We start from the raw sequence: 274923 nt of genomic DNA, 5'->3' as shown, positions 1-274923 counted from the left end.
GAACGTGGCCCGGAAACAAAGCCAACGCGACCGCAGATACAGATGCAACTGCAGCACAAATGGCATCCCCGCAGCAGCAACTGCAGCAGCAGCACCAACAGCTGCTGTTCGACTTGTAAGTGACACGGTCCGGGTTCAACTCCGGCCATAAATCAGTGGACAACTGCATAGTTTTTTTTTTTCCAATCCGCGAAAACACAAACAAACGGCACACGATCGATTTTATCGCCTTTGCTGCGTGTAAATGCAGAATAATTCCTTGATTTATTTCAGCAATCAGGTGGGAAAACAATTTGATGGTCGCCTTAGTTAAATGTAAAATCCTCAATGAAACTCAAAAGCTCATGTTACAAACGAAAAAGTTAAAAACTATATAAGTATTGCCAGAAAGAGATTTTATAAAGTAATTAAGCAACTAGCAAACTTTCCATTTGGTCACATTTAGTCACAATGTTTACAACAATCACATCACTGCATTTCCGGTGTTAACACTTTATGATAGAGCTGAATGCCATTCGAGGTGACCATTACTGTGTGGTCAAAATTGGTGCATATTAAGGTAGCATCTGTGGCTTTTGTAGCCTTACAATTAGTCAAGATAATTAGGTGGCAAACGGCATTCAAGGACGATCCTTTTTTTTTATTTTGTAAATGCAAAATAATTACATTTCCGTATGCATTCGTATCTCTGCCCCTTTTTCAGCTTCGCAGTTTTCCCTATCTCTCGGCGGTTTTTTATTCTCCCATTTATTTCGCAGTTGCCTCGGTTGCCGTGTGTCTGCGGCGAAAAGTTTCAGGCATGTTAATAACACTCATAATTAAAAATTAAATGTTATAATTTCGTGTGTGCTGCCGTGCGGCTTTTTCCGTTTGGCTGCAAATTATTTCCCAGCTATGTGGCAACAGACAATTATTCACGCGGCTCTTACCGCCTCTGATTTTTACCCCATTTTCCAGACCCCCTGTTCTCTTATACATGCATGTATGCATTCGCCTAGATGTTGCTCGTAAACTTTGCAATTATGCAAAGCAAAGGCCATGTTTGCCGAGACTTGCAACAAGCCATGTATTTTTGATGGTCATAAAAAAGTATGCAAAATGATCACTCAATGCCCCTCGCCACCAAAGGACGATGATGTCGACAAGCACTGGCCAGGCAATCAAAGTTGGCAACTACTTTGCAAGTTTTGGTCAATGTTTTTCGGAAGGGCGAAGGTTATGCCAGCCAGATACTTAAACACACAAATATTCCAACTCCTTCAAAAAATTTTCTCCTAGAAGTCAAGGCAGTGAAAAACATTTGAAATGGTCTTTCGATGTAACTCTGTATCTCAAACAAAGCGAAATATTTCAGGGCCACAATGCAATTACCTTTTTAAGCCTGCGAAAAAGTTTCTTTGTTTAATTTGCTCTGATATTGATATTGGCACTTTTTAATACGATTTCTGAGTTAAAACTGCGAGAAATTTGATCGATTTAAAAGTACTATTATTTTAACTGCACCACTTACCTTATGGCATATCAAATAGGTCCGATTTCTCCTTAATCTAATATCTTTTTTTACCAGTTAAAAAACTATTATTATTTATATTAAATTTGTACAATTCTTTTCAGTGCACGCGGTGACAAATTTAAGTGAAATAATCAATCGGACCAGGACCTTAAACTGTGTTGCAAGGCTCTCCCAGCAGGATCCGCGTGCGATGCCACTTTGAATAATTATTGGCGCAGAGACAGAAAGTCAATCAGTGGGAATGCAGCGGGCAATTTAATACAATTGCGGGCCAAGGCGCTTATTCAATTAATTACTTGAAACAGTGCGTCAAAAAGCGGGCAAGTAATGCAGAAAAAGCCGAGTAATTATTTTACACTTTGCTACCGCTGCCGTTCGACGATTTTCCACCATTTTCCACTTGCCCGCGACGCAGATTCAGCATTTTGATGAAGTTTTTCCCCGACACAGCCAGTTGTACGCGCAGTCGGTCATTCCATCTGTCGCCTGTGCATAATAAAGTTTACTTTAAGTTTGTTAAATCCGTGCCCACCAGTAATGTGACCCAGTTTTCGGGTTGGCACGTGTAATTATCGACATCTGATTAAATGAAATCAAAGACAGGCGCAGCCAAAGGCAATATAAATTCGCATAAATTCGCCACGGCGCTTTAAATGTCAAGTGGGGCTCGTCCATCGATTTTTCTGCCTCGCTGGCTGCTGGGGTCATTTATCAATATGTAGATTTTCCTCGGAAAGTTCAATGGGTCCGCAGGACACACATACGCACTATACACCGCACGGACCCCCGTATAAATTGCGTAATTTTTTTTACACGCACACACAATTGGAGATAAATTGACTGATATGCATGTTGTGGGCCACCGTCGTCTGTCTGTCTGGCAGTTTGATGGATGCGTCTGCCTGGAAAACTGTCCTCCTACACGCCCACTTTCACTTTTCTGCTCTTTGATTTTTTCTTTAAATATATCGACGCCCCAAGCCACTTCGACTTCCGGTGACTGCACTTAAATGCCAGACGAAAGCGTAATGACATCAATTTCCTGCAGGCCAAAATTTAAATGTGTCTTCTAAAATCTATTATCAGCCAAGATACATATCAGTTTCATGTTCCGCAGGAATATACTGTCTGAAATATTACATAATTTCAATTAAACCATAATTCAAATACATTTTTAAAAAGAGAAAACTATTTAATCACATCTTTAATGCTTTTCACTTCAATTAGTAGCAGTTAGTTTATTGTTTATATTTATTGTTATTACTTTATGTTGAGTTCTTTGCGTTGCTTTTACATTTCTTGTATAAATACCAGCAAAGATGAAGTTGGACCTCACCATGAACGACCGTTTCAATCAGCGGTTTCAGTCGGTTTATGGCGGACTGGTTCCCCAGATCGCTCGACTGGTGCCCTTCAACGACTCTGAGGTGACCTGCATCCTGCTGATCTACTACAAGTATAGTCTCCAGAATGGGCCCTCTGCTCGCCGAATAACATCCAGCCAGTTTGTGAACATCGTGATCGGGTTCCAGCAGCTATACGACATGGACGTGGTGGATCGCATCGTAACCCTAATCGCAGGTGGCAGGAAACACGTGACGCCCATGGAATTCGTCAACTACATGACCATCCTAATGTCCCGCGACATGGAACGCAAAATGGAGTTTGCATATATGGTAATGGAAATGTACACGATACAGTTTTTTTAATTTTTCAATTAGGTTTACGACAAAAATGGCATGGGCATTAATAGAGAGATCATTTCATCTTCGGTCGAGAGGTTTTTCGCCGGGGACGACGACGAGATACTCGAGATGCGACTGGTGAGCTGGAATTAACCGACTTCAAGCCCTCATTCAATCTGTTGCCCATCTAGGACATGGTCGATTTTCTACTCCTCAAATTTGATGAAGACCAAGACGGCTACATCTCATTTGAGGAGTATAGATCGATCGTGTTGCAGCAGCCGCGTCTGCTGGAGTTTCTGGGTCCCATCTTTCCCTCGGACGAGACGCGTCTGGTGGTGGCGTACTGCACTGCCATATACTCTCACATACCCGAAATGGGCACGTTGTAGGTATGGATGCAGCAGGGTATGTGGCAGTTTGCCAGAACTCCGCCAGTCACATAAATCTTTCAGGCACAAATAAATCGAAAGCAATGCAAATCAGTGCGCCCCGCCACCGCGTTTTTCTCTGTTCAGCCATTGTAGCCACTCGAAAATGTCAATGACAATGATGATGAACTGCAGAATAGAGCGCTGACAGCTGCAACGAGACGCTGGATAGATGGATGGAGCATATATGGGGGACACCAGCTGTCTCTCGACCACACGGGGGGAAAATATCAATAAAATATAGTAACAATACTTTTAATTCACAACTTACAATTTATTTTTGTATATTGTTGTTTAAATCCTAAATTTATTATTTTATTTATTTATTTTATGCCTAAACATTAAATAATTTATAATTTCCATACAAAAGATAATGGTATAAACATAAATTTCTTATATATTTTAAATTACGATGTATACAGATTTGAAGTAATATGAACAGTATATGAACATTAAATATAACAAGAACTAAAAAATAAATAAAATGTTATACTTCTGAGTTATTTTTTTGAATTTATTCATAGTGTAGCCCGCTTTAGTGACATAATTTTAAATACGGAGCGCAGCTCCAGAAATACTTTGCTCTGGTTGAATGCTCCACTGGCTCGACGACTGCCTTTTGCCACTGCCTCATGACAGCTTGATTTGTTGGCAGTTGGCATACAATTGACATTTGATGGATAGTGTTCTACATTGTCGGGACATTCTCCAATCCAGGCTTCCAACTGCAGCCACTGCAGGCCCTTGAAGTTTTCCCCTTGGCCGGTTGCTCTAATTATGGCCATTGGAAATTGGGAGCACTATTAAAACTAAAATTTAGAGTACCATAAATCAACAGCCGTCGTGATTGAGGGTCTGAAATCGACTGCTCTCTTTATTATTTAGTATAACCAAAAGTATAAACTTATATATTCGCACTAACCAAAAGTATTTGGAAATACTAAACAGAACACCGCTGATAGTTATTCACCAGAAATCTCCCGAAACTACTGATCTATATAAAGGTTCATATAATATTGTAAGCTATATATTTTCATAATCACAATTTGTCTTCTTTCTAATTTAAATTTTTTATGTTAATGTACCATAAGATTCAATTCTTGCTCGCTTTATTCCATCGCTGTACCACTCACTAAAAAATGCGTACGAAGATTTTGGGAACGGCAATATATTCGACATTTGAGCGCTTACGTGGGAAAAAGGGACTTTTTCCACAATTATGTCGTGCTAAAAAAAATTAATTAAAGCAGATAAAAATTCTCGATGAATACTTACGTCATAGGGACACGAATGATTTATGTTGGAATAGGGAGCAAAAAGGTTAAAAATGTATGTGGCCACTGGATATCCTTTCATATTTGAAAGGTATTTGCATCCATCGAAAGTAACATTGTAAAGAAATGGCTTGTATCCGTTTAACCGTTGATATAGTGCGAAATTAATCTGCAATTTTGATTGTTAGTAAGTTGAACCAGGCGATCAGTAAAATTCACCCCATACTTTAACTTTTTTAATTGGCACCTTATGTAATTTTACTTTTATAGACACGTATTTATATGTTCGATTAATAGCCTTCAGAAAACAGTATTCGAATGAGCAAAATGATTCGTTATAGGAAATACATTTAAGATTCGTGAACTCAAAACCTGAGTAAGCCTTAAGAAAAAAAATAATTAGGACAGAGAGCATTAAAATAATCACTACTAACAATACCTACATTATGGATAATTAAAAAGAGCAGAAAAGACGAAAAGAGCTCAATTGCTGCCCGACACATTGCAACTGCAAATGAATACCATTTTGGTATCAAACTATTCACTCACCCACTCTATAAACATATTAAATATATAATTGGGTTTAGAGTGGGATACAATGATAGTTTTTGAGTTTAATTTAGCAAGACAAAATTTGATAAAGTAGATTATTTCAGTGCTATTATTTTAACTAGACCCATTTTCATGACTTAATTGAACGAATGTAAACATTTAAAGGTTGCTACAAAAATTACAATTACATTTACTCTCGAAAAAATTGAAATTTGCCTTTTCGTTTGTTCACTACATATAAAAATTTTTATTGTTCTGTGTGTCATTAGCGCATTTTAAACACCACTGGAAAAATTGCTTATTACCGAGTCTTTATAACATTATACATTAAACGATTTGTATTTGTTGGACTTTTATAATAAAAAAATTTATATTTTGGAAAAACCAGCGACAACCAAAAAACATTTATTTTTGATTAATTAAAAATTCTGCAAAAAATATGAAGTGTTTGTCATCCCTGAATATCGTTTGAATCCTTCAGAAAGCCATCCTAATGGCTTGAAAAGTGGGCAAATTTGCATAACAGACGGAAAGAAATTTAAAACAAGTAACAAGCCAGTGAAACATGAAACGGAAAAGTAAACAAACGAGAGCCTAATAACTCGACGTAGACTGATGAAATACTCTTGATAAAAGTCTCATTTAGGTATAAATTAAAATTATCTCTAATGGCCTTATTGAAAAAAATACATTTAATGGAATTGTATATTTAAAAAAAACCTTTTGGTTTTCGATTTATACGCTGATATGGGCAACAAACATTTTTTTTCAAAATCTCCATTGTTAAACTCTGTTAAGGCTGGGCAATATTCTTTAAGAATGATCTCTCTTCTTGGAAATGGAATAATTTGTCTTTGCTTTCAAACCCTTTGTGATCACATTCATCTAAGCCTCTTGGATTTGTAATTATTTATGCAAAAATTCTTACCAAACAAACTTAATTTAGTTAAATATTTGACTTCAGGCTGGCGCATGTTGATTAACAGACTGAAACGGGTACCAAATGCCCTGCCACGCCCCCGGGTATGCAAATAACAATGTGGGGCGGGGCCACCTTCCTTCATCCTTGCAATTCATTTACTTTGTTGTTGTTAACCCTGGGTGTTTGAGTTTGCCACTCGAACTTGCGTGTAAACATGCATGATTAAGCTGGCAGCGAGAAACGGAGTAAAGTCCCAAATTAGCATAAGACAGCACAAAGGCCAGGAAATGTGAATTAGTAGCGTCCGTTGAAGGTAATAGGCCTGCCGATATTGCTCTTCAAGAAAAACATTAACTCTTATTTACCTATACATGTCTAAAAGAAGACAGCGCGCTATAGTCGATTTCCTCGACAATCGGATACCCATCTATTGGGAGGACGAGTAAAAATTTAAAAAAAATGAGTTTGGTATACGGACAGAAATAAGCAAGACAAGAAAATGAAAAAAAAAAACAATAAAATCATCTTTTTCTTAGTGCTGTGTCTGTAGATCACAGCGTTAATACAGACATGCAGATGGACGGACAGATGGACATGGACTAGTTGACTCGGCTATATATGTACTTTATAGGACGAGAAAAGGTACATTTTATCTATACTTTATATTTTAAATTTAATTTAAAATTAATGTGTTCGTTGTTTAGACCTGACTGATTAAATGCATTTACTAGAGAAAAGGTACATTTTATCTATACTTTATATTTTAAATTTAATTTAAAATTAATGTGTTCGTTGTTTAGACCTGACTGATTTAATGCATTTACTAGAAAGATAGCAAAATTTCATTTTTATAGCCCATCATAAGTTTCTTATTTAATTACGTCAAAGTTTTATAAATTCTAAGACGTTTAAACAAATTTAAACAAGCGTTCGCGACACTCAGGTGTATGGATATATCGATCAAAGGAAAAAAATATCCGGGGAATGCAGTCCTGATGGAGGAGATGATGCCAAAAAGCATCTCAGACTGCGACGAAGCAGGGGAATTTAAGGGAACGAGACAGCGAGAAGCTTGCACTCAGCGCATTGCATTGCAAAGTGAACTCCACTTACACGGAGTAAATAAATAAAAAGGATGCCCAAACAGAGCTCACAATTTATGGATGCACTTGCCAGGAAAGGACAATGGCAGAAGAATGGGAAAAATCCAAATATAAAAAAAGGCACCAGAGAATAAGGAAAGCCAAACGAAGACAAATGTAAAATAATACGTGACAATAATGCTGCCAATGGCTGTGTTGATTAGGCTGCTTTATTTATGGACCGCTTTCCGCCGCGACAGCTGATCCAGGTCCACATCTTTTTTGGACTCCAAGCTCAGAGTTGCCCAAATTCGTCTCAATTTTTTTTTTGTGGGATCCAATGTCCAATCGTTGGTAAATTCATTGAGCTGCCGCAATCCGGACTTGATCTGCAGGTTTTGTGGCCCAACTTGCTCTTTGGGCCTAATGAACCGAGCAGCCCTCTGAGCGTATGTGTGTTTGTGTGTGTTGGCCAAGTAAATATTATTTGATGCTGTGTCGAAAGCCATTTCCAGGTGGTATGTGTTTATGCATAAAATATTTACAAAGTTTCGTGTCTCCGTGTGGCTTTCGCCGAGTCCAATTTGCCCAAATGCAGAAGTAACATTTGAGGCGAGCTTGTGTGGCAATTCGTTTCCTTCTCCCCTCTTTTTTTTTGGCTCTTATTATTCCAAGTTTATTTAGGAGCTGGAATCTGGGGAGGAATGATGCCATGAAGGCGGCGGAGGCATGGAACACCACATCAAAGCATAGCACGTGGCACGCATGAGTGGCAATGGCAAAAAGTACAGCGGCAGGAGCAGCTGGAGGAGCTTCAGAAGCAACTGAAGCCCGGCAGCCCCAATTGCATTGCCATTGCCCCGAGTTGACCACAAAACATGCGCCCGGCTACGAAAACCCAGCCAAACCGAGCCAACACAAGTCAGGCCAAAAAGAAAACACGGCAGAGGAAACATGGATAAAGGAAAGCTACACCGTAATGTAAGCGAGTTCTACAGCAAATTAAATAGGCAAAAGGTTGTATTAATGATCTTAGCATTTTAATCTTTATAAAAACTTGTAATATTTTAAATTAAGGAATTTTTCTTCATATAAAAATTTTATTCTCGTATTCGTATTATTCGTATTCAAATTTTTTTTTCAATTCTGTTCTTAAATTTGCTTTACGTTTTGATATTGTTTTCCTAACTTTCTATCTTTCGTATTAAAGCCTATTTAATTTGGTCCAATTTCGCTCAGTGTAGAGCAACAACAGTAACAGAGCGGTAAATCAACTGCTGACCAGTGTACGGCTGCAGTTACGTATGTGAATTTGTAATCTAAACTTTTATACTCGTTGACTCGTTGCCTCGTTTTTCCATCAGCGGCGAACAGGAAACGGAAATTGCTGCTGTTGGCCCGTTGACAAAAACACGACACTTGCACCTCAAGTTGCCAGGAACTTTCAACTTGATTTTCCGAGCCAACTACAACAGCAAAAGCTGCAACAACAACAGCAGCAGCATTGATGTCCAGGACATTATGCGACTGGCAATTGCTTACGGTTTTGTTGTCCTGTTGTCGAGCAACTGAATGTGTCCATGATTGCGATTGCAGGTAGTAGGCGATCGTGTTGTTCCTGTTTTTGTGGACCCATCTGACCATTGGGCCATTGATTAAGCGTGGCCAGCTGGTTGGGATTTTCCGCCCGCTCTTTTGGCCACGTTCACTCAATCAAAGCCAAACTAAAAGTTTGTGCTACGGTTTTAACCTCAGTTTGCATTCTTTATGAGTGTTTCTGCCTCCTTTTTGTTGCACGCTCTGCATTTTTTCGCTCTTGCCTTTGAATGTTTAATGCAAATTGATTTACCCAGACCTGTTTGTCTTTTTTTTTTTCATTGTTTCAGCAATGCCAACTTTTGCTCAAGCGAATTTTCCAAACGGCTTTAAGTTACAATTAAGCCCGCTGGGAGAGAAAAGCGCGCAAGTTGTTAACTGATTTTACAGCCCACCTTTGGTGCCTCCAGTTACCAGTTGCCAGTTGGCTGCACATTAGCGACGGCACACGAAAATTTTTAACTTAAATTACTTTTCGTAATAACTTTATTTTGTAATTTACGTAAGTAGAAGTAACATTTATGCAGCTGCATAAACCGCCAACGAAAGTAGCTGACAAACTATGACGGCGCACGTAAAAAACTTTGGCCAGAAGCCTTTGCGAATTTGCGGAAAAATTTGCGGGTGGGGCACAAAACTGGCTGGGAGAATGGAGTGAAATCGGGATGGGAAACCCACGAGCGTTTGCCTTCCATTCGGCCTTGGTCCGCAAAAACTTGATGCCACTCAGCTAGATAATTTGCATACGGAAATGGGTGCGCTCTTTGATGGTTTTTCACGATCTTTGGGAATCTATAGGCGACGCCACCTGTCCGAAAATGGGTGGTAATCCCACCTAGTGCCCCATGCCACCCAAAACTCCAGTGGCATCTTACATTTTTAATACGCCACTTGTCCGAAGGGAAACTGAGAGCGTCATGGGCACGTTGTTTTTCTTTCGCCTGCGTAATGAGGAAAAGTTTCGCTACATGCAATTTGCTCGTGTTCTCTGTTCTAAGCGCTCCCTTCTCAGTTCCCAGATGATTCTAGTTCTTTTTTTTTTGGTTTGCTGGTCTACTTGTCCTTGCAAAAAACCATTTGCATTTGCCAAAAGCACAGCCATAACGGCGAGAAGAAAGCAACAACACACTCACCTCAATAGTCAAACAAAACAAAGCAAAAGTGCGGCATACTTTGTGGCGCTTGGCATGCCAAACATGTGCCCCCCATTTCGGTCCTCCTTCTCCGGCTGACATACAAATCATTTTGCCGAGTACCGAATGTCGAGTGGGGAGCCATAATGCAACTGGAATGAAAGCCACCGGGAGCACTGTAAAAAAGGTCATTTCAAACTCGAGTTTTTCCTCCTCGAAATCATAAACAATACCTTTCAAAAGCCAGCCAACTGTTAAAGTACTGGGGTCAAAAGGTCTCGGTTTTAGGTTCCACAAAAACTTCCCAAAAAGGCACTTTAGATATAAATTACAAAAAACAGTTTCCTAATTATTAATATATTTTATAGTTTTTCCTCTTTGGGGGTAAATACAATTTCGATAATGCTCAAGTGATTTCAAGCGGTACGTTTTTAACAAAACTGCTATGAGTTTCCAGTGGTACACATAATTCTTATATGTTCCAAGGAAATGCAAAAAGATGTTTGTCGCATTTACATTTTAATTACTTGGAGCGTCCGCCATGGTTTTTATTGCCTGGCAATCGCTTTGACATCTAATCAATAAATCACATGCACTTGGCCGGGTCTTATCAATCAAAATCTTACTAGGATAAGGGAATCCCAGGCTCCCAAGTGAGGGCAACAATTATGCGGAGCGGCACAGAGCGGCTCAAGAGGCACTCAGCCCGGCTGAAGAATTCCAAAGGAGCTGCAGCTTCAGCTGGCAAAATCAAACAAAGGGCTGCACCGAATGCAAAGGGAATCATCAGCAGCAAAAGAGTAACCAGAGTGAAAAGTGTAAAATGCAAAATCTCATTGATGATTGAATGCAGGAACGATGGGGGGCAGGAGCAGGATCCTCGCCACTTTTTTTTCGACGCTTTGTCTCAGTCTCAATAACGAAATGCAAATACGGCAAAAAGCGAAAGCAAACACACAAATACGCATGAGGAGAACCGACTAGAAGAGCCAGAGAGTGGAAAAGTGGCAGAACGGCAGGACCAAAGCAAATCGAATGGCACAGAGGCGAACGGAAGGCTGCCAAGTGCCCGGCAAGGAAATCTGCAGTAAAAAATTCAGGATACAAATCGTGATGATAACTACGAATATACAGATGCTCTAACCTGAAGGATATTTATAAGAAGCCAGAAGATTAGGGCTTAAAACTAACAAAATTACTTTGAAATCGAACAACTGCACCCAGCACTTAAGAACATGTTGTGGGTTTTCTTTGCATAAATATTAGGTCGTGTAAGGTAACTATTTATTATTAAACCAAAATAAACGAAACACTTGTGTTCGAATATGAATGCAACAGGATGCTAATCAGATTAAAATACAAATTTCCTCTTACTTTAGTGGCTTCAAAACGCAACCAAACTAATATTGATTAAATAAACAGTATACGAAATTTATATTTACCTCCTATTCTTCGCCATTGCTTTTTAGTCAGCTGAACTAAGCTGCTTTGTGTGGCGTTAGCTATCAAATACTGTGGCAGGAGGGCATAACTTTCTGCCGACCAAGTTCATAACCATGTCAGGCGACTCTCCTCCCCAGGGTAAATAAAATAAAAACACTAAAAGAAGAGCGAGTGAGTGAGTGCGAGTGTGTGTGAGTGAGATGGCAAGCGTGATGGGGCTTCCCGCACGGCAAAGAAAATGGCGTTAGCTGCAGCGCATAGAATTGCAAATTCAATTTCAATTCAATTGAGCATGTGTTTGCAACGGCACATCCATATGCTCCTAAGTTTCCATCTGTAACTGTATGGGTGTGGGTGTGAGCTAGCGTGGATGTGTCGTCTGAGCGATGGCACGGGTGCGTATGCGTGATATATTGTGTGCATGCTGGGCATTGTTGCGCTCTTGCTGCTCCGCTTGTTGCATTGTCACTTATGGGCTGAAAGCGATACGAGATCTACAACGGCTTTGTCAATAATCGAACTCGATTTAAATCGAGCAGCTCGCATTGCCAGACGAGGCGTGTCCAGAGATATTCCATCGGCCCGATGTGATTCTGAATGATTCCGATGGTTTTTATTAAATTACACGCAGTGTAAATAATTCGCGTCCGTCTGTCATTAGGCCGTCGACAATTAATGCCAATCCCAGCTCATTAAAATTCAAATCATCCACCCGGCGTTGTCCGTCCGCTGCCATTATAAACATTTTTGCGCCAAATGTTAATTAGATTTGAATTTGGAATATTTTCCCAGGACCAAAGCAAATAAAATGCGAAAACAATGGGCGTGTGCGACGACAGTGCGCTTGCATAAAATGCAAACACAAATCGACAAATATTATTTTTATGTGCTTCCAATGATAATGATTTTGCCAAGCCATCAAAACTGACAGCCCCTGAATTTCGAAATGGCTGGTGGTAATGGAAATGGAAATGGCAACGGGCTTAGGTGGCGAATGCGTAATATGCTATAATCAAATTAAAATTAACAAAAACTCTCATGATTGCAAATTAGTTGCCGAGAATGGGCGTCAAATTGAAATTGCTATCGATTCATTGCTGATTTTAGGTCGTCGGCATACATATAGATTTGGGGGCTCCAAAAATTATTAGTTGTTGAACGAAAAATTGGAAAAGAGCTGCGCCGAGTTTCCTCCTCCACTGATTGCCGGCTCTTGCCAAAAACGGATCAAAAGTTAAATTCCTGTTTGACTTTTCATTCGAAAAATTGGATTTTGCATTTAGCCAGGGATGCCGAGGAAAAAGTTTCCGCCCATCAGCAGACTGGGGATAAGCCGCTCACAGAAATGCAAGCCAATGCAATGCTCAACGAAAATAGGGAAAACTTTTTTAGTTCCACAACTAATTTATCAAATCTCAGAGATTCGCTCGTGCTCTCTGTTTGAGTTGGCCCACTCTCTTTCGACTTGGCTTACAGATTACAGAGCCCGAAACAATGGTCATAATAATTTCAATTATTTAAGTGACAACAGCAGCAGCGGCAGCGGCAGAACTAAGCCTGCTAAATGCATAAACAAATCCGGTTGTCAATTTGCTAATTGCTGTGGTCTTGCCTTTTAATTGCCACCGCAATTCGGCGTTCCGCAAAAATAAAAATACCCCCGAACGGAAATTCCAATAAAAATCCAAAGCCGGCTAACAAAAAAGTGGTGAAGTTGTGGATGCGGATTGTGGGTCCTTCTGCCCCCTGGCCTTGCTGGCACAATTGAAGCGTGTTATTAGCTCTAATTGTTATAAAGCCCTTTTAATTGGGTGTCTGATAAAGTTGGCCCAAAAAGAAAGCCCAAGTGTTTGCCTCACCAGATCCTAGCTGGCATTCACCTTAATGAAAAAAGGGCTTTTGTGAACCCATTAAAGTAATGGCAAGGGCGCGGTAGAGACACGGCCGGCTTAGCCATTTCTTTTTCTTCGGTCTGGTAAAACTTTCTCGCAAAGTATTTTTCACACGCGCCACGTTGCGTATGCGTAATCTTAGGTAACCGCAAAACGGGGCAAAAAAAAAAAAAGAAAAGCGCCAATGTGGGCGTAGCTTGGCATTTGTTTTTCCAAGAAGTACATTTTGTTTTAAGCGTCTTGTTAACATGGTTTCATCGTGTGGCTTAATTAATTTTCAATGTATTTGCGAGTGGGATTAGCCCCTCGACCCGCAAAAAAGGCAACAAAACACTGAACCAGCAAAACAGTCTGCCGAGCAGGGAAACGCAACGTGCCCGAGCATAAAACGCCGCTAATCCACTTTCAATTAAGTGCAGAGGCAACACTCACACAAATAAGAGGATTCGGCCAAGTGAATACATTTGAATTTAAAACTACCACTGCGGGTGTGCATTTGTTGGTCTTAGAATTTAATCACATGTGCCAGGGTTAGTCAGGATATTTTCGCTAGATAACAAGAATAAATATCGATATTTATATATTTTAAAAATGTACTTAATCTAGCCAACTGATACAATTAATTGAAACTACCTACACCCACAATGCAAACCCCTTGTAGGAAACAGCATTTTATTTTTTGTAAACCGCATTTCAAAACCTTAAACTAGAAAACTCTATTTAACTCTTAGAATTTAAGGCAGTTCCGAAGTTTCGTTTGAGCTACCCATTTCGAGGGGATTCAAGGAGGCAACCAGATGCTGCGGTCAGACGTCTTCCACGCCGCGGATTGAGCTGAAGACAAATGATGATGCATAAATAACGCGCCGATAATCCCGGTTAAAAGCTCTAACATTTGTTTGGATTTGCCTGTCGCTTTCCAATATTTGCTTAATACACATAATTTTTAGCTATTATTTTGGGCACCGCCACTCGACTGGCGGTTAATGTCGCCCGATTTCGCTGCCAAGATGAATGGCCCTCGATTTATTATCGATGTCTGGCGGAGCGGTTTATTAATATGCCCAGACCACAAGGTGAAGGGATTTCGATGGCCTAGATGGGCCAAAAGCGATCGAAAACGAAGTGTTGCCCACATTTCAAACCCGAATCGGTGATTGGAAAAGGTGCTCCATAATCGTTTGCGGACGTGTAGTTGTCATCAATGCAAATACCACGCAGCGCACTTGTCAGCACCATCCTCATTCACATCCACATCCTTAACCGCATCCTCCGCAAAATCCGCATCCTCGTCCTCTAGGATAGCAACATCGATGGCGTCGCATGATTGATCAAGTGAGTGCGTGCCAGGGACAGTGTCAAGCTGGCTACAACACTGAGCGAAAAATTACTATTTAACAGCAAAGGTTATTTCGAAGAATCATTTGATATGAAATTAGAAACTAAAACGCATGAATTAAAATCCACCATTAATCATTACTTTTCTTTATATATACAAATGTCCATAGAATAGTTAAAGTAAATTATTTTATCTTTTGAAAATCTAGCTGATTTTCTTTCAGTGTAAGAATGCAGCGGGATGTTCCAAGGCGGAACTCGTTGCCGAACCATTTTTCTGACATTTAGTTGACAGGGCAAATTTTTGTTTGGCCGTAATGTGCCCTAGCGTCGCTCCGGACATCTGGTTCCCCATGTTCGTATGGATGTATCTACGTACTTACGTATTTCCCAGATCCATTCACAACGCCCGTGAGTGCGACGGCAGCCATGTGAGTGCTTAAAAAGCATTTGAGGATGAGTTTGTGGATAAAGTTGAGGACTAGGACGAGAATGAGGCCAGGACCCTCGGCAGAGCTGATTTGACATTTATCACTGCACTGGCGACTTTCGATTTTCCGCTGGCCGCCAGGAGCGGGATTTGTCATTGATGAAGTAGTTTCGAGCATGCCAAACGCACTTTGGAGGCCGTGCGAAATTTTTAAATGAAAACTGTCAGCAATAGCGCCACAGTTGGTATGTGATTGTGTGTGTGGAAATCCCCCAGAATGAAATCGGATGCAATTGGAGACCATCGCAGACCCCCGGCCAGTGTGATAATCCAATTGGCAGGCACTGTGGCAATGGCCCTGCGATTGCGGGTGTGTGCCGCTGTGGCAAAGCCCGGCCTTGTCTAATGTAATTCGTGATTCAGCATAAACTGCCGGGCGGCACGCCCACTACGCCCCCAAAGGATTTATTGGCAAGCCCAAAAAGTAGCGCATGCACTGTGAAAAATATATAGCAAGTCTTATTTCTTATTCTTCAACATAATAAACAATTAAGAATTTACGAAACTATTAAATTGAAACAATCGATTTATGATATTTACCATGAACAAATAAAATAAATGCATTTTTACATCTATTTATGTACAAGACAATATCTAACTTAGTTTTTCACAGTGTACGCAACACCATTTAAAAAATAACTGAATAAGTTTACATAATCCTGAAAGCTTAAAAATATTTTTAATCATATTTCCCAACATAAGTGCTAAAACGCCAACCATCGTAATCGGGCTCCCTAGTTTACCTAACTTTTTATAGGTGTGATTGAAACTAGGACTAGGACAGGGATTTCGAAAGAGTCGGGGGCTCAGCCCGGGCACGATGCTGGGACACTATCAAACGGTCGGATAGGCCAATTGCCAATTGTCAGATACAATTTATTCCCGCTCCCCTAGATGCTGCCACGGGTGCACTAAATGCGAATTGAAAATAAAATATTACACAGAGATTGCTGCAGCAGCGGTGGCATCGCAAAGGAGGGTGGTGTGAGGTCAAAGGATAGTTGAGGTGCCAGTGGGTGGTAGTGGGTGGAGTGAGAGTGGGAATGCCAGGACGAACAGGGAAAGCAGCGAAGACAAACAAACATCGAATGCAGTAAACAGTAACACGATTATGCCCATGGCCATGAGCGGAGACAGGGACGACGATCATCAGACGCAAAAGGAATCGTAAAACAAAAGAGCCAGATAGTTTGCAGCTCCGAATGCCTCACTGCTATATAGCTTCTGATTCTGGTTCTGATTCCGATTCCGATTTTGCGTCTGCACCAGCCATTGCTATTGCTTTTGCTTTTGGTTTTGCTTCTGCCGCTGTCGGTGATTGTGGGCGCCATTGGAGGCAGCGCCAATCGATTGTGTGCATTTTTTCGGTGGCGTTAAGTGTTGGCTCTCGGGAAAATCGAGGGGAGAGCGTGGAAAATGCAGGGGAAAATTCTGCTGCTGATGCTGCTGCTGCTTCTGTCGTTGTCCTGATAGCGGGCACAGACAGACTGCACCAGCAATTTCAGAGAGCCGCGGGGAACAGGACGAAACGCAGTAACGTCATCGATGGCTGTCCTCTTTGTTGGCGAAAGCACATTAGAGTGGGCCTAATCTTTATATAGATTCTATTTATACAAAATTAAGTCTATTAAGTCTGGCAAAAAGTAATTGCTTAAAAATATAAAAATAAAATAAAATAAATATATTTTGAAATATTTATTTATAGAATTCTTTCTTCAGCCAGTTGAGATATAGTTATACAAATGCTTTCCGCTCATCATATCAGTTTAGGAACATACATTTTAAATGTTTTGAACTTTGTTATATATTTTTAATATTTATTGTCCTTGAATCAGTAAATGCATAAATCATTTAATACTAAGATATAGCAACTGATGAATTGTTAGCCACCCTAGAGCCCATCATCCCAGTTTGGGACAGGGACAGATGGAGATACGAGTGGAGCACAGTGCAGTGACACCTTGAGGCGCTGTTGGCAAACTATAGAAATCACATAAACGCCACACCCCCGACTCCCCCCAAACCCTGCTTCCATTTGCGAAAGTCCAGGTCCTAGCCCGCATTTCCAGAGTCGAAAAAAAACATAAGTGTGGAAAAAGGGGGCACCAAGGAGATCAGAGACAGCCCACATGCAATGGCCGTGGAAAAGAAAATGCAACGTAAAAATGCATAAATCCGTGGGATTTAAAGATTTCGCTGGAATTTGTGATTTCTCGCATTCGTTTTTTATTTTTGCACATTTCGCTTGCGGCTGCCGCATTTCTTTTTGTTTTTAGTTCCGCCCACTTTTTTTTGGTGTGTGGTTGGGCTGCGAGATGGGGTGCGTGTGTGTGTGTGTGTTTGGGGCGTGACTGGATTTACGCGCTGCTCGTCGTGCAGAGAAAAAAGTCGGTTTTCGGTGGATGCCACATCCATTTCCAATTCCCCGCTTTGACTGTTTAACACGCGCAATCAGCAACGCTACAAATTTCATATGACATTTTAAGTTGTTTTGCATTGTCACGCCCACCATGCCCCATCCCCCATGCCCCACGCCACCCGGAAAACGCCAGGCGATTTCAGCGATTTGCTTTCAGCGGCACAAAATCCTCGACAGCGCTTTGTGCATCGCATTTCAGTGACTTTGGGGCATAATATTTCCGCGCGCGATTCGCATTTCCACTTGCCATAGTTGCCATTTTGCAGTTTGAACTTTATTATTATTTTTCCCCCCATTTTTTCCGTTTAGCCCAGCTCAAATGCAGATTGAGGGTCCTTTCCCTAAAACTCTGTTGCAGATTTTAGGTTGCACGTTTTATATGGCTGCCGTTTTCTGTGCCCAGGAGCCAACCACATAAGTGAATCTAATTAATTGGCGAATATTTCAATAACACAAAAACTGCAACTCTAATTGCGAAATCGTGTATTGAGGCTTAATTGATTCCAAAACATATTTTATTCTAATGAACTTGGACGTCTCGAGGGCACAACAAATCGGTTCGGAGATTTCAGCGTCCATAACACTATATTAAATAAATAGCTTACAATTATTTCCACTCAATTAGCATGCAGAAATAAACATTGAGATTTATTCTGAATTTGAGTGCAACCAATTCGGCAAACTTTCACTTATATCAAAAAGTGTTCATTTTTCATGGGAACGAACTTCTAATTGATATTGTTATATTTGTTTTTTTTATATCTGCGCGGTAAACAAATTTAATTAGTTTTGGTTTAATCAATAGTGTCGATTAAAGTAATTCTTAAGTTAAAAGGTAAGTACTTTATTTATAGTTAAATCTCAACCATTAGAGGATTGATTTTTCTGGTGTTCATGGTCATGTCCGGCTGTCTTTCCTTATAAGCTACGTGATTTAATGAACTGTTGATTCGGCAAATGCACGATCCAGGATGACAGCGTACATATTGACAAGCTTCCCCTCTCTTTCACCCATCTGTCTGCCGTCCCGCTCATATTTGACTTTTGTGCTATGCGTTTCAAACAGTTTTTCAATGTGACAGGATGGCAAAGTGCGTGCACGTAGAAAAAGAAAAATATCATTTACTGGGAATTTTGAAATAGGTATTTCAAGAAAAATAAGCAGAATTAAGTCGGGCATACTTTTTCGTTTATAATATGTACATACGTTTAATGTTCTCTGAATGGATTTCAGATAATAACAAGATCTTGCATACTGATCTTGCATTTTTTATTACATATATATTTGGCAGAGAGGGTGAGGAATATTAAAAGAAATATTTGACAGAAACTAAAAAGTATTTCGAAATTCATAAAAATGATTGAAAAGGTTTTTTTCAGTATTTCGAAAGTGGGCGTGTGGAGGGTAGAGCAGCACGAAATTATTTAACATGTAAATCAAGGCAGAGGCAGAAGCGAAAAATCTAACAGAGCTCAGTGCGAAACTTTTTTAATTTCAAAGCAAATAGCGGAGGGGATTTTTTGAGCAGGGGAAACTCCGAGATGGGCGGGAGTTTTGGGTCAGCTGCATGGGTGGGCGTGGCGCTTGTGCGGATTATGAAGCGGTGGCAATGGCCAAATCGCGATGATTATAGTCACGTACTTGTCACCCCGCCCACAGCCCACCGCCGAGTTGTAATTACACATGTGTGCATGTGTTGGTAGAGTATCTGTGTACGTATAACGAATGGGAGTGCGAGAGTGTGTAGGTTGGCAAATATTGACGCTCAACTTTTATTTACGCACACAAATGTTCAAGTTTCCAACAAAAGATAAATATGAAGTATTCTAAATCGTTGCCATGCCGAGCTCGTAGTCCCCCCCCTAAAAATCCCCAACATCATATTCCCCACTCGGCACTCAGTGCCATTTACTCATTTAACTGACAGTTAAAATTACAAACGCTTATCATGTACCAGAATCATATCATACGGAATAATTTATTATGCCCAACGCTTAATGTAATTCCCGAGCAGCGAAATTTTCGCTTCACATGGCGAACGAAATGGGGGCGGTGGGGGCTATACGGAGATATAGATATATGTAAGGATATAGACTGGGGTGTCTGGGTGCGCTGGTTAACTGACTGGTTTTGTCTTTGGGATAGATGGAATAAAGTGCGCAACATACAAAATGAATATGTGCGCACACACAACCGTAGTTTTATTTGCTCAGCTTGGCTCCTTTCATTCGAGACCCGAGACTCGGGTAATAGACATCATCGCACATATATATACATATCTGTATGTGCCATATATGTATATACTATGTTCATATATATGTGTATGTACATTTGCGGGATGGGAGTGCGCTGGTTTATGCTCTGCACCCTGAGGTTAATTAAGATTTTGCCATGCATTTGTTTGAACAAATGGTGTTTGTGCTCCAATCCAGCCGAGTCAGCGAAATGAAAAAGTTTTATTAGTTGTAATCCCTAATTAAATTAAAACTGTTCCCTTTAATTAAATGCGGGCTGAATGCGTGATATATGATAAATGTTGAATTAGATTATTAGCGGGATTTCATCCTTGGCGTGGCTCATCCATTAATCATTTGGGAAATATTCGGAAAGTTTTGCGGAAGGTTTAACTTTTGGTTCCGCGATTTGCCAACAAGAGATAGAGTTGCCAATGCAGTTTAAACATGTAATTTATATAAACACGGTTTGGAAAATAAACTGTTTCGAAGTCTGCTGCTAATTGATAGCAGAAATAATCAGGAAAAGCATTCGAGCGATAATACAATTATATATTCATTCGAAAAAAAAATATATTTGATTAACCCCAATTCGAGTGATTTAGTCGTTCAATAGCTCTTCGCATATGTGCAAATGGTATTGCATGGGTGAGGCATTTCACTTAATTCATTCATTATATGCAAGCTTTATTCATTAATATGCTGATATATTCTCGCTCGGCACTAAGGCATAAATAATTTCAGATTAATTCAATTCTGCGCACAGTTAACCATTATCCAATGGAAATAAAATCTACTGAATAAGCAACTGGGCTTGTCAATAATTAACCTTGTTTTACATGTACAATATTGGATAATAATATAATATATATATCTTACAATCAAATATGTCCTAGCTTAGGTTGCCTTATATGTATAGGAGTTATACATATATATAGAGTTATATCTCTTTCATGAGAGATACGCATCTTCGCAACGCAAAGGTTAAATTTATTAATGATTTTAAGTAACATGAAACGTGTATAATTATATCTACAAGGTAACATCCTTACGTGTGTACACGCCCACAACAAAGGCGTAACCGGCCTTAAAGGGCTCCAATAGAACCATTTCTTTTGGTTCCAGCTGCTTCTCCTTTAAGAGTCTCCTCTCGGCGGCAAAGGAATCCTTATTAAAAACCACACCTTGACTATTAGGCGAATGTAAATAGGACACAAAGTGACCACCGGGGTTCAGAAAGTGTCTAGCGTTTAGCATCAGAGCTCGAATGAGAATCGAAGGCGGAAGATCAGCGAAGATAATGTCAATGCAGGCGGGAACCTCATAACGGTATTTATATGGCATGGTAGCGTCCTCGACTATGGGTACGATATTTGAACGACGATTGGCCAGTGCGGTCAGCTGTCTACCAGCCCAAGGAATCTGCTCCACAGCATAAACCATTCCGGATTCACCCACTATATCCGAGATGTGGGACACCGATCGACCAAATCCAGCTCCCAAGTATAGGACCTTTGAGCCAATTTGCAGATGCAAATCACTGACACCACCCATTATTCCAGCTGCCAGTTTGGATTGGAAGGGAGACCAGACTCGGAATTCACAGCGCATTTCCCGGTATTCCGAAATGACCCTCTGCTCGCCGTAGTCATCCGCACTGGAGCTCGTATTCCTGGTGAGCAATTGGATGGCGTCGAAGCGGTTGCGTAACAAATAGACGCCGTAATGTCGGTGCGGTTCAATGCGTTCTGAGGTTCCAGTAAATATGCTAGTCTCCAACATGACCTCTTGCTCCTGACCTTGACCTTCAACGTTACCTACACTTTGACAATGACTTTGCATTGAATCCCCTCCTGCGGATTCAATGTCCCATATGGAGGCAATAGCGCTCTTGGATTCTGGCTTCATCGATGGTTCTTCGGAGTTCTTGATGGGGCTCTTGATGGAAGTTTTTTTTGTGGGATTTGCGAAGTGATTAGCTGTAATTTTCGAGTCCTCAGGGTGGGTGGACTTTCCAGGAACTTCTCCTTCATGAGTACTGATTGTAAGGGATCGCCGCTTGGACTTGGATTCCATCGCATCAATTTTATTCAATTTTATTCGAAACCGATTTATACCCACATCGGTTGTATGCTCCAAATTTGAAGTTTATTCCAATGGATGGGGTTCGGATTTAAATTGTAGCAAAGGCTACTACATTTAAAATATTAAAATTTATTTCTAACTAAATAGAATTTGTCTTTACGCAAATCGAAATTATCTGATCTTAAGCTTATTTAATTTGATATAAGAATAAAAGCTATTACATTTTTAAAATATTTTAGTAAGTAATCGCTTTTTTAAGTAATTCCCATTACTGAATATTCATAAATGGTAATCACTATAAATTATATTCATAAGTCATCCTTGAGGCTGAGTTTTTTGTACGAATAATAATTAATTTTATTCTCCGCCCGCGGAATCTTCAGTAAAATGCTCCACGAAAAAGGGGAATGGTTGGGGGTTTTGAGTTGGGTTGGTTGGCGATCGAAGGTCAGTCGCCGGGTCTAAGAAGTGCGCCCACAAATGCTGCACATAATTTAACAAAGTGAACTGCACCGCAGTAGTTGCAACAGCATCAGGAACAACAACGACATCATGGGCATTAATAATGGCCCAAAACAAGGCAACAACAAGAACAACAGGCGAAACAACAGCAGGCAGCAACATTTCGACTTCATTTTGTTGTGGTTTTCTTTTGGCGCTCGCTGGTTCTCTCTATCCCTCTTTTTCTGGCAATGTACATAAAACTTTTCGGGCCACTACAATTTTTAATGCACTCTCTGACATTGTGAGGGGGGAGGCGGGGGCAGCAAGGCAAAGGACGAACAGGGGGTGGTAGTGGTGAACGGAGGCCATTCTGGAGAACAAGCAAATGAAACTCAAGTGCATGTAGCGCTAGCCGGGCCAAGTGGTGCAATAAAAAAAAAAGAAAATACATTCGACTGTTAAAATACCCTTTTAATCAACTGGTATAGAAGAAGTATAATGAAAATGCCAATTAAAAAAAAATGTACTTGAAAATTACTTTGAGATAACTAAACTTAGGTGAATTTTCAGGAATCCTAAAAAGCAAAAAATTGCAAGCCTATATTGCTTGATATAATGAAAAAAATGGGTTAATTAACGTATTACTATACCATAATTGGGCTGCAGAAATAAATTTAATTATTTAATAAATTCTTAGAAAAATAGACTGCCCAACGGCAGGGTATAAAAACAAACCAACGTCGAAAAACATCAAAAAGCAAAAAAAAACAGCATGAATGAAATAAAACAGGCGCAAGAAAGGCCAAAAAGGAAAACAATAATAATACACCAGGGGCCGTGGGTGAAAGGCGGGGAAAACTCAGATTTTTAATAAACTTGCCGCGGCTCCTTTTTCGTTTTTCGCATTTCGCTGCATACTTTTGGGCGCAGCAGCGACAATAGTCGCATTATTGTTGCCACAGCGGCTGCTTATTTACGAGTATTTGCCTAGGAATGTGGCGAGCATCTTGCCAAGTGGCCAAAAACCCATGCCCAACCTCCCTCTCATCTGTATAATGAGCCGCCAAGAGGGCCAGACGAAGACGGCCACGGCAGTTCATGAAAAATCAAGAGCCAAGAACTTTTTAGCCACCAAACTTTGACTCAATGTAAATTTCGCCCGATCATGTTTGAAGTTTATCACGCCGTCGGAAGGGGCAGTTCTTGGCCATGTTGGGACCACCCACACGACACGTCTGCTGCAACTCCATTAATCCCCGAGGAACCAAGATGACACGACATATTCACGTATGGTTGATCCTTAGCGAAACCCTTGTGCCTCAATGACACGATTCGAAAATGGAAAAGCATATAAAAAGAGGAAAAGGCTTCAACTTAAAAAAAAATGTCCAAAACTATTTTTACAGTACAGTATACAGTAAAAGTTCTTTAATTTTCCACATTCCTTTTTCTTTGTTAGTTTTTGCGAATGCTATGTCAGTTTAAATTTAAACACACCATTATATCATTATTTACATATATTCTTATGTAAGTTCTTTGTACTGATAATGCCTAATTAGATCCCTGTTCTTTAAATAACATTTTTCATAATGTTTAGTGCATCCTTTTTGTTCAGTATCATATGAGCATGAGCTTAGCTCCTAACCCGGCTTCCTTAACTTGGCCAAAACGTGATGGGTGGAATGGGATGGAGTCGAATGTGTCCTGTTCAGGATTCTGTGAGGTGGGGGAATGCATTTTTAAAATACTCGCGCGCATTTTCGCAAATGGCAACAAACGGCGCCAAGTTTAGCAGCTGCGCTGCCTTCGGGTGCTGTAAAATGCAAAATCCAAATGCCCTGCTCCCTTTAGCCATCGTGCCATCGCCTGCATGGCTTTTGGCATAACATTTTTAGCATATTTGTTGTAGTCTAAACACGTGACAAGTGTGCGAGTGTGTGAGAGTGCCATTAGTCCCTTGGTCATGCGCCGGGTACGGGAAACTCACGTGCCATCTACGGATATGCAGCTATTGCCCGGAAAAAAGGCCAAAATAAAAACTTTACCGCAAGAACTTTACCGGCGACAACAACGGCAAAATACGAGAATGGCCTTTGACCGGGGGGAAATCGCTGTGGTCATATATTTACCATTGCATCGGCATACTTTCTGGCCCACGTTTTAATCAATTTTTCAAGCATTTAAGTGCACTTTAGGGTTACCGCAGCAAAAAATTGTCACGGTCACACATATTGGTTGAATCATAGTTAAAGCACACTCTAAAATATCTGAAAATTACATTCAAAAACGTACTAAATTTCTGCATGCAGCAACTATAAAATCATACTAAATTAAAATCAAACAATCCTGAAAAGTTTGTTGCCAATATTCAGCTTGTTTAATGGTCCTAACATTTTTAAAAACAAGTTGATTCAATTAAAAAAGATCGCCGCGAAAATTGGATACCTGCAATGGACTAAGTAATCGGATTGTGCCAAATTCCACATAGTTTACGAGCTCGCCTCGTGACCTAGCCCAAATCCCTGGAGAGGACAGGCGACAATAATGCCTGAAATTAAATAAATATGCTCGATTATTTTCAGTTTATGGCGATGTAAGTTGGTGGCAAAATGTGTGAAATATATTCAATAAATACTTGAATATTAAATCAGCTTAATGCGAACGAACGTCGAGGGCGTGCCACATCACCTAGCGAGCTCATTAAGCCCATAAGCTTTATTGATTTTTAACAAGCTACCAGTGGCTGTGACGAAAATGTACAAAAATTAATTATTGCCGGTAGAGCTGAGTGGAAAATTCATTTGAATTGATTTGAGTTGATTTTATTTTTAACACAATTTAATTTAACCATCAACTTGCAGCCCATTAAAGGTAAACTCATTTGCATTATAGGGGTGATATTTTATTTGACAGCTTAATGAATGAAAGAAAATAATTATCTTAAAAGTTTTGGCTGTCGTTATTGAATTAAAAGTTGTACACGACAACTATTGGACAAATTGATTGGAAGCACGAAGTTACTTATTTATTCACGGTTGATCCCATTTTTATTTTATTATTCTCTGATTGTAATACATTTTAGTGGTATTTTTCACTGCACGCACACCTTTTGTAAGTAAAATTAATTATATATAAGAATTAATATTCTGCTTGCCATTTTTTTCAGTGTCTGCAACAATGGCAGTGTGTTTCATCGGAATGACAGGAGTTGAACAAACCACAGCACAACATTAACATCAGCCTGGCTGACAGCTGCAGAGACTTCAGCTGCAGGATCGGGAACAAAATGAGATAACCCCGGTTTGGCCTTGCCAAGAGCAGCAGCTGCAACTCTGTGAGTGACTGATAACTGCAGCCATTTGCTATTTGTTTCGCCGAATACCCTGCCACGCCCCTTGCATTTCCGCCCCATAGCCGGCAGCCCTTTTCAAGCAAAACAAATGAAATCGATAAGAAACTAAGCGGCTTGCCGTCGAAATTCCATTTCTTTTCGAGCCAAGCTGATACTGCAGCTGCGGCTTAAGCTGCAGGATGCATTCCGCCGTGTCTGCCGGCCAAAATGCGGCCAACAGCGACAAGGAGTGGCATGTGGCTAATAGGATTTGGCCGCCACATCGCCACGAGTGGGTTGACATTGGGTAGAGAATGTTGTTTTCAATTGTCTACTTCGGTGCACAAGGCCGTCGCGGGTTAATTCTCCTGCTAAGCAACTTTGTATTGGATTTTATCTGAGGGATTTACTCAGTTTTTTTTTTTTTTTAGCAAAAGGAAGTAGTTTATTTTGTTATGTTCTAGCCCTAGCGCATACTTTAATGACTTATTTATTGTTAATATATTATAGTATAGTACATATTACATATATGTAGTTAGTATAAGCTGTAGGGGGAATTTCAGTAAAATTTGGTTCACTCCATTAAACTCATATTAGAAAAATATAATATTATTTTATTTTAGTTGTAGCCAAAGCATTCCTTATAATTATAGCTTTTATGCAGTAATATAGTTTAAAGTTCACAAAACAAAAATCAAATTCTGTTACTCTTTTTTACATACTCTGTTAAGATCAACCATAATGTTAGCACTAACATTAAAGTCCCGGCCTAACATCTGTTGATTTAAAAGTCTCCACTCTGTTAGCCTTACATGACAGAGCCCTAACAGACGCTACAAAGCCACAAGCTAACAGAAGCATCATCCCAACTGTTTTTAACACCATTAAGACCAGAGAAAATCCAAGAGCCATACCGCGCCCAAAGACACGGCCTTTGGCCTTCTCTTTCAATACCATTCTCCAAATGAGAGAAATCTCTGTGAAATTCCCGACTCAAAACGAAGCTGTGTCGGCGGAGGTCCTGCGAAAGTGTAACCGCGCCATCAAAGAGTTCCCCAGAATCCGTGCCGGAATCCCGAATCCGGAGTCCGCTGGCCGTAGTCAGTTTTACGGCAACTTTGGTGCGGAGCGGTACGAAGGGAAAGCGCTGCCGAGCGATACGGTACGGTTCATCTGTTGTTTTTAAATCGACGTCAACAGACAAAAGAAGAACACACAGGGCATTGACGTCCAAATTTTAAAATTTAAATTCAAGTTGAAAATCTAATATATCAAAATTATCGCACACGTGCTGTGAAATTATGGATTTATGCAAATATTGTAATAGAACGCAAAATGGCAGTGCAGCAGCATTGGCAGACTGAAAGTGCATAAATATTTCAAAAGTCATGTGTAGATTTTAGACATCCGGAGAGAAAGAGAGGGGTACGTATGCGGGAAAGAGAGGACTGCAGACGTGTGTGTTGGTGTGCATGTGTGTCATTTAAGCCAGTCAATGAAATGTTTGTTAATTATGTATGTGTATACATTACATTGCCATTAAGTAATTAACTCAGCTTCAAGCAGAGCTGTTTAAGTCACTATCGTTTTCCCACTCTCTCTCTCGCGCTGGGTGTGCATGTGTGCGTGAGTTACATTTAGGGTCATGCGGATATGATTGTATGTGTGAGTGCTTGACATTGTCTACTTCGATGGGAAACATGTTGCGTATACGCCATGTTAATGCAAAACAAATTGAGAGCAAATTGATATGCCAAACAACTGCAACTACCACTTGAAATCGAAATGGAAATGGAATCGTCAAGTGCGACCTGATATTGCCATTAATTTGATATTTATATTATAATTGGAAGACAGACGATTTTCGAGATTTTGAGCGCCTTGGGGAAAAGTCCTGGTGATTCATCAGCAAGTCAGTCTCACAAAGCATTTGTCTAATTGCATAAGCGTAGTCTGCTTTTGCAACAATCAATTCGAACCATTTCGATTGTTGTCTGCTCTCTAGTATTTTTGTGCATTTGCCTAGTCCTCGATTTGATTTCGTTATCTGTCATGTGCATGCTTGAGTGGCATTCTTGGCTTGGGGAATTGCAAATCATATTTTTGTCAAAATATTTTTATTGTCTGGCATATACTGCTCGTCCAATCTTGTCAATCAGCAATATAAATTGCATAGAAATAATTCAATTAACAAGTGTTCAAACTCGTCTTAGCAGAAGAACAATGCCATTTCGATTTGACAATGATATGGGTTGCTTACTCATCTAAAATGATAGATAACAATTTACAGCTTTAATGAAACAAACATAAAGCTTTGTACAACATTTATGAATTTATAACATAAAAATGGTATTGTTTTTCTTGCAAGACTCAAAAATGTATGCAATGAATATAAAATATTAGTCAATTATTGTACTTTGTAATATATATTTTCTTTAATTTGCATCTCTGTATCACTTACGTGTGTATTGATTTAAATATGGCTAAAATAATCAAATATTTACTGGTACATTTTGCAGTTAGTCCTTCTTTTCCCGACCTGTTTCTGTCTGGACCAATAATAATTGTAATTTGTTTATTTAGATTACTTGACCACCTGTGTATTAAGCGAAAAATTTTAGTTGCCAACGGCCATCTCATCTTTCAGGGGCTCTCCGTCTGTTTTTGAAAAATAAAGTGCCGTTCCGCAGCAAAAACTTTGCCACGGTAATTTTAATAAACGCGTCAATGAAACCAAAACAATGAGGACAGCATCAGCAACAATAACAACAGTTTTAGCGAGGGGAAGCCCACAAAAAAGAAGCCACAATTTGATTAGAGCATTAAAGGACTTTGTGCCACAAAGCCTGAAGCGTCCTGCCGAGGTCAGGATGTCTGTTCCCCAGACTTTGAGATTTTGCCTGGACCTCGGCCAGCTATGGGAATTTTTGGCTTCCGAAGCAGACAAAGTTGTCTGCTATATTTTGAATTTTTTTGTTTTGTTTTGCCTATGCTGCTGCTAGAGCTCGGTGTATTTTTGAAACTGTCAACGTTTAAATAACGCTGACAATGACAATAAACAAATGCAGTGGCCAAACAGAATGAAAGCGAAAAAAATAGCCGAGAAAAGTTTAATAAAAAATGGAGCCCAGCCGAAACTTTAAAAAAGTCAGACATGTGCGGGTGAGGGAGTGGTCTATAGATGCACAGAGAAAAATGGTCATATTAGATCATTTAGGTTATAACATGTATTTGTTATAGTTTAGAATCAATGCTTTGTCATTACAATGTTATAAATGGATTTTATATTACATTTTAACTCGTATTTCAGTACGGCTTCTGACCCACTTTTCTTTCTGTGTACAGTTATTAGACAATGAATGTATTTTGCGCTTTGACACCAAAAAAGTTTTAAAATTGAATAACCTTAAAACAAAAAGGCAAAGTGAAAGATTTTTTTTAGCTAACAAGGACTCTTCACTTATTTTTCTAGCTCATTGGCCTGCTGACCTGTCAATGGCATTTATCGATATCGAAACTATATCCATGTAGATAGAGGACGTTGTAATCATGAGAGGCGGCGCGTAGAGCAGAAAAAGTTTTGCCCCCGAAAGTTTGGACTAATAGAAAATATGGCCGGCCATTGAGTTTGGCCAAAAAGGAGCAAAGTTTCCCGCCTTCCCATCGACATCGTCCCGCCTCGATATTGTTCCATGTGGCCAGAGAGGAGGATCGAAATCAGCTGGGGACTTTAAAGGCGGCTGCCCACAATGGACCTGGGCCGATGGTTGCTGCAGCTGGGCGTGCACATGCTGCTGGGTAAGTTAACGTTAAAGTCCTGGCCACAGGATATCTCCTATGGAGAGCCCGGTCCTGGGCCGTAATAATGAAAATATTTGAAACTTTTCATTTTATTGCCTTTTGCTTTTAATCCTTTGGCAAGCCGCCGCAAACCTTTTTTACGACAAAGTCCACGATGTCGGCAACTTTGTGGCTCCCGCTTACATATACAGACACACACACACACTTACACTATGACTATAGTCATTTAGGCATTTCCGTTTCCGCTCGGAGCTTTTGTGCATTTGGCTTCTGTGTGACCCGAACACGAAATTAGCATAGCAATAAATGTGTTTGTTTGGGTGTCGCCGCCTCTTGACCCGGTCGCTGCCGATTTTCTCTGCTGACCCGACCTCGACCGCATCAATTTATGTTAATTTTATGCCGCCGAAATTGTTTTTTAAATACACTTTTAATTATGGCCCAATGAAAGACAAAATGAACCGAAACGTACAGAACTTGGAATGCAAATAAAAATAATAATTTCAATTAGCTTTAATGTGTCTGCCACAGATAAGCTTTATTTTTCCACTTTTGTTGCTCTGGCAACACGGCGGATGAGCAATATTCTACGAAGGAAATACAAAAAACAAGTCAAAGCTGGTAGCAAGAAAAAAGGACCTGCTAAAAATAGAACATTTTATTTATAAACATTTATTACGGAATATTTTCAGAGTTTTAAATGTAAGAGCAAATATTTGATACTCATAATTTTACCACATTACAGTTCTGGAATATCTAAAGTTGGCATTTTTGTGCAAAGCAAAAAGTCATAAACGTACAGTTAATAATGAGAAAATATTAAAAAAGTTTCAGAAATCTCCCCGTGAAGCATTTAACACGATTAAACGTTTCTAACAGAATTTAAACGAAAATATATTGACTGCCAAATCATTTTGGCGAAGTTTATTTTCAGCGCTTTTGTTTCGTCCCCGTTCAAATTAAATTTCAATTGACCCCTTTTACTATTCTGTCAATTTATTGAACAATATTTGGTTATTCAAATTTGCAATATGCAAAACGTATTTATTACCAAAAAAAAGAGTGTCAAACAAAATGTCAAATGATCTGCACAGTTGGTTGGGTTTCCCCTTTAACGAGCTCATGCATTGTTTGAGGAACCTCAAATGGCAAGGACAAGGACGTAGACGCAGACATTGACAAATGCCAGGACACTCGGCTGCGATGGCAGAACATTTGCATAAACCAAACATAAATGCGACAATTTCAACCCGGAATACGCCTTAAAGGATTTACCCCACTGTGTAAAAATCGCCTCTCTGCCGGTCGCTATATTTTATTTGCACTTTTCTAAAATTTATAGACGCTCTTAAAATTCACTGCAAACAGTGGCTGCCTGCTACGAAAATAAATATTTGGCTACAACAACGAGGAGTCGTTGCCGGCCCCAAGTGCCATAAAGTTTATTTAAACAAATTGCCGATTTTATAAGTGTCTTCAATTTTAGTAAGTGTGCGTTTCCCCATTCTCCCCGAAGGCAGTGTAAACGCTGCGATGTCTGTGCCATGTTTGCACACAAAAATTACACATTTCCGCCCTCGAAAATTGGGTGTAGCATCTACATGTCATTCGGGCACAAGTCTGACAAAGCCGCTTGCCAATTCTGAAGTTGCAGTTGAAGCAAAACTGACGGCTGGGGTCTCTATTCTCAAGTTTAAACTTTCACGCGTTTCCAGCTGCATACCAAATGGGATTTGGTGCAAAAACACTGGGAAAATGGAAGCTAAAAACAACACAGCCACGCATCAGCTGAGAAATCTCGACCATGCTTTTTGGCCAAGCTTTTTCTAGCTAACTTGGCCTGCTCGTGTTGCTCGTTTAACTGCTCGATTTTCCTTTAGTTTTTTTTTTGATTTTTTGTTTTGTTTTTTTCTGAAGCCACTGCGCTTTGCTGAGATTAGCATCTTTATTTGTGTTTGTTTGCCGCAGCACAGCCCAGAGCCAAACTAAAACAAACTCCCACCTCGATCCAAACTGGCGCCCGGAATCCAATGTCCCACTTGTCGTTCTTGGCCCCGCATTTGTATGCAAATTATAGACGCTTGGCCCCTCGATTTTCCCGCTTTTCCGGCTCCTTAGGCTGCTTACTTTTCCCTTGGTTTACTGCAGATTTGTCTGTTCGAGCGTTTATCGTTCGTTCGTCGTGGCAAATGCTTAAAGCGGATTTGATCTCAGTCGGAAGGTATAGGCGAAATACATTTCGTCCTTTACCAACTATTCGGATCCTGAAGTCCCCATTAAAGAGGTCTCAAATCCTTCGAAGTAGAAGAGCTTATTGAACTGCTTTTGGCCCTTGACTTTCATTAGAACTGGCTGAGATGTCTTCTTTCTTTTCCGAGTCCAAGAGCGAACCGCCAGACAAACGGAATGGGAAATCATCACTAAGGAAAATTATAAATAAAATAGCAGATAGCCAGAGTTCAAGAATTTTTCACTCGAAAACACTTAATATATAAAGAGCACATTCAAACTGTATCAAAACACGAAACGAATTTGGTCAAAAAGACCAATAAAATTCAATTTATTTAGGAATATATTAAAAGATAATAAAAGTGTCAAATCATTAGCTAAAATTAAAAGAAGATATAGGAAGATATTATAAAGTTTTGTAGATGCGCTTAGTATTGCAGCGTTTTTTCTAGTGCACAGGAGCATCAAGAAATTGACTTGCCATCTTGTCATGGTCCTGGTTTTTCCTCCGACTCGGATTCATCCTCAGTCTGAGCCGCTGGTTTTGCTCCTGGCCTTCGTTGTTAGGCAGCAAAGTTCACTCAAGTGCGTTGATTGCCGTGCAAAAAAGTTTCGTTTGTCTGTATTTGATGTACTTATTTTTATTATTTACATACACAAGCAGTCGGCATCGGTACGCACACACACAAACACTCGTACAACCGCAAACAACAGTTGTGTCCTGTCTTTTTAGTCGCGCAGGTGAAGTTTTCCATTTACTTTTCCTCTACGGCTGTCATTAAGCTGCGGTTGCCGCTGCCATTTGCAAATGTGTTTGCCATTGTCGTCCTTGTTGGTGCTGCTGCTCCTATTCTTGTTGTTCGTCGGCTGCTTTGACATGCTTCAAAGGACTCATGTCAGGGATTGAAAACCGAATCAGAATTGGAATCAGAATCACAGCCAGGCAGGCACTTTTGTCTGTTTGTCTATTGAAAGTTTAAACAAGTTTGTCTCGCCCGTTTTCCCATTTTCCAGATGTTGCACCAACTCAAAGAGTTTTTCCTCGAAGGACGAACTCGAGCAAGCCGAAAAATAAATACTCTGCTCGTGGTGCCTTCGGCAATCGCAACTTTTGACATCCTTGCAAGTTATTTCAACTGTAAACTGCGACAAATTAAATTCACGAGTGTTGCAGTTGCAACTGTTGCTGCAGGTGCTGTTGTTGTTGCCACCGCTGCTGCTGCTGTTGGTGTTGCTGCTGCTGTTACCTAATGCGATTTGCGAAAATTATGCACAAGTTGTTGGCTTCCACTTGGCGACGTCTCGCGGATTTCTTGCTTATCATGCGGCAGTGTGCTCCAGTTGCAATTGCAACTTCAACTGCAGCAACTGACAGGGCCAGGATTATGGAAATTCCGTACTGGCAGCAAGTTCGGCATTTAGCGTAATATAAGGAGATGGAAAAACACCGCGGCAACAGCAACAAAAACCCATTGCAGCTAATGATATTAACCATTTTTTCCGGCATTTTCCCCCTTTTTTTTGCACCCGTTTCTCTCTGGCTCTGTCTGTTTGCACTTAAAAGCGCTCTGCAAATTGTAAAAACCAGCACGCGGTTAGTTGCTGTTGTTGCTATTGTTGTTGGTGGCAGCGTTTAGTGCGTTTTTGTTGTTGGAAAACTCTGAGCTTTAGTGCTCGGCATTTCTACAAGTTCATTCAATTAGGAGTTGTGCGTCGGTTGCACTTGTTCTCATTTCTCCCTCTGCAATGCTTTAATTCGTGCCATTTCCATTTTCCTTTTGATAAGCTTAAAATACAGAGAAGCGATTAGGAGTGTTTCTCAATTTGAAACAATAAGACTAAGCCGGGAAACGGGGCCAAATATTTGTGGCAGCCATTGTAACCAAAATGTACTGTAATAAGACAACGAAGATATTAAATATTTTACATATTTTATAGGGAACCATCATAATTTAAATATACCCAAAAATATGTTTGCATAAATATTTTGTTTCACAATTTAAATTTTGAGCAACAAAATGTATGCAAAAAAAAATGACACAAAGTAATAATTTTTATTTTACTCATTCGAATGACAAAATCGATGAACCCAAAAAGAATTTTTCTTTATTTTGCACTCATTTGTCTATTAGGGAATACGTTTCTTTCCCTTGCCATTCGAAAAAGAACCAAATGATAATTTTTTATTACCACACAATCTCTGACAGGGATTCGAGATTCTGTGGGACTGGTTTAATGCCTCAATTTAAAGCAGACGAATGCAAAACATTTCCATTTCGTTTTCAGTTTTTCGTATTTATTCTTTTTATATTCACCATTTTTATGGCATTTCTCATCATTTTATCTGACGTTTTTCATCTCGCTGCATGGGACTAACATTCTCCCCTCTGTTTTGCTCTTCTCTCCCCGGGAAAATCCCAACATTTCCACCCTGCCAGTTGTGCGGCGCATTCAGTGTCTACGTGTGACTGACATCAATGTGCCACAAATTGTTGATTTTCGTGATAACGTGACATTATCCTGCAGCTATGACATAAGTGGTCACACGTTAAATTCGGTTAAGTGGTACAAAAACGGAAAGGAGTTTTTTAGGTAAGTACAGAAATGGCACTATATATGCATTTTTGTAGGTTTTCCACACTGTGTGATATACATACAATATGTACAGTGCGTCACATAATTATTAAAGTTATTTATACCAGGCAGGCTAATAATCAATTTGATTGATTAATGCCACATAAAATTCAACTAAAAATATTTAATAATCGATTATAATTTATGCAACTGCACCAATATCATAAAATATTTATTTAGATACTAGAACATTTTTATTGAGTGAATTACACAATAGTTATAACTAATTTGCAGGACCTGATAGTTTTGCGGCCGACTATTTCCAGCTATAATTTATGATATTTATTCCAACACGCAGCTGTCAGATGCACGGGAATCTGGGCCATGGTTCCCGTGACCTCTGACCCCCGAGTGGTTTGCTGTGCAAGCACAATACACGCACCCGCAAATATGTTCATTGTCGACCGACTTTCTTGCTCAATTAATTATTAAATAAATTAATTTGTGTTGGCAAATTAATTTAAATGTTTGGCCAAACAGAGAGCTTCGAGCCCTACATCGTTCTCTCACACAAGTTGGCCGTTAAGCGGCATTTATTATTTATGCACACATCGTTTGCAGCGGCCCAAAAAGCAAACAACAAATTAATTGCCCAAAAGAGCACATATTTCGACTGCTGGCCAGCCAAAATGTGATGATTAAAAGGCCATTTGACCCCCAAAGTTAGCCGCAGTAAGTGCCATGATAACACTTCATCATTGTCGGCTCTATCTAGTGCGATGTGAAAATTAAAAATCTTCGGTGTCTGTCTAGCATTTTGCTTAATTAAAAATGAGTAGAGCAGAGTACATAGCATACATGAACTCCCGCACACAGAAAATCTGCGAGAAATGCTGGCAAAAATGAAGAAAAAATAAAAGGGAACGAGACAGTTAGTGAGTCCCATGGGGCGAGCGAAAGTTTTAATTAGACAGCAGCACGTAAAAGTCAACTGGAGGCAAATTGCAATTCCACTTGCACTTGCCAGCCGAATGCAAATTAAGGCAAACACTAGTGCAACAAAAAAAGAGCGCCAGAAGTTCACAAATAACTTGCAACATTTTTCTCTTCTTTGAGTTTTTAGGCAACTAATTGCCAATGGCTCACAGATTTCTGTTGAAGGTTTCAAATTATTATTTAAGTAAAACTTTCATACAAAATAGTTTTATATCACAAAACCCATAGGATCAACTCTACCATCACACATCACAGAATACTTTAAAAATGGCTGTACTTGGTCCTGGATTTCTTTGAAGTAAAATGTCAAATGACGAATTCAAAAGGTTCATATCAAACCAGCCGGATAGTTTACCATTTATTGTATCCTTCTGGATCACAGCACAATGGTATTCTTCCTTTTTTTAGTGAAATTAATTTAACGTGTACTTTAGCTTGTCTTTTTTTCTGTGTGTGGACCGTAAGAGAGAAACTCGAGCATTATTCAGCCTCTGTCCCATACAAATCCCCTTGTAACGAGCATCGGTCGGCGGCGGTTGCCGTTTATATTGCTTATCAAATTTGTTGATTTGCTGCCGCAGTTACCGCCTAAGCCGCAAATAATGCGAAATCGGGCCCAGGGTCCCCATCCGCCTTTTCTACCATGGCTATTAACAAGTGGCGCTCGAAGGGACTTATCAACACTACAGCAGCGCACAAAAGTAGGCAACGATTTTTTTGCCTCCGCCAGGATTTTATTTATGTGGTTTTTGTAGCAGGGGAAAAGCCACTTGGCATCTGTTTGCGTGTGTGCGTGTCTGTGTTTGTGTGCGCTGGACAAGTTTTCCACTTGAACACTTTTTGTTGTGGATTCCGCTTTTTACATGTTTTGAGGCATTTGTGGGATTAATGAGCATCAATCCACAATACAAAACAAATTAAAGGGCTGCCCTCGACTCACAGCCGTGCCCCTTTTTCCATCGATTCGACCACTCGTCCCGGTTTTCCACACGTCGAACCCACATTGGCAATCAGTTAAGGTTGAGTGCATGTAAGCCACTTGTCTGCTAGTGGCGAAAAAGAGAAACGATTCCTCCATTTCCTGGCCGGTTTGCGTTGATGGCTTTGAAAGCTTTTAACCCAAGCCTACGACACACATCTGCAGATTATCAGTTGGCTTTCGCAGGGATAAGGGAGGAGGACCTTTGCAATTTGCGGCCACTTTGCCAGCTCATCTCCACACCCACTCTATAGTGCTGTCAGCTTGGCTATTTTTTAGTAGAGCACTGGTAATTTTAAAAGGAAACCCAATAAAAGCGTAGATGGGCTATCGGTCTCCTATGTATCTGTCAGTCTAAAAAGGTGAAAAACATGGGATAGTTTAACCCAATTTTCAGTAAATATCCCTATGTTTTCCTTTTTTCACTGGATCTCATGAATAAATTGTCTTAAATATACGTTGTAGTAATTAACATAATTTGCTTTTTATTATACTTGTATATTATCCTTTAAGGCTGTCGCTTTGTAACTGACTTAGCAACTAGTTTTAACAGCACTAGAGCTATGTACTAAAGTATTTCAATTAATCACCCAATCTTCGCAGATACTCGCCCCTCACCCCGCCCACCTACATTCCGTTCGCCGTGGAGGGCGTGCAGCTGATCGATGACGGCAACGAGTGCAACGAATCCTCCTGTCGCGTGGAGCTCAATTTATTGGGCGTCAAGTCGTCGGGCGTCTACAGGTGCGAAGTGTCCGGCGATGCACCCCACTTCCAGCTAACTGCACGCGATGCCAACATGACCGTCGAAGGTGAGTCCAACAATCCAGATGATGCAGCCGTTGCAGGTGGAACAGGTCGGGCAAGTGAGCAGCGACGGGGTGCCTGAGTAATGAAATGCAATTCCAATTGTTAGTCTTAAATTAACGAGAGTGGGCCAGTGGGTAAGCCAAGCTCCACGCCTCCACCGCCAACAGGCACGTGCTCAAAAACTATCTTTGTGGGCGTGATGCAAATGCAGAACAACATCGGGTTCACTGAGATAAAAACTGCTAAGAAACGAAGCACATTATATGCAATTTATATTTATTTCCCTATTGTATTTGCCAGTTAAAAGGAACTCGAGTACTTGTTTTTTTTTAAATCAAAAATTTCATAACTCACTTGAAATCTCCAGGGCAACCATAGTTGTAGTCTAATAATTTTTTTTCAGTGCGTAGGTGCATTTCTCGTTGGCGTATTCCCGTCGTGCTTCCTTTTGCTGCTGCACAGCATAAACAGAGTAAAATGTGTAATTTCCGTGATATTTTAATAGTAAACAACGGTGGAAGAAAACTGCAAGAAACATGCAGGGCCGTTTGCATATATGAAGAGCTGGCAAAGTGGCTGCCAGTGCAGTGGGCCAGTGGGTGGATTGGTTGGCTTGGCTGCTGCTGCCGTGCAGTGGGTGGCTGGGTGGTGTTGCACACGCACAGGATAAGCTGTGAGGAAGGCGAGTGCGAGGCAGCCAGCCATTCAGGATGTGCTCGCGAGAGGAACAGCGCGCGTTCATAAAATGTAACCAAGAGATGCATGTGATTCGCATCCGTACACACACAAGCACACAGGGGGCACCCTTCCTGCTCCTGCCATAGTTCTCTGCTTTGTGTGTGTGTGTGTTTTTGTGTATGTGTGCGGCTCTGTGATTTACGGCAGCACTTTATGCTTAAAAAGGATATCGCTAAAATGAAAAGCTCCAGCACTGCCAGTGCCTCCTTGCTTCTCTTTCCTCCTTTTTTTCCCTCGCAGCGTGTGCGTTTTTCCTTCCTTATTTCGCTTTTACTTTTGCCCCACAGGATGTTTCTCTGCATGTGTTTTATGATCATCTATTTTTCCGCTGATATAAAATAAATATCTTGTAGATGCGGGGCAGTCATGCCTCGGGCTCTGCTACTTTTCCCCGGCGCTGCTGTTGCTAAAATATTTTTAAAAATTTATCAAAAGCAAATAGAGAAGTTGGGGAAAACAAACAGAAGCGTAGCAGAACAGCAGCAGCAAAATAAAGAGCCATAGCAAAAAAGGTGCGCCATTTGCATGTGTAATGCGCGTTTAAAATTAGCTAAGGACGTAACTGAGAACTGAGATGCACTCAGCCGGGGAAAAAGTCATCTGTCTCACACTCGCGCATAAGTGAGTGGGGTCCTTTCACAGCAAGGATACTGCAGGTGCTTTCCCTCTTAGCTCAACTCAGCATTGCTTCGGTTAGTTAGACATGTCTGTTTTTAATAGCTGTACATATGAAACCACTAAGCAGTGCGATAACATACAAAACTTAATTCCATATGTTTTCTCGATATAACGTTTACAAGTTCTAAAATATTTCATTAATTATTTCAGCACTTCCCCAGAACAATCCACTCATCAGCAGCTTTCACTCAACGTATCGCTTTAATGACTTCGTAGAGGTCAACTGTAGTACAGATTTTTCCAGCCTTTTCACACGGATTACCTGGTACGTCAATGGGATAAAGGTATGCGTAGCCCATCCAAATCTACCACCAAGTTCTTAGCATTCGTTTTATTCTTGCAGGTTTCTCTGGTGGATTTACTTCCCTCTTTTGAGACCACCATAGTAGCCCATGGATACAGCATGCGACGCATTGTTTCCCAGCTGAATTTCTACGCCAATGAGCCACGTTTCCATCAGTTGCAATTGCAAAAACTGATCCAGCAAAAGCGGACAATCTCACCAGCAAGGCTTGGGCTCGAGCTGCGTTGTGTTGCGGAGATCGATCGGTTTCCCCATCTGCAAAGAGAAGGTACCATGTTCGCCCAGCTCTTCAGGGACGAGATCGATCAGAAAAATCAGAAGCTGATCAACTCGAGATCAAGTAAGTCAACATAGATACTCCATTGATAAACCTATCTTTAAAAATCGTTAAAAGGTATTAGTTATGTCGGTCACCCACTAAAAGTAGCTCAAATTTCGAATATTTGAATATTTGCAAATACCAATTTCGAACTTACCGGAAAGTATAGCTATACGTATGAAATTGTTTGTTAAAAAGTACTATTAATTAACGGTGTTCAACAATGCGTGCTCTTAAAACTTTAATATATATTTTTAAATGTTTATTTTTTAATTACGAAATAAAATTTGATGGCTCAAAATTGTGGAGTGTACATTTGGTGCTTAAAGTCTCGTTTCGCGGCATTGCTTTTAATGCACTTGACCGCAATGTCAGCGGTCGCTAATTAAAAATAAATACGTTTCCACACGGACTGACAGTCCGGTCGCGGTCTCGCTATTTGGACAAATTTTAACGCAAATTAATAAAAGTCTGATCTCTGACCGGTTGACCCCACTGACCCCGCCGACCCCACTGGCCATTACCACTCCCTCGCACTCACATTCTATTGCCCTATCTCTGCCTCTTCCTGTTGCAGGTGCCACTCCAAATTCACAAGTGCAGCATCTGCTGCTGGTGGCAATTTCGATGACGACGACCGCAGTGAGACTCTTCACACCGCTGACATTTCAATATGGCGCACGGAAGTCGGCGCGCTATAAAATGGCGGCGACGCTATGTAGTTTTCCTCGTTTCCGGTTTTGATTGCGCTCTTTTTTGTTCTGTTCGAATTTGTTTAACATTTTTGTAGCTCTAAGCAACTGAAATGCACGTGAGAATTTACAAACAAAATCAATGTAATATTAATGTATAATTGTAATAATAGTCTCGCAGAATTTCGTGGGCGGAAATGAACTTAAGCATAGGCAAGCGAATCCTGTAAATAGCCTTTAAGTGTGCAATCGAATTATAAGAACAATGAAATCATCGTCAATAAATAAGCAAGCAAACAAATGACTTATTTTACCCTTTTCATTTTTGGTTCATTTTCAGGCACGCCCCCGACTCTTTGCCGCCCACAGATAACCGCAAAAGTGCCGTTAAATATGTTGTTGGGAGCCCTTTTTCTGGTTCACATTGCGCTTTATTGTTTTACTTATTTTTTGTACTTATTGTTGCCTTTTGAGGCACATGCCTCGCATGCCTTTGGGCATATCAGCTATGTGCGCCACGCCCACAGAGGCATTCGACGCCCCCGCCCCTCCATTGAGTCGTCAGTCTCGTTTTCATTTCGCTTTTAAATCGAATTCAATGAATTCGATTGCAATCCCCCTTTGCATACGCAAGTTTGTGGCATTGGAGGCTGGTCCTCCACACAACATTACATCAGCACCATGCTCCTCAAATGGCCGACACTGCACAACAAAGTTAAGCCTGTGGCGGTTTTTAGAGGAGTGCCTGCTTTTAAATCCCATGCAATGAGAAGATATCACTGAATTTGAAATATTACCCTTGTTTTTTCTATATTTAAATGATTACAAATTTATAAAATATTTTTCGGCTGCTGTAAGCATTTGAAAGGTAAAAATCAGAGCATTATTTAACTTTTTTGGCAGTCAAATTAATTGCAAACACAGACAGCAAACCCGCTTTCCATATCAAATGTTAAGTGTGCTGCAATTCGTCATTATTTTATTTTTCATTTAAAATCAATTTTTAAAGCGTTTACCCATTTGAAAGCTGCTGGGGTCCCCTTTCTCAGGATGAAATTTCACCAAAATGACCAGAATCAGCATGCAGATTACACTGAGATGAAATATCCATTGTCAAAGCCCTGTCAGAAGCATGTGTTAAAAAAATAGATCCAGTTTGGTTTTGATCATATTCAAATGAAAACTACTACCAGTTAAATAAGTTAGGAAAATAAAACTAAAGACTGGGCAATAAAATCAAGGTGTATTTCCATATTGAATCATCCCTGTAGACAGGACTACCACTAATGTAAAATGGGGGATCAAAGTTGCCGGCCAGGAATGGCAGAAGCAACGAGGAGCGTAAAAAGACTATTAAGCGATAATTTATTTGTAATCTGCGACGTGGACAGACAGGCTCCTTCAGCGTTCTGCATCCGAGTACTGAAACCCGGCAACTGCACTCGTACACCGAAAACAATCTATGTACATAAATCAATTTAAGTATTTAATATTCTGATTTTACTTTCCTTTGAAAGCGTTCTTTATTGGATACTTCTGGACTTAATTTAATTTGTAGTTCTCTTTTATTAGAAACTGATCAAATATATTTTTCCGTGTATGAAAGCAGAAGTAAGAGGAAGGAATCTGGTTCCTCTGAGGGGGCAATAAAGCGCCAGTAGAAGCAGCAGGAGCATGGTCCTGGCAGTGGCCCAGGCAAATATTTAAAGGCGCTAAGACGGGCAGTCGGCAGTGGCAATTGGGATCGGGAAAGGGGAAAGAAAATCCGGGGAATTGCTATAGGTTTCAGGGATCTGTGCGAAGGGAGGCGCAGAATCCTGGCTGCAGTTGAAACCCTCAGCCAACGTGGACAGTCGGTCTTTAAAGGGGAGCAGATAAATGATTTTGCCAGCTTGCTTAAATAACAACAAATGCCAATTACAATTGCTTTAATGGGCAAATGAAAAGGGCCGTAAGGCAGGGGCATGGACAGGATTGAGGGAAATGGTCACAGAATGCACTTGCTGCTCCAGAAAACCGCAAGGATTAAGTAATTTCTGCCAGACATGCAGCAGCCACAATCGCCAAATGAACACAAAAACTTTGGCCCAACGAAAGAGACGGACAGACGGTGAGCGAGAGTGAGGGAGCGATAGGGAGAGCGAGGGAATGGCAAGGACTCTGCCACTCTAATGCACTCGTGTGTGCAATAAATTGGCATATCCTTGCCAATCCACATATACAAACACACACACACACCCAGAGAGAGATCCAGGAAGATACACTCACAGACACAATGAGTTTTGCGTGTGCAGATGCTGCTGTATTATGCACAGGATGCGCATAAGAATGAAAATCCTTTTGCACTTAATGGCAACACGGAAAAAGGCAGCCAAAGGAGCTGCATTTTCTCCTCTCTTATTTTTTTTTTTTTTGGGTAATATTATTTTGTGCAAAAATTCTTATTTCACCGTTGAAACTCATAAAATTTGCCGGCGCTCCTTTGTGGACTCGATGAGCTGGTGGCCAACAAACGGCCAGCGTCCAGCCAACTGAATCTCCTGCTGCTTAACCACTTTGAAGGCCATTAATTTGCAATGACCGTGACGGTGGAAGGTGGAGCGAGGGGGCTGACGACTGGAGACTGGAAAACCACCGGCCCCGGAGGCGGGTAAATGGAAAAGGGGTAACCAGCGAAGCATACTGGCGCATCCTGCCTTCTTGCCTAGCGTGCACCACTTTACGAGCGCCTCAGCGCCGCTCCACTTTGCGCATTTATTGTTTTTAATGCATTTATGCTAACTGGGCGAGCAGAGGGGTAAATAGAAACCGGGGATGGCCCGCAGAACATGCCCCAGCCAAAATGAAAATTAAGCGCCCTTAAAGAAAACGAGAAAATAACATCCATCGAGAGTCGATCTGCCCTGCATCAAAGTGCAATATATACGACCATTATTTATTTAAGCCTCCCTCACACACACACACACACACTCACGCAGCAACTTCCTGCGGGGAAAAAGAGAGAAATTGGGCCCTGCAGGATGAGATGCTGAGATGCTGATATACTGAGATGCTGAGATTGCATGCAATCTGCCCTGCCAGCAAATTTCCTCAGCGAGTGCAGCTAATGAAACCGTGTGTGTCCTTGCGGCAGGATGTGCCAAATCCATCCAAATATTCCCGCTTCCCAAGACAACCAGGGTGATTAAATGCAGCAGCCAGCATTCCACCAAGGATTCTTTAAAGGAAAAATGTAAAAAGGGCTGCAAAGATATTGGGTATTGTAATTACGTGTAAAATGGGATAAACTTCACTGGAAAAAGGCATTCATGAGTTTAATATAAGTATTTTAAAGTATTTCATTTGCAATACGTAAGATCTAATAATAATAACTCTGCAGAAATTATATATACCCATTATTAATTATTAATTAATATAGATAGAAAATATCTGCCTGCTATTTAGTTTTTTACAGTGGCAAAGCAGAGCGAAGTGAAGTGAAACCATAGTGGTGGAGCATTTACTTGAATTGACTTTATCCGCTTTGCTTTTAGCTGTTGTCCTACCAGATCCTGGCCATTCCTGGCAATCAGGCGCAACGACTTCCGTCGCCGCCTGGCAACCGCAATTGAAATGTTTTCATGGTGGCAACTAAAAATTGTCATCGGGATTTCCATTACCTGCGGCCAAGTTGGCTTCTCGGCCACGTTTTATTAAAGATGCTGGGCCAGGGCCACACACCATTGAGTATCCTCCGCAATCCCCGCCCGTAGGCAGTTGGCAATGGGGCTTAATTAAGTTTGTGCCACACCCCCGCGAAATCAGTTGCAGGCGCCAAGGAGAACCAAATCCCTTTATCAACAGAAAATGGCGTGAAAAAAAATGCAATTAGTGTTGCACTCGCGCTACCCACGACTTTCGTTTAATTGCGAACTGCGGTGAATTAAATCATTTTCAGGGCGTCATCTTAAAGCCTTCGAGGAAAAGCTGGCTGAATGGAAAAGATGGCGGCCAAAAGGTTCTCCGCCTAACAACGAAAACAACAAACCGCAGTGGGGCCAAAAGGAAAATGCATAAGAAAGTAAGCAGCGAATGGAAAACGGAAAATGGGAAATGGAAGACGGTGAAAGTGGTGAGAGATTTGTTGACTGCATTTTTAATTACTCTAAAAGCAACTGAGCAGCAGCCGTGTAAATGACTGCTCCTTTGGTTTTTCCCCCTTTTCAGATAATTTCAAAGCTCTCCTGATCATTACAAAGAGGTTTCCACCTGATGCCCATGTTGGTATGTTCATATATGTAAAGTTGTAGTCCATAAAATAGTAATAAATGTTGAAAATAAAATAATAATAATACAAATGTTTCTATGTTCTATTACGCCGTAGTATAGATAATTTTAATAAAGATTAATTATTTATAATTTATAATTCAAAGAAGGTAATCAACTTATGCCATTGTGTTTTAAAGGTTTTGAGAATGCTTCTAGACTTTCCTGAACCTCACAATTAGTATCTTGACCGCATCTGTGCGCATGTTTGTTGGACATGGAGATTAGCATAAAGATGCGGCCAAAGAACAACTGGCAAATAGAAAGTTGTAAAAGCAAACACCATTAAGCACATCAACTGGAAAATGCCGAGAAACTCATTTCATCTATGACAGAACACAACACGAACTATAAGGGAGCAACCACACAACAACACCAAAACTAAAACCAAATAAAAATCAAATTGGACACAGGGCAACAAAAAACAGGAATGTCCAGCATTTCGGGTGACCAGAACTTGTAATATAAGACAAACAAGGGGACGACAATAACAAAATGTTGTTCTTTAAATGGCACAAAATGTTTTCAAAGCTTATTTTTCATTTGCTCGTTGCGCCGCACAACAAAAAGGATATCGAAGGATATGGCCAGGACAACGCAAGACAGCATAATGTGCAGGCGAAAAAAGGAGGGCAAATAAAAAATTTACAAAATATAAGAAAAATAGCTGGAGAGATAGTGAAACACCAGCAGCGGCAACAGCAGCTGGAAAATGGGCGTGGAAAATCGGGGGAAAATCGGGGGGAAAACAACCATCGACCAACGACAACGAGCGGCAAATAAAAATAAACAAACATGGCAAATAAAATGAAAACAAAACTCCATAAAAATGTTTTTTCTGCCCGACGAAAAAGTTAAGCATATAACAAGCGAATGTTTATGCACATGCGAAGAGTGGACTTTCCCGGCACCCGGCACCTATTCCTATTTCTATTCCAATCTAGCTCGTTTTTATTCTGCGTGTAGTTGTGTGCTTTTTTTAGCCATTTTCCAACCCATATGCCACCCCATTTGGTCATACCATTTTCCATTGCCTTCGCTGACATTCCGTTCTATTGCTTGATGTTTTTTGCAGTTTACTGCAGTTTTTACAACACAAATCGAAATTGTCATCCATTCGCTCAATTTGTCGTCTTGGGCGCGACCTCGTCAACACACCACCCACAATGCAAAATTACCCAACCCCCCGTGCCACGCCCACTGGCTCCTACGAGTATATGCATGTGTGCCGCCCACTTGCTTGTGCTTTTGTTTGCGAGCATCTTTATGCTTGGTTACACAAATGCCGTAGAAACCATTTCGCTCATTTCTTTTCCCCTACTTACTTGTTTTTTGCTGCCTTTTTTTCCTATTTGCAGCCAACCCGCAATCTTCTATTTTTTTTTTTTTTTTTTTTTTTTTTTGCTAGTTTGCCAATCTAATGGCAAGAAACAAAATCCCAGAAAGAAAAGCATCCCAAACTTTGCTCCGATCCCTACAAGTACATACATACATCCGCATACTCACACTAAACTTGTTTGCGAACGTAATGAAGCGGAAATTCGCTGAATGGCATATGCTGGGGAAAAGAAATTAAATCTGAACTCTGACCCTCCAGGTGATTGTGACCCAAGTGACATCGGAACTTGCAACTCAAATCGTGCATCTCAATTTATACGAAGAACATTACGTTACTTTACACTACAATATGTAAATATTAAATAAAATATTCGATATGCATAACGCCAATAAATCTTGTTATTATTTGCTCTTAGTTTTATGAAGCCAATTATTCAAGTAAATAATTTAAAGCAATCTTGCACTTAAGCTTGATTATTTTCTTATCGTCTTTAGCAATAATAATCGAATGCAACATGTGCTTAACATAAACACAAAAAGATAATATACATAGACTGCATAGCCCATCGAAGCAGCTTAATTAGTCAATTACAAGTTGTAATTAAGCAAAACACGAACTTGAAATTGAAATTGCACAAATCCATGTATGCCAAAAACAATAACTGGCTCTTTGCAATTATTGGATTATCGAACAGACCAACCAAAACAGTCGATTGTCCCTGCCTAAAGAGACAATATGCGAAATTAACAAGTTTTCAGTGGATAATTGTGCATTAAGCCATCGAAGTCCCAAAGGGCAAAGTCGTACGGAACCATCACGTATCGATGTCCGGGAAAGTAAGTCGATCCCATTGCCCCGCACTCCATTCGCCCAGTGGGAATACATAAAATTACGGCGGAAATAAAAGGATTTTCCTTGGGTAAATGCTCGCTCTCTGTGCCATGTCAGCGATGATAATATAAAGTTTGCACAATTGCCGCCAAGACACTCAACGACGTCATTAACAGGCTGGCGCCATGAGGGAAAATTTGTGGAGGAGAATGAGGATGGGGAAAACTGGGCCACAATTGCCGTATTGTTTAATGGCCAGCAGGCGCGACAGGCGCATGGAAATTATGGAAGACTTTTGCACAACTCAATTAATGAAAAGTAAACATCCTGGGCACAAAGGATTCGCAATCCGAAGGCATCATCCAAAATCGAAAGGATGGGCGGGGGGGTCAATGGTAATGGCTGCATAAGGGTCAGGACACAATGCAAAATTAATTAGCTTACTTCACTTAAGCGCTGGCAATTTGAGTGCATCCTATTTCGGCCAGAAATCTCCATTCACATACCCGTCGCCATCGTCATAATCATCATAGTCATCATGATGATGCCAGTTGTCCTTGGAATCCTTCGCCCCGAATATCCTTCTCTAACTGGCATGCCGTAAAGTAATTTGCATTTCAGGCTAATGCCATTTGCATGCGCATATTCCGATTACAATTTAGTTAAATTTGCCGCCACCCCCGCTGACGATGTCCTTGCCTTTTCTAGTCCTGAAATTTTCAACGAGCAAACTATTGACAATGAACTAATTGCTATTGTTGCCGTCTGGGGACATATTTCGACTGCAAATAAACTCGTTCCTAAAGCGAAAGTCACTGCCAGCGACGGACGGAGACAATGCCAGAGAGGAATGGATGGAGATGGTAACAGGGAGATATAGATACATATATACTGGCAATGGAGAGCCCAAGGCAGCTTTAACTGCAGCTCGTTTGCTGTCATCGTTATGCCCCGATTCCAGCTACATCCCCAGCTCCACTGGCCCATTTGGCCACTCAAATGTCTCAAGAGCCTCGCCGCCGTGACTGCCTGACTGCATCCCAATCCCCCACTAAGACACACACACACAGCACACTGCACCACACTCTCCAAATCGCAAACAATTACTTTTTGAAGTAGTGCGAATGCCCCACCCACCGTCTCCATACTTCGCCAATACTGCGCCAAAGACCCACTGCATCACCTGCGCCACTCACCTGGGCCACATTGATCTAGCCCCATGCCAAATGCCAGATAACGAACCATCGACGGAATGCCTGCAGCTCGAGCTTCTGACAGGACACATGGAGGCATGGACACAGTGTGTGTAACGTGATTACAAGTGGGTAGGGAAGTCACTAGTGACGAAGACGAGGACACGGACTGGGACTGGGACACAGGATGCGTTTCAGATCCTGGATAGCGACTTACAGAGGGGTCCTTCAAGGGAGAGACGCCTAAGCAGCATCTCTAATCCACTTGTTGGAATTTCAGATAGACCTTTTATAAAAGTTTTATATATTTTAAGAAACTAAATATTCCATTTATATGTTAATCAAGATTTTACAATATATGCCAAATTGGGTTTTGCATAAATGGTTTCAATGTTGTTACATTATATAACCTAATTCTCTAGTTTAACAAGTTACTTTAATATCATAAAATTAAGTGTGGAACTCAGCTTGATATTACCAATTATAAATATTTGAATACATTATATAATATATTTTGAATATATTATTTTATTTTTGATTTGCTACCACTATATCCAGTGTCCACTGTACCTTCCGCCACCGCCTTTGATAGCACACATCCAACACATCAGCACGGTCTAGCGTTGCCGACCTGAGAACTTTTGCCAGCAATATTTTATAATTAAAATTTCAAATGCCAGATGGAGGGAAGGAGTGAAAGAGAGGGGTGAACCGGGCCCGAAAGAGACGGCACTAAGCGGCGAGTGAGCAACAAAGCGAATTGAGTCCCGGGTTCCGGAGATCTCATTGATATTGGCGAACAGTGGATTGGTTTTCCCCCGACTTCCTTCGCGCTTTTCAATTGCAATTGCTGTGCTTCTGACTGCCATTGGGGGAAAAATCGTTCAATGGGTTGGGGTGGTTGAGTTTAAATTGTTCTCCGGATGCCAGGCAATATATAACTAAGTATTCAATATGCTCGATTCAATTTTATGGCCAAGGCACTTACCAAATAGTTGCCAGCTATTAAAACAGGTAGTTAGTTGGCCATAAAAGGGAACTGCGCAATTGCACGATTGCCTTGAAAATTCCGGGGCTCACTCAGCCCGCCAATCAAGTGATAATGAACTGCAGTTCCACCTGTTCTCACCTGTGAACATGAATCAAGTACAATACCAATTACGAGGATGCGAAATCAGTTCGCAGCAGCGCTTATCCTTTGGCTCTCTGGCCTTGGGCCGGGCAAACCCAGCCAAGTTTCTCAAGTATTTATGAACTTTGTTAACAGGCCAAGAATTACAAACTTGTGAGCGAGCGAAACTTCTGAACTGAATGAGAAATTGTGTGCAAAAGCGACAGTGTTCGCTGCTTCCTACTTATAATGCTACTGAAAATGAATTAAATGCCACGCCCACACACATATAACCACACACACTAGCAACGAGGGAGACTATTTTTTTATCAAGGTAAGCAAAAATATACATATTTGAGATGGATAAGCGGGAACTCTTGACAAATTTTGCTTACTATTTCCCTTTAATATTTAAAGGTGAACTATCTCAATAATTTTGAAATAACATTGTATATTTCTTTGATAAACCGATAATAAATATCTTGAAAATAGTTAAATAAATATTTGAATATTTGCTTTCCCATCACTGGCCCACTGTCCCATAAAAGATGCACTAATTGCCACCGAGTCGCCGGGACAAGTTTACGGCCAAGGTAAATGTAAGGCCAAAGTTCAACGTGGCTGAAGTTTTTCGACCGTGTCACGCCTACTTTTTCTAGCTGGTGTGCGTGAAGGGATGCATGTGTGTGCGAGAGTTCTCCAGGATTTCACCTGGCGCAACTTTTCCTTTTAGCTGTGCTCCCTTTTTCCGCTTTGAACTCGGGCATTGTACGGCATTTCCTTTACGTCGCCGCAGTGACGTCGCTTAAGGTCGCCTTAGTCTGCATTAAAATTGGCTCCTTTATTCCTGGTTTACTGCTGGATATTTCACACTTTTGCGCGATAATCATTAAAATCTTATTAAAGTCGCATAAACCACGTCAGCCTAATTAAAAAGTTTAAAGTCATTTTGTGTTTAACAGGCGGGCGAAACAAATATTACATTTTTCCCATTCCAAATGGTTTTGTATTATTAAAGAAGTTTTAATAACTATAAATGTGTAGCAAATGAATTTAAGAACTTCTTTATTTAAATAAACTTTTTAGAATCTGTTGTTTTCCAGTAAATATCGCAAGTCTTGTCGGTATGTACAGTGGTTGCAGTTTTTGAGTAATCAATCTCAGAGAGGATTAAAAATTAAGTGAAAGAAATTCGCAGGCGGCAACGTTGCGTGGCCGTTATGTAATTTAATTGAAAATCACGCATACGCCCTGTTTCGCTGGCCCAAAGTGCTGGCAGAGAACAGAAGAGGACTAGCACGACGGGCGGACTGCAGGAGAGGCGAGGAAGGAAACGCACTTGAGTGCAGCTTATTTTCCTAGGCTTGCATAATTTACGAGCATTTTCATTGATGATGGCAAGCTGAACGGAAAAGGCAGGCGAGCAGCTTAACCCGGGACACTTAGGACCAGGTAAAAGTCGGAGCGACTCCTTCGAAAGCCCTGGAGTCCTGGAGCACGGCGGCGAGAGCGAGCGAAGGACACGCACTCTGCACACACAGACACCAACACACACACACACACCTAGTACACTCACAGGCGGATAGATACAGATTCAGTCACTTAAATTAGCCTTAAGTTGGCTGCAACGAGTGTTTTGCTTAGCTGCTTTGTGCACTCGGATAAGTGCAAGGAGCAGCCGCCTGCCAGCTCCTTTTCCAAATACTTTTCCATCTCGTCCTGCAACAAACTATCAACTGCACAACTCCATGCAAAACTCATGAGCTATGCTGTGCATAAGCTGCTGCTCATGCATATCCTAGTGGCATATTTCCCCTTTTTATTTTATTTTTACCCCTTTTTTTTGCTATTGCTGTTGTTGTTGTTGTTGTTGTTGTTGCCTGACATGTCCAAGTTTGTGAGTTGACTGAAGCTAAAAGTTTTGTGCCAACCCGCCTCCACCGGCGTCCCACTTGATTACAAGCTTTTTATTAGCTGCCCGAAAGCAATTTGAATATGCTCATGCTGTTGTCAATTCTGTTGCAGGTCCTGTTTTTTTTTTTCTACGCCTTAAAGCGATTCATCCCCTCCTCAAGTGATCGCAAAAAGTATATACGTATGGGAAAAAAGACCATTAAGCAGCATAAGTGCATGATATTATCTGTACTTGAACAGACAAAGGCGGAACATTGTCAACAGAATTAGTTTATTACGATCCTTATTACTGTGCACTGTCGATGTATCCTTAATGAAGGTGAGTCCTTTGGGCCTGTGCTTACTTCCTCAGCTGCTGCAGCAATTGCACTCTTGCCTTTTTCAATTTTGTTGAAACGAGCACACGCACACAGGTTCTAAACTAGTAAAGGGTATGTGTTAAATTGAAGTAGCTATTTAATGAGCAGCCTTTAAAGTTAATACATATTTTAATAATTTATTAGACCTGAAACTGTGTGTAAAATTCGTAGAAACATGCGGGTATTCGTATATTTTCCTTTTTCTTTTTTAGCACGAAATCAAGCTGAGCTCACACACACTTTGACTGGCACCCATACAGATACATGCAGCGGCAGCAGGACCAACGGAAAAAGGCTCGATTATGCTCCCAGCGGGCTGTGCTCCCTGCCAGCGGCCAAGTTTTATTATCAGCCTCGCCAGGAGACAAGGAAAAGCGGCGGCAACAATAAAACTCATAAAATATGTTTGCCATCAGACACATTCAACAAAACACAGTGGTGGCAAAAATATTGAAAACAAGATCTAAAATATGATTCTATTTAAGAAATGATTATAAATAAATCGTAATAAAGTAGAGAAAAACATTAATTTTCAATTTAAGAATTTTCATATAAATAAAATAAAAAAAGTCATACTTATTAAAGGTTTGATCTTTTAAAATCGTGTTTATAATCTTTATTTAAGTGGCTGAAGTTTGTACTTTCTTGAATGAACCGATTAGCATGGATGTTATATTCCTTAGAAAGACAGTAGAGACTATTGTCCTTGCAAGACTGTATTTAAGTGGGCTGCCAGGCACACTTCGAATTTGTGTTCGCTGCTTTATTCTTCATTTAACAGCGTGCCCCACGGGATGTGGGTGACTATGTGGCGCCCACCCAGCGCGACCTTTTGTTTCGCGACCCTCTCGCTGCTGGCCCCTTTATTATGCGCTTCTTTAGGGCTTATTATATTCGGCTGCCTTTACACTCATTTAAACCATTTTACAGTAATTTTGCTTATGGCTAATTTTAAGCTATTGCCCCATGGCCGCCGGAGCAAAATCACCACCACCTGCTGCTGCGGTTTTCCTTCCATCTTTTTATATGCCAGCTATTGCTCCGCGGAGAATCATTCGTACATTTTTCTTCACTTCAATTCGCTTTGTTTTTCGAGTTTGGCCCCAAAAGTATTCGGTTAATTCATTATTTATTAAACTTGTGGCACGGCATTAGTCGGCCGAAAAACTTTCACTTTATAAATTGACAATTTGTTATGAGTCTCTTATCGTTTTCTATTATTTATCTGTTACTTTTGCCCTCCCACGCTTAAATTATTATCTATTCTTCATACAGAGCCGTGGGAATTGGCCAAATCTCGGTGGCTCTCTGGCGCCTTGCATAATTCAGGAGCTGGCATAAAAATTAAACATTAAGACGACCACGGCAACGGCAGTCTAAGCCGAGATCTCTGTCACTTTAGGTGCGGAAAAGAATTATGGATCTGGGCGGGATTTGTTTCGAAACTTGTGCAGCTTAAACGCTGTGCTGGGGTTAAGCTGTCGTGCTGTCGTCCAGGACACAAGGCACAAGGAGCAACAAGGATGCTGTGGGAAAAACAATGAGAAGTGCCACAAAAGCCGCACGGCCCGGCAACAAATTCTAATATTGCTTTTGTTCCTTCTGCCGGCCGTGATCCTTGTGGCACTCCTTGTGCTCCTCTTGCTTACCCGGGCACGCACTTCGCCCAGTTGGCTTCAAATTGAGTTGTAAGCATAAAAAAAAACCCAACCGAATGCTCTGGGGGGCAAGCGCCAATGCGGCAAAAGTCAACTGCTGCTGCAGAGGCATCCTGCGAAGGACACTGGACAATGAACGATGTTGCACTGTCGAAAAACCATCAAGCTAGATAAAAGTTATACACTTTCCATTTTTTTAAGGAACGTTTTAAACACAAATATGCAAATGGTATTTAATAATACCTTTAATTTAAAATCGTAATATAAAAAAGGTTAATACCAACATTCTTCTAGATACTATTTGTTTTAAGTGCCCTTAACAGTCTGTTGTCCAAGTGGCAGTGTGAAGATATTTATGGCCGATGTCCAGGGAGCGTAGATGGTGTCTGCTGCGTCGTCCATCGACCACTTGCCTTGAGTCCCGCTGGTAAGCCGTTTAGGGTTCAATCTCAACGGGGTCGAGGTCGATCGTTTGCCGCCAACGCGTCGTATGAGTGATGTGTATGCAGTCAACAATCCAATTTCATGGCATTTTGCAATACACTTGCATATGAGACAGCAGCTATGCGGTGGTTATGTTTTCCAATTAATTTAGGCCATGCAAAATAGGTTTCAAACTATTTTATCCAGCTAAATACGTCGAAATGTGTGCGCATACTGTGAGAGAATTTTGCAATTAACCATTGCTACTAATTATTTAAAAATTCATAAGTTCGCACCAACAAAATGCGAACTCTGCCGAAGAGCATTTAATAAAAAGCTGTTATAATTTGGCTTAGCCTAAAGCTCAAAATAATACCACCTGCTAAGCTGGCAACAGTTTATGTTTAGTAATTGAATTATGCTAACCATTTAATGACTACAAAATATTTGTGGCCTATTTCGGGTCCATAATGTAACTAGTCCTTATTGTTCTGAGCAACACAATAGAACGAACCTGTTCAAATATGAAATACTTTCTATAAACTACTTTCTTTGTTCGCTATTATTGCAAACCAATTAGAACGACTGTAAGCCATTGGGTGGCTTATCTTAACGCGACATCACCGCTTAAAACACAATTGAATGCTCTCGATATTGTTACCTTGCTGAAGGAGAACTTCACCCGATCCGCCAAGAGGATAAAAACCGAACTACGCCGTGAAAAACGGGGTAAATACACTTGAAATCCACTACGGAATGTTAACTGCACTTGGAGCATTCAATTGCTGGAGCAATTGCTGCTGCTGGCTTAAGCGAAATGGAGGAAGAATGATACTCAAGGGGCGCTAGGTGCAGAATTACTAGGGTTTAACAAATCACCTGAAACATACATATATATATCTCCCTATATATAGCCTCACCTGACGCGTTGTTTACAGCACTTACGAATGAAAATAAACGCATTTCAAGCTAATTAAACAATAAAAGCGCTAAGGGGCGCCATCGCCCCCCCAAAAAGCAAATGGAATAACAAAGCAAATAAAAATGGAGGCGGGCGGCAGGATGTTCGGGTAATTCAGCAAATAAAAGTGCACGGCATTGGCATTAGTCGGTGGGCGTTGCCTGAGGGGAGGGCGTGGCATTTCGCCCCACCACCCACTAGTCACCACCCACCTGCCGCCTCTCTGACAGCTGACAAACTCGCGAGCGTGAAACGCCGGAGCGCACAAAAGTAGGCAACAAAGACGGCAGCGATGCGATGTGATGCGATTGCAACGATGGTGACGACGTGGCACAATGATGTTGCAATTTAATTTGTATTGTCGGCGGGAATGGAATGGTATGGTATGGTATGGTGATAGTGATGGGAATGGAAACGCGAATAGGAATGGAATGGTTGCCACCGACACAATTGCACTGACGGCAAAGAAAATGCCAGCTCTGGTGATGATCACGCTGACGATGATGAGAATGGCAATGGCCATGCCGCGTCTGATGAATCCACTTAGATGTCGGGCGCTTGGCAACGACAGCAGTAGCAGCAGCAGTAGCAGCAGCAGCAACACCAACTTGCAACACCCGAGCAGCAGCCAGAGTGTCGCTTAATTGAACAGACAAAGGACAAAGTGACAGGCAAAGAAAAAGCTGGCACAAACTACACGTGGACACGGAACTGTGTTCTTTAGCATGTTAACTACACAAACTGCAAATTAAATTGGCTTAAAAAACACCACCAATTTAGGATGGATTTGATTAAACATGGAAATTATTTAACTTATTTAAAAAGCTAATAAAGGTAAAGTCAGATTACAGGCACCAGATTCCAAAAGCACAGTCATTTAAATTTCATACTTCGTGTATTTCTAAAATAATATTGATTTTTTAATGCCTGTCGGCTACACAAATTGACTTTTGATGCCGGATCCCAATTGGGCAAAGAAAATGATGGAAATGCATGTTAATCCAGTCAGGCACGTGGCACAGGAAAAGGCAGGCTGAGTTAATCGCGGCAACAGCGCTTCAAGGGCGGCTCCTCGTCGGTGGGGGCGATGGATTGGAGCAGCTTGGAGTCGGTGTGCCCTCCAAAGAGGGTCAACAACAGGGCGACTCCGTACCCAGTGGCTCGCTCCCCCTGAAACAGAACAGAAATCATATTAAATACGCAGGCAAATAATTATAAATCGGATATGGCAGTCGGATCGGATCACTTACACAATGGACGGGAGTGGCCATATCGACGTGGATCCAGGTGCCGGGATAGTCGAAGCCCAGATGGGCAGCAATAAACAATCCGGCGCATGAGGACTGGGCGTTCTGACGATCCTGCAAAGGCGGAAGGAAATTTCTCAGTTAGACATGGTGACATATACGCTCGGATGTACATGTGTGTGTGTGTGTATATTCCTTTATGGAGTGCATTTTGTTGGTGTGCTGCATGCAACAAGCAAAACTTGGCGTCGCTTTATTAAAAAAGCGTCCTGTGGCGCAGCGCAACAAGAAAATATATTTATAGAGATAGATGAACAAACGAGGGTGGCTTGAAAACAAAGCTGTGTTGTTTAATATTTGTACCTATGAAAAAGCCATCATTATACACACCTCTTCCTCGATATTTCGAACAGATAAGTATATTAAATAGAAACTCATATAATTTAATATGCTACATGTTGTAACTCTGCATTACCTTTGAAACGCCCTTCGCTAGCTGCAAGCCTGGGTGTGCTAATGCCTAAATTATATGCCATGCACTGGCAGCTGCGTAGCGGAAGCAGTCGCTCTACTAACTTGAGCGGAAATTGCAGCGCTTAAATGCCAAACATAAAGTACACTTTGAACATGCACACACACACAGACAGTTGGGACCGGCCAAATAAAGGACGAAAGGACGAACCATCGCACACATGCGAACACTCTGCTGACAGTTGGCCAAAAAAAGGAGTTAACTGGCAGACTTCAGCAGCAGGAGCCACGGAATTGAGCGGACAGCAGGACGACAGGACGAGCGGACAACTCGGGGATGCAGTGCTGCGAAAATTACATGACAACGCGTTCAGTTCCTCCTCAAGATGAAAATCACACACACACACACACATACACATTCGCAGGGGACGTGCAAACATCGTACGTCGAAAAGCGGAAGTCAAAAGTCCATTGAAGCAACAGAGCCATGAACAAAGTGCCCAAAAACCCAGACCCAGACTTGAAGAATGAAGTCTGAATTTGAAGACTGCCTCTCACACATAAAAAATATTTTCATAAATGAAAACTGAAACTTTGAAACCATAAAATCTCAATTTAAAAAGATAATTTAAGCTAGGTATTAGAGAATCTTATCTAAAATCAACAAATTTGCATCTACATTCTGGACAGAAATATCCACCTTGAATTTCTCTCAGTGCAGCAATTGTTCCAGTTTCTGTTGTTCCTGCCGCTGCTGACGAAACTGCATTTCATCTCCTAACAGTGGCGGTACTGCTTTTGGCGGTTTTGCAGCTAATAACCAGCTTTTGTTATGAAACTTGCGGCTGAAGCTGCTCTGGCCGATGGTGCACATAGCCGGCATGTCTTGGCCGCTTCAGTTCGGTTTGATTTGCCTGGGGTGTGTGTGCTGGCAAAACTTTTCAAACGCAATGCTTCCCAATGAACCAATTTAGTGAATGGCAAACGGAAGTGGTAAGCCACAGAGTTGCTGTTGCAGTTTAAAGCCAAGCATGAGATTCTAATTGTTTCGAAGTCGAAAACTTTCTAGCACATTAAATGATCAGATTTAATCAATCTGCTTATTAATCTGATGCTTATTTAAAAGCATTTTAAGTATCTTAAGCACCCCTAGCGACATGTTCCTATAACTTTTGGCCAAATCAAGATGGGATTACGCTCAAATAGGAAAGGTCAACAAGGTCGCGATGTTACTGCGGCGCTAATTAAATGTTTAACCTTTGCCGAGCCTGATCAGAGCACTCACGCACATGGCATGGCATTCAGTCCGAATCGAATCCAGTCGAATCGAGTTGGCCTTTCATCAATAATGGCAAACATTTGTCAACATAATGTCATTAACATTGATTGCATTAGACCCGTCCTGATTGTCTGTATGTGCGTGTGTGCGTGTGTGAGCCCGATGATGTGAGTTTGTATCTGACTAGGCCTTTTGTAAATAACGAAGCAACATCCCCCAACCACCCACGCACCCGACCCAAATCTCCACCAGAGTTTGACAATGGGTCGCCGACTAATTGCGGTTTAGAACGTGACCATTCGAGGACCGCCCTGTGGCATTTACCCCGCCGGAATATACGACAGTCCAGGCCAACACCATACGTACTATACACGCACACTCGCATCCTAAACATCCGCATTTGCGATTAACTTGAATTGAAATTAGCCAGCCGGCGACATTGTCTCACACTCGAAGCAGTGCTTAGTGATATTCGATCTGTGATAACTGTCAATATGTATGAATGCCGGGGTTATTGCGAGATTACATCGGTGACCGATTCACGACCCGCGGCATCAAGCAGTTGGGAGTATCAATTACGCATTCATTCAATAATCGGGCGCTGAAAAGGATTTGGCTTCGATGCCATCGACTGGTTTCGTTGACGGCGGCTACAGTTTTTATTCAATTTGCACGATGTCGCAGCTAGCGCTTTAAAAAACTTTCCCGCCGCAGGAAGGAGCGCACAAAAAATGTATATTTATATATATACTTTTATGGCAAAAGAGAATTTTATAGGGGAAAAGGAAAATATTAGAAAACTCTGGTGATGCTCCTTTGATTTTGAACAGCTATAGACAAATTTGTAAAATACGTAATCGTAGAATGTTTGAACTCAAAACGAATGGTACACCAATATTTTTAAAAGCCGCCTACTTTTTTGGATAAATAACGATTTTTAAGTTAGCTTTTGGCATCTCTGGCGTCGGAGAAAGTTAAGTTGAAACCGACGAATAACAAGCGGAAAGATTTGTGTTAACAAAGTCGCCGCCCCTTCGAGTAGGCAACGGAAATGGGGATCATTTCGCAAATTACGTGACTTGCCCCCACCCCGCTCTTTTTTTTCAAGAGCAGGCGAAAAATCTCCATGGCAAACTCCGCATTTGGACCACTGAGCTTGGGCTTTATTTATAAACTGGTGCGGCTGGCTTTAATCAAAAAACTTAACCCCGGCTAAGCATAACCGCAACAACGATGAAATACTCGGCGCCTGGAGGTCGTGCCGTAAAAAACTTTTGCCGCATAAAAAGTTCAATTTAATTCATTAAACCACGTAAAAAGTCGCCGTACAATTGAATTTAAAATGTCGACGCCCAATAAAAATAAACTGAAAGGGGGAGGAAGGAGGGAGGGTCGAAAAACAAAAACAAATAACGCATACGCCGCGTGTGCGGCCAAGAGACTGCAACACGTTGCTGCCACGGAATGGGTTTATCTAAAATTCATGCCCCTCCGCGGCAAGGAAGACGGGAAGCAGCTTTTTACGATTTAACATAAAAATCAATTACCAACAATGGGAAAATTTCACAGTCATAAAACGTCGAGTAACTTTCGACTTAGATTCCTGTGTGCGACGACGTCGGGAAATTGAGAAACAATTGGAAATATTTAAGCAAATTTTATTGTCCCGTCGCCGTGTTGCTTATGTTTTACTTATGACACCGCACCGTGGAGTCCCCTTCCACCACGAATATCCTGCCAGCTAAGAAAGCCGCAGACAACAGAAGCCTGCGAGTCTGATTTACTCGAAGGAAGCCAGTTGAATGGATGAATAGATGGATGGATGGATGGCTGGTTTCTAGGTCGGACCGTCGTGTCTCAGGGTCATAAAGTTGTCGAAATTTGGGATAATATTATTTTTATTTCTCTCACTTTCTGTTTGCTTCTGCTCAGTGGAGTGGAAGAGGGAATTTGGTTTTAAAAAGCAAACGGCCTAAAGCTTAAAGGCAACTGAAAAGTTATTTGCTGACTATTGAAATTTAATGAGCAGTTGTCGATACTGCGCACATAAAAAATTCATTTATTTCTTACGTTACATATAATTCCGTTTAAAATAAATTCCAATTTAATAGTCTAAATTGCGTATAGAATACTTATAAACTCAAATACTTTATACTATCTATTTGCAGTTATTCCATAAAAATACGATTATGTTTATTGCCATAATTAAAACGCTGAAGCTGGCAGCACATTGACAGAGCCAAACCACAGACAGACTATTGGGAAAATGGCAATTTAAAAGTGGTCGCCGAACAGACCGACCATCCACCGCCATCGATTCCTGCAGTTTGACCCCAAAAAGCGAGAACCTCCTAATTACCAGCTTAAATGGTTTCGCTTAATTCGCGAATACGCTGCATGTTTTAAACGAGCACACAGATCCCTCCTGACAGCCAATAGCCGCAGATATCACCATGCACCATGGGGATCACACAACTCGAATAGGGCGTAAAACAAATGGGAATCCTTTATTTAAGGACGGCGGCGAACAAAGGGATGGGATGTGGGATCATCACCTGCGCAGATGACCATCTGACCACCAGATGCTAGTGCTCGTGCCCGTGCTGGTGTGCTTGCCAAAATGAGCTGAATAGAGCCGCAGACTGAAAACCAAAGCCAGCGGCCAACAAAGCGCCCTGGCGACCGCTAACAACACTCATAATCCCCCCATTTAGTGGCAAACTAGGGGAAAAGACACCCGAAAGACCAGAGAAAAAAATACGGCTGGCATAGGTGGGTGTGGAACGCAAAAAGCTAGCTCATGTAATTTAAACGCTGCGCGTGGGAATTTGCCTCAAAAGCCAGAAAAAATTCGACGACGCTGATGGGTGGTAATGGTAGTGATGGCTCGGCTGGGCTGGCATTTCACCCTTTTCGCATTTAACGTTGAATGCATTTGGAATTTAAAACACTTTATCACAGACACCATTGACAAAGTGCGCGGCGCTGTCACATCAACTGCAGCACGGGGGGCATCAAAGGGTTAAGGGTGTGTGTATGGCATGGCCATCCTGCAATGGTGTGATATTTTGACTTGATTCCCATTTTTTTCAAACTGCGAGATAGAGCAGCCTGACGAAAAATCAAACAGCCAACTTGCAAAAACGACACAGAGGAAAAAATCTTTGCAAACTAAACAATTATTGGGCGAAAATTGAGGAAATTAACGTGAAACTAATACAATAACGAATTAAAACAAGGTTGCAAGCCTTTAAATTAAACTTCAGCTGCTAATTAGATTTAATACAAATAATATAAAATAAACTTCATTAAATGTTTGCTTTACTTTTCTCACAGTGTACTTATCGAAAGGTGGCAGCGTGGGCGATTGGCAGGTAGCCAAAATTGCCACGCCACTTGACCTGCTCCGCATCTACGCACCAACCTGGCAACCAACCAACCAGACAGACAGACAGCCAGCCAGTCAGCCAGCCAGTCAGTCCCTGTCCGCTCCTGGCACCACACCACGACAATCCCAAACTCCAAGCCGCCCTCCTTCTATCCACCCAGAACCCCCAATTCATCCACCGCCCAATCCGCCCACGGCGTGACAATGATGAATGACCATTGATCCGAGGCGCTTGCGACGTACAATAAGGTAACTCGATTTGGTTGGTTGTTGTGGCAGGAACTGGAACCGAACCAAACTGAACCAAACCGAGTGGAGCAGGAGAGTCCCGGGGCTACGACGCACCTCGCTCCGGTGGCCAGTGCCCAGAGATGGGCCAGAGATGGGTTTATGGCTCACCTAGTGCCATCGCAGTCCACCCTCGCCACTCCGCAGCATTCCTGTCCAGGATTCCCTGGCTCTGGCTCTGGCTCTGACTGGCCTTTCTAATGGCTGCGAAAGTGGCTGGTGGCGTAGATTGAACGCCAAAGTTTTTGATACATGCGAATGTCGGAGGGTGCGGTGTGTGCCTGGGTGTGTGTGTGCGGCATAAATCAGAGTAATACTAATCAATCTTTAAACCAAACATGACGTTCATCATTTTTGCAGAACGGTGCGGTCGAGTGTAAGACAAAAGAACAACATTGAGTGCAAGCGATAAAGTTAATTAAAAATGTGTGTAAAATATCTCCGGAGAGAGCAAAAGGCAGTGGATTTCGATGTGTGCCTGTGGATGTGGGAAAACGCAAAATGAAAATGAATTGAAAACAAATGAATAAAGTTACACCGAAACTTGATTAAAACTTTCTCAAAGTCACTCGCTTTCTATCGAATAATGCGGGTGGCCGAAAAAGTTCACAGCACGGTTGTCTTCGATAATGCATAAATTAAGTTACTTTTGGGCATTGATTTCGCTGTAGACCGCTGTTAATCTAAGAATCTATCTGCCACAAAAGAAGGCAGCAAGGTGTGGCTGGAGATTCCACAATGAAATGGCAAACGCAGATAGTTCAGATAGAATAAGCAGCTTAAAGATATAAATTTTTTCTTGGAAAACTAGTTTTTAAATGGTGCAAGAAAAGTACTTACCGCCACCGAGTTTTTCATATCGGCAATGGCCGAAGCGAATTCCGAGAAATGCAATTCGGGGCAATAAATTATTGATGCCAATAAATCGCCGGATTTGCGTCCAGCCTGCAACGACTTTGCCTCCCATGTCTCCGAGTTTGTCAATACGGCACCATGATATTTGCCTGTTGCAACGCCCTGGAACGAGAATAAGTTGGCAGATGTGGTATATATATGCATGGTAAAAATCGTCAAGGACCTGCTGTTCGGGCGTTATATGCTTAAGAATGGGTTTCGCACCCACCGGGGAACGTTTGATAGAAAACAAGCAACAATCAACAAAATGCCAGCAATAAAACTGTACACCAACTAACAATGTTAGGGCAAAGACAAACGGGGTAGGGGGATAAGGGGCAAGGGCTGCCGAGCAGAGGGTGCACGAAAATTGCGAGCTTCCGACGCGACTGGCAATAAAAAGGTGCAAGGTTATTTAGCACGAGCAACACCCAAACAAGAGGCAAGTACTCCGTGGCGCGTGTTGCACGGCTGCTGGACAAATGAAGGCAGCGCCAGGAGCGGCAACAAAGCACTGCCAGGAGCAACAGCAGCAGCAATACACTGCGAAAAGAGTACAGGTTTAAAGTATTTAAAGTATTTAAAGATAGCTCTCTGTCATATATCAAAACTGCAGTTTATATATCTAACATTACTTTCCACTTATATGAAAGCCTAAGAGTTTCTCCCAGTGCATCCAGTAGCCGTCACAGAGCAGAAAACAACTGCAAAAGGTGTAACAAGGCAGCAGGAACATAAAATGTAAAAGCGAAAAAGTGTTGCCTGCCTGCTTTTTGTTCTTGCAACAACAGCGGCAGTGGCAGTGGCAGTTGCCCCAATGCTGGCAATTAATATTATTGCATCCCGTCTAGGTGTGTGTCTGGGTGTAATGAAATTAAGCACAACAAGCGAACCAAAAACGAACCAAATTCCGAACAAAAATGGCAAAACGTGGCAATGTTTAGAGACGAGCGGCGGCGATGTGGCACAATGGTTTGTGCCACTTTTAGGCTGGGTAACCAAAGGCATTTCGCTGCGAACAATGCAGCTTTTGGGACGGGCGGGCTGGTTGAATGAAAATAATAATAAAAAAAGAGCCCAGATGCCACGCCCCCCTCTGACCAGTTTCGATTTATTTCCCATCGAACCACAAATAACGTAAATTGGCATCATATTTTAAGCAAATTGCAGTCAAGATTTATGGTAATTGTGCGCCATCGCAGCAGCTACTCACTTGCTTCCCCCCTTTCCGCTGCAATGGTGAGCGAAACCCCAGCCCACCGCCCACCGCCCACTGCCACGCCCCACACCACCACATCGATGCAACCCGAAAGCGACCACAAACGGCGAATCCTTCGCTGTTGTTGGTCTGCCAATGCTGGCGCTGCTATTCCTCCAAGTTTGCCAGCGAAAACCAAATTTGCAATTTATTTTTCCAATTAACCTCGTGACTTTTATAAAGCGTGGCATAAATTCTCGCATAGCAAGGCAGCGCAGCCAGTACATCCAAGGCCAAAACCCAGCCATTTTCCTAGTTACCTGCCGCAAAGATCGCTCGAAACCGAAATTACCTTGGACACCGGCAACATCATTTGCTGCCTGCATTAGTGGCAGAAATGTGAATTCAATCCCGGTGAATTGTTGCCTTTAATGCGATTAAAAGTGGCAGAAAGGTAGTTGGCAACTAATTGTAGCCTCGTGGAATAAAATCAGTCAGTCCTGAAGCTGATAGTTTCACAAAATATTACTCTCTAAATTATTCAATGAAATCTATTCGCATTAATCTTTGTTTACATTGTGCTAATTCTATCGATGAATAGAAAATCGAAATCTAATTCAAACCAAATTCTATATATGCTAGTCCTAAATTCTAAGTACGATCTAATTCCCACGCTAGAATAAATTTAACTGATTAAACTGGACATTAGTATAATAAACAATAATCACGTGCTAGACACATTCTTATCAAAACAGTGCGCTTTGCAAACTTTATAGAATGCCTCACCTGAGCTCCAGTCAATGTAGCCATGTCGAGAATAATGTTGGCCTTCAGATCCTTGTTGGCGTAGCAAACGCCATCGGCGAGCACCAAGCGACCCTCAGCATCCGTGTTGTTGATCTCCACTGTGCGGCCCGAGTAAAGGGTGTGTATGTCATCGGGGCTGCAAAGTAAACGCATTAGTATTTAACTGATCCACTGAAGGCAAAACTAAGGTGAAAACCCACCGAGTAGCATTTGGACCCACGGAGTTCTCCGCCAGGCAGAAGACGGCATGCAAGTTATCCCTGAATCCGCACTGGACAGCCGCGTAGAAGGCTCCGAGAATCGCCGCCGCTCCGCCGCAATCGCGCTTCATGCCGGGCATGCCGGTCTTGGCCTTGATGCTGAGGCCACCGGTGTCGTAGACGATGCCCTTGCCGACCAGAGCGATGGTCTCCTGGGCGCCCTTTGGCTCATGGGAGAGCACAACGAGGGCAGGCGGCACAGCCGCAGCTTTGCCCACGCCGTAAATGCCGCCAAATCCTTGCTCCAGCAGCTTCTCGCCACGGATTACTTTTGGCGTAATGCACAGCTCCCTGCCCACATCCTCGACTTCCTGGATGAAGTGGTCGACGTTCATCTCGTTGCAGGGCATGTCTACAAGGCGAGCAGTCATTCGAATTGCCCGTGTGGTCTCATTCAGGCAATTTAGCTCGTCGTCTGTTAAAGGCTCGTTCTCAATGCAGCCATCCTTGTTGATTAGCACAAACTCAACATTGACTACGTTGCGTCCTGAATTTGCGTTTCCATCGCCGCATCCAAGATTTTTGGACTGACTTGAGGCCAGCAGATTGCCCGTTTTGCGGGAATAGAGTGGAAAAGCGCGAACCACCGCACAGGCGCTGGCGAATAGATTCTCCCGCTCGCAGACCAGCACCACGCTCTCCTCGGAAACGTTCAGCACATGGTTCTTCACCAGACGAGTGATGGCATGAGCCCGGGATGCCGTATTGTGCCGGGATGACTTCAACGGCAGGGCAGCCACGGTGGCCACATCGAGGTAGAGGGATACCTTATCGGTGGGCGCGGGATGCAGACAAGCGACGGCATTCAGGAATGTCTCCTCGTTGACGCGCGGACTGAGTTTGCTCTCAAGATGACTGAACTTCAGCAGATTCAGATGGCGCAGCTGGCCGATGATCAGGACCGGATGTGTCTGCGGATCAGTGCAGCCCAGCGACTCGTTAAACTTCACGTCCGTGGCCATCTGTAAGAGAATATGTGTGCGAATGAGTAAAGATTCGAGTTTCGAGACGCGGGATGGCTAGCCAAATCCCAGTGATAAGCCGCCGGTATTATCTTATCGGTGCTAATCTGGCATTTAGCGCTCCAAGTGCCCCACTTGCTTATCAGTCGACGACTTTGCACCACAGGGGCGGTCAATGGATGCAGCCATCCATAAATCACGAGAGCCAAAACCGGCGAGATAAGCAGTGGCATTCGGGTTATGGGTAGGGCCATCTGGACAAACAGGGGCGTTACTCATCGGTTGCAAGCGGATGCAATGCAGTAGGGGAATTTTAAGACTAGATATATATGGTATGGGTACCTACAATGGATTTAAAGAGCTCCAAATTTTTAGAAATTACTACAGTAGTTATAAAATTCTAATAATAAAACACAATCACTGATTATGTTTACAACTAAAAAGCATTGGGTTCATAAAATGAAGCTTCAAAATAAAAAAAAAAAATTTGTATAATGTCTTTACCTATAATAATCACACTAATATCAATAAATATTAGTGCATTTATAATGATTAAATTAAGATAAATTTGCATAGCAATATGAATTCAAATTATTTACATCACATTTTCAGAGTTTTACCGAATACAAAAAAATATCTTATGAAATCAAAGAAATTTTTTTTTTTACAAATTATTTATTTTGATATATTTTGGTACATTAACTTTACTTAATATTTTTTATTTGCCACTTAAAGCCACCAATTTTTTAGTTTTACAGTCGCAAGGCAATAAAAACATAAACTACCGAAAAGATATCGTTCACCACATATCTTTACGACGCTCCATAAACTCGAATGGGTTTTTATAAGCACGATATCATTGTGCATAAAGCGATTTAAGTTTTTAAAATCGCAAATGCCACATGACCTTGAATTCGGTGCAACAAGAACAACAAGTGGGTCGTTGACCGATTCGCGGCATTTGAAACCGAAAAGTGGGCAAACATATAATTTACCCATTTTCAATTGGATTTGACTGGACACTCGATATATACAAATATTATGCAAATTCTATATTCTCTATTTTTAGACTCTTTGTTCGCAATTTTTTCGTTTGCAAAACGTTTTTGCACATTTGCTGCCTTTTTGTTCGCTCACCTTTTTGAAGCGGGCGCTGCTGTAGGTGCGAGCGAGATGGTTGCGTATTGCCTGGACGCCGAGCAGCAAACGCATGAAGTGCTTGCCTCAGAAATTGCACAAAAGTTTGCAAAAAGTGCCGACGTTTTATATTTAGTTATTTTGCTGCCAATTTGACTTGCAATTTTTTGCTTGCCGGCTCTTAGAGATGCGACTTGCACGACGATAAGTCGATGTCAACTATCGATAAGTGCAGAACTAAATTTTTCATTCAGCCTGGCCACCCTGCTAGTGTCGTGGAAGTGTCGTCTCTAACGGAAAGTACCACCTCTAATTGGAAATCAAAACAAGCGTCTGGAAGGAAAATCGGCGCTTAATTTTTGAAGATTTTAATTTATTTCACTAAACTGAGTATTAAAATGGCAATTATTATGGCCGAATCGAGTTACGAAAGGCGTGTTAAGGCTTTGTACGAGAAACAAATTCGCATGGAAGCCCTCGAGGCGAAATTCATCAAAAAGGTCTATAAATTCAACAGCAATTTGTGTGAGTTGTTGGCATTTATCTACCTTTATGCACTCTAATTGATATATTTTACTAAATATTTTAGTGGATGTCAAGGAAGCAGCTTGTCGCCATCAGCGGAAAGTGGGAAAGTTGCAAAAAGTGCTCATGGAACGGCGGGAGGAGTTGGACAAGCGAGTTTCCTTCATAGAGGAACTTGATCGAGAACTGGAGGCCACCAAACTCCGCGATTTGGCCATGAAAGATCGGATTAAACAGCAGAAAATGCTGGCCAGACAGCGCAAAAACGAAATCATGGAAAGGTCAGCATTCAAAGATAATATTCAAATTTTCTTAGTACGAATGGCTAGCTAACATTTTCCGGACTCCAGAAAATGCAGGAGGATAGGATACTTAACTTCCATATTATACATAAAAATGACTTCTCAGATTAATTTTTAGTCCATCAAAATATATATATAAATATATATAATATATTTGCTCAGCCTCACATGCGCACTTATTTTCCAATCAAATTGTAACGCGGTCAGTTTTAAACTAATAATGAGAGCAATGTGTGCTTATTTGTTTTTATTTATAGCATTCACACGCTGTCGAAGACAACAGAAACCTACATAAATCAAGATGCGCTGCCGGCACGTGTGAAGGGTGTCACTGTACTCCGTGGCGATAAACGCAACCAGTTGATACCCTTTGATCTGAAGTCGACCGATGTGGAAGGACTGGACTCACTGTGCCAGCATCTCGAGAGTCTAAATGTCGACATTGCGCAGTGGCAACAACTCATCTCGCTGGCCATGGACGTGGCTATGGAGTCACGTGCTCCCACTACTCCGCCCAAGGAAGCGGCCAATTGCAACTCCATAATTGAGATTGATCTCACATCGCCGACGTGCCACATCTGACTACCGATTAACTGATTTACTTGGACTAGAGGGAAGCTCCTTTCCAATGGAGCATTTTAGTTTGGCATAATAAATAGCTCAATTGGAAATTCATCTTAACGAATTAAGCGGCTTAAGTACAGCTTGTAAATTATACATATATCTACTATTTACGATAAGTGTATCTCCCAAAATATATTTTTTCTTTTTTCTGATATATCATCTTCACCAGAGGCTTAAATAATTTTAGAGATATCGCCAAAGAAGAGATGTCGCGAAAGACTCCAGTGTCAGTAGGCTCAATTCAAACTTATTCAAATTCAAAACCAGTTTTTGAAGGCTACCATTTCAAATCAAAAGTCTTGTTATCATATTTAACAAAATTTACAACTAACTGATTGATTGGTTTTTAATATGCTCAAATGAAATAATATTTATTTGGCTTAATGAGTTCTCTATTACTAAAAATACTAAATAAAACCTTATTTTATATATATTCAAAATACGTTTGGATAATTTTCCAATACATTATTTACACTTATTTTATCATGCACCTTTGCAGAGATCTAACTTGCATGGTTATCTCAGACCTTTTGACTTGGCGGCCGGTGTTAATCGAGAAATCTCGAAAGTCACAAGCGACTCGGAGTGCCACCGCCTAACCGATCTATGAATAAACAGCGATCCATATAGATTGGCGCTGCTCAATTGCTATTGTCCGGCGAAAGTTAGAGCGACTTATCGTGGCTACAAAAACGCAGCCGCACCGCAGCCACGGACTCAGTTGCTGTCCGGAATCCACGATGATCACGGAAACTCTCCTGGCGATCTGCACGGCGGTGTTCCTCTGCCTTTCGTATCGATATGCAGTGGGTCGACCCGCCGGCTTTCCACCCGGTTCGTTTTGGATGGCTCTTTGGTTGGACTGAGGCTAATCGGATTATTCACAGGTCCTCCAAGGATTCCGCTGTTCGGCAGCTACCTCTTCATGCTGATCATCAACTATAAGTATCTGCACAAGGCGGCTCTGACCCTCAGTCGGTGGTACAAGTCGGATATCATTGGACTGCATGTGGGTCCATTTCCGGTGGCCGTTGTCCACAGTGCGGATGGAGTGCGCGAGATCCTCAACAATCAGGTGTTCGATGGACGGCCGCAGCTGTTCGTGGCCGCCATGCGTGATCCCGGCCAAGATGTGCGAGGTGAGTCCGTATCGTATCGTATCGGCCAATGATTGTGCACACTTGTAATGGCGTTGTTGAAATAATAATGGGGTCAATCGTGAATTAATTGTCGCGGCTGGCGAACAAAACACGCTTATCGCTCGCAAACGATTGACACTTGGCGCACTTCGCAGCCAAAGAAAGTGAAATCTTGTTTGTTTTGTGATATTTTATGGATCTTTTTTCAGTTTAGAACAATCAGTTCACACTTATTTGGTTTATTACTTATATTATATTTATATATAAGTGGTTTGGCCTGCCACCTTGACTGATAAGACCAATGATTGATTGCTTTTTCATATTACTATTTAATTTTTGCTGCTCTTCGCAGGCATCTTTTTCCAGGATGGCCCCCTGTGGAAGGAGCAGCGTCGCTTCATCCTGCGCTACTTGAGGGACTTTGGCTTCGGACGACGATTCGACCAACTGGAGCTGGTCATCCAGGAGCAGTTGAACGACATGCTGGAGCTGATCCGCAACGGTCCAAAGTATCCGCATGAGCACGAGATGGTGAAACCCGGAGGATATCGCGTGCTCCTGCCGCTGCTCTTCAATCCGTTCTCGGCCAACGCCCACTTTCACATTGTGTACAATGAGTGCCTGAGTCGCGAGGAAATGGGCAGATTGGTGAAGCTCTGCCAGATGGGCATACAGTTCCAGCGAAATGCGGACGACTACGGCAGAATGTTGAGCATAATGCCCTGGATCCGGCACATTTGGCCCGAATGGAGTGGCTACAACAAGCTGAACGAGTCCAACCTATTCGTGCGCCAGTTCTTTGCCGACTTCGTGGATAAGTATATGGACAGCTACGAAGAGGGTGTGGAGCGCAACTTCATGGATGTCTATATAGCTGAGATGCGCCGAGGTCCGGGATATGGTTTCAATCGGGATCAATTGATCATGGGCCTGGTGGACTTCTCATTTCCGGCCTTCACTGCCGTCGGAGTGCAGCTATCGCTACTTGTCCAGTATCTCATGCTGTATCCGGCAGTTCTGCGGCGGATTCAGAACGAGATCGACGAGGTGGTGGGATGCGGTCGACTGCCCAACCTAGAGGATCGCAAGAACCTGCCCTACACGGAGGCCACCATTCGCGAGGGTCTGCGCATCGAGACGCTGGTTCCCTCGGATGTGCCGCACAAGGCACTGGAGGACACCGAATTGCTGGGCTACCGGATACCCAAGGTTAGAAACGTTTCCAATCTATTTAATTTTAAAACCCGGGCTATTTTCCATTATATACCCCTACAGGACACCATTGTCGTGCCCAGCCTGTATGCCTTCCACTCGGACGCCCGTACTTGGTCGGATCCAGAGCAGTTCCGGCCGGAGAGGTTCCTGGACTCGGAGGGCAAGCTCTGCCTGAAGCTGGATGTCTCGCTGCCCTTTGGAGCGGGAAAACGGCTCTGTGCCGGCGAGACATTTGCGCGCAACATGCTCTTCCTGGTGACGGCGACCATGTGCCAGCACTTTGACTTCGTCCTGGGCCCCAATGATCGGCTGCCCGATCTCTCCCAGAACCTTAACGGACTGATTATTTCGCCACCAGATTTCTGGCTGCAACTACAGGATCGGCATTGAATGTAGCCAAGATATTAGAGCTATCTAATTTTAAGACAAAATAATTTTACTAATTACGTAATTTCGATGTTTTTTAAGGATTTTATTCCGTCACATTTCGAAAATATTCTAGAATTGCCCAAATACTATTATGGGATGCACAACAACGAACTATTTATTTTAACATTTTCGTTTGTGGTATTAAAGTTCGCGATCGTAATCGGAAATGTTTTTGCGGCGGAACTTGTGGAGAGGATGCGATTAGAATTAGATGGGTTTCTTAGAAATCCTCATTTTCGCTGTATATGCAATCGGAATCTGAGTTATCATTTAGAGTTAGAACATTCAGCTCCATGGAGCTGGTGGATGAAATATTCAATGAGACCAGCGAGGCCAACGAAGAATGTACTGAGGGATTGGGAGACTGGACGGCATTGTACTCGGATTCTGAATCCGGATCGTATTCATCCTCATCGTACATTTCCTCTTGCGGGTTCACGGATAAGTTGTCCGAAGGCTCCAACTCGTCGGCGGTTTCCATCGTTGCACCCTGAGCCTCGTTGCGCAATTCGATCACTTCTTGGCGAATCTGGAGCTGCTCCTCCGCGATGGTGGCCACCAGATGCTCGAGACTGCTGATCTTGGCCTCGTACTCGGTCAGTTTCTGCTTCAGCTGACAGTTTTCGGCCCGACAGTTGGCCAATTCCAAACAGGCGCACATGGCGATCTTGGCGTCGTCCGAGGTTGCGGACCTGGTACTGTGTGCAAACCACATTGTTACCACAAGGAACACATACGCCGGATATCGGTAGCGATCTCTTGGCCAAAACTTACATGTTTAAGCCACTAGAGTCCTTATTATGAACCGGGCAATTGAGGGACATTTTGAGACTTGAAATTTATAGGCAGTTCAGTTCAGCAATTGTCTCACGACAAAATCAACTTTGACCTATTCGTACTCGGAAATTTCACCCAGAAATATTTGACACTGTTTTACTGTTCCCTTCGATTCGAATGCAAATGAGCTTCTATAAAACAGAAAGCCTACAATTGACAGATATTTCAAGGAACCTAGATTTCAATGTCCATTTTGAATGGGTCGCAAATCGAATATAAATCATATGATCTGCTCAAATTACTGCAGATTGTTTGTTTTATTAGCCGAGCTGATAACAAAAACAAAAAAAGAAAGAAAAGTTGATGGCCAGGTGATAATTGTTTGCTTAGGAAAACGACAACTTGTTCGCTATGAACCCAGTGTTTTAAATTCACTATCAAAACAAGTGAATGAGTGATAAGATAGCAAGTGTGTTACTCCACACCGAAGTTTAAATACACTTTAAATTATATGTTCTTAAAAGTAACTTTTATGTAAATAAGTGCATTTTATGCTTAAGGCATAATAGTATTAAAATAAATGTAAATAATATTTAAAAAACTGGCACTTACGCTTTCTGGTGACTTCTTCAGCATGCATTTACGCCTCGAGCGGATGGTGCTGCATTTCTGGGTACACCTACTGATGCTCCTTGGCCTGCAGGCCGGAGTCCTGGGCTTCCGGGAACACTTGGGCACTGTATTCTTGCGGCAGCATCCCATTTGTTTGAGTTTCACCGATTGACGCCGATGACGCGAAGTGGAGCTGTTGCTGACATATCGTTTCTGGTACTGCAGGGAATTCAGGGAAGGGCACCAGTTGAAGTTCGCCGGTCAGGGGGAAAGTGTATAATCCCTAAGAACTTACTTTCGTTCGGTACCGGTTCTTTTCTCGCGAACTCATTGCGTTCCAGCAGCCCGCTCCCTGACGCAGTGCCTCCTCCATTTGGTGTTGCGGGGATTTAAGATGTACAGCCACTGTGTAACTTAAAAAGCCGTTTGGATACGGTTCCATCTCAACTTAGAATTTTCAGCTATCGTACCGAAATTTGGGATGCTAAACTAAGAATAACGTACAAAACATTTGAGGTTGAGAAAGTGAAGTGTACAACTTTCCTGACAGAATTAAATCTCAAAGCTACTTGTTTAATAAAAATTGCCAGTTTCTGGATTTGATACACAACTCTTCGTTGGCCTTAGTTTATTATGATGTATATATTACAATTTGGTTAAAAACTGTTCGCTTAGCCTAGCAACAAGCGGTTCAACTTCAAACTTACAGATAATTTGTCATTACACTTAGCCGTATTAGATAAGCGAGAGTCGTTCCGTTCCGAGGACCCTTTTTCCAAATATATATTGCTTCGACTCCTAAATATCAGCTTACGGACTAATTGATTTATATTCACGTTGCGCATGGACCTGCATCCATGCCAGTAACTTGGCTAATACTGGCCACTCCCGCCGATCCCCAAAACTCCCCCCATTCCCTCCAAGGTCCTTGGTCAATCCATCCCTCTATTATCCTCGCCATTCCCCAGCACGCAGGTGAAAGGATCAAGTTTTTGGTTTGGTTCTAGTAGTAGGCCTGCTTGATGGCCGCACTGGTGATCAGGAAAGCGGAGCCAATCAGCATGAAGGTGATGATTTTGAGAGCACTGGGTCTACCGGAAGAATCTGCGAAAAGCGTGACACTCATAGATCATCCCAATTCAATTGGTTTTGCAAGGACACTTACTTTTCTTATTGGGCATCACGCGAATGCATTGATTCTGATTGGCGTTCGCCGAGTATCCAACTTTGCACTGGCACACGGAGTTGCGGCACTCGACATTCTCGGGATCCTTTTCCACATAGCACTCGGTGGCCTTGGTGCACAACTCTCCCAGCTCTGCAGGATTGCAACATATTATAATTATTACAACTAATTAAAGAAAGCAAAGCGACTCCATTACCTCGCTTCGTCTCACAGACTCCATTCTTAGCGTGCTGCTCATCGTTGCATCCACACTTGCCCTCCGAATTGCAGCTCGCCAGGAGCGGCTTGCACTGCTCATCCTCGACGCACTCGTCTTCCAGCTCCTCGGCTACAATGAAATGTAATTTCATAAAAATGCTGCTTTTGCATTTTAACCTCTGAGTACTAACCCTCTTTTAGGCACTGATCCTTGAAGTGCACGTATCCCTTTCGGCACTGGCAGGTGCGCGACTGATCCTCCTCGTCCTTCTCCTGGCATTCGGTGTTCTCAGCTATGCAGTCATCCTCCACCGAGCAGTCGGCACCGATGCCACGCATGCACTGATCGTCCTTCTCGAAATAGTTGTCAGCACAAACGCACACGCGATTGGAGCAGACGGAGTGATCCACGGGACAGCCATCGTTGGACTCACACTCGGCGCCCAGGCCACGTTTGTACTCGCAGAGCTGCTTGATGGCATCGTAGAGGGCGTACTCCTCGCAGGTGCACCTCCTCGGGATCTCTGGGTGGCAATAGGAGGCGCCGAATGGACTGCATTGGCTGTTCGAAGTGCAGGATAAGTGGTATTGAATGGCTGTTTCGATGGAAAAGGTTATATTTTAAGGGCGATTCAGAAGCTAGCGTTGGAACCACCTACGTTTTCTGCAGTTGCGCAGATCCCGCTCGTAGAAATAATTCTTTTGGCAATTGCAAGTTTTGGTCAACTGATCGAACTCGTACTCGCACTCATCCGTGCTCTCCGCAATTTCACCCAGTTCTAAAGAATTTTCATTTCATTTAATTAATGCAGGAATTAAGTAGGGGAAAGCCCAGTTTACTCACCGGCAAAACATTTTCCATTGCGGGCATAGTAACCCTGGCGACATAGGCAAATATTCTTGGAACAAATCGAGTGCGGCAGACCCGAGCATGTCTTTCCATTATCCGTGCAGCTGCTGCCATCTAAATGGGAAATAAATAGTTGAAATATATTTAGGATTATCAAAGCATTAGGAGACTCCTTTTCAAGCACTCTGAAACTTAGAGACAGCGTTGGATACTCACACTTCTTCTCATCGGCATCGTCGTCATCGCGGCTGGAACCCAGCGTGGAGTAGGTCTTGATATCCTCGTCATCGAAGCGGAAGAGGGCGGGCAAGCGGCGCCTTTGGCCGTGGGCGTGTCTCTTGTTGCGGCTGGAGTTGCGCCTGCTACTGGTGCTCGTGGAGGCGGTGGCTGTCGTTGTGGTGGTGGCGGTGGCCGCATTGCGCACACTGCGTCCCAACTCCCTCAGCTCGTACTTCTCGATGCTCGTCTGGACGGCAATCTCGTGGGATCGGGGCGAGATGAGCGGCTCGGTGTCGCCATTGGTGAGCTGGGCGAAGGACACCTGGGCGGCGGCATCGCTGTGAGTGGGCGGGGGGGCGTGTACAAAGGCCTTGGTTAGCTGCCTTCGGCTACTGAAAGCGGTCTCCTGTTCCGGCTCGGCAGTCTCGGTGATCGCCTCGGCTGTGGTTGAATCATCATCCTCTGGCGAGCCCGGATTGGTGGTCTCCGTTTCCTCGGTCTCGCCACCCGGAGTCGTTGTGATCTCGTCCACATAGGTGCATACTAGGCCAACGCACTCAACACCGGCGCCCAGTTCATCACAGTCCGCGTTAACGACGCAGGCATCGTTTTCTTCTGAAAATCATTCATATATAGAGCCATATAGATAATAAGTTCTCAACTAACACATACCCATTGATTTGCGACGACAGATGTTTCCATATCTGTTATAATAGCCATTTGCACAGCCGCACACGTTTTGCTGACAACTCACAGACGCACGATCGTAGCCAAAATAGCAGTCCAAGTCCTGTTTAAAATCGAGAAATCATGCGAAATTATAAAGGATATGGATACGGTTGGTTGGGCCGTGGTCTCACCGTTTCGCAGGACTCGCCGAGTCCGTTCAGTGGGCGACACTTGCCACGCAGATAGTTCTGGCCATCGGCGCAATCGCAGACCCCGGCTTTACAACTGGCCCCCGTTGGCATAAGATTGCACTGGACGCTGTCGTCGCACTTTTCACCAATGAGGGACGTGGCCAGGCATTGGGTGAAGTTCTCCGCGAGCACCGTATCGAATATGGAGCACTCGCACTGGCCGCTGGCCAAATCGCAGCTAGTACCGTCAGCTGTGCAGTCCGCCGCGCTTTCACATGGCCAAAATACGGCCAACACGCCGCCGTCGCCTGCAATTGGTTAAGAAATGGGTTAGGACAGCAGCCTGTTTGGTTGGTTAAAAATTAACGTATCCACGGTGCCTGTGACCACACATTCGGATGTGTCGGGGCGACCCACATTCGGCTGCCTCTCAATTATTCAAAACGGGCTCCAGTTCACACACTTGATTAAGCAGATTTTCATTAACTTTCGATGGGTTGGGCAAATTGGAAAATCACCCATGTACCAGAATGTGTGCTCATAGGACCCAATCATTAGAATCCTTAAAATGTTATAGAGACTAGTTCAAAGAACATATTTTCTGCCTCAGCTCCATTAAATGATTATCATCCTAACTTGAAAATCGCCCCACAAATCCTCTTCCTCGATCCGATAAATTTGTAATTGGCTGAACATCCTGTTCAATCTAGGCAGTGCCACGCCCACTTATCTACCTGTCCAGCTGATTATTACCCTTACAAAAGGCAACTATAAGCAAAAATTCCTAGCGTCGCGACGTGCAAAGCTTCTTTTGGCACGCAACGTGTCGGGGCCGCAATTTATTACGTATACGCCAACGACTTCCGGATGAGGTTGCGGCATCGAAAAAATTTCCATATAAAACAGTATCAACGCGGCAACAAACAATGCGAACGCGAAAAATGGTATTAACAATAACAATAACAATGGCACCGAAAAACAGTAAGCTGAACTTCGCCGGACGCTTTGCCACTTTAATTTCCATTTTCCGTGGCCGGCAAAACAATTTCTCAAACCGCAAAGGACCTTGGGACCTGGACATTCGTGAGAGTCCTTTCCACGGGGGGTGGCGATGGCGTTGCTGGGTGAGTGGTGGGGTCAATGGGGCAAAGTACTTGACCTTGATTGCGTTTGCATTAATTACTTGTGGTTCTTTAATGTTATGACTGTCGTACGCCCACATTTATTTGTCCACCAATTTGGCCAGCTGCCCTTTCGATGGCCTCACACCCGATTAAACGTGGCTTTAATTCAATTACCGGAAATCGCTCGCCACATTGGGCCACATGATTTCCCTCGACTTTTGTTTTCATTTCGCTCTCGCTATTTATTATTATTTTTTTTTGTTCCTTTTCTGTTACCTTGAGGACTGAGAACCGCACAACAAAGGACGCCGAGCGTTAGAAACCATTGGAAGTTTGACATTTTCCCGAGCTGAGAGCTACTTCCCCGAACTGCTGGCTAATATGGCCGAAAGGCAACTGACCATTTCGAGTGAGGATTGGGCTATATCGAGTGCTCGATTCCGGTTAATCTTATCTCTGTGTCGGCCATAAAAAAAAAACAACACTTATACATCGATGATTAACCGGTGGCAATCGGCGGTTTTCCCTGATAATCCTAATTTGAATTATCGCAATCTGCAGTTTCGCTTGGCACAAATGTCACCGGAATTGGTTGCCAGGGCTGCAGCCACAGTGATTAGCCACTTAGTTGGTTCTCCGGCCATTTAGAGTGGTATCGGTGGTATCAAGAGCGCTTATCAGCGTCCAACACTTGCTTTGGACACCTGTTCTTCGGTCTAATGGTTGTAGTAAAATGTTAACCCCATCTGGTCTTTTGCCAAGAGTTGAGCTGATAACGCTGAGACTGCAGTTTCGTATCGATGGATGGCCACTTTGTTACGGCCTACTACTAAATAAAATAGTTAATCAATGAATCACTTATTCAGATAGCTCATTATGTTTACTTCTTGTCGAATTTAATTGGCAATCAAGGCTGTTATTGTAATTCTTTGTTAAATTTGCAAGTATTACTTTCTTTCGAAAGTTAAGTTTTTCATACACTTCTATTTAACTAAGTATCTAGTATACATCACTTTTACATAGATACAGTTTTCTCAGCATAAAGTCTGACTATTTTCTGAAATTCTTAAATAGCTTCGACTATTTCATACCCATCTACCAAGTTTAGTTCTTGAAGGGCAACTACACGTGTGCCCAAATTTGGTTACTATATTCAGAGCGTGCGCCTCGGAATTTTCGGATTTCCCCCGGATGACGGCTATGTAAATGACTAATTGTAGTGTATTTATAATTCAATATGAATTATGTTTTAAAAATAGCAGAACGCCGTCGGCGACGAGTGTCGCAAGAGGCGACCTTGAAAGTGTCCACAAATGAAATGGAAAGCAATCGATGTGAAAGGGGGTAATTTCGAGGCTAAATTAATGCGGCCTGTCGGTTAATTAGCTTTATCAATCAGTGCAAACTGCAATGTATTAGCTTTGAATCATTGGAATTGGTAACTCCTTCAGATTTTCAACGTAATGAATGGCCCTTTAAGGGCTGTGATGGTGCGTAAGTCTCTATTTGTTTGTTGCTTTCTCCTGACCGCGTTTCACTTTTCCCGCTGGCTGGCATTGTTATTGTTTGTCGCTTTTCCCTTCTGCCTGTGTGTGTGTTTTTTTTCTGTTTTTGAGAGACATAACGTAAAAGGACATTTTGTGGCTATAAAAATGCTTTGCCACGCACGCGATGAAGTGAAAAGAGCAGCGACAGGTGCAAGAGAAATTATATCCCTTCCACCCCAAACTACACACACCATATATACAGTTTTTTTTTTTATATATATATACACTTCGGATATGGATTTGTATATGTATATGGCCCAAAGTTATTCGGTACAAGTGCAAGGACGCACTTTGGAATTATCGACTTTGTAGTGCCCCATTTAAGTTCTGACTGGGATTTACCGCTACTCACATTTGGCTTAAAGGGTCGCTCCTTTCGCTGTTGATGGCTTAATCCTTGTCGCCTGGTTTCTATATGGCGCACACACACAGACACAATGCACTCTCCTTTTTGTTTTCGCTTATCACTGTTAAGTGGTGTTTTTTTAGGCCATCAAAGGATCACTGAATAATTGGAAAGTATCATTGATTAGAAATGCTGCCAGCTTTGGGCCAACATCATCTCGAGTCCATCTTTAATCAACTAATGCAGGCGGCGGCGGCGGAGTCAACAAATATACTAATACTAATAATAAACTAAATTAGTGGATTTCAAGAACACATGCCGCGGCGGGGCTCGTTAGTTAGCTGGGAATGGATATGGGGATGGTTATGGTTATGGGAGTCGAATTGGGAATGAGTTCCACATTCGATATGTAATAAATGACGCCCTATTAATGGCTATGTATTGGTTAGCTGGTCAGTGTGTTGGTGACTTCGGTGTGGTTATGCATATAATGGATTGAAATACGTTAAGCGTTGGCGCGCCGAATGTGATGACCTCCATGACCCGTCCACGGAAATAATGAGTTTTCATCATCTCGCAACCGGAATCGATACTCATTAAAATGTTTAAAATTAATTAAGCCACAATGTGCACAATTATGTAATGCAGGATGTTTAATTAGTTGTATGCAGGACACACTCTAAGCATCTGCATTACTTTGTATTTGAATTTACTTGCTGATTTCATTTACTTGCTTAACAAAATGTTTTATTCTTTCGAATTAGACACTCGATTAAATATCACTGCATTCCGTTACGCGCACTCCGCTCTCTTCGCGACTTAAAAACCGACGAACGCAACTCGATCCTTTCGTAGCGAGCTTCAAGCCGCTACTAATGGCTTTTCCTCTGGCTTCGTATGTTTACGACTCTCGCAAAGTCCAGCGAATGGAGAGCGGAGTGCGAAAGCGAGAGTGAGAGCAGAAGAGAAAGTGAGAACGTAAAAGCAGGACGAAGGCGGCGAGTACACTCGGAGAAATGTCGCAAAACTGGACTTTTGACTGTTAAATTAAAAATATTTCCTCTATTAAACAATAATGTAAGTAAATTTAGAACTATATTGTTTTATATTATAATTCATGTAATTCTTACTCTGGTTTACTGGTTTATTATTACTTGACTTATATTACATACATACTTAGGTAGACACCATTTTTTTTGAGTGCATTAGAGCGCGAGAGATACTTCAAACGCGACTCGTGGCTCAGTCACGTCTTCGGGCCGCAATTGTAAAGGTAAGGCCAACTGGTAAACTGGTATCTGTGTTTCGACCCGCTGGCAGAGCAACAATTTTCCGCCCTTCAACTGTCGCGGTCGCGTCATGAAAACTATGCACTATTGGAGAAGGGCTCTTAGAGTTCTCGCAGCGGAAAACCCACTCACTACTTGCGAAAATAAATTATAGAAAATTAGTCTCAAGCACTTAGCCAAGTTTTTACTACAAAATGATTTCCTCCCAGGAAAGCGGGCCACAGAATTTTACATAAGCCGCAATAAATCCCTGCCAGAAAGTGAGGAGGCATCCAATTTGGGTCAAGTGGCCGCATTGGAATTGAGCCCTCTACGAAATTCGGACAACACTTGTTTGCTCTCCATCTCTCTCGGTTTTCCTTTTGGCCAGGACAGGTGGGAATACAAAGGACTCGTCGGACAAGCTCAACCACAAAATAAAAACACTAACTAAATACTATAAAGAGAAAAAGGAGCGCGGACGTATACAAAATATGGGGCTGGTGGTAACCCCCTCGACCCACTAGTAGCCAATCCTTTCGACAGGATAATGCTGCTGGTCAGGAAAAGTCGAGTGGGTGTATGAGTGTGACTTCCTGCCGGATATATAGCACAATATTAAGCGATTATTTGAGATTTGCAATGCTCTTGTCACGCTCTTGTTAATTTAAGCTATCATATTGCAGTTAAAAATAGGGTTGGGAGATATGCATTAAAACAAAGTTGTATTCATGTAAAATTAAGATTAAAATAACATGGGTGGTTAAATCTAAATAGTTATAAATAAAAATGAAGTTAAACTTTGTTCCCAAAATAGCAATTAGACGGAATTCTTATGTCATTTTATGGCCATTATGGCACCCACTTAACATCTGCCTTACTTAGTTATCATAAATATATTTAAATGTAAGCATATGATTTTAAGTACTGGAACTACTATATATAAATTATATTTGTTTTAATGTTTTATTTATAAATAATATAATAACAATTCTAAATGGAGTAATTTTTTTTTAGTAAAATATCAAAATTGGTCTAAATATTTAAATAAATATCTTATCCCAGATTATCCTATAGACGATATTTTTTTCTGCGGTTAATATTATATTCTCAACTGCTAAATTTTGTCATTTTCAGTTGTAGGAAAAGCGTGCAAGTCCTCCAGCGTACACAACATTTGTTTTTACGACCAGAATGGAATGTGGGCGAGTGTGGAAATTGGTTGGATTTTCCCGCTCGCAGTTCGCGGCTCGGCAAAAACTGGACTCCCTGGCGGCCAAAAGGACTATTTTTAGAGCGAAAGCAAGGTGCTTTGCCTGGCCAGGACACGCGACCAGGACAAGGTAATGCCAAATTCGAGTATGGTAACATGTTGGCTATGCAAATGCAAACAATGCATTGCCCTCGAGATTCGATGGCGACATATGCGCTCCCAGCAAACTACTACTAATACTGAATAAGGAATCCCAGGGAGCGGAGAATGGGCACCGTTAGCCACTCGAATGGGGCGACATATGCGGCGTATAAATAAAAAATCAATCAAAAAGTCTGTAAATATGTAAAATGTCCCAGTGCCCATTGCCCCGTCCACACCCCCCACTCCCCCGAATTTCCCATATGCATGCCAAATGAGCTAACAGCGGAACATCACAGAAACAAAAACGGATACGGATACGGGCATGGAAACAGAAGTGGGAGCAGGAGCAGGAGCAGGAACAGGAACAGGACTACAACACGACTACGACAACCAACATGTGCGGCTCATAAAAAATTCAAAATTTTAATCGAAACATAGTGTAGGCGAGGCGAAAAATAGAACGCGGCGCATTGAAGGCAAGCGATGCGTTCGAAAAGATAAGCAAAGTGCATGCGAATGCATTTGTGGGGGCTCACAGACAGTAGTAACTAATAATGCCGAACATTAATAAATTAATCAATGAATTTGTGCTGACGAAATGGCGATTACCGAAGAATATATTCATAGAAACTATAGGCAAAAAAATCTTGTACAAAATGTTATCTAGATTAGTTAGTTTATACCATCATTAAGAGATTCGTATAAATAGTTCTTACATTTGGTTGTATGTAAAAAGGAACCAATATATTTACCAGATACTTTTACTTACAGATATATTAAAGTATCTAAAAAATACGTTTTTCATCGCATTAGCACCATTTTTACATAATCAATTTATTAATTTTTTTAAATAACATATCGATTTAGAAGCTCAGCTTAGTACAGTAGTTATTTATTGCCCCACTGATTCCAGAACTTCCTCTCCCCCGTTTTCTTCAGTGTATCTATTTGTGTGCCCCACGTGTGCCGCGAGTTCTAGTCTGCGGGGGGAGGGCGGTAGGAAGGACGTGGCTGACACAGGCCATTCGGAAGCCAATTGGCTGTCAGTGGAGGACTGGTCACAGCGTGCACTTTGACCCCTTCGCCCCGGCAAAGTGCAGTTCCGCTGATTGCACAAATCGGAACGTGAAAAGCGTTTTGCGACGTGCCGCACACAATACAATTACACTTTATTTACAATTTCCTTCTCGGATTACTTTCTCTCTGTTTTTTTGTCCGCGTGGCCCGATTTTCCTGCTAGCATTGTCTTGGCCAAGTTAAGCAATTTGCTGGCGGCCTCCTTGGACGAACTAAAATTAAACGGGACACAAATAGATCACATTAGTAGATGTCAACTGTTGGGTGCCTTATAAGCTCGACTTTAATTAATAATGTATTCATTGTTACAGTATGATCGTTAAGCACTTTATTTGTGTCTAATCACTAAAATTTATATATGTTTAGTAATAAAAAAAACATTATTAAACCTATATATGTCAGCATTCATTTAAATGACTGTTTTTCACTTGGTAACGAAACACGCCACCCCTAAGCTCACTTAAGTAAACTTTCAATATAATTCACTGTTTTCCACTTGGTGACAAATTATTTATAAACATATTTTAATCATTCCTTAAACTTAGAAATATTCCAGTTTATTTTCAAAATATTGGAAGATCTTCGAATTTATTGTGGCTTTTAAGCTCCTGAAATTTGGCATAGGAAAGGTACAAAAAATGCGAGCTTTCTGAGCTTGGATTTGCTGGCGAATTCTTATCGGCACTGCCCAGTTGGCTTTACATATGTGGACTGACCGTTTACAGTTGCCAGATAATTTCTCCATATTTCGGTTTCGGTGAGAGGGCGACGATAAGCTAGTCGGCAAATCGTGACAAATGGCAAATAATTTGGCGATGTAAGATCTCTTACCGATCGCCAGGCGTTTGCAGTTGCATTGCCGCCGGAATGCCAATCAGTCGCTCCATAGCCGAGGTTACGCTTGGTTTGCGCCACATTCCCCATTAGTGTAGTGTTTCGTGTATATGTGCTGGAGGCTGTGCCTCCTCCACCGCTCCGCCATGAGCAGCATGTCATGGACCCTGCCACGCCTCTCACAGTCCAGCGCCTCCACCGCCCACGAACTCGTGGGTTCCGTCCGCTTGACCTACGCCTTATGTGCCTTCCTAGCCACTTGCCTACACGCCGCCATGAGGAACATGCTCGGCATGATCATTCTTAAGATGGTCATGCCCCGGCCGGAGGATGCACTGGTCGTTCCAGCGGAGTTGGGACGCCTAACGGAGGACAATGTCACCTCCACGGGGCGATGTGGATCTCCTCGGGTCGTTTTTAACCCACAGTTCCAGGAAACTCAGGCAAGTAGAAATCTCACTGAAAGGGTAAGCCAAAATACACAAAAATAAAAACTATTTAATTTTTTTAGCATTTCTAAGTATTAGTTAAACAAACAGTAAGACACTAATCTGTGAATTTAAGATAAACAATAATGATATATTAATAATAATGAAAGTGAATAATTGCTACGGATATTAGTACATTAGTTAATATATTTAGCTTAAGAAACATAAATTAAACCTTTTTTAGCTATTACAATATGGAGTTGATAATCTGGAGTTTATAATTATTAAACTTAATTTAGTCACTACAAGTTCTGAACCTATTAAATTCCCCCTTTAATATTTCAGTTTAATTTCATTCTTGCAGTCGGGCGACTTACCATGGACTCGAAACCAGGAGTTGACCTTCCCAGGTGTCTACTACTATGGCTACGTGGTTTCCATCTCGCTATCCGGCTACCTGGCAGATCGGTGCAGCAGCAAGCGACTGTTCATCGTGTCCCTGATCTTTGAGGCGGCGGCCTACATCCTTCTGCCAGCGATGGCGCACTTTAGTTTCGAGGCCGGAGTGGTTGATCTGGTCATTTGTGGCTTACTGGCGGTAAGGATTAGCATATTTCAGATACTAATAGATATATATATATATCCTGCTCCTTGACAGGGCTGTGGAAATCCGGCCATGTACAAGCTGTTCGTGACCTGGGCTCATCCCACAGAGAGAACGGCGCTTCTGTCCTTCGCCTACAGCGGCCTTCTGATGGGCTCCATGTTGGTTTACCCGGTGGCCAGTTACCTGAGCAACTTCGGCTGGGAGCTGTCCTTCTATGTAGTCGGTGGAGTTGGCCTCTTATTCGGCATTGCCTGCTGTTTTCTCGTTTACGACACCGTAGAGCAGCATCCAAGGATATCGGATGAGGAGGTGGATTACCTGATGCAGGGCAAGAGTCAATTGGGACTAAAGCAGCAGCCTGTGAGTAGTTATTGGTGCTTTTAACTTTAAAATTATAAATTAAATACCTTCTTTTTAGGTGGTAACCATTCCCTGGAAGAGCCTGCTCGCCGCGCCGCCCGTCTACGCCTTCATCCTGACCCACATGTTCCACACCTACACCTTCCTGGTGATTGTCCAACTGATGCCGCGATTTATGCGCGAGGCCATGGAGTTCGATCTGCGCGAGGTGGGCTTTCTCTCGGCGGCGCCGTATCTGGGTGGGATCTGCTCGAAGGTCATGTGCATCCTGGGTGGCAGCTACGTGGAACGACGCGTGGGTCCTGACCAGAACTGTGTGCGGAGAATGCTGTACGGGATCTGTAAGGCTTACCGATAGTCGGAGTGACACAGACATCTATAAAGAACACCTTCCTTTAGTGGATTCCTATATAGATTTCCGTAGCATCTCCAGAAACATCACCAATCTCTCTTTTATATCCCATTTTATAATACCAGGCAGCATCCTGACCACTTCTTTGATTGGGGTCATCATCCTGGTTGATTGTGATGACAAAATACTAGTACTTGTGATGTTTGCCTTCATGATGGCCACTACGGATATGGGTTTCAGTGGCTACTGGCCCACGCTGCTCTACTTTGCGCCCTCCTTCGCGGGATTGCTTTCGGGATTGGCCAATGGACTGGCCCATCTCTCCGGATTCCTAGCTCCCCATCTTGTCGCCGCTCTGGTGCACACTGTATGTTCAAATACAAGTAGTTTATGATTAAACTGATTTATTTAACTTGCAGGGCAGCAAGGATGAGTGGAATGTGGTGTTGATGACGCTGATTGCCTTTAATACGATGGCCATGTTGGTATTTGCCTTTTGCAGCAGTACGAACCTACAACCTTGGGATCCTCGTAGCAGAAAGGAGAAAACTGGATCACCAAGTGCTCAGGAATCGAATAGTTAGCCCTTATTTGTTTAAATGTTTTAACGTTTTTGTACTTTCGAAGCATTTTATTTGTTTACTAGAAATGTAGAGTTAATTGTGTTAAAATAAAAATAAAGTAGATGTTAATACAATATACTTATCAATTTAATTTTAAATGACAATTAAACTTTCTTCAACCCAATCTTCAAATAAAATATAAAAAAAACCGCGTAAAACACATCGTATCTTTCAATCTTATCGATAGTTTTACCGTTGTATAAAGCAAGCTGACAAATGTTTCAGAACGAACAGTTTTCTACAAATCAAGTAACAAAATTACACAAATATTCAATATTTCAAAAATATGTGTTAAAGCAAACATCTATTGGCAGTCAATGTACTAAATACTCATATTCTTTACACGGCAATCGATAGCTGTTTGATTTGACGCATATATTTGGTTTGAGTCCCGGCTGAATACTGTAAGATGAAGAAACAGCTCATTTATCTACCTTAATGGTGCGAAATCGCATATATCCCAATACTTCAGGGAAAATATTAATATTTCTAGAAAGCGTATGCTATAACTCGTTGTGCTGCACATCTATGTGGGAAAACATCGATAGTCGCAGCGGTGTATCGATGCATCGATAGTGCCATCGATGTTTCTCCACCTTGCTTTATTAATCATTTCAATTTTTTCAATTCGTTTGCTTGACGTTCACTGACGTGATTCCGCACACAGCACATAGTCGAATACGTTTCGCAATAGAAATATCAAAATTCTCCGTGTGGACTCAATCTGGATTGGATGAAACACTAAATTGCCAGTGTATTCCCCTCGATTTTCTAGCGACGCAAAATTCTCAGTGCAACCCAAAAAAAAAAAGCATAGTCTTCAACAACAAAATCAACCAACCGACCATCATCGATAAAAACAACAACAAGTCTCCCGGAGGAAGTGGCTCCAAAATATCCAGTGCAACAGCAGACGAACTTCTCGGCAGGATTGAGAGTGAGTAGTAGATCGAATTAAACAAATTAAATAATCCCAAACATTGTACATATGTACATACATTTATTTGTGCGCGGGGAAAGGCGGAAGTCAGAGAACTTGGCTTCCTGGTTTTTCATTTACCTTTTGGCGCTTCCGCCAAAACACTTAAACGCTCACTTAAAACCGCTTCTGGACAAATCAATAAAGGCCAAGTATCGGATCGGACATTATCTTGGTGTTCCCTATTTACACTTGAAAAAAATTGCGTGCAATATAATAATAAAATAAATCAAGGGTATTTATTGCACATCAAAGTCAGAAGGAAGGCAAGAAAGTTGATAACTTTATCAGTTAATTAATTTCGAAATTTCGAATATTTAAAATTATACCATACAAGTCTACTTGCTACTAGTAGAAATTCGAATTTATAATTGCCAAGCAGTAAAGTGATTTATTGCCTTCAGTGTACTTCAAATTAAAACATTTAATGCTAGAAGACTACTTGGTTTCTTCCTGTGTACGTGTGCGTGGGCCATGCTAGACTCCAAGTACACGAACCCCAAGAATATTAATGTTTAAACTTTAAACACTTGTTACCTTGAATGAAACAGTGCGCTGTATGTATTATCATTGCCGCTGCTGTGTTTGTTGTTGCTCTTTTTTTTGGGTTGAGGGAGGTTCATTCAATCGGGCACACCAACACCACTGCACTTGAGAGCCCATTTGTGTGTGTGTGTTTGTTGTTGCCTCCTTTGTGTTTTCTGCATATTCACTTTACATACTAAATGTATGCACGAATTTCGTCAAGTCTGCCGTGCAAATACATTTTAATTTTCGCAATTTCATTTAAAATATGGACGTTTAACTTAACTTCTACTTGCGATTCGATGTGCTTCACTCGTGTCCGTGTGTGTGTGGCGGCACGTACACCAGTAAAGGGACAGAGTTGCCATCCTACTTATGTTTTTCCAAGCGCCTTGTTTTGCTGATAAAAGCAGCTGATTTCTATAAATAATTAGGTAAACAAGTTGGAAGACGCAGAAAAAATTCCATTTATTGATAGTGTGATTAGAGCTGCCAATGGCAATAAAAAGCTAGAATGGAGGGCAATCAAATCTTGTGTGAAATAAACATTCACGCCAAACTTACATATGTATGGAGAACTGTAAACAAATGTTCGCACAGTTGCGGGTAACCAACTAGTGCCTCAATAATAATAAATAACTAAAAATATTCATTTTCCATACAAATAATTCATAATAATTCAATTATTAGAGCGCAAATATGGTAAGTAGAATAAACAAAAAGGAAATTACGTGATTAAAATAACATTATCCTAAAACTGTATTATGAAAATATGTACACAATGTAACGATACAGGCACGTTCAACATGATAGCTACGCCCACAAACTCCTCGTTTTCACCGATGACAATCATCGCCTTTGGCTTATTGCGTTTTGCATAAATCCCGCTCTTGACTTTCGTGTTATTTCACACGTTTGCTTGTTTGTTTTTAGCTGATAGTGGCATTTTTATACGCCATAAAATGTTTAACGGGACTAAAAGTGATACGAGTAGTAAACCTATACACTTCTAATCGGATGTAGTACTAAATTATAGACTATATTATATGTACATATATAGCATACAAGTACGTCCACTTATTTGGGGCTCTTTTCGCTCTTGCACCAAAAGCTGAGTCACTTTGTTTTCAAATTTTTGTATGCCGCGGCCACAACGCAAAAAATAGACACCACTAAACAAAAAAACGTTGCGCAAAAAGAAAAGAGAAAATGTTCGCTTATTTATATAAACAAATAGGTATTAGTGTTAGCCACTACACCTGTATAGGTGCGATTTTGGTTTTGTTTATCTCGTGGTAATGACGGAAAACCGGTTTCGTAGAACGAAAACACAACTGCTCCGGCTTCTTGCCGGTTAAATACGATTTGTTTAAATACAGATGAGCCTGCCTAAGTCAAACAAAGCTAGAAAATTCATTTGAACTTATTAGCACAGAAAAAGAAATTGTATTCTTGTTATTCAGTTGAGTAGTCTACGAGAAATATGTTTGTTTGAGAACCTCAGAAGTCGGAAACTCCTGAGATAAAGTTGTAATTAAGCAATTAAAAATATTTATAAATCAATCGAATCCCTTATATGTAAACATATTTCCGTGGCACCTCAGATTCATATATATATTTCTTATATTTCTTATATTTCTTATAATTCGAGTTTATTCGTTTAAGTATTATTGAGAAATATAAGACCAACTGTTGATAAGTTCGCTTTTAGTAATCTGAATCCTATCCCCTTGCAGCCAATATGTTGTTAAAAGTGCCATCTGTGGACTGGACGGATCAAATAATTTACGTAGTGGACGACGACGAGTCGCTGTCAGACATCGACGATGAGCCAGATTTTTCCGAATACATGTGGATGGAGAACGAGGAGGAGTTCGACAAGAACGTAAGATTAAATTCACTATATATGATAAACTTATAAACTAAAACATTTGCTATCGGATGATAGGAACTGCAACGGCTGGAGGAGGAAGAGATTATGCAGGAGTGTTTTGAAGCCATGATAGAAGACGAGCTGGAGGAGCAGATCAACGAATGGGAGAAGGCCAAGTGAGTAGTGGCTGTCTGGTTACCATTGCTGAACCGAAGCTAATTTGCAATCGCTTATTTCAGGACGGACGAGCAGAACACGGCACTTTCCGCACTTCCTAAGAGCCAGTGTGATGTTGAAAAGTCTGTTCTAAATCCAATGGCTGATGAGTTTGTTCCGCGTTGTCATGTTATAGATTTCCCAGCCTCATAAAGCCAGCCCATATCTCCTGCCCGCCACAAAATCACAAACCACCCCGAACCCGTACCACGTGGACCTCATACGCGAAAAACCTTAGATAAACTGAAGATCCTTTGCTAAGACTCGACTAACAGATTCCGCTAATGAGATTGAGATTGATATTCTGACCAAGTTGAGCCTGATGGAGCATTCGGAGCAGTGGCTCAGGAATATCTTATTTCAAGATACCAAAATGCTGGAAAAAAATCTGAAGATACCAACAAACTCCAATTGCAGGCGAACGAAATGCAAACGAATCATATTTAAAAAAAAAAAAACGTTATAAAAAAACAAATGAACCACTGCAAAAATACAAAAAATATGTTTAAAAGAAAAACCAACAAAGAAACAAAAACACAACTAATACTAAGAACAGACAAATAACAAATTAACAACTATGCCACGTACATTAGAGTACATTGAAATTAGAGTTAAAACCGAATTGTTTGCCGTCAAATTCGGAGCCCCAGAAATTCCGAACCCAAAATGTTATCGAGAAACGCAGACGCAGGCGCTTGCTGAAGCTAGTGAAAACTTTGGTATTAACGTACAAAACGAAAACAAATGACTTTTTACAAGCAACTAAATCTAAACTACAACTAAACTATGCCAATTTCCAGCTAAAGCAACTGTAAGCAACAAACAAGACTCGATTGTGTTAGAAACAAACAAAGAAACGAACAGAATTTGTAGCCGTCATGTCGTTAAATTGAAATTCTATTCAAAGACTTTAATCGTAGTTTAAATTGTAATTAATTTAACGTCCCGCCCACTGTCTACACTCGTTTTAAGTTGATCATCTTGTGAAATATACGTGTTTACTATTTTTTTTTAAATAATCTTTCACCATTGTTAACTCGTTGTACGTTCTTACGCCCAAGTAACAAGAAGCGCTTGTTAACCTTCCCTTCTGACTCTCGCAATATTTGTAATTTACCTACCAATGTAATCTAGTGAACTAAACGAATTGAGATACTAATGTTTAACGCCTCTTTATACAAACATCATGCATAAATATGTATATCTAGTGTTAATGGAGGAGACTACAGACAACAACAACTCTGCAATAACAAGTAGTTTTGTAATCTTAAGTATAAAATTTGTTTGATGCAAATGCACAAAGCCCTCATCGATTTGTTAATATCGTTAAAATTCGTTTCGGCATGTAGACAAAGATGAATTTCTATTTTTTCAATCAGCTTAGATTTAGTGACTTAAGACAGCATTAAAAGATCTACTACATTACTTACGTTACGTGTGATATAAAGATACAAAAAACCAAGCAAAAAAATATCAAAAATGATTTTAAAAATCTCAATAAAAAGAAGTATTATTATGGCATAAAAACTTGCGAGTTTTCTTTTTTTAATATTTTCTTTTTTCCATAGGTACTATGGAAAGTGAATCCATCTAAGTGATCTTAATTTCAGCCTTTTATTTATGAGTAGTATTTATTAGCATTTTAATTATTATATGAGAGGTAAGAGAGTTTCTCGACCATCAGATACCTGTTACTCAGACAAAATTTCATTGCACGCCTTATCTTAACTTTTTACATACTTTTCATCCGAATCTATTGCATTTATATAAGGTGTTGCGGAATGGTTATTGTAATTAAGCAGTATAAAAGAAAAACATCCTAAAAGCGGATAAATAATTAACATTGATTTGTAGTAATTGAAATTTTATAAAGTTTTTATTGCTAATAAAATGTTTTAAATTGCATGAATACCGCTAATGCAGTGCACTTTCGATAAGTTTTTTGTGGAACAATACCGATACCCATATCCAAATACCGATACCAAAAATGGCGTCGTGATTTCCCAGTTGATTTTCCCAGAAAATGCAGCATATTTCGTGGCCCAATAACGCAGCGAGTGAAATGTGGGCTTAATTAGCGGAGAGCAACGAGCCCAAGGCATGCAAAAGAAGCCCATCCCAGGCAGGAATCCACACCGTAGTTTTGGGAAGCGGCCATGGCAGCGGCGGCGACGGCAGCACCTGCGACATCCAGCGGGAATGCCAGTGCACCTGCTCCACTGCCCGCGACTGCCCCGGGCGGAGGAGGAGGAGTACCAGGTGCTGGTGGGGCTGGAGCAGGTGCCCAATTCCGGGAAATTCACAAGAACACATGGCTCAAACGGCTGACAGCGGATGGGAAACGACTGACCGTCGGGCCCAAGGTGGGTGGCACCAAAAGACTCCGCCTAGTGTCTGGTTACTACATCACATGTCTTTCAGAAATCCGAGTGCTCCTGGGTGGTGTTTTGCGTTCACGATGATACGGAAGCTCTGCTGGAGGGATATGCGGAACCTCGTCAGGCAGCTGGTCATCTGCCGGAGTGGGCCGTTTCCTTGCGGGAAACCTTGCACATATCCCATGCCCTCATACCCAATTCGCATGAGTTCGAGTTTGTGGTCACGCTGAGCCACGAGGTGTTGCGCTTTCACGCCGTCTCTTGGTAAAACTAAAAGCTCCCCGCACGCAACTCCAATTAAGATTGCACCACTTACAGCGCACTTTCGCTTTTTTATTCGCAGGGAGATTATGCAAGAGTGGGTGGAAACGTTGCGCTCCAAGCTGCGCGAAATGAAGATTCTGTCGCCGCGCGAAAACCTCTACACGAAGCTACCTGAAGTGCGCGCACCGTTGCTGCCCACGCGGGATCCCACATCGCCACTGCCACCACCTCCTCCAGTTCCGGCGGCTCTGGTACCGGGCGTCGAGCGTGTGGTGGCACCCAGCCATCAGGCTCCGCCAGCGCCACCTCCTGAGCAACCATCAAGTCCAGTGCCCACCACACCTGCACCACCAGCCCCTGCTCCCGCTGCCATGTCGAACACATTGACGCAGCACCTCCTCAACATGCTCTCCGATCCCATAAGCACCTACAGCGAGCAGATTAGTGAGTCGGTAGAGTCAGCCTCTGGTCAGGAAGATGTCGCTGTAGCTGAAGGAGCCCCAGCGGAGCAACCGTCCACTAGTGATGCCGACTTGAATCTCTCGGATGACGAATACCTGTCGCCCCTGCTGCGCAAGGCATGTGTGCTTGCCGAGAATGGAGCTCGCGTTGACGTCGTGGTGGTCACTGGACAGCGCGCTTCTGCCGGTATGAATATTCTTTATTTAACTAAAATATATTTAATTTGTACAAAATATAACTTTAAAATTGTAGATCAAGTCCTGAATTTGGAGCACATTCTGCAATGCGAACGGCTGATTCCCAGGTGAGTGAATCCATCCTACAACATCTCGCTCATAAGCTCGTAGTTGTGCTGCAGGAACTTGAGTGCAGCCTTCTTGGTGCTAGCTTTGCCCTCAAAGGTGGCATAGAACAGTTTCCGCAGGACGGTCAGGTATCTCATGGCACTGAGGGTGAGCTCGTGGCTTTCGGCATCCAATTTCATGCCCAACACATTTTTGTATCTCTTGCTCACCTTGGCCTTCAGATTGTCGAAACTTTGGCTTGCCTCCTCCATCAGAGGAGCACGCTGCTGCCGCCGGTAGTGATCCATGTGGGCATGCAGCAAAATTTTGAAGAGTTCGTTAAAGTGCTGAACCTGCTGATGGTCGGATACGTCTTCGCAGAGAACCCTGAACATGGTGTCGAAAAACATCCCCGGATCCTGTCCATTGCATAGCTTTTTTAGGGCTGTGATTGAGGAGCAGGCGAAAATTCGCTTCATATATCGGTTCTCCTTGTCCAGCATGTAAATCTCATCATTTATCCTTTTAATGGCATGTTTGTCCGCCGCTTGTTTCACCTGCAACTTATCGATCAGACATTGAAGCTCCTTCGACTCCTTGGACAGTGCAGTGTTTTCTTTGACCAACCTACGATTGGCCTCCACTATATTCTCGCATGAACTAAAAGAAGACAGTTCCTCCTCATTCAAACTTTCATCACATTTGCAGTCTACAACATCTTTTCCGTTTGCGGGATTCGGTTTTAGGCTCATTTGGTGAAGAGTGCGCAAATCCATCTGGAAACTGCCCGGCCACGTAAATGGATAGCCCAAAGATTTGTGATCATTGAGTTGTTTATGAAGGAGCAGTAGCATATAGTTTCTGGAAAAGCGTTCCTTCGGCGTCGACTGCTGGAAGATGTTGAGCCATCGGGTGCATGTGGGCACAATGTTATCTTTATCGGGCAACATGTCCACCAGTTTAACCACACTGACAACCTCCTGCACAAATAGGTCATCTAGCTTCTCCTCGGTCAAAGAAAACGGTTTGGCCATGTCTCCAAGATTTGTTTATATCAAACTGGCTTGTGATTTAGAAATCAGCCTACTAAGACGTCAGCATTATTTATTAAATATCTAAATGTATTCCTGTTTTCTTTTAGACCGCAAACATCACGATCCATGTCAGCTGGAGCGGCAGACAAATCAAAGCGACCGCAACGCAAGCCCCTCCAATCTCAATCTTCGAGCGTCGCTCCTACGAACAGTGCGGACTCTCAGGACAACATCACAATTATCCAAGTGTCGAATACCGCCAACAGTGGCCAGGAACAGCCACCCGAACTGCCGCCCAAGAACACCACCACCGCTGAGGTGTTTCGATTCCCTGAGGTTAAGAGCAAGCCCCAGACTAATGCCAAGCAGCAGCCAACCCAGACCCATCACGAGTATAAAAGCAACGTACAAATCATTCCGTCCAACGCCAGTAGCAGTACCAGTACCATTCAAGTCCTGGGCAAACAGTCCAGTAGCAGTAATCCCTATACAACGCCCGTCAAGCAAAATTCGTCCAATGGCTCCAGTTCACAGGTGTCGGGCACCACGAAAGTAAAGGTGCTGGGTGATGGAGAGGCCACCACTACGGTGGCTGTCTACGGCACCTGCTATCCAGCGGCCGGAGGGTGTGCACCCAGTTCTTCCGCAGCCTCTTCTTCTGTTAATCCTGCCAAGCCGCAGACGCCCAGATTAAGTAAAAAGATAATACTCAGTGCCAACACCTCGGGCATCACGAATATAAGCGTAAATACAGAACAGGGCAGTGACTCCATAATCAGTGGAAATGTCCACTACGAGAAGGTCTTCCTTTCCTCCAGCATTCCCATCACCAGCAGAAGCAGTCCCACTAGAGTGGCAAGCACGAATACCACACAGCCAGTGACTAATGGCAGTCCAGCTTTGCCACGTCGACGTTTGGCTTCGCCGGCAACAGCGCAACCAGTGACCCCCAGTGCAGCCGGCAGGGCGATGCCGCAGTTGACCCGAGGACTAACCGAACTGGTGATTAGTTCGCGGCCAAGTAGAAGGGATTTCCACTACCTAAAGCTGTTGAACACGCCACTGAAAACGAAGGCATCGCAAAAGTCAACCAGCGCCGCGAATAACAACATCGAACAATCCACGCCTTCCAGCTCCAATAGTACCCAAGTTACGCCAGCGCAAAGGAGTAACACCTCGATTGTAACCGGTGACAGCCAGGAGCAGCGGCGACGCAGTTCGTCCACATCCGATGCCCAGGCGCCTCTTCAGCGGGTTCCTCAGCCTGCAACGCAGCGTAACGCTAACAATAACGAGTTTACGCCACCCCGAAACGGAGCCTTTCGGATGCAGCCACCGCCACAAGGAACACCTCCGTCTAGCACCAATCCCACGCAGCAGTCGCCCAACAAGCGATTGACGCTGCGGGAGCAGCAAGTGATGCAGCTTCGTCGCGAGATTATGCATCCTGGTGGAGTGCGACTGAATCTTAGGCGCAAGGATTGTGTAGGTTCTATCGCTTGGGTAGAAGCCTTCGGTGGCGTTTGGTAAGTTAGGGAGAACTTCGTATCATCTCCACGGTGATTGTATGTAGCCGAATTATATTTGGAAATTGTATACACAATTGGTATGATTTACTAACTCGTTGGGTTTACAGGATTGCCGGCTGGAAGCAAAAGGAACACCCCGTGCTTTACAATGCCCTACACATCGGTGATCAGCTATTGTCCATAGCAGGCGTGAGCATCAGCAGTGCAGCGGAGGCCAACAAGATAATAAGGAACACCAATACGTTGTTCGTAAGTTGATTAAGATCCATAGTTGTCCAATTTTATACTATCCCTGGTTCTCTTTTCACACAGGTGGAGGTCTTGCTGCGACGAATCCCATTCGGCCGCGCCTATGCCATCCGACGTGACCGCGAGGGTCAGTGCCTGGGTCTGATTCGGGATGGAAACACTTCGACAATCGTGGATGTTGTGCCAAACAGTTTGGCCGCACGTCACGGTCTTCCGCCCAAGGTACGTGACCTGGTGACCTTATAAATAAACCCTAACAAATGAATTCATTCCAGACGCAATCGTGCGACGGCAATTCACTTACCTTTTGGATGCTCACCGAGATCAATGGTCGTTCGCTGAATTTGTTCTTCAAGGATTTCGAGATACGCGACCGCCTGAACTCCGTGGGACGCGATATATCCATTTTGGTGCAACCGTCGGATTTGATAACCAAGCTGAAAAAGCAGCTAAAGTCGCTGCGCGGCTACAAGGATTACTTAGTGCAGTAGTCACTAGCTATAACGAACGATTCCATATAACCACAAATAACTCTCAACTGTAATAAGCTGCTATACGCGAATCAATTTCGAATAGCGCCGGGCCCGGGCCAGTAATCATTCCATTTTCGCGAAAAGGTCAATGAACGCAGCCACTATATAGTCAACTAGAACTGGTAGAATCATTTCGCTATATAACGTACTACACACTACATATATTAACTATGATCGAAACTACTTAAAGGACTTAGGTGTAGCGTTGAGGAACATATACAAAAGCAACCTATATATTTTTTGCAAAACTTTATATAAACTCGTACATATATATACAAATTGAATAGATATATATATATATAGATCTATATACACCATATGTATAGCTGACACTTTGAAGGGCTACCAAATTTACACCTCGAATTTGTTTAGATGCGGAAAAGTTATGAGAAATTTACAACGTGAAATTCAAGTATTTTAGGTTATAACATATACACGCGTATCACACACACACACACACACAACTGTGCAACTTAGTATCCTTATGCAATATTGGAGTGCCTCTGATTTTGTTCATTGATGTTGTTTTCTTTCATGTTTTCATTTGTTTCGTGCGAAAAGACATACGCATCTGTCGTAACATATAAGATGTGATAAAAATGAGTACTCAAATTTAGGCAATTTTAAACGGTACATATGTATATGCTTTTTGATTTATTTTATTAATAAGTTTCCGTGTGTTATTTCGATAAACATATTACTTATGCGAAACATTCATTAAAGCAATTCCACGCAAATCACTCACAAACTGTTCCCCTCTTGGCCAGCAATGTCGACTGCCTCCAGATTCGGAAATTGTACTTCTCCACATCCAGTTGGGAGTACACAAAGATGGGCATGGAGTTGGACATCACCCAAATGTATCCCTCCTCGTCGATCTAAATTAAAAACGAAGCTAATCTTCCTTTCCAGGTTACAAATAGAAATGGATGAGCTTACTGTCAAGTCGCTGGGATAAATCATCTCCGATGAATTGGAATAAACGGAGCCATGGTTTTCGGTTGAGAACGGCTTGCTGGTTTTCCAGCAGCCCACTCCACTTTTCTGGACCTCGGCAAAGAAAATCACACCGGTCCGCGGATCGTATTTGTGCATCGTGGACTGGGTGGACGGACCACGAGTTCCCAGTCGCCGGAAGTCATCTCCATGATCAGAGCGTGCTGCATTAAACTCCTGCTGCAAGACGGTATTGGACACCACAAACTCATTCGTGCTGGCCATGGGATGGAAGTAGACATCCCTGCTACCATCTGGGTTGTATGCTCCCAAGGTGGCCGAGAAAATTCCGTCGTCCCAGCGGAAGGTCTGCCCACCAATGTTTAGATCATCAGAAAGGGGATCGAAGTTAAAGAAGCTGTGCTCAAAGGACCAAATTCGATCGCTTCGCAGGTGATAGACGTGCAGTCTGCGATTGACCAAATCCGGAATGTAGGCATAGGCATCGTCGCACCTCCGAGTGGTCACATCGACTGTGATGCTGGCTAGTCCACGTCCGATCTCCACTATTCTCAGCGGAATCTCAAATCGTTTCAGCAAGCGATCGTTTGCCAAATCGATCACCCAAATGCTTGGTCGTCGAATCTGCTGGCGATTATCTGATATATATGGTATAATTTTGACCTGGATCACCTTACATATAAAGTAAATACTCACTGGGAAACTCCAGCATTCCGGTGTCGACGAACCAGAGACGCCCACAGACATCCACGGAGGTTCTATAGACGGAAACTAGGTTCTGCTCACTCGCATTATACTGATTCACCGCCAAGTTGGGATAGGCCCGTAGGTGGGGACTCTGACTCCACCCATCCTTGGCCAGATCGATGTAGTTCAGGGTGGACGGAATGCCCGGCTGCCGCCGTGGCACGGTGACAAAGAGGCGTCCTCGGAAGTGGGTCACTCCCTGGGGCACGTTGTTGTATCGGATGAAGGAGCTCGCTCCGGAATTGGAGGAGACCAAGCACTTGCGGTAGTTGTAGACATCTTGGTAAATAGGACAAACAATTGTGATATATTTCATACATTGTTTTTATTCATACAAATTATGATAAAATGGTGATTAAAAATATATATTCATATTAGAACCATTTTTTAATGTTATGTGAAAAAACCCTAGTGATTCACCGACATTTGCTGATTTTCGAAAATGAAAGTATTTCAATTGGTTCTTTTTGGAGTTACCTGGAATGCAGATCCTGCTCCACAAATCCTTATAGCCATCGCCGCGATTGTAAAAGTCCAGTTGCTTCCACTTGAAGACCTCAATCATGGGATCTCCATCTGCGGAGATTAGCAGTTGGAAACCTGCGATTGCGCAGAGGAGCAGAACCTCCAGCGATAACATTTATATGGCTTCGTTGATTCCGGTCGTTCGCCTTTCCTGGCTGAAAACCCACTTGTGACTGACTCCTCAGCTTGGGTTCAACTGAGTTAAACGTGCTCTGCGGCTCAAAAATTTAACTCAGAATGTTAAGTGATAAGAGCATCAGTGACTGGATTCACGAGCTCTTATTTTGCTTCTATATCTCTTTATTAAACTTTTAAGATTTTTTGATAATCTAAAGAGTAGATTTGTAAAGCTACCCATTTATTCGAAAATTTCGTGATTCTTATTTATGTATTTTCAATTAAATAACAAAATTTGTTCAACATTCATTAGGAATTCCACACAAATCACTCACAAACTGTGCCCCTCTTGGCCAGTGAAGCCTTCTGCTTCCAGATCCGGAAATTGTATACACTCGTGTCCAGTGTGGAGTAGATAAAGATGGGCATGGAGTTGGACATGACCCAAATGGTGCCATCCTCGTCAATCTACAGAAGTAAGATGTGATATATTACTTTTTTCTCACTTATCCCAAACCATTTGCTTACCGACAAGTCGCTGGGATAAATCATGTCCTCGGCATTGGAATCCACGGACCCATAGTTTTCCGCAGAGATTGGTTGGCTGGTCTTCCAGCAGCCCACTCCGTTGCGCTGGATCTCATCGAAGAAGATCACACCGGTCCCCGGATCGTATGCGTGCATCGTGGACTGGGTGGACGGACCACGGTTTCCGAGTACCCGGAAATCGTTTCCATGATCGGAGCGTGCGGCGTTGGACTCCTGCTGCAGAACCCGGTTGGAAACCACAAACTCATTTGTACTGGCCATGGGATGGAAGTAGGCATCCCGACTCCCATCCGGTTTCTGGGCACCCAAAGTTATTGAGAAGATGCCATCGTCCCAGCGGAAGGTCTGGCCGCCAATGCTGAGATCCCCGGAGAGGGGATCGAAGTTGAAGTAGTTGTGCTCGAAGGACCAGATTCTATCGTTTCGCAGGTGATAGACGTACAGGCGCCGGTACACCAGATCCGGAATATAGGCGTAGGCATCGCCACACTGACCCGCCTTCACATCCACGGTGATGCTGGCCAATCCGCGACCCGTCTCAGCTATACTCTCCGGAATATCGAAGCGCTTCAGCACCTGATCCGTGGCCAAGTCGACTACCCAAATGCTGGGACGGCGGATTTGTTGACGGTTATCTGGAAATGAGAATCATGATTGAGTCTCTTTACTTTATATTCTAGGTCACCGGATAAGGAAGGCTTTTAATAATAAGGATCGAGCCTGATCTTTTATATCACATGCCAATGTAAAAACTCACTTGGATACTCCAGCATTCCCGTGTCGATGAACCAGAGACGCTGGCATGCATCCACGGAGGTTCTGTAGACGGACACCAGGTTCTCCGCACTCGCGTTGAACTGATTAAGCGCAAAGTTGGGATAGGCCCGCAGCTTGGGGCTGCGATCCGATCCGTCCTCGGCCAGATCGATGTAATTCAAGGTGGACGGGATGCCCACCCGTCGCCGAGGCATCGTGACAAAGACCCGGCCGCGGAAGTGAGTGGCTCCCATGGGCACGTTGTTGTACGGAATGTAGGAGGCGTTGGGGTCGTCGCTGTCGGCGCGGGAGCTGACCACTACCGGTGTATCGCGGGAGGTCATAATCTCACGCTTTTGACGAGAATACTTCCCAGGAAAGACAACCGGAGCTAGTTGAACCATAAAAAAAAAGTGTATATTAAGTAAATACCAATAAATCTATCAAACAAGGCCCGCGAGATTGCAATAGCTGAATGAAAACTAGTAATACTATATTACGAGTACTAACCTGAAAAGCTAGGCCTGTCCTTCCTTCCGCCCGAGCTCAGAAGATCATTTCCGCGATTGTAAAAGTCCATCTGCTTCCATCTGAAGACCTCTATCATGGGATCAGCATCGGCCAAGGAAAGCAGCTGTAACCCTAAGATCAAACATAGAATCAGAAGCTGTGGCGATAACATTGCTCGGTTTTCTTGGGGAACTATAATCTAAGTTCGCCTTGCCAAGTTGAGGCCTCAATAGCGACTGAAAGCCAATTTGTTCCCAATTGAAATCTATTCTCCCAGCGGTTCGAACGCAAATTATTAAAATTGATAAGAAAAGCGCGACTCTCACAAGTTCTCAAACCGGTTTTGTGACTTGTTAGCCTGATAATAATGCCAATACTAATCGTTAGTAAAAATCTAATTATTTACATACAAACGAGAGAATTATAAATAACTTTCAGCTTTTCTTTCTTTTTATGTCGTATACACATATAAATCAACAACAAAAACATGAGCAAAACATTTAGTCGTAAGAAACGTTACGTTATTTGTTATATATTTGTAATATATTTTAGATCAATTAATAATGGTTGACCCAAAAATATATGCATAATTTCTAAACTTAGAAAACGAAAGCAACAACTTTGGCGCCAAAATATTAAAAAAGTGATTAATAAAAATAAACAAACCACTACCAACAATCGATAGGCGATATCGATATACAAAGCTGTTGTGTAAATCGTAATTAATTTAGCGTAAACAGTGTAAATAGCAAGATGCGTTATAATTTGTTAGCCAGTTCGTTAAAATTGCTGAATAGCACGAAAAAACACAATTTGTTCTTGGTGAACGTGCGCAGCTTGACCGGCGCCGCCCAAACCAACGATGCAGCGGCTCCGATCACGCGCCCACCGCCCGCAGAATCGAGGAATCCCGGAGAGGAGCAACGATCGCTGCACATCGCGGTAATTGGAGTGCCCAATGTGGGAAAGAGCACGTTCATCAACAACACGGTGAACCACCGAGTGTGTCCCACCTCGGCCAAGGTGCACACCACTCGTCAGTCAAACACGGCCATTTACACCATCGGCCAGACGCAGTTGGTCTTTTACGATACGCCGGGTCTGGTCACGCAACATGAGATTCGTCGGCACCACCTGGACCAGAACTTCAAGAGTGCCTACCGCCATGCCATACAGCATGCGGACATCATCGCCGTTGTGCACGATGCCTCAAATGCCTGGACGAGGAAGGAACTGCATCCCACTGTTTTGGATACGCTGAAGGCGTATAGCAACCTGCCCAGTTTCCTGGTGCTCAACAAGATAGACGCCCTGAAGTCGAAGCGTTTGCTGCTGGATCTGATCAAGACACTCACCAACGACACCTTGACAGTTGGCAAGCGGGAAGCCCAGGCGAAAAGTGCTCCCGTGAAGGAAATAAGAATCAACAAGCGGGAGTCTAGCTGGAGCCATTTTAGCGACGTGTTTCTTGTTTCCGCCTTGACCGGCAATGGGCTGCAGGAGATGCAGAACTACCTGGTGGGCCAGGCCAAGCCCAGGGATTGGAAATACCCAGCCGACATGCATACGGACTCCAGCCCAGAAGCACTGATTGTGGAGAGTGTGCGGGCTCGTCTGCTGGACTACTTGCCGCAGGAGATACCCTACAACCTGAAGTGCGAGATCGAGTACTATAGTGTGGAAAAAAGTGAGCTTTTCTGTACACCCGCAAAGGAATCCTTTCCAATTCCAATTCCCTTTGCAGATGTTGTCTACACATCCGTGCAGGTTCAGTGCCCCACCACGCGAATCGAGCGCCTAATCTGCGGCGAGGGCAATGGCAAGCTGCGGCAGATCACGGAGCGAGTTACCTCGGACCTGGTGGAGATGTTCGGCCAAGCAGTGTCCCTTACCATATCCACGGTTTCCAAGGGAAAGAAGACCGCCGCCTGAGCACTTGTTGATTACTTGTACTTTATTTGTAACGTTGCATAAACCTAAGAGTTCACAAAAGCTTCAAATGCGCCACCAGTTTGTCTAGATCTTCGGCAGGGGCTGGACCCAGTCCGAGGACCGTTGCTGTCCCAGATTCCAGCTGAGTGCGACCGGCATCCCTCACCATGGCGGCCACCACGTTCGACTCTTGAGCCTGTCGCTCCAGGGAGTTCAGCTGCTCGAAGTTGTCCACGCGCAGCACTATCTTCGGCTGTCCCAGGCGACACCAACGCTGCAGAACGGCGTTCTGCAGCTTGGTTCCCTGCACAGAGCTCTGGTAGCACATGACCGCCGCATGGGCGCACTGGGCCGCTGTCTTGCCCTTGGACATCTTCAGGTCGGTTCGGACCACCAGCGCCAGTTTGGTGGACTTGCCAAAGGCCAAACCGTTGCTGAGGAACTTCTGCAGGATGCTACTTGACGTGGGCATACTTCTGGCTCTGCTGCTCCACGTACTTCTGCATGCACGCCCGGAACTCCTTCACCTTCTCCTGGCAAGCCCTCCAGTCACCCGTCTCTGCGATGCACTCCTGCACCTTGTAGTGAAGCTCTATGCAGCCGGTCTTCTTCAGCATTAGTTCCACGGGATCCTGGTCCGTCGATGCGGACATTTTCTTCTCCACTTCGCCGGCTGAATTCGTTCGTTTCGAAATTACGAAATTCGGTCAGGGTTGTCAATACATCGGAGAGATACGTATATAATCTGTGCGACATTTGGGCCACAAAACTATCGAATTTAAATAATTATAAAATAATGAATAGATTATAAACATACATACATACTTCATAAACAGAAAATTAAATTTTTAGACTTATCGTAAACTTTTTGTGTATAAATACATGCATACATCTGTTTTACCTAAAATATAAGTTGAAAAAAGTATATGAAACATACATTGCTATGGTTTTAAAATTTTTGTATGGCTTAAAATGCTTTTTTTAATTTTCTCAAATTTTTAAGAACTCATTAGTACAGTTTTCTATGCGAGAACCACAGAGAAGTAAAATGGAGCTCATTTATATACATAAAAGTTTGTGTTTTTTCTCTGGGATACAAATACATGTAGAACAATTTTCGGCCAAACAAGTGTGCACGGGGTATGACCATTTATTCGTGACTCTTGCGCGGCGTTGCGGTAATTTGAGCGAAGGCCGCCACGGGCACACCGCTGCGAATGCAATCAACGAGAAACGAGCGAATTGCAACGAGCAGGCGAAAAATCACAAAAAGCGGAAAATCACAACAATCGTGGGTGCAAACGAAACGGAAACTGCGAGGCAACGAAAAGTCGGGTCCCGGAAAATCCAAACGGATGGCCAAGCGGTGAAACGCTGATGAAAGCAGAGGCGCACTTGGCGCGATTCGAGGGGAAAAGCGCGTTGCGTTGCGCTGCTTTGCGTTCTTTTCCAAAACCGATTTCGATTCCAAAAACCAAACCAATCCAATACCCACACTCATACACTTGCACACCGACACACCAGCGCACACACACAGACACGCGCGCGCATACAGTGAGCGAGTGAAAGTGCATCTACATCTGTGATTTCGTATATAATAATGCGTCGCGCATACGCGGATTTGGCCAGCAGAAGCACCAAAGACTAACAAGTGATCCGGAGCCGGGGACTGACTGAGTTGGCTGGGCTCATCGACCCACCCACCGCGTAAAAAGCCCCGCCAGAAATGGCCGATCAGGTGGCGCACACCAAAGAAACGGATGCAGATGAGCCGCTGGTCAATGGCGAACTGCCAATGGAGGAGGCGCCGCCTTCCTGCTGCCATGTGATGTCTCTGTCCTCCATGGATGTAGATGTGGATGCGGAGGGCGATGTGGATGCCACAGCGTCCTCCTCCTGCGTCGCCACCGCTTCCCAGCTGAATTCGTCGCCACCGCCTGCTGGTGTCCAACAGGCGAAGCCGGCGCGGAGCAGCTCACCGCCATGCCAGCTCCTGGAGCGGCTCAACTTTCCCGACGGCAACATCATCAACACGCTGCACACGATCCTCGCCCTGCCTCCTTTCGATCCATATGCCCCCGCCCCCAAAGCGGAGACGGTCTACAAGGAGGTCGTATCGCTGATGCAGTGGAGCCAGCGGGAAGACAATGCCATCGAACTGGAGCTCAGCGACAAGCTGCTGCACGAGTGCGAGCACAAGGGCGGCGATCCCAACGATGAGACGCGATCGTATTTGGTGGGTTCCCAGAAGCTGACCGAAGCTGTGGAGATCGATTTCATTCTGTATTTTCTTCATTTAAATGTACTATTAAAGTTTGTGGCTTTAAATTGTGTTTAATGAGTTATCAAATGAGTTAGTTATGGACTCTAGAAAGGTAGAAATGATCTTATTAGATCGACTTGATGTGAAACATATACTCAAACAGTTCCTCATTACTAAGATGATCTACCTTTTTGGGTTGGTTGAAAGAACATTGCTTGGAAGTATGCTTGAGAATATTGATAGGTGCAATCATACCAACTACATTATATTTAAGAATATTAAGCTTTCTTAATAAATACTCACTATCGTTCACCTTGTTTTCAGATGGCCATTGAGAACATGCGCCTGTTCTCTGAGGATCCAAAGAATCCGCTGCGTGACGCCGACGGACAGCTGCGTGCAATTACGGTGTGTTTGCTTGAAAGGATTAAGATGTATAACGAAACGTGCTCCTAATCCATTGTAGCTATATTTCCAGAATCTTGCCTTCATATTTGTGAAACACCGGAAGGAGGAGTTCTTCACATTTTGTTCCTGCAAGGAATGTCTCGAATACCGCGAAACCATCATGGCCATCATGATGGATCAATTTAAGGCTGCGCACATGGTGGTCATGTTGCTAGACGTACTGATCAAGGCCTACAGCCCCATGTTGAAGTAAGAATAGTCTGCAATAAGAAAAAAGTTGCATAAGTCAGTTGGTAATCATATAAACATCTCTGTTCCAGAAACGATGCTGCCTACAATAAGTTTGAGAAGCTGCTTGAGTGCAACAAGGAGATCTATTGGATTACGAGCGGCTACCTCTACGATAAAAATGCCGAATATCTTGATTTTATTGATGACACAGCGATCTCCGACAATATGATATTAGTGCTATTCAGCGCCATGTAAGTGAACACCCCAGTTCTGCATTGTTTACTTTAAAGGCCCTCAATAAAACACATTATCTGTCCACAGATTAATGGCTAACAATCCGATGCTGCTGCTACAAATACTCGCCTATAATGTCGAATGCATTGTGAAGGCATTTTCCGAGGGCATGATCGAAATTGCCCAAAATATTCAGGAAAACGAGAAGATTTCGGCAGAAAGGATGCTGACATGTAAGGGAAATCTCAAATGATAGCTAACTAAATAAATAAGGGGCACATTCTTCTACCAAGAACTTTATCTTTTACCCAGAACTGGTTTTATAGGAACACTCTACTTACCTATAAACTCAATGAATCACTCTTGCTTTTTAACCCTGTGTAGACATTCTGGACGGCTACTCTGATCTGAATTGCATCTCGCAGAAGATCTCGCTCAGCTTGTTTGCGTTTGAAAACGATTTCCTGCGAAAGTTCAGGCTGTCGTGGGTTCTCCTATGCCAGCGCCTTTTCCAGCAGCATGTATTCACACCCCTGGGTGATACCATGCTGGCCTGCATCCTGTCGTTGAAGGAGGTGGCTCCATCGGCCCAGACGACGGCGCTGATTAAGCGGTACATGCTCTTCGACGAGCACATGCACTCCATTGAGCGGCGCTGGACGGACATCTGGATCGAGCTGAATAAGTTTAACTTGTCGCCAACGGAGCACGAGCGCCGGATGGGCCTGCTCGATGTGTACAACATATTCGACAAGGTCGTCCTGGACGCCACATCGTTTTCGCTGCCGGATATCAGCGACGATGAGTTTATAGACTTCCAGCGCATCGTCGATCGCCAGCTGGCCTGGAAGAATATCATGGCCTTCACAAAGCTGAAGTGGCCCGATGGGTTCTACGATCCGCCCAATAAGCTGGTGCACGAGGATCTCTGCAAGAAGTGCAATTCACTTCTCGAGCACCATAACGAGTAAGTTGCACAATCTGCGCAACCTGAAATGTTACAAAATAATAAATTATATGAATTAAAACTTTAAAATTATTTTTATCATTATATCTACCATCAGGAACTGCAAATGCATCACTTGCTCCATCGCCGGCACTCCTTTGCGACCGCGACAAGCGGGCCATTGCGCCAAGTGCACAACGCTCGGCATTGTCGTGAAGGATCCGAAGCTGATGAAGTCCAAGATCCTCAGCACCTGCACCAGTGATGAGGCCAAGCACAATGCGGCCATAGCGGCTACCACGAGCTCCTCCACCTCCACCGCCCAGCAGCAGCGACGCACTAGCGATCTGCCAGAGGATGAGTCACCAACAGGCAGCGCCAGCAGCGGATCGGTGTTCCGTCGCCAGGCAGAGACGTCCGATACCCTGCGCACCACATATCACATCGCATGGGCGGTATTCCAGCACCTGGCCACCAGGAAGCGCTATCGCCACGAAACTATCGAGCCGCAGTTCATCTGCGGTGAGAACTGCCGCGTCTCCGCTTGCCAGCTGGCTAGAAAGATCCTGTCCAACCAGCTGTCGCCGCTGCTGACCAAATATCTGCTGCGCTGCTTCCAGCCGCTGTCGTTTACGCGGGAGGAGCTGCGCTCCACGATTCCATCGCTGATGTTCTTCAATCGGAAGCTGGCGCCCAGTCCCGCCGAGCTGCAGGAGCTGCGAAACCAGCACTATGTGTACAAAACATACTGGACCTTCGTGCTCTCCATCTACGCCAACTTCTTTGTCAAATTCAACTCGAGCAGCACGGATTTCGGTCACCTGGAGCTGCTCAAGGGCGATCTGCGCCTGCGGCTAAACAGCGTGGTTGGCGACAAGGAGGACAATCGGTTCGAGCAGTTTCTGGCTCAAGTTATTGGGTAAGTTTTCTCGCCTAAGTTGTTTCCAACGTGAATGTTTCTTAATATTCTTTCTTTTTCTCATCGCAGATACTCACCTTTCAAAATCACTGATGAGTAAGTATTGAAGACTAAATGTTTAAAATGAACTTCCACCATTTTTCTTTTTTGAGATGTGCCATTTTGAAATTTGCGGACATGTTTTTATTAGGGACCATCTACACCACAAGCATGCAAACAGGGTTGCCATTGCAAAATACTGCAGTAGTTAAAAAAATATTACCAAGCCTATAAAGTTGTTTGATTGTGTATAATTAATTAGTTGCTGCTTCTTAATTGTACACATTATGCTTCTAAAATTTAATAGTCTAGCACTTTGCATTTTTTTTTTTTTTTCACTTGCATTGACCTCTTGATCATATCGGCTATCGATTACTGATTAATTGGGTCCTTAGCTTCGCATATCGTTATCCCCATCACGAGTGACATGTCAGTCAAATCGTGGAAATTCAGATTCTAGCAGGCTTCTGTTTCGCACGCCAGAAATATTTAAAATAAAAAATATTTAAAATTAAAACGAGACTGAATGAGAAAGAAGTTGAGTTGTGCTGTTGTGATTCTAAAATTGATTATAATTCTTATTGCAGTTTTACTTTGGGTGATGCCAACATAGAGAAGTTGCAATTTGGAGTGGATCAGCTAATGATGTTGCACGATTCTCAGATAATGTAAGTTCTAATTTATAGCAAACATTAAATCATTAACTTATGAGTTTATAACTTGCATTGCAGAAAACGCACTAAACCAGATAGCACCACTGGCTTATCGGGTGCCAAATCCAAGTTAGGGGAATCGAACGTGCCCCAGTCCGGAGGCAAAAATGGCGAAGTTGGCGGCAACAAGAAGAGCAAGGAGAAGATGCGAAAATGTGAGTAGCTATGACTGATATTTCTGCTAGGATGTTAAGCACGTGTTTTTAATAACCTCTAGGCTGTTCCGACTACGCGGACATTGGGGAGCCCTGCAAGGAGAATCATTCGAAGAAACGGGTAAAAAAGGAGTGCAATCATGCGCGCTTCAATGAGACGCGCGATCGGCTGCGTAAGAAGCTCTCCCAGATCGTCAACGAGCGTAAGACCAAGTCCACGGAGGAGGCCACGCCGTCGAAGACCAAATGCAGCAAGCCGGAGCCAGTTGCTGTGCCCGCACCGGCAGCCATCCCACCGAAGCGGCCGCCATCACCCTTCAATCCGCCAAAGTTACCAGCAGTGTTGGCTGTGGCGGCTCTCGACAGAATTTGCCGCGAAGTGCACGAGGACGACGACAGTCTACTGCGTCTGGACAGCCTCTGCAAGAGCTTGCAGAGGCACACGGATGCCACAGACGCCTCGGCTGCGGCTGCTGCTCTGGCCGCTTTCAAGCACGGTAGCGGCATTCCAGCGGACTACAGCAAAGAGGACATGATGCAGGACTTTGCTGAGTTCCTGGGTACCTATACCTATACCCGTGAACAGGACCAACAGCGCTGGATCAATGAGACGCTCAACTTTATCGAGGGCAAAACCCAGCAGCCGCACACCGCGAATCCGAAGAAAGCGGCCAAGAAGGCCAAGCAAAAGATGCGCAAGGAGGAGGAGAAACGTATTAAGGAGCTGGAGGATCTGCGCTGCCAGTTTCTGGACATCTATTTCAAGGAGTTCATTGACAAGTATGAGATGAAGGCCTTGACGGCTGCAGGCGGCCGGAAAAAGGAGAAGAAGCGCATCGGCGAGCTGGAGGCGAACATTAAAAACCTTCAGCGGGCGAAGGCTAAAGTGGAGACGGTGATCCTCGAACTTATTGCCACCGTCAAGCAGACGAACAGCGAGTTCAAGTTCTCCTACTTGCCTACCAAGCAACAGCAGCTGGCCAAGATGGCCCAGCTGGAAGAGATTCTGAACGGAGGCCCGACCACTGCCACTGCCGAACCTGTTAGACAGGAGCCTCCACAGCAGTCTGCGCCGCAGTATCCCGAGTTCAGTAGTAACGCCTCCTTTTACCATCCTCCCGGACTCGGGCAGCAGAACACGCCCGTATGTTTCGCACCACCCCAGCAGTCCCAACATCCACCCCAACTGTCTCGCGATGTGATCGCCGCCATGGCGGCCGGCTCCATCACTGCCGATCCCTCCAAGCGCATTGTGACAATACGGCGGGTGCAATTGCCTCATCCGGGCGCCGAGCAGCAGGTTACTGTAGTGGCCAAAGGCAGTGCTCCGCACGAGGACAAACTGCTCTACACTTTTGTCAACGGGCATATGGTGGCTTCGAGTCCGATACAGCCGGAGGAAACGGCTCCTCGACATGCCACGGTTCCGGCTCCAGCGCCCAGTGTTCCTGAAAAGAGTGCCAAGGCCAAGAAGAAAGAGGCTAAGCGGGCTGCCGCAGCAGCAGCAGCAGCAGCAGCTGCGGCTGAGGCTGAGGCAGCAGCAGCAGCGGCGGCAGCAGAAGCTGCGGCGGAGCAAAAAGCCAAGCTAAAGAACAAGAAGCAGGCGAAGAAGACAGCCGTGGCTGTGGCCACCGCCTCCAGTTCCACAGCGAGCAGCAACTCCTCAAAGTCGCAGACGCCGCAGAGTACGCGCGAAAGCTCGGTGTGCAGTGTTAAGCCAAAGACTGCACCCAAAAAGCCGACTTCCAAGCCACCCAAGGTTGTAGAAGTGACACCACCACCGCCTGTTCCCGAGCCGGAACCGGAGCCACCCAAGAGGCAGAAACGCTTGAAGTCGAGACTGGATCCTGGCCAGTTGGACAACAATCCGTGGAAGGCGCTGCACATGCAAGATTCGTCGGAGGGAGAGTGGGAAACTGGTAGTGAGTCGGACGAAGGAGTCTCAACACCAGCGCAGCCACCAATAAGGCAGCAGCCCAAGCTGCCAGCTGCTCCGGCGCCAAAGCCCGTTGCACCGTCAGTGGTCACAAAGACGAAGCCGGCTCCAGCCGCAGTTGCAGCACCTGCCAAAAAGGTGAAGCAACAGGAAGCACCGGCCCACCAAAAGCAACCAGCTGCCAAGGCTCAGGCACAGCCTAAGAGCAAATCGACGTCTGCTTCCGTGGGCAAGTCCAATCCGCCGCAACAGCAGCAGCAACAGTATCAGCAGGAAAAGGTGCCGCCTACCAAGAGCCAGCAGCAGCGTCCAGCGGAATCATCGAGGAAGCAGAAGCAGGCTCCTGGCAATCTCGAATCCAATCGCAGCGCTCCGAATCAGCGCTGTGAGCCCTCGCAGACGCAACAGGCGCCTCGCGGTGGACGGGTCAATGGTCGAACAAAGCCCTCGCCTGGAGGCCAACAGCAGCCCGTGCAGCAGCACTCCAACGCTCATGCGGCGGAGTCCAATGCTCCGCCAAAGAGGTCGCAGCGTGGAAAGCGCGGACATCGCCAGAAGCAGGGTAAGTTCACGATAACCATTCATTGGTAAACCTAGTACTTAATTTATCTTTCCCTGCAGAGGATCTCTCCGGCATTCCAAACAACATGGGCTATTTCAATCCCAACGAAATTGCCATACCGCCGCAGTCGGGAAGCTATGCCAGCACCCTGGCTCAGCAGCTGCAGCATTTGCGCATCAGCCAGCCAGGAGGTAGCTCCAGCTCGAAGGAGGCCCAGTCGCCCAACTGCAGCATTATGGACCAGCTGAACCGCGGTGTACAGGTGGAACACCTTTCCCTACCGCCTGGCATCACCCTGACCAAGGTGGATCCGGCTAAAAGCGAGCAGTTGCGCCAGAAGAGCGAGTCCATCCGCTTGCTGTCCAAGCCACTGGCCGAGCAGCAGCAGCAGCAGCAACAGCAGCAGCATCACTTCCAGCAGCAGTCTCACCTCCTGGCCGGCTATTATGGAGCAGCCGGTGCTGCTGGCATGGATCCCAACGGTGTTATCATGGTGGAGGCCAACCCACGGCCCAATCGCAGCCAAGCTCCAGTTGCACCACCCAATGTGGCTGCAGCGGCCTCCGCAGCGAGCGCCAACGGAAAAGCCTCCAGGCGTCGTCGTCGCAATCGTGGAAAGTCTGGTGGCGGCAGCGCCGGAAACCCAGGCAGTTCTGGGCCGGCCAACAAGCAACGAACGGGTGGCGAAGGCGGCGGATCAGCAGCAGGATCGGCTGATGGCCAGATATTGGCTCACTCGCCAGCGACTGCGGCCACCATTGAAGCTAACGCCAGTGGTAATATCATCACGCTGCGCAATCCCATGTTCCATCAGGGCAATGGGCCAGTGGCCGGCGGAGGCATGATGCCGCCCAATCCCAATCCAATGCCGCCAGGTGAGTGATTCTTCTACTTGGCCCAATTTCATATATGTATGATAATAACTAACATATATTAACTATTCGTTGCAGTGCGAAGCTTTGGCGCCGGACTTCCGGTTCCTCCAGCCATGTCCTTGGACCAGCCTGCCGCTATCATCAAGAACGAAAACGGCATGTTTACCATACGCAATCCGGCGCTTCACCAGGCTGTGACCAACGGCCTGGCCATGGGAGGCTATCGCCAGTTCGGAGGCAATGTCAACTATTACACGCCCCAAGAGGCTGTGGCGGAAGCGGCACGAGCCGCCCAGCAAAAGCTGCAGCAGCAGCAGGCCAGTGCGGCCGCAGTTGGTCATGGAGGCGGCGACAGCTCGAATTTCTCCTACTTCTCCAGTGGCAACAGCAGCGGAAAGAACAACGGCGGCAATGGCGGCAACGGGACGCACAACAATATCAGTATTAGCTGTACCAACGTTCCCCCAACCAGCGCCGAAAGTCCTGGCCGATTGGTCGGCGAGGCGGCAGTGATTGCCCGTCCGAAGCACTCGCAGAAATGTCTATCGGCCATTGGCAGCGAGCTGAAACAGAAGGCCAGCAAGTGGCCGTGCTTTGGTCAGCAGCAGCAGCAGCAGCAGCAGCAGGATTATAGCAATAATGCTGGCGGACCAGCGAGCGGAGTGCCACTGCAGGAGCAGTACCAGCAGTCGAGCTACTACAACGGCTTCGAGGTCTTCTCGGCGGCAACGGCTACCGCAACGCACGGTCCTGGAAACGGCGGCGGAACGACCGATTGCCACATGCATCACAACTGTGGCGACGACTCTCCGCCGCCCACCATCACCGGTTTCAATTCCTATCTGGAGGGCATTCCGAACACAGGAGTCATTCGCTACGACGACGCCGCCTTCCTCAAGAACTTGATACCGGGCCAGCATCTCAACAACGAGGTGCGTTACGGATATGATAATAACTGTTTGTGGGAGCACGATCTCTATTCGAACTATCAAACTTATCCGTTGCCCAATCCATTCACCTCATTCTTCTCATCCTAATTATTTTCTGTAACTGCACCTTTTTAATTTGACCTTGTGCAAAAAAAAAAAGAAAAAAGAAGGAAAAGGTTACATCGCAAGAAAATGTATTTCCCTTTGCATTTTTGTGTAGAGACGCTGAAATAAAATCCGCAAATCTTTATTTATAGTTTTCCTATAATGTCACATGCTCCTCTTGCATTCGTGCATTTGCATTTTTGCAGGTCTCCATACACAATATTTCGGAGTCCAACTTCACGCGCAACAACGCGTCGCCGTCGCCGCATCACGTGGAGATCACCAGCGTGTTTGGCAACCGGGCACGCTCCTCCAACGCCTATGATCCGCAGCAGCAGCCGCCGCCCGTTCCGGGTGCCAACTACTGCGACAACGTGGCCGCCGACTACGGCAGTGGTTAGTTTATACACGTTACATGGTTAAGAGTCCTCCAATCCAAATGACCCATTTGTACTTATTTGCAGATTCCCACCTCTTCGGGCAGAACAATCTGCTGACGCGAATGGCACAGCCGGCGGTTCCGCCGGACCCCTTTGGCTATGACTTCGATCCCGCCTCGGTGGTGCCGGGCGGAGGCTCGAAGGCGGCCAGCGTGGCCAGCGATCTGAACGAATTCCTGCGCCGCAGCCCGCTCAGCCAGCGAACATCGCCGTACAGCCAGGACGAGAATGCCGCCGCCCTGGAAACCTTCGTGCAGAACATGAACGCGCTGCAGATCGCCACGGATGCGGAGTGCTCGCGGCTGAATGGCACGGCAACTGGAGGTGGGCCGAACGATGTGGCCTCGGCGGATGCCACCGCCGGAGGAGCCGCCAATGCGGCCGCCGCCTGGTGGTGAACCACATGACACGAGGTGCGCTGCCTGGCCAGCAGATTGAGTTGAACTCCTCACATTCATAACACTCTCTCACATACGCAGACATTTCATCGATGAAAAGCAGAAAGAAAACAAAAAAACGAAACATAAAAATTCAAAAAACCGAAAACGCATCCAAGAAATCATTCAAAATGACTTAGGAGTCAATTTCAATGTTTCAACAAAAAAGAGAAAAATAAAGAAAAATTAACTTAAATGGAAGTTCACATGCTGCGAATGGGTATTTTTATTCAATTCCACTTAAATCAACTAAATCTATGCTAATAATCAAAGCTAAATTATCAAAAGGAGCTTTAATTTTAATTGATAATTGCATTTATTGTAATTGTTAAAACAATGCCGCCTAATTTAAAACCGGTTGGAGATTTTGGATTTATTGTTAAATTTTCAATTTGATGCTAGTAAATATAAAAACGTTACGTTTAAATAGCAATAATTAGATGCCGTCGAGTGGCTAAAATACTTGAGTGAGTTCACATCTCGAAGACGAGGGATCCGGAGGCGTAGCTGACGCTGGAGTCATCAATGTCCTGACACTGGCTGCTCTGGGCATACTTGAGGAACTTGAAACTCATCTTGTCGTAGCCCTGATCCTGCAGCGCCTTCACAGCGCCCAGCATCACTCCGATGGGATGGCGTCCGCATATCGTATTATTGTACTTGCGCAAGTACTCGGTGAAGGAGTGCGGACTGAGCGACTCGATGATGTCCATGCCCTGCTTGTCCAGCTTCTCGATGGACTTGTGAATCGCTCCGCAGGTGCTGTCATAGTAGGTGTAGCTGAAGCGATGGCCCCAGTGGCAGAAGTCGGAAGATATCACAAACAGATTGGTGGGGTCCATCAGATACGGGGCCAGCAGGCTGCCGTACTGCGCCTCCTGTTCGGGATTGAGCGAACCCACCAGAATAGGCACAATGGTGAACTGATCCTTGTAGCTGCAGCAGTGCTATTGCTTAGTAAAACGCCTCGTGCATATATACAAAACCACTTACTCCTCCATCACTTTGGCAATGTAGGGCAAATGCATCTCGATGGAGTGTTCATCCTCGTCAGTCTTCATGCTCATCCAAGTAAACTCTCCAGTCTTCTCAAGCTCAGCGTTGACTAAACATAATTGGTAAGTCGAATCAATAAAACATGCAATGCACCTGGTATTTGTAATATCAACATACTCTGAGAATCGATTTTGAGATCATAGAGGGGCGTCTTGTACTTCTTCGCCGCGGATAAGGCGCAGACACGCAGACGCACATGATGCGAGGGACCCAGTATGAAGATTCGCTTGCTGCAAGCAAAGGTTCAATAAAACCAGATTGTCTTCGCGGAAATCTCGAATGTGAACTTCTTACACGACAACTGGGCTAACTTGGCGATAGGCGAAGGCAGCGCAGGCTCCACAGTACGTATATCCAGCATGTCTGTGGAATACCAATCAGTAAGTTCAATGGTGCTTATTGCAAGAATACGACTAAATCTTACGGAGCAATGATGGCACGAGCCGGTCCATGGGACAAATCGGCGGCACCCAGCCAACGATCCAACTGCCCGGAGAGCTCGGCGCCTGAAAAGCAAGTTAAACGCATTTAATAACGAATAAATAATATCGTAAACCATAATTTCCTGCTCAGGAAATGGTTTCAGTTTCGAAATCAACGAAAATAGTTGGCCTGTCGTTGCCTAGCAGCAAGCAAACAAATATTTCCTGGTTTATTAGACTTTTGCTGAGTCGAGACATCACAGCAGCGATATAAAGTTATTAAATATTGATTTAAATTTTAGTTGAACACTCCGCAATGGAAACTGATAAGGAAAAACGAAGCGATGAGCTCATGAATCGCATTCGGAACGAGCTTACCGCTATATTATCTCAAGAGTAGGTTATCAAGTTACAAAGTGTATATACAAATAGAAATAAAATCAATCCATAATCCTGCAACAGGGCTGCGGACGATTCCGATAAGGAGGCGTCACAGGAACTGCTCCTGAGTCCCAATCCGCTGCCCATTTTCGGGCCCATAAGGAAAACCAGGACAGCAAAATCAAGGAAGTCCAAGAAGAACAATAGTAAGACCTCCTCCTCGTCCGCTGGCAGTACAAAGAGTTCGTCGTCGGGCACCAGATCATCTGAAGATCGTTTAACTGGAGGTGGAGCCGAGGAAAAAGCTTCGGATCCGGTCTCCACATCCTCGAGCTTTTCGATAAGATCAGGATATGACGCACCGCCCATGGATGCCAGTGCCCGTGCCGATTTCCTGGAATCGCACGCGGCCAAAAGCATCGACGACGATGTCCGGAAGATGCAGCTGGAGCTAAAGCAAAGCTACGAGCTCTTCCAGGGCATTGGCGAGAAATTGGAGTCGGTTAGCTTCACGGGCTTGAAGGACCGCATAAGGGACCTGCACTTGAACGAATCCAACAACGAGTTGGGCAAAGCGACGACTGCAGAGCTGCAGATGATGTTCGACCAGCGTTTCCTGCAGAATCGCCTGGACAAGCTATCCACGGACGCCACGCAGGGATTCCGTCGTCATCCCGGCGAATTCGGCGACATACCCGAGCTGAGCACCTTCTTCCAGGCATGCACTCAGCTGGAACGCGGACTGGATGAACTGCGTCAGCAGCGGCGGCGCAACAGCGAGCTGGAGAAGCGTCTGTGCTGGGCCACCGAAATCGCATACGATCGCATGGACGAGATTCGGAACGCGGTTGGCTCGGATCCGGAAAAGAACTTCTGAATAGGTGACATGTAGTTACTTTTTTGGTTTGACCTAAGGTTCATTACCCGCACACACACACAGACAAACACGCACAGGTGCAATACATATGCGTTTATCCCACACTCACGGGCGATGCAATAATTGATTGTGTTATCTTCTGGGCCGCAGCTGGGTTCTTACTCACCCGAGTCCGTGTACCAGCTGCCTGCATGGGTTGCTCTTCTGACCGACATTTTTTGCGAGATCCCTAATCGGTCTGGTTAGTTAGTTAGAGCTATTAACTGGCCGTTACTTGTAGAAAAAACGAGTTCTTTGTTATTGGTACAGCAGTGTGACCGTTGTCTTGTTTTTAAAATACGCACGTTCTCTGGTTTCGCTGGTCCGCGGTCACTCTTCTTCAGGGATGCATAAAGTATTTTAATTTCGTCTTTTGGGTATAATCATATTTAGCATTATTAATTTTTAATTCTAAATAAATCACACAAATAAAATAAAATACATAAGGTAACGTAATTTTATTTAAGTGTTGTTTTTTTTTTTTTATTAATTTCTATACATATAATCGCATTTCAAATACAAGTAAAACTCGCGGAAGTCAAGAGTTGGTATTCTCGACCAACATTTCGAACCATACCATAATTCTTGCAGTTTGCCTGCGCGGACCGTGGTATTGTCGAACGACCCGTGTGCGGTCACACTGTTCGCATAGCGTCATTGCTGTACTAAAACCTAAAAATCCGCCGTGGTCGTATTCCGCCATTTTGAAAGCTGCGAGTGGAATTTGGACGCGTTGCTGGTAAATTAATTGTGGGAAAACTGCCCGAAAAGTGCATAAAATTTGTGAAAAGTGGTCGACAACGGTGCATAAGACCCGCCGCCAAGTGTTTGTCACTGAAAATTGTGTGTGGCCGCGTTTTTGGCACGTGAATTTCTTGTCCAATTGTGAACTCGCAAAAAAAAAGGAAAAGAAAAGAGAGAAAAAAACCGACGCCGCCGTCGCCGCCGCCACAAAGGAATAGGCGAATAAGCGAGAGAAAAATAGGCGAAAACGAGAGCTGAAAATCAAATTGTGCGCCGCTGACTGCGTTTCAGCTATTTAATAATACCACAATCGAAAATCAGCGGCAGCGGCGATTTTTCCACGGATTACTACACCATATATTTCCCATTTGCCTTTCTGTTTGCAACGAGTGTGCGCCTGTGCCTGTGTGCGTGCGTGTGTGTGAGTGTGCGATAAACGTGTACAAGAAAAATTTAAACGTGCAGAATTCTGATGAATTTTAAAGCGGAACTACTTTTGCCTGTATAGGTGATGCGGGTGTGCGTGTGTGGGTGCGCACACACACATGACCAAGTATTGTTGCGGTTTAATGCAAAAGTCGAGTGCGTGCGTGTGTGAGTGAGTGAGAGAGAGAGAGAGAGCGAGTGAGCAACGCCTGCCATATTCTATGCAAAACATAAATAAAATTGTGCAATAATTTCCCCGCACACACACACAGCCACAGATACATACACTCTCTTTGTAATTTATATTTTTTTTCCGCCCGCCTAGTGACAATACACACGCAAGGTTCACTGCGCAACGTCCCCCTTTTCTCAAGCACCCCCCTTTTGCCCACGCCACTGCAACATGCTGTCTCATCGTTGTTGTTTTGCCGCCGCCACATTTGGTGCGACAGAGAGAGAGAGAAAGAGCGAGCGAGCGGGAGTGTAAGAGAGAAAGGGTGGGAGGGAGAGGACGAAAGCAACGAGTTTGAAAACCAACTAAAGCCTCATGTTGACACATTTCAACCGGGAGTTTTCGTTCTTTTGCTCGGATTAAAAGCCTTTAAAGGGTGAAAGTGCTGCTTATCGTTTCTTCTCCGCGAATCAAAGCTTTAAAAGTATAAATAGCTTTTATTTCTTGCGCCCGCATATTGATTGCAAATTACAAGCGCACACACTTACTCAACAACCGTTGCGATTGTTTGTTTGTGTGTGTTTATGCCGAATTGAATACACAACCATGTGAAAAAGTTTGATCAACTTACGAATGTCCATTCAAATTGATGCTTGTTTCTAGTTTTATTACAATTTTTGCGCTTGTCGTGTTTTTGTCGTCGCTTCTTCTATCTCTATCGCTCTCTCTTCTCTCTTGTTCGTTCGCCCTTTCACTGTTCGACGTGCCTGTACCCATCACACACATACAAACGTATACGTCATACACACACACACGCACACATGAAGAGGCAGACAGACAAGCAACTCTGGGCTCCCCCCGTCTCTAAACCTCTCCCCTCCCAGCCACCAACTGCCGCACTTGCAACGGGAATGTTGTTGGTGTTGCTCGAAGTGCTCAAAACTCCGGAGAGGATTACAAATGGTGTTTTTGTTTTTGCCCAAAAAACGGAAATACAGACGAACTTCTGCCACATAAAGAGTTCAAATTATAGCGACTGTGTTAGTTGTTTAGTTATTTGTTGTACTCCCCGCAACTTTTTGCGCACTTTTGGGTTATCTAAACTGATTACAAACCCTTAAAAGCAGCAGGCACAATTGAAATTATCGATTGGCTTAAAGTTGAAGTTAATTACGGTTAGAAAATTGTGGGCTAAATGTTCGTCGTATTGGGCGAAAAGGGATTCTAAAATGAATTTGCTTTATATAGTTATTAGCCAATGAATTTGTATTGCAGTCGTTGAGAATTCCTATTCAATACGATTTTCCGCTTCCCATTGTAGTTTTTGCTACAGAATAAATAGAAATATGGAAATATGTGGCAGAGAGAGCCGCTTTTCCCGTTTCCACTTCAATATTTGCATTGCCATGGAATTTTCTATACGTATATATAGTCCATCGATAACTGTACACGTTGCTGAATTTGTTGTTACTCGTTTTTTGGCGCAACAACGTTTTCCGCTTCTTGTCACTGCCCTTTTTTGGCAAATAATAAATTTGATTGTGTATGGGCTGCCCACTCCCACTAGCTAACGGTTATTTATTGTCAATGCCAGGCAATGCCGCCCACTGCCACGCCTCGTACGCCGCCTCCTCCCCAATTCCGTTTGATGCTCTGTGTTTTTGCACAATGTTTGTTGTTGTGTGTTTGCCGCCGACTGCGCGCGTGAAAAAATGCACACCTGCCCAAAGAATTTCACACTTGGCGGTGCACGGGGCGCAAAACAAAGCGAAAGCAGCCACCGAAATAGCAGGCAAACGGTTAAATTTAAACACACAAGTCCGAGGAACTAAAATTCGACCAGAAACACAATGGCAGCCATGTGTGCCTCATTTGCTTGTACTTTTTTTTTCTGCTATCTATCTCTATCGATCTGAAAGGCAAATACAACGCAATTATAATACCCTAAAATCTGAAATTTCCAAGTTATAAATTTATTGCAAATGAATGACAGTTTAACACTTTTAAAGCGATGGAAAAATGTATTTTTCCCAGCTAATCGTTGCAAGTTTGGTGGCAAACATTTCGCCATAGCTGAGATACCCCTGCGCAAGCACTTTTCAAATGAAAACAGAAAACACACACTTTCAGCTCAGCCAAATCCGTCCAAAACAACAGATGCAGCGATATGGCAACAATAATAAATAGAAATAGCCAAGCAGCCGCAGAACGCAGCATCAGCAATTCGTAAGCGTGCGAGGCAATAATATATATATGTATAAATATATATAAGTTGTATTTCATTTGATTTTTTCCCACTTCTGGTCACTTGCCACTCGGCTATGCTGGCTTGCAGTTTTTCAATTTGCGTCATTCGCAGACCGCGCGCACCACCAATCAATATTATAAAAAAAAAAGAACAACAAGACAACAAAAACCAAAAAACAAGTGGGAAATACGAGAAAAGGCGAGGGAAAACAATGGGAAAGCAACGCAGAATGGCACCTACATACATGCATATACATACATACATAGACAAATGAAAACATTGGCCAATGTCAGGCAAACAGTTTAAGTGCTTTCGTTTGGTAGTACAGTAAATACCATGGCTAAATTATTGCTGAAGGTCCGAACTCGCTCGTAATCGCTTTATCTGCACTTTTCCAACCGCCCGTTTGCAGTGAATATCAACGAAAATGGCCAATTCGGAAATTTACCCAGTTAATTCGTTGTGTCTATCCACTTGTAGGTGGAATAATCTGGCTAAAACAATCTCAAAATTTAAATTGATTCGTTTGTGCGCATTTGGGAAAACTCTGTTATCGCACGGTTATTTATGGAAGTGATTTAGAAAACGCAATGCTTTGATTTTTCACTGGAAAATTGTTTGGATTTCTATAAATTATTGGTATTAAACATTTAGATATCTTAGCAATTAAACCATTTCTGGTTTGAATTTCTTGCATTTTCCATGTTCTATTTTCATGTCTACAATCCCATCTATAAATTCTAGAAATTCACTTATAGCAACTGCATTATTTGACACTTATTTGTGATGTAAGAGTATACCCACAACTTTCGCCGGCTTGAAAAATCGCACTTGCGAGTGCCGAAATATTGTGGCATTAATATCGCCGCTCAATGTGGAGTGGCCAACACTTTAGTTACTGCGAGCCACGAGGCTTTTGGCGTCATCTTGAAAGCCGGCTTTAAGCGCATATGCATGAAACAGAAAGCTGAAATGGTTAGCCAGCGGGGTGGAGTGGGGGCGGCGGGCAGGAAAAGCGCGGGAACGCAACGTCACGACAAAACGGCAGCAGCCGTTAATTCAGGCAAAAGTAAAAAAAAAAAGAAGGAGGAGGGAGTGGGGTAAACAAGTTACGAGCACCGACGACGGCGACGACTGACTTAAAGTTGAAAAATCGCTGGCAGTCGTCGCAGCAACGACGCATGAGCAGTTGCACTTTGAATTTTCCAGTTGCAGTTGTCGATTTCCCAACCCTCGAGCAGCATTTCCACCATTTCCCACCAGCAGCATCTCAACTGTGCTTTAAAAGTTGTTGCCCACAAATGCGCATGACTTATTTAAACGTGTTTTAAGGCTGCTCGACACACACAACGCACACACACGCAGCAAACAATTTAAGCGAACATGGCTTTTCCTGCCTGAAATTGTGGCAAAAACGAGCAAAAGAAATGAAAATAAAATCGAGTGGAAAAAAGAACCCAGGCACACACCGCCGAGTTCGCCAGCGGCTCTTTAGCGCGCTGACTTTCCTCTTTTTGCCGCCACTCTGTTATCGTCTGCGTTGTCGTTTCATGTTGATAAACCGGTTTTTCGCTTTGGCTTGGTTTGGTTTGGTTTTGGTTTGTTGCTGTGCCGCCTGCTGCCTCTGCTGCTGCTCCGTTCCCTGTCCATAAAAAGAGATATGTGTGCGCGCGGCCATCGTCATCGGTGCTCTGGAGTTACTGTGCTCCTCCTCCAGTTGGACAGTGCTGACCGGGTTTTAAAGCCAGCACGCAGCTACTGTTTTTCTTTTTTCCTGAAACTAGCAATGGAAAATTTATAATAGCTGCCACAGCTGCTGAGTTGGAGCGTTGGTGGCCAAAGACGATTTGTTTGTTTTCATAACCAACAGCCGCATACCAAATTTCATATCAATCGGTCAGATACTGCAACTTAAAGCAGTAGTATCTTATCTAATCGATATCCTAATCAAGAGCAAGATATATGATCGGTATTTAGGTCTGTCTACAAATCCTCTAAAGCAATTATTGCCCCTTTACTGATTGTTTACCCTTAAGATATGTATTAAAAGCCAGCCATAATCCAGCTAAACTGGCTGCTCCGCTGGCCAAATGATACCGGCTTGTTTGTTAGACAGCCGGCGGCTAGTCAGTCGGCTTGTACATCAGAATCGGAATCCGAATGGGAACGAGAATGGGAATCATCGGTATCATCGGACACACCGGACTCAGGTAGCCGCGCGCAACGTCACATTCGGCATCAGAGAATGTATCTGTTAGATACGCGGCCGCGACTTACTGTACACACTGCGGCGCTAGAAGTGATTTATTATAATGCCTCGCTGGATGCGATTTTCAGCTCGTTGAATTATATGCCTTGATTTGATATATATTCCTGCTCACTGGCCGCGGGCGTCAACAGGTTTTTCGCTCGATTCGGTGGCTTGGATTCGCGAAGGCGAGTCGCGTCGGGTGAAGAAAAGTGGCACTGCCACAGGCGTGGGCGCTCGCACTCGGCGAATGCCACATCCTGTGGCAACTTCAGGCATTCCAGCAACAGAAAGAGATTCGAAATAAGAGTAAAAGGCGAATCCAGCCAGAGCAAGCTCGAGTAAAACTGGTTTTTGGCGCGCTTTATCAACTCTCGACTGACATTTTCCATTTCGAGTGTGTTTCGAAAGAGTTGTTTGTGTCTTTCTGCCGCCAAGTTGTGGCAAAAGTGTAACTTAGGTGTATAAGGAAACTGAAACTCAAGTACTTTGATTGTAAACTTAAATCATTCGACTGAATGAGTGGATTAGCATACCAAGTGCAGTGAATCATTTGCGAATAACTTGAGCCGCTTATCCACGCACACAACGTCTATAATGAATACATTTCCGAGTAAACAAATGCGAATCAAAAAATCCACAGCCACATGAGCCACAAATTCTGGGCACAGAGAGAAATTGCTTGAAAATTAACAAAGCGTTGCGCCCACTTGACTTTGGCTATTCACTTGATAAATGTATACATATATATATATATAAATATGTATATATACGTTTATAGTACGCTTGCCATTGACAGGGGGAGGTGTTGTGGCGGTGGGGGGGTGATGTGATTGTGCTGGGATATTTTTTTCCATTGCCCGATGTCATAATTGCGTTGCTTATTTCTGTATTTCTGTATTTTGGCTTGCGATTTGGCGAACGTTCGCTCGAGCGTTATTTCCCCCGCAGTATCTGTGCAAGTTGTTGTATATTTCTTTTTTGTTTTTTGCTATTATTATTGTAGTCTCGTCGGTTGCCGCATTTGAACGTATTTCATACTTTTGCACAATACGTGACACATGGCTGATGGGAAGTGACCGTTGGAGCAGGCAGCAGGCAGGGACTCGGGTGGTGTGGTGTGGGGCAGATGTGTGTCTAAACATAGCCTATAGCCTATTGCCCGTGGAGGCAGTGGCAGTCATTGACGGCTTATCACGCACAAAATATATACATATGTGACAGTGCTATATAGACATATATCTGTGCTGTCAATATATTTCTTATTGTTCCGATTTGCTGCTCTTATCAGCGCTGCATAGTGAATCTCCACTGGTATATAGCGAAAACTATTCACGCGATTTGGTTTCGGACGGCTATAAATGTAGCTTTAAGTAATTTCATGTGATCGCAATAATTATCATTTTATTGATAGCCACTGGCTCACTCAGCTGGTTAGTCCACCTACGAATACGATAGTCATTCAAATTAGAAGTGGCGATAAGACGAGGCTTATCTGGAAATATTGTCATTAGCGGTTAAAGTACGTTGATTGGGAATCATCCAGGCATGCCAACCATTTCTATATGTGCTCCCATATTGGGACTATATCTACGAATAGTCTTCGAATCAAACTTGATGATATAGTAAAACTTCGAGTAAACAAATGCGCTGTACATTCAACAACCTTCTGGATGTTCACACTTACCTAGAGCCCCGTCATATATATCGGTCACATTGCCATCACGCCGAGCTGGAAGCCCACCATCCGTTGCCCCCACGCCGTTCCACGTCAGATAGCCGAGAAGTGTCGTGGTGATAAGATAAGGCCGCGCGGTCTGCTACACGTAATCCGTATCCACTCGGTGACAAACCAGATGTGTGTGGGTACAGTACCTAGCTCTTCTGGGTTCCTGAGACCCGTTCCCGTGTCTAATCAAGCGTCCGATAAGTTCAGTTTGGATTTGGTGGCACGAAGCCGTCGACGAGGAGGTGTATGTATTTCAGCCAGCTGGCCAACAAGAAACGCCCTTTCATACTCTCATACGAAGGGAAAGTAGGGAATGGGTTTGGGGGGGCACAGGCCATTCCGCTCCAGACGATTTTGTCGATGGTCGCATGTGAACAGTGTTGAATTTCTATGTTTCTGCAATGACACCTCTCCCCCAAAATGCCACTCCGAATCCCAACTCCCCAACTCTTTACGCTTAAGCCACTCCATGGGGCGGGATGTAGAAGGGGCAGCGATGTGAGTGCGACAATAATGTAGCTTTATCGCTGATATTGGCAAAATCCAAACGAAACTTGTCATCAGCCAAATTTTGCTGACATGAGCTGTTTGCTTATTTTCTTTTTTGTTTCTTTTTTTCCCCCTCTTGTTTTTAGTCTACATCATGTTTCATGTTTTCCATTTAATTTATGTGTTATGTGTTCTTGTTGCTTCCATTGCAGGATTCTCGATTTCAATATGAAGCGCCAAAAATGATTGCAGCGTTTGCATCGTAGTCTTGAAAAGGTTTTTTTCATTGATTTAATTAGAGCCACTGAAAGCGGTTGGCCAGCCAGAAAAACGATAAAAGGGATTCCATACCAGCCTGCGCCCAGCGCCCCCCGAAACGCGGTAGTACTCACTGACACAAAAATCAAAAGAAGAACCACAGCCGGAAAAGGGCGAAAGTTTTATTACGACGACGACGACGACGAAGAGCAGCAGACAGATTGAAAACAGCGAAATGGACAAAAATCTGATGATGCCGAAGCGTTCGCGCATCGATGTCAAGGGCAGCTTTGCCAACGGACCGCTGCAAGCACGCCCACTGGTGGCCCTGCTCGATGGACGCGACTGCTCCATCGAGATGCCCATCCTGAAGGATGTGGCCACGGTGGCCTTTTGCGATGCACAGAGCACCTCCGAAATACACGAGAAGGTAAGTTAATGATTACATACATCCCTTCTCTGACATAACACTAATAATTGGCATTTTATCTAATTGCGAATAGGTCCTCAACGAGGCAGTGGGAGCACTGATGTGGCACACCATCATCTTGACAAAGGAGGATCTTGAGAAGTTCAAAGCTTTACGCATTATCGTGCGCATCGGCAGCGGCACAGACAACATCGACGTGAAGGCGGCGGGCGAACTGGGCATCGCCGTGTGCAACGTTCCCGGCTACGGAGTCGAGGAGGTGGCGGACACGACGATGTGCCTCATCCTCAACCTCTACCGGCGGACATATTGGCTAGCGAACATGGTGCGCGAGGGCAAGAAGTTCACCGGACCCGAACAAGTGCGGGAGGCAGCGCATGTAAGTCATTGGCCAAAAGCTATATGTAGAATCGGTGAAATTCTGCGTCAATTTATTGATTGCAATAGGTATTCTTATCAAGTAATGCTAAAGCTCCCCGCGAAGGTAGTAGGAATATTTTAGAGGCAAGCTAAAAGTCAGTTGATATTATTTATGCTAGTCACGTACATAGATTAAAGATAGTATAATATATAATATACCTACATATATTTCCAAACATAAAGGGAAAATGATGTGTCTATGTACATTTAAGTTGGACGATTGCGAATAGTATTGATAAAAACAAGTCATCATGACATTTGTATAGCTTAATTTAAACGAATGGTTTTATTTGCCATGGATTTCTGATAATGAAGATTGTTTTTGATATTTAAGGAATTATTATTTCATCGACTGAATTCAGTGGCTATAATGTACGCTTATAGCCGTATTCAAATTATTTCATCCAATCCAAATGCAAATTGGGTGTTGCTAAGTATGTTTTGCATATAAGCAAGACTTTCAGCTAGTTATAAATAATAGAGGAGCTTGGAACGCATTAATATTTAATCGATACCAAGTACACCTTTGAATGCATCTAACTGGAACACCACCATCTGCTTATTTTCTCGACGCAGGGCTGTGCACGCATCCGCGGCGACACCTTGGGTCTGGTGGGACTGGGCCGCATTGGAAGCGCCGTGGCCCTGCGGGCTAAGGCGTTCGGCTTCAACGTCATCTTCTACGATCCCTACCTGCCCGACGGCATCGACAAGTCGCTGGGCCTAACTCGCGTCTACACGCTGCAGGACCTGCTTTTCCAGTCCGACTGCGTCTCACTGCATTGCACGCTCAACGAGCACAACCATCATTTAATCAATGAATTCACAATTAAACAGGTGAGCAGGAGTTGATCTCAAATGTATAAAGCTTATTGAGTAATAATATTATTTTGCTGCAGATGCGACCTGGTGCATTTCTGGTGAACACCGCACGCGGCGGTCTGGTCGATGACGAGACCCTGGCGTTGGCGCTGAAGCAGGGAAGGATAAGAGCTGCCGCCCTGGACGTTCACGAAAACGAACCTTACAATGTATTTCAAGTAAGAGATTGTTGTAAAACGAGACATTTTACGCAATCTGAGTTGGCGCCGCACCCACGACGAATGTGATCGCAACTAACCAATGTTCTATTTTGGCTTACAGGGCGCACTGAAGGATGCCCCAAATCTGATTTGCACACCGCACGCCGCCTTCTTCAGCGACGCGTCCGCAACGGAGCTGCGCGAAATGGCAGCCACCGAGATCCGGCGGGCGATCGTCGGCAATATTCCAGACGTGCTGAGGAATTGTGTCAACAAGGAGTACTTCATGCGCACGCCGCCTGCCGCTGCCGCCGGGGGCGTGGCGGCGGCTGTTTATCCCGAAGGTAAACTACAAATGATATCAAATCAAGAAAAGTAGAGAGACAGAGACAGGCGAGCGAGGGAGCGTTATTACAAGTAAAACAAAAAAACAAATCGAAACAAAACAAAAAATATGAGAAGAACATAAGAAATCAACCAACAAAATCCAAGCAAAAATACAATACCAGAAATCGTTAAAAAGAAAAACACACACATACTTTACACACACACACACTCCACACCATAGCATACCCACACAAGCACACGCGCACACGCACACAGATGTAGCAAGCATCCAAACATACTTCTATTCTTTCTCTGACTCATTCGAAAGTATATATATATAGACGACGGGAGTGGAGCGCGCCAGAGAGAGTATATAACATTTGAAGCACGATTCAAGAACACACGCTATAAGAGTTGATATATAAGTTACACAGTTTAAGCTATACAAATATATAGATCTATATATATGCACACATATATATATATATTTATATATGTATATATATATATACATAGTGGCTAAGCGCTGCACCAAGATCAGAATGTTTGACGTCGATGAGGAGGATTAGAACGCAGCCGATGTTGGCCAAAAGTTACGTTTATCCAATATGTATCTGTGTACGTATATGCATTGTTTTGGCCCTTCAAGAACAGAGAACGCATTCAAAAGCCTCTCTGAAGTATGTTTAGAGTATTTTCATCGAGTTTCCAAACTCCATCGCTATCGAACTTTGTAAGAATTCCTTTAAGTGAAGTTCAAGTAAGCTAGATTCTTCAGATTAATTCAAAACTCAGCGTTTACATGTGGCCAATTGTCTTCTCCTTAGTCTACAACAATTACATACGTGCATATATAGTGACATAGGGAATATACAGATAAACGAATAAGTTTCAAGATAATTTACACATGAAAACAAGGTGAAAGTAAACAATATGATGGATTATTGTTGTTGATGTTTCGCGACCCAACTCCCTTCATCCAATCCCTCACCAAGTATCCGGCTTTAACTTTAACCGAAACTAGAAACAATCAGCGAAAAAGTATGTAAAGTAATTAATTATGTTCTGTGTATTTAGCCATGTATTCAATGTATTTACAAATTAATATTATTACCGAAAAACCAAGCAAACGATTCCAATACGACTTACTCCCCGCGTCAACACATTTTGTAAGCTTAAGAATAAAATTGGTTACCTTATTTTGCTCCATTCATTGCTGACTTTCAATTGTTAAATGGTTCGAATAAGACGAAAAAAAAACACATCCCAGAGGACACAGTGTTTAACTGAAACTATTATTCTGTTGCTCAAGCTCTGCTCTAATTTACGAAATGATCTCATCATTCAAGTTTATTTTCGCCTTACGTACATTCTTGTGTTTTCGATTGGCTACAACAAACAGGCAAACAGCAAGGAAGTTAATACCTAAAGCATATATATATATGAAGTAAAAGTAAATAAAATAGATGACAACTCGGCTCGTTAAATTCAACCACATCTATAAATAGAAAGGAGAAAACTACAATTAAATTAACGCATAGTCTATGTACATTTAAAATATAACAGAAATTATATTAAAGCGAAACAGAAAGAACTACAAAAATGCTAAAAAAGAAAGAAAACAAAAAAAGATAATACATGTAATATTAATGAACCTAGATTTACCTTAACGATAAAAGGCAGCTGAACCACGATGATAACAAGGATATAATCGTCAGCGAGCGGCACATTAAACATTGTTAGCGTGTAAATTGTAATTTTATTTAACGAGAATATATATTTACATGTAAACGAAAGTGCGCAACAATTGTAAGACTATCATTTTGTACAATTTTGCAATTTAAGTTTAAAACCGAGAAGCTTCAAACAGTTTGAATTGACTCCTCCTCATCCTCCTACTTCTCCGCCCTATTTATCTTCAAGTCTATCCGGTAACGCTCAAAAGATATATACAAACCGAAATCCAATCCGATTCCTTTTTACTTGTTTTTTCTTTTTTCCGGTTTTTATGTTTCTTTCGTATCGGTTTTTAAGGACAAACATTTTTGTAATATTTCAAACATTTACCAGCACAAAGCATACACGCATACACACAAAACATAGACACAGATGCAGATACAGAGCAGTTGCAGATACAGATACAGATACTCACACATCAAACACACACCCACGCACACACACGCGATCCTATATAGCAAGCTGCAACAACAAATGAGCAAAGTAAAGCATAAATAAGCATAAGCGTAAAAGTAAAAGATTAAACGTAAAAGTAATGAGACAAAAGAATAAAATACTGTTATTTTGTAATGTATAAAAGGATATTTTTAATAACTGTGAAAGCTAAATAAAATTAAAAGCGTAACAATTGACGATATGAAGTAACAAAAGCGAAACAAAACAAAAGTTGAGACGGAGAAGTTGATTTGATGAAAAACCAAGAAAACCTTTCCAGAAAAAAAGAACACGAAAAGAAAAAGAAAAAAACAAAAGATAAAAACAAATAAAACAAAATCTTTAATGAACCCATTATTGTTTTAACTTGCCAATTGGAAGCTGTTAAATTCTCGTCCTCGTTTCCTATTTTGTGTGACAGTGTTTGTTTGCAAGACTGTTTGTTTGAAATGTTATATTGCCCCGCCAATTTGTTTAAAATCCTGGGATGCTGTCACGGCATCATTGAGTGCGAGCAGCAGAGCAGAGAGAGAGCACATTTAGTTTTAACTACTAAGGCCTGGCCAAAGTCAGCAATGAATGGAAATGCCGATAGCCGTACTATTTCTCGTAGCCTTAGCCAATTTGTATCTATAGCCCTAAGGAGAACGCACCGCCCAAAGGGATTGATTGAGTTCATCCGTGTACTATTCGTATACCGTATACAACAGGGGCAATGCGCCAGTTCCTCTCCTCAATCATATTGCATCACTAAAACCAAATCCCCCAGACTTCGCTCATGTTTAGATCCCCTGAATACACTGACTCGGCAGCTCAGAACCCGATAAACACATAATACCAACCAACCAACCAAACAGCAACATTTCATAATCTTTACCTAACTTTCAACCAATATCAAATACCAAATACCAAATACCAATACCAACCAAAATCGAAATACAATCCAGGATTAAATGGCGGCTATTATACAGGCGCACTGCATCACCGGGCACACAGCACCACACCGCACGATGGCCCCCACAGTACAACCAACCTGGGCAGCACCGTAGGAGGCGGTCCGACGACAGTCGCTCAAGCTGCCGCTGCAGCTGTGGCCGCTGCAGCAGCCGCCGCCCTCCTGCCGTCGCCGGTTCCGCCGCACTTGTCGCCCCAGGTCGGCGGATTGCCGCTTGGAATTGTGAGTAGCCAATCGGTAGGTAGTCCAACAAACAAATCCAAATTCCCAACAAAAAGTACCTCTGTTGTCTTGTGTGTTGTGTGTGTTGTTGTTTGCCAAAGTTATTGCCATTTACTATTTGCCATTTAGCTTAGCAGCTAGCCAATGTTGCGAGATAGATTCATCAGATATATACTCGTACACTACTCTGTTGTTGTGGTTGTCGTCGTGTGCGTGGTTCTCCCAGCTCAATAGTCCGTGTTTGTTGCTAGTTAGTCGTAGTTGAGTGTTTTGGCTAGGCTAGGGGGGCTTCTGCTCATCATCATCATTATCATCATCTCGAGCGCGCTGTACCGAGTTGCTAATCCTTGACCATCTTGCTTTTAGCCTCTGAGTGCGCCCGACCCTAATAATCATCTGTCATCGAGCATAAAAACGGAGGTGAAGGCCGAGTCAACGGAGGCGCCGTAGGCATCTGCTGTCCAACTGGCCGCACCTGAGAGCTGGAGAGCTGGAGTTGACGATGACAACGGGCAGTGGCGCAATGGAGTCCAGCACACAACAACTGGCCAAAAGAAAATGGAGGAGATGGAGGAGGAGGAGGAGGAGTAGGCGGCGTAGTACGAGCATTGTGGAGCAGTAGACCCCGTGGAATTCGGTCCCCAAGGATAAAACTTAACGAGAAACAAAACAAAACCCAGCAGTAGTCATCCGTCGAATGTGTGGTGTCCCCTATATCCGTGCCGTTTGTTCTTTTGTTCCGGTTGAGAAACGGATTACTTGCGCGCCTGTGCCAGCGCTTGATTTGAATTTTTCCAAGTTTCTATGTTTTAATTTAAAATACAATACATATTTGCATTACCAACTCCCGAAAGAAAGAAACCAACAAAACAACAAAATACAACATAAAAAACAACGCAGGAAAACGAGGAGTATGATGATTATGATGATGCCCCACACACAACACGCCTCAAAATTTACTACGTATTTAGACTTTAATTTGTAACTATTTAGAATTTTACAGTTACAACTTAAGATTTTTATTTGTATTGCAACCAATTCAAAGTGAAAATATGTTACTACATATAAGCGCAAAAAAGAATGCAAATGTTGGAAAATTTTAATTACGAGAAACAAACAAACAATTATGGCATACAAACAAAAAACAAAACAAAAGAAAACACTAGAAACAAAACAAAAGCAACACAAGAGAGACGTTTAGTGCTAAGATAAGTTTAAAGTACATAATAAAAGAAAAACAAAAGAAAAGCGAACACCTCTGCATTTAAATTGAGTTAACAAACACATGATGTTGTCGACTGGAATACATATAGTACATTTATTTGAGTCAGTTGCAAACAAAGGCTCGTTCGCTTCGGGTGGTAAGTTAGTTCTATTCTAAATGCTACATAACACCACGTACGGATTAGCAAACCTACGCAGCTACAAGATACATTTACAGATTGATTTTAGGTTTTTAGTTCGCTTGCTACTCGCACTTTTAAAACATGTTTACGTTTACAACGCTCAGATATAGTATATAGTATATATAGTATAGTATAGTTAGTAAAGTACTTGTAGGGTTGGTATGTTTCGGTTTTCGTTTTGTAAAATTCCTCTTTTTTCTAGCATTATAACACATTTCTGCAGAGTACTAGCTAACGTTTGGATTTTCGCTACGGAATGAACAACATCTATGAGTAGAACTGGAAGATGAAGTAATGCAAATGCTGAGGCGGGTTCTATATGTAGTAGTTATTGGAATTTACATTGCATTCTGCATTCTCGAGCTCAACACAAGCCAGGCCTGCTAGGAAACCTTGTACATACAACATGGAATACGGTACGATGCCTTAACTATGCAAAATTTGGTATCATATACATGTGGTTCTTTTTAGTCAACAATAACAATGTGTTAGGTTCTCTACGACTCTACTACTTGTTTGTTTTCGATTTGGAATCAATCATCGAACTGATAAATGGGAATGATAAAATCCATCAGAGGGAACAGCGTCCCATCTTAATAACCGATTGATTTCTTTGAAATTGGTGTTGGGTGTTTTAAAACTAAGATTATGTGTTGTGGTCTTTCCTGTTTGGTTTGTATGTATATACATCCATGGATATATTTCGTATATAAACGAGTCTATCAAAACATCATTGAAAAATAAAACTAATTCGCTTCAGCAGCGCACTCCAAAAACGGTAAATCAGCGCAGGGATTCGTTAGTCACTAATAACAAAATCATTAACATAGCAGACACAGGGTACACAGTCGCCTCATACTTGGTCCACAGTCCATCTAAAAGAAGCGGGTCAGGCGGGGCCGGAAGAAACGGAAGGCACCGTAGCATCCGAGGCCAATTAGGCCGTACTTCAGCGTGTACTTGCAGACGCGTTGTCCCAGGCTGGCTGGCGGTATTTCGAGAATGGCCGGAATCTTCTTCGGATCGACGGTGCCCCACATCTTGGCAATTCCGTTCGCGTGTCCGATGCCCACCACTCCGACCACACGTACCGGACGGACCTGTTGGCCACCTGGCGCCGCCTGAGGCAGCGCAGCCAGTTGCAGAGAGTGGCAAAGGAAAACGTCGCGCTCGCGCACAAACACATCCGAAAAGGCAGGAAACTCGCCGGCCATCTCCTGCATCAGCTTCTCTAGCAGATCGCTCTGCTTGCACTCCTCTACCTCCTCAATGCTGATGCTGTCCGTGAAGGTAAGGCGCCACACCAGTTTCATGGTCTGCCACATGGACAAAGCGCGCAGGGCGCGGTAAAGTGTGATGCGGATTGGGCGATCGCCCAGATGTAAGATGCAACCGGGCAGCTTGTGAATCTCCTCGAAGGCACGGCGAAACTCGCCACCGGGCGCCATTCCCAGGTCCTTGGCGATTTGAGCGCTCATCTGCAGCAGTAGAATGAAAAAGATGCCGTTGATGTAGCCGTGCGTGTGCAGGATTCCGCGAATCTAGGGGGGATTATAAATACTTTCCATAACTTTGCTAAATTTGTGGTCTCTGAATGCTTACCTTGGGAATATTGATGCTTTTGGCTTCCTCCAGCAGGGTCTTCTCATCGAGCTTAAGGATGTGTATGCGCGATGGACACAACTCCACCATTACCACATCTGGACGGACATTGCGAATGACCTGAGAGATTGCATACGAAATTAAACCTATTTATCTATTATTGAGTAAGGAACTCACATAAGAGACGTCATCCTGCGACTCCTCGCTGAAGTGGGCCGTGCCCACAAGATATACCTTGCTGCCGAAGGGCGTGTTCAACAGCGTCACCGTCGACGGCAGATTCTGTTCGAACTCCTCAATGGTATCGTAGATTGTGATTTCGCGCTTGGTCTGCGGCTGATCGATGACCGGCACCAGATCCCGCTTCTTGCCATCGCCATCGGCGGCTGCCGAAGCTTCAGCGATGGAAATGTCCAATTTTTGTTTGCTCGTGTGCAGCAGCGATTCCTTGCGGCGTCTTTTGTCAGCGTTTGCCGAAGTCTCCTTGCTGGGCGACTTCTTCAAAAGATTCTTTACACTGTCGCCCTCGACCAGCATCACCTTCTCGAGGTCCTCCTCCTTAATCGAGTTATCGTTAATTTCTATAATTGACAGGTTGGGATTATCCGTCTTGAATATTGTCTTGTTGGCCAGTTGTGATTTGGGGTCCACCTCCTCCTGCGAGGTATTTGTGTCCGTGCTCTCCGACTGAATCAGCAGCATGCTGGCATTGAGCGCTGGCGTGGCATTGTTGAAAGCTGCCGGGGATCCGAGGGTCTTGAATGCAGCGGATTCATTGCCGAATTCAGCACTGGCTGTCTTGTTGGCCGAGTTCGAGTGGCCAAGAGGATTCTGGCTGAGTTCACTGATAAGGCTCTCTGTGGATTGTAATCAAATAAAAAGAATGAGTTAATCAAGGCGGACACGAAGTTTACTAATATTCAACATAAAATATAAATGAATTATATAAATTGTATTACAGATTTTGTGCTTGAACGATTGTAGAAAATCAATGTGATTTGAGTGGTTTAAAGAATTGAATCATTCAAAACGAAACGTAAATATAATTTATTCCTTTAAGATTTTCTGTTCATATAGAGCTTCCAGCTTCTTTATATAATCTTCGTTGCAACTTTCATCTTGGCAGTCGGTTAAAAGGAACTGCTTAAACAGATCGAAACACTTGTGTTTCATGGCTAAAGCGTTTCGCTGTTCGCTTTCTTTTTGCCTGTCCAACTGGTCCTCATACTTTTGAATAAGCCTCTGCTTGAGCTTCTTAATCTTCTCACTGATAGTGTCTTTTAGGAGAGGCTTCTGGCTTTCGTAGGCGTGACTGCACATTTTCTGCACTATTTGCTTCAGTTCGTAGTCCACATTCTTAAAATGATCATTAAGTTTCTCGTCGTCTGCGAATGGCGCAAATATTTGCGATATTAAGTGATCGGGAAACGTATCGGGCGCTTGCGACTGCAGACTCTCTTGGGCTGCTTCCATTATTTTTTTCTTTATACTCTGACTGAAGCTGAGCTTCTGGCTGTTCTGCAGCTTAAGATTCCCGATCGCTTGCTTCTGATGTTTTGTTTGGATTTGCAGAACAACAAGCTTCAGTTTGAGCGCATTGACCTTGCGATACAATTGGTTGTGCTCATCTATGAGGTCCCTTTGCTCGTAAATAGCTCTCGAAGCAAAGTCGTCATCTTCCGATTCTCCTATATTCTCGGGATTTGTGAAGGAAGCGCTGTGATGACCCATTTCGGTTAACTTGTTGTCCATATCCGTATCCTGCCCGTATGTAGGGAGTTCTACTTGAAACTGGTCTGCTTCCGGGGAGCACGGGTGATTCCCCCGGAAGACGTGGCCCTCCGATCGCGGATTTCTGCTACTCAGGATCTTGAGGGCTTTGTATAGGTTTGGCTGCTTACCATTGCACGACTTGTAGGCCGTGGTGGACAGCTGGTGATCCAGGGCGCTGTCATAGAAAGTGTTGTCGCCCACGTAGGTGTTGTTTCTCTTGTCCGGCGAGGATTCAAACGATGTGGAGGCGGATACGTCCATAATCGGGTTCAGTTGGGTCAGTTGGAGGCCTGGAAGAATCGGTTGCTAGTGGAAATTCGGTTTCGGTTGCTGGCGAGGCGACGTTTGAACATCTGGCGAAGAACTGTGGAGTACCCAGAGTTTAAGAGCGATTATCAGAGACATGTATATAGATAATACGTTGCCTTACTCTCTGCAAACTGCAAATTTGTTTTACTTTTCTGCCTACGTGTCGTGCATTGCCAGTTGATTATGTTCAGTCGGTTTTTCTCGACTGACTTTAAAGTCTGCGCCACACACGTACACACATTTGTGCTCCACATATATGACTCTGAATTTGTGTAATTCACCTGGGCATTCTGTGTTTTCTTAATTTACTCACCTGAAAATTTGTTTTTAGTGTGGGTGTTGTTGCACTGCTGGATGTTTGGGGCACATTGGCAGAGGCCTTAATTGACGACTGTCTGCTGATTGAAAACTCAATTCGATTGGCGCTGATTGCGTTTTTGATTCGGTGCGTGCTCTTAATTTAAATAAAAACCCAAAAAACTAAAGAAATTAAATTGTGATTAAATTCTTCTTGCTAGCGTCGACCAGTGTTGCTTAATGCTTGAAACGCAATTATAAGAGCCACTCTTGTGTGAGATACGAGTAATCGATTTCTGGTTCGATAAAGGGCGATTTCGATAAGGCGCCAATTCAACTAGTTGCAAAGGTTTCAAGCTATTTGTTGTATGCTAGAATATCAACACAATTTAGTTATAAATTTGGGCTACACCTACTTTTAATTATAGTTTAATATATAATTAATTAATTTCAGTTTATAAGTTTGAGATCAGTTGTGGGAATGCCCCTAACATGTCCGTGGTATTATTATTTAGTTACGGTAGGGTCACACTTTTGTTTTGTTTTGCTTTGCAACTCGACTTTTAAAATTGCAATTGCAGCATGGCCGAAGAACCCGAGGAACCCGCCAAGGTATGTATTACATAAATCGATTGGGCAGCAGGTGCCTGATAAAGCGTTAACTATGTTTTATCTTCCATAGAGCTTCGTTATCTTCGGACGCGATGTGGCGCAGATCCCGTGCTTTCGTAACAGTTTTCTCTACGGAATCAGCGGAGGAATCGGCATCGGCCTGCTGACTTTTCTGGGCACCTCGCGAACCCACCTGTCCACCCACGTGGGCTTCGGCTCCTTCTTCTGCGGCACCATCGCCTACTGGATGACCTGCAGGTAAGTGGCTGTGGTTTAATCCGCACGGCGTCCTTATAACTTAATAATCAATGTGGCATCCGCAGGTATCAGTGGTCCGTCAGGAGATTCGAGCAGCAGCAACTTCGTGAGGCGATGAGACGACAAGCCATTTATGAGGGCACCCAAAGGGAGAGGGACTTAGACTTAAAGTCAGCGTAGCATAAGTCAGATCCTTCATTACCACTTCGATGTTTGTTTTCACTCTAGGATACCAAGTAATCCTGGTATTGTTAAATCCCTTGTGTTGTAAACAACCTTTTGTTACCAAACTTTATAGTAGCCAATATATTATATATATGTTGTAAGTGAAATCTTACCTTCGAGTAGTTTATGACCCAACTTAATGGACAAACATGTTTGCTTGCCACTCGCAGGGATTTAATTATGCCAGCATCTTTGATTTGGAATGGACAGAAATCAATCCATCAATTTAATGATTGTGGTTCCTAAAACCTGTTGGATTTTTTGTGCTTTCGATTTAAGCTGACATTTAGTTGTTTACTTTTGAAGAACATTGAACCTATTTTAACGACCTTTTAACTTCTTAATAGTTTTTTTTACAACTACATAAAAGCAATATTTTACTGTCTAAGAGTTGTATATTCAATACGTTTTGGTACTTAAAAGTGTTATTTAATGCACCGTTTGCAAAACAACAATAAGTTTTTACAACTTTAGTTAGTATACTTTTTACTTGAGTGAGAGTCATTTCACAAAAATAAAATGAAAGTATCTAAAAGTAAGTTTATTTTTCAACCAATAAACTATTAGTGAAAAAACTATGACTGTTGAAAAAATGGATCTTGGTTTTCAAAGTATCTAAAAGCCAGTTTCACTTAATATTCTGAAAAATAATTGCATTTCATGTACGTTTCTCTGAAATACCCCTATTTCGATATTATTTATAGATCTGGAAGATATATGTGCAATATAGCTAGGAAGGTATATATAGATTTATATATGTTTGCTTTTTATTCGCCTAGTTTGAAAAAACATTTATGTGTAAAAAAACTTGTTTTTGCTTTACATTCAAGGAACGCAACTTATAAATGAAAACGAATTGTAAGTATAGGCATTGGTACTAGAAAACTTTAAGATACAGATAAATCCCTTCACTATGCCGATCTATGATCTTAATGATGATCACTATGATCTTAATTCTCGAGATAGAAAAGCTGCAGTTCCCATGCTGAATAGTGATCAGAACGGTTTTATCTGACAGATTGCTCTTCTACCTGACCACACCGATCTCGGAAGAGTATCTGCTTTAATCCGAGTTAGCTGATCGTGGAACTGCTGGCCATTTCCACGCACATGTAGGCGATCCTGCATTCGTCGGTCACTCGTCTTATCTCACAAAAAAAAGTCGGCGTTTGGATGGATTGCTCGGCTGGCCGTTGGCACATTCATTACGTTTTCGTTGACGACGCGAGGCGGTTGTGTTGTTTTTTAATCGGCGGGCACATGAGGTTGTCGGTTCTCTAATTTTGAAAAAAAAACTTGTTTTCGCTTTACATTCAAAGAACGCACCTACCCATATATGTAAACGAGTCGTAATTGCAGGCTAACACTTATATAGGCATTGGTACTGAGATACAGCGAGATACCGTGAGCTACAGATACATAGCACTTCACGATGTCGAACTCGGTTTTGGTGTTTTTCGTGAATGGAAAGAAGGTACCTAAAGATACTCGGATGCCTCGCGTGTCATTCCTTAAAGTTAGCCCACTTTTATATCGATTTCCATTTATTGTTTTATTGCCCTAATCGTGTTTAACTGGCACTCGATGGAATTTGCCTTCTTGCTCAATTGAATGTGTCGAATGTATATAGTATATATAGTATATATAGTGATAACAATTGACCCCCATGTGGAGCCTCGTTGTTTGCTGGTGGCCCCTTATCGCCCGATCAAGATGGTGCATTTGCCAATCGCGCATGGGAGCAGTGCTCCTCGGATTGGGTGAGCTGGGATCGTCATGGGCATGTGTGTGTCTGCCAGATAGCCAGGCCCTCTAATCCGCACATTCCGACCGGCTGCGCCGTGTTTACAATCCAGTGAGCTCGACTGGATTATTCAGATAAAGCTGGCCATATTTAGCATCTGGTGTTGGTGGAGTGCAATTAGAGTTCTTTACTTTGTGCTCACAGCGTTCGCGCAAGTGAAGTAAATATTAATAAATAACCTGTTGCTCGTGCGCCCGGCATTTGATAGTGATAGATAGCAATCCCTGTTTGCTCAGGGCTGGCGGAGCAGATAACACTTTCGCTGTTTTAAGTTTAAACAAAGTCACAGTTTTGACAAACAATTGCTTTGAACCATATAAACTTATAATTATAGCAATTATAATGGGTTAAGTAAGCACAAACCTAAAAGATACAAGATACAAGATACAAATTTTCCAATTTAAGGATTAATGGTTTCAGATACTTTTGGAAAATTAAGTTGATTATTTTTATTTTATTATAATTTTTCATTTTTTATTCCAGGTGACCGAAGTGTCTCCAGATCCGGAATGCACGCTCCTCACATTCCTGCGCGAAAAGCTGCGGCTGTGCGGAACAAAGTTGGGATGTGCGGAGGGCGGATGCGGCGCCTGCACCGTCATGGTGTCCCGCCTGGACCGACGGGCCAACAAGATACGTCACCTGGCGGTCAATGCCTGCCTGACGCCAGTCTGCGCCATGCACGGATGTGCAGTGACCACGGTGGAGGGCATCGGGAGCACCAAAACGCGTCTGCATCCGGTGCAGGAGCGACTGGCTAAGGCGCACGGATCTCAGTGCGGCTTCTGCACGCCGGGCATTGTGATGTCCATGTACGCACTTCTGCGGAACGCGGAGCAACCCTCTATGCGTGACTTGGAGGTGGCATTCCAAGGTAACCTGTGCCGCTGCACCGGCTATCGACCCATCCTCGAGGGCTACAAGACGTTCACCAAGGAGTTTGCCTGCGGAATGGGCGAGAAGTGCTGCAAGGTTAGTGGGAAGGGATGTGGAACCGATTCGGAGACCGATGACAAGCTCTTCGAGCGCAGCGAGTTTCAGCCCTTGGATCCCAGCCAGGAACCCATCTTCCCACCGGAACTTCAGCTGAGTGACGCCTTCGATTCGCAGAGTTTGATCTTTAGCTCGGATAGGGTGACCTGGTATCGTCCCACCAATCTGGAGGAGCTGCTTCAGCTGAAGGCCAAACATCCGGCTGCCAAGCTGGTCGTAGGCAACACGGAAGTGGGCGTTGAGGTCAAGTTCAAGCATTTCCTCTACCCGCACCTCATCAATCCCACCCAGGTGAAGGAGCTGTTGGAGATCAAAGAGACCCAGGATGGCATTTACTTCGGTGCAGCTGTAAGCTTGATGGAGATCGATGCGCTTCTGCGGCAGAGAATTGAGCAGCTGCCGGAATCGGAGACCAGATTGTTCCAGTGCACCGTGGATATGCTTCACTACTTTGCCGGCAAGCAGATCCGCAATGTCGCCTGTTTGGGTGGAAACATCATGACTGGTAGTCCCATTTCCGATATGAATCCTGTGCTCTCGGCAGCAGGAGCTCAACTGGAGGTGGCCAGTTTTGTGGATGGAAAGCTCCAAAAGAGATCAGTTCACATGGGAACGGGCTTCTTCACTGGCTATCGCAGGAATGTTATCGAAGCTCACGAGGTGCTGCTGGGCATCCACTTCCGAAAGACCACTCCGGACCAGTATATCGTTGCCTTTAAGCAGGCCAGGAGGAGGGATGATGACATAGCCATCGTTAATGCCGCCATAAATGTTCGCTTTGAGGAAAAATCCAACATTGTGGCGGAGATTTCGATGGCCTTCGGTGGAATGGCACCAACAACAGTGCTGGCTCCTCGAACTTCCCAACTCATGGTTGGGCAGGAGTGGAGCCACCAGCTCGTGGAGCGCGTGGCGGAAAGCTTGTGCACGGAGCTGCCATTGGCTGCCTCTGCTCCCGGTGGCATGATCGCCTATCGTCGTGCTCTAGTGGTGAGCCTGTTCTTCAAGGCCTATCTGGCCATTTCCCTGAAGCTGAGCAAGTCCGGGATCACATCTTCCGATGCCCTGCCCCCGGAGGAGCGAAGTGGTGCCGAGACATTCCACACACCAGTACTCAAAAGTGCCCAGCTCTTCGAGCGCGTCTGCAGCGATCAACCCATCTGTGATCCCATTGGAAGACCAAAAGTCCATGCGGCTGCTTTAAAACAGGCCACCGGTGAAGCTATCTACACAGATGACATTCCCCGCATGGATGGTGAAGTGTATCTGGCCTTTGTCCTTAGTACCAAGCCACGTGCCAAGATCACCAAGCTGGATGCCAGTGAAGCATTGGTACTGGACGGAGTGCATCAGTTCTTTTGCTACAAGGACTTAACGGAGCACGAGAACGAAGTGGGACCCGTCTTTCATGATGAGCATGTCTTTGCCGCTGGAGAAGTGCATTGCTATGGTCAGATAGTGGGCGCCATAGCTGCCGATAATAAGGCGTTGGCCCAAAGAGCCGCTCGGCTGGTGAAAGTGGAGTACGAAGAGCTGAGTCCGGTTATCGTGACCATAGAGCAGGCCATCGAGCACAAGTCCTATTTCCCGGACTACCCTCGATTCGTGACCAAGGGCAATGTGGAGGAGGCTTTAGCCCAGGCGGATCACACTTTCGAGGGCACCTGTCGAATGGGCGGCCAGGAGCACTTCTATCTGGAGACCCATGCGGCATTGGCGGTACCTCGTGACAGCGATGAGCTGGAGCTCTTTTGCTCCACGCAGCATCCCTCGGAGGTGCAGAAACTAGTGGCCCATGTCACCGCACTTCCTGCCCACCGTGTCGTCTGTCGTGCCAAGCGTTTGGGAGGCGGCTTCGGTGGCAAGGAGTCCAGAGGCATCTCCGTGGCCTTACCCGTTGCCCTGGCCTCCTATCGTATGGGTCGTCCTGTGCGCTGCATGTTGGATCGCGACGAGGACATGCTCATCACCGGCACAAGGCATCCGTTCCTCTTCAAATACAAAGTGGGCTTCACCAAGGAGGGATTAATCACTGCCTGCGACATCGAGTGCTACAACAATGCCGGTTGGTCCATGGATCTGTCATTTTCGGTAAGAGTAATGGGTTTATGGAAAATCCATATGTAGGATTCCTTATGCATACCATGTTTGCTCAAATATCCATATGCTGTTTTTTCCATGGAACATCTGGTTAGTGTGGGAATTTCTAGGATCTCGAGAAACTTCTAAGAATGTACAAATTGAATCAGAAAAACAAGCACTAGGATTATATTGACATAAACACTTATAAATAATAATCAAAAAATTCTTAAAAATTATCTAATATATAAAACTTATGTTTAGGTTCTGGAGCGTGCCATGTTCCACTTTGAGAATTGCTACAGGATTCCCAACGTTCGCGTGGGTGGATGGGTCTGCAAGACGAACCTGCCCTCGAATACGGCCTTCCGTGGATTTGGAGGACCACAGGGCATGTACGCCGGTGAGCACATCATCCGGGATGTGGCCCGTATAGTGGGTCGCGATGTGGTGGATGTGATGCGGCTGAACTTCTATAAGACAGGAGACTACACGCACTACCACCAGCAGCTGGAGCACTTCCCCATCGAGCGGTGTCTGGAGGATTGCTTGAAGCAGTCGAGATACGACGAGAAGCGACAGGAGATTGCTCGATTTAATCGGGAGAACCGCTGGCGGAAGCGTGGCATGGCGGTGGTGCCCACCAAGTATGGAATCGCATTTGGTGTGATGCACTTGAACCAAGCGGGTTCGCTGATCAACATCTATGGTGATGGATCCGTGTTGCTTTCGCACGGAGGAGTTGAGATCGGACAAGGTCTGAATACGAAGATGATTCAGTGCGCCGCCAGGGCTCTGGGTATTCCTCAGGAACTGATTCACATTTCGGAAACGGCCACGGATAAGGTACCCAACACTTCACCCACGGCGGCGAGTGTGGGATCCGATCTGAACGGAATGGCCGTACTGGATGCATGTGAGAAGTTGAACAAAAGACTGGCGCCCATCAAGGAGGCACTGCCTGGAGGCACCTGGAAGGAGTGGATCAACAAGGCGTATTTCGATCGGGTCAGCCTCTCGGCCACAGGATTCTATGCCATGCCTGGGATTGGATATCACCCGGAGACGAATCCCAATGCTCGCACCTATAGCTACTACACGAATGGCGTGGGCGTCACGGTGGTAGAGATCGATTGCCTGACTGGCGACCATCAGGTGCTCAGCACAGACATCGTCATGGACATCGGCTCTAGCCTGAATCCGGCTATTGACATTGGTCAGATCGAGGGAGCATTCATGCAGGGCTATGGACTGTTTACTTTGGAGGAACTCATGTACTCACCACAAGGCATGCTCTACTCCAGAGGTCCGGGCATGTATAAGCTGCCTGGATTTGCCGACATTCCCGGGGAGTTCAATGTCAGCCTACTGACCGGTGCCCCCAATCCACGTGCAGTCTACTCATCCAAGGCAGTGGGTGAACCTCCGCTCTTCATTGGATCATCTGCATTCTTTGCCATCAAGGAGGCCATTGCAGCTGCTCGCGAAGATCAGGGCTTGAGTGGAGACTTCCCACTGGAGGCGCCTTCCACCTCGGCACGCATTCGAATTGCTTGTCAGGATAAGTTCACGGAACTGGTAAGTGATCCTTGAGATTGGTTAGGAACTTTTATTAACTTTTATTAACGAATTTTATATTTATTTAATTATAGCTGGAAATACCCGAACCAGGATCATTTACTCCATGGAACATTGTGCCTTAAAATTGATTATATTGCTTATAACAAACTGCTTATGCATTTAAAATGACGATTTTATTTGTTAATTTGTTTATATATATATAGTGAAATAAATGTTTGATAAATAATTAAGTCTTTTAATATATAAACATAATGGCTATTTGCAGCCATCTATTATCTAAACAGTAAAAAATAAATTCATTGGTTAAATTTTTTTTGTACCTATTATTCAATTGATTCTGATTTTCAATTGAAAAGTCTTAGTCACTATTTATTTTGAGCACATTAATGAAAGTTGAGCAAGTTTTCCGATGAATTGAAATATGAGTTCCGATTTCGGCGCTTCTGCTACCCGAAAATATAAGCTCAATCAAAAGAAGCTTCGTATGTAACTCAGGTTATGAGACGAGACGAGATCTTCGCGAGCATCTCAGTCGGCAATCTGACGTCGTAGAGCTCGGACATCCGAGATGGGATCGCTATCTTTTGGATACAGTTTGCTTCTAGAGTTCGTCTTTATTTCGGCGTCATCGTTCGTATCGGCAGAACTATTGTTGCTATCACTACAACCATTATTACAATAGATATGCACAGAATGCGCCTTGGAACGCAGTAGCTCCATCGTATCTATCGATTGACATCTACGGAAATTGCCAAGCCCACGATCGTCCGCTGATTGGGAAATGTGTGCGGTACGTGGATTGCATCAGTGCCATGCAGGCAGTGCCCCGGGTGACACCACTACTCTGTCCGTCATCGTGGCCCAATCAGCTGGTTTGCTGTCCACACGGCGGATACTTGATACCACCGCCCACCATCTCGAAGAGCGAACAAGGTGAGTATGAAAGGAATTCGGAGTATTCACAGCATCCAGAGCAAATATCTTATGCCAGCCTGTGCCAATGCCTACCCAAGAGCTCATCACAAGCGCCGTCGACGCCGTCGGAATACGAACCCTAAACTGGATGAAGTGGAACTAGTTGAGCCAATTGTACAAAAGCGCAATCAGAGTCAGAATTTGCTGGTGGGCGGCAGACTCACCCAGGAGAATGAGCATCCCTATATGGTGAGTTATAAGTACTTAGGAAAAGAGTCCAATAGTTCATCTTAATTCATCTTGTTTGGTTTTTGAAATGTACAAAATTAGCTATCGGATATTGTAAGCCATTTGGTTGATGAATAGATTCGATTTGATTACAGTGCGCCCTCGGTTGGCCATCCCGCACAAACAGATGGATTCATGAGCACGGTTCCAGCAAGCGGCGATACATGTTCAACTGTGGCTGCGCCATGATTGCGCCTCGGTTCGCCATAACGGCAGCCCACTGTGCCAGCGTCGGTGGGTAAGCAAAAAAAAAAAAAGAAAAACAACACAAAACACTCGAAATGCTAATGGGTTAAAAATATCTTGAATTCGAGCAGGGAACCCCCGTCGGTGGCGTTGATTGGTGGCGTTGAGCTGAACAGCGGTCGCGGGCAATTGATTGAGATCAAGCGGATTAGCCAGCATCCGCACTTCGATGCGGAGACCCTTACCAATGACCTGGCGGTGGTCAAGTTGGCCAGGAGATCCCACCTGCCAGTGGCCTGCCTGTGGAACCAGGAATCCCTGCCCGAGAGACCGCTCACTGCCCTGGGCTATGGACAAACCAAGTTCGGTTAGTGTCCATTTCATCCGGATTTAGATTAATTATATAACTTAAATCATTGTTTATATAACAGCTGGCCCACACTCCAATAATCTACTGCAAATCATGCTTTACCACCTGAATTTCCAACAATGCCAGAGGTACTTGCAAAACTATGACAAACTGGCCAATGGCCTGGGATCGGGTCAGATGTGCGCGGGAGACTACTCCGGCCGTATGGACACCTGCCAGGTGAGTCAAAAGTTTTAGAACGGTTTTATGTTTTATTTAACTGATGGTCTTCAAATTCATCAGGGCGATTCCGGAGGACCCTTGCTGCTCCACCAACACATGCGCCATCATCACCATACGATTCCCTATGTGGTGGGAATAACCTCCTTTGGAGGAGCCTGTGCATCCGGTCAACCAGGAGTTTATGTGCGAATAGCGCACTACATTCCATGGATAGAACAACAAGTGTGGCCTTGATTCTTTACATCTTACATCTAAAGCAAAAGGAAAATTAAGAATTTCGAATATTTAAAAAAGCATATTTAATAAATAAAATAAAATGAAACTAGTGCTGCTTGAAGGCAATCTTCTCAATCCAATCCAGGTAGCTATATAGCCTGGTGTAAACTCCTGGGGCATTGGGAGCCGCACAGAACTTCCCAAACGAGGTGATGCCCACCACGAAGGCCACGCAGTTGTATTCCGGCAGCAGGGCATGAATGGGACCGCCGGAGTCACCCTGGCAGGTGTCCCTGCCGCCTGGCAAATATCCCGCACAGAACTGACCCTCGATGATTCCCCTCGGTAGACGTCGCTCCTTGCGATAGATCTGCTTGCAGGTCATCTGTGGGACTACGTCCAGGTCCACCTGGCGCAGCGCATTCGACTTGGCGCCCAGGAACTCAGTGCGTCCCCAACCGGCGGCCACCACAGTGGGTATCTGGAGTTCCGGCAGTTGCCACAGGCAAGCAGGACGCACCTGCTCCGAGAACTTGGCCCTTCTGGTCAGCTTGAGCAGGGCAATATCGTGGTAATAGGCCGAGGATCTGTACTTCGGATGCAGCACGATGATAAGGATCTTGATGTCCTGCTGGGTCGCGCTGGTCTCGTTCAACTGGCGAGCGCCCAAGCGAACCATGTCCGGTGGTTTGCTAATGGAGCAAATAATATGGATATAGTTGTGTCTTTGCGGATCTTGTAACTTACCTACCAGAGGTGGCACAGTGGGCAGCGGTCAGGACATACAGTTCGCTAACCAGGGCGCCTCCACAGCCCCACTTTATATCCTGATCCTTGGAGCCACTGCCCTGCGTCCATCCCAAGGCGGCCATGTGGGGGAAGAGTCCGTGACGAGTGGGTGTTCCACCGACTATCAGCGGAACACTGGGCACGCACTGCTTCCCGGAGAATGTGCGTCCGGTGTCCGCCAAGTGGAGCCTTCTGGCAGCAGCATTGTACTCCTGGCACTCTGGAAAGGATTATCTTTAGGATGCAAACTGTTCCGATCCTTCAAAGTGTACCTACTGGTGGCACTTATGCGCTGAGCCAGCACATGCTTGTCCGCCAATGGACAACAGATGACAGGGACATTGTTGCGATGGGTGCAGATGTCGATGCGAGTGCCATGGACCCGATACTCCCGGATGACGTGGAGGCACTGGTAGGCCAGGATGCAGTATCCACTCCGGCCATCGAAGCTCCGCCGGCAGAAGGCACCCTCGTGCAGTCCTTCCGAAACCGAAGTTCTAACCTCGGCATCGTCGCCGAACTTCAGATAGCTTTCCTCATCTTCGTCGTCCTGGTCATCCACGTCCTCGCCAATGGTGGCCACCGACTGTTCTTTCCAAACTTCTGGGATTGTGTACTTGGTGGTCTGGTAGTTGATTATTTCAAGGGCATCGAGAGCTGTGGGTTTAATTAATATAATATTAGGGGCACCATTAATATATACGGGTGATTCACTTCTTACCCTCAAGATTTGGAGTCTGCAGGATTAAGTGCAAGCATGTCAATTGAAGATGCACGATTAGGGACCAAAGTATTATCATTCTATTGGTGAGTTCTGGGTTTTCATTATTTACTCTCTTTCAAACATTTCAAAAAAGAAGCTGCAATAGATAATGAAAATAGGTACTTATGGTAAAGACTTTGTATATATTTTTCAAATTAAACTATCAAACCCAGAAGAATTCTTTTTTCTAGAAGACAATGGACAGAGTATTTCGATTAGCTTCAATATTCGCGCCACCACTGTGCCCAAAACAAACCCTTGCTTGTTTTGGTGGATTTTTTGTTTAATGTATTTTTATTAATTAATGCGGGCGCTCAATTATAAATTCGGCTGAATTTCAATAAAACCGTTTGCCAGCGACGCTGCGTTTCGATTCCGCGTAGTGTGGAATCCACTGTGGATTGGAAGATCCCAGTCGGATTAAATCGGTCAATCGAGCAAGACCTATTCAGATGGCGGATTGGAAGATATCTTGGGGCTGCATCGCACTCTGTGTGCTCCTGTGCGTATTCCGTGTGTGCGGACAGTGGGAGTTTCCTGCCCAGTATCCGGAACCGTATCCCAATCCGAATCCGAATCCAGTGCCAGATCCAACCAGGTGGGATTTCAACAACTACAATAGCTACGGTTACAACGGTCAGTGGGTGCCGGGCTATTTTAATAACTACGGCTATTATAGACCGCCGCCACCACCACCTCCTCCGCCATGTGGAAGACCACCGCCTGGACCGCCACCGCCGGGCCCGCCTCCACCTGGTCCACCGCCCGGTTGCCCTGGAGGTCCGCCTCCGCCGCCGCAACGCCAATGGAACAATGGCCCCAGGCAGTGGGAACCACGTCGTCCGCCAGCCAATCACCATCGCAACTTCCACAACATCTTCCTGAACACCGAAAGCAAAGTGGATGGGGAGAACTACAACAAGACCGCGGAGACGGAGGATTTGCACGACGACTTCAATGGCCGATCCATTGTGGCACCTGGACAGTACCCGCACATGGTTAGTACTGATTAAATAAAGGTGCAGTCCAAACAAAACAAAAATCGCAGATCAACGAAAGCCAAAAAATAAATAAATAAATAAAATCCAACGAAACCGGAATGGGGGAAACGCCAAAGTACCGCCGTTCGCAACACAAACACGACTAAATCGCCGATTGCCGACATCCAAATCGAAGTCCACCATATCATATCGGCTAACCGTTAATTGGGTACGACTAATCCGCTCTTTACCCGATCTTAGGCCGCTCTGGGATTCCGGAACGAGAACCACGAGATCGACTACAAATGCGGAGGAAGCCTCATCAGCGAAGACTTCGTGCTCACAGCTGCTCATTGCCTGATTACTCATGGGTAAGCTTTTTGTGGATAAGAACTTATGGCGAATTAGGGAGAGTATAGCTTTCTTATCTATAAACTATCTTATGATAAGTTATGATAAGTTCCAAGTCTCCTTCGATTACATATTCCCCTTAAAATAAAAATTTAATAGGTATTTACATTAATTTTTCCTTTTAAAAGCATAATAAATTAGATCATTCAGAACAATATTTACAATATCAGGATTATTTTCCTTATAGCACCTCTCCCGACATCGTGAAAATCGGAGACATTAAGCTCAAGGAGTGGGAGGACAACGTGGCGCCCCAAAGACGACGTGTTGCCAAGATCTATCTGCATCCACTGTACAATGCGAGTCTCAACTACCATGACATCGGTCTCATCCAGCTGAATCGTCCGGTGGAATACACCTGGTTCGTGAGGCCAGTTCGCCTGTGGCCCATGAACGACATTCCATACGGCAAGCTGCACACCATGGGCTATGGCTCCACGGGATTCGCCCAGCCGCAGACGAACATACTCACGGAACTGGATCTCTCGGTGGTGCCCATTGAGCAGTGCAACTCCAGTCTGCCCGCCGACGAAGGTTCTCCACACGGATTACTCACAAGTCAGATATGCGCCCATGACTATGAGAAAAATCGCGATACTTGCCAGGTGAGGAGCATAATTGATATATTATATAAGATATAATATGATTATTTAAAAGGGCGATTCTGGAGGACCGCTTCAACTGAACTTGGAACGTCGGCGTCGAAGGCACAGAAGTCGTAGACACTATCGCTACTACCTGGTGGGCATCACTTCGTATGGAGCCTATTGTCGCAGTGAACTACCAGGTAACTAATCTTTCAAAAATACAAAATGTATAATACTTTTATAAATTCATTCATTTTACAGGTGTTTATACGCGTGTTTCATCCTATATCGATTGGATAGCATCTATAGTGTGGCCTAATTATTATAGCGAATTTACTAATCAATAAAAAACAGTCTGTAAAATGTTACAAACAAAAAGTTATAAAAAAAAGGAAATTTAAATTTAAATTAAAGCATAGCAAAAAGAACTTTACTTAGTTCTGTTTTTAAGTTTTTGTATGAAATGCAATTGTTGCTAGGCACCGCTGATTGCAGAAATGGTTTATTTAATCAATAATTTTTGTTTGATATGCTAAAAAGTTAATAATGGTAGGAAAGAGCAAAAAGAAGCGCAATAGCAAGGATTCTTCATCCAGTAATGCAGGAAGTGGCGAAGGCGAGGAGAAGAAGAAGAAAGAGGGCGGCAAGAAGAAAGGGGGCGTGGGAAAGTCCATTGGTTGCGACATTTTCAATGACGCCGCCATGGAGAACGCCTACTATGTCTGCCATAATGTTCAGGTAAGTCATTACTTATAGTACATAATTTATTAAAAATTTTAAAAAATATGTAAATTATTTCAGGACGTTCTGAAGTCAAGAGGATTTGCTTGGCCGGATGGCCAAAAGAAGAAAAAGAAGGGAAAGCGCTAGGAAAACCCCTAAAACAAAACCCTTTTAATAAGTGAAATATTTTTAGTTATTTTATAAAATATTCTTGCAATTAAGCTTATAGTATTAATGATGGTTTACTTGCCCCTTGGCCTGGAAAATCGAGAGCAACGCGCTCATATTTATTTTTATGAATCCAAAACAAGACATCATCGACCGAAAAACCGAACAATTCCAAAAACGCAGGCTGCCCCAAGTAAAGTGTCAGTGGCAAACGCTTCTAGAACAAACACACACTTTTCGATTTTTCGGCGTGTGAATAATATAGGAAACCAAAATTTTATTCGTTGCTGCACCACCATATAAATAGGTGCAACAATCGCGCTTTTTTCAGTTTCAAATCAGCACTAGTAGCTGCAACATCACAAATTTAGGATATTTAGCAGAAGGCGTTTAGTAACCTGGAAAAATGGGTAAAATTCCTGCCATCGGCATCGACTTGGGCACCACCTACTCCTGCGTGGGCGTTTGGCAGAACAGCAAGGTGGAGATCATTGCAAATGACCAGGGTAACCGCACCACGCCCTCATATGTGGCATTCAACGAGACGGAGCGCTTGATTGGCGATCCGGCGAAGAACCAGGTGAGTCATGGTTCCCCATCTCGATTGTCCAAATACGCGGATTGTCTAGCTTCAATATGGCCAGGTGCGATTATCGTGTTTTAATTGGAATCGTATAAGGTACACAAATAAATGTGGGAATGTGGGAATATGCACTGGGAAAGTTCAATCTCTGAGATACATTCACTTGGAAAAGTATCTTAATTCCTCAGAACTGGCACGAATGAGAATAGTGCAATAAACTTCTATTTCTTTACTAAAGTTTTTAAAGCAAAAATGATACATGGTGTTTCATCAAAATAGATTATTATTAATAGGTAGTATTATTAAAAAATTCTATAGAATAAGTATAAAAATCCTTTATAATATTCAAACTTATTAATATGTATTTATTAACGACATTATTTCGCAGGTGGCCATGAATGCCAAGAACACAGTTTTCGATGCCAAGCGATTGATTGGACGGAAGTTCGACGACAAGAAAATCCAGGAGGACCTGAAGCTCTGGCCCTTCAAGGTCATCAACGAGAAGGGAAAGCCCAAGATCGAGGTGGAGTTCAAGGGCGAACGGAAGCGATTTGCGCCCGAGGAGATCAGTTCAATGGTGCTGACCAAGATGCGCGAGATCGCCGAGGTCTATCTGGGTGGCAAGGTGAAGGACGCGGTGGTCACAGTGCCGGCCTACTTCAATGATAGCCAGCGACAGGCGACCAAGGATGCGGGCTCCATTGCTGGACTGAATGTGCTGAGGATCATCAATGAGCCCACTGCGGCAGCTCTGGCCTATGGATTGGATAAGAACCTCAAGGGCGAGCGCAATGTGCTCATCTTCGACTTGGGCGGCGGCACCTTCGACGTCTCCGTACTGAGCATCGATGAGGGTTCCCTGTTCGAGGTGAAAGCCACGGCCGGCGACACCCATTTGGGTGGCGAGGACTTCGACAACCGGCTGGTCAATCATTTTGCCGAGGAATTCAAGCGGAAGCACAAGTCGGACATCAAGGGAAATGCCAGGGCGTTGAGACGCCTAAGAACGGCTTGTGAACGGGCGAAGAGGACGTTGTCCTCCAGCACGGAGGCATCCTTGGAGATTGATGCCCTGCACGAGGGCATTGACTTTTACTCGAAGATTTCGAGGGCGCGTTTCGAGGAGCTGAACATGGACCTCTTCCGGTCCACCATGCAGCCCGTGGAGCGAGCACTGAGTGATGCCAAGATGGACAAGAAGGCCATTCATGATGTGGTTTTGGTGGGCGGCTCCACGCGTATTCCCAAGATTCAGAAACTACTGCAAGATCTGTTCGGTGGCAAGCAGCTGAATCTCTCCATCAATCCCGATGAGGCGGTGGCTTATGGAGCCGCCGTACAGGCTGCCATTCTCACCGGCGTGGGCAGCTCACAGATCCAGGACCTGCTCCTCGTGGACGTGGCTCCTCTTTCGCTGGGCATCGAGACCGCTGGCGGCGTGATGACCAACTTGGTGGAGCGCAATGCCCGCATACCCTGCAAGCAGCAGCAGATCTTCACCACCTACGCTGACAATCAGAATGCGGTGACCATTCAGGTGTACGAGGGCGAGCGGGCCATGACCAAGGATAACAATCTACTGGGCACCTTTAACCTCACCGGCATTCCGCCAGCTCCTCGGGGAGTGCCCCAGATCGAGGTGGCCTTCGACTTGAATGCGGATGGCATCCTGAATGTGAATGCCAAGGACAACAGCACTGGGAAGAGCGAAAAGATCACCATTAGCAATGACAAGGGCAGACTTTCCAAGGCGGAGATAGATCGCATGCTCTCGGAGGCGGAGAAGTACAAGGTGGAGGACGATCGTCAGAGGGAGCGGGTTCAGTCCAAGAACAATCTCGAGGCATACATCTACGCATGTCGCCAGGCCGTCGACGACGCTCCATCCGGCGTTCTTTCCGAAACCGAACGCTCCAAGGTGCGCGACAAGTGCTCCTCCGAGGCATCCTGGCTGGACAAGAACACGCTGGCCGAGAAGGAGGAGTTCGAGAGTCACCTGAAAGAGTGCCAGCGCATCTGCACTCCGATAATGTCGAAAATCCATGGCGGCAACAAGGGCAAATCACCGATGGGCAAGGGTTCCCGTCCCACTGTGGAGGAGGTGGATGGATAGGACGACCCACTGACCTAAATTATTTAGTCATTGTTTGATTAATATTATTTACAAAATAAAGTAGACTTTCACTTTAAATTCATTGTGTAACGTGCTCATCTGGCGGAGCTGCAACGAGGTTCTTCATCCTGCTTTTCATGCTGCTCCATTTGGTCAAGAGCACCATGCTCGACTAGTGAGTCCAACTGATTTTCCGGATACTTAAAGTAATGCTTTTCTATTTTCCAAAAGCGAACGGAACGCTCGACTGCAATGAATTGATTAAATGTTATGCATACCGCTTAAAAATACGTTTCCAATGTTTTGCATATTAACCCTTTTGATCCCATGGGCAAGCTTTGAACAGTCGGGTTCTCTGGATACCCATCCATTCGTTTTCGGACATGAGCGATCAGTAGCAACCGAATATCGTCGCGTTATGGTCGCACCGAGCAAACTCCTGGAGCCGCCCCTGAATCGGGTGCACTGCGCCATCCTGCACAGCCTGCCGGGCCAGAGTTGCACGAAGGCCTTCCTGTGGAATCTCTACCGCAACCATGTGTCCAGTGGGAAGTACTATTCACCCTTGTTGCTGGTCTGGTAGTAAATTGTTATTAAAAACAAATACAAATTAATTAAACCTACTAGTATATATAATTTTAATGCATTTTCTTGCAGTTACCCTTGGTAATGAATTGGCGAAAGGTATCCAGGAAAATGGTGATTTCTGTGGCCAAAAACTATGCTCAATCCGCCAGTTTTGCTGCCTGGATAAATGCCATTACCTTCTACTTGATGTGCATGGGAAGGCGTCTCAATGATCGATTTGTATTCATATTTATACCATTTCTGCCCTGCTGGATTGCTTCGCAGTTGAGTTGGTTGATGCCTCCTCAGGTGCTTCACTTCTTCGTCACTGGCATAACACCAGCGGTAAGTATACCCTGTAATCCCAAGAAGAACTAAACAATCATACATATTTACAGGCAATGGAAAGTCTGATGAGATATTCCAACCTCGGCTTGGTACATTCACCCATGGCACAGACTCTTATGTTCATGATATCCTCGGTGATAGTCTTGCATTACCAGCAGACTCGGAAGTACTCTGGTTTCTGGTTCATACGACCAGCTTCTCTGCCCGAGGATAACGAGGATTGGACGATCCTGAGGCAAGTGCAGCAGGGTATTAGGGAGTTGAGATCATACCTGGGCATTGGATTGGCAATGGATCTGCTAAATCCCTTGATGAAGCGAAACATAAAACTCTGGCGACCCAAGATGACAAGTTTCTTGGCGGGCTACATAGGATTGTTTAAGGTGAGTCGATGCAGAAGTACAAAGTGTATCTTCCTAGTTAAATATACGTTATTTTTTAGGTGGTTCAATTACTATCATTCAAAAGATTGAGTGTAAATCAAACCAATGCTCTGGCTTCCTTTATAAGTGGGTCATCGTTTGCTCTTCTACCAAATCGTCTCACTTTCATGTGTTTTGCCGTTGTAACTGCCATCCAGGTGATTTGGAGCCAGGTGTGCAATGCTAAAGATGAAAAGGATTCGGTGCTATCCGCAGTGCGAAAGATTCCCTGGGCTAGACTGCTGATACCCTGTAGTCTGGCATATCTGGTGCACATTTTCTTCTACCACCAAAGGCATCTCAATGAGGTGGCTAGGAGTTTCATAAACTGCACATGTGATAACAAGTTAGTAAAACTCATTAAAATATATATAAATATAAATATATAGGGCTTTTTATAAATTATTTAATTGCAGTGGCCAACGATTGTTGAATCTGATAGGTCTTCCCAGTGTCAATGCGATACTAGAAGCTGTGGATAAGACACCTAAAACTTCCTTTTGGTTTTAATTATATATAAAAATCATAAACATTTTCAGAATGAAATTATATGTGAACGTTAATCATCAAATCATTTGCCAACCATATTACGCTTTAAATTATGCGCATAAATTATTTTTATCAAATCATAAACGTGTTTTGAATGTGGCAAACATATTAGCTAATGGCGATATCCGTGACTGGAGACGATAGAGATATCTCCTATTTTTGGGGCAGCAGAGAATGGAGATGTCTCCAAAATAATAATTTATAGTTTAAGTATGAGTTTATTAGATCTTTACAAAAATCGTATCAAGATTACGCATCATTAGCCAGCCAAATGTCCGAGGTGCAATCACCGCCAGGATAACGCATTTCATGGGGCAAACTGGGACCATAGGGTTCATTGGCGAAGTCCACCAAAAAGTCCTCATTTAGGGACATTCCTCCATTCTCAGTGTCCACATTGATTAGGACAATATGACCGCCTTGCGAAACCATTTTGGGATAGAACTAAAGAGATTTTGAGTTAATTTAATTAAGATATATGTATAGAGTGATCCTGGTTAAGATCTTACCTGCTTATCCCATGGCGAGTACAGAGATGAGGAGACATACAAGCGCTTGCCATCGAGGGATAGCTGCATCATTTGGGGACCTCCTTCCAAGCGACGTCCCTTTACGTAACGAGCTGCAGGTCTCTCCTAAAAATGAAGAAAAGTCCTGGTTATAGTACGAGTTATATAGCAATACCGCTACTGTGTACCTTCAGTTCCTTATCCTCCTTAACAATCACATTTGGCAAATCACTGCATATGGCACCGCCAAGGAAAAGCTGACCAGTCAGCTTGGGATTCTCGGGATCGGTGATGTCATATTGTCGCACATCGCCATGTCGCCAGCAGTTGACATATAGAAATCGGTCGTCCAGCGAGATGATAATGTCCGAAATCATGCCACCCATATCTTCAGCTACTCCACTGCCAGTATCGACCAGTTTGCCGGGTATGTCAATTACCTTCTTGGCTTCAAATTCATCGGAATCTGATTTCTTCTTGAAGTGGAACACCTTGGCATTAAGGGTACATCCCACGAATCCCTCGGCCTTCTTAGGATTGTGCAGGAATCGAATCTCCAGGGGCGTTATGCCATCCGATCCCAGGTCGATGGTCTGGTAGAGAGTCTGTGTGGACCATTTGTAGAAGTTGAGACGACAGCCGTACTGAGACATATCCTCCAGGTCAACGTTCTTCCAGCCTCTAAAAAAATGGTTTAAAATGATTATTATAAAGTATTTCGTGGTTATATTAAGACTAACCGTCGCCATTTATTGGGAGCTCCCCATTCCGAAGAAACCATGACATCGAAATATGGCTGATACCAGAAATCGTATCCGCACAATGCCTTCTTATCGCCCTTGGTCCAAGTACCGATGCAATTGAAGTCCGAATCGAAGAGAATAAAGTCACCCTTGGCATATCCCTCTGCATCGCCCATCACGGATATCATGATGTTCCCATTGGCCAAACAGTGTGTGGTATGCGGAGCCGTGACATTGTGGCTCTTCAACACACCACCATCGATGGTCTTGACAATCTCCGGCTTTCGTGGATCCGAAACCACATCGAGTATGTATATAAAGTCGGAATTTAAGGACGGCAATACCAGCCTATCTCTTTTTGGTACCGTCTTGGAGCTCTCGTCGACATAGTAGCAACTGGAGCAGGCATTCCAGCCAGAATGATGCAGTTCATCACCCTTGCGATTTGTAAACGTACGGTGGACTATCTGCAAAATGATGTTAATAATGTTGTAAATAAGTTTACCAATCTGTAATACTAATATACGTATTGGAAATATATATATGTACTATGTTCCAAAATGAATGCAAATTGATATTATAATTGAATTATAATCCAATCGAACTAATTATAAAGTACATAAAGTTGTTCGAACGATCGAATAGTGTAGATACCTGATTTATTTACCTGACAGTAGGTGGGGCTCTCGGGATCCACGTCGACTGTGGACAGATAATCGCCGTGCGGCTCATCCAAGTTGGGCTGAACGGTGACTGTGTAGAGGAGCTTCTCCCGGGGACCACTCCTCATGGCGTCCAGTGGGGTTGCATAACCCGGTCCTCGGCAACAGGCTTAGGAAAAACAATTCAATTATCAAAATTGCTCGGGACTGTCTTTATCAAAGATTCAGGGCATGTGTTTGCAGTACAAAGTGTACATATACGTCTCTTGTTTTTCTTACTTTTATTGGACATTGCTTGGCGGTTGTTGTGGGTCGAAGAACAGCGGCAAACTGAATATCAAACGATGTTGAGCGGGAGCTTTATATATTGGGGCTCTCTCGGAGACACTTTTCTTTATACTCTCTTAAAGAATTTACTAAAGAGAACCGGTTCGGCCGGATTTCTTATCACTAATACAGGTAAGGTCAGGTCAGTATTGTGTTTAGATTAGTTTTAGATTGTTTTCGTGGATTTATTGATTAAAAGAACATATAATGATAAAAACAAAAAACAAAAAAACAACGCCCCTAGAGATAAGGCGCATTGCTGATAATGCTTCACAATTTGTTTACTTAAATTAAATTTCTATTCATTCATTCTATTCATTTCATTCATTCTATTCATTTCTATTTTACACATTTTCCCTTTTCTTCCTAATTTATTTTTAATTATAATAATACTATACTATTACATTAAATATACGTATATCCAAAACAAGAATTTATTAACAATGATAAATAATAAATAAATATTTAATAAATTGTGAGTATAGTGGTGATAAAAGCACTGACTACAAAAGCTATTTTCAAACGTTTCCAGCTTAACCGCAATTTGAAGGCGTCCCAGAGCTGCAAAGAAACGATATCGATTATTCTTGCCAACAGAGTGAGACGGGGCAACATAACACATATCGGTATTAAGTATTTTTTTTGGTTTATTTGATGACTGTAATTGATCTTCCAGACTTTTATGGAAATCTTAAGTGTGTTGTTTGCTTGTACAATGATCAGAGCTAGCTTATAAAATCCACGTGCTCTCTGCATTATCATTTATATTGAACATAAATGGAATACATAAAAAGCATTTTTCCTGAACCGGACGGTATTAGTTGTTAACAGTTGAGCGGTCACACTAAAGGTCAGAAAACATTTTAGCGCGTTAAAAAGTCAACCAAAAGCGATTTTTATCCTCGTGGCGGCTGACTAGTCCAAAGTTGAAGAGCTCTATTGAATCAAGGATAACCTGATCCTGGACAGTTTGCAGTCATGTCGCATCACTACGTGGTGACGGCGCAAAAGCCGACGGCGGTTGTTGCCTGCCTAACAGGTAAGAACAAGAGCGTGTGAAAGAGAGGGAAACGGAGGGTCTTCCTATGCGGTCTCCCCGGCGAAAACAGAAAACAAGCATGTTTGCCGGTCACCGCATTATACAAGCCCATGGAGTAGATTTGTTTGCTAAGCACCGGCTTCTTTGATATGCTCCTTAGGCAACTTCACCTCGCCCACGGATCTCAATCTGATCATTGCCCGAAACAATCAGGTGGAAATCGATCTGGTCACGCCGGAGGGACTGCGTCCCCTAAAAGAGATCAACATCAATGGCACCATTGCCGTGATGCGCCACTTCCGACCGCCCGACAGCAACAAGGATTTGCTCTTCATTCTGACGCGACGCTACAACGTCATGATCCTCGAGGCCCGTATGGTCAACGACGTCATCACGGTGGTGACCAAGGCCAACGGCAATGTGTCCGACTCGGTGGGTATTCCCTCGGAAGGAGGAGTTATTGCGGCCATCGATCCCAAGGCCAGGGTCATCGGAATGTGCCTTTACCAGGGGCTGTTCACCATCATTCCGATGGACAAGGATGCTAGCGAGCTGAAAGCTACAAATCTTAGGTAATTCCGTTGTATTGTATAGTAGTTTTACACAAATACGTGTGAGCATGACCGTATCATGTTTTACCCTTTTTTGTATTTTTAATGAATCATTTTCATTTACTAGTAAATGTTTTATGATTGAGTCTGTATTAAGCTCCAAAATAATGTATCCCTTCTCCCTTCAGAATGGATGAGCTGAACGTATATGATGTTGAGTTTCTGCACGGCTGCTTGAATCCCACAGTTATCGTGATCCACAAGGACAATGATGGCAGGCACGTAAAGTCGCACGAGATTAATCTGCGGGATAAGGAGTTTATGAAAATCGCGTGGAAGCAGGACAACGTGGAGACAGAGGCCACAATGCTGATCCCGGTGCCGTCGCCGATCGGTGGTGTTATCGTCATCGGTCGGGAATCGATTGTGTACCATGACGGAAGCAACTATCACGCTGTGGCGCCGCTCACTTTTCGCCAAAGCACCATCAACTGTTACGCCCGTGTGAGTAGCAATGGATTGCGCTATTTGCTGGGCAACATGGATGGTCAGCTGTATATGCTGTTCCTTGGGACTGCTGAAACGAGCAAGGGAGTGACTGTGAAGGACATCAAAGTGGAGCAACTAGGCGAGATCTCTATACCAGAGTGCATTACATACTTAGACAATGGTTTCCTCTACATTGGAGCTCGTCATGGAGACTCGCAGTTGGTGCGCTTGAATTCGGAGGCCATCGACGGGTCATATGTCGTGCCTGTAGAGAATTTCACCAATCTAGCTCCCATTCTGGACATTGCTGTGGTGGATCTGGATCGCCAGGGACAGGGCCAGATCATCACATGTTCGGGAAGCTTTAAGGATGGATCTCTACGTATAATTCGCATAGGCATTGGCATTCAGGAGCATGCCTGCATCGATCTCCCCGGCATTAAGGGCATGTGGTCTCTAAAGGTGGGAGTCGATGAGAGTCCGTATGAGAACACTTTGGTGCTGGCTTTTGTGGGACACACAAGGATTCTCACGCTCTCTGGTGAAGAGGTGGAAGAGACCGAGATTCCCGGATTTGCCAGCGATCTGCAGACGTTCCTTTGCTCAAATGTGGATTATGATCAGGTGGGTTGCCACACAAATCCTACTATCCAGAATAATTTTAATTAATTATTTACCTTCTACTTCAGTTGATTCAAGTTACTTCGGATAGCGTTCGCTTGGTTAGCAGTGCCACTAAAGCCCTTGTGGCCGAATGGCGTCCTACTGGCGATCGTTCCATCGGTGTTGTGTCCTGCAACACTACCCAGATTCTGGTTGCCTCCGCATGCGACATATTCTACATAGTTATTGAAGATGGAAACCTTCGCGAGCAGTGCCGCAGGACATTGGCATATGAGGTAGCCTGCTTGGACATCACTCCCTTGGATGAGACTCAAAAGAAGTCGGATTTGGTGGCCGTGGGCCTATGGACAGATATATCTGCTGTTATCCTGTCGCTGCCTGATCTTGAGACCATCTACACCGAAAAACTAAGCGGAGGTATGCAGAAAAAAAAACGTTGACCGGCTATGTATAACTATAAATCTATGTATTTATTTTTGGCAGAAATCATTCCCCGCTCCATTCTGATGACCACCTTTGAAGGAATCCATTATCTGCTTTGTGCTTTGGGCGACGGTTCCATGTATTACTTTATCATGGACCAAACCACTGGCCAACTGACGGACAAGAAGAAAGTCACTCTCGGTACACAACCAACAACGCTGCGCACCTTCCGGTCCTTATCTACCACTAATGTGTTTGCCTGCTCCGATCGTCCCACGGTGATTTACTCGTCGAACCACAAGTTGGTGTTCTCTAACGTAAATCTGAAGGAGGTCAACCACATGTGCTCCTTAAATGCTCAGGCGTATCCAGATAGTTTGGCGCTGGCCAACAAGAACGCTGTTATTTTGGGCACTATTGATGAGATTCAGAAGCTGCATATTCGAACAGTGCCTCTGGGGGAGGGACCACGCAGAATTGCTTACCAAGAGTCGTCGCAGACTTTTGCTGTGTCCACCCTGCGTATTGATGTCCATGGAAGAGGCGGAGCTAAGCCACTTCGCAATAGTGCCTCTACACAGGCCCAAAACATAACGTGTAGCTCGAATTTCCTACCCAAACCGGGTGGTGGTAATTCCACGGCTGCAAATGCGGAAGTTGGTCAAGAGATCGATGTACACAATCTACTGGTCATCGATCAAAACACGTTCGAAGTTCTGCACGCCCACCAATTCGTTTCACCCGAAACTATATCCTCCCTAATGTCCGCCAAACTGGGCGATGATCCCAATACTTACTATGTGGTGGCCACATCACTGGTAATTCCAGAAGAACCGGAGCCGAAGGTGGGAAGGATTATCATCTTCCACTACAACGAGAACAAGCTTACCCAAGTGGCCGAGACCAAGGTGGATGGAACTTGCTATGCCCTGGTTGAGTTCAATGGCAAAGTCCTGGCAGGAATCGGTAGTTTTGTCCGCCTATACGAGTGGACCAATGAGAAGGAGTTGCGCATGGAGTGCAACATTCAAAATATGATTGCTGCTTTGTATCTGAAGGCCAAGGGCGATTTTATATTGGTTGGAGATCTGATGCGCTCCATCACGCTGCTGCAGCACAAGCAGATGGAAGGAATCTTTGTCGAGATCGCACGCGACTGCGAACCCAAGTGGATGCGAGCTGTGGAGATCCTCGACGATGATACGTTCCTAGGATCCGAGACAAATGGAAATCTGTTCGTGTGCCAGAAGGATAGGTAAGTGAAATAGGCTTCTTGAAATCAAGACACACAATCACATCAAATCATTTCAGTGCTGCAACCACTGATGAGGAGCGTCAGTTGCTACCGGAATTGGCGCGTTTCCATCTGGGCGATACGGTGAACGTTTTCCGTCACGGATCTCTGGTGATGCAGAACGTTGGTGAGCGAACTACGCCGATCAATGGGTGTGTTCTGTACGGAACATGCAACGGAGCCATTGGCATTGTAACCCAGATACCGCAGGACTTCTATGACTTCCTGCACGGGCTGGAGGAGCGGCTGAAGAAAATAATCAAGTCGGTGGGCAAGATTGAGCATACGTACTACCGCAATTTCCAAATCAACACCAAAGTGGAACCCAGCGAGGGATTCATCGATGGAGATCTAATTGAGAGCTTTTTGGACTTGAGTCGCGACAAGATGCGCGATGCCGTTCAAGGATTGGAGGTGAGCTCAATTGGATTTGACCACTAGAAGCTGATTATAATAGTCATACGTTTGATTTCCAGTTGACACTGAATGGCGAACGAAAGAGTGCGGATGTGGAAGATGTCATAAAGATCGTCGAGGACCTTACGCGCATGCATTGAGGTCCTTCGGTGGTTTGTATATAAGTATTGGAGAAGGAACTGTCTCACCGCGGACTATCTGTTTGTACATGAAACTTCGATACCATGTATCCCGCTTAACCACGTAAATATACACTCGAATGCTGCTTCGACTGTCGGATAACAAGACGTTTCTCGAGTTCCTCGTTTGTGTTTGCTCGTAAAAAAAAATTGACAATGTAGCAAAAAAAAAACTGTTTTAGATGCGCCTCATGCGCTCTTTCAAAGTAGCGCCAGTCACGCATTAATTTAATAAAAAAAAAATTAAATGGAAAAATAGCGTTGAAATTTTAGGGGTTTTCCAGTTTCCAATTGGATATTGTTGCCAGTTTTCTTACAACATTTATTTAGCATACTTTTGGGATAATCAATAAATTTATTTTTACCAGATCAATTGCTTATTTTTTTATAATTTTAAACTTTGTTATATTTGCGTTAATTTTCAGAATTTAACCATTTAAAGCTGTTAATTTTCTTCTTCTTAGAATTCTATAAGCTGTTTTAGGATTGTGTTAACTTAAATGAGTTCTAAAAATGCAGGTAAGTGCACGGAAGTGATTATATTTTTATTGCTTATACACATGTAAAACTATTCCAAAATTTCAATTCATATGTAAATTGAGTAATAGAGAGTTATAGAGGTAATTATATAGAAACCCAGATATAATTTGGATCAGAAATATATGTATCTCAAAAGGACGCCTATTGGCATGGATGTATTCATGGAACTATGTGATGCTGGCCAAATGCCGATCCACCTGGCTAATACCTTTTGGCATGCCGCACGCATGCGCAGCGCAGTTCCTTCGCCATCGGTCGCCGGGCACGTCCACATCATCCAGATCCGGCGGAAAACGTGAGCACATATACACGGACATGCATACCAAGGGGTGTGGGAAAACTGAGTGGGTGTGGTGCTCGGGGAGGGGGTGGCGCGGTGGCATTGGCGTTTCATTCATTAATACACGCACACTGGCGCACTGGCAAACGGGAAGGAGGCTGGAAAGTTGCATGCTTAGCCACCACCACCAACACCAGCGACTTCCAGTCAAGGGGATTGAAGTGCTGTCCGTGTGAGCTGCCTCTCTGTGTGCGTATGCGTGCGCACTCGTCGCGCCTCCACATCACTTGCCTGTGTGTTGGTGTTGCCGCTGGGATGTGATGTTGCTGCCGTGCTGCTTCTACTGCTGCTGCGGCTGCTGCTGCTGCTTCTGCTGCCCCCAGTTACTGCAGGCTGAGCTCGGTCCATTTGAGTAGTCACTCATTCGCTCGCCGCCCGCTCGCTGGTTCAGCTGCGCGTCCACGCCGTCTGTCCTTATAAACATATATGTATAATACCGATATATAATACCCATACACACAATATCCCAGTTTGGATAATTTTCTCGCTGTGCCTACAAGTGTTAAATAATATACATAAATATATATACATATAAATATCTGTGTGCATTAGGAATAAGTCAAGAATTCTAGCAAGCAAATTGCCCAAGTGCCATAAACGCAATCGCATAATACCCGTTAACGGGCTCATTAGGAAAACCTTTTTCCGGCAAAAACACAAAACTCGCTCGGCCGCAACACATATTTCAGTTTATTTATTTTAAAACCATCGACTTGAAGCAAAAATGTGCTAGCAGTTAAGGCGACCATTTAGTTTGATTCTCTCGGCGAACGGAGCTCTCCTATTGGGATTTATCGACGGTGGCCCAACTGCAACAATACCAGCGGCAAAACGGATAGCTGCCAGAGGTGAGATGACTCATTGCCCTTCGAAGGAACCCTTCTGACACCATTAAACATTAGTAACAATAAAACGCGGCGACTGTGAACAAGTGAAATCCAATGCGAATTGTTGTAGGCGATATTTGGAATAGAAAACACATGTATGTATGCTGGGCAAACAAAGAACTTGGAATCGTTGTCGTCGTCGTCATCGCCATCGAGGGCATGTCACCCAGTCGTCTGTAATATGACGCCCACAACGACGGCGATGCCGTCGGCGGAGGTTACTTCGGGCTACGTTCTGCGTCCTACCCCGGGAATCGGGAACCAAGAATCCGAAATAATTGTTTAGCCACAATAACAATAAAACGAAATAATATAGTGCCGAAAAAATGAGGAACCCATAAACCGAAACGCCCCACTGCCAAATGCAAATTTGCAGGGCCCAAACCGAAAACAACCGAAAGACTCTCTATAATTATGAAAAGGGAAAAGCAGCAAATCGAATTGCACTTAAAAGTGTCCCCTCGCAGACTCCAAATCCATGTCGGATTCGAATCCCAGACGCTGTGGTCATCAGCCCCGCGGTTTTCTACAGAATCCCCCGCCGTATCCATAAAACAAAAGCCAACGATTCTTGTTTTGTTTTCTTAATGACCGTCTCCGGGAATCGGTGGAGTTTTAGGTCTTTCATTAAGCTGAATTGGTAAACTATATTTGAGATTTAAAAAACTCCTTTTTTCTAGATATTTAGATAGTCTGAGCAGGCAATTGGTGTTAGCAGGCTGTTACATAGATATTGTTTTTAAGCGGAAATAATCTAAGTTTATATAGTCTTTAGTTTCTTGGCGGTTGTTTAGTTTCCCCAATCAGTGAATTCTTTTAAAAATTATCACAAATTCGCATAACAATATTTTATTTTATGTTTAGGTAAGACTCTTCTAGGTGCTGGAAAACCTTTACTTTTTCACTATAAACCTTTCATTTGGAGAAAACATTAAAATATCATTGCCTTGTTACAGTTTTCTCTTTATTTTGCTAAGAAAAGGAAAGTTGGGCATACATATAAACTTCCTTTCAAAACATGTCTAGCCAATGGACAACTCTGTCACAGCGAAATGGCAAGAGCAAACCCAAGTAGGAGTAGCCCAGGGGTCCACAGAAATATCCACATTACTGACCAGACTTCAGACGGGTCTTCCAAATGACCAACGAGAGTTGTATGCGTTTCAAGTTGAATGTAGAATATGCAAATTGCGCATAGCTAATTTGCATTTATGACAAAAATAATAACTAATAATCTGGTCAAGAGGGGGGTGGGTGGTTAAACCGAGACGCAGTTGCTATATGCTATATGGAAATGGAGTTGGCGATGGAAATGGATACGGATACGGGGACCTGGCGACAATGACACACCGAGAGATATGCGAGAAATTTACTATAATACTTCCAGGAAGGCAAAAAATAAGTATGTAGAGAGTGCCGACCGAAGGGCGCAAAGCACGGCGAGCAAACAAAACAGCATTCGGCTCGGACATTGGACATTGGTTGTAGTCGCTGGCCAACAGAAATGACCATGACGGGTCGCCAGCTCCAGGTCCAGCTCCTCGGTTCCTCCACTTCCACTTCACTTCACTCCGAAAGGTGTCGCGCGCCAAGCAAATTAGCGGGTGTGTCCAATTCGACAACGAGCCTTGGGACTCAGGAGGATGTTGGTCCTCCTAACAACTCACATGCTTACTTAAACACTCCAAAAATTACACATGAAAAATTTATGGCAATTTTAGTTTCAAGGAAATTTAAATATATTAATATAACCTACTAAATTCCACTGCAAAACATTATAATAATCAATTATCAAGCAGATGACGGAACTATTAAGTCGGAAGCTCAAGCTGTGTTAACATATTGTTATGTTTTCCGACGGCTTAAATCAGTCTATCAAATTCTAGAGCATTTTGTGAGAAACAACTTTAAAATCTATAATATAAATATATATCGACAATTTCAAAATGTTTCGAGAAATCTAATGATCTGTTAATGATATCAGAAGCCACTGAAACCACAGGCTTAGGGACTCAAATTTCAACCTTGAATACAAAGTGTCAAGCATTTTCGCTGAGTGCACACCTAGGTCACACATATGTGCCGGTGTCTTCAATGTCATGTCCCTTGTCACGTGAAATCAAATCATGCATCACAATTTCACGCTCAATCGCCAATGTAATTGAGCCGCACAGCCGTCCCCGTTCCTTTAAGTATTTAACAATCCCAGGTTGTCGTCCAACTGCCGCCACTATGTCTGCCACAAATCCAATTGGTTGGCCCAGCTCTGCCCTGAATCCGGGATCGGTGCTGGGTTTTCCGGTCGCCCAGCTTCCGTAAAAACAAAATCGAAGGGGTGGCATCCATGCGTGAATTGCAGCTGGAGCAACAGTTAAGCAATTTTCACACCCAAAATGTATTTATATAGAGGGATCTGCTGAAATATTTTTCTAATTTCTACAACTATTTGTTAATGGCATAATTTATGCGAGACCACGAACTCCTAGCACTGTGGCACATACCTTACTCTGCGTTTTCGGCTTGGTCCTGGCCACATGTCCTGTGTCCATTGTTTGGATCACGTTCCCGCGCCGATATCGAATCGGTTCGATCTCGGAGGCAACTTTGTTTCCAAGTGAACAGCGCTGTCGAATAACTGAGATCCTGGCTGGCATCCATTGTGCTCATCTTAGTCCTTGCCATCTCGCTATCGGATAACAGAGCCCGCATTTCGTCCTCATGTATCCGAATCCTTGGCGCTTCAAACTTGTAAGTTTTTTTTTGCTCTTCCCGCAAGAAAGGGTTCGGGAAATTTTATTTTTGTGCCGAAATTATGGGAATCTCCGTGTCCAATGTGCACGACGGGCATGTGTGCATATTATGCCATCATCGAACGTCTTGAGATACGCATCTAGATCTGTGGGCATGTAGGCTTGGACAAGTTGAGGGTTGATCGGAGGAAGCCCCTAGGCTTAGAGCATAGAGCATGTTGCAACTCACACCATTTTCCTCGCTTATCTTTCTTGGAATACAGTTTTACTTTTTATTTATTTAATATTTCAATGAACTATATGCTAGTGATTCACTATGGTGCATTATCTGCGGCGAGAGGGACTACAAGTGAAAAGAATATTTAAAATTTTTGCACGTTGAGCCCAGATAGTGTGGAAGATGTTGCAGTTGCAGCAGCAGCAGAAGCGCAGCAACAACACTGCACCGCTGCAGCTGAGGGCAAAAATTGTGCTGCGCGTGCAAGAAATTGTAAACGTCATTTGCGATTAGCTCATCGACGCCAGCCAAACAATATAAACAAATAAAAAACAAAGACAACTGAAAAGAGCCGAAATATTGTAAGACATGAGCCACTGGCAGCTGACAAGAAAAGCATTATCGCCAGCGACAACAAATCGGCAACACGTGCCACCGAGCCGGCTGACAAGTGGCCAAAAGATACTCATACTATTCGTGATCGATCAATGAATGAATCGCGTAAAGTCCAAAATGCGATACGATGACAGCGAATTATGACAAATTTGCTATTAACCTCTTTTATGGCAGTGATTTCGGTTTGGATTCAAATGAATTTTATATCTAAATGATATTATTAGGGCTTTTTATGAAAGATACCTACATATATGTTTAGACATGTTTTGTTTTTTCAGTAGCAAATCTCTGAGATTATAAAATTTAAGATTATAAAATTTAAGATTTAGTATCTTTACTTTGGGAGCCCTTATTTCTTTATATGCATACTTATTTTTATGGTTCCATTAAATTCGAATGACCAAATCTGGCTAACAATGGGTTAATGCCGTGCTGATCAGACCCTGCTTATGCACAGCAATATCTGATTCAGGGGTCAAATGTGGGCTTGGATAACATTTATTATAACTGGCGTCGCCCTCCGATTCAACTGAGCTCAGCAGAAGTCGCGAAGAAAGTAAATTCGCTGCGATTCGGGTGAAATGCAACACTTTTTGCTAACGCCGCACAAGTCATGGTCGCATGCTGGCTACTGTTTGTTTATTTTCACCCAGCATGTGACATTGTCCGCGGCGAAGGCGACATTGGAACCTCCATTCCACTCCGCTCTGCTCTGCCCAGCTCCGCTCCGCTCCAGAGCTCCGGCTCGAGCTCTCCGATCGAAAGCCATCATCTACGGCGGAGCGGTCAGAACACAGAAGCCAGCGAGACCGCTGCAAAAAGCTGAGCGGATCGGTCGCTAGGCAGCGGCGTCGCCGTCGACGGTTGGAGCGTTTTAGTTGCGGTCAGCTTAGTGTTGGATCAAGTCGCACTGCACCCAGTGACCAAGTCGTCGTCGTCGTCGTCGTAGTCGTTGTGTCGTCTTTGTTTTTTTTCACCGCCCATTGTCGCGCTCGGTTTATGTGGCATAATTTACGATTCCGCGGACCCTTGCAACTTCATCTTGGCCAGCGAATCCCTCAAGCGATGCAGCCTGCACTCCCGACAGACCGCTTATGAGATGGATCCAAAAAGTAATCATTACCCAAAAGGAATTAAACAGTGCTGCACTCGAAGAAATTTTCACAAGTACTTTTTTTTTGGCAAATATATATTGCCAAAGGACTAAGTAGTGCTTAAATCTAATATTACTTTAGTTTCACAATAATTAAACATTTTTATAAAAAATATTAGTTTGATATACAAAGTATAAAGTATCCTTTGGCAGGGATAATTTGTCACTTAAACTTTATTTTATCATGATTTTGAATTAAAAAATCTTAGAAACTAACCACTTACCATTTTAACAAAACTTTAGGATATTTAGAAAGTTCCATTTCAGTAAATTAATGCGTTTGACATTCTCAAAATATTTTTTATTGTGTGCTGCAGCTGCACTGTGTTTGTTTTTACTGTCTCGGGATTCTTGTTTTTTGACTTTGTTGTTTTTTCCATTTTTTTTTTTGGTTTTTTTGTTTGCATACGGTAGCCACCGAAAATGATTTGTTTTGTCTGCCCAGGCTGCAGGAGGATGAGGGAGACAGGGGGAGGTTATGCGACGTCGTTGTTGGGGCAAACTGCCTTTGTTTTGTGGCAACGTGCATTTGGAATCGGAATTGCAACATATCAAATTTCAATTTCAGTTGTAGAGATTTTGAAAATATGGAAAGTTTTCAAAATTCTTAAATACCAGCCAAGCAATAGGGAACTCGAAATCATTATAAAATTTAAAGAACAGATATTTAAAATTAAAAGATTTAAAAATTTCAAAATATTACTATATTGTATTCAGTTATAAAGATTATTTAAGTTAGAAAAAAGAGAACATGAAACTGCAAAATAATACAAGAATTTTCTTTGGTCACCATCCGTAAAAATACATCATTGGATGATTTTATGATTTTAAATGCTGTTGCCATTACAATTTTATTTGTTTGTCACATTTAATTAGTTTCGTTAAGTACATATTTATAGATCCCGATTTAGATAGAGGATATAATTTCCGTTTACGTTTTTATGGAGGCATTAAAATGTTTAGCATTTCAAAGGGTAACATCAAATGTTTACGAGTTGCTTAGAAAAGAAGTGAATAAAAATGGCGTCCATGTAAAGGGGGAAGCCCCTCTCTCACTCTGTCTCCTTCTCACCCACACAAAGAGCAGCGGGCACCAATACAACCGGAAGTGACAATACTGACATTGAATTTTGACAAGCGGAAGTGCCCAATGTGCGCATGTAGGTGCGCACAGGAGAGGTCTAAAAATGTAGAAAAAGAAAGAAATGTGAAAAGGAGAACGCTTAAAACTCAAATGCCAGAAATGTTCGCTAATGGAGTGTAACAACCCACACACAGACAGCTCACACACACACTCCTGCAGAGCGAAACACCCACACAAGCATCGAAAACAAAATGAAACTCAAATAACAATTATTAAGGCGTTGCCAGACAGGCACACACAATACAAACACAACACAAACACAACAATTATGTGCCACTGTGTGTGTGGGCGGAGCGGTGGCGCGATACAAACTCAAACTGAAATACAAACACAAGCGTAAACATACGTATTACGCACGCACTCACACCAATGCCAGTTCCAGTTTCCAGGCCAAGTCAGCCAATGAGAAAATGTTGTTGCCTGCCTGTTTGTCTGTGCGTGTGCCTGTGTGCTTGTGTGTGTATTTGTGTAATGCTCGCCGCTCTTCTTCTTCCGCTCTCGCTTGCGCGCACTGTTGTTGTTTGCCGCAGAGGGTGGTTGTTTTTGCTGCGCGAGTGTGTGTGTGTGTTTGTGTAAGTTGTGGAACCCGTTTTCCGCTCCCCCCATTCTCCTGCTCCTCTAGGTCTGTTACACTGAACAACAGCATTTGAAACAGCCGCAAAAGCAGCGCAGCCGTATTGAAATGGTCGGTGAATGAACCACGCACAGTGTCTTTGGTTTTTCTTTAACTATTTAAAAGTTGTTAGTTAAATAGCTATAAAGGCTTTGTTCTTAGTAGCACGACTACCTTCTGGGCTTATTATTGCTTGAAATCTGCCCTTCAGCTGCATCAAATTGTCTATTTAATCACATCTCCAAGACTACGCTACAAACACCATCATTGTCAGAGTTAAAAACATTATTATTATTGTTATTATTTATTTGAAATAGTTGTCTAAATTTTGCTGTTTAAAAAGCGTATTAACTTTATGCATAATGGGGGTTAAATGGCTATCGATATTGCGTATACGACTAGGTGAACAAAAATTTGGTGCGTTCGTTTTAAACATTTTTCCTTATTAGTATTACATAAATTTATATAAATAAATTACGACCTTGAGTTAAAAGTAGTAAAGCAATAGGTGGATCCGATACTAGATCCTGAAAGGGTTTTTAAAAGAAACATTGTGTAGCACACTTTTCAACAAAAGTAACCTAATTATATACCTTCAACACTACCATAGAGACTTAATACATTTTCTTGATTCTAAAATTTCTAGACTAAAAACGGATATGCTGAGAAGATTATTACCCATTTAAAATGCTGCCTCACGATCAAGCTAAGAAGCAAATGATAAGTGGTGGCTCTATTTATTTATTTATCTATGAGAACCGTATCCCCACCAGAATAATGTTCTACCAAATGACAATCACCTTCCGCTCAAGTGTCAGCGACCTTTGGTCATATCTATTTTCGTGTCATGTTCGACAGTACATGCACCACTGTGCTTCGCTTCTAATGTCTCTAAAATGCTACCTGGGGAATGGGACTCGATATGGAATTGGGAAAGGGACTGAGACACCATTTTCTTGCGCTCTTAATGTTGTATTGCTGTTTCCCCCATGCGTGTGTATGTGTGTGTGAGTTTGACAGTGTGTGTGAGTGGCCTGTGCTATGGATTGTTTCCTGTGCTCGTTTGTCGTATTTCTGGTCTCGTCTAGGATTTGATGCTTTTTAAATTCTTTTGTCTCGTACATTTTTTGTTGATGAATGTTCTGTGTGTGTTGCACGTTGTGGGGCTTGCCTTTTCTCAGGGGGTGTTTGTTCTGCTTCCTCTTCTTTCTGCTCAGCATCGGTGAGTGTTTATCTTGGGTGTTAGTGTGGGTGTGTGTCCTGTGTGTGTGTGTGTGCGTGTTTGACTTCTAGTGAGGAAATCCGCTTAATGCTGTAATTTTGCTGCGCTGTACAAACGAACACGTCAACTTTGATAGTGTAACCATTTTTAAGCAAAGCAAATGTGGAGATTCCTTCAACTCGTTATGCTAATATGAGCCAGAAATAACACTTTAAACACTTTATTCTTGCTTTTACCTTGTATTATATTATTTCGTAAACGAAAAGGTTCTTGTTTCTTAAGAGATAAAGATCATTCTTTGATCTAGAAGACCTTTTTCACTGTTAATTTATTTTTTATCAAAAGATTGATATTTAAATGCTTGCTATAAATAATAAGATATAAGATATCTGAATTTTCTTGAGCACTTTATAATCACCCGGCCACAATATTTTTACCAAAGAGATTAATTTAATTAGTCATAAGCAGTTTATCATTCGAAATGATACGCTTCATAAAGTCACTTAAACCCTAGCTGAAAACACAGAAATCTCCCTATTTCAACACTATTTTTGGGGAAACCAACTAATTACCCGGACTTAGAACGTCTTTAGCACCTATACTTATTTTGGTGATTTGATTTTGGGGGAGGAAGACTCTGTCTCTTCCGCCAAACATCCCCCAAAAATCATTTATCCAACTATTTTTAGGGGAAAACTTAAACGTTAGCCTTGATATTAAAGTGAAAAGTGTCGTAAATTTCAAGGTGAAATAAAAAGTAATTGTATACTTATATGTAATATGTATATATTAGTGCATATGTATTTTCCAAGTAGAGTCATTCAATTTGCTCCATTTCACTTAACATTCGCATTTGAATTTCAAAAGATGTTTTTAAAAACAATTCAATTAATTGTTAACTATAGTTTTTGCTTACATAAAACGATTCGACAATGGAATGTTAATGCCTTGTCGGTATATATATTTCATATATGTATATGTAGTGGCGTTTGTGTATACCCATAGGTATCTAATGAAACGTGATTTTCTCTAAAACGTGACTTTGTATTGATTTTTCTCCAACCATACTTTTGTTTCATTTTACACCAGAGCGTAAGACTCAACCACAGTGTTTTTGTTGTAGTTGTAGTTGCCGCTGCTGTTGTTGTTCTTTTTTTATTGCCGCTTTTTTTTATTTTTGCAGTTTTTATTGCAGCGGAAAATTGGTATCGTCAACTGCTAAATGAATACGCAGTAGATTGGCTTCCGAACCATTTCGATATGATTTTATTACTGTCATTAATAGCAAAATGTTGGAATCACAATTCTGGGAAGCTTATATGCGACGGAAGCTACTGGTTTTATATATTTGATTAAATTATAAATTTAATTGGATTAATTTAGTTAAGGTGATGTTGAAATTGCAAAGCACTCTTGTGGATTTTACATTCCTTGAATTTATTTTTATGCAAATGTATATTTACTACAATAATCATTGCTCTGCATGTTTTGAAAAAACTTAACAGAAATTCTTTGAAGATCGTAATTTAATAGTTTTATGCATTAGTAGTTACCTTACCCCTTTCGCCTGGAACATTTCTTATGTTAATTTGCTCGCAACTTGTCATCCGCATTTCCCCTGCTCCACTTGGTGGGCTTATGTGTGTAACGTGTTTACACTGTGTCCATGTTGGTCTATTTGTTGGAATCACACTACCCGTGGCTATTTGCTCAGTGTCCACCATCAGCGATGGTAGCCGGTTACCAGGTTCGTCCGGATCCATTGTTGTGCCCACTGCTGCTGGTGTTTTGGAGCAAATTCGAAATCAAATTCAAATTTATGGTGAACATCACGTACGGCAATGACAACAATGGATGGCGGTTCGGTTGGAAGTCCAGCTCCGATTCTGATACCGATACCGATTGGGATTCCGAGGGTATGGACTGGACTGGCTGCACCTTGGAGAGGAAGTGATAATGGAGGTGTTCGGGTATTTACGCGTAGGTGAGGTCGGACCTATGTACAGATAGCATAGTCATACTATACCGTACATGTGTGTGTGTACAGATTCGGTGCCTCAAATTATGATTATCGATTTGACCCTTGGAAGTTAGTTGGTGGTAGTGCGCTGCTGTGCAACACATTTTGACTTGTTTGATTTTCCGAGAGCAGGGGAATTGTTGCTGGTTTTCGTATTGTTCTATGGCCTATGGGGGCCCATCGGCCATTTGGCTGCAAGTTTGTATTGTTGATCGATTTTACGTGATATTTCCGAGATTTTCCGTATTTATAGCTTGGCTGCTCCTGGTACACATTTCGCTGCTGCCGTATTTGTTGCTTGTATACATATACATACATACATATTTTTTTTATTCCATTCGAAAGTTTACTTTCGCATTTTGAACGCCTCATCGCTTTGCGTATTTGCCCTGGCTATTTGTACGCCCCCATCCACTTCACTTCATGTTCTTCCCCCCCGAAAGCCCCACATAATTCCAAACTCGAAGCGGCAGCTCTCGTTTATGTTTGTTGAGCAAATACAAATACGATTGCAAATACAAACACGAATAAAATACATGCATAATTATTTTTCGAAAATATAGTGTAATGAAAACAGTGATTATGATGTGCTGCTGGTTGATTATTATTACGATTATGGCTTCGGTCGGGCGGATCGATTTGGCTGCACATTTATTTGCTTTCACTTCGCTGCTGCCCAATTTGTTTGTCCTGGCTGTGTTTTATTTCTGATTTACGGTTAAGTTCATGCAAAATAATTTGCCCGATTAATGTTAAATAAAGTGTATATTGGGTTGCACAGCTTCAATTTGCAAACAAAAGCACTAAGTTCCCATTTGCTGTTTGAACTGGCATTTGCAACTGATGCACGACTATTGGGATTATTATTTATGCAGTTGGTTTTTTTTCCATTTTAAGCATTTTTAAAATTGCATTCATTTACAGCGATGCGTATTTTGCAAATTAATTTGTGCAAATAGCTCGTTTTTTCGTTTACAAAAGAACTATTTATTTAATGAAGAATATCTGCAGGATTTTGTTTGTTTGTCACAAATTTATTTTACAAAATTTTGGAATTGGATGTTGTGGAATATTTGAAGACAGAACCATCTAATTGACTTAATTCATAAATTTACTTCTCTCTTTAATTTTTTTTTATTTTTTTTATAAATTTCATGCATAATATAAAATACACTCCTTTAAGCTCAATTTTTATGCTTAAATCTCTTGACTAACAACTTTTGATGCTCAAGCGACAGTAGACGATTATTTCTCCAAATTTGTGGATCCTGCTCGCAATCTTTGCTTAATTCCGTGCTCATAAACCATTATGCTAATCAATAGGCCATTCTTTGCATAATTTAGGGCGCCATAAAAGGGCCAATTGCCAACTTAACGGGGCCAAAAACAACGACAACTGTTCGCAATTAGCGGATTTGGGCGACCAAAAACAAAGCCAACGCTTTGTTGCCCCTTTTCTGAGATTTTGGCTGGTGGTGTTGTTGTTGTTGCTGCGACCGTCGTTACTTGTTATTGCAGGCAATTAAAAACGCACGCCCAACACCCTCGAAACACCCCAAACACACACACAACCAAACAACACCCCTCGGATTGCATAAACTTTTGTTTGATAATGTTAAAGTGCCGCGCAAACAAATCAAAAAGCATATTGAAATTGGGTTAATGTACGGAAACGGAGGCAACCAGTCCGGATGCGAGTCCGTATCCACATCCACATCCGCACCCAGTTGGTATGGTATGGTCTGTCCTGGTCTGGTGGTGTCCTTAGCCGCTGTTTGCTTTACGGGTTTTAATCCGAAAATTAAGCGCGAGCTGAGCATTAAAATTTGCGACCCATTCCGGAGGGAGGTTGCCCCTTCAACGACGCGACGCCGACTGTTGTTTCAAGATAAAAACTTCATGTGCGTTGGAAAAACACACGGGAAAAGAGCGAAGGACCGCAAATGTGGGGGGTGGGTGGGTGTTGAAGTGCACAGAGAAAAATGAAAGCAGGTTCTGCGAGCAAAATAATTTAAATATATTCGGTGATAGTAAGGTTAACTAACTCCAAAAGTTTATTTTAAAATTTTGCACAATGGAATGTGATTTTTTAAAAATTCATATAGTTATTAAAAAACATATCAGTTTAATGAAAAGTATTTTTGATGAAAATATAGTTGAAATGATTTTCATTTCTTACACAGATTCGAATGCAATGTTCAGCAATCCTAGAAAAGTAATGATTGAATATCCTTTACCACACATTTTTTTCAACACATAATTCTTCGAGTGCTGAAACATTTTGGCAGGAACAGGAGCAGAGCTCTTATCGTCGTGGCCCCGGCATATGTTACGCACATTTACAGCGTATGGCGATTTTCCGCTTTCCACGGCCACGGCCACAGCTTCCCACCTGATAGGAAAGGGGACTCGGGAATGTGTGGGAATCGCAGTGAGGTGCCGGTAGGAGTGGCAGGTATGCCTGGCTGCCTCGCAAGTTTCTCACACTTCCAGGACATGTGCTGATTTTTTTTTGGCCGTTTTTCCCCGACTGGTTATCAATTGGCCGATTGGAAATTCCCCGATGGCGATGCGCTAGCGTGAGAACATGAGCTGCGAGCACCGGGTTTTTAGCATATCCATACCTGTGGCTCGTCCTGATGGGAAGCGAGAGGCAGCAGGATCGGATGAAGGATGCAGGATGCAGGATATAGGGTATAGGCGCTGTTGCGCCTCGCCCGCAACACCCACATTAGCATCGGACCAGCGTCCAGTGTCCTGTTAATTGCTTTATGGACTCTCTACTTTCCGTTGCGTGGGAATCTTTGCTCATCCTACCTGTTTCCATGCCACACCATCCCATTCCCACAGCATCTTCCTCCTCATGTGGAACTCTCTAGTTCAAGTTCAGTGTGAATATTTGTGTTGACTTTATTTTTAAACTTTTGGCCATTTGTTTTCAGTTTGCTGTTTGTGCCTGTAACCAGATTAAGGTCAAGTTGGTCGGATGGGCTGGGATTCGGCTTGAGATCCGGTTCATTGGGTTGCCATTCGAGGCATGAGTCGCATTTTTATACGCTTTCCGGGAAGAGATCGTTAAAGTTCGAGTTTCATTGGCGTGAAAGGGGAACTTTTGTAGCCCGAGGGTTTATTAAAATAGATGTAAAAAAACTTTCAAATGAGAATTTATTTTTATAAAATTTCTATAAAATATTAATCTTAAAGATGTGCTCATTTTACGATGATTTCATACTATCTAGCATGTTTAGATTCCATCTTTGTTTCCCATATCCAGAATTGAGATTATGGAAACGAATGCTGATATATCATTGGCATATTCCCGTATTTATGGCTATATGAAAAGCTGTAATGTTCGAATGGTATAATGGCTTATATCCTGAATAATTTTGACCCACTTACGACTCGTAAACTATCCTATTAAATGGATTTGCCGGCATATGAGATAGCCAACCCTCTGGCTGACTCCTGTCCGCATTTTGTCCGCGAGTCGAGTCATTTGTGGCAATCGCGGCCTAAATGGGAACGCCTCAGTTTTCCCCTATTTCCCCTGGCATTTCCACTTCTGCAACGGAGAAAGGGAAGCAACCTCACTTCAGACGTGCATGTTGGCACATTTGCGTTGCGGATTAGCGCGGAATACTCTTTAGGATTATGATCGTTGGGCAAATCTGTTGCTCCTGCGAATGCGTAACGGATGTCGACAATTCCCTCAATCTCTGACTTTTGACAAATGTTTCATTTCTTGCTGTTAAATGGATGCAAAGCATCAATACAAAGGAAACACTTTATTGGAGTTTTTGATTTGATTTTTGTTTTCAATTTTTTATCATAAATTAGCTAAGCTATAGCTATTGTACATTTAGAAAAGGTATAAAATTTGCTATATATATGGTATTATATGACCTTAAACGGCGTCTGATTGACTTGAATATCTAACATTTTTGGGCGCAAATTAGCGGCAAATCTAGAAACATTTTAGATACGTGACCTAAGTCAATAAACTTGTATTTACGTGCGAATTCCAGCCAGAAATGGCCAAGTTCTTTAAGAGTGACAGAAAAAGTGACTCGATGGGAAATAAAGCAGCAGGAGTTCCAATGGCTTAGATTTTGCCAAAACTGCGCCAAAATCACGTTCGAAAACTATCAATGGCAGGATTCCGGCTGTGGGTCATCCTCATCCTGGCTGTGAATGTGTGTGTGGTGCATATAAATTTCGCCACCTCCTAAACTCTCGTTTGGTGTGGCAGTGTGCGTGGGACATCATTTGGTTATTATGTGCTCACACATATATGTATGTGTGTGTGTATATAGATATAAGTGAAACTCCTGCGGTCGGCAAAAGTCAACCTGTTGAATGCAGGAGTCACTTCGAGTGAGATGGCAGCTATTTTCGTTTCGCCATTCAGCAAAAAGGATCTGGGCAAATTAGTAACATTGCGAAAAGTCAATTGCATCGGTTAAACAGGTAAAAATACAGTGCAGCCAATGGCAGGTTCTTCTCACAGGATTCAGGTAGCAGATCCTTTTCGGGATCAGTTGGGAAACTGTTAAAACTGCTTGTGCCGGTGGAAAGCGGCTCAGTTGCAAACAGGTGATTGCAGGGATATGAGCAAGTGCTGAGGAAGTGCTCGCAACAGTTTCAAAACAGGATCTATAGAAAAGGATATCTTTAAAATGACCAACCATCGGCGAGTGCGCAAGGATTGCTATGAGAGCAGATTGCATGGTCGGTTGTGGTTTTTGGCAACGTTTTTTTTTTATATATATATCAACGTTTTTTTTTTGTTACCAACTTTTACTGAAAATGCTTTTTGGTTATTTCGATTTTTACAGATATAGCCAAAACGTGTGCCATGAAGGAGAAAAGCAAAAATGCGGCACGCACGCGACGTGAAAAGGAAAACACGGAATTCTGTGAATTGGCCAAATTACTGCCGCTGCCGGCGGCGATTACTTCGCAACTGGACAAGGCCTCCGTCATCCGGCTGACCACGTCGTATTTGAAAATGCGCCAAGTCTTTCCCGATGGTAAGTTCAATCGGAAAATCGTCCTGCGGAAAAACTCCATTGATTGGCGCTCAATTTGTCGCCGCTCTTGGCTTTTCATCTCGTGTGAAATGCGCCTTGTGGCTACACGGCAAATGATGCGGAATCTTTGACAGCCACGCGACCGACACGCTCATTATAATCCAAGCTCGTCATATCCTCGCAGCAGGACATGCTCCTTTGTTTTCACTTTAACTCCAATGTACTTGCAATGATTTCATTTCATTCCATTTTACGCTGCCAGTTTTCAAGTTTAAACGGCTATGTTTGTTTAAAGCATATGTTGGCGAGAATCGGCCAGGGAAATAACAGGGAAATAGCACTCAACAATGGGCAGACAATAAACAGCAGGATGAAGTGGGCGGCTGGTTGGGGTTGGCCAAAACACAATGGCGGCTGCTTGGTTCTTTCACTCAAAGAGTAGCGAGAGCCGCACTGGAAAACCGAACTCGAACATCCTCCCCCCTCCACACACATTTTCCCAACTTTTCCCCACCGCCCATGTGAGTGTGCGCCACTGAGATTTTCTGCTGACAAAGAGGGTTGCTCGAAAAGTGGGTGGGTGGTTGGTGGTTCGGTTCGTCGGTCGTTTGGTTGGGTGTTTGTCGCTCCCATTGTTGCCGCACCGTTTTGTGCTTTTCTTTTCAGCCTTTATTGAAATAATTATTTTAATAATAGGCAACAAACAACGAGATCCGGACGGGCCAAGGAAGTGCCAGTTGTATTATGTACAACACAATGTATGTTGTATATATGGTGCGAAGTCGATGAAAGTCAGGGGGTGGGCCAGTGGGTGGAATGGTGGGCTGTGAATGGGCCACCTACGGCGCTCGATGACTTTAATTGGGAATAATATTTAGACGTCAGCAGTGGCAAGTAGGGCGTGTGCTGATGCCACTGCCACTGGTGCTGCTGGTGGGAATTTTGCGAATTAAGATACTTCGAGCGGATGACAAACAATTAATTCAGCAAATTGGGGCGGATAAGACAATAGAAACGGGAGCTTGACATAATACTAAATCAAAGTCCAATCAAACGGAGTACAGTTCGATTTGATTAAGTAGCAAAACAATAGAAACGAGAGCTTGATATAAAACTATATAAAAATCGATTTTATTAAGTAGCAAGAACTTCTTATATTTGATTCTTAAAGACAATAAAACATATTTTATAAATTTGAATCTTATTTTGTAGGTCTTGGCGAAGCTTGGGGCTCCTCGCCTGCCATGCAACGCGGCGCCACCATCAAGGAGCTGGGCTCCCATCTGCTGCAGACGCTGGACGGATTCATCTTCGTGGTGGCTCCGGATGGCAAAATCATGTACATCTCGGAAACGGCCTCCGTGCATTTGGGCCTCAGTCAGGTGAGTGTCGGTGAATGGATCTCTTGTCCTGATTTATGCGCATAATTTGCCGGGCCACCTGAATTTGCCTTTTTGTATCCTGGCCACCACTTGCATTTGCAAGTCAATGGGCTTGGATGGTGCAGGGAACCCAAGTGCTGTGGCTTCAGCAAAGACGATTCATTTGCATTTGCCCACTAATTGGCACTCAGTGCTGGTGGAGCAAATTTACATAGCTCCAGTTACATTATCAGCTTAAAGAAATTAACTTTGCATCAGTTTAGGACATATTTTATATAAATTTAATATTTAATGGTTTCATTATCTTTCTTCAACCAGGTTGAGCTGACGGGCAACTCGATATTCGAGTACATACACAACTACGATCAGGACGAGATGAACGCCATTTTGTCGCTGCATCCGCACATCAACCAGCATCCAGTGAGTAGAGCATCCGTGTTTCCACAGAGTCCTTTGAAACATTTGAAAACGTTTGCGCTCTCTTTCTCTCTCTCCATCTCTCTCTCTCTCTCTCTGCCATGCATCCATCCTACTCTGACTTGTACTCACGCCACAGGCCGCCTTTCTCAACTCCCTACAGCTCGCCCAGACGCACACGCCCATCGGCAGTCCCAATGGCGTCCAGCATCCATCCGCCTACGACCACGATCGCGGATCGCACACCATCGAGATCGAGAAGACCTTCTTCCTGCGCATGAAGTGCGTCCTGGCCAAAAGGAACGCGGGCCTCACCACCTCCGGATTCAAGGTAAAGGATTTTATACATACCATTCCATCAAGTGGATTGCTCATCCTTGTATTATTTGATGGTTTTAGGTGATACACTGCTCCGGCTATCTGAAGGCTCGCATCTATCCCGATCGCGGGGATGGACAGGGCAGCCTCATCCAGAATCTCGGCCTGGTGGCCGTCGGTCACTCGCTGCCTTCATCCGCCATCACGGAAATCAAGCTGCACCAGAACATGTTCATGTTCCGGGCCAAGCTGGACATGAAGCTCATCTTCTTCGATGCACGGTAAGTTTAATAGCTATCTCCAGTTAATTAGGGCACACAAATTTGGGTACACATGTTTTTTTATCATTAAAATCCTCTCGAGAAATTCCTATAAATATAACAACATCTATTTATTGGAAGTAAATATCAAATTATAATTTTAAGACCAATTTTTATCCGTGTAGCCTGGTGCTTTCACAGCACAATTTTTCTCTCTGCACTCCAAAAAATCCTCGAAAGTATCCTTTGCCTGTTTGCCGTATATTCGACACTAGGCAAATATTTAAACGGGCCGCAGAATTCGTTTTTTTACACCACGATAAAAAGTACCAGCAGACGCCCCCAAAAAGATAATGTTTTCAAAGTGGCGAAAAACAAAAAAAAAAAGAAAAGAATCGAGTAGGAAAAAGGAAATGTAAGCAATACGGTGGCGACATGACAAAAGGAAAAACAAATCATTTCCCTCTTGAGCTTGATTTTCCTTTGTCCCTGTGTGTGTGCGAGTGTGTGTGTGTGAGTGCTGAGGGGGAAAAGGGACGCTGTGTAAGTGCCTGGCGGGCCAAAAAACCAGCCCACTTTGTCTGACATTATTGTCACTCAATTACCCTCATGATGCCACACAGCATATTGCCATCCTATTCTGGCGCCCTCGCACTTTCGCAGGGAACAACCCCAAAGTGGTGAGCGGTAAATCAGCCCCTTTTTCGCCGCATTTTTTTTTTGTTTTTCCTGCATAATTGAATTGGAGTCGGCAAAAGTAAACCAGCCGAATAAAGCACGCCAGCGACAAAGGCAACACCAATGACCAACCATTCACTGTTTAAATAAGCAAGCGAAACTGTTGCCCTCGACCTCGAAACTTATCCTCATTCTCATCCTCATCCTTTCGCCTGTTTATTTGCTTACAGCGTATCGCAGCTAACAGGATACGAACCGCAGGACCTCATCGAGAAGACCCTGTATCAGTATATCCACGCCGCAGACATCATGGCCATGCGCTGCTCCCATCAAATCCGTAAGTAAACTCGTCCCTATCCACTGCCATAATAATTTCCATAAAACATCATTCTCATCGAGCTTTTTTCTTCTCTCCCTTTCAATAGTGCTGTACAAAGGACAAGTGACCACCAAGTACTACCGCTTCCTCACCAAAGGCGGCGGCTGGGTGTGGGTGCAGTCGTACGCGACACTGGTGCACAATTCGCGATCCTCGCGAGAAGTGTTCATCGTGAGCGTGAACTACGTGCTGAGCGAACGAGAGGTGAAAGACTTGGTGCTGAACGAGATTCAGACGGGCGTTGTGAAGCGGGAGCCCATATCGCCGGCGGCCCAAGCGGCACAGGCAGCTCAAGCGGCACAAGCGGCGCAGGCGGCTCAAGCGGCTCAGGCGGCACAAGCGGCGCAGGCGGCACATGCGGCTCAAGCGGTGCAGGCCCAGGTGGTGGTGGTGCCCCAGCAGTCGGTGGTGGTGCAGCCGCAGTGCGCCGGAGCAACGGGTCAGCCGGTGGGTCCGGGTACGCCAGTTAGTCTGGCCCTCAGTGCGAGTCCCAAGCTGGATCCCTATTTCGAGCCGGAGCTGCCGCTGCAGCCGGCTGTTACGCCCGTGCCCCCAACGAATAATAGTAGTAGTAGTAGTAACAATAACAACGGCGTGTGGCACCACCATCATGTGCAACAACAGCAGCAGCCCGGCAGCATGGATCACGATAGCCTGAGTTACACGCAGCTTTATCCGCCCTTGAACGACCTGGTGGTGAGCTCGAGCAGCAGTGTGGGCGGTGGCACCGCCTCAAGTGCGGGCGGTGGATCCAGTGCGTCGGCCTCGTCCTCCGGCGTTTACTCCACGGAGATGCAGTATCCGGACACGACCACCGGCAACCTGTACTACAATAACAACAATCACTATTACTACGACTACGATGCGACGGTGGATGTGGCCACCTCGATGATACGTCCATTCTCGGCCAATTCGAATAGCTGCTCGAGCAGTTCGGAGAGCGACAGGCAGCTGTCCACCGGAAATGCCTCGATTGTGAACGAAACATCGCCCTCACAGACGACCTACAGCGATCTGAGTCACAACTTCGAGCTGAGCTACTTCTCCGACAACAGTTCGCAACAGCATCAGCATCAGCAGCAGCAACAGCATCTGATGGAGCAGCAGCACCTGCAATACCAATACGCCACCTGGTGATCCTAAATGTAAATAAGCAAAAGCTGGACGATGAGCCTTGACTGCTACTGTACTGTTGTTTATAAAACGTCGACTGCCCCCACCCCACCATCCGTTGCAATGTTATATACACCTCTGAGTTCTCAGTTCGAAATTGTAATATGTGGCTGAGCCACAAACCATCTGAATTTCTAGACCTCCTCTCTATGCCTCTATATTATTTATTAAACACCCCCATGCATACCCAATGCAATGCGTTCGCGTTAATTGTGCAGTGTAAAGTTACAAAGAAATTGATACAAAATGCTAAGAAAGAAATGCGGAATGATCGTTGTTAACAAATGCAAAAGCAAATACAAATTCTATAATAAATAGTTGTAAGGCCTAATTGTAAACTGTTCATACAAACTAACTTAAATTAATTGCACATACTTATACTTATAACTATATCGTAAAGCGCATACACTTGGCCCCCATAATCATGCATACACATAGGATCTACGAATATACATATGTGTATATCCATGTATATAATTATGCAATAATGTGTAAATAGTGCAGGGTCCGCTCCACTATGCAGTTAACGAATATGATCTTCATAAGTCAAGTAAATAATTGTAAATGTAAAATCTATTATTATCGAGAATTTTTCTAATTTGAATAAACAAATTATTACGTGGGTGAACAATAAAAAATAGAGCGAGAGTTCGATTTTTTCAAATAAGCGCCGCTGGAAGCCTCTAGAGTTATTATTTAATTTAGTAATCTTGGTTTACAAATAAAATGTTATTTTCAAAAATTAGCACCTTAATCTATTTTCATTATCTTTGTTTTTAAATTATCTATTGCTTTTATACATTTCAGAATTTAGCGTTTTACATAAACCAATTTTATGTGGATTGATAAACGTGATAGCTGTTCTTTAAATATATCGTTGCATATTTTTAGGCAACATGCTAAATTACGCATATATTAGTTCCTTATTCTGCCACTGCTCACATTCTACGCCTATGTATTTTACACACGAATTCTGAACATAGTAATGCGACATCTAGTGGTAATGGACACAACTTGATGTACTTCACCAAATGTATATTACATATTCTACACAAATTCACCACTGTGTTGGAAAATATTTTGATTCAATTGCCATAGTCACCCTGCGTAAAAGGTTATTAAATTTGTGCGAATAGAATACGTAAATTGTGGATTAGAAAAGTAAAACTATTCAGCATTCTGCGCTTTAAAAAATAAGTTATTTTAAATTTGTAAACACATAAAACGGTATTGAATCTTGTTGGCTAATGAATTTAACCAATTTGTTTTCATTGCTATTTTCTTTTTCTGTATGTCTTGACCTCACTGTTAACAAATCATTCATCTATAATGCTGCATATTTTTCCACCATTCAATGCAACTAAAATCAAATCAGAAAACCCTGGATGCCTCAAATGCCACATATTCCCAATACAGAATGCTTGCTTTTGGCCATGGATGATGCTGCTGGTGCAGCATAAACATGTAAAGCCGAGACGAACCAAACCCTTCTGGCCAAGTTGCTGGCCTGGGATGAAATAGTTGGCCCATTTGTGTGGGAGGGTTGGTTCAGAATAGAGACCATTGATTTATTGCCTGCCATTTTGTGTGAGACAGAGTAGGCATCCCTTTTTTGCCGGCAAGTGCTATCTGCAGATAAGCCTGACCTCTTTTGGGCCGGGCTAATTGGCGTTTTTCAATCGCCAGGGCACTTGCACTTTGTGTTTCAGCTGGCAGGCCCTTGGCTAATTTATTTCTTGAAGCATTTTGAAAAGTTTACGCCTCGCCAGCACATAGACCGCAAATTATTTAATTGCCATCTGGCCATGCCCTCTGAAAAGGGCGAATGCCTTTGCGGCTCAAGGACTTTTCTCCGATGCAATAATTTAAGTGCAAGCGGACCGCAACTTTCTGGCTGAAGCACGCAGACTCACAGGACACAGTGCACTGGACTCTGGACTCAGGACTCCGGACTTCGGACCCAACTTGGCCAACACAGAGCTAAAAGAAAGAGAAATACAGAGAAAGAGAGAACCAAGGGGGAATGGGCCGAAGGCAAAAAAGTCATATTAAAAATGAACAAAAGTAAAAGGCAAAAAACGGACGTGGGAGTAGCTACCAACTCCGACTCGAATGCTACTACTACTCCAATGCCCCAGAGCATACCATCTTGCAGCTTTTGGCCTTGCCCCAAAACCCGGAATGCACTTTAATAATGAAAGTTACGCCCGTTTTTGGGGAACATCGGACGCATTTCAGAATGCAAACCTAATTTCGGGTTTTTAAAAACACAAGTACCCTGCCGCCGCAGCAAAGTATTTCAATTTGAAATTCGTAACGAGCTTACGTGCCAGCTGGTTAGTTGGCCAGCTTGGTCAGATCTTGCACTTTTGTTCTGGCCGCCGGAAAAGGACTCTCCAGTGGCGACCAGGTCGCATTCGAAATTAATGCAAGCCCGAAAGTGTGTGCCACTGGCATACTGAAATTAAATGAAATGCGAGCTCGGTGCCAGAGATGCAGGACGAAATCCAATGGTGCTGGCATAATCCTTTCGAAATATATTCATGGTAGCGCCACCGAATGACGTCTAAAGTTATAACGAAATCAATTTAATATTATAGCTTCCCAGAATATCAATAAGGCTGTTCTATGACAGTGTAAAAGTTCGAATTAATTTAGCAAACTTAAATAAATAAATTTATTCCTTTTAAATGAAATAACCTGTATAAAAAGTGCGCTCATATATATTTGGCCAAATCATAAAATAATTTAATAAACACTACCAAAATACTGAATATTCTAACTAAAAACAGCGAATATAATACTAATTGCTTAAATTAAATGCTGGCTGATTACCTAATGGCATCTCTTCATTATTGTTGCTCATTGTCATTTTCTTTTGACCCAATTTCGGAGCTCTTGGCCCCAAATCCATTGTCTTTCAAGCTCGCCGGGAATCCTTTGTGCTGCAGGACACTCCGTTTCGCTTGCTCATCTCTAACTGAGTAATAACCAGGAGTAGTGGGTCATAGTCGTCCGGATTACCTGCTTAAGACTCATTGCGGTTGTGCGAAAGGGAAGCTGTGCTGTAACTGCTCTTAATTTTTAATACGTGTGTGCAGGTGCAGCTGCAGATTGGGACAGGATATGGGATATGGCATGGAATCAACTCCATGTGCTGGCCAAGATTCGGAGGTGTCCGGCTGGCTTCTAACGATCCATTGTGGCCATACAGCTGTGCAGTTTTTGCGGCTGCCAAATGGAAATTTCAAGCCTATTACATAAATGTTTAAAGGGGCGAATGGGCTGGACTGCCTGGCCCCCTCAAAAAACTGCCTACTTGGCCATTTCGACCTCCCCAAGGAAACCCAATTGGGTCCGTTCACTTGAGTGAATGTGAGGCGCAGCTGTACACACATTCGCCTCCAGGGAGCAACCCAACCTATAGTACTAACGGTGGCATTAAAACTGGAACTGGCCATCTTCAGCACACACCGAAAAGAAACCCATTCGAATGGGGCCCAGTTGAAAAGTGCAATTGGCAAACAGTTGAGACTGAAAAGTTGCAAAAAAAAGGGCATGGACGACACCAGACCACACAAGAACAGAGCAGGCCAAATGGTCCTAGCCAAGGCAAGAAAGGCAAAGCCATTGAAAAGACGACTCTGGTAATTTGTTCTGAGCGGCTTTTGTTTTGTGCGCCATTTTCATTTCGATTCGTTTTGGCGAACTTTTGGAGGCGGTCGCCTCGGCTCCTTTCTCGCTCCGTTGACAACGGACGGACTTCTGATTGAGTGTGTTTTTTGGGTGTGACGTGGATTTTCAACCTTTCCCCTGCCAAATCCCGGAATGCTTTCCCTTTCCGTTTGACCTTCTCTGACATTTTTCGCAATGCCCCACAAATTTATCACTTAATAAATTTCCCTTGCCCTGTTAACCGCCTTAACATGTTCTATCTGTTTTCCCACGAATGGTAATTGGAAATTGTGAAATCGAAACTGAACAAATTGGGGGTGGACTGAACTATGGCCTGCGGAAAATGTCTCAACCCTCCGGGTTACGCAGACTCAAGTTATGAGTTTGATAATTGAAATTTTATGCAAGGGTTCCAGTTTTGTATCGAGACATTTTATAACTTTCTCTGTCCGTATGCTTGTCCGTATAATCTCGGAAATATAAAAGAAAACAAGAAAGTTAAAATTGCGCCTTGTCTTAAACCTTTTTAGTGCTATTGCCCGAAAATCAAGTTTATTTTCGTGAATATTCACAATAATCCTGATTTACAGCCAAAATCTGAGCAAATTTATGACACATAAATTCGGCAAGTACTGCGAAATTTCAATAAATTCGCCTTGATCTGCATAAATGCAAAGTTTATTCCCGAGGCCTGGATTTCTGCTAAATTGTATCGGTAAGTGTCATAAATGCGAATCAGTAAAGCTGGCAAAGGCAAAATACGATTCCCATATCAAAGGCGTATTAACGTTTGTACGCACTTTCCAAAAAAAAAGAAGTGACTTAAAAGCCCCGGGAAGACAAAATATCCTTGCAGGATGGCAAATCCTTTCCTGCACACATAAACGCTTTTGGAAGGGAGCGAAATTTATGTAAAAGACTTGTGCATAAAATCGCGCATCATTGAAGTTGAAATGCTCGACATCATCAATACACTTCTTGGTCGGCCATTAAGTGCGGGTAAATCTTTTCCTGAGCCCCTGCAGCTAAACGTTGCGCATACGCCATGTGTGCTGGCTGCTGGGTGGTGAGTTAAGCGCGGCTATTAGAACAAATTGAATAATATCGAGCTGATATTTTATGCATTTGTTTGTGACTTTGAAGTGCTCTCAACACTTTTATCCATTTGGCAATTTTATTCTCTTCCAGTTGGCTTTACTTTTTCCCACCATCTCGCTTTTATCAGCGCACGCACAGACCTTGACTCTTCCAAAAAAGTCGCCTAAATCTCTGCGATATATTTTACATCATTATGGCTCCACAGCCTCCTTGTTTATGTTTTGTAGCTGCTCTCGCGATTTTATGACTTTCGCAGGCATTTCCACCCATTCCACAAGTTCTGAAGTCCCGAAGCCCCCGACAAAAGCTATTGAAACAGATTTCGCTGACTTTGCTCACTTTCCCCTGCCCCCCGAGGCTCTTTTCTTTTCTCCTTCTTTTTTTTTTTTGAACATCCCACCACTCAATGAAATTTATTTTTCGATATGTTATTCCTGCCCGCTTCACGTGTGTATGGGGTTTCAGGTTTACCTGAATCTGAGATGGGCCGCCCCAGCTTTTTGCTTCCCCCCATCGAATGCGACACTTTTGGCATCATTATCTGCACGGCATCGAAGGCTCAGACTGAAGCACTTTGAGTTATGCGCCTGGCAGACGCTCAGAAAACATAAAAAACAAATAAATGGCAGGGAAGAACGAAATGTAGGCACACAAAGATACACGGGCTCTTTGGCGGAGTGAGAAACTGGCGGTGAGATGCGATTAAAATACCTCATATACATGTACATTCCCTTACGCAATCGGGCAAATAAGGCGTTTTATTATCCGAACCTCCAAGTCGGAGATTTAGAAACTGGAAGAACTCTTCGGTGATTTAAGAGCGCATTCTAATTGAAAGTTTCAAAGAATTGCTTTAAACTGGGATGTGACATAGGTACTTAAATGATTAAAAAAGTTATGTGTTCATAATTAGATATATTAGACTATTTTTCGAAAAGGAATGCATATTAAATTGTAATTAAAATTGGTTTAAGTTCAAATTCAAGTTAAAATTGGTTGTTCAAGTGTAAGCTTACTTTCATTTGATCAGAGATAGATGTTCGTGTTAGTTTGTCAGGTTAGTTTGTATCTCGACCCAATTCATGGCTGATTATTCCCGTGGGTGTCATTCGGCATCGCCTGTTGTTCGTAGTTGGTGTGTGTGTGTGTGTTGAGCTGAAAGGATTCTTTGTTGGGGGCACAAGTCAAATGGCCGCCGTTTGAGTTGCGTTTACGATTGCGGTTAACAATCATCTCGTTGATGGGATTAATTTGCCTAAGTGCAGTCGGCAGAACAGTACACAATGGCAGCTGCACTGACGCATTTGCACTGAAGGCCAAATAGAATCGACACCTACTATAGCTTTCTGGGTTATTTTTGTGGGCTGCCATGTGGGGTCATGGATTGGGGATAAAGGCGATGTGCTGCCTGTTGGCACATAAACAGCCATCTATCAATTGGGTTGCGGGGATGTGGGTGTGTGCTTAACACACCATTGAACTGTTACGCAACAGGAAGTCGCACACAGATACAAATACATATAGAGATAGAGATACAGAGATACACAGGCACCGATACAGATACATATGTCCGGCGGTTGGGAGACCGGCAGACAAATCCCATTTGATGTTCACTCAGCAGAAAGGCAACGCCAATGAAGCATGCAAAAGGTATTTCAGCTTTTTCTTTGCCTGGCCCAGATTGCTGAGATTTTGGCTTTGTAACTCAAAATCGAGGCGGTACAAGGAGCGAATGTGCAAACATCATGAAAAACGCTGCCACAACAACGGGGGGCCAAAGGAAAAGTAGGAAAACCCAGAAAAAAATATAAGAGTTTTCCCAAGAAACAAAGGCCAGCGGCAGATAAAGATGCTTCCAAGCCGCAGCCGAGGCCAAAGGAAACTTTTCCCTTTTCTCCATTTCCCATTTCCCAATCCCCATCCATTCATTGAACTTTAATTCAATTTGCAGCACTTCCAGCCAAATGTACAGAATAAATTGTCCTGTTTAATGTGCGGCGGTCGGTGCAAATGGTGCATCTCCACATGGTCCGCTCCTGGCGGGGATGCCCCACCACTTGTCCATTGGGTCATAAAATGGCTTCCGGTTATACTTCAAGCGAGATTAACTTGTCGTTTACAATTTCCCTTTGATTTGTTTGCAACGGCTGCGGGGGGAGCATATCCTGCCAGGGGTTGAAGTGCGGGTCTAACTTGTATATATCCACATGGACTAGGGTTTCCTTTGCACCACTTTCGCTTTCATCTCGTGACATTTCTACGGTGGATATGCAGTCGCCCGAATGCCCTGCATTTTGTGAGGTAGGGTACATGGGTTTATTGATATCTTTTTTATTGCTTTTATTTATTTCATACTTCAATCAATGAGAAGACTTTTTGCACAGCTCACATTTCTGATCATATTTTTACTGTCATACAACAATAACCTACATTCCTTTATGTAAATAGTGTTGATATCAATGTATAACATGGCTTAATTTTTTTAAGTTTTTATCACATTTTTAACAAATAGATTGATAGCAATTTCTGGCAACAATATAATACTTATGACGCGCTTTTTACAGGCAATACTTAAAAACAAATCGTAGGCCATGCAAACAAATTGGCAAGAATGCCCCCACTTTTGCACCCACTCCGATTGAAAAATGCCCGTGTAATTGCGCTGTGTTGTTGCCCTGCTGGTCTGGTACAAATTGATTTACAACAATTCATTTTCGCCAGGGGCAACCGCTGTGAGACCCAACCAGATGACCAGAACACTTGCGGGCTCCCAAGTCTCAGGTGTGAGTTTTATTTGTTTGGAAATTGTTTTCCCAGCTTTGTTCCGAGTCCTTTTCCTCGTCCTCGTGCTGTGCTGTGCTCTTCTGTTCTATATATATTTTTTTCCTTCAGTTTTGCCGCGCAGCTTTGTTTTGGCAGGATGAAAAGGAAGCCACACGCAGTTCGACTCTGTTTTCCTTGTGGCCTGGCGGTAATTTCATTTCGTCCTGGCTGCGGTTCCATAGAAGCGCACTCAGCTTTCGCTTTCACCTTTCGGCCAAACACAAAGCCAAAACCAAATCTGGCCCAGTTCGCGGCTGCTATGCAATTAAGCCACGCAATCAGAATGCAAGATGAAGGCTCTGCAAACAATTGAATTCGGACGCGGAAAGGGACAGGCAGTGATGGGCAAGGGTCCTTGCAGCCAGTTGAAATTCCAAGAAAAAAAAATAAATGCCGCAAGTTAAAAAATGCAATTTTATAAATATAATAAATATTTTTTGATGAGTTAATGCATGCCAGAATCTTAGTAAATTTCTCAAGATATATTAATCTTAATTACAAACTAAAATTTGAGTGATATTATTCAGAGCACTAAACACCAGGGACAGTGCCACTGGAAACCACCATCACTGGGCGCCCGGATTTGGGAAACCAGCAGAAGCGTCGAGTTGCAAGGTGGCCCAAATGCTGGCGAAATGGCGGCCACAAGCTGCAAAGCCAACATGGCAGCTGACATCTGTCAGATGCTGTTATTCCGCTGCACTTTTAGTCGCCTCCGGGCGGCAGTGGGCCATCTGGGCTCCCTATTCCGGCCGCACTTTGTTTGCCGAGCCCGGCCGAGCACTAACAATGGTGCACCCGGAGCCAAATGGGAGCCACTAACGAGCAGCTCCATGTGGTGACGTCGATCGCGGGAATCAAGGCTTTTTCTCGCAACGAAATGGTGGCGAAGTGGTCCTCCTAAATATTTACACTTCGCCCGCCTCGTTAGCCTCTTACTCAAAGTCCCTTCATGTATTTTTAAAAAGTATAATAAAATATAAAATTCTTTAACATTGAATTTCATATGTTGGTTACTTCTGTGCTTAATGTATAATTGTTTCATAGGAAATATAGTCGTCTTTTGGGTGAAAATTTTTTTTAAAATGAGACTATAATGCATGTTAAATGAAATAATTACAATTTCACACTCAAGCTTGTAAATACTAATTCTAGCTTTCTTTTCTTTGAGTTGCTTTAGTAAGATCAATGTTTTCAATTTGAATGGTTGTTAAATATGAAAATACACCTCTCAGCATTTGGTAAGCAAGGTAATCTATTATTTTTCTGAAATATTTAAAACAAACTTTAGTTGTGGTGACATTTCTTTTGCTGTCGGACATCACTCATCCGCTGGAGACCCTCGATGACTTCGAAGTCGCCGAGGAAATAACTACACCGCGCGAAAATGGGAATATGCTTGGTCCTGTTAATCCGAAGCGCATCGATGGACGAACTCGACAAATGAGCGTACTATCTTTTGTGGGAAAAAACCGAACGGGCAAAATGAATGAGAACTACTGCTGCTTCTGGATTTACCAGGACCATCCGCCCATTCCTCACACCTGGAAACATATGGCCGAATATCCTTTCGACTTTCAGTTCAACGGAGAGTTTGTGCGGAACCAACGACACAATGCAGTTGAAGTGCCTGCAGTTCAGGATGGCGACAGTGACAACTCCACAAGTTTAATTTGATATTAGACATTAGCAAGCTATATATATTTTTCACTAAACAAAACACTTAACTGAAGTGCTGTCCATTTATTATGCTATAGGTGATTATTTTCGGACAGGCCCTAATTTCCTACAGTAATTATGGTAATTCATATGAAATTGATTTACCCCAGTGTCCAGTTTAAAATCGTATCAGCAAGTTTATCCAACAATTGATTGAAGGCACTGTGGCGATGCATTTAATTGGGCCCGAGGCACTCGACAGCTTAATTGAGGCCCAGAATCATAATTAACTTTGTCTGGCCAGCAAAACCTGACGGGGCCAAAGTTGCCTCAAAACTTGAGAAATTCGTTTGACGACCCCAAAGAAAATCCTGGCAACGGGCGGCGCTTTTTGTGCCTAAAAGCCTGACAGCACATAATGGATTTGACACATTATAATCAGGTTTGCATAGTGTCCTTCGCCCAGCCCGCCAGTCTCTCAGTCTCTCAGTCTGCCAGTCGGTCAGTTAGTCAGTCAGTCAGTCAGTCACTGAGCCAACCGATCCCTCGAGCACTCCGGCAACTTGGCCGCTTTGACGTGCTCTGCTTATTTGGGAAGCAAGTTCTTGTAGTTAGCTCAAGTTGTGCACAACAAGAAAATAAAAAAATATTTTTAATAAATATTTTTTAAAAGTACATATCTTATTATTCGTTTGCCAAATAAGAAAATCATTATAAACCTATATTGAACATAAATATAAAGAAAGTAAGACCACTATCTAAATGAGGATTTTAAAGAACTGGTAAAACAATAGTAAATAAGTATACCAAGTTACTCCAGATTTTCTTTATAAATTAGTATATACATATGTGTATATGTTTCACTTGGATGACAATGAGTATATGATTTTGCCAGTGCAGTAGTTGCCCATCATCGCAGTGCCGAGAAGTTTGATAAATAAGCAAGCCGGGCCCATGTCTGGGCATTTACTTAGTTAATTAAATTCAACTTCTTCGGCCGGGGGAAATGACAGCGGCGGGGAGGGCGGGTCCAAGTGAAGAGCTGCAGGGCGAGGAGGAGCAGGTGGTGGCCCCAAGTTTGCCATCCTTCGTGGGAAAAGTTTGCCCGTCGTATTTGTTCATATCATAGGTAAATATATCCTGGACAGGAGCCTCGATGTTTGCTTTTAATTTCGCCATTTCCCCATAGCCTTTGCTTTTTAATGTGTCCGGATGATTAGAGCGCCTGCATCCTGACCAGTTCCATCCCATCCCGACCAATCCTGACCAGCTCCCGCCACAGCTACTTGCATGACTCAGATGGTGTGGCCCCGGCAATTTCCTGCTCCAATGACTAATGAAAATGGTGAAAAGATTTGAATTTACCGCACTGGGAGACAGGCACACACAAAAGGAGCTTTCCTTTTGCTCTCGTCAAGGATCTTATAGCCAGCAACCCAAATAAATGGCTCTGCAGGATGGGGAAGTGGGTCTTATGCAAGCAAATAATTTGGATTTAAATCGATTTAAGATGGAAACGAATGAATGTACACACGCATTGGAAAAGTGTTTTATGCAAATGCACATATGGATTATTTGCGCAGAGAAAACATTTCGGAGGAATATATACGCATTTGAATTGAATTTTCTTTTTCAAATGCAAAACTTTAGCTGCTGAATTAAATTTTGCCACTATACTCTTTTGTGACTTGTACCAAATACAAATCTTAATTATTATAGTTAAAAAAATATTTGTGTTCAAATTTGAATTTAAACATGTACGAAAAAATCTAAAACAATCGATAACTGGAAATGGATCATCGATGTAAGTTTCCAATTAAAAGGTGTACGCCACCGCTACTTACCAGTGGAGTTCTAAACCACGAAGCGATCGATCAGCTGCTCTGCGCAGCTGATTTAGTTCGCGCGCTTTTCATGCGAAAATCATTGTGAAATTTTGTTTTGTTTATGTCGCAAAGTTTATTAGAATTTTAATCAATATAAATTAAAGTGATTAGTGTATTTCACGATGTCTATTCTGCTGGCGGACATTGATGCTACTTGTGCGGCCTTGGGATACAGTGATGGACAGAAATATCAAGCGGAGCCTGATGCCGCCGAGGGTCTCAAGGTATCTTACCTCTTCATTTATTTAAATTCCTACAAATCTAAAGTTGTACTTTACATTCAGCACCTGATATGGATACTGCGTCGGGACCTGGACAACCACGAGTATCGCCGTCATTTGGGCCGCTCCAAGGTGCTCCAAACGGACTTGGTTTACATGCTGCCGGACTATGTGCATCACGAGGAGCTATCCGATCTACTGATCCGCCTGCTGGTCATCCTGACCAATCCGACACTGCTGCTATACCGGGAGGGTGCCCCCAAGGACAACCATGGCCGGAAAGTGTTCATGGAGCTAATCGACATCCTGCAGGGCTACAAAGCAGCCTTTGCCAAGGACAAAGTCTGGAGCGCCCTGTTCGAGAAGCTCAAGCAGGCCTTGGAAATAGTGAGTTTCAGTTGCTTGACATTAGTTTTAAGGTCTCTCATCATTTTGTTTGCGAAAGCACATAAAAAACAAAATAATGAATTCAGAAGACAAACAAAACCCAAATTATTCCGGCGAAGAAGAGGATTCCTGGACGAACAGCTATTACGTCTGCCTGGTGTGCATGCAGACTGCTGAATCGCCGAGGGTCAGTTTTTGCGGCCACCACTTCTGCGCCAAGTGCATATACAACTGGATTAGGAGACAGAAATACCAGGCCAAATGCCCCTACTGCCAGTCCCTGATCGGCGACAACACCCTCATCACTATACGCCATGCGAAGACGAAGGAGAACGTAGTTTCGTGCAAATCCTTTGGCGAGCTCCGCCGCAAGATGCGCATGAGCAATGATTGTTTAAGCGAAAACATCTTTTTGCCGGAGGCCGGCATGTTCACACGTGGCTATATCAAATATCCGCCGGACCCTATGCCGAGGATCAAGCCTTTGCCACCACAGTTGCTTCAGCAGTGGTCACGTTATCCCATAGTGCGCATTTTCCTTACACCCTCGCTACACCAGCGCTTCATTAACTTCGCCATCTTCCTGTTCATGCTGGCCATGTACCTACACGCGGCAGTGACACCTGATTTACTGAAGTGGGCCAGTGAGGTGTAGCACCCAACAAATCTCTACTAATGCCATCTCCACTCTACTTAAATGGCATCCAAGAACATCTAGTTTCTGTGGTCCAGCTGTGCAGTTTTGTTAGATTTACCCTCTCACGTAAATAAAATGTTCTTCTGTGCGTTGTGGGCATAATTATTTTGAACTTTCATGGGCCTGATTTCAATCCCTAAGCAATTTTTATCCCCACAAATTGATCCACAGCGTGGGTTGGGGCTCCTGTTCTAAAGCCCAAGCAATTATCGTTCGGGCATTTGCGCAACTATTCCTGTAATCTCTTTAATCTATGTATTAATGGGCAAGCGGGTACGCAAAACTTTTAATGGCCCTTGCAGCTGCCAGCAGTCAAGTTTTCGTGGGGAGAGCGAATGTTTTTCACATTGCCCAACCCACTTGAAGTTTGTTTTGACCAGCTCTGGCTTTATGACTGAACTCGTCCGCTTTGTGGGTTCATAACTAATTTGAACTTCATATCTGCCCGCTTTTATCTTCTTTATTTGTTCCGTGCATCCGTTTGCCTTTATTCTCTCAACTTGAGCTGCTGCTCAACGAGGTCCAAAGATGGAATTTAATTTAAAATATATCTCACAATATGAATTCACATCTCCAAAGGGTTCCACTCACTTGGTGCTTTGCTTTCAGCGAAGAAGGAAAAACCGCAACAAGTCGATTTAATCAACACCCACGACAAGTTGGCGGCTGGGCTGGTTTCACTTCACATTGGGTGCCAATGGCTACAAGGCACCTTCGAATCAAACGCGTCACAGTTGGGGAAAAGGAATTCGATTCCGGCCTAGACGAATCCACAAAAAATCTGTCGGCAGCACGTTGCAAAAAAAGCTAAGCGAAACTGTTTGGAATTGAACCAACATCGGTGGGTCGAGACATTGTTCAAACCACAAAGGCAAAGGCCCAGCAACAATGATTGCCAATCGATGGCAGTCGGCGTTTTTCAAATGCTTTCAATTGCTAGTTGTTGGAAATGAAAATTTTAGGACAATGGCCAATCTTTGGATACTCTCGAAAATATTACAATTATAAATGTTTAATCGTGCTCATTTTAAGAGTTCTGTGATTGCTTCTGTTAAAACTTTACTTTAATATATTTTAGATTTTAAATAATGTATATTTTTGCTCCCAGCTTATTCGCAATAATTTTTTAAGGGTATAACCTAAACTTATTTGCTCCATCTTGAAATAATCTGCTAGTATCCAGCAAATAAAAAAAGGATTTCCTGATTTCTGTGTGTGCAATTTCTGGATGAGCTCCGTCTGGATTGCCATAAATTCGTAATTGAAAATTTACATTGAATGGAAATGTTTGCTGTTTGTTTGTGGCTCAAACTATTTTTTCAACGCGCCGAACTCAAACTGAAACACTACCAGGTTGATGATCCCAACAATTATCATGGGTTAAGTCCTGGCAACCGGAAAGTAAGAACGTAAATCTCAAAGATGAGAGAGCGAAGCCATCCACGCCAAAGTTCCTAGTCTCCACCACCCACCAGATACCACCCATCGCCCATCACAACGAAATAAATTCATTTAAAGCCGATTGAATCGACATTCATAACACTCCGGGGAGCAATTCCAAAGGATTTTCATGGCGCTGCGTTGCCAAAGAGTCGCCCGAGGATTTCTTTACATTTCCATTTTTTAGGGAGCGCTTTTCCTTTTATTTGTGCCGTTTTCCTCGGTTTTCCCGGCTGCTTCTTTTTTTTTCCTCCTTGGTTAGGTTAAATGCACGCGAATTTCTATATGGACGCTGTCTATTTGTTCTTGTTGCTGTGTGGCTGTTGTCGTTGATAATGAATGTGTACGAGGATTTTTCCGCTTCTGCCTCCGGCGGATCCGCCCTTCCTCCTGGGTGCGGGGTGCACTCAAAAAAATATAGTTGTTAATTAGTAAGGCTTCATTATACGGGGAATATGTGATATAAGTCATTTTTATTACCCCAAAATGTGTATTAGGTTCATATTTTGGCTTATTATCTTTTGTTTTTGTATTGAAGAGTAAAAGTTATGTTTATTTGAATAAATTAATATAATTTTTTGGTTGAAATTGCTTTCAGTGCACTGGTGCTGCTGACTTTTTATGCTTTACTTCTTTATTTGCGTCGCACCGACTTACACGCTTTGATGTATGCGCGGCGAGCAGCCAAGTGGATAGGCGCAGGAGCAGGAGGAGCTACTGCCCCTCCTCCACTTTCGCTGCTCCGCGCTGCGAAGGAAAGCTTTCAGTTTTGAATGAGCCGCCGCCCCCTGGAACGTGGTGTTGTTGTTTTTGTTGCGTAGGGAAACCAAAAACGGAAGTCATTATTAACTTTGCCTTTGAGATGGGCTCTCGGGGTCCTGAGGTCTGGAGGCGAGTTCCTGGCACATGCCTGGATGTGGCCATGGGTGTGGGTGTGAGAGTGTAAGTGGGTGTCCATGTCGGGTCGGAGGAGTCACAGCTGGCTTGTAGGCACAAAAGCCGCATTAGTTGTATTTATTTTTAAGCTCACAGCAACTGTAATGTCCTGCTGCGCCCAACCCTAACCATGGAGTCCATCCGCCCTTCCGACCATCCAACCATCCGCCCATCCAGTCAGGCACCCAGGCATTTCCTCTTATCGCCCACACCCTGCCCAAATTGATTTCAACTTGACTTTGTTGTGGTCCCATCGCTTGTCTTGGCCCGACTTGGGGCTTCCGTTTTACAGTCGAGCTACATAAATTTGCAATTTAATTTAATTTAATTTCATTTGATTATTTTAACTTGACTCGCGGGATTTGGCGCTTAGGTTTTTACACTGGGATTTGCTGCAGCATTTTATGGCGCTGATTTCTAATGCCATGCTCTGGCTTTATTTCCAGGCATTTGCGATTCGCAGCGAAGAGCAGAATCTTCTGATTGAGCGCATCCTGGTCCTGGTGCGGAACGTTCTGCAAGTGCCAGCAAATCCGGAAGCCGAATGCCGGGCGGACAATGATGCCAGTCTGCACGACCAGGTCATTTGGGCGTTGCACCAAACTGGAATGCTGGACTTGGTGCTGTTTGTCATCTCCTCGCCGGATGAGGAGCAGTTCCATTTGCACGGACTGGAGATTGTGTGCCTGCTTTTCAGGGAACAGGTATGGTAATAAACAAATATGTATGGTAGTAATATTAAATACCTTTTTATGCGATTTCAGAGTGCCGAATCCCTGGCGGACGCCTCCCTGCAGCGCAGTCTGAGCGAAAAGCAGCGGGACCAGCAGGAACTTCTGGCCGCACGACGACGGGAGCGTGCTCGCCGTCAGGCTCGTCCTCCACCAGGGCGGCATTCGCGTTTCGGCGGCACCTACGTCATCCGGAACATGAAGTCCGTTTCGGATCGGGATGTGATATGCCACCAGGCTCTGGAGCGCGTGTCATCGATCGATTTCGACCGCGAGAAGCAGCAGCAGAAGCGCTCCCACCGTCACATCCAGGAGGAGGCGCAGGTGACCCGTCGCAGTGCGTTCACCGTGAGGTGAGTCCCGGTCTACTCGTAACCCACAGCCATATCCATTTGTCTGTGGCCACTTCCTGCACTTTGGCTCCGGGCCTTGTTCGTATTGTGCTGGTGTGGCCATTAGCATCGGAATTGTTATGGCCACCAACGGAGCGGCGGAGCCACATCCCGGCCATTGATTTTCGATTTTACGCTGCCAGGAGGACAGCCGTATCCGAGAGATTGAACCGAAGCGAGCGAGCAGTCGAGCGAGAGAGCGTATAAAATAATATTCAATAATAAATGAAGCCATTTCCTTTTGGCCCTTTCGGTTCGCCCTCCCATCCCGCTCTTTCTCCACCCAGCAGCCTGTAATTCCTGCTGTTTTATAGAATCACACAAACGATATTGGCTGCTAGGGGCTTCCAGGCTCTCGGGTTCTGCCTGACTTGGCCGGGCTAAACAATATCTTGGCGCCGAGCGCCTCTGTTGCCGCACCCCCTAATGGCCACCAGGTGCAGCTATTTTATGCTTCTCCGCTAACCAACAAACTACTTAAAGGATCTGCCACCACACCCGCAGCCAAGATTCCCGGGCTACCGCTATCCTGGCCTTCTTCAATAGTTACATTAAATGCATTCGGTTCCGGTCTTCTTTTTGGTCACAAAAATATATACCCTAGTTGGTGGAAAATGTCCAACAATATTCCAACTATTTTAGTCGAAAATAAGACCTTTAATGCATAAATGTTTTGTGAGCCACGTTATGCTTAAGTCTGTACCACTTATAACAATGATTGATAGCCACGAATTGAACTTCGTATCCGACATCTCCTCTTCATCTCTTCCCCAAGCCTAGAGCATTTGTAGTTCGCCTGGGAAGTTCTGGTTTCTTCCTCAATTTGTGGCATGGAGCATAAAAAGCGGTGCCGAGATAAAACTGCAGCAGCAACTTGGCGGCGCCATCGGCATTTTCTGCATCGCCATTGCCATCGGCATCGACTTTGGGATCTCTGGCCGACGAGGCATGCAATTTTCAAGTAAAATCCTCAAAAGGTTTTTATCCGCTGCTGCGATTTGGAACTGGCTGGCAAACATTTTTGCTTGTTAGTCGGCCAGTGCTTGGCCTGGTTTATGGGACAAGATGCTTAGCCACATAGTCGGTTGGCTGGCCAAATCTTTAGGCGCCCATAAATTGATGGAGCAGAACAAATGTGACCGGGGCGCCGCCGGTGGCCGTGATTAGACAACTCCGAATGTCCCATTCCGACCGCAAACGAATGGCCAAAGTCAGAGGAGCAAGGCACGTAGGCGGAAAAGGCGAAAGTTCATCAATGTCACGTGCTGAAGCTGGAGCCCCGTGCTCCCCAACAATTTGTTAGCCAACCACAAGTGCATGCTGCAATAAGCCGACTAAGGGGCCTGGCCATTTTTTGTTCAGTTTTGCCTCCATTTTGGCATAAATTAATCCGCGTCGGCATCGATGCGTTGGATTTGTGTTTCGCCTGCTGGCAGAGATTGCTCCACGCTCGACAGGATTGGGTATGGGTGGGCCGCTTGGCTGGTAGCCTGGATGGCTGGTTGCCTGGTTGTTTGGTTGGCTGGTTGGGTGCATCTTTTAGCCAGCTTTGCACAAATAAATTGGCCAGGCGAAATTTATTGCATCAGCGCTGCCAAATGCCGTTGCAGAGTCCGCATTTGTTATATAAACTGATAGAGGGCGTTCGCTTTCAATCAATATTATTGTGGTATAACCATTTTTCATGTCTTTTGCCCATCCTTTCACCCACCCACCCAATCTGCGCCTTGAACATTTTAGCTTTTGGATCCCCCTCTCACACTTTTTCGTACTTTTCCTGGCTTTTGCAGATTGTGCCTGCGCGAATACTGCATCGAGGTACTGCGCTCCGCTTACAACACGCTGGTGAGGCAGGTGCGTCGGGTGCTGGAACGGAACGCCGGATCGTCGAGTCACGATGACTCCTATCTATTGTGGGCCATACGATTTTTCATGGAGTTCAATCGTTTGAGTGGTCTACAATTGCAGTTAGTCAGGTGAGTGGCATTCAAGTGCTGGCACTTGCAATCGAACTGGGTACATTTATAAACTATTTAAGTCACACAATTTTGTATCGGTATTTTAATGAACTTCTTACAGTATTATATTAAGTAGACTTAAGCATCATCATCTTTGGCATCACTGACATATGATTTCCGTTTGGCAATGTCATTGCGTAAGAGATTTCTGGAAATTGTGCGATTTGCCCCAGATATTCAACTGGATGCCGCCTAACGTGTTCAAATTAATTGCCTCCAAGTTTCAAAGGATACACAGACGAGTTTTCACAAGTGATATGCTGATGGTGATGATGATGCTGATGAATGAGCTCTGCTTTCAGTGGCTCCATGAAGCGCTGACCTCGTCCTCCGGCCAAGTCAGCAGATATGCAAATCTCCGGCGCACAAACTACACTGCCAAACCGCCTCCATCAAGGCTTTTAATCAAATTACTTCGCAACACTCTTCAGATGAAGGAAATTCCCCTAAACTTTTATTTCGGTGGCCACTCACAATTTGAACATTTTTCCTCAAAGAGGACAACACACTGCTGCTGAAATTTAAAACGCAGCAGCTGTGCAGGAGAAACTGAGAAGTTCAACAAGTGCCTTGCCATTTAAATTAATTGCAAACTAGTCTAAACTATTTATTCACATGTAAGAAAGTTAAAACTGCATCGAACTGCAATTGGCAGTAGGATTTTCGAGTTTAACTTGACTCTACTTTTCTAGATTTTAGTAGATTCTCCAAAGTAACCACAACTTTAAAATTCAATTTTCTTTTATTTGTTTATAGCTTATACTCGTACTGCAAGCGCTTGCGATAAACTTTAAATTGATTTCGTTGAAATGTTTTCGACAGCAAATAAGCTGCGAATACTTATTTATCTGTCGAAAGGACAATCCATCATCTGAGCTGTTGAAGTGTGAAAAGTAGAGACCGCTTATAAGGGGTATTTTCAATGTTTTCCATTTGTTGTTATTCTTTTTCCTCTTTTTTTTATTTACAAGAAAAGGGGAAAGTGCGCAGCAAATAAACTTTAGTGTGATGACAATTTCCATTTTGCTCTTAGCACTTTGCCCGAAAATGTTCAAGCAGAGTGTCAATGGGAAATCTAAAGCATTTTCCCAGCATTTCCCGCAAGAATTTTTTCTGCGGTCACCACACAATTTGTGTGTCATTCCTTGGTGGCCTGACATCAGCGTTTCGTCACTAGAGTTTTATTGCATTACTTTTTGGCGGGGGACAACAAGCACATGTACAAATCAAAGTCATGACGCCAATTGTTGACCCACCAAACTTGACCACTTTACAGCCACTGCAAGTTCCACTCCTCCATAAAGTTCTTAGCCAAAGTTGTCAAAGGAACTATACTGATATCGTGATTTTTAGACACTAGAAATAAAATAGTTATGAAGTGAAGACCATATATGATACATATTATAATCGTTTTATATCCATAAAAGAATTTAGAAAAGAGGGGCTATTTGTAGTAGAACATTTTAATTACGATAAAATAACATTATTATATTAATTTGATAATATACTTTGCCAGGAAGCTCTGTTGTTCAGTGTATATGTCCCCCCATGTCGGTATTTCTGGCGTTGTGTTGTTGCTTTCATTCTTGTCCAGCATGCTGTTAATAAAATTTTGCGTTCTTTATGCTGTCATCCGGCTGACGTTGCTCCTCCTCCGGATGCGGATCCGGCTCCTGCTCCGTTTTAGTCTCTTTCGCTGGCTGTGTGGTGGGAAATTTCTTTAAAATTGTTTTGGTTACTTTCAAATTAGTTTCTGAATGACAACAATGAAGCTTTGCAAAAATGTTGTCATTCCGTTGGCGCAAAGTTTTCCCAGACCCTACCCTTTTTTCCCCTTTTCCGCCGCTTGGCGACGACTCCCTCGCACTATTCTAAGTTGCTTGGTTCTTCTAGTGGAGCTCCCGACTCTTGGAACTGCGGCTCCTGCTCCCTTATTCATTTTCAGCAATGTCCCTCCGCCCTATATCAGAGTTTTTCGTCTCATTTTTGCACTTATATATAGTAAGCATTCTATGTACAATATATATACTAGCCGACCATAAAACTTTCTGTTTATTTCCTCAAATGCAATTTGACGCTGCCTCCGCACCGCCCTGAACTTTCTTTATCGTCTGCCATTTTCTAGTGATTTTGCACTATATAAAGCATGGCATTGCTGTAATGTATGGGCTTTCCGATGGGCAAACTTTTCCAGCAGCCAGCAACCCGAAAAAAAGTGAAATTGAGTTTGTCATTTTGTTTATGCGAGTACACGTACACAGCATTGATACAGAAATCAATCGCTGAAGTCTGCGAATGATCAGGAATTTGCAAAAGTACAAGGATCCCCTCTATAAGGCACAAATTTGATTAATGAAATCATAAAATCGAGCACTAAGAAACTTATTATCTTTTGAAAATGGATAACCAGGTTATTGATTTCCAAGAGTGGTCAGAATATGCAAATGATATTTTAATACAATTACAAATATTAAGTGGTGAAATATTTTGAAGGCCTTTGTTTAGCTCGCAATATTTTTGCCACTTGGAACTTAAATTTTTTAAACCATTCTGTATGAGTGCAGCCAGTTGAAGCCCAAATCTCAATTATTTTATTTGCTTTGCACAGTTTCTCGTAAAAAGTTTGTGCATCAATCAGTGTTTTTCCGTTTGTTCCCTTTGCCACATTATCGTGCTGCTGTTCATTGCACTTTTATTGATTTTATAATTTATTTATTTAGGTTCCTATTGCTGCTGCTGCCGCACATCTGTAATTAATTTGTTTTTAATGCCTCTTCAAATGCTCTCGACGTTGTCGCAGAACTTTAATGGTGGTTGCCGCCGACGTTGCGCTGCTAATTTCGCCCAAGTTGCAGGCAAATGCTGCAGCCACCGGAAGTGGGCGGCTTAGTGGGGCGTGGTTGGGCGGTGGTTGGCCACTGGGAGACGTGCGGCATGTCAACGCCCAGTGGTCCCCGCATCCTTGGGGGGTGGAAAGGACAAGCAAAACTTAGGCTGGCTGGCGCTCAATTCTAGCGCTACTTAAAAATTAATTTTGTTAATGAGTTTTTCGCTCTGGCAGTTGCAAGTGGCAGACGGCAAGCTGCTTACCTGTTTTGCTGCTCCATGCTGCCAACTTGGGCCAACTTTAATGCAGAATTCTACTACTTAAATATGCACTCAAACACAACGATTCACACCATACACGATGCGCTGTGCACTGAAAACAAATAGTGGGATTAGTTACTAGGCGCGAAAGATAGCCTTAAATTGCACTCATCATTACTATAAAGCTCTTTAGTGTTACACTAGCTTATTTAAATAGTTATATTTTATTCAATTGTTATATAAATATGTATCCATATGATCTTGCTGTGTACACGAGTGTTATGTAACTCTGTTGGCTTTTTCCATTTCATTCGCAGCGAATCGTTGAGCGTGCAATGCTTCCACTGGGTCCTGACGCGCATGCAACATGACATGGACATGATTGTGAGCGACAAGAAACAGGCGCGTCTCTGGGCCAAGCGACTGCATGTAGCGCTTTTGGTAAGTCTTCTCCGTTCCAGCTCCAGGTCCTGCCTCATCCTTGCATCCTGATCCCGGTGGCCACCTAAGCCGGGCGTACAGTGTGTGTGCGGGTCTGTTGTTGTTTGCTTTGGCGCTGTAAGTGCACTTTTGGGGGCACTCTTATGCCGCTCGACGATTGCCTTGGATTAAGCTGGGTGCCTGGCTCTTGGCACTGGGCTCCCAGTACTCAAGCCAAGCTCCATGCATCCTTTAAGCTCGCCGGAATGATGGGGAAACTTCAAATGAACAGCGAGCTTTGCCGGGGATTAGCTAGAAATGTCTGGCACAAAAGGTTTCCTTGATCTTTCTTCTGAAGATAAAAGGTTAATTCCACACCAATTAGATAGATCAAAAGTGGGAATCATAGTGGCAAGAAGCATATTATTCGGTATTAAAGATAGTCGGAAACTAACAGCTTCATTACCATCAACCAGACACAAACACTTAGGTCAAAGCCCAACTGATTCCCCGTTCACACCAAGGATATTGGGACTGGCCACAAGTAATGAAGGGCGTTTATAATTACACACATGTGTGTTGAGTCTCCTTGTGGCAGTCAGTTCGTCAGGCTCATTACAATGCGCCACACACCATCTCTGGACCCTGCCTCGCCACTTTGCAATCAAGAGCTCCAACGTCTGTCAAGTTAATGCTTACCAATTTTTTAATTAAAGACATTCCGGGAATTGCTCCAAAGCCTGCTGGCACTGCAGAAGCTAAAGGATGACAACAACGCGCGAGCCCTTTTCGATATGTTATTGAACAACGTGTGCTATGTCCTGGAGTATCGGGAGACGGTGCTGCATTTGTTAATGAACTACAATGAGGCGCACAGCACAAAGTGAGTACCCGAGCGAATAACCATTCCAACTATGCACACACATTCCGATTGAAAATAACTTGCCCTTCCGGCCATGGTAAAACCCTTGTACCCACTACCAAATACCCACTACCATACCCATCACGAACTGAATTTGGAAACCATCTACCGGCCTGGCTGCATTTCTGATAGATAACGGCCACGACCCCGTGGCATCTGGAAATAAGCAAGCCAAACACACATCCTCTAATGGGATTACTACGAGCACTCGATGTAGTGGCACTGCCCCCACCGAAATATGCACTGCAGGCTGTCAGGATATCGCCGCTTCTGCCAGGATCTCTCGCCCCGACAATCAGGCATTGTTTGTCTTGGCGGCATGCCTTTGTCTTGAGTCCTGCTCTGTTTGCTCGGCTATTTGCACAGATGTCTGCTGGGTCGCCAAAGCTCACTATTAGTGCTGGCAAACTAGTGGTTTCCGCTTTCAGTGCAGTAAAATCTCTATGGGAATTAAAAATGACGCCATAAGATAATCTTAATTGTGTCCATTTTAATTGGGAAGTGTGATAGCTAAGTTTCTATACTTATCTAGTGGGTCTTAAAACGTCAGTGGTAAATTTCTATGGCTATCAATTGCATTTAAATACATTTTTAATATTGTTTCATTATACTTTATGACCTATTTCCATATAAGCCAGCTTATTGATTTATTTACTTGCAAGTAATTATAGAAAGTTACAGTTTTTTGCCCATTTTTAGCTGTCCTTGAGTGGACATCACTATCCCCGAATAGAGTTCAGTGAATGTGGTTTGCTTATAAGCGCGTGTGTTCCCCCAAAAGCCGGCATCCTCAAATGAACTAGTTGCACATTCCTCGCGAGGCGGCGATGGGAGTTGGCTAAAAGCTTAATTGATTTTACAAGCATGTGCTGTATGCGTGCCCTGGCATAAAAATTATGCCATTTCCCACAAGCCAAACCATGTTTTTCAGTGTTTTTATTTGAGGGCAAATCGTGCACCTTGGCTGCATCCTAATTGCCGAGTTAACACCGCGTACTCCGCACGATAGCTGCTGAATCGAGATTATTTCAATCGAAACGTGCGCCACAGTGCGGCTACTTGATAAATCGCTGCAGAACATTGAATATAGTGCAGCTCCAACAGATTCAGCACGATTTTTTCGATTTACTCGCAGGTGTAGAGTGATTTAAACTCATTACCTACATTTGATCGAGTTCATCTGGCAGATTGGGTTCATTGACACAGAATAAACATGATATACACGTATTTATTTCCAGCAATTGGTTAGGGACCAAAGAATATAATGGTACTTTTGCATTTCTCGGTGCATGCTTGCTTTTAAAAACTCTTCTAAAAAAAAATAAATGCATATGCATTGGCAAACCCTTTATAAATGAAACCCACTGCGCAATCCATTTATATAATTGCGATTTTTTAGTCCCGAACATGAAGAGTTAGACTCACTTGAATATTTCTAAATGGCTGCACAAATTCGCCTGTCAAACAAACTCGACTCCGAGTGCTCTGTGTCGAGTGATACCTGCAATAAATGCCTGAAAATTTATTTCTGTGTCACAGACTCCGTGACAGTGGCAAAAAGATACCATGGGTCGGCAAAGTTTCCTAGCCTGTCGGTCTGCATTTAATTTAATTATCTATCTCTAAGATATAAGAACCTTTTCTACAAAAGTTCTGAGTACACATTTCTTTAAGCTCAGAATTCACTTTAATTATAAGTTTTCACAGAGAATATTTCATGATCGTTATCTTTATGAAAGTTTAAATTTCTTGGAATTTTTGATAGACGTAAGGTGCTTTGCTGGAAAAATAAATCAAGTATATTTCGTATTATTAAATAAATTCTACTTTGGTCTCCAAATTGATTTGTGAATAAAAAACCAAAATACCGAAAAAGCAAACCTTGCCTCCAGCGCTTAAAATTATTGTTTATATTTCATTATTATGTGTCATTTTAAATACCTTTGCAACCAGCAGATGTTTTTATATTCATTGGTTTGTTGTTTTCTTTGCTGAAGTGTTAGATAATGGCATTTTAAATTTTGATTAACGTACAAAAATATGGTATTCTACATAAACAAACATAATCCCTTAAGCTGTACATATGTTTTCAACCCGATTCAACCAAATTAAGTCAATAAATAAAAGTATAAATATATATATATATATATTCAGCAGCTAGCATAGTACTTTAAGTTTCATAATCGAATCATAGTACGTTCCACTGTATCTGATGACACATAAACAGATAAACAAATTGTTGTGTGCCTGTTGGGTTTTACTGTCGACTATCAACGCATCACATCAGCCAGTTGGATGGGTCCTAGTTAGTCGGTCTGAGCAGAGTCTGTTGGTTGGGGCACTGGCAATTTCAAAGCTTTGACTAAATTAATTTAGCGCGCAAACATGAAATTGACAGAGATTCGCCGGGGAGAGATGGCTTGGTTCAGGAAACTCGTTGCGATGCCAGATACAATACGCAGATACAGATACAGATACATTTACTCAACTCGCGTGTAGCTGCAGCTGTGGGTTGTTGCTGGGCCAGCAACTGTGTGGCTTAATTGGAGCATGATTAATGCGGAGCCAGTTGAAAATAGTTGGTTTATACAATTTCATCGATTAAACATTAAGTTGAACAGCTTTCAATTAGGCAGGCCAATTGGCAATCATGTAAATTTCGCTGCCTTTTGAACTGCAATCAGTGTTTTGAGTGTCTGACAGATTAAAGATTTTTCGGTGTCAAGATGAATAATTTATGACCCCGCCAGGCTGCCACGTATCCGCTATCTCGCAGATTAATGCCACCCAGTTTACCGACGATTTGCAGGATCTGAGTAGTGCTGCCTCGACTTAATCAACAAAGATAGGAAAATCTACCAAACTTAAACCATAAAAATTATTCATTCATGTAATAGATCCAAAATTTGTGTACACACTTCGTTTGAAATGTAAAAAAATTAAGGAAAAAGTGGTAATCGAATTTTTGTGAGCAAATCTGGCCTTTAAGTGGCACAAAGTATCTACAAAATGACCAGAACGGCAACACTAGCGTTGAGCTGCAATTGACGCCCCATCAGTCATTGTTGTTGTGGCTGTCATAATTAATAATATTTTCATTATAAACGTCTTATGCCAACAACAAGAACGGAAACAACTGCCCCCCAAATAGTCGGTCCATCTGTGGGTGTTTTGGGCGCAATTACATTTTATCATTTATTCAACATGCGCTCAGGCTCGGCGCGAAGACAATCCCCATCTTCCTGTTCTCCGATCCCCTATCCCCAACCCCTGAACCCAGAGTACTTCTGAGCTCGGACCAGCCCCAAAAACACCCAAGTGTTCTAATTAATTCTGTATGCTCAACCTGCTGCTGCTTGAATTTCTTCATCCCATTTTCCCTGGCATTTTGCGGCTGTTGGCGTCCATTTAATCAGCGTAAACGCGAATATCAAATCAGGCGCAACAACAACAGCGGCACAGGCGAAGGTAGCCAGAAGTTACAAAACCGCGTGCATACAAATTAATTATAAATAATTTATTAACGATTTATCTTTGTCCTTCTGCCAGGCTTCGCTGGTCACATGTGCTTGAGATTGAGTATGTGTGCAGAGAAACAAAAGGGGATAGTCGAAAATCCTTAAAGATCCTTTTCAATTAAGAAGTTCCTTCTAGAGTGTATAATATTATCTTTATTTACATAATCACAATAATGATAAAAATCTATGTGTTAAAACCAAATTTTCAAGTTTAATCTTTTTCTGCCAGTGTAGAATCTAAATAGGAGTGGAAATAAATGGGTGGGGTTGACTCGATTTGCACCTGCGCATCATTAGGGCGGTGTAGGTGGGCAATCGATTTGGATCCGCTTGTAAAATGGTTTGTGGCATGCAAGATGTTGTGCAACTATCAAACCGCCCACCCGCCTATTCGCTGCGGTTACTTGGCGTTGTGGTCAGGTGGCACCAGCATCCACATCCACATCCGCATCCGTATCTGCAGCAGCAGAACCACCACTACCACCACCACCATTTTCTTCCGCCAATGGCAGTGTTGCTAAAATGTCTGATGAGAAAGGAGCCAAATGTAGGCTTTATAGAACACATGCTTATAAATCTATGAACATTAAATTCTATATAAATTCTAAAAAATGTAGTCCAATGTTTATTTACCTTAATGTGAAGTTTCTATCCTATTGGATCATTCTCTATTACCCCATTTAACTGATCAATAGGGATATTATTAGATCCGGGGCTCCTTTGACATTTGGATCCACTTGATTTGCAGGCAAGTTCACCTTTGATTTATATAATTGAAATATTTATTGGGTCCCTTACTAGCTGAATTGACAACCCTAGTTAGTAGTCACAGCCATCACAGTCCGCAGCTACCAGCAGTTTTTGCACCTCGCCTGCTATTAATGCGGCCACCACGGACATCTTTGCGGTAACATGGCCGTCATCGTGGCTGCGCTTGATTCATTTCACATTTCAGTTATCATCAAATGCGCACCACACGCTACCCGCAAACAGGACAGAAGCTTCGATCTGGATACGGAATACGGAATAGGGGGACATGGGCGAACACATAGCACCACTCAAATTTCAAATCCACGTGCACCACACCACACGACACCACACTCCCTGCCCAATCCCAATCCCCATCACCATCCCATTCCCAATCCCAATCCTTGCAGTCAACTGAGCGCCTTTATCATCAATTGCCAGTGCCCCCTTGGATTCCTCCTGCTGTCAGTTGTGGTCACTGCTGACAGTTCTTGATCAATACAAATGGCCAAATATCTTGGAATTGGCTGGTGATTGCTAACTGGTTTCTATTCATCGGCTGCTTTATGCGGCTGTTGAAACTGGCTTGTTTAGCTCCATTATAGACGTGTAATTTATTGGACTCCTAATTGCGTAGAGCAACTCGGGTTGCATTGTCAGGGCCAAAGTATAGGATTTGATTGGTCTACTATCATATTCTACCCATTACAATAAAATTATATACCAAGAATGATTTTTAATATATTGTAAAAAAGAAACACAACAAACATATTGATACGTACAACTTATCTAATGACTTCAGCTTTTTAAACCACTATGAGATGTTTGGCACATATCAACTAGGAAAGGAACCTACTGTTTGGTCCATGAGTATTGACTTCGCTGAAACATGCTTTTGATTTTTTTTGAACCTCGCAGAACTACGCGTGCTTTTGAATTATTTGCCTGTTTAATTTCGCTTAATGTCTATCCGTTTACGCCGTCAATTCCTACAGGAATCCGGCGGGTCACTGAATGCCGGATAACCACTTTCATTACAAATTCATTTCCCCGGTCGCCGGCTCCCGACTCCCGACTCCCGTCTGCCGACTCCCATGATCAGCTCGCCAGCTGCGTTGTGGCACATTGACCGCATTCGAAAACGTCGATGATGCTGGATGCTCCTGCAGCGAGGCTCCCGTGGGGCATTAAAATTCGCAATGAATTTGCATAAATTTTTCGGCGGCAACGCTGTGACCTTTTTGGGAACACTTCACCATTTTCATCACCAACGCAATGTTGCCAATTTTATGGACCTGGGATCTGGCAATTAGAGTGGTGGACGTTGAAGAACTTTAATATGCATTCCTTTCACGTTGGGAAACGAGGGAGAACTCTATAGTCCAGTTCCTTGATGAAACTATATCTCATTGTAAATCCTGTAAATATCTCATTTCCATATATAGGTAATCTCAAACAATAATATTCAGAAATATACCTTTCAATAGCAATCGACGTGCATTGCGTCATTCTTATCATTGGCTAGCAAATCTGCTCTCTATTATGGTCCGCCTACTTTGCATACGCTTCCTGTTTGGAATTGTCCTTTTCGGTGACTCGCGCGATTTTCATTATTCAAATGGCAATCAATCATTTTAACAAATTGACGTGCACAATGACGTTGGCTTTTATTTTTTGGGTACGGGTTGCCTAAAAACAAAGCGGACAGCTGATTTTGGCAGTTTGGCGGCTGTCTTCTGCCGCGTTTTCCTTTTTTTTTCTTTTCCAATTTTGTTGGCTGCCTTTTCACATTTTGAGGGTAATTTGCTAATTGGAGGCGTCATCGGCTTCGACAGAAAAGGCAACGCCACATCATCACTCAGCCCAAAATCGAGTTGGGTTAGTTAGTCAGTCATGGCGGGGAACTTTTCGTCCTGGCCGATGAGTGGGCCGAATGGCATTGGGCGGTGCAGCATTTGGCCCTTTTTAATGTAGTCGATGATATTCAATAAGTATTTTTGGGCCGGTCGAAAGGTTATTGATGTTGGACTTTGATTTATTCCTACGAACATTCTCGTAAAAGTATAAGAATGACTGTCAATGAATTTATTTCATTTCTAATGCATGCATATCAAATGAAAATATTTTAGAGCAATGAATGCGTTCATTTGTTATGGATATTTATCAATCAATTTAAATTTACTGCATTAGATATATAAATTGCAACATAAATCATATAAATTTATCAAATATCTGAAAATGTTCAAACTGTGTTGAGAATCTATTAAAACTAAAATATGAGTGTGCCAAACCATTTAACTGGTGGTCTTCCCACCTTATGGTAACACCAAAATTTATTAATTACTCAGTGTGTGGCATGAACATAAATATTTATTTATAAATTGAATTCAACCCCAATGAAATTCAGTTGAAAAAATTAAGTATTTGTCACATTTAATTGAATTGAAGCAATGTGGCATGCATTTTTCATATAGATACGGGGCCAACATGCAACAAAATTCAATTTGGATACGTGTGCACACATATAATAAAGAATTTAATTACAATATATATTCATTTCGTTAACTAACCTCTGCACTCCAACTCCACAGGGTTTTCCTGCGCGATGTGGTGGAAACGGCCAACGTTTTCATTAAAATGATGGAGCGCTTCTGCCAGGACTCAGTGGTGGTGCAGGACAAGAAGCGAGGTGGTGGCGCCTCCCGAAAGAAGAAGCAGGCGGCGACCAAGTCCAAGCCACCAGCTGCACCACAGCCCACAGAGGTAAGACCAAGATGAAAAATAAAATAAAGTAGTCAGTTGAAGTTTTTCACGCCCACGGGGGAAAGGTTAAGTTTTGATTTTCGAGTAACTTAGCTTTAATTTAAAAATAATTACGAACATTTTCGTAAATTTCCTGCTGGAAGTCAACATCAATCTGCCCTTTATATAGACTCTGTTTAATGTTTTATAAATAAATGGCCGCATTAAATAACTTTATTTAAGCCTGCTGGTCAGCACCCGCTGTGCAGGCCATAAAATACACCCTAAATTGCCAATAAAATTTAAAACGAATTGCAAACAGAGGCAAAGAAAGGGACCATACACAAAAAACAATTGTCGTCTATGCTCTGACCGTTGAAGATTTATGTGCTTGATCGTGAAATTTAATTGACTGAAAATATGGAAAAAAAAGAAAGTACAGAAAATGTATAGAAGCTTGTCCCAGCAACGATTCTATTTCATTCAATTTTAACGACTGCGGCTTTTGTGTATTTTCTACTTCGTGTGTGCGTATTATTTTCATGGTGCACAACTGCATGCGACCTTAGTTAACGCACCCGCAAACTACTTCATTCTCTCACTCGCGGAAAATGTGGAAAACTTTCGCCAGTCGGTCCACCAGGTTTCCGTTGTTTTTCCGCTGCTTTGACCCTTTTCAAAAAGCTCAGTTCTGCATTTAGTTCTTGTTATTTTTTCAACTTACGATGGGATAAAGGTTGGAAGACTGTAATTGCGTTAGTTAACATTTATTTGAATTTAAGGTGTTTTAATTGCTATGGTCCTTAAAACATATCATTATCAATACCATTGACAGATTTTAAGAACTATTAGGTTAGGTACTACACACCATAGTCTCATTTCTCTTAATGGAATGCCAATATTTGCTAAAGTAAGCTGAGCAAACTTTGTAAGAGTATCTTGAAGTCGCATATTTTCCTAGGCACCCAGAGCCCATTGTATTCCTAACCATCTTTTGTTTTTGCACACTTTGTCGCGTTGGGAAAACGACGCACCACTGAGCGTGATTTCCGGGCAGGGGAAACTGGCCTCTGGAGTTTTCCACAACAGTTTGCAACTGCATACTGCGAGGGCTGGCCATTTTTGTGGCCCGCGATTTGGTCCTTTTGGCCGGGAGGTGCACGTAGGGCAAGGATATGGGAATTTTTACACGAAGGTCGTGGCTGACGTGAACAAGATTAATTTTATTTTTTTTGCAACAACCTTCAATTGTGTTAATTTCTGACATATTTATTTGCATAGCTGCGGTCGCGTAGCTGTGCTATTGTTTTTGGGCCACGCACACGCGTTCAGCGCATCAATTTTTCAACAATTAATTTATAAATATTTGTCCTTGCCGCCGAGCGAAAAACATGACAATCGCCATGAGGAAACAAATATTTGCATGTTCCTCCCCTTTTGGCTTGAAAAAGTTAAGCGCGCGATAAACAAAAAAGATTCAATTGTGTAACGTGTAAAATAAGCATAAATTAAATGAATTTATATTAAAATTATGATAATAGTCAAGAGGTGTGATCTCCTCAACAATTTAGCAAGAATTTCGATGTCTGTAAAATGTCATAAAAGATTCAAATGCATATCCATTAAATTTTTTATTGTTTATTTAATGTATCAATACTTTTTGAAATTATATTTTTTTTTACTTATTAGATTGATTTAAAAAATAATTGAGAAGAAAAACTTTGCCGTAATCCACGTCCTTGTATTTAGGCGGACATCGACCATTGATTTACAATTAATATGCATTGTTAACAGGTCGTAAATGTGCAAAAAATGAGAGAACAATGGTTTAAATGTGTTTCTTTTTTTGCAAACAGCAAATTACAATTCATAGCTGTTGCCAGTCTTTAAACTTTCAATAATTTAATTGAAATCATAGAAACTGTAATGTAAATGATGTTTGGATATAACTATTAAACTGCTTTTTCGTTCTCTAAAACATTAAGTTATGCTTTGTAAGTGATCAAACGTAATCAATATGCCTGACAGCGATTTTATAAAATCTAGCTCCAATTATAGAAAATCATTTTATAGCCATTTTATTTCCAACATATTTTTAAATTTCATTTAAATGCTCACTTTGTATTTGGTTTTTTTTCTGTCACTACCAAATGGCTGACAAGGATTATTAGATATTGGGTTATAATTACCACTGCCTGTGGTATAATTAATTCTGCTGCTCCGATATTTACGTAACGACTAATTTCCCTCTTTGATTATCCATTTGCAAACAATGTCGAATCATAAATAATTTATTAATGCATAATTGCAGGAAGAATTGTCGAGCAAATGGGCTGAACTGGCAACGGAAGTGTGCAGCCTGCTGTCCACGGAATTGGAAATGCCGGAGGATGAGCAGCCCATGCCCTTCGATGCCGCATCCGAGAAATCCATTGATGATCAGCGGTGAGTTAGTTGCAACTATTTTTATTCCTTCCTTCCTATCCTCCTTCCTTGTACCCCATCTGAACCCCTGAACTGAACCTATTATTACCAGTTCGATTTCCAGTGGCACAACGTGTCCTTATTATGTTTCTTGGTCTTTCCCCACTTTCAGCGAGGATTGCATGATTCGCATAAATAAACTGCTCCGTTCCGAGAAACTGGACCAGGCCATCGGCCTTCTTCGTGCCGCCAGGTGAGTTGAAAATGCTATCCCGGTTGCTAGGGCTCCAGACGTAATGCCTTTGTAAATCCCGCTTTTTAATAACTTGACATTGACCGAGCCAAGGAAAAGGTACGAAAGCAATTCGCATAATAAATTAACTCTAGTCAAAAATGGGCAAAAAAAAAAAAAAAAATCCGCTTGGTCGTCCTGTGTCCTTTAATGCAACTTCACTGGCATTTATCGAATTTTATTTTCATCCTGTTTATTTTTCATATCCTTTCTCTGCGCTCTTGCACGATGCCTTTCGCTGCCCTGCGTTGCTCTTAAATTAAATAGTTTTTATTTATTGTTAAGGCAGAGCACGCTGGCACCCCGGTAACTACAGATAATGGCAGTGCCCGGAATTCCTTGTCCCTGCTCCCTGCTCTCCCCTTTTTGCCCCCACAGATAATAAGAAGAGACCTCGCGCTGTCCTGTGCATTTCGCACAGACAATTTCTCGGTGCGCGGTTTTTTGTCCCAGCCGCCTGCAATTTTTCAGTCAACAAACCGCAGAGTTGGCAAGGTGAGGTTGGTGGCTGGTGGATGGATCCAGGTCAGAGGACCTCCTCTGCGCCTTTCAATTTAATTGCCCGCTCAATTATGTAAAGCCCATTGAAGACGCGCTCAAGAAATGTTTATTGTTTGCTCGGGGAAAATTGCGTGAAAATAATTTATCTTTTTCGCGTCAACATTTAAATAGGGCCGTGCCGACAGCACCCGCACAGAAACATCAGCAGATGTCGCCGGGTGTCAAAGGCTAGTCGGTTGTACTGTGCTGTGCCAGAGCAATCGAAAACGTGGCTTAAATATTTCCAAGTCATTTAATTACAACCTCATTAAAATTTTCCACCTGCTGCCTGCCTGCCTGCCTGTTGGTTCTGGTCGGAGGAGCCGTGTCTCAAAGGAATCCAATCGATGGCATCTGCAAATAGGAGGAGACCGAGATGCTGGAGGCACCAGCTCCTACTCTTCGCTCTGTGCAAATTGATTGGATATATTCGAGGAAAGTGTTGCCAGTGAGATGGCTCCATACTGTGTGTGTGTGTTTGTAGAGGCTTTCTCGAAATTTATGTACATTTTAATTGTTGCCAACGAAAATTGTTGCATTAAAATGAATACAATTTTTGCTGTGCCACTCGGCTGCTGCAGTGGCAGCTTAAAAAGGTCTAGACGCTTTTTGTGCTAATAAATTAAAATGCGATATGCATATAGAGCACTACCGAAGCTTGCATCCACCGCCTACCGCCTACCGCCCACTGCTCACGCCCCCGACCACGCCCCCACGGGAACCCACTCCTTTGTCTGGGCATTGTCTGGAACTTTTTTGTGCCCCGTTGCCTAGCACTTTTTGCCACTCACTTTATATCGCATACCCTGCAAAGGAGTCCCACTAATTGGATTTATTTTTGCTTCATATCAAAGAATGCTAGATCGTAGATAAGTTTGCATTTTACCATTGACATAATGTAATCCGCACTATAAAAAGTTGTGTTGTTGTCTACAATCTTTTGGAATGTTTTAGATTGATTAGTTGAGCCTTATAACTAGACGTTGAATATACAGCTAACTTATTGTTACTTCCAATTGCACATTTATAATTTTCTAAAAATTATACTAGTGTGTCATAGCGCCAGTTTATTAATCTTTAACTACATATATGGTGTCGTATCCATTGAGAATGCCAAGCATGAGGGTATATTATACATTTTAGATGCCTCTGTTTCTCTTTTCACTCTTGGCCATGAGGACGCTTTTGGGTAAGCAAAATATTGAAAACAAACTGGAGTTTGTGGGCCCGACATGCAGACATTCGTAATTTGGGTCTGGTGTGGCATGTGTGTAAGTGCATTGAGGATGATGTGTGCGCCGGGGTGTGTGAGTGTGTGTCTGTCCAGAATTTTTAAATACTTGCCAAGTCACACTATTAGGGGTTTTTTCATTTAAGTTGAGCGAGAGGCAAAAGAGGAAAAATTTGTAGCTTTTCTGGGTTTTCCTGCTCCGGCTGCTTTGGCTTTCGCCGGCGTTGGCTTAATGGGTGCCCAGAAATGTGTGCTTGGAAAAAAGCAAACTTTTAAGTGAAGTAAATGCGCAAAATGTTTATTCAAACTTCACTTTGGCTGCAACTTTCAGAATCCCCCTCCCCATTCCACCTCCTCTCCCTTCATCCATGCTGCCCCGCCCACTTTGGCCGCCTTTTAACTAAGCTTATTTAAGCGTCTGCTGATGCGCTTATTTAGCATAGCAACGGCAAGCTTCGCTTTCGCCTTTTATTTCGCCTTTGCACATTTCTTGTTAATTTTGTTGACTGGAAATAAAGAGTATTTTCAGCTTTTAAGTTGGTGTCCAAACTCATAGTGTTTAGTGGTGAAAATAACCCATTTAGAGATTCAAAGATCACACAACATATATTCAATAAAATACGGACTAAAAAATAATATCAAGCTGTAAATAAAATTAAATAATTTTTTATTAAACGTATTTATTCAAATGCAAATTGTTTTGGTCTAAAAATGTTTGCATTTTAATCTAATAGCTATGCTATCCATTTTTAATTGTCCATCAGGGGACATTTCTTCTCTTTGCTAATACTCGAAATTAAAATTGTATGCTGCTTTGGAAAATTTCAAACATTTCATTATGCCATATTATAAATTTAATCACAGAGTTTTTGGTAAAAACACCTGGAATTTGAGCCGACTTAATCCATTGCGTTGGCCAGAATATCGATTCATAATTAATCCAGTTTCATTCAATGTGATTAAAAATGTTTTGCCTCTTGCATCAGGAACTATTTTCATTGAAATAAATAGTTTATCTGCTGGCGCGCACAGCTCAACAATATTGAATATAATCGAACTAAAAAGCCAAAAGCCCCAAACCGCTGGCCCGATGGCTTTCATAGATTTTTCATGGTCCATAATTAACCAATATTCGCCCCTGACCAGCATAGTGGCTCACTAAAAACCGCTAATTATCGCCACGCCACATCGCTGTAAAAGTTGCACGCAAAATATTGTCGCATAACTTTTAAATGAGGGCAGGCAAATGTTGATCCAAAACCCAAAAATTCTGCCCACCCCACCCATGGATGGTTTTCTGTGGGCTCTGTTGCACATTGTCCTATCCCAATGGTGGCAACTAACGAGCACCGAAAATGAGACCCGCAGGATTGCAGGCATGGAACATAGAGCACATAGCGTATACGCCATGGAGGACGCAGGACAATATGCATGGGGGCGTGGCCATGGGCATGTCAGTCAATTTATTGGCTGGGCGACAGCGGGAAACATAAGTTGCACTATCGCCTACAAGCACGACCACAAATAAGCATAAATATGTCGCTTAGAGGGACTTACTCCACATTCCTTACCGACTGACTGCCTGCCTTCCACTGATATGGCCAAGAACCTCGCGCTTTCCACTGCCACAAGGTCGTTCAATAGCACTGTGAGAAAAAATATACAGTTTTGGGTGTCTGTAAAAGAGAAGAAGTTAATACAATTCATTGTATATTTTGTAAAGATATTTGTAAGATATTAAATTAGAAATTCAACTAATATTGAAAATTTTAACTTTGGTTTGTACATTTAAATGGCTTCTTCAAATTATTTATTTTATCGAGCTCCCATTTAAAAAAAATTTGTAAGTGCTCTAAAATGGCATGGAAAATATTTCAAAAATATCTGAATTGTTGAGCTTACATGTATAAAACGTTTAAGCTTTCCCGTCATTAAATATATAGTATGTTTTATATTTTAAATGATTTCTAGGCTAATTCGAGTGTCGTAACCAAGTTCTGCTCTATCTCTTTCTCGTTATGTTTTTGCTGTGCGTTGCATATTAAGCTGCTTTCAAATATTAAATTAACAGCGGCAACGTTGCGAAAAGCCTGCAACGTTGCATCATCACAGCAGTGGGAAGGGATTATATTGTGTGTGGCATCGAAAAAAGGGAAAGAAAGAAAGAAGGCAGGACGCACACAACATGTGAAATGTTGGGCAAGTGCAACGGGTGGTGTATCCTGACGCAATTTTAAACGCATCAATTTCAGTTTGCCGGGGCTAAAAGCGCCTCTATTTTTGCTTTTTGTTGGATGTGGGATGATAATAATAATACTATGGGCCTATTGTTGGAGCTAACATTTTTTTTGAATTTTTGTGGGAAATTGTTACCTAAAGCGAATTATTTTGTTAAGCTGGCAGCTTTCAGTGTGCTAGCTTTTATGTGTTTTGATTAGTTTGGAATGGAGAATTAAATGAAAATTGGCATTTACATGAAGTTCTAAAAGCTTGGTTGCGGATTGGATCAATAAATCAAAAAACTAGAAACCTGCTAGTCAAGCCGAAATCAAAGCAAATGGAAAGACCTATAATAACGAATAATCCAAACCAATTGAACATGGTGGCAAATGACAAAGCTTAAAAACTATATATTCAAATAAATAGATAGATGTAGTAAACTGTAATACGCGAACTTTCCTTTAAAACATTAAATTTATTTAGTCAAGCTTTAGTAAAGGTAACCCGTTTAATACATCAATTTCCGCTGCATTCCCAACTTTAATGAAATATATTTTTCTGCTTTTGTTCTAACGCATCCCTTGTTGTGTATTCCCCAGGGAAGTTTGGCCGGAGAACGAAGTGTTCGGTGCAATTTCCGCTGCACCGGAAGACGAGCTGCTGCTCCTGCGTGAGATTTTCATGTACAACATTACAACAGGTAAGTGGAAAAACCAAGAGAGAGTGGAAGAGCGAAATGCAGGCGAGGGACAGGACAACACCCATTGGCCACGATTTTAATTATTGTTTATTACTATGCATTATGGAAGAGCGTGCTGGCACAAACTTCTCCTGACCGTTGTTTTAATTAAAAATGAAAATCTGCCACTTGGCTTTTGCGTGTCATTTATCTTGCGCTGTCTGTTGCCTCGCCCAGCACCCTGCGTCCTTCGTCCTTAATCCTGCACATCGTAGTCCTGGGCAGTTGGGGCCACTTCCGGTGCAGCATTTTGCATCTCCAGTCTATAAATTTGCTAGCTGAAATAAGCCAAATTATAGCGCAACTTTCAGTGCTGTCTGTCGATGTATGTTTGTGTGTGCGCATGTCCTTGTTGCATTGTCTAAGTTTTTGCAGGCCCCGTTTGGCTTTTTGCCTTCTGGCCAAGAAGCCTCGTCCTTCGGACCGCCAAAGTTCGCTTAACAAATTATCCAACAGAAATTCTTGCGCTTCATTAAAAGTAAAAAATGAGGCAGCAAAGGACGAGCACTTCCACACCCCTTATCCTTATTCCTATATTTTCCTCGCTGTTTTCTGGCAGCTCTTCGCCATGCCGGACTAAATGAAAATATATTAAACGCGTAATTGTTTTATATTTTCTTGTTGGCCAAGTGCATTGGTTTGTGAAATTCCTGTTGTTGGGATTCGTTCAATTTGAGAGTCAGCCGAGCGTTGACAATTCGCTGCCCATTTCCCGTTCCTTGTCTGTTGTCTGCCAGGATATTTTGTTTACTCTTGACATGACTTTTCAATTTGCCCTTGGAGAACCTGAAATGCAAAAGCCGCGCAATTTTTGTTGAGACCTGTCTAATGGCTTTGGGATTTTGACAACCTATACCTATACCCTTATCCATATGTTGCACATTCGGGTTTATTTCGTTTGAATATATATGCATTTATGTTCATGTATCTTATCGCCTCACTGCAGTTCCGGCTTTCGTGCATTTTGCCTCGCAGAATTTGGAAGCTGCGGTGGCATGGAAAAGTTTTTGACAAGCGCTTTAAAACGCATCCATGGCTGACATTCTTATTTTTTTTTTGCTTTTTAATGAAATTTATACAATACAAGGACGCCAAAGATGTCGCTGCCAACGGAAAAGTTTTCAACTTTTGCTGCTCCGTGCAGTTAATCGAGATTTTTGTGTGCGAAAATTTATGATTTCCGCCGTGAAAGCAAACTTATATCAAGAGTTTTTGTGTGTTCGGTATATATCAGGTTTGGTCTTTAAACAAAGAGTTACGAGCCAGATGAACTACTTATTTAAGAAAAGTTCTTACGGCAATAAACTTAAAGTCTTTATTTATAAAAGAAAAAGGCATTGTTGGAGTTGTTGAACAAGAAATAGAGCTTGAAAAAGAAATACATGTCTCAATTTGAAAGAAATTTAAATATCGTAGGACTTTGGGGTAGTTAAAAGTCAGATACATTTGGATATTTGATACTAATAAGCAAACACCATTTTGTATATTTTTAAATTTTATTAGAGTGGAAACGCAATACCCCCACATAGTTTCGCTGCTCAAGGAATCCCTTTGTATGGTAAATTTAATAAAATTTCAATTTAAAGTAGCATACCCATATTCCCTTACAAATGGATTGAACAATGTCCGGACAATGCCCCTTTTTGGTTGTGGCTGTGTGTGTATGTGTGAGTGCGTGGGCGAGGTGCGCATCCATTTACTGTTTCGTCCGTGTCTGTGCCTTGGAGCGTCCATCCTGGCGTCCTGCCATCCTGCCATCCGTCCACGAGTCCACATGAAAGAGTCTCCGTTGGCGCTCAAACGCAGCGCTTAAAGCATTTGAAACCCTCTTTTGTGTCTGCGTCATCGGTTTTATTTTTTACCCCATCGATAGGGTTGAGCTCGTTAAGCTTCTGAACAAAAGCGTGACCCTTTCTAATAGCGACCATGGGATTTGATGGCCAGCTTAACGCCCGGCGGCCATCAATAGATTGATGTTCAGTTGACAGTTTTGCCGGCTGCAACAATATGCATTTTGCCAAGAGACATCAGACATATGTATACATATACCAAAAAATTCTGCCACAAATTTATATAAAAGCCCATGCTAATGCCCCAGCCATAAAAACCGAATCAGTCCCCAAAGTGGCCATTGAATGGTACTGTATGAGTGTCCCTCTCGCTTTTTGCCCTCGAACATTTTATTAATTACCGGCGACCGCAAACTTCATGTAGTAAACTCCCTGCCTGTGGTTTGGCTTTAATTAATAATTTTTTACGTGACATACCCATTGAATGGTGCATGTCGGCCATGAAATCAGCCACTAAAAATAAAAGTAAGCAGTTTTGTTGCACTGAGATCTTTCAAAAGCATAATTCATAATGTTGTCGCACTTATTGTTTGTTTTCTTAACCACAATCAAATTAATGTATCCAAATGAAGAAGTGGAAATATATGCAATGTATAAAATAACAAGATATTTTTCCTTTTTCTGCATTTAAATGCCATAATGATTGTAGATATCTTCATCGTAAGACTTTTACCATTTATTGACAATACAAATTACTTATTCATCCGTCTAACTGGGTATAATTGAGTTGATTCGAATCGTATCCCCCCCATTTAATTATTACACTTCATATTAAATTGGCTTTGTGCAAGAGTGCCGGACGATGGGCAAGACAAACAGCAAGTGCATTGACACTTTGCATAATTTATAACACTTGTCTGTGTGGGCTCTCGTACCTCTGGATGCATATGCGGTCCTTGTTTCAATTTCAAATTGAAATGCAAACTTAATTCCGGACGGCAAAAAGAGAAATACACATCGCAGGAGGTGTGAGAATGCTGCATGAGAGTCTGTTTGCTTAGTTAAATCTTAATCAAGTTGCTTCGTTGATTTCGATTTGTGGCGCGCATAATAAATGAGGAGTCCTTTGTCCCGCCGCTTCCGTATCCCCCTGGCAAAGCCAAATCAACGCCCAGGACTCGTACAAAAATAACACAAAAATCCACTCAAGTGTTAAAACAAGAATAAAAAAAAAAACAAAAAAAAAAAACAGAAAAAAGTGCCGAGCGCTAACGGGGACAGTGAATATATTTGTGTATATGTGTATTATTTCAAGTCCTGCCAAGTCTGTGCGCCAAGTCCTTAACTGATTTCCCAGCGCAAACAAGTTGGTCTCTCCAGTTGTCGTTGTTTTGGTCCTGCGTCCTGGATCCTGTGTCCTGTGTCCCCTGTCTTCTTCCGCTGCTGCCTTCCCCTCCTGCTGCTCCCCGCTCTTTGTCCCGCATAAAAATACAAAGTTTATGTTATGAACACAAATAAAAACAAAAGCACACAACAAAGCTCGCCCAAGAACAACAGAAAGTGCGCAAAAAAATACGAGCCAGGAAAGGAATAAAATACAATAAAATGAAATAAAATACCCACAACAGCACACAGCAAGAACAGAGTCATTTGGACACTACCGAACTGCACACTGAGAATAAAATCAGGGCATGTCATCTTGAATGCAGAACTTCTAATACTTAGTGTATTTTAAACTTATTTTGAGTAACCAGTGCTACTTTTGAACTTACCTTTGAACATCTTTCATAGAATAAACCAAATTGAATTAACCTTGGTCAGTTAAATTCTTACTACTTTCGAAAGAAAGATATATAAGTACATAGATTAATCGACAAAGGAAACACACCTTTATAATAATTTTAAGTATGATTATAGTTGTTTCTATCACTCGACTATTTTTGATCGCTTTTGCTAAAAAAAGATTGGATTGTTACCAATTTCTTTGGGTGTAAGATTCCTATCCCCTTTTAGCAGTATATTTGCAAGTTGACGTGTCGTGTCTGGTGTCCCCGTTTTCCAAATCCACTGCCACAAGGAGTGCGATACCAGACGTCAACCGCAACACCCATCAGCACACACTGCCACTTCTATAGGTACATACATATATGTATATGTAGTGAACCGAGAGTTCTGGATCTGGATCTGGATGCGGATGCGGATGGTCCGGTGATGACACTTACTCAATTAGGTGACTTTTCTCGACACTGATTTGCCTTTCTGCTGGCCATTTTTATTGGGTCGTAACTTTCTGCTAGAGAGCTATCCTCTTCGTTTACCTTGATTAGTTTAGTTAGCTCTTGTGCTGGCTTTTCATCGTGCGGAACTCAATTTTAGTTTTTTAATTTCGCAAATAATTTCATAATATCTCTGGAAAAACTGCTAAATTATGTGCGTGTGCTATATTTTTTATTATTTTTTCCAATAACCAGCGTAATCAAGAGATCGGGCTTAAACTTTAAAGACATATTTGTTTTGTTATGTAGATAAAGTAATGTGCATGTAGGGAAAGTAAACATTTCAGAAACGAAATGTCTTTAATGCTTTTTTTTTTGTAAAGAAGCAATATTAAGCAACGCTGTACAAATTTAAAACTGTAGTAATGCGAGGCTTTGCGTAATTTAAAACCTGCATGCGATAAAATTTAGCAAAATTTACATTGTCGGTGTTCGTTTACCTTCTGTTTTTTCATTTGCCCGTTCGTCTCGCTATTTTTTCTGTTTTTCATAAATAAACAAACACAAACCGCACCTGTGCTCTCACTTTTCTCGTGGGATTTTTGGGCCTCGCACAGTTGGCGGCAATGACATTCAAAATGTGTAATGTGAAAAAGTAAGCGAAAAATTTAACTTTAAATTGAAAAAAACAAAAAGTTTGTCGGCGGGCGCAGAGACTTTAGAATGCTGCTTGGGAAAAAAACAAAAACTCCTGAAAAACTTGTGTGTGGAATTTCACCTCTAGTAAACATAAAACGTTGCATACTTTTGGGACACTAGCTCGCAACTGGGCGACAATAAAAACCAAGGAAAGCGGTGAGACCGATAGAGAAGTTTGGGGCAAGGGGAATAGAAAGGGGTGAGTAGGGGTCGGGGAAAAGTCATAACGAGTGCAAAACCATGAAATGAAATCGTTACCGCCCCCAGAAAACCCCTTTCACCTGATTTTCCAGCAGCATTTGGCTATATTGGATACCCTTATCAAAAGCTGACACGTGAGGAATTTATTTTTTCTCGTTCAAATCTAAAAGCCCAACCAGAAAATTTGCTCTCTTTTTGACCGCTAACGGCTTATCAAGTATTACGTGTAAATTTAAGGCTGACGAACGATCAAATTGTATATAGGAATAAAATGAAAAAGTCTGTCATAGTATTCAAACTATGTTTAATAAATTATCCAGAGTTAATATTGCTTGTATACTGCTTAAAAGAATGCAATTTTATCCTATATGAATTTTGTAAAGGGAATTAAAGGAATAACTCTGGGCAGAGTTGGAATTCATTCAATGCTGTAGCAGAGGAATCCAAAAATATTTTTATAAAAATGAGATTTCAATTTTTTCCCCAATTTAATTAATAGGATTGCAAACTTTCAGCTGCGTTGAAAATACCCGCTGCAAGCGTATAAAAAGTCTGCGTGTATGCTATAATACGAGCCGTTTTACATTCGACATTTTGGGGGGAAGTCCTGGTAGTGTCACACATGGATGCGACACCCCCTAGGAATCGCTGCTCCCTGATTCCCTACACGCACTTGGGCGGATGATGGAGCAATGTGTCCCCAGAGTGCACTACGCTGCGTATACGTAATGTGGCCGTGCTTTTTGGCGGCGCTGCATTAAAAATGAATGCAATTTAAAGTTGCCAGTGTGCCAACCTCGCGGTGTACTGCTATCTGCGTGTGTATTTTTTATTTCTTGGTCCCAAAGCACATCAACAACCCGCAGAATTTTTTGCATATTTATTTATAAAAAGCGAAAGAAAAAAAAAACATATTAGTTTGGCTTCCGTTTCTTTTTTCGGCATGAGCGACGCTAATGGAGCCCCATTTGGCTGCACTGCTCCGAAAATCAATTAGATAAAGTTTTTCCCCAGCTGTGCTCTCTCATATACAAGTTTAAAAAATGCACCCAGCCCCACACGCACACACTCGTATAAACCAAGTCAAACATTTTTCAATTGGAGCAACCGCTGCAGTAAATTGCATAAAAATTAGCAGTTCAATGGTTGCCAGAGAAAATTTCCATTGCCCTGCCCTTTACTTCTTTAATTTTCCCGCTTTCTCTTCATCCCTTCGCATACTCATTAGGGCAAAAGTACAGATTGTTTTAAAATGGCGATGCACTAAAAGAAAATATTACGATAATTATTGCAATATTTATAATTGAAAAAGGTTATACAATGCAGGAAGTATGGAAAAAAGAAACAAATTAAGAGAGGAGATTATTATCATATAAAAATATAATAGTTAAAATCAGCTGTAATGTTTTCTGTTTTAATCTTTAAGTGTAGATTTTTATGAATATTGTGTAATTTCCTGTCAATTAGTTAATTTAAAATTATAGGCAAGCACCTATTAGGTATCAATTAAGCTGACAACGTAAAATCAACAATTTTTTCCTGTGATCCATTCGAGCATTCCGAGGTTTTCCATGCCGCGGTTCTGACCACCGCTCAGTGCTTATGCGGGTTAATCAGAGATAATGTCCTTCTGGCCTAGACTTTTCGGATGGCTTTGCCATCAGTCAAATGCCAAGTGCATTAACTGCTGACGGGGCACTTATGAACCAGCAGCAGGATGGCGGATCGCAAAAAGTGAAGTGGCAAGCAACTGGTCGAATGTGCCACAACCTCTCACCTCTTGCACCCATCAAAAGGTGGAGCAAAAAATTGATAGGGAATGACATTTCCTCATCAAACTGTCGCCGCATGTCACAAAATTTCGTTACATTTTTATTATTTTACCATTAACCTTTTTATTGCGCACGCATTTCAGAACCCCCAACCGCATGAAGATGTTTTTGGCAATATTGAATGTCGGGTGTTTGTCCCGATGCAATATTGAATATTTAATTCCCCGCCGCCCATACGAATGAATGTCCAAGGGCGCATAACAATTTCTTGACATGTGCGCTGAGTTTCCCAATGTGGCGACAGTTTTTCCTTTCTTTTTTCCCGCCCGCTTTTCCCACGATGCTAACGACATTTGTACCGAAAGAAAGAAAAACGCCACAAAAGGGCAAGAATACAAAAAGATGAAAACGGCGGAGGGAAAAACAAGAAAAACCAATTGACTTTCATTTTGTCGGCCATTTTCACAGCATCGTTTGTCCACCAACACACACACATATACACATACATGCCCACAGCCATCCGTATTTATGTGTATGTGAACGCTTCCTGTTGCTGAACGCAATCATCTGATTGCAGTTTCGATGTGAAATAATTGGATTTGAAATAAAAATGTTCCCCGTTTTGTTGGGTCCTGACCTCCCGGGAGTATTCCTCGAGTTCTCCCGGTGCCCTGGCATCTGTGTATTGGCATAATTTAGCCGTGGCTTCATTCACATTTATGCCCCGCTTAACTGCCGCATGTGTCACTAATTTAACGTTTATTTTTATTGTCCTTGCTTGCCTGGTTTGATCTTTCTCTTCCAATATGTGGGTTAACATCCTTAATCTGCTGATGTAGCTGCATAACCTTCAACTTTAAGTAGGTTAAATATCAGTGAAGATACAATATTATTGTCCGGCTTCTTGCAACTTCAATTTTTTTAATCCTTTCGAAGTTTTCTTTCCTTAATTGATATTCTCTTTGGGTGCACAACAATAACGCACTTTTCCATTTTGCCATATATGATATATATGTTAACTTAATCCCCCAATGAAATGAAAACACAGTCATACCGTAGTGATTTTACTCTTTCAAATTAAATTTCTCAATTTATTTTCACATTTTTCTCGGTTTCTTGTTTGCATTAAAATTGTTTTGGTTTTCAAGAAGATTTCATAAAATGTTTGCCATGTTATCTTTACAATTTTAATTGCTATCCATATTTGCTATATCAATAATACATTTCACTTAGTGCTATTGTTATTTTTAATCTTCATACATGTCCTTAGTTTTTGTTATCAACTCTTGTTGCTCCGATTTTGGCAACATTAAATCTAACATTAATTTTATATTTATATGTATGTATAATTGGAACTGCCCTCCAGCAAATATTTTCTTTATCGAATACTCTTTGTTGATTTGCTGGTTTGTTCCAATATTTTTTTTCAATATTTCCATATTTGGTTTTAGTTGTCTATTTACAAATACACACGGAAATTATGCTGCAACTATTGTTTACCTTTACTTATTGGATGTTTTGCATTTTGCATCTGTTTCTGAGAGCTCTCGATTTTCTGTTGTTTAATTAAAATGCTGCGCGTCATTTTGGCTTAACTAAATATTTGATGTGTTTTTGTAAATAGAAGTATTTGTTTAATAATTATTTGCTCGGCTTTGCGCTAGATGTATTTCACTTTTTTCGCATTTCTTTGTTTCTATATGTATATCTATATGTAACCGTACATATAAAGGTTTTAATGGCTAACGCTACAAACTGTACGTCAAATATTTGGCAATTAGTTTTTGTTTTTATTGTGGGTTTTTATCGCATTTTACTTTGATTTTCGACAAATTAAATGCAAATATTAACGTTACTCGAATTGTATTTTCCTGGCTGTCGCTTTGTTCCGTTTTACTTTTAATCCACTTTGTTGTGATAAGTTTTAAATACATATTCTATGGAAATTGTACATGCAATATTCGGAATTGAAATGTTAGTTCAAGTAAACTCCACTACAAGTAAATGTTAATAACTATAATTTACAGTTTGACGTTTCAATGTACAGCGCAATTAAGTTTAATTATTGTTTGCTATCCATACGGCCGAGATGTTTATTTCGAGTTCTGTTTGCCTTTGCCCCACAACTTTTCGAGTCTGCCCAATTATGAACGTTATTTACGATCCCGAACAACCGCCAACCGCCAACTGCTAACTGCCAACGGCCAATGGGCAAACAAAAGGCAACTTATTTTCACATAATTTTCTAAATCGCCCCCATTTACGGCCCCGAAATGTCGTCCAAAAGCCATTTAGCAGGCAAATAATTACGTCCTGGTCCGGACCAACTTTATTAACTGCGCAGGAGACAAAAATCCGGGGGTCTCTGGCTGCCTGCAACCCTGGAACCCATCACACATACCGAGATTGTGTGGAATGCGAGCTCCGAAAGTGTCAAATATCGAATTAACTCATTTCACTTGCTTGCCCCTCGACTGGAAACTTCCTAAATCTTGGCCAGCTGGCCAGTGTCATAAGCACAAAGTCCAAAATGGGAAACCTTCATTAAATTTGACAATGCTCGAGGACTAAATCCAACCGGACTCTCTGGGTCATTCTGCCGTAGGGTTTCTTTTGTAGGCGAATTTTGTGCTGCGCTGGCAAGCCGACAAATAAAAAGGTTCTTCGCCCTGCGAAACTCTCAAAAAATGCCCCTCATTCCTCCGTTGCCGTTCGACACTTGCCCACTTGGAAGTTCCTTAATTAAGATTTTGTGCGTCCTGGCATCGGACGCCACTCCTCTCCACTCGACTGGACTGGACAGGACCGAAAAGGACTCCCCGCCATCTAATCCCACCCAATCGGGCGCAGGGGGTTGTTGGTCAGCATTACTTTAATTGTTGTTCGGAGCGCTTTGTCGGGCATTTCGCTTTTGTGGCCGAAAATAAATCCTTCTGAATTGCTTAAGCGGACTCTGCTTGAACGCCTTCCTGAAATCCCGCTCCCTTCCCAAAGAAGTTGTATCTATCTGCACTTGGGGAAAATTGGGTATAGAAGTGGCTAGAATTCTTAAATTCTCACATAAATAGGAACATATGCCATGTAAGTTAGCTAACAGCAAACTTCTTAGGTATTTGAATATTTTAAAATGATATTTAATGATTTTGAAAGTGTAAAATTTTGCTTTCTAGTATTGTTTATCATATAGGTTTCACTTCAGTCGAAGAAACCTAGTTCATTTTTACAATATTGCTGAGTAAGATTTTATGTTAAAGTCTGCTAGAATGCCATTTTTGCCCAGTATTCGTGTGGTCATAGGTTTTGATTATTTCTCCGAGTGCTTTCTAACTGGAATCTAACTGTGTATTTCACTTTCTCCGACTGTTTCCTGTTGCTGCCGCTTGTGTGCACGCGCCTCCTTCTTGTATTCCAATTACAAAGCCGCAAAAAGTTGAAAAAGCTGTGCAATGACTGTGGTTTGCCCTTCGGAGTAGATGGTACCATCTTCAGCTCAGTTCGGCGTAGTTGGGTTGGTTTGGTGGTTGGGGTTGCAAGATTGTTGCACAACTTTTTATCGTGTCTTAATGTAATTGTTGTGTTCTATGTCTGTGGGACGTTTCCTTGGTCGTTCCCCTAACCATTTTTTCCACCCCCGAAGAGCCAGCCGCGTGTCTTGTAATTTGATTTGCAGCCACATTATTTTGATGTCCGCTAGATACATGTACGTATAGCCCCCAAATAGTTTTACAACATTTCACTTTTGGCGTGGCAGATTAGATGTCTGGCCATTTGGCTGGATTTACACCATATGTTGTGTTGGTCAATTTGTAAAATGAGGTTAAGTGCGGGTTGATTCGCAAGGAAGAGGGTGTTTTGTGGCCGTTTTGCCCAGCATCTTCAAATGGGGTGAAGAATGCTTGATGCCTGTGCAGATAGCAAACACTTCTAGTATCCAAAAGGTAGTTGGGGGTTGCGAAAGGGACCGAGGCGAAACTTTAATTAGATTGCAATTTAAACTCTAGTATCTGAAGCAGCTGTGAAAGTAGGTTAAGATCGGGCAAAGTATCGAACATGGAAGCGCAGCGCTCAAAGGATAACAAGAGCAGGAAGGACTCGGCTTGAATGTTGAAAATTCGAAAGTGGTGCACCACATCAAATTAAGTTTTCTATCTGGAACCGACTTAAAATCTGTAACACAATGTTTAGCAAGGTACTTCATTCACTTTGTACGTCCTTGTCTTATTTTTTCCTCTGCTCTGTTGGCTAGTCACACCTAATTTTCCAATTTGGTTGATATTATATTCCAACTACCATATTTTATTTACTACCAACCAATAGTCCTCGATTAATTCGTTCAGCATGCGCGGCCTCAACTTGTGATTACTGAATTGGGTCTGTCATAAACTAAATTGTTATTTAATACTTGATCGATATTTCATTTTTATATGCATGACTATCGGAACACTTAATCTTGGCAGGCGGACAGGCACTTATATAAAGTTAACTGGGCCGCACACGGTGCTCCTGGCCAGTAAACTGACCCAAATACGACCACAAGATGGACATCGTCTTCTTCGGTTGGCTCGTAAAAACTTTGCTGGCGTTGGCTCTTTGGCCATTTGACTTGGCCGCTTGTCTACGCCCCTCGCCTCTTTTGGCCGCCTTAGTTGCCCGGGACTACGCGGCGTATACGTAACAGGAATTTATGACAAATTGTTGCTGCTAACCGAGTCGCTAAGAGGTCTGCAATGTGTGGGCACTGAGGCATCATAAATCAAGCCAGGAGCCAACTGAAAATAATATATAAAGCTGCTGGCATTTATGCTTTCCCTCTGCAGTCGTAGTCCCATTTTGGTTTTCTTTCGAGTTTTATTTTGAACCATTATCTTTTTTCGAGTATCGACCTATAAAAAATCGACAGGACACGTTGCGCTGCCAAGCACTTTAAAGTTTCCCTAACGACTTCTGGAAGTTTTAAACTAGTGAACTGCCTTTCTTCAAAATTTGAGTTTTAAATCACGAGCACCTTGCAATAGAAACTTAATCTGGGAAATACAAATTTTAAAAATATTTTTAAGAACTTCAATAGTTTCCCTCTTTTTCTCCGACTTTCTGACTCCTCTGGTTAAGTTGGCAGCTGGCGATTGTCGTTCGAACTCCACTCATTCCCACTTTTTTTACTCTACTGAAAGGGTGCGTATTGTCGCTGACCAAAGACGGTTTGTCACCAGATGTTCAGCCTCCGCGAACTGGGCGTCATCAGTCTGCTGCTCACCGACTTGATGGCCGCCGCCGAAGAGGGTACCGCCTCTGTCGTACCGCCCAGATCGGTGGCTGCCACTCGATCCGTCCGGCAACCGAGGGCATTACTCCTGCTGCCCAAGAGTTCCATGGGCAAACTTGGCAGGTTGGCTGCTGCTGGACTACTGGGGGCCATCTCTATATAGTAGCTGTCATCTCTGCTGGGCGAGTGCAGGCTACTGCGACTGCTTCCCGATGAGGATGACGAGGTGGAGGAGCTCTTGTCCGCTAGCGAGGAGCTATAGAATTGCTGGCAGCGTTGCTGTTGCAGTTCCCGCGCTTGCAGATTGTGGAGCGGGGAGCTGTAGGGTGCTTCTCTCCGCGTGCTGTGGTGCCACTTTTGCAGGCGAGCCGGATCTCCGCCATTGGAGTTCACAGATCCCTGATAGTGCAGGAAGCTATGCGCATCATCGGTTTCGTTTAGATGCCTTTGATGATGCGGTCGCAATTGACCAGAGCGGTTGCTCCTTTGCCAAGGCAATTCACAGCGATAGACGTGGGCCAAACCGGCGAGCAGGACGATGAACAAAACGCAGGCCACAAGGAGCATGACTCCGGGATGATTTCCTGTAAGATTATGATGGTTTTCCTCCCGCTGGTCCATTAGGTGTTCCGGTTTCGATTCGCTCTTTAGCTCCACATAGGCTTTGAGCTGCGCAAAGGTGCTCAGCTCCTCGGGAGCAGCCTCTTTGGGTGTGTTCACACTGCTATGTTGGTGTTGCGGTGTCTTCGAGGTGGCTGCCATATCCTCCACTGTTTTCGCCGCGTGTTTGGTACTGTAGGTCATCTTCTTGATGCTCAGCGATGGTTTCTTTTTGTGGCTTTTCGCCGGCGACTTTGTGTCGCCGTTTATTGCATCCGCTTGTCGCTTATCAGTCGCTGACTGGTGCTTTTCCTGCTCCGCTGACTGATGTTGTTGGCTCGGGTCCAGGACTTCCGAATCCGCATCTGCCACGGTGGCCGTACCAGGCAGCAGCAGCTGTTCGGCATCCACCAAAAGGACATCGCCCTTGTGCATCAGCAGCGGTGTGCCAATTAGATGTCGATCCTTAACGTGCAGCTGCAGTGTTGCATGTTTGTGTGGCGTTGTTGCAACTTGACCGGATGTGTCCCTTGTTGGGTATTTTAATAAAGTCTCGTGTGCCTTATCGGCTGGCATTTTGTCAGATTTTTTGCCGGCCAAAATGGTTTGTGGCACTTCAATTGCTGGTGGTGTTGCTATTTCTGCAGCTGATGTTGCTACTGTTTTTGTGGCACCGCTAATGTTCGTTGGCTTGTCGGAATTTATTTCCGTTGTTGCTGTAGCAGCATCTCGTGTTGCCAAAATGGGAAGCGCTGTTGTTGCCTTTGTCTGGGCCAAACTTGGCAGGTTCTTTGCTGGCGTTTCTGTTGTTTTGGCCGGCATGCCAGGCATTTGTTGCCGACGCTGCAGTTGCGCTAACGAAGTTGTTTCTGTTGGCCGCAACGTTTTTGTGGTTAACTGGGCAGGGATGTTGCCAGCTGATTGCATTGCTGCTGCTGCTGCGAGTGTTGGTGTTGCTGTGGTGTCGCTTGATGTTGCTGTTGCAATCGCTTCTCTTTCTGCTGTTGTTGCCGCCGCAGTCGACTGTGCTGATGGTGCTGCTGCTGGTGTTGCGTGTATGTCTGTTTTTTCTGATGTTGCTGCTGCGGCCGCTGCTACTTCCACTGATGTTGCTGTTGGTTGTGCTTCTTGTGACTTTTTAACTTTTGACATACTTCTGGGTGTTGTTGTTAATGTTGCTGCTGCCCTTGTCAGGCTGCAAGAAGGCGGCTTTGTGTCATTTTCCGGTTTTCTTATACCACACTCACGGCTGCTGAAGTTTTCGTAGAAATTGTGGAACTGCAGATACTCCGTTTTTAGATCCACGCGCCCACTCACACTTGCCCCATTCGATTGACCCACATCCACTGACCTGCAAGGACTGGCCCATTCGGCAATGCTCAGCAAATCGCTGCACTTAATGGGGTTGTCCTCCAGTAGAAGATCCCTTAACTGTGGCAGTGTGTGCACTATCGATTGACTAACACTCTCCACCCCTGACGATTGCAGATTCAGGGTGAGCAATTTGGGCAGTGATAGCGGGGGCAGGAAGATCAATCGATTGTTAGATAAGTCCAGAGTCTGTAGATTGACCAATCCCACAAAAGCCTGTGGCGGAAGTTCCATTATCTGATTGTGCTGCAGAAATAAGTGTTCCAGCGATGGTGGCAGACTGCTGGGCACTCGCATCAGAAGATTGTGGTCGAGGAAAAGTGATTCGAGGAGCTCCAATCGTCCCAGAGCATCGTCCTCCACTTGGGCAATGCGGGAGTGCGAGAGATCAAGGTACTGCAGGAGCGGATAGCTGTCCATGTCACCGCAATTAATTGCCTACAAATTAATAGAAAGTTTCTATTAGTTTAATTCATTTAGTAAATTGTATGAGAAATTATAAAAAACATTTTGATTTTAAGAAATCCATCAGGAAGTGGTGCTTTCTTTAAAATTGACTATGAAGGGCGGCGAAAACTTTTATGATTTAATCCCTGTCTAGCCACTGACTTCGCCAAGCACTCAAGAAGTTATTGTTCTGGGCGAAAGTCTGGGGAAATTTGATTAGTGGCTGACAAAGAGGGAAAGTGCGAGATGCATGCCCCCATGCGACATTGTTTAAAAATTAACTTAAATCTGCCATTATAATTACTTCAAAGGACTCGCCGGCGAACTTGCCCCTTTTTGCGATCCATGCCACGCCTGCGATGCCCGGAGCGATGCTCGTCTGGCACCAAAGTAAACATAGACGCGACTCGTTAAATGAAACGAATGCCAAGCAACCAGGAAGCCAGACAGCCTGCCGTCGTCTCTGTCCTGGGGCACCAAAGAAATGAAAGTATTATACTGCCAAAGTGGCGATGAGGAGGATGTGGAGGAGCAGGCGGGCAATTGGGGGCTCACGATGGGCAACCAGCGGCCCCTAAACGCCATAATTTGCCATGAAAAGGCTGCGTGTTGACTGCCGATAAAGGCAGCGGCAAAAGGCAGTCGGCCTGGCCCGGCGAACAAATTAAAATGGCTTGGCAACAAAGGCACCCGGGAGCAGTGATGAGCCACTCATTCCAGGAGCAGCCGGAATGGCAGAAGCGACTGCACAGATAGTTGGCTAGTCCACTTGAAAAAAATCATCATCAAAGTATAATATAATATAAAACATCAGCAGATTTCACCAGATGAAGAGGGAACTATTGTTGAAATACGATTTGAATTTGAAAGAAACTCAAACTTCAGTAGCTCAAAATAGGCCCAATTGCCAGGATATTCAAATAGAGGTTACTTTGAAGTGTACTTCTAATTCCAGCTCCTGTCTCAGCTGCACGTTGGCTGTTGGCTTATACGTGATTATGCTTATGCCAATTATCCTTATTTTATTAATGCCCGTGGCCGGGCTGACGCTTCTGCTCCTGCTACTGCTACTGCTCCTGCTACTGCTACTGCTCCTGGTCCTGGCCTGATCCCGCTCCTGCTGGCTGAGAGCCTTTGTCTCTGGCCCTAAACAGCTTACGAAGCTGTATTTTTGCACCTTTTATGGCTTCCGCCATAATCGACAGAGCGACAAAGGCGTCGGCAGCCTCAATTTATGCGCCGCATTTGTTTGTCTACACTTGAAGCCGTTTAAGGATAATACCTGGGCGAAGGAAAAGAAGCCTGCGGACCTGCTGAGCTCTGTGCTCGTAATGCAATCGAGATTGTCTATTTTTGTGCCCCTTATAAATCTGTTTGCCGCTTTTTGTGGGTGTAAGTGCTGGCAATTTGAGGAGGAACGCTAATCTGCAGCTCGTGTTGCTGCTTATGTCAATCACAGGCGGCTCGCAGGACTTGGGCAGGACTTTCCCAGTGGTCTATATTTTTTTTTTTGCACCCTCTTCGAATTGCTTTTCTTTCCTTATTAAGACTTGAGCGCGCCCATTCTATTATTTTCCCTTTGTTTTCCACTCGCATTTGTTGAAAAGTGAGAAGTGCACTTTGCTATTCCATTGTGTAGCCACATTGTGTCTTAATTACGTTCTTAACTGGACTTGAGTGGCGTGTCCTCTTAGCCGGACTAACAGCTTAACAATGCCTGCAACTGCCACTCAGGGAAAATGCTTTGCTACCCTCATTCCTATCGCAACTAACGTTTTAAATTGAATATATTCTTATATAATCATTTTTAATTTCTATCTGGGGTTTGCGTGAAATATTTATCCTCCGCAATAAATAAACAGTTTAATAATAATCATTTTTAAATTCATCACAATTGCTTTTTACACGTTTAATGCAGTGTGTGTACTTTTAGTAAGTATTTATAATATTAGTTTTCATTTAGCTTATTAAACTTAATACTGATTTATCTTTTTTTTTCATGCATACTAATTATTTAAATGCAAATTTATAACTAGTTAGTACTCATACTTTATAGATCAATTCTCAAGCCAAAGTTGTTCAACTAAATCGAATTTTGAAAGAATCAATAATTTAAATTTTCCAATTTTATGTAATAGCTCCCAATGCTAAAATTAACACCACATAAAATTTTCCAGCCTCCCTCATTTGCATCGAAAGCGGAAGTAAAAGAAAGGCCGCACAAAATGGCGGGGGCAATAATTTAAAAATAACAAAGTGTAAATCATACGCGTGGTGAGATTGCCTCGCGTTTGCCTCGCTGGGTGGGTGTAAATTGGGTGGGAAATTGAAGGGGACCCAGGAAAACGCACTCAAGCACGCAGCGCGGAGCACAGGCCACATAACAGATGCTAATTAATGGCGGCTGTGGCAAAGGGAGCCACCATAATGGAGCCTGCAGGATGCAGCAGCCGAGCACTGTATCTGAATCTGAACCTGAAGCCAAGGACAACGATGGCAAGTGTCTGTTGGGAATGTGCCGCTAATTGCCGGCAAATGCGTCGAATTGCGGTTCATTGGCTTGCTCGACTCGGGGAGTCGAGTTGGAAATTTATCGATCAAAGCTTAGGGCTACCCCTTAGATTTTTCCCACACGGAGACTACTTCTATTTCTGTAGATAACCTTTACCTATAAATCTTAAATAAATAGTGAATTAACTAAATAAGTACCTTAAATGATCATTCAAATTATACTATTATAGTCATATTAGATCAACTTACCTTGAGCCAGTTGTCGGACAACTTGAGAGTCCTCACAGATTGGGCTAGAGCTGCAGGCACCTGGCACAATCCAGTGCCACTGGCATCCAACTCTTTGAGGCTCCAGGAAGCGACGAACTCCTGCATCGCCACTCCCACATCTGGATTGTAAGCGATGGAAAGGCTGACCAAATCCGGAATTCCCTGCAGAGCACGAATTGCGGATCCACTCAAGCGGTTATGGGATAAATCCAGATATTGCAGATTCGGTAGTGCCAAAAATGTTTCGTAGTCAATATCCGAGATGTTGTTGTGACTGAGAACTAACGTTTGTAGTTCCAACAAATTGTAGAATGATTCCCGGGAAATGTTTAGCAATTCATTGTGAGCCAGGTTCAGATTTTTCAACTGAGGCAATCTCTGGGCAAAAAAGCTCGTAGAAATTTGGCTGAATTTGTTGCAGGAAAGATCGAGCGTCACAAAGGGTAGTGACATATTGGTGTCTGCCAAACTTAAGGGTATAACCTCCAGGGAGTTGTTACCCAAGTCCAGCTGCCTCAGTTGATTGAAGTTGTCCAAGCTGAGGCTCTCCAGTTGATTGCTGCTCAGATCCATGGCGGTGATCACTTGAAAGTCCCCCTTCCACTGACCGCCAGTGCTATTGAATGTCCTTAAGTCGCGGTGGGTGAGATTAAGCTTGTTGGCCGGCGCATTCAGCTCCAGCTCCCTTTTGTGGCGTTTCTGTTGGTATCGCAATTCCCCCCGAAAGCTGGCAGGTTCGTTTTCGTCCCTCAACATGCGATGGATACTTTGGTAGCTGAGCCGTCCCACGTCCTGCCGGGACAACTGCAGCTCCTCCCGTTCGGCGGCCAGGCGTGATGAGGTGGGGATGACGACCAGATGGGCCGCCACCACCAGCCTTGTTAGCCACGTCCAGGCCAGGAGGAGGGCCAGGCCTAGATCACAGTGTTGGTTCACGATTTTCACCATTTTGCGAACCACTTTCAACCTTTCTTTTTTGAATTGGTGGTATAAATGGGGATGTCCTCGTTTCGTTTCGGTTATTTTTTTTTTTGTATTTTTTTGGCTCTTTTATTTCACTTGGAATTTATGCTCGGTACGTGCGAACGTTTAACGTTCAATTTTGAATATGGCTGCTAGCTCATTCATTTCCTCGTTCATCCGTTCGTTCATCTGGTTTTCCGGGGGCGTCACGTGCGCGCCTTTTTGGCCAAACATGTGACAAGTGTCGGCGGCAGTCAGAGGCGGATGTTGCCCGAGGGCAATGGCTGCGTTTCCGGTCCGGCGGCCATTGCTCAAGCAGCGTGCTCAAATGCCATTGCACACGGCTGCTGATGCTGGATGTTGGGTGCTGGATGCTGGATGGCGAGGGTGATGCTGAATTTTTAATTAAATCAACTTGATCATTCTATTCCGGGTCGACGTCGTCTGTTATTGTTTCCCCCTTTTCAATTCAACGTTCTGCAATTGTTTTACAATTTTAATTGCGCTGCTTTGTGTTTTCCTCTGCGTGTTTTATTTTTTGTGTTTTCATTTATTTTTTTCACGATGCTAATTGCTGTTGAACAAAACGCAACTCAACTCGAGCAAATGTCAATTAAAAAGCGAGCATTCCAGCTACTCCTGATGGCCCGCTTTTGGTATTGTTTTGTTGTCCTTAGCCAACTGTTGTCACATTACAATGCCAAGTGCTCCCACGGCGTTGTTGTCATCGCGTGCTTAAAATCTGAAATAAAACGTGAAAAAATTGCTTGTAATTACGCTCTTGTTAGCTGTGTGTTGTGCTGTGTGAATGCAAAAAAAGGTGGCAAAGGTAGAAGTTGCTTTTAAATATCTTTCTCCCTGTTCTTCTCCGGTTTCCCTGCTTTTCATCGCATTTTAATTTCTACTTTGGCTTTACGACATCAGAGCGCATTGGCAGTTGCCTTTAGTGTTATTTTTATGTTGATTGCAGCTAATGAAATTATAATTTCAACACGCCACGGTTTTCAGGATACAAGCTGAAGGGGATACTCCCCGATCCTGTCAGCCGCTTGCCACTAAGCCCCGGTAATAAACCCCAAGCTAACGGTCTCTTTGTGTGTGCGCGTGTGTATGTGTGTGTGTGTGTGGGCTCTTGCCATAAATCATTTAACTGGGTCATTTCATTTCCGGCGTAGACAAGCGACAGGAAGGCCACTGAGCAACCCGACTGTCAACTGACAACCCACAGCATCTGGCCCAAAAACGACGCAAATTTGATTTACTCATTGCCGGCCTAATGACGCTCGAATGTATGCTGCGCATCCTGGCCTCTACTGTCTTTCCTCCCAAGTGGATTTCGGTTTGGTTTCCTGCCATCTTTTTTTTGTGCCTCGGACAACCCAATCGTGGCAAATTAATTTGTCAATGTCTACTTAAAGTCGAGTATGGCATTTTGATAACCCGGTGGGGAGTTTTAATAACTTGTTTCGAAAGATTGCAGCGCATTGATGGATGGTTTTGTTGGAAGATTGAAATGTTTTTAATTATATGTATTGCATAATAATAGTAGCCAATAAAATCGTTTTTAAACCCTACCAAAAAATGATCCCAAGTTTGTTGTGATAAATTATTATTTCAGGCTACATTTTGGGCCATCAATCGAATGATTTTCCGGTATTTAAAGCCTAACTGCCATACCAATTTAAGAAAAATGCGTTTCTCGTAATATATAAGCTTTATTTGTAGATGGTTTCCTTACCATTAGACGCAAAAATGTCGGGCCACATACAGAGCGTTTTACATATATAGCAATACAAATAAAGGGAAAAAGGCTCTGCCTGGTTTACGTTAAATTTATTGACAAATATCATCAAGGAGCTGGCGTTTCATTTCATCTGCTGCCGTTTGCTTACATAACAGTAAAATTTGGGCCATAAGTTTGGCGACATTCAGCCACCCACTGCCCATTCCACCACCCCTAATACGTAACACCCCAGACTACCCAATTCAGTCAGATATTCAGACAGGCAGATGTACGCAAGTCAATTGACATGAAAGTCGATTTCAAAAACCAACAACAAATGGGGGAAATATCAACAGCAGCAACAACGTGAGCTGTCTGTTTGCCTGGAGAAGATTGACGCAGCCCACCAGTGGTGGTGGTGTCCCTTATTTGGTGGACTGGGTTCCAAGGGTGCCTGTCAGTTTATTTTATGCCAGCTTGAAAATAATTTGCAAATTGCTGTGCCATATTTTTCTTGTACTTCTTGGCTGTATTTTATTATGAGACATTAGCGAGGGTTGTTTGTTCAAATTTGTCGTCGACTTTATTGCATATTTATATGAGCGAGCATGCTTTTTGTTTCCTGTATGCAAGTGCACATTTTTGTTAGTTAATCAAATGCTGCGCACAAAGCGAATAACTTGCAATGCTGCAATCTTAGAGTGCATTGTACGAGGGTACAAATTCCAGCAAAAAGAAGAAACAGAACTTTACAAAAGGAAATTAAGTTTAGACATCGAGTAAACCAGCTTAAAAACCGAATCCTATGTTCTCTTTAAGGTAAACTCTTTTAAAGAGTCCACAACTTTTAAACATTTTTAATTTTGTTATAGTCCACCTGGAGGTACCATAACCCTAAACAAATTTAACAGTTTTCACAGTTGGTCATAATATTTTTAGTATGAAGCTTGAAAGCTGACTTGCAGACTTTATATACCCTCTGCAAGGATATAAAAAGCAAGCTGCTTAAATAAAATTCAAGGCGCACTCACTGCAAAAGCTGAAATTGGATTTCGCAACCCCGCTTTTTCCCAGAGCACACAGCATACGTCTGTGATTTATTTTAAACGTATTTAGATGCCCCGAACCCGAATGCGGATCCCCGAACCCAACATGGCTTTATCAACGGATGCAAATGCAGTTGACGGAGCAAGGACTTGGCCACATGGCTGTCCTTCCAATCCTGCACCATTGCATTTTTTCATTGAGTGCTTCAGTCGGCTGGTGTGCTCTTTTTTATATATATGTATGTATGTACTTCTTTGCTTTGCAACAGCTTTTTGCTTCAGTGGTGCGCTCAATGGTGCAACAAAACACACACAAAATTGTATCTCCATGCCCGTCGCGGCTGGTTGCATTTTTCCAGACACGCTGGCGTATACGTAATGCGCTGCATTTACTTCTCTATCGCGCTCAGTGCTTTATTTGTATGGAAATGTTACTGCTGGTTCGTTCGGTGTCTTTGTGCCTCTTTGGATCCTTTGGATCCTCTTTGCTCAGCACGAACGGCATGTTTATTGTTTAAGTGCGCTTCCTGTGCTCCTTTCAATGCATTTTGCCCTTACCCTCTATTTCTACTCATCCTATCCCAATGCGCCCCTTTGTTTGCTGTAGTTTTAATAAACTTCCGCTTTACCCTTGGCTTCATAGAGTTCGCCTTCTGTGAGCGACATGCGCTCGATGCTGGTGTGGTGCTACACTGGAAAAAATTGTGTTGAATAGAGATCTATGCACCCATGTGATGTGCATATTTCTGGACTTACATTAAACTTTTCTTTAAACGAAGTGTACATATTACACATTTTAAAACATGAAATTATAATAAAAAGGTTTTATAATCGGTCTTGAATAAATGCAATACTCCTTTATTTAAATGCGATTTTTTTTTAAAGTGTACAACCCGGAAAATTCCGCGAGTCAGCTATCCTGCAAGAACCCTGCAGCCCAGCATCTGTGTCAATGTCAGGCACGTGCGGGCACGTGGATATGCATGTGGGACTTAAACTGCTTTCTAGGTCTGGCATCTTTAAGCAAAATGTCCAACACTTGGGGAACAATTTGCCACGACACTTGGTCGATTCTCAGCCATCGATTCGCCTTTATTTGCTGCGCATAAAAGTTTTCAAATTAAAGTTTATTTCTGGCTTTCGACTGTCAGACTGAACGAGCCAGCAATTTGGCAGCAGCATCAGTTCGACGGCCCCGGCTGACTGAAAATATTGGCAGACAAAGTGGGTGGCAGGAAAGCCATATCGATAACGGGAAGCCGAAAAGAAAACTACGGAGGTGTAGGCCACGTCAGGATTTTAGGCCCACTTGAAGGTGCCTGAAATAGATTTCCTGCCATGTTTCGCAGGAAAGTTTAAGAATGTTTTTCATGGGCGTTAATTTAATTGAATAGAGAATTGTGGTATAACTTTTACCAGACTTATTCTCTGAATCAAAAATGCTAGAGTGATATATGTAAATAGTTTTGAAAGTCCATATAGTAACTTGTAACGTATCTAATTTGACTGTTAAATTCTGATTTTGCGTTAGTTCAAATCATTTCAAAGGTTGCCTTTCAAGGATTTCAAGGATGACCGCGTAGCAAGTTTTTGGCCTTCATGAAAATTTATATGAGAGGCCTAGAATATCAACGGGATTTGTCATTCCCATCAACGGGAGATTTCTGGAGAGCACATGTCATTGACTTCCGCTAGCATTGTGCCGCCATGTTGTGCTCCTTATTAATGCCCTGCGGTAAAAAGGGACCGCCCAGCCGGCGAAAACCGAAGAAAAACCCCCGGAAAAGCCCCAACCTTCGCCCGGCCCAGGCAACCAAAAACACATAAGTAAAATCTGTAATAAACTTGTTGTTGTTCTCCTTCTTGCCGGTGGGTGAGTGTGTGGGCCTTTTATTGTTTTATTTGTGTGCGTCTTTTGAGGCAAGTTTTTGCTTTTATTTTTCTTTTTATTTATTTATTCTTTTTTTTTCTGTTTTGTAGTTTTCCTTCTGCTTTTATTTGTTAAATTGTGTTGTGAAAAATCGCTGAAGGCTCAGGGCCGCCACAACAGAGCCGGTCCTCTTGTGTATATTTATTTGGTCGCTTTTTGTTCCGTTTTCGTTCGTTTTTTGTATATATTTTTTGGGTTTTCGGCTGTTTGTGTGCTTGACTTCGTCTTGGGCTTTATTTTGGTAGCCCAATTTTGGTTTTGCTCGCAGCGGCTCATCTTCCCTGGGACCTTGAATACCAGGCGGAATATTATTTGCGATAAAAAATGAAGAAACGCTGATGGTTGAAGTCGGCATGGCACTCAGTTTTATTATCTTTCTCATATTTTTAACCCCTTTGTCGTGGCTTAGTTTGGTTCTGGCAAAGCTCTTTGCGAGATTGAAAAACTTTTTCAATAACTGCGCATAATTTGTTGACCCTCACCCTCCATTTGCCCATCTCAATTGTTCGATTACTCAAAGTATTGCCATCGCCCTGGCTGATTTTGACCAGCCCTTGAACTAAAATATTACTCATGGTTAATACAGTAATATGGTAGGATCTTGTGGTAGTTATATGAAAACCAATTCCACTTTGGGTCAACAGCCCCGGCAAATTGTGTGGCTGACAGACGCTGAAGTGGGCCTTATTCCGAGCCACAGGCACTCATATTTCCTTGTCCGGCACATAAAGTGACACAATGATTTTCTAATAATTTGCCAAATTGCCTTTGGTTGACCATTAAATCTGAGATACGTGTCTGTGTGATAGCCAGATTATGTTCACAGAAATACTCACATACACACACGCCTCCAAAATGTCTGAGCAGCCATCTAGACGAAATTCTTCTGGCCAGGACATAACTCGAGACTTTTGGCAGCAGATCCTTTGCCTCGAGTGTGGTGTCATCGAATTTCTTCTCCCCTCTTAAAGTCGGGCCCTTAAAGCTCTTTGCTCAGCGGGTCATAGAAAAGCGTGAAAATAAATCTGTGACTAGTGCAAAATCAATAACTTGGCTTCGGTATGCGCTTTTCCTTCCGCCCTTTCAAGTGGTTTCGTCTTACGAAAGAAAATCAAAAGGAAAAACTGCACCAAAACTGTACTCAGATTGGGTGTCGTCGACTTGGCCCAGAGCCATTGTTCTTCAATCTGGAAAAGGTTTCTAGGAGGGAAGCGGATGATACTCTTCAATGGTATATTCCATAAATTGCTGCTGGCTTATAAGAAAATTTGAGAGGCATTGCATCAGCTCACTTAAGCTACAGATAACTGGAAAGTTTTTCTGAGAGCCGGAAAATATGATTATAAATAAATTCTATAAAGTTCTGATTCAAACGATTTGGGAGTAATTAGAGCATACAACCAAGTCTTTGCAGCTGCCAAATAAGTACGTAAAGCTTGAAAGCTTACAAAGAAATTCTCTAATAATTTATTATTTTATTTATGCATAAGCTTGGGTACGAAGCTGATTTAAATGCTTTAAAATTTCTTTGGATATTATCCAACAGCTAAATGCGTGCTGCTCATTGTTTTTCCTAAAACTAGGTAAATATTTGTGTGCATAACTTTTGCTTTGGGGACAGCCAGCCCAAAATAGAGCAAAATCCGAGCAGTTAAAGTAGATTCCTGTTTGTCATCGTCTCTCGACATCACCGAATTCCCATCTGCGAATTTCGCCTGTTATTTTGATTGTGGTTGTCAACGGCGCTTGTTTGCTCATCCTCCTGTCGGCTGTGTCGTCAACTTTTGGCATTTGTGTCTTTTAATTTTCATAGCTGGCGGGCACCGGGTTTCTGCTCCCCTGACAGATTGGCTGGCAGAAAACACTCACTCAGAAAACACTCCCCCAACTAACAAGTTGTGTCGCTGGGAAATTTTTCAGACAGCAAGTGGAACTAAAACCGAAGTTACTTTGACAATTAGCGCATGTGTCTGCGCATAAATCTGCGGAACTGGGACCATTTGTCAGGCAAGGCACTTGTCAGTAATACGCGCCATTTACATTAACGCACATTACGCTCAATTTTTCGAGTATCAAATTATGGCAAAGCTCTGTGGGGGCTGTTGTTTGCTCCGAGGTTTTCCAAACAACAAAAGGCAGACGGCAAACTTTAAATTTTTACGACATCATTTCATGGGCCACAAGGCAGGACGACGAAGGCGAAGAAGGCCCAGCCCACGAACCCTTAACGATTGTTGTTCTCTCTCTCTGCTCAGCTCCAATGATAATTTGCCAGCACCACCCCGCAGGATTTTCCGGGGTGCTGGCAAAAGGAAAAATATTACACGCATAACTGTCGTATATATATATTTTTTTTTTTTTGGGACTCTTCGCCCCGTTTTGTCTTTGCGTTGAAAAACAAAAATTAGGCCATTAAGGCATTTACCAAATGCTCCGTGTCCCCGTACCGAACTGAACTGGCTGGCTGTCGTTTCTCTGGTATTTCCTCTAAACAGGGCTCGGTCTTCCGGGGGCGTCTTTTTGTGAAATTGAAATTAATGTGGCGGAAATCACAAGTTGAGCACGAAACGCGGCCTGCAAGGGTTCACTCTCGTCCCATTTAGACAGAAGGGCACTTGAGCCGCTTGATATATGCTGGTAATTCCCGTTGTGCGCCGATGATTAGGATGGCAATTAGTGAATTAGCATGCGAAATATGTCTAATGTGTTTCAAATGAGACCCTTCAGTCAGCACCAAATTCTTTAATTGTGTTTTGTGGAAAGTTATCAAATGCAAGGCTGTCTTTCTTAAAGCATGAAGTTTTTAAAATGTTATGTATATTTATTATAGTAATTTTCGCAGATATGTCAAAAATGTTTATTCCAGATTTAAATATTTCCCAAATTTGATAGACAAATTTGACATTTTATGTTGTCAAATCCTTAAACTGACATGCGAATTTCCACACTAACCAAATATTTCTGTTCATTTGGCAAAAAGCGAATCGAATCGAGAGCCATCACCATCAGCATCCATAGCTTCTGAATTGTTTTGTTGCCGTTTTAAACTGCCCCCGGCCATCCTGAATTATTAAGCAATTTTTCATATTTTAATGGCAAAACATTTTGCTGGCATTTCTCCGACAGAAGCGAAAAAGATGGAAGGAAAAGTGTGCGGGGAGAAAAGTTTTTAATTTGTTATGCTGGTTGCGTTTCCCAACGCCCACTTTCAGTGTGCTGCATTTCGCATATTTTATTTCGAACATTTATTGTGCGCCTTTCTTTCGAGCCCGGCATTCATTATAAGCCATAACAATTTGACCGTGAGGCATAAAAGTGTCGAAAGTGCAGGCGAGTGAGGGGCAGCCAAGTGGGCGTGCCACGAAACTTTTGTTGTCCAACAAAGGCAGGCGAAACAGTTTAAAGAAAAGGCGCCCGAGTTATGCGTGGTTCGCTCGGAAAAAATGTAAAGGAAATTATGCCCCGAAAGTGCCCGGAAAGTTTCGCAGCATGTCTTAACTTTATTTGATATAACCAGGCGTTTAATTTGGTTTAAATGATGGGAGTCAGCCAAAAAGGATCTGGCTGCCACTTACGGTGTGGCAAAGTGCAATCCGCAGCCCATACGAAATGCCTTTTGGAATTTCCTTTGACCTGCATAAATAAACGCATGCCGTCGGCCTTCGAGGAGCTGCTAACAAAACTTATAAATCCCAGATATCCTGACCTTAATGCCACGTTGAATACGAAATGATGATGCCGGGCAGGTCGGTGGTGAGCCTGAGCGTGAGCAACTGTGGGAAGCACTAAAAGCCAAAGCCAGAGTGTGAAAATAAAAACAAACAGCACCGAACTGCCAGATAGCAGCCACCGCAAAAGCAAAAGCAAGAGCAAAACCATGGGAAAAAAGGCCAGGAAAATCGATGCGAAAGTGTTTGCTGTCTAAAAAAGTTTTCTACACTCGCACAAACAGCAGAAATAGGTGCCTGGTGACTTGTAGGTGGCGCCCCCGGGTGTCCTGAGCTGTGATGATGCCAGGTTAACTGTGCGTATACGTAACGCAGTTGAGTGGCTGCTAAATATTTTCAAGGATAACTTTACACGACCCACTCATACATGTGCATACAAAAGCAGGATACGTATGCGACCCAAAACTTTGTCGCCCAAGTGCTCATTGTTTTTGTTTTGCACATCCTCGCCAGGATTAACATACGTTCAAGGTGCTCTCTAAAAAAGGGTACCAAAACATCGGTGTACCAAAAAAAAAATACCAATTACTATATATTCTTAAAAACAACTCAAAAAACTCTAGACTCCACTATCCAATTCCTTAACTAGCTTGTCCTTTGATGATGTGCTTATTTTCGTTGTGATTTTCTAGCGCAACTTTTTAATGATATAAATTAAATATTATTCTTCGAAATACCATGACTATATGAATAGTCATGTTAGAGTTAAAATTTGAGAGCGAAAAACTATAAATAATAGTTTGTATTTTTAGTTTGTATTTTATATAAAATGAGTTGCTAACGTTTTTGCATTGATTTTGAATATTTTCACGGTGTACGAATAAAATATATTCTAAAAGGAAAGTTTCTGAACAAGGTTCAAAGTCAATACAGGATATCCGAAAGCTCGATTTCCACACACTTTTTATGGATAGCTGGGACCTTGAAACCCGATACGCTCGAAGCGCCCAACTACTTTGCATATTTTCACTATTTCTCTTTCTAGTTTGTCGCTCAGGAACGTGACTTTGCGTTTAAAGGATGCCCAAAGGCATAGGAAGATAAGTTACCGGCAAAAAATACTTATAAAGAACGAAAAAGCACGAATGCTGGGTAATTATTCTTTGGCAAATCCCAGCTGCAATGCGGCCATTGATGCAACATAAAGGTACACAAATCCTGCATCCTCGGTAAATTTCAAACTCGACTGCCAACGGCTGTTCGTAATTTTTATGACTTTTCCGATGAATACAAAACGCTTAATTAAATGCCGTCGTCGCACACAAATTGCGATGCTCCATAGGAAAATCCCCCATTTTCCGACCCATCCCAGCTGCTCTGCATGTGATGACACGCATAATTTATTCAATTTTCATGCCTCTGTGTCTGCGTGCATGTGCCTTGAGTTAAGGTTTTACGCGTCTCTAATGCTTAAATTACACATTCAAACTCACACAGACAGTCGCATTCGCACACGCAAACGCACACGCACACAGTTGCCGCAGTCATGTGCGACATTTGGTTCGCAGGACTTTTTGCCAACGTTTTGTTTCCCACTTGGGCAAATAATGATCCCCGGGCCGGGGTTTTTTCCTCTCCATTCTTGTTGCGTATTTACTGCAAAGATTATTTGCAATGCCGTCGTTCTCGTTCCCGTTCCCATTGTGCGATTCTGATGAAGGGGAATAATGGTGATTCAGAGTGGTCTTAAGGGGGGTGCTATGGAGCGTCTAGATGCCTTGGTATCCTGCCGCTTCGTGTACAACAAATCACTTTGCCGGCGCAACACTTTAATGTCGGGGATTAGGCATTAAGGTGAGATTTCCAAGTGTTTCATGCACAGGAGCATATCGAAGTATATATTATGAAAGCGTAGGAAATGTTGGTTAAAACCATAAGCCTTCAGTATGGAAATGTGCCCTAGACCTTAGCTAACTTTTCAATACTAATTAGCAGTTTAGATTGGCATTCATAAGCAAACGCATGTTGTGGATCATATTTCTTTATGTGCGTTACTTTTCGTTTAAGCCAAATATAGCAACCCCTTTCGACTGTAAACTACGCACCTGCCTTTAGTAACTAGATTCTCCAAGATAAATATGCTCTGTATATTTGAGTACTGCATTGGCATTGTTAAAGTCATCCAGCAGAAGGTAAATTTATATGTACATCTGCATTAGAGTGTGCTTGCCAAAGTGCAAGGCAATGTGCGGAATGTGGAAGTTGGTTTTTGGTAATATCAACCTCATATGCCAACTGCTTACCCATATTTGCACTAAATATATATGCACACACATGCCGCAGCGTTATTGAAAAACTATGTTGACACAGTTCTGGGAACATGTCAAGTGGCAAAGCTGAAAGCTTTTACTGCACAACTTGAACAAAAACCCAAATTTGTTCCATATCAAAAGTGATTGCGAAATGTGTAGGAGTTCTTCGCTCAAACATATTGAGGTGAAATGGCTGGGGACCCTGAGACTCACGAGCATTTGACTAATTATAAATACTTGTAAATGCAGACAAGTTTCCGCATTGCAATCAGTGAAGTGCTAATGTAGCTAGCTAGCTTTTTAATTGGAAATTGTTTCAGGTTAGGGTAATTATTTTATGTGCATGTAGCTGGAAGTATTTATGTTCGTGATAGAGGGATTAGAGCCCCAAAAGACCAATTTCGTTGTCAAATATTTCTATAGAATTTTACCACTGGCAGCAATCAATTTTAACACGCTTTTCATTGTTTCTTTTATACAATCCAACGGATGCAAAGCTTGTATAGAACATTTTTTTGATGCTTCATTTGCTTTCGATTGCTCTAAATTGGGGCATATTTGTGCAAACTCAGCGTGAAATATTTGCAGTGGATAGACAGCTATCCATTTGCCATTTTAAGAAAAAAGCGAACCGATCAAAATCAGTGTGTAATATTTTACGCTTTTTCGCATTCGCAAAAATGTTTAACAATTTGGGGGATGGCTTCTTGCTATTTTTTTTTGCGGGGGGTAGGCGGGAGCTGAGGCGTGTGTCGCCCATCAACTGCAAATTGCGCACGCAAATTGTCCGCCGGCTTCCCATTCCGAAAGTTTCCTTGTCTATTTCGCGCCTGTAAATCGTAAATCAGCGCAGATTATTGTTGCTAACCCCAACCCGGCGAAGCTTCACAACCATTTACATTTGTATCTTTTGCCTCCGCTGTCTGCGTTTTTCAATTTGAATCAGCTTAAAGCAGCCTGGGAGCTCCGTCTTGCAGCTTTATCAAAGGCCGTTCTTCTTCATAAATATGCAAATTGTCTGGTGCCTTGCTCGCTTCTCTGGATTTTCCTTCCGCTGCGGCTGCTCCTGCTGCCGTTTTCCAGCCCTAAATCGGATTTACTTCACTGGCTTTAAGTTTCACCCGACTGTCTTTTGCTATCTTTGTGCGGGCTCCTTTGTAGTCACGAAAATATTTGATTATTCGCCGCCGCTGCCGACGCACATGGATGGATGTGCGAACCCACTTTCCCCATTCCTTTGGGCCTTACCCCCTCGGTTGCAGCTAACGACTTTGATTGCCACGAGACGGGGCACGTGATTCCGAGTGCCCGAGTTTGCCGCAAACAATGCCGCCGTCTGTTGGCTAACCGGAAACCAGGTCCATCTGGGAAGGCTTGCGGTTGCGTGCCATATGCATCACTCATACGCACAGTGGTTTGGACTGATACCGAAGTGCATCAATTTATATTTAAAGCTTTTACTTTTGTATGGTTAGGAATATCTGGTTAACAAACACACGGTATTATTTGTTCAAGGGTGCCCCAGGATTTATTATTATTCCGCACATAGCTAATTTGTGGAAATGGTTTTACTTACATTACAAATTTCAATTTCAATTACCCTTATGAACCTGGCCTAATCGAATGATTTTAATTTTATTGCCACTAACCCATATTCAGATATAATACTAATAGCTCCAGGCATTATTCATGCTCTGCCATTAATAATATTCATATAGAGGAGGAAAATTAATTTCAATTGAAACACGTTTACCTGCAGCCAGCGGCAAAAAGTCGAGTTGTTTCAGCGACTAATTAAATAAATAAATAATTGTGCTGCCAATGGAAACAATTCCCATAATTCCGTCAAGGCTTGACTTGATTGAAAGTCAAACCAAATTGAGTTGTGAGCGTGTTTTGATGTGATATCAGGTTACGATGCCATGGTGCTACCATCTTAACCGCACAAGAGCCACTCGCGCCACACCCCGAGACACTTAATTGGGGCGGCACCCCTCGCCCTTTTTGAACAGCATCCCCCATACGGAGTGCTACCTGTACTCAAGCCAACCCAAGTTTGGGGTGCGTGTGCTATCTGAGCTGAACTGGCGGCACTTTTGCTGCCATCTAATTAGACATTGTGGCTGCATTAATTGCCAGGAACTTGGACTTTATGGCTTTTCGGGGTAGAAGCTTCTTTGGTGCGGATACCGAAAGTTTTTATTGCCGCGTCAGATAAAAGTCGAATTAGCGTTTGCCTAATTTGCGCTTGACAATTTGCCAGAGCATAAATATACTCTATATGTTGGCGATATATAGACTCATGGTATGCAGTGGTGTCTCTATATATACAAACGTACATAATTTAACCGCCATTGTGCTCTATGTTCTTGGCGCGCTTGTGCGCAATATACTCGTAAATAAATAAATTGCCCACAGGAATTTCATAATACTTTTGCGAGCAGCTTTGCATGCATAATTCACGAGTATGAATTTCATGTGCCAGAGCCCAAACAAGGCAAAAATCAATCAAATTAAATTGAAAATGAAAATCATAAAGCTCCCACGCGAACCCAAAACTCAACTAAAATGATTTAAGAGGTAGGTAGATTGTGGCAGAAACTTGAGCATGATTTCTAGCCACATTTTCATAGTTTCCATCCTCGATTCAGAGCTCACAATTTCACAATTTAATTATCGATGCTGCAACGGCAGAGCAGGTTGAGCATAAAGTTGTGAATGCCTGCCGGCAACTGGGAGTTTCTGTTTTTGTTTCCATTGCCAGTCGCAAGTTGGTTCGGCATTGTCCTGGCCGAAACCCCTGACCTCTGCCCTCCCAGGAGCCTTGGACTTTTGCCCACAATTTGCATTCTCCTCCGTGAATTGAGGCCTCAATTTATCGAATTTTGCAATTGACTGGGCATACAGGCCACAATAATTCAACTGCTGGCTTTGTATTTAGTTCTGAGTAATATTTGATAGTGTTGTGGTTGCAAAATTGTTTTAATTGCCAAATCCAAATGCGTAGGGCTTGACACAAGCAGTAACCATTTAACCATTAAATGTCAGCTGTTAAATAAATTATCGGACTCGTAATTAATTCCAATTGCATTAACAGCATTCGAAAGAGAGTAAAATTTGGCTAATTTTTTAATTTATAGATTGCAATTGGTTGGCCATGAATCGGTTTTGCATGTGATAATTCTATTTGCCGGCCAAAGCAATCAAAATTAACTTTTTCATTTGTTGTTGATTAACATTCCTAATGTACTCCCCGTGTTGTCATTACATTTTCCCATAATTATTTCAATTTGTTTTTCAGAGAGGTATAGTTACCCTGGAAAACTTTTTCAATTTACGCCACTGCCTGTTAATTATGAGTTTTTAACTACAAATCAGTTGGGCGAACGAAAAAAAATTGTCTTGCAATTAGGGCAGCGAATTAAAAACTGAGCAACGGTTGCCAGATGAGCAGCAGCAGCAGAATGTGAATGAATTAGCTCGATTTGCATGAAAATTTCATAAATATGTAAGCCGGACTCTGGGTGGTTGGGTGTCAAATTGAGGAGCGTGCTCAAAAAGCGGGAGGAAAGCAAACAAAATTGCACAGCCCCCAAAGGTACGAGTAATCAAAGCAAAAATTACCTAATTAACATAATCCGCAGTGGCCAAATGAGGCGGCTCCTGCTCTTCTCCTCTCAGGCTTCTGGTGGTTTTTTTCCTTCTCCTATTCGAGGGGGAGTTGTGGGCGTGGCCAGTCGGTAAGGACGTCGTCTGGTTTGGTCGTTGATTAGCGCTGCCTTTTGCTCTACACTCGGATTCTCGTCCCGCGTTTGTCTGTCTGCGTAAATCCTCTGTGATAAGTTGTCTAGGACTTGATCCTGTTCACGTTTCTCGTTCTGATTAATATGCACAGACGTTTAAATTTCGTTTTTTCTGCTTTCGGTTTATTTTCGGGGGTTTTGTTTATGGTTTATTCACTTCGCCTGCTGTTTGCTTTAAGTCTTTTTCCCGGGCACTGATGCACTGCAAATGGATATTTTACTGTGAGCTTTACGAGCTAGCTTTCACCTGCTTTTGCAGGCGAGCGGAAATGAGCAGATTCCTACACACACACACACACACACGCATAGTGCACACTCAAAGACACGCACACACATACATGCAACTGGCGGAAATGAGTGGAGCACGCGAAATTCTTTATCCGGCATGCTGGCAAAGTTCCTAAAAAGTTTTTATATCCAAACAACACACTCTATCCCAAAACCATGCTTTACAATGTTTACTCTGTTTTAACTGGACACCTAATAAAACTCATTCTGAATTCATTTATTCCACAGCTTTAGTGCTAGAAGTCTATTCAAATAAAATATTATATTCTATGCATTAAGACATAATTCTGCTCATCAGATGTTTTACGAACGCAAAATCATCAAATCAAAAATGTATGATGTTCGCATTCATACAAATTGTATTCTTTAAGGCATGGATATATAAATATATCTGATATTAAAAAATAAAGGCATACAAATATAATATTCTCCCTCTGAACAAAGTCAGTATCATAAATAATATGTTAGCTATGAGGATGTTCCAATCCCAATTCCCATTTCGACGCCTTGCTGTCTGCTAGCTAGAAAATACAAAAAATATGTTGACATTTCGCCTTTTGCTACCGGAAGTTGGCTAACATCACAAATACCAACGCAACACGCACAATACAAACACACGCCAACCACACAGTTCAAAACAAGCTCGATCTGCTACCTGGTAACTTTTTAATATTTATTTTTGGCTTTGGTTAGAATCGCACAGTTTCTGGAGGCAGTTAGTTAGTTAGTTGTTTGTGGCCTCTTCACACGGCACTTGGCACTTGGTTTTTGTTTGGTTGAATCGACGCTTTCTCGGGTCGCGTGTCCTGGCCTCGATGTATTTAGCACTAGACTGAGCTGCTCACTCGGCCAGGACATGCTTTTAAGCCATCCTCCGGAGTTCGAAATTCGAAATGGTCGCTGGGCGCCTGCGCGGTTTCTCTTTTCAATTCGGTGAGCAGCTGGCTGATTTGCTCTTCAAGCTGCTGACTGCGTTTTGTTATTATTTTGTTTATGTCCCTGTCAGCAGAGATGTGCGTGTGTGTGTGTTTGTCATCACCTGTTAGCATTTGCGAGTCCTTGAAATTCGGCTCAGTTTCTTGCACAACCTGAGCCACCAAAACCCACCCACTTGGTTGGCAGACGCTGCTGCTGACATTGTCTTTGCCATTATGTAATAATCACAAAGACACACGCACACGTGTTAAACTTCAAATTAATTGCCACCCAAAAGTCTAGGGATATGTGGGCATGGGCATGGGCATGCATATGAGTACACAGGGTCCTTGGATGGACATGGCAGGACATTTTCTACTGCTGACCACAGCCCAAACACCAGGCACGTTCCCGTTTTGCATGCTGCTACCAGGATGTGCGGAATATCCAGCACTGAAGGTCATGTAATGATAAGAGGGAGAGGGTGGTCCAAACAGGGGGCGTGGCGAATATGCGTTCAGGTGTTGTCCAGGTGCAAGCGACGCGCAAAAGTCATTAAGTGTGGCCTGCAAAGTGTGATGCACCCCGACAACTGAACAAACATTAGGCTTAATTAACTAGACTGATGTGGTACTCTATACCAAGCTAGCATATATTAAAATAAACCAAAGTGCACCTTAGGTCACAAGTAAAATATAAAACTGTTTCAGTACTTTTAATGCTTAATAGCCAAGTTTATATAAACTTAAGGTACTTTGGAAATATAGACGTTAACAAATAGGTGTTTAAACAGAATATTGCCTTCTAAACGCATTTAAATATCCTATTGAATTTAAATAATTAATATGTCTCTTTTTATTAAAGTATAACTCGTGTTTAGTGTCTGGTAATTCCATGTAAGCCAAGCAACTTGGACTTCGTGAGTTTCAAAGTGCCATCATGACTTCCAGACTTCGAGCCATGAAGTTCGGGACATAGCCTGACTACCCTGAAGTTACCGCTTATAACAAGAACATCAACAACGCCGTAACGAGGTTCATGTTTAATGGCCGTGCAGTCGCAGTCCTTCGGATGGAGTAAGGTGTTGTTGTGCCGGAGAGCGGGTTGGCTATAGGGCCGTATGACTATATCCACAGTCCTGTCGGGTGTCGGGCCAACAAATGCAGCTACAAAGGCAGCCCAAAAGACATGCACTAATATCGTGTGCTGTCCGTGTTGCATTTCTCCCCGACCACGCACCTTGGCCCTTCGTGTGCCATGTTTTTGGGCTTACAGCTTGAACCTGACACAGAAAATTGTATTTTAATGACGGAGCATAGCGTCACTGCCAACGACAGGGGACAGGGCACAGGGTACAGGAGCAGCAGCAGCAGCAGGAACAGGAACAGGGACACGGACTGAAATGCCAGTGGAGACCCCATTCAAGACGTTAATAAAGCGACGCACACGCAGCACATTCCATGGGTGTAAGGTGCTAAAGGTGCGAGGGGGATGTCCTGGACCTGCACTTCCAAAATGAAGTTGTAACTGCCTGAAATCCGGCTTTTCGGGGTATGGCTGACATTTTTTGGGGGCATTTCGCCAGGAGCAGGTGCGACATTAGCAGCCTCCAAGCGAAAGCCCAGGGTCGAATGTCCCAGCATACGTATTCCATTCGAATTCCACTGTTTTCGAAAAAGGGATCCTGTGAAGTGTGCTTTTGACTAGCTTTGCATTTTATCAGGACCCTCTCTTTGTGCACCCCTATAGCCCTCTGTGCGTTTGAGCCTGGTTGTAGGAACACAAGTACACTTGTTTATGCATTGCAGCAGTCATAATTATTGTTAATGGCCATTTGTGTTTTGCCAATGGAGAATGGGTGTGCCTAACCGGAGTGCCCTCATCTGTCTCTATATGCAACAACTGCATAATTGATTAAGTCGCAACGGGTGCAAGTGCGCTTGAAAATTAAAACAAATGACGTTTAATTGTAAAATAGTGGCCTTAAAATTAATGGGAATGGATCATATAAGATCTTCGGAGTTTAATTTTATTCCAATTTACGACATTTTGGGAGCTTTTGCTCCTTTAGATTTAATATTGTCATTCCTTAAATATCTCTGTTCAAAATTAGGTATTTCCAGCGAAATTCAATCATCATTTCTGGCATCCTGATTAGACCTGGTACTTAAATAATATTTTCATTTTTCAGTTGAGTCCGAGGATAAGGAAAATGAAAAGGACCAACAGCAGGACGAGTACGAGGACGAAGACGATGACTTGGATAACGAAGAATACGAAGAGCAGGGTAAGCAAGGGCAGCACTCTTCGCATAAATCTGCGATAAATATGAAAATAATTTGAGGAAATTTCAACTAATAAATGGCATTTGCCTGTTTTCCCATCCCATTCCCCGCTTTTCTTCCTATGGCTAGATAATGGACTCACCGAGAAAACGTTCAAATTTGATGATTTCGCTCGCAGGTAAATAGGCCTAGGACTAGGATCCAAGTACACCGCCCCGAACCCATAAACTTTTCGAATCAAGGCCAAACCGCTCCTGGACACTTTTCCATTTGGGGAAATACAAACCATGGAGGGGAATGGAAGAGGGGTCGCTTAAATTTTACTGCTGTTATTTGAAAAGTTATCATGGTCGCCCGCTCGGTTGAACGGCGGTTTTGTGCCGTGATGGTCGTGTTGAAAATTGTAATTGTATTTTTAATTGAAAGGCAGACCAGAGAGTCAGTGCTCGTGGCTACTAATTAAGGATTAGTGTCAGAAATTACTTGTGCCAAAAGTTTTATGGCCGCGAACTCTCGAACTCGAACTGGAAACCGGCGCACACAGATGCCGCAGGCAGCTTAGAGCGGCAGCAACATCACAGTAGCAACATCCTCCGACGAGCAGCAACATCAGCTCACCCTGCCACAACAATTATAATAAAATGACGTCAAGTTGGTTGGCCCGTTGTATTTTAATTGTGCTGCCATTGCCATTGCCATTGTTGTTGCAAATGTTTCTAAAACTTTGCTGCCGAGTGTGGAACATTTGCGGTTGCCGCGGTCGCTGCTGTTTTCGGGGTGACCGGCTGGATAAACTCTTAAATCATAATTAGTTAAATTTAGCATAATTTGATTTGAGTTTGGTTTATAATGGCCTGCGTCTCCCCTTTTCATCTTTCTCCTCTAGATTGCTGAATCCGAAAATCGTTCGAGCTTGCACTCTAGTGCTATCGGATTGGGCGGATATACCCACTAGATCCTTGAAAGCGGCCGTAACTATTCTACATCGCATTGCCTACGGCTGCAAATGTGCGGGAATGCTTTTCCAGGTGAGATAATCATAAGGAATATGTTTTTATTGAATTTTAAATATTTACTTAGCTTCAAGCAGGTCTTAAACATTCCATATGTAGCAACAGTAGTGGATGCAATCCATTGTTTTAAATCCGTTTAAGCGACCTGCACATAAATCAAAGTCAAACGCAAAATACAAATGCCACAGCTTAGCTGCCGCTCATTTTCTTTTTGCCATCCTTATTTTACTGTCGCTGCTTTCATTTCATTTTTATGGTAATTTGTACAAATTAAGCGGACCTTTTTTCTATTTGTCCAAAGCCACAAACGATATTTACTGCCTTGCGCGTACATATACAATTTTTTTAAGCGGGTTTTGCGATGGGCCTTTTTTTCGGTCCCTCCGCTGTCAGCTGGAATTTGAACTTTTTAAGCCTTTCACGCGCTGCCTTGAGCCACAGCATCGGTTGGGTTCTATAGCGACTTAAATATTCAAATGTCTGTGTTTGAGTTGGTTCAGAGCCCCTGGGAAGGAGCATAACGCGATTGTCTTCGAGTTGAAAATTAAGTAATTTCACAGGACTGATTTGACGACATGACCTTGAATTTAATGTGACCGCGTCGTTTCCTTTTCTTTATTACGATACTAATTTATAATCCTTACCTTGCACTTTGTTTTTTTAATAATATCTTAAAATCCTACGGCAAGTCACAGCTTGAAAATATTATATACTGCCCTCGAGATTTTTATTGTAGAGCATTTAACTTTGTACCTTGCGCCAAGTGTTTCCACTTCTTTCCGGATTTCTTTTCAACTGCTTATGCTGCTTTTCACGGCTGGCAATTAAACTTTTCTTTTCGGGCAGAGTTCATAAATCACATTCAGCAGCAGCCGGCTGCGCGGCCTTCGCCTAACCACCCAAAAACACCCAGCCACCCAACCACCCACTTTTTCAGTTTCATCGGCTTAAAGCGTTGCTTAAAGCCATCGGTTTTTTGGCTTTCAACGGGCAACAGAGTGGCATGCAACCACTGCAGAATGACTGGGAAACGGAGAATGGCTAATCACTGGAGCGGCCAAAAACGGCATCGCATTTTGGGGGACAAAGCCGGTGTCGAGTGTCTCCGTCTTCCGCCTTCCGTCTTTCGCATTTCGTACTCCGTCGTGGTCCATCATCTCGCTCGCGTCCCTCTGTTCAGGCGGCATGGGTTGCCTATCAGCATCATCTAAGCCGGCTCAATGTCTGCTCTGCACAAGCGACGATTAAAAGGACGACAATGACTATGACGGTGACGAGAATGAGGAACGGAGCACTGGGAGAAATCCTTCTAAAACCAATGAGCTTATCAGATTGAGAAACGGCGAGGATCTGAAGAGAATCGCAGGTCTTAATGAGAGTTAAATATTTTTGCAAGATATCAGCATAAGATTTTATTACTTAAAGATCTGGAACACATCGAACACATGAAAGATCTGAAACAATATTCATTTTTCATATTATAACTTAATTATTCATTGACTTAATCCAAGTGCAGACGTTTTTTCTAATGCAAGCCTTAATTAACGTTAGTTAATTTTCTCCTTTTTTTTTGGTAAGCGTAAGATGAGTTTTTTGCCTCAGTGAAGTGAATGGCTGCAGCTATCCATGTCCATGAGGCCATCAAAAGGAGCAGACTGCTGCTTGCCAGTCTGGCCACAAGCAAAACAAAAGTAGCATCATATGCAAAGTCAAAACCACTAATGGGTCTGCGCAATCATAGGATAAATTAAATTCCAAATACGGACGACGACAGTCGACAACGATACAGGGGTATTCAGTCGGTTTTGGGTGGGGAGATGACTGTTTTTAGGGTTAGTTGTCCGGGTGCGGGGTGGCATTTATAAAGTTTTTGCCAACTGCAAATGATATCTTGCTCAGCAGAGAGACAACCGCAGGCGGCAACCGCAGAGGATTCCGAATGGAGGACAAGAAGGACGAGGTGGCGGCTGTTGTGACTGTGGCTGTCTTTCGAGAAACTTTTCATTTGAATTTCAAGCACAACCTAACCAGCGTTTTTCCCGCTCTCCACACAGGCCAAGCTGTTTCGCATCTTTCAACAAGTCTTCAGCGTGGAACGTGACGTCCATCAGGAGGAGCTGCGCCGCCTGGCCATCTTTGTGGTGCGCAAATTTGTCGAGGTGGCCCCGACTAATCCCAAAATCTATGCAGAGTTATTATTTTACAAAGGCATCAGGGAGGCAAATGAGCTGGAGACGGGCTATTGTGACGCCTACGAAGCGTGAGTACAGGCTACTTGGCCATTGTCTCCTCATCTTTGGGTCTAAAGGGAATGGGATGGACTGGATGGGTAGGGCCATCACAATGGCCGCATGATTGACTGAGCCGGAGCTTCATCGTCTGTCGTTTAGTTGGCACATGATAAATGATGGCCAGCGGCGAGAATGGAGTCCCTATTGTATTTGCACCCCACGGACAGTAGTGAAAGGGTCAGATCATTTGCATGGCAAGCCAAAATTACGGGGAGACAGTGTGCTGAAAAGTCCTGGCCCTATATTTATCGTATTAACTTTACTTGCAGTGGCACCAAAGGAGCCTGGACCGAGGAGCAGGAGTCGGAGCTACGCTTCCTCTTCGAGGAGAACCAGCGCAATCCTGAAACAGATAAGGGTAACTATAACTTTAACAAGTCTAACACTAAGTGTATATAATCAAAAATTGCAAAAATACCCATATACAAATTTATTTAACATTTGAAGTACTTTAAAAATCCGGGAAATACGTTTTTGCTCGCACTGCATCTGCATTTTTTAAAACTGCCCTTGAGTGTGAATTAAAACTTGATTCGTAGTAAATGAATAGAAGCAATCACAGCTCCGGCACTCTAGCCACTCGAAATTGCGACAGGCAGGCAGAGAGAGAGTGGCCAGGAATAGACGGAAAACAACTACCCAATTGTGTCTGTTCTTTCAGATGTGATTGATTGGATTCTGGACAATTTGGTCGACAAGACGCGCAACCGCCGCACTGTCCTGAAGAAACTGAAGGAACTGGGCCTGATGTTCAAGGCACCCACCAAGCGTTCGACCAAGTCCGCCCAGAGCGGCAAAAACGTCTGGCAGCCGGAAGAGGATGACGAGCTAAGGAGCTTATATGATCAGCATCGCATTGAGCCGGGTAAGTGGACAATCAGTTTGAGTATACAGAGCAAAGGATGCAATGTAGGTCTCGAAACAAGGGCACACAACTAAATCCAAATTGATTAGATGTTTGGGGCAATAAGTACAGAAGTCAGATTTTGATTTTACTTACTATTTATTCTTACAGACTGCCTAGAGCGACTTGTCCACGAGTTCGCTGAGCGGCGCAGCAAACAGCAGATCATCAAGCGAATGCTTCAGATTCATTTGATAGCGGATAAATCCGAGATTCTGCCCGCCAAAAAGGGGCGTGGCAAAGACAAGCCCAAGAAAGAGGCAGAAATGGAAGGCGAGGGCGATGAGTTTGACTTTGCCGAGGAGCCCATGCTTGAGGAGCAGGGGTATAAGAAGCTGAAGTCCAAGCCGAAAAAAGCCAAGAAGCGTCAGATGGTACGCACACCCTTGGATGTAGGCACCATTAGAGCTCTAATCGGTCAGGTGGATTCCGAAAAGTATCAATCGGCCATCGAGTGGCTGCAGGAATGCCTGCAAGATGCTAGCGAAGATACCGAGGAGGCAGTCGAGGATGACGATGGTGTGCCTCTCCTGCCCTTAATGCAGGATCAAAAGAATGCCATGGAAGATGGTGATTTCCAAAAGGTGCTGGTGGCCCTGGGCATGCAGCCGCCGATTACGGGAATGGAAGCCTACTGGCGTATTCCTATATATCTCAACTCAGCAGATTTGTTAATACGTTCCAAAATCCTGGCAGGAGAAGAGGTTGAAGCTGAGCCGGAAGACGAGGCTGCAGACGATGAGGAGGGCGAAGAGGCCGAGGAAAGTGAGGAAGAGGAGGACTTCCTTGAAAAGCACAGCAGGCAGCGGCAAGAGAACATAGCCACCCAACAGCAGCGAAAACTTGATAGTCTTATGTTCAACCAGAGCGATGACGAAACCGAGCAACGTGCTCCGCCAAAATCCAAGGACAAACCCAAGGCCAGCGAAAAGAAGGCCAAGCGAAAGGTCAAAGACAAAGCCAAGGAGTCAAAGGACTCCAATGACGATGGGACAGATAAAGCAGAGCTCGAGAAACCCAACACGGATGATTTATTTAACCAATTGAGAGCCAAGCGAGCCACTAAAATCAAACTGAGCGATATGGCTCTAAATGAGTCAACAAATGCCGCTCAAGAGGAGGACGATGATGCATTTAACTTCAACTCGGAGGACTATCGTGCCCGCCTGCTGGAACTGGAGGATGAGGAGCAGAACAGCAAGGATGCGGATGAGAACGGCGGTGACAAAGAGAACATTACCAATAAGTCCCTGCAGCGTGCACGTCGCGTTAATGTAATTGACTCGGATAGCGACAACGACGATGATGGCGCCTTGCCCGCCGACAAGACAAACAAACGCCCACGCAGCGACGACGATGGGGATGCTGGCCACATGGATGCCACTGCCGAGGAGGACAGCGATGAGGAGGCCAACTTTTTGGCTCGCAAAAAGCCAGCCAAAGTCGATGGCGAGCCGGCCAAGCGGCGTCGGTTGGCCATCATCGATGACGATGATGAGGATGATTTTTAATGCACACCCGTTCTGCTCTTGATTTTATAGCTCACCGGAATGGAAGCTCGAATAAATGTAACTTTTAATTTGCATATCAGCTTTTGTTTGTTCCCTTTTCATGTTCGTCGAGAGTGTATACTGTTTATATGCGTATTGTGATTCTACTAGGAGAGGGTATCAATTGGGCATTATCACACAGATTGGAAATCATTTTTGATTAAAAAAAAAAAAACATAGGTTTGATATTCATTTTATAACGCTTAAGTGCCCACAGTACTTAAATAGAATATAACTATATTAATTATTGTTTTTCGAATGTGTGTCTCAATATTAATTACCTATCTATCATGTTGTCTAGTTATGTTAAAAATGCAGCACCAAAAATGTTAATCTGGGCGTATGCTCTTTACATTATGCCTACTGCCTACTGTGGTCGCCTAAGGGTATCAACTTGGCCAACAAAAGTCAACCGACTGCATTGTAACTGTCTGGCAGCAAACATGGCCTAGACCCCGACGACCCTTCCTTCGGAATAAAGTCCCTCTTGGCCAGTTCTATTACCTCTGCCATTCCCCCAGTCGACTTGATGGAATTCCATGGTGGTCCATTGTGAGCAGCACACACTGCCCCACCTCCAGAGCCTTTTGTGTGCCTCTGCTAATTTGGTGGCTTTTGTTGGTCCGTTGCCCCCACTGGGGTGAGCATTCGCCATGCTTCGTGCAATGCATTTTGTTAATTTCTGGCAAGGGTGAGACGGTTCAAGTCCCAGGCTTGGTTCGAATTCGACTGGCAAAAGGCATGCACTTAAGAAAATCGCTCAAATTATCCTTGGAACATTACTGGAGTAAGTTTAAAAATAAAATATTTATTTTTATTGAGGCTACTTTTTATCGCATATATAATACAGTGGTTCTGTTTCAGTGCTTGCTAAAGTTTCCTTACGTGGATATGTATAGTATTTATAGTTTTTTTCATGCATCGCTATGAAAGTTTTTCAGGTGTATTAGCAACGGTTGCGACTGCATGCAAATGGTCCGCATGAGCATTGTGCAACGGCAGTTGCAATTCACACACAATCCACATTGTCGGAAGAAATAATCACACTTAAATGCATTGCTTTGTAGCAGCTTCCAAAAGGGGAGCCAAAGAGCAGCACACAAGTCACTGGCCAATGGCCCCGGCCTTATTGTGTTTTTATTGGATTTTTTGGGGCTGCACGTCTAACGAATTTGTGGTGCGTTTCGCATTCGGAGAAGGACTTTTATTTTGTGACACTTTTATTGGAAATTACTCGGCCACAGATGAGAATGCGGTTGATTGGGTAGTGAAGACTCTTAAAAAGCAAATTCAATTCGATTCAATTCAATAATCAGAACCAACTGTCTGTGCTGCTTCCGCTTCTGGTTGCAACGGGGCGTATGCGTGATGTCGCACTAGACGGATTAATGAAATTAAGTGCATAAATTTAAGCGGGCTGCGAAAAATCCAAGCTCGCGCATAAATCAAATCCCAGACAGGCAACTTAAGTCTGCGCTGCCTTAGGCACTTCATTTATTTTGCAGCAGAATTAAAAGGACACGACACACGTGTGTGGCACCTGCCAAGGTGTAGGACCCCCGTCCTCCTGCCCTTCGTCCTGCGACATGTCACATTATTAATTTCAAGATGGCGCGCACTCAATTTAAAAGGCAGCAGCGAGTGAGCCGGTGATGAGCAGCTCATAATTTATTTCATTAATTTAATCAACCTCCTTGGCACATGTCAACTGCATGAGCCCTCAAAAGAATGCCACACCTTTTTATGGAGATAGGGTGGAGGTTTTGTACAGCAGCGCTAAGAATAATAGCATATCCTGTCATCGGAACTTTTGAAGCTTATTAAATATTTGTAGAACATAAACATTTACTGTTCCAGGAAGGACATTAATAAATATTTTACTTATGGGTAGCTTTAGAGGCAACGTGATATTATTTTCTGAGTGTAAAGCTCCTTTGGAGGGTTTCTTTTCTCAAAATAAATTAACTATTCTCTTGTCATTAGCTGTATGTGTAAGTGTGTCAAAGAGGTTACAAAAGACAGCAGTTATGGCAGAGGCAACAGCAAGCATCATGTTTAAAATCACTTAATACATCGTAAATTATGATAAAGCGTGGCCTGGGACTTGAATATCCTTTTTTTCGCTGCGCGGAGGAGCTGTTCATTAAACCGAGTTCGCAGTGGAATGTGTGTGCGTGAGCACAATAAAGCGTAACTGCTTTCATTAGGGCCAACATAACAGAAGGAGTTATTGCCCGGGCTTTTCACACGCTCATTTCCATCATTAGAACAAAGGCCAAACAGATAGCGATGCCAACAGCTAACAGCCAGCGGATTAACCTAATCTGAGGACTATAAAGGCGGCTTTATTGTGACACAGACACAGGCGCATATTCACATACACATGCAGACACATTCTCTGCTCGGGAAACTTGCGACTTTTCATCATAACGGGAATAAGGATGTCGCTGACAAGGACGTGGCATATGCAGATGATGGCGTTGTTTGATGAGTTCGCTTTGCGCTTCCCCACTTCCATGGATTTTCTCGATTTTTCCCAACTTTTTCCGCATTATACCCTTTCATAAGTACAGCGTTTTTTGTGAAAGGCTTACCACGAATTTTACATACATTTTGTAAATCAATATTATCTGAATTAATAAAAATGTGGAAGAGTGCTGACCAAAATGATTATGTGTGCCACATCTTAATTAAATAGTTATATAAATGCTCTAAATTATACTGCAACAATCTACTTTAAATTTAAAAGACTGTTTACTCAACTTTGGAGAGTATTTCAAAATAGACGTTCGATCCTGCGATTTTTGTTCGCTTTATTTTTCGAGTGGGCGTTTCTCTTTGGAAGAGTGTATTTGTGCCCCTGGCACATGTTTTTCTAACAATCACACAATGTTTATACAACAGAAACTTTTTATATGCCGCTCATCTTGGCTCAAATTGAAGCAGATTTGGGCAAAGACAAAAAGCGCCTTTGACGTGTGATAAACACAATGCCAGATTCGCAGGATTCACAGGACCCGCTAAAAGAGAACTGCGAGCAGAGAAGCACTTTGGCAAAAACTTCACCGACTGCCTGTGGAGAGGTCCTCCTTTTCCCAGTTTTCCCAGTCTTTGTTGTCACCCGATGACAAACACAGTTCAGTGTCCCGTCTTGGCTTTTGGGAAATCATAACAAAAGCAGCCGGCAAAGTTTATTTTCAAAATGCTGAGGCTAAGATACACTTCGTGAAGTGTTTACACTCCGGATGAAGAGGCTTTGATTAGCGACCCTTTGCTGAAGAGTTTTTCTGAAACCAAGTTCATGAAATGAATAAATCTGGCTCATTAAGCGTATACACCATTAGTTACTAGGTATGGTTTTTCTCCTGAGAACTAAAGCTCTCTTAGCTTAAATTGGAACATATGCTGCTGCTCACCATTTATACATGTTATATCAGTATAAAATCCCTTGTTTTCCTCAGTGTTCTTTCCATGATTTCTATTTCTAGGAGCTTTGTTTTAGAGCAGCAAAAAGCATGCCTTAATCTGCACATGTGTACTAGTAAAACGAGTCTGTTTTTTTGGGGACCTTTCTCAGAACACCTAGGGGCGTGACTCGGAAGTGTCAGTAAATAATTGTAAAAAGCGTATGTCATGCACTCTTTAGCCCGGCCCACTTCTGGCACAATGGCAGTCTCGAACGGCCTTTGTTAACCCCAACGGATCGAACTGGCTAACTAGCTCGAACCACCCGAAAATTCACCCTGTTTGCGATGGCTTACGCACAAACTTTGTGGACACTTTTCCTTTACGCCTGATGATGAGGGTTGGGCTTTTCGGGCTGGAAGCCCGAGTTTCGACTTCGTAAGCCGACTAATTGTTATTGTAGTTTATGTTGTTCCCGGCATAAGGGGCTTTTAGTGACCCTCGTGATCCCGTATACGGGACTTATCGTTTCAAATGCTCGTAGGGGGCTTAGCATTCTGTTGGCCGTAGAACGCTTATAATTAGCCTAATGGCTGCCAACTTGGCAGCGGCTTTTTCTGCCCGATTTTGTGGGCGCTACTAGGCCCTACTACCATAAACAAACATATGATTTAGATTGGAATTTCGCAGTCGGTTGGTTGGGTATGGGTCGCGGTCTGCATCTTTTGATTTTGCGCCAGATATTTTACACTTAACAAGTCATAAATAAATGCGACTCTTCGACTGTGCGTCTGCGTTTTTCGCCCCTCGACTTTTTGCCAATTAAAACATGAATTATAAGCCTGAACAAATCGCTAAGAAGTCGGCCGGCAGTCCGGGCATAAATTCTCGCTTGCCAAAAAGTTTCCTTTTGTGTGGATTTATGGTAGGCGAAATGTGGTTGGATAGCGAATGTGCCAATTTCTTTTTGGCCGGTTTGGTTTGGTTGCTGGTGGAACGATTTTCGTGATCTGCTGAGCTGGGAAACTTTTGTCCTTGTTCGGCTTCTGGGAAACGGGCATTTTGGGGACCGAATGGGAAAGTTTTGGTTCTTCGGATAAATCTAATTGCTGTGGTCAAAGAATATTACGAGAGTTTTTCACAAGCTGCATATTACAAGACTTACGCACAAAGTCAGTTTACAAGTGATATATTCAATTGCCCTAATTCTAACCAATTTTGATTTTGTTAAACTTCTCATACTCGAATGGAAGCCTTACAGTAATTTGGATGCACTTTTGCCAATTTTATGACGTGTACCTCCATTTAAAAAGTGTCGTAAATGCTCTGAGAACACGGTTTCGTGGAAACAAATTGGATTGTCGGGCTTTACCGAAGCCCTAACTGCAAATATCTGGTATTTGCACATTGCAGTTGCATTCATTGAAAGTGGCTGCTGGTGGGTGGATGGGCTGGATTTCATGGGTGGCAACGGGGCGTAGTTGGTAAATTACCGGCGCATTGTGGAATGCATTTCATGTGCAATAAATACATAAAAGCTGAAAATTGCCACACCATGATGCATGGGACCGCAGTGGGAGTGGCAGAGGCCGTTGACACGCCCCTCCTCCAACAGCCATTCAGAAATACACACCGAGATTTTTACCCACACCTTTGGCTATATATGTACACGGGCAATTTTCCCAACCATTTTTTTTTGCTACACTTTGCAGATTTACGCGTGCAGCCAAAACAAGAAAAAAGGGAATTATGCAAAATTCAAGCCTCAGTGATTTTTATTTATGAGCGCCATTGGACAGGGCCTGAAAATGGATGAGGTGGCCAGGACAGCCGGGTAGAGCGCCGACTGAGAGTCATCGCATTAACAGATTCCCGGCTATAAACCAAAATTATGGCGTCGACTCTCGATTTTTATTTGCACTGGCGTTGCAACCTTGTTGATTAAATTGACGGTAATTGCAATCGCAGATCGAAATTACAGCTGCCTCGGGGAGTTCCCAAAATCTTAAATAAGTATATTTCTTGATTTAAAATCTGAGAATCGAAAATGATAAGTGCAAGATATTGTACAAGTATTATTTTAATAATTTTATAATTTTATTCCTGAATTTCACTTCTTAAAGATATAACATTTGGTACTACGCGTAGTCCTTAGTTAATAACTTGTTTTTCCTTTTAATTTTCAATTTAATACACTTACTGAGAACAACCCATAGTTTAACCGAAATTTTGCCGTATTTGCCCAGACAAAATGGCGACGCAGGTGTCGGTTTGCCGATTGTCAGTTGGCATTTAAATGTCGAAAACAATTTCCGCCGTAGCATTTTACAGGCCAGGACCGTGTATAGTGTATAAATCAGATCCGTAGCTTCTCGACATTTGCATTCGCTGATAAATTATGTAGCACCTGCTTGGCATGCAAATCGTCGGTGGCTAAACATTAAGCACTAAACAAATGTGAAATTTGGCAACTGTGCTTATTTTTATTCACCTCTGTGGCGACGCGTCGGGTAGAAATATGTTTGCCATTTTGTTTGCCATTTTTAATGCTTTCTTTTATGTTTTCTGTGCTCCGGGCCCTGTGATTCCGGAGCTACGTGGCATTTGCCACCGCTGCGGGCGAGTGCGTGAGTTTACGGTTTATAGGACTCCGGAATACGTGGCCCGCGCCCGGGATTACGTTTATAATCTGCCGCAACTTTGGTGTGGCTGTTGGCCGGCTGGGCGGTGGTAAATTTGCAAAATGCGTGAGCTGACTATCCGGTTGCGATTTGGGATAGGCCGTTGCAATCTCTAGCTGCTCCAGTCGCTCTGACATTTAATGGCCGCAAATAAATCCATGTGACTGGCAATATACCACTGCAGGTGGTTTTTAATAAAGTTGTGACGTGGGATCGATATCTCGGTTTGCCATTTCCCCTTTTCGGAGTCTACGCTTTGCAGAGACTTGGATAATTCGTGGGATAAATGCCAGCTGTGTGGTCACAACAGCAAGACTATCAAGAAATTAATTAAGCCCCAATAAAGGACACCTAAAAAAGTGTCTAACTGTCTGATAAACGTTGACCATTGGACACTGGAATCCTTTTACCCATCTTTTTAAATTGTGTGACATGGGCTTCTTTTTTTATTGGGGTATGATATGTGGTGTTTTTCGATTAGACACCACCTTTGGCCAAAGTATAAAAATGGTTATTTTTACCAATGAACTCTAATGCTCCACTTGCAACAATCAGTATCATTTCCAAATTGGTTTATTTTTCTTTTTTTTTCACATATGTCCAGTAAACTATATTTAGTTGGAGGGTTGTATAATTTTCCTAATCAAAAAGTTACCCATTCTCTGGAAACTCCAAATAAAATTCCTCTGTTTCTCCACTTGACTCCAACTGAGCATGTGGACTTATTAATATGTAAGTAACAATCGCCTGCTGCAGGGCATTGCATAACAACAAAAAGGTTAAGCTAATCAACTGCTCAACGTTTAACAAGGGTTGCTGGCCAGAAAATCCTCAAGTTTGCATGCCAGGCGGTTGAGCAGCTGCCTGATAACAAGATTAAAAACCTTTCAGCGTCGGAAATTGAATTCAAATTCGACACACAAAAGTATGCACAGAATTGAGGGCTTTTCCATTTTTACCCCGGTCTTCCTTTTTCTTTTTTTCTAGCCGCCCAGCCTCTGTCTCGTCTTGGCAGCAAAATGACAAATCGAGGCAGGCAGACTGCAGCCATTGCGGAGGCAGGGCAAACATGTGAAGAAAAGAATGAGTAAATGCCACTTGGAAGTCAAGCAGGCAGTGCTAACAGTCAGCCGAAGATAGGGACGTGCCCACCACCAGTCCTCATCCTGCAAGTTCCAATCCCGCACAGGCAGCTAGGCAGCCAGCGAGTCAGACAGTTGGGCAGGGCCAACAGGGCGGACAGAGCTCACTGAAAGGCTTACGGCAACTTCGCTTATAACTCATACGCCTAGTGGGCCCGGAGTGGGGACCACGCGATGCGGCTCAGTGATGCCGCCAACGACTTACACAAAAACTAGACAGCCTGAAATAAAAAAAAATATTTAATTTAAGAACTAATTTTTGTACTATTTTGAAATTAAACATGAAGATACATGCAGTTGGACTTATAAAGCACCATAAATTCATAAAGGCATATGTATAATGACTTTTAATATTACAAGTAATTGTATATACCTATACCTTTTTTTTCATTTTATAAAATTAATTTTCTAAACTTAGTTTACTATGTTTTTTCATAGCATTCAGATACTATATATTTTGCCTCCAAACTGTCATTTCTGCCCTTTCGTAACCTGGCTCAGTAGCATAGTCGAATTTCAAGTTTTAAGTATTATTACATTCCTTTACCCTTTTCAAGCGAATTTGTCTGAGTATTTTTTACCCCTCTGCAACCCCCTTATCCAGCTGCTGACTGGATTTTTTTGTATTCCGAATCCCCCAACTTATTATTATTGACTTTTGGCCCGGGCGTTGGCGTCGATGTTGGGCTTGACTTTGGCGTTTTCAAGTGCACGTGTCTGGCGGTCTGCGGCGCCGTCTCTGCAAACAGGCCGAAGGCAAAGTTCCCGTACAATCGCAATATATATTCAGATATATATGTATATATGTGATGAAGCTATTGAGCCAACATCTTTCACTGCATTGCGCCCTATGAAGGCAGTTCCTTTCTGCGCCGCCTTTCTTGGCACTTTATTTAGATTTTTAGTGGCATGTAACATGTTGTGCTCGTCCGCCTCGCACATTCACCATTCATATTTGCACATTAGATTATTGCATGCCTAAGCACATCCTATGGGCCGAAGGAAGAAGGACGATGGATTGTGTGCACTTTGGCTTAAGTTGCTGCTTGAGACTTGCACAAATGTTTGCCATTTGTTGTTGCCATCGATGGCGATGGGAAATATCAAATAAATATTATTTCCAATCTTGGCTGCATATCGTTCTTGTTCTGCTTTTCATATTTGAGCACATTCTTTGTCAGCTTAGTCTTTGGCGTGCGTTTCAAGTGTTTGCAAAAGCCCTTGACTGCAAGCATTTTGTTGTTTTCTTTTTTTTGACATCCAGGTGTCTGTGGGCTCTCCAATTGAGGGTCAAGTGTTTATCACTTCTGAAAATATGTTTGTGTTTACAAATTCCGCCACTAATCTATCCTCAAACCAGAAAACAGCGAGCAATGTGACCTCATGGGAGTCTGCTGTATTCGCCTGATAGGACCATAAAGCACAGCTGCTCTTGGAATCAAATGGGACTTATGCCTGGATTAGTGCTTTTTGTTGCATATGTGGCAATCTGTATAAATTATTTAAGTACCCAATTATTAGCTCAACTCGGTGCATGGGCAATAAAAATTTAAGATTAAAATCAACGAAATAAAAAGTGATTAAAATGAAAGTTCGTTAAATTAAACATATGTAGAAATTCCATAGTTGCAAGAATGTATAAGCCTAATCCTGACCTTATCCATTGACTAAATAACTTAGATGCCTTTCATATTGTGACTTAAATTCAGGAATTGATTTTAGTTGATATACGATAACTGTACACATAAAGTCATGAACTAATTAGAACTGCCAATTTTTGTTGGTAAAAGTAAACTCAGCACGTAAAGCATGACAAAATGTTTCTATACCATTATTTTGTTATGTTTTCTTTTAAGAAAATTGCAATTTGGCAAAAGTTTGTGATAATCCCGACGAGCAGAGATAATTTTTGTTGCAAAATTGCCGCATCAAGAATTCACAAGCCCAAGAAGTTGGATGAGTAGCATGCAAAAGGTCAAATATACAATATGTATACAAAACAACTGTTGTAAAATTTTTGTCATACGAATGCATAAATATTTCAGCCGAACAAAGGACCAAAAATAATACCAAAAAACAGGATAACGCCGGCAGGGTGGTTTTTCCGCCTTTTTACCACCTACAGGACATTCTAAATTTTCAACAGCCCCTTGCGTGTGTGTATGTATGTGTTAGTTTATGAAAAAACATTTTGTGGCCACACAGATGTAATGGCTTACTGTGCGAGTGCCATATAATAATTCAAGTACAAGTGTGCGGGTCTGCGCTTGTATTGTTGTTGATGTGATAAACGCGTCTGGAATTATAATTAAAGCAAATCTATGAAAGCCCGTCCATGTGTGTGTGTGTGCGTAGGACTTTTTCGCATTTTACGTGCCTTCATTAAAAATGAAAACATTCCGTCGTCGGCTTCTGCAGCTTTTCTTTCCTTTGATACTTGTTCGCCACGGCAAATGTCGCTAAATTCTAAGTAGACTATAAATGTTTGTACATGTGTAGGTGCGTCTGCACGTGTGTGAGTTTGACTTCCTCGGGTGCGACATGTTTCTCTTTCTTTTCCTGGCAGTTTGTATGTGTGCACAGGGAAAATGTATCTGGAAGATAAATTTCCTTTTGTTTACTTGACTTTACCAAAATTAATTTAAAACTTATCATGTTTTTGGCATTTTAAAAAATGTAAGTTTTTTGTTTCAAAATCAACATTGAGTTTGATTTTTATTCAATTCACATATTATGTAAGAAACTAATTGTATGGACTATCTCGAATATTTGTAGAATTTATTGTTATTCTAAAAATAGGATTCTTGGAATTTAAATTAAAAATGTTACATATTTACATAAATATTTACATATTCAAAAACTTATCTAATTATTTCCAAGTGTAGGTGTCCTTGGAGTGGGGCACAAAAAGTTGTCATTGCTTCTGCCGTTGTAATCTTGGTAATAACCACAAAAATTATTATTGTTGTTGTGTTTGTTGTGGCTGTTGAGGTTGTTGTTATTGTTGTTGTAAGTGCCAATATTGTCATTAGAGTGGCTTGTTACGCAAAAAGCAGCCACAACAGCAGCAACACCAGGACCAACGGCAACATCTTGCGGCGTTTTTCGCATTTGCGTCTTTTATTTTTGTATTTCGGTGAGTATGCGACACGTTGACTTGCCCCAAAATTCCCTTCCCCACTTGTGGGGCACGCCTCTTCCTTTCGAGCATCATTATTTTCGTCTTCCTTTGTTCATTAAACGAACATGAAACGTTAATTTAATAAAGTCGAGCCGGAAAGAACGTTGGGCTAGAGGGTTGCGGCACTTCTAATTGAGCAACAGTTCGGTTTCCATCGGCATGGCGAAATGAAAAACAAAATAGGTTAAAGCAGGCATTAAATTGTTTATTTTATACTTGCCGAAAATAGGACAATAAGCACATGCATTAAAAATATACATATTTTTGTGGTAAACTATTACAAAGCTTATTAATTTAAGACAGCTTATGATTAACTTGAATACTCAATGGCAAATGTGCTTTTAGACTTTCGCTTGGTCTAAATACATAATAAATTGTTAAATATTAAAACTCTAAAAGGATGAAATCCTTCCAACCGGTCCCACTTTGCTAGTTGCTCACTGGTGTGGCTAGGTTCGCATCATCGACCGCATCAGTGGGTTGTCCCCCAGTGGTTGTTCGGTTGTATGGCTCACAACAGGAGTTTGAACTTTCGTGGAAAGTTTTGGCCACAAAGAGCAGCAACAGTGTTTCAGGGGAGGTCATATTTACGGTGATGCCGCTTTTATTAGCATAAATATTTGTCAAATACAACAACGCGGTCCGTGAGCCATCAACAATATCATTCATGCGAAAAGTTTCAAGTGTTTTCATTGGAATCGACATAACAAAGGTACGACAGTGGATTACCTTAAGGTATAATTGCGCGTATATTCATCACGAGTGCGTATTCAACCCCCATTTTGTTTCATTAAAGCGAGCTGTGCCCGGAGTTTTTAGCTTTCCCCGAAACTTGCTTGTGTTTTCCCTGACTTTTGCGGGGGGTTAAATTGAAGAAATGTGTTCTAATTAGCAACACACGCGTCCCATTTCCTCATCCCCGGCTTGGCAACCTGGTTTTCCAGGGGAAACTTCAACGCTGCATGAAACTTGTTGGGAAACTCGCATTAGCCCGTTAAAGAAGAGCAAAGGGGCATGCGGAAGTTATTGTTTTCGTTAAAAAGATACAGGGCAAAGGCTTCTCTTCCAAAATCTCTGTCCACAAACTGGGGCTATATTCATAAGCTTTTGGAAAAGATTTCATTTATGAGGGGCGATTATGCAAGGTAATGTTTGAGTCCAGGGATGCAGCCTACAGAAAATATTTAATTGATAATAATTTTAAAATGTTAGCTAATATTTCAAAACTAAATAGCTTATTATTAATTTGTTCGTAAAGTTTTCCATGATACACCTGTAAGTAAATGCGATAGGCTGAAATGTAATTTAATAAAGTGATAAACTTCTTGATTGTAAGTAATTGAAAACGTTATGAAATATTTAGAAAATGTATAAATCAGTACTATTTTACTACGTGACTCATTTTGGTGGGATTATTTCTCTTGTCATCCCTGGTATTTAGATAACGACACTTGTTGGGCATCGCTGTTGTTAATCCTTGGCTTCGCAGGTAAAAGGCCCTGAAACCAACTGTGAAAACATCATCCCCCGAATGGACCATCCTTGGGGTCCAGTCCAACCCCACGGAAAAGCAGCACCATTCATGCTGTCGCTTAATATCTGATGCTGAACACTGGAGAAGCTACAAAATCGAGCACGAAAATGGTAGTAGTTAAATTTGCGATGGACTATTTGGCTTGTCTATTGATGTGCGCGCATTAAAAAACAATTTTGTGAACAGCAGAGCGGCAGCAGCAGGATAACTCCAGCTCCCACCAAAAAAGCGGGCAACAATGAAGCCTTAAGTGGACTTTTATTGACTTTAAGTCAGAACCAATTTCGGGAATTTATCGAACAGAGTCCGCCGAGCCTTCATTACGCCTGGGGGTGGGTGGATGAGCAGGAGCACTGAGCTGGGCAAATTGGGAACGGGGACTGGGACTGCTGATGAGGACGAGGGACGTGAGCCTTCCCAGCCGGACTGTCATTTGCCTAGCTCATCAATTTCGCATTCGATAAGTGTCGTTGTCGTCGCTGTCAGCGCTTGTTGATACTTACCATTTCATTTTGTCCATTTCAGTTCGATTTTTTATATACTTCCTGGCAGCAGCAATTCCTAAGTATCTCGTCATATCTTGGTTGACAAATATTTGCGGCCATAATGTTCACTTAATATGGTCTTTCTGCCAACGAAATACGAATTTTAAAACAATTTTTCTAAAAATATCGAAATATTCACGATTATCTGATATAATACCTTATGCAAAAGAGTGAAAATACTTTCATATCAGGAAAACGTAAGAGCTTTATAAAGGCAATAAGGCAACTTGTATTTTCCATATTGCATTTACTTTTACTGTCGCAACATGCAACATATTATATGTATGTGATTCTGGTTGGCTGCAAATATGAAATAAACTCCACTGCACAGAGACTTGTTCGGAATGCCTGACAACATTTTAATAATGTTGCGAGGACATTTTCCGCAGGGAGTGCCATCTTATGTGTTGGCTTTTTGCTGGCTCACGACGTCTATTCGGCGCCGGCTCTGTGCCAAGTCCCATGTCTTCCACAGGATTGGCATATGTATGAATACAAATTTACACTGTATGTTGAATGCCGCAGAATGAAAGGATTTCCACATACCCAAACAGGTCAGGAAGCATTCGAGTATAATAAACGATTTAGTAGGCATATTCATTTGCAACTGACCACCGTATTTGCCTGCGAGTGTTCGCTTAACTTTTGAACTTTTCAATTCAGTCGAGCCGTATGCAAAGCACTCTTTCAAAGGATGTTTTCAAACCGAGCGAACAAAGGGACCCTTTTGGCTATCTGCTTTTCCTTTCGTGGTAAAAGTTCAAGGTCATCCAAAGCTGCGTGAAATGCCAAGGTGGACGGTGAAAGGTTTTCACAGCATTCGTATTAAAAGCTGAACCAAAAATGTTGTCTTTTTAAATGTAAAAACAAGAACACGTAGAACAAAAGTTAAAATTTAATAAAACCAGTTACAAAAGATTGTTCATAGTTCAACATTTCTCCGTTGGCATAGCATCCCTATAGGCATTATTTTTTTAATTTTGATTGGTATTTGATTCCGCCAGCGCATAAAATGCATTGAGCTATTTATGGATGTTGTGGCGCCGCGAATAATGCGAATGTGCTGCGCAGGCGACAAAAATAATTGGACATAAAATCCCACGCATTCTGTTATTGTGTGTGCTACTCCGGCTAATAATGAAAATGGACGCTGAAGCGGTTATAAATGCTGGCGTCACAAAACTTTGCCAATGGACGTAATGCGTCCAAACCGAGCCTTTCCAAACTTGCGATGCAGACGCCCTTTCAGTTGCCAAAAAGAAAGGGCCAGTTGGTAAGGGCCAAAGAAAGCAAAAGAAAGTTGTGCAAAGTCCATTAAATACATAAACCTGCCACGAAATGTTCATGGAAAGCGCATAAAGAAAGTTTGTAGCCAGCCAGCCAGCTAGCCAGCCAGTTAGCCCGTTTCCCATTCAGCCAGTCAGCCAGTCATCCAGCCGGCCAACGGGGCGGATGGGTGCTATTTATGCTCGCCATATGTGACGCAGTGGCAAAGTCCAGCCATGGGCCGTAATAACTTGATTTGCGCCCAACGTGGCGACGCAGATGCAGCACAAAAATCTATGGGCGGGGACACGCCCCCTTTTCCGGATAATGCCGGACAGCGAAGACGCCGGGCTTGACTGCCCCGTCAGCGTTTGGCTTATTTATGACTTCCTTTGCAGCGGAAATGTAAAAAGCATTTCGGTTATTATGCACATTTATGTCAATGTGGCAGAAATTGATGCTCGTAAAAAGTAACAACTGCAGGGAAACGCCCCCAAAGGTTCAGACTTAGGACTCCAGACCATCCCGATACAATATGTTATTTCAATATTGCGAGTCGTAAAAGATTAAAATGATATTAAATAGAATAAGCACATGTGTATGGGACCAAGCTGAATAATACCCAATTTTGTACAATACTAAATATATGCTCAATTCAGAGGATGAAGAAGTTATGAGTATTATGATAAATCTTGTCATAAATAGCATGTAAATATTAAAGTAAACATTTTGTAAAGCGATTGCCCAAGAAGTGCCTACAATATAAATGATGAAACAAATGCTTGTGCCCAAAATAAATTTACAAACTGTCCAAGTTCAGAGCGATAAATATGCCATGGTCAACCATTAAATGGACATTAAAAGAGCGTTCAAGTCAGTCAGAGGAAATCGAATAAAAAACTCAGCTGAGTCAATTGTCTAGCAAGTAGCAGGTCAACTGTCTAAAATGGTTGGCGGACACATAAAAAAGTCGGAAATGCTGCGAAAAGGAAGCCGAATGGACACATGTGTGGCTGCGATGCTGAAAATCCTTCTGAGTGATTTCTGCGAATTAATTT

General features: G+C 43.0%; 37 protein-coding genes and 4 long non-coding RNA genes across 73 annotated transcripts; 23 read left to right on the top strand and 18 right to left on the bottom strand.

The window, feature by feature from the left end:
• Positions 1-2730: 2730 nt before the first annotated feature.
• On the top strand, positions 2731-3898 carry LOC6728300 (EF-hand calcium-binding domain-containing protein 1). Its single transcript, XM_016175202.3, has 4 exons — positions 2731-3189; positions 3235-3336; positions 3390-3590; positions 3654-3898. The coding sequence occupies exons 1-3, from the start codon at positions 2833-2835 to the stop codon at positions 3588-3590; spliced, it is 660 nt and encodes a 219-aa protein (XP_016034934.1). The 5' UTR covers positions 2731-2832; the 3' UTR covers positions 3654-3898.
• A 16999-nt stretch (positions 3899-20897) lies between these two features.
• LOC6728297 (rRNA 2'-O-methyltransferase fibrillarin) lies at positions 20898-22194 on the bottom strand. Its single transcript, XM_002103610.4, has one exon. It carries the CDS (start codon positions 22079-22081, stop codon positions 21038-21040), a length of 1044 nt encoding a protein of 347 aa, XP_002103646.1. The 5' UTR covers positions 22082-22194; the 3' UTR covers positions 20898-21037.
• Positions 22195-26876: 4682 nt separating this feature from the next.
• On the top strand, positions 26877-40289 carry LOC6728296. 3 transcript variants are annotated; one of them, XM_016175205.2, is made up of 7 exons: positions 26877-27027; positions 29338-29663; positions 34334-34487; positions 37048-37256; positions 38821-38954; positions 39014-39314; positions 39871-40289. In XM_016175205.2, exons 2-7 carry the CDS (start codon positions 29615-29617, stop codon positions 40035-40037), a joined length of 1014 nt encoding a protein of 337 aa, XP_016034933.1. In that variant the 5' UTR covers positions 26877-27027; positions 29338-29614; the 3' UTR covers positions 40038-40289. The 3 variants fall into 3 exon arrangements, with proteins under 3 accessions (XP_016034933.1, XP_016034931.1, XP_016034932.1); XM_016175204.2 differs by having other exon boundaries at positions 26969-27290; XM_016175203.3 differs by lacking the exon at positions 34334-34487 and having other exon boundaries at positions 26967-27290.
• On the bottom strand, positions 37046-38776 carry LOC120284986. The gene is made up of 2 exons (XR_005544208.1): positions 37609-38776; positions 37046-37329 (listed from the first exon to the last, which is right to left on the bottom strand). It is a non-coding gene; the product is annotated as an uncharacterized LOC120284986 (long non-coding RNA).
• Positions 40290-54955: 14666 nt separating the features above from the next.
• LOC6728294 (probable aminopeptidase NPEPL1) lies at positions 54956-72181 on the bottom strand. Of its 2 annotated transcripts, XM_016176822.3 has the most exons (7): positions 71929-72181; positions 71634-71852; positions 63852-64873; positions 63631-63787; positions 61593-61769; positions 55330-55440; positions 54956-55249 (listed from the first exon to the last, which is right to left on the bottom strand). In XM_016176822.3, the coding sequence occupies exons 1-7, from the start codon at positions 72073-72075 to the stop codon at positions 55118-55120; spliced, it is 1965 nt and encodes a 654-aa protein (XP_016034929.1). In that variant the 5' UTR covers positions 72076-72181; the 3' UTR covers positions 54956-55117. The 2 variants fall into 2 exon arrangements, with proteins under 2 accessions (XP_016034929.1, XP_016034928.1); XM_016176821.3 differs by lacking the exons at positions 71634-71852; positions 71929-72181 and adding an exon at positions 66011-66225.
• On the top strand, positions 66288-67615 carry LOC6728293 (kinetochore protein Spc25). Its single transcript, XM_002103606.4, has 3 exons — positions 66288-66535; positions 66600-66816; positions 67095-67615. Exons 1-3 carry the CDS (start codon positions 66409-66411, stop codon positions 67417-67419), a joined length of 669 nt encoding a protein of 222 aa, XP_002103642.1. The 5' UTR covers positions 66288-66408; the 3' UTR covers positions 67420-67615.
• LOC6728292 (probable cytochrome P450 304a1) lies at positions 68151-70280 on the top strand. The gene is made up of 4 exons (XM_002103605.4): positions 68151-68295; positions 68349-68600; positions 68953-69809; positions 69876-70280. Exons 1-4 carry the CDS (start codon positions 68202-68204, stop codon positions 70203-70205), a joined length of 1533 nt encoding a protein of 510 aa, XP_002103641.1. The 5' UTR covers positions 68151-68201; the 3' UTR covers positions 70206-70280.
• On the bottom strand, positions 70267-71222 carry LOC6728291. The gene is made up of 2 exons (XM_002103604.4): positions 71019-71222; positions 70267-70942 (listed from the first exon to the last, which is right to left on the bottom strand). Exons 1-2 carry the CDS (start codon positions 71066-71068, stop codon positions 70465-70467), a joined length of 528 nt encoding a protein of 175 aa, XP_002103640.1. The 5' UTR covers positions 71069-71222; the 3' UTR covers positions 70267-70464.
• A 46-nt stretch (positions 72182-72227) lies between the features above and the next one.
• On the bottom strand, positions 72228-78844 carry LOC6728290 (prion-like-(Q/N-rich) domain-bearing protein 25). Of its 4 annotated transcripts, none has more exons than XM_039295904.2 (11): positions 78694-78844; positions 77970-78121; positions 74947-75254; positions 74759-74876; positions 74084-74701; positions 73862-73981; positions 73677-73796; positions 73209-73613; positions 73016-73147; positions 72799-72951; positions 72228-72737 (listed from the first exon to the last, which is right to left on the bottom strand). In XM_039295904.2, exons 3-11 carry the CDS (start codon positions 75055-75057, stop codon positions 72637-72639), a joined length of 1878 nt encoding a protein of 625 aa, XP_039151838.1. In that variant the 5' UTR covers positions 75058-75254; positions 77970-78121; positions 78694-78844; the 3' UTR covers positions 72228-72636. The 4 variants fall into 4 exon arrangements, with proteins under 4 accessions (XP_039151838.1, XP_016034926.1, XP_016034927.1 ...); XM_016176819.3 differs by having other exon boundaries at positions 77970-78242; positions 78694-78838; XM_016176820.3 differs by lacking the exons at positions 77970-78121; positions 78694-78844 and adding an exon at positions 76347-76476 and having other exon boundaries at positions 74084-74698.
• A 3575-nt stretch (positions 78845-82419) lies between these two features.
• LOC6728289 (sialin) lies at positions 82420-84943 on the top strand. 2 transcript variants are annotated; one of them, XM_002103602.4, is made up of 6 exons: positions 82420-82942; positions 83292-83525; positions 83586-83894; positions 83953-84235; positions 84372-84613; positions 84666-84943. In XM_002103602.4, the coding sequence occupies exons 1-6, from the start codon at positions 82610-82612 to the stop codon at positions 84828-84830; spliced, it is 1566 nt and encodes a 521-aa protein (XP_002103638.1). In that variant the 5' UTR covers positions 82420-82609; the 3' UTR covers positions 84831-84943. The 2 variants fall into 2 exon arrangements, with proteins under 2 accessions (XP_002103638.1, XP_016034924.1); XM_016175207.3 differs by having other exon boundaries at positions 82859-82942; positions 83273-83525.
• Positions 82819-87023, bottom strand: LOC120285078. 3 transcript variants are annotated; one of them, XR_005544348.2, is made up of 3 exons: positions 86386-86986; positions 83305-84611; positions 82819-82958 (listed from the first exon to the last, which is right to left on the bottom strand). It is a non-coding gene; the product is annotated as an uncharacterized LOC120285078 (long non-coding RNA). The 3 variants fall into 3 exon arrangements; XR_005544349.2 differs by lacking the exon at positions 82819-82958 and having other exon boundaries at positions 83957-84611; positions 86386-86793; positions 86938-87023; XR_005544347.2 differs by lacking the exon at positions 82819-82958 and having other exon boundaries at positions 83957-84270; positions 84337-84611; positions 86386-86987.
• LOC6728288 (polyadenylate-binding protein-interacting protein 2) lies at positions 85102-89887 on the top strand. 2 transcript variants are annotated; one of them, XM_016175209.3, is made up of 5 exons: positions 85102-85273; positions 85537-85806; positions 88110-88258; positions 88322-88422; positions 88486-89887. In XM_016175209.3, exons 3-5 carry the CDS (start codon positions 88115-88117, stop codon positions 88613-88615), a joined length of 375 nt encoding a protein of 124 aa, XP_016034923.1. In that variant the 5' UTR covers positions 85102-85273; positions 85537-85806; positions 88110-88114; the 3' UTR covers positions 88616-89887. The 2 variants fall into 2 exon arrangements, with proteins under 2 accessions (XP_016034923.1, XP_044779137.1); XM_044923202.1 differs by lacking the exon at positions 85102-85273 and having other exon boundaries at positions 85466-85806.
• Positions 89888-90406: 519 nt separating this feature from the next.
• Positions 90407-95935, top strand: LOC6728286 (uncharacterized protein PB18E9.04c). Its single transcript, XM_016175210.3, has 8 exons — positions 90407-90825; positions 90884-91104; positions 91184-91752; positions 91819-91870; positions 92992-94410; positions 94521-94662; positions 94726-94884; positions 94938-95935. Exons 1-8 carry the CDS (start codon positions 90619-90621, stop codon positions 95151-95153), a joined length of 2985 nt encoding a protein of 994 aa, XP_016034921.1. The 5' UTR covers positions 90407-90618; the 3' UTR covers positions 95154-95935.
• LOC6728287 lies at positions 91805-92939 on the bottom strand. The gene has a single exon (XM_002103600.4). It carries the CDS (start codon positions 92882-92884, stop codon positions 91886-91888), a length of 999 nt encoding a protein of 332 aa, XP_002103636.1. The 5' UTR covers positions 92885-92939; the 3' UTR covers positions 91805-91885.
• LOC6728285 (L-dopachrome tautomerase yellow-f) lies at positions 95839-97620 on the bottom strand. The gene is made up of 4 exons (XM_002103598.4): positions 97377-97620; positions 96849-97178; positions 96135-96790; positions 95839-96073 (listed from the first exon to the last, which is right to left on the bottom strand). Exons 1-4 carry the CDS (start codon positions 97537-97539, stop codon positions 95933-95935), a joined length of 1290 nt encoding a protein of 429 aa, XP_002103634.1. The 5' UTR covers positions 97540-97620; the 3' UTR covers positions 95839-95932.
• Positions 97621-97798: 178 nt separating this feature from the next.
• Positions 97799-99611, bottom strand: LOC6728284 (L-dopachrome tautomerase yellow-f2). The gene is made up of 4 exons (XM_002103597.4): positions 99357-99611; positions 98848-99237; positions 98070-98725; positions 97799-98009 (listed from the first exon to the last, which is right to left on the bottom strand). The coding sequence occupies exons 1-4, from the start codon at positions 99526-99528 to the stop codon at positions 97869-97871; spliced, it is 1359 nt and encodes a 452-aa protein (XP_002103633.1). The 5' UTR covers positions 99529-99611; the 3' UTR covers positions 97799-97868.
• A 415-nt stretch (positions 99612-100026) lies between these two features.
• Positions 100027-101356, top strand: LOC6728283 (GTPase Era, mitochondrial). Its single transcript, XM_002103596.4, has 2 exons — positions 100027-101043; positions 101101-101356. The coding sequence occupies exons 1-2, from the start codon at positions 100110-100112 to the stop codon at positions 101286-101288; spliced, it is 1122 nt and encodes a 373-aa protein (XP_002103632.1). The 5' UTR covers positions 100027-100109; the 3' UTR covers positions 101289-101356.
• On the bottom strand, positions 101293-101760 carry LOC123327030 (peptidyl-tRNA hydrolase 2, mitochondrial). The gene has a single exon (XM_044923231.1). It carries the CDS (start codon positions 101758-101760, stop codon positions 101341-101343), a length of 420 nt encoding a protein of 139 aa, XP_044779166.1. The 3' UTR covers positions 101293-101340.
• LOC27207372 (cytochrome c oxidase assembly factor 4 homolog, mitochondrial) lies at positions 101293-101941 on the bottom strand. The gene has a single exon (XM_016183066.3). The coding sequence runs from the start codon at positions 101939-101941 to the stop codon at positions 101744-101746; it is 198 nt and encodes a 65-aa protein (XP_016034920.2). The 3' UTR covers positions 101293-101743.
• A 515-nt stretch (positions 101942-102456) lies between these two features.
• On the top strand, positions 102457-112686 carry LOC6728280. Of its 2 annotated transcripts, none has more exons than XM_039294979.2 (15): positions 102457-103524; positions 103876-103959; positions 104030-104208; positions 104280-104441; positions 104512-104657; positions 104809-105391; positions 105489-106289; positions 106359-106385; positions 106916-106996; positions 107060-107196; positions 107259-109694; positions 109754-110569; positions 110645-111501; positions 111810-111999; positions 112068-112686. In XM_039294979.2, the coding sequence occupies exons 1-15, from the start codon at positions 103015-103017 to the stop codon at positions 112439-112441; spliced, it is 7383 nt and encodes a 2460-aa protein (XP_039150913.1). In that variant the 5' UTR covers positions 102457-103014; the 3' UTR covers positions 112442-112686. The 2 variants fall into 2 exon arrangements, with proteins under 2 accessions (XP_039150913.1, XP_039150912.1); XM_039294978.2 differs by having other exon boundaries at positions 104018-104208.
• A 138-nt stretch (positions 112687-112824) lies between these two features.
• On the bottom strand, positions 112825-115568 carry LOC6728278 (protein MEMO1). Its single transcript, XM_002103591.4, has 6 exons — positions 115383-115568; positions 113961-114042; positions 113831-113899; positions 113654-113766; positions 113474-113585; positions 112825-113416 (listed from the first exon to the last, which is right to left on the bottom strand). The coding sequence occupies exons 1-6, from the start codon at positions 115429-115431 to the stop codon at positions 112954-112956; spliced, it is 888 nt and encodes a 295-aa protein (XP_002103627.1). The 5' UTR covers positions 115432-115568; the 3' UTR covers positions 112825-112953.
• On the top strand, positions 114126-131447 carry LOC6728279. 2 transcript variants are annotated; one of them, XM_044923230.1, is made up of 3 exons: positions 114126-114354; positions 114421-114614; positions 131101-131447. In XM_044923230.1, exons 1-3 carry the CDS (start codon positions 114275-114277, stop codon positions 131118-131120), a joined length of 294 nt encoding a protein of 97 aa, XP_044779165.1. In that variant the 5' UTR covers positions 114126-114274; the 3' UTR covers positions 131121-131447. The 2 variants fall into 2 exon arrangements, with proteins under 2 accessions (XP_044779165.1, XP_002103628.1); XM_002103592.4 differs by lacking the exon at positions 131101-131447 and having other exon boundaries at positions 114137-114354; positions 114421-115339.
• Positions 115826-130370, top strand: LOC6728277 (C-terminal-binding protein). Of its 11 annotated transcripts, none has more exons than XM_039294992.2 (8): positions 115826-115994; positions 123524-123999; positions 124073-124378; positions 124996-125256; positions 125319-125450; positions 125563-125785; positions 128888-129117; positions 129484-130370. In XM_039294992.2, the coding sequence occupies exons 2-8, from the start codon at positions 123805-123807 to the stop codon at positions 129565-129567; spliced, it is 1431 nt and encodes a 476-aa protein (XP_039150926.1). In that variant the 5' UTR covers positions 115826-115994; positions 123524-123804; the 3' UTR covers positions 129568-130370. The 11 variants fall into 11 exon arrangements, with proteins under 11 accessions (XP_039150926.1, XP_039150922.1, XP_039150924.1 ...); XM_039294988.2 differs by having other exon boundaries at positions 128888-129132; XM_039294990.2 differs by having other exon boundaries at positions 125319-125459; positions 128912-129132.
• LOC6728276 (traB domain-containing protein) lies at positions 130406-134786 on the bottom strand. 3 transcript variants are annotated; one of them, XM_016176815.3, is made up of 5 exons: positions 134521-134786; positions 134027-134262; positions 132303-132982; positions 132126-132245; positions 130406-132064 (listed from the first exon to the last, which is right to left on the bottom strand). In XM_016176815.3, the coding sequence occupies exons 2-5, from the start codon at positions 134157-134159 to the stop codon at positions 131399-131401; spliced, it is 1599 nt and encodes a 532-aa protein (XP_016034911.1). In that variant the 5' UTR covers positions 134160-134262; positions 134521-134786; the 3' UTR covers positions 130406-131398. The 3 variants fall into 3 exon arrangements, with proteins under 3 accessions (XP_016034911.1, XP_016034912.1, XP_016034910.1); XM_016176816.3 differs by lacking the exon at positions 134521-134786 and adding an exon at positions 134329-134487; XM_016176814.3 differs by lacking the exon at positions 134521-134786 and adding an exon at positions 134324-134462.
• A 196-nt stretch (positions 134787-134982) lies between these two features.
• On the top strand, positions 134983-135837 carry LOC6728275 (cytochrome c oxidase assembly protein COX20, mitochondrial). Its single transcript, XM_002103588.4, has 3 exons — positions 134983-135116; positions 135187-135374; positions 135440-135837. Exons 1-3 carry the CDS (start codon positions 135087-135089, stop codon positions 135552-135554), a joined length of 333 nt encoding a protein of 110 aa, XP_002103624.1. The 5' UTR covers positions 134983-135086; the 3' UTR covers positions 135555-135837.
• A 942-nt stretch (positions 135838-136779) lies between these two features.
• Positions 136780-142276, top strand: LOC6728274 (xanthine dehydrogenase). 2 transcript variants are annotated; one of them, XM_039294980.2, is made up of 4 exons: positions 136780-137115; positions 137887-140487; positions 140740-142053; positions 142128-142276. In XM_039294980.2, the coding sequence occupies exons 1-4, from the start codon at positions 137032-137034 to the stop codon at positions 142176-142178; spliced, it is 4050 nt and encodes a 1349-aa protein (XP_039150914.1). In that variant the 5' UTR covers positions 136780-137031; the 3' UTR covers positions 142179-142276. The 2 variants fall into 2 exon arrangements, with proteins under 2 accessions (XP_039150914.1, XP_039150915.1); XM_039294981.2 differs by having other exon boundaries at positions 136781-137073.
• Positions 142277-142548: 272 nt separating this feature from the next.
• On the top strand, positions 142549-144362 carry LOC6728273 (serine protease snake). The gene is made up of 7 exons (XM_002103586.3): positions 142549-142686; positions 142739-142989; positions 143048-143220; positions 143355-143497; positions 143577-143812; positions 143877-144034; positions 144098-144362. The coding sequence occupies exons 1-7, from the start codon at positions 142625-142627 to the stop codon at positions 144269-144271; spliced, it is 1197 nt and encodes a 398-aa protein (XP_002103622.1). The 5' UTR covers positions 142549-142624; the 3' UTR covers positions 144272-144362.
• On the bottom strand, positions 144313-145899 carry LOC6728271 (serine protease snake). Of its 2 annotated transcripts, none has more exons than XM_016176811.2 (4): positions 145764-145899; positions 145319-145699; positions 145001-145262; positions 144313-144945 (listed from the first exon to the last, which is right to left on the bottom strand). In XM_016176811.2, exons 1-4 carry the CDS (start codon positions 145840-145842, stop codon positions 144360-144362), a joined length of 1308 nt encoding a protein of 435 aa, XP_016034905.1. In that variant the 5' UTR covers positions 145843-145899; the 3' UTR covers positions 144313-144359. The 2 variants fall into 2 exon arrangements, with proteins under 2 accessions (XP_016034905.1, XP_016034907.1); XM_016176813.2 differs by having other exon boundaries at positions 144785-144945; positions 145005-145262.
• A 1-nt stretch (position 145900) lies between these two features.
• LOC6728270 (serine protease snake) lies at positions 145901-148207 on the top strand. 2 transcript variants are annotated; one of them, XM_039294676.1, is made up of 6 exons: positions 145901-146403; positions 146485-146803; positions 147047-147156; positions 147384-147801; positions 147854-147983; positions 148045-148207. In XM_039294676.1, exons 1-6 carry the CDS (start codon positions 146258-146260, stop codon positions 148128-148130), a joined length of 1209 nt encoding a protein of 402 aa, XP_039150610.1. In that variant the 5' UTR covers positions 145901-146257; the 3' UTR covers positions 148131-148207. The 2 variants fall into 2 exon arrangements, with proteins under 2 accessions (XP_039150610.1, XP_016034904.1); XM_016175219.2 differs by having other exon boundaries at positions 145901-146803.
• Positions 148208-148653, top strand: LOC27208240 (small lysine-rich protein 1). The gene is made up of 2 exons (XM_016183844.3): positions 148208-148521; positions 148585-148653. The coding sequence occupies exons 1-2, from the start codon at positions 148330-148332 to the stop codon at positions 148651-148653; spliced, it is 261 nt and encodes an 86-aa protein (XP_016034903.1). The 5' UTR covers positions 148208-148329.
• A 211-nt stretch (positions 148654-148864) lies between these two features.
• Positions 148865-151451, top strand: LOC6728269 (heat shock 70 kDa protein cognate 2). The gene is made up of 2 exons (XM_002103582.4): positions 148865-149254; positions 149646-151451. The coding sequence occupies exons 1-2, from the start codon at positions 149081-149083 to the stop codon at positions 151371-151373; spliced, it is 1902 nt and encodes a 633-aa protein (XP_002103618.2). The 5' UTR covers positions 148865-149080; the 3' UTR covers positions 151374-151451.
• A 168-nt stretch (positions 151452-151619) lies between these two features.
• LOC6728268 lies at positions 151620-153336 on the top strand. Of its 2 annotated transcripts, none has more exons than XM_016175220.3 (5): positions 151620-151947; positions 152031-152285; positions 152339-152671; positions 152731-153056; positions 153127-153336. In XM_016175220.3, exons 1-5 carry the CDS (start codon positions 151639-151641, stop codon positions 153218-153220), a joined length of 1317 nt encoding a protein of 438 aa, XP_016034901.2. In that variant the 5' UTR covers positions 151620-151638; the 3' UTR covers positions 153221-153336. The 2 variants fall into 2 exon arrangements, with proteins under 2 accessions (XP_016034901.2, XP_016034902.1); XM_016175221.3 differs by having other exon boundaries at positions 151713-151952.
• A 121-nt stretch (positions 153337-153457) lies between these two features.
• LOC6728267 (methanethiol oxidase) lies at positions 153458-155608 on the bottom strand. Its single transcript, XM_002103580.4, has 6 exons — positions 155453-155608; positions 155179-155342; positions 154509-154978; positions 153957-154449; positions 153769-153894; positions 153458-153703 (listed from the first exon to the last, which is right to left on the bottom strand). Exons 1-6 carry the CDS (start codon positions 155463-155465, stop codon positions 153509-153511), a joined length of 1461 nt encoding a protein of 486 aa, XP_002103616.1. The 5' UTR covers positions 155466-155608; the 3' UTR covers positions 153458-153508.
• A 691-nt stretch (positions 155609-156299) lies between these two features.
• On the top strand, positions 156300-160772 carry LOC6728266 (DNA damage-binding protein 1). The gene is made up of 7 exons (XM_002103579.4): positions 156300-156539; positions 156700-157111; positions 157279-158203; positions 158269-158620; positions 158687-159881; positions 159938-160334; positions 160397-160772. Exons 1-7 carry the CDS (start codon positions 156479-156481, stop codon positions 160475-160477), a joined length of 3423 nt encoding a protein of 1140 aa, XP_002103615.2. The 5' UTR covers positions 156300-156478; the 3' UTR covers positions 160478-160772.
• Positions 160773-161717: 945 nt separating this feature from the next.
• LOC6728263 (protein single-minded) lies at positions 161718-182180 on the top strand. 5 transcript variants are annotated; one of them, XM_039294898.2, is made up of 8 exons: positions 161718-162244; positions 176634-176828; positions 178041-178210; positions 178529-178630; positions 178767-178958; positions 179027-179226; positions 180114-180220; positions 180309-182180. In XM_039294898.2, exons 2-8 carry the CDS (start codon positions 176654-176656, stop codon positions 181397-181399), a joined length of 2037 nt encoding a protein of 678 aa, XP_039150832.1. In that variant the 5' UTR covers positions 161718-162244; positions 176634-176653; the 3' UTR covers positions 181400-182180. The 5 variants fall into 5 exon arrangements, with proteins under 5 accessions (XP_039150832.1, XP_039150830.1, XP_039150831.1 ...); XM_039294896.2 differs by lacking the exon at positions 161718-162244 and adding an exon at positions 166457-166758; XM_039294897.2 differs by lacking the exon at positions 161718-162244 and adding an exon at positions 166460-166758 and having other exon boundaries at positions 178791-178958.
• An 8035-nt stretch (positions 182181-190215) lies between these two features.
• Positions 190216-190763, top strand: LOC6728262. The gene is made up of 2 exons (XM_016175224.2): positions 190216-190272; positions 190323-190763. Exons 1-2 carry the CDS (start codon positions 190248-190250, stop codon positions 190706-190708), a joined length of 411 nt encoding a protein of 136 aa, XP_016034898.2. The 5' UTR covers positions 190216-190247; the 3' UTR covers positions 190709-190763.
• A 1795-nt stretch (positions 190764-192558) lies between these two features.
• Positions 192559-260146, top strand: LOC6728259 (protein timeless homolog). The gene is made up of 18 exons (XM_016175225.3): positions 192559-192800; positions 192861-193184; positions 196704-196961; positions 197022-197341; positions 199171-199356; positions 202803-202926; positions 203622-203788; positions 210684-210855; positions 213146-213279; positions 213431-213511; positions 218141-218241; positions 254260-254355; positions 254483-254531; positions 255240-255381; positions 257421-257626; positions 257927-258015; positions 258319-258522; positions 258673-260146. The coding sequence occupies exons 1-18, from the start codon at positions 192699-192701 to the stop codon at positions 260070-260072; spliced, it is 4155 nt and encodes a 1384-aa protein (XP_016034895.1). The 5' UTR covers positions 192559-192698; the 3' UTR covers positions 260073-260146.
• LOC27207363 lies at positions 193216-193983 on the top strand (the record flags this gene model as incomplete). The annotated part of the gene is made up of 1 exon (XM_016183061.3): positions 193216-193983. A coding segment is annotated over one exon (624 nt), but the record flags the coding sequence as incomplete, so codon positions are not given.
• Positions 226218-236512, bottom strand: LOC120284210. Its single transcript, XM_039296016.1, has 2 exons — positions 235400-236512; positions 226218-232630 (listed from the first exon to the last, which is right to left on the bottom strand). Exons 1-2 carry the CDS (start codon positions 236366-236368, stop codon positions 230162-230164), a joined length of 3438 nt encoding a protein of 1145 aa, XP_039151950.1. The 5' UTR covers positions 236369-236512; the 3' UTR covers positions 226218-230161.
• On the bottom strand, positions 236613-252012 carry LOC6728261. Its single transcript, XR_005544401.2, has 3 exons — positions 251809-252012; positions 250687-251067; positions 236613-237125 (listed from the first exon to the last, which is right to left on the bottom strand). It is a non-coding gene; the product is annotated as an uncharacterized LOC6728261 (long non-coding RNA).
• A 9975-nt stretch (positions 260147-270121) lies between the features above and the next one.
• On the bottom strand, positions 270122-273150 carry LOC120284981. Its single transcript, XR_005544198.2, has 3 exons — positions 272757-273150; positions 272558-272682; positions 270122-272141 (listed from the first exon to the last, which is right to left on the bottom strand). It is a non-coding gene; the product is annotated as an uncharacterized LOC120284981 (long non-coding RNA).
• Between the last annotated feature and the right edge of the window lie 1773 nt (positions 273151-274923).

The sequence above is a fragment of the Drosophila simulans genome, chromosome 3R, assembly GCF_016746395.2.
Source record: "Drosophila simulans strain w501 chromosome 3R, Prin_Dsim_3.1, whole genome shotgun sequence".
Taxonomy (NCBI): domain Eukaryota; kingdom Metazoa; phylum Arthropoda; class Insecta; order Diptera; family Drosophilidae; genus Drosophila; species Drosophila simulans.
Note: the sequence above shows the minus strand (reverse complement) of the source record. Positions and strands in the feature narration are given on the sequence as shown.

Bases quoted from the DNA above. Each gene is read 5' to 3' on its own strand.
- LOC6728285 (XM_002103598.4), bottom strand. From the start codon at position 97,539: ATGTTATCGCTGGAGGTTCTGCTCCTCTGCGCAATCGCAGGTTTCCAA. The intron at 97,179-97,376 runs GTAACTCCAAAA...CTATTTACCAAG, and splicing joins GAGCAGGATCTGCATTCCAG to ATGTCTACAACTACCGCAAG. The intron at 96,074-96,134 runs GTAAGCTCATCC...TTTTTAATTTAG, and splicing joins TTTATCCCAGCGACTTGACA to ATCGACGAGGAGGGATACAT.
- LOC6728291 (XM_002103604.4), bottom strand. From the start codon at position 71,068: ATGTCCCTCAATTGCCCGGTTCATAATAAGGACTCTAGTGGCTTAAAC. The intron at 70,943-71,018 runs GTAAGTTTTGGC...GTTTGCACACAG, and splicing joins GACTCTAGTGGCTTAAACAT to TACCAGGTCCGCAACCTCGG.
- LOC6728273 (XM_002103586.3), top strand. From the start codon at position 142,625: ATGGGATCGCTATCTTTTGGATACAGTTTGCTTCTAGAGTTCGTCTTT. The intron at 142,687-142,738 runs GTTCGTATCGGC...TTATTACAATAG, and splicing joins GTCTTTATTTCGGCGTCATC to ATATGCACAGAATGCGCCTT. The intron at 143,498-143,576 runs GTAAGCAAAAAA...GAATTCGAGCAG, and splicing joins CACTGTGCCAGCGTCGGTGG to GGAACCCCCGTCGGTGGCGT.
- LOC6728269 (XM_002103582.4), top strand. From the start codon at position 149,081: ATGGGTAAAATTCCTGCCATCGGCATCGACTTGGGCACCACCTACTCC. The intron at 149,255-149,645 runs GTGAGTCATGGT...ATTATTTCGCAG, and splicing joins GCGATCCGGCGAAGAACCAG to GTGGCCATGAATGCCAAGAA.
- LOC6728274 (XM_039294980.2), top strand. From the start codon at position 137,032: ATGTCGAACTCGGTTTTGGTGTTTTTCGTGAATGGAAAGAAGGTACCT. The intron at 137,116-137,886 runs GTTAGCCCACTT...TTTTTATTCCAG, and splicing joins CTCGCGTGTCATTCCTTAAA to GTGACCGAAGTGTCTCCAGA. The intron at 140,488-140,739 runs GTAAGAGTAATG...ACTTATGTTTAG, and splicing joins CCATGGATCTGTCATTTTCG to GTTCTGGAGCGTGCCATGTT.
- LOC27208240 (XM_016183844.3), top strand. From the start codon at position 148,330: ATGGTAGGAAAGAGCAAAAAGAAGCGCAATAGCAAGGATTCTTCATCC. The intron at 148,522-148,584 runs GTAAGTCATTAC...AAATTATTTCAG, and splicing joins ATGTCTGCCATAATGTTCAG to GACGTTCTGAAGTCAAGAGG.
- LOC6728268 (XM_016175220.3), top strand. From the start codon at position 151,639: ATGTTATGCATACCGCTTAAAAATACGTTTCCAATGTTTTGCATATTA. The intron at 151,948-152,030 runs GTCTGGTAGTAA...ATTTTCTTGCAG, and splicing joins ACTATTCACCCTTGTTGCTG to TTACCCTTGGTAATGAATTG. The intron at 153,057-153,126 runs GTTAGTAAAACT...ATTTAATTGCAG, and splicing joins AACTGCACATGTGATAACAA to TGGCCAACGATTGTTGAATC.
- LOC6728275 (XM_002103588.4), top strand. From the start codon at position 135,087: ATGGCCGAAGAACCCGAGGAACCCGCCAAG. The intron at 135,117-135,186 runs GTATGTATTACA...TATCTTCCATAG, and splicing joins AACCCGAGGAACCCGCCAAG to AGCTTCGTTATCTTCGGACG. The intron at 135,375-135,439 runs GTAAGTGGCTGT...TGGCATCCGCAG, and splicing joins GCCTACTGGATGACCTGCAG to GTATCAGTGGTCCGTCAGGA.
- LOC6728288 (XM_016175209.3), top strand. From the start codon at position 88,115: ATGTTGTTAAAAGTGCCATCTGTGGACTGGACGGATCAAATAATTTAC. The intron at 88,259-88,321 runs GTAAGATTAAAT...ATCGGATGATAG, and splicing joins AGGAGGAGTTCGACAAGAAC to GAACTGCAACGGCTGGAGGA. The intron at 88,423-88,485 runs GTGAGTAGTGGC...CGCTTATTTCAG, and splicing joins AACGAATGGGAGAAGGCCAA to GACGGACGAGCAGAACACGG.
- LOC27207372 (XM_016183066.3), bottom strand. From the start codon at position 101,941: ATGTCCGCATCGACGGACCAGGATCCCGTGGAACTAATGCTGAAGAAG.
- LOC123327030 (XM_044923231.1), bottom strand. From the start codon at position 101,760: ATGCCCACGTCAAGTAGCATCCTGCAGAAGTTCCTCAGCAACGGTTTG.
- LOC6728293 (XM_002103606.4), top strand. From the start codon at position 66,409: ATGGCAATTATTATGGCCGAATCGAGTTACGAAAGGCGTGTTAAGGCT. The intron at 66,536-66,599 runs GTGAGTTGTTGG...TAAATATTTTAG, and splicing joins TAAATTCAACAGCAATTTGT to TGGATGTCAAGGAAGCAGCT. The intron at 66,817-67,094 runs GTCAGCATTCAA...TTTTATTTATAG, and splicing joins AAAAACGAAATCATGGAAAG to CATTCACACGCTGTCGAAGA.
- LOC6728300 (XM_016175202.3), top strand. From the start codon at position 2,833: ATGAAGTTGGACCTCACCATGAACGACCGTTTCAATCAGCGGTTTCAG. The intron at 3,190-3,234 runs GTAATGGAAATG...TTTTTCAATTAG, and splicing joins AAATGGAGTTTGCATATATG to GTTTACGACAAAAATGGCAT. The intron at 3,337-3,389 runs GTGAGCTGGAAT...TTGCCCATCTAG, and splicing joins AGATACTCGAGATGCGACTG to GACATGGTCGATTTTCTACT.
- LOC120284210 (XM_039296016.1), bottom strand. From the start codon at position 236,368: ATGGTGAAAATCGTGAACCAACACTGTGATCTAGGCCTGGCCCTCCTC. The intron at 232,631-235,399 runs GTAAGTTGATCT...ATTAATTTGTAG, and splicing joins TGTCCGACAACTGGCTCAAG to GCAATTAATTGCGGTGACAT.
- LOC6728294 (XM_016176822.3), bottom strand. From the start codon at position 72,075: ATGGAACCGTATCCAAACGGCTTTTTAAGTTACACAGTGGCTGTACAT. The intron at 61,770-63,630 runs GTGAGGCATTCT...TTCTCGTTCCAG, and splicing joins CTACATTGACTGGAGCTCAG to GGCGTTGCAACAGGCAAATA. The intron at 55,441-61,592 runs GTAAGTACTTTT...CCGCCTTTGCAG, and splicing joins ATATGAAAAACTCGGTGGCG to GATCGTCAGAACGCCCAGTC.
- LOC6728280 (XM_039294978.2), top strand. From the start codon at position 103,015: ATGGCCGATCAGGTGGCGCACACCAAAGAAACGGATGCAGATGAGCCG. The intron at 105,392-105,488 runs GTAAGTTGCACA...ATCTACCATCAG, and splicing joins CTTCTCGAGCACCATAACGA to GAACTGCAAATGCATCACTT. The intron at 110,570-110,644 runs GTGAGTGATTCT...TATTCGTTGCAG, and splicing joins TCCCAATCCAATGCCGCCAG to TGCGAAGCTTTGGCGCCGGA.
- LOC6728279 (XM_002103592.4), top strand. From the start codon at position 114,275: ATGGAAACTGATAAGGAAAAACGAAGCGATGAGCTCATGAATCGCATT. The intron at 114,355-114,420 runs GTAGGTTATCAA...ATCCTGCAACAG, and splicing joins ACCGCTATATTATCTCAAGA to GGCTGCGGACGATTCCGATA.
- LOC6728266 (XM_002103579.4), top strand. From the start codon at position 156,479: ATGTCGCATCACTACGTGGTGACGGCGCAAAAGCCGACGGCGGTTGTT. The intron at 157,112-157,278 runs GTAATTCCGTTG...TTCTCCCTTCAG, and splicing joins CTGAAAGCTACAAATCTTAG to AATGGATGAGCTGAACGTAT. The intron at 158,204-158,268 runs GTGGGTTGCCAC...CTTCTACTTCAG, and splicing joins CAAATGTGGATTATGATCAG to TTGATTCAAGTTACTTCGGA.
- LOC6728278 (XM_002103591.4), bottom strand. From the start codon at position 115,431: ATGTCGGTCAGAAGAGCAACCCATGCAGGCAGCTGGTACACGGACTCG. The intron at 113,767-113,830 runs GTAAGAAGTTCA...CTTTGCTTGCAG, and splicing joins CAAGTTAGCCCAGTTGTCGT to CAAGCGAATCTTCATACTGG. The intron at 113,417-113,473 runs GTAAGTGGTTTT...GCACTGCTGCAG, and splicing joins ATTGCCAAAGTGATGGAGGA to CTACAAGGATCAGTTCACCA.
- LOC6728270 (XM_016175219.2), top strand. From the start codon at position 146,258: ATGGCGGATTGGAAGATATCTTGGGGCTGCATCGCACTCTGTGTGCTC. The intron at 146,804-147,046 runs GTTAGTACTGAT...ACCCGATCTTAG, and splicing joins CTGGACAGTACCCGCACATG to GCCGCTCTGGGATTCCGGAA. The intron at 147,802-147,853 runs GTGAGGAGCATA...ATTATTTAAAAG, and splicing joins AAAATCGCGATACTTGCCAG to GGCGATTCTGGAGGACCGCT.
- LOC6728289 (XM_002103602.4), top strand. From the start codon at position 82,610: ATGTGCTGGAGGCTGTGCCTCCTCCACCGCTCCGCCATGAGCAGCATG. The intron at 82,943-83,291 runs GCAAGTAGAAAT...TCATTCTTGCAG, and splicing joins CACAGTTCCAGGAAACTCAG to TCGGGCGACTTACCATGGAC. The intron at 83,526-83,585 runs GTAAGGATTAGC...GCTCCTTGACAG, and splicing joins TCATTTGTGGCTTACTGGCG to GGCTGTGGAAATCCGGCCAT.
- LOC6728263 (XM_039294894.2), top strand. From the start codon at position 176,475: ATGACCAACCATCGGCGAGTGCGCAAGGATTGCTATGAGAGCAGATTG. The intron at 176,829-178,040 runs GTAAGTTCAATC...CTTATTTTGTAG, and splicing joins GCGCCAAGTCTTTCCCGATG to GTCTTGGCGAAGCTTGGGGC. The intron at 178,959-179,026 runs GTAAAGGATTTT...TGATGGTTTTAG, and splicing joins TCACCACCTCCGGATTCAAG to GTGATACACTGCTCCGGCTA.
- LOC6728290 (XM_016176818.3), bottom strand. From the start codon at position 76,410: ATGTCAAACTTCCAATGGTTTCTAACGCTCGGCGTCCTTTGTTGTGCG. The intron at 73,797-73,861 runs GTGAGTAAACTG...AAAATTCTTTAG, and splicing joins CAATGGAAAATGTTTTGCCG to AACTGGGTGAAATTGCGGAG. The intron at 72,952-73,015 runs GTAATGGAGTCG...GCAATCCTGCAG, and splicing joins AGTCTGTGAGACGAAGCGAG to AGCTGGGAGAGTTGTGCACC.
- LOC6728271 (XM_016176811.2), bottom strand. From the start codon at position 145,842: ATGATAATACTTTGGTCCCTAATCGTGCATCTTCAATTGACATGCTTG. The intron at 145,700-145,763 runs GTAAGAAGTGAA...TTAAACCCACAG, and splicing joins GCAGACTCCAAATCTTGAGG to CTCTCGATGCCCTTGAAATA. The intron at 144,946-145,000 runs GTAAGTTACAAG...TTGCTCCATTAG, and splicing joins CACTGTGCCACCTCTGGTAG to CAAACCACCGGACATGGTTC.
- LOC6728259 (XM_016175225.3), top strand. From the start codon at position 192,699: ATGTCTATTCTGCTGGCGGACATTGATGCTACTTGTGCGGCCTTGGGA. The intron at 210,856-213,145 runs GTAAGACCAAGA...GCATAATTGCAG, and splicing joins CTGCACCACAGCCCACAGAG to GAAGAATTGTCGAGCAAATG. The intron at 258,016-258,318 runs GTAACTATAACT...CTGTTCTTTCAG, and splicing joins CAATCCTGAAACAGATAAGG to ATGTGATTGATTGGATTCTG.
- LOC6728286 (XM_016175210.3), top strand. From the start codon at position 90,619: ATGGCAGCGGCGGCGACGGCAGCACCTGCGACATCCAGCGGGAATGCC. The intron at 94,411-94,520 runs GTAAGTTAGGGA...TTGGGTTTACAG, and splicing joins GAAGCCTTCGGTGGCGTTTG to GATTGCCGGCTGGAAGCAAA. The intron at 94,663-94,725 runs GTAAGTTGATTA...CTTTTCACACAG, and splicing joins GGAACACCAATACGTTGTTC to GTGGAGGTCTTGCTGCGACG.
- LOC6728283 (XM_002103596.4), top strand. From the start codon at position 100,110: ATGCGTTATAATTTGTTAGCCAGTTCGTTAAAATTGCTGAATAGCACG. The intron at 101,044-101,100 runs GTGAGCTTTTCT...TTCCCTTTGCAG, and splicing joins GTACTATAGTGTGGAAAAAA to ATGTTGTCTACACATCCGTG.
- LOC6728262 (XM_016175224.2), top strand. From the start codon at position 190,248: ATGAAAATACACCTCTCAGCATTTG. The intron at 190,273-190,322 runs GTAAGCAAGGTA...AACAAACTTTAG, and splicing joins AATACACCTCTCAGCATTTG to TTGTGGTGACATTTCTTTTG.
- LOC6728297 (XM_002103610.4), bottom strand. From the start codon at position 22,081: ATGGAATCCAAGTCCAAGCGGCGATCCCTTACAATCAGTACTCATGAA.
- LOC6728296 (XM_016175205.2), top strand. From the start codon at position 29,615: ATGGACCTGGGCCGATGGTTGCTGCAGCTGGGCGTGCACATGCTGCTG. The intron at 38,955-39,013 runs GTATGCGTAGCC...TTATTCTTGCAG, and splicing joins GGTACGTCAATGGGATAAAG to GTTTCTCTGGTGGATTTACT. The intron at 39,315-39,870 runs GTAAGTCAACAT...TTCCTGTTGCAG, and splicing joins GCTGATCAACTCGAGATCAA to GTGCCACTCCAAATTCACAA.
- LOC6728276 (XM_016176815.3), bottom strand. From the start codon at position 134,159: ATGGACGTATCCGCCTCCACATCGTTTGAATCCTCGCCGGACAAGAGA. The intron at 132,983-134,026 runs GTAAGCAGCCAA...TACAATCCACAG, and splicing joins GGCCTACAAGTCGTGCAATG to AGAGCCTTATCAGTGAACTC. The intron at 132,246-132,302 runs GTGAGTTCCTTA...GCAATCTCTCAG, and splicing joins CGCAGGATGACGTCTCTTAT to GTCATTCGCAATGTCCGTCC.
- LOC6728287 (XM_002103600.4), bottom strand. From the start codon at position 92,884: ATGGCCAAACCGTTTTCTTTGACCGAGGAGAAGCTAGATGACCTATTT.
- LOC6728292 (XM_002103605.4), top strand. From the start codon at position 68,202: ATGATCACGGAAACTCTCCTGGCGATCTGCACGGCGGTGTTCCTCTGC. The intron at 68,296-68,348 runs GTTCGTTTTGGA...GATTATTCACAG, and splicing joins ACCCGCCGGCTTTCCACCCG to GTCCTCCAAGGATTCCGCTG. The intron at 69,810-69,875 runs GTTAGAAACGTT...ATACCCCTACAG, and splicing joins TGGGCTACCGGATACCCAAG to GACACCATTGTCGTGCCCAG.
- LOC6728267 (XM_002103580.4), bottom strand. The intron at 154,979-155,178 runs GTAAATAAATCA...ATCATTTTGCAG, and splicing joins AGAGCCCCACCTACTGTCAG to ATAGTCCACCGTACGTTTAC. The intron at 153,704-153,768 runs GTAAGATCTTAA...AAATCTCTTTAG, and splicing joins ACTCGCCATGGGATAAGCAG to TTCTATCCCAAAATGGTTTC.
- LOC6728284 (XM_002103597.4), bottom strand. From the start codon at position 99,528: ATGTTATCGCCACAGCTTCTGATTCTATGTTTGATCTTAGGGTTACAG. The intron at 99,238-99,356 runs GTTAGTACTCGT...TGGTTCAACTAG, and splicing joins GGACAGGCCTAGCTTTTCAG to CTCCGGTTGTCTTTCCTGGG. The intron at 98,010-98,069 runs GTAAGCAAATGG...TTACTTCTGTAG, and splicing joins TTTATCCCAGCGACTTGTCG to ATTGACGAGGATGGCACCAT.
- LOC6728277 (XM_039294983.2), top strand. From the start codon at position 123,805: ATGGACAAAAATCTGATGATGCCGAAGCGTTCGCGCATCGATGTCAAG. The intron at 124,379-124,995 runs GTAAGTCATTGG...TTCTCGACGCAG, and splicing joins AAGTGCGGGAGGCAGCGCAT to GGCTGTGCACGCATCCGCGG. The intron at 125,257-125,318 runs GTGAGCAGGAGT...ATTTTGCTGCAG, and splicing joins ATGAATTCACAATTAAACAG to ATGCGACCTGGTGCATTTCT.